At 46.0% G+C, this 276,073-nt stretch overlaps 5 protein-coding genes, 2 long non-coding RNA genes and 1 other non-coding gene across 21 annotated transcripts; 3 read left to right on the forward strand and 5 right to left on the reverse strand.

Moving 5' to 3' along the window:
* Nucleotides 1–15,290: 15,290 nt before the first annotated feature.
* On the reverse strand, nt 15,291–17,172 carry LOC138425201 (uncharacterized). The gene is made up of 2 exons (XR_011251118.1): nt 17,007–17,172; nt 15,291–15,807 (listed from the first exon to the last, which is right to left on the reverse strand). It is a non-coding gene; the product is annotated as an uncharacterized lncRNA (long non-coding RNA).
* A 3,839-nt stretch (nt 17,173–21,011) lies between these two features.
* Nucleotides 21,012–64,149, forward strand: PAQR8 (progestin and adipoQ receptor family member 8). Of its 4 annotated transcripts, XM_069564682.1 has the most exons (4): nt 21,170–21,458; nt 37,522–37,688; nt 40,434–40,527; nt 59,546–64,149. In XM_069564682.1, exon 4 carries the CDS (start codon nt 59,565–59,567, stop codon nt 60,627–60,629), a length of 1,065 nt encoding a protein of 354 aa, XP_069420783.1. In that variant the 5' UTR covers nt 21,170–21,458; nt 37,522–37,688; nt 40,434–40,527; nt 59,546–59,564; the 3' UTR covers nt 60,630–64,149. The 4 variants fall into 4 exon arrangements, with proteins under 4 accessions (XP_069420782.1, XP_069420783.1, XP_069420785.1 ...); XM_069564684.1 differs by lacking the exon at nt 40,434–40,527 and having other exon boundaries at nt 21,302–21,458; XM_069564683.1 differs by lacking the exon at nt 37,522–37,688 and having other exon boundaries at nt 21,302–21,458.
* An 11,173-nt stretch (nt 64,150–75,322) lies between these two features.
* EFHC1 (EF-hand domain containing 1) lies at nt 75,323–117,987 on the forward strand. 2 transcript variants are annotated; one of them, XM_069562816.1, is made up of 11 exons: nt 75,323–75,588; nt 77,921–78,142; nt 83,583–83,870; nt 87,929–88,078; nt 89,217–89,409; nt 94,596–94,816; nt 98,746–98,886; nt 101,098–101,311; nt 101,644–101,791; nt 116,193–116,403; nt 117,758–117,987. In XM_069562816.1, exons 1-11 carry the CDS (start codon nt 75,526–75,528, stop codon nt 117,827–117,829), a joined length of 1,923 nt encoding a protein of 640 aa, XP_069418917.1. In that variant the 5' UTR covers nt 75,323–75,525; the 3' UTR covers nt 117,830–117,987. The 2 variants fall into 2 exon arrangements, with proteins under 2 accessions (XP_069418917.1, XP_069418918.1); XM_069562817.1 differs by lacking the exon at nt 87,929–88,078.
* Nucleotides 117,988–119,085: 1,098 nt separating this feature from the next.
* Nucleotides 119,086–119,693, reverse strand: LOC138425222 (large ribosomal subunit protein uL22-like). Its single transcript, XM_069562818.1, has one exon. The coding sequence runs from the start codon at nt 119,655–119,657 to the stop codon at nt 119,103–119,105; it is 555 nt and encodes a 184-aa protein (XP_069418919.1). The 5' UTR covers nt 119,658–119,693; the 3' UTR covers nt 119,086–119,102.
* A 3,673-nt stretch (nt 119,694–123,366) lies between these two features.
* On the reverse strand, nt 123,367–192,501 carry TRAM2 (translocation associated membrane protein 2). 10 transcript variants are annotated; one of them, XM_069562819.1, is made up of 11 exons: nt 192,220–192,501; nt 156,995–157,058; nt 140,888–140,997; nt 140,346–140,462; nt 134,329–134,387; nt 133,107–133,191; nt 132,470–132,540; nt 130,813–130,917; nt 130,468–130,611; nt 129,584–129,747; nt 123,367–128,464 (listed from the first exon to the last, which is right to left on the reverse strand). In XM_069562819.1, exons 1-11 carry the CDS (start codon nt 192,337–192,339, stop codon nt 128,391–128,393), a joined length of 1,113 nt encoding a protein of 370 aa, XP_069418920.1. In that variant the 5' UTR covers nt 192,340–192,501; the 3' UTR covers nt 123,367–128,390. The 10 variants fall into 10 exon arrangements, with proteins under 10 accessions (XP_069418920.1, XP_069418927.1, XP_069418926.1 ...); XM_069562826.1 differs by lacking the exon at nt 192,220–192,501 and adding an exon at nt 191,495–191,518; XM_069562825.1 differs by lacking the exon at nt 192,220–192,501 and adding an exon at nt 168,324–168,426.
* Nucleotides 135,114–138,742, reverse strand: LOC138425225 (large ribosomal subunit protein uL23). The gene has a single exon (XM_069562830.1). It carries the CDS (start codon nt 135,621–135,623, stop codon nt 135,147–135,149), a length of 477 nt encoding a protein of 158 aa, XP_069418931.1. The 5' UTR covers nt 135,624–138,742; the 3' UTR covers nt 135,114–135,146.
* Nucleotides 192,502–192,645: 144 nt separating the features above from the next.
* LOC138425226 (uncharacterized) lies at nt 192,646–194,974 on the forward strand. Its single transcript, XR_011251130.1, has 2 exons — nt 192,646–193,327; nt 194,696–194,974. It is a non-coding gene; the product is annotated as an uncharacterized lncRNA (long non-coding RNA).
* Nucleotides 194,975–232,924: 37,950 nt separating this feature from the next.
* LOC138426094 (small nucleolar RNA U13) lies at nt 232,925–233,029 on the reverse strand. Its single transcript, XR_011251520.1, has one exon. It is a non-coding gene; the product is annotated as a small nucleolar RNA U13 (small nucleolar RNA).
* Nucleotides 233,030–276,073: the final 43,044 nt, after the last annotated feature.

Here is a 276,073-nt window from a genome sequence, read left to right on the forward strand (position 1 = left end):
TCCCTTCCCTGCCGTTTTCTGCCCTCTGCAGAAAGGACATACCAACTCTGCAAAGCAAGAATCCAAAATAGCTTACGTGGAAATAAAGCACCTGCTTGTACAAGCAGGGAGAGCAGAAATCCCTGGAGATGGGCAAAAGCCTTTCTGCTTCCCTGCCCAGCCCAGCCTGCTCTTGACCATCCACAAACACAAAGGGTAAACTTCACTTTCTCCAGTCTCCTTTCCTTGTTCCTCCTCCCGGGAACACATCCACAAAGGTGCCCACACATGGCCAAAGGGACCCCACCCCATATCCCACCCCGACTCCATCCATTTACATTATCCTTGTACCTATTAGAGACTAGCCACAGCCAGGGGAGTGAGTTTTTCACTGTGGATTATTTTATTTTTTCAATTCATCGTTCCTCTCAAGAGCAGTCATCCATCTTCCCAGTCACCACATTCTATGGGGTGAAACATTTAAAGCTGTGTTAAACATTTAAAGTTCAAGGTGAAGCTGCCCCCCTGCAGCTGGAGGCACCTGACAGCCCTAGGCTTTACTCACTAGGCTGGTGTTGGGGGTCTTTAGGGGACGGGCATGTGAGCAGAGGCAATGTGACCAGTTCTGCCACCTGCTGAATAGGTGACAATGATGGCTGAGTTGGTCTCTTAAGAGGGACCATCCTGGCATTGTTCCAGGAGAGGCTTAGTAAATCCCTCCTGAGTGCTAACCTCTGAGACCTCACATCCTATAATTTCCCAAGACAGACCTGTGATTACAAATGCTAAACCTCATAATCATGGCCAAAGCCCAGGTGTTCTGAAGAAACGGGGTGTAAGCTTATATTAAAAAAAAGAAAGAAACGATAAGGAGCTATTTGCCCAGCAAAGACATTCTGGAGAGCAGATAACATGTACACATTGTACTGCCTGCCTCCCTCTTTTCCATCTACAAAGTCCCTACAAGCCACCAAATCAGCATTATATTGTGGCTGTCCTTTCTGCAGTCTCAGCTCAAAATTTTTTAAAGAATATTTGATTTTATTCTACTCAACTCACTAAGTTGATACATTTGTTTTATTGTTTTAAAAATAATTTTATTTATTTGACTGCATGAGATCTTAGTTGGGGCTTCTCAGGTGGCAATAGTGGTAGAAGAATCTGCCTGCCAGTGCAGGAGAGGCAGCAGATGAGGGTTCGATCCCTGGGTCAGGAAGATCCCCTAGAGTGAGGTCTTGGAAATGGATCCAAGGATCCAAGGAAATGGCAACCCACTCCAGGATTCTCGCCTGGAGAATTCCATGAACAGAGGAGCCTGGTGAGCTATAGCCCATGCTGCAAAGAGTCAGACACGACTGAGGACACACGTGTGCGTGCACACACATCCACATGTACACTCACACACGCAGGTCTTGGTTGCAGCACTCAGGATCTCCGTCATGTCATGTGGAATCTTTCTGTTGTGGCGCACAGACTCTCTAGTTGTGGCATGGGGGCTTAGTTACTCCTTAGAATGTGGGATCTTAGTTCCCTGACCAGGCATCCAACCTGTATCACCTGCATTACAAGGCGGATTCTTAACCCCTGGACCACGAGGGAAGTCTCAAGGTCTTGATACATTTGTTTTAGCATCCATTCTATGCCTGGCACTGTGGGGGTGAGGCACGAATTAACATATTAGGGCTGTCTTAAAGTACCTTGAGCGGAGTTAGAGAAGTAAGCTGCTTGAGTGCAAAGTCACTCCAGTCTTGTCCAACTCTTTGTGACCCTATGGACTGGTGCCCTCCAGGCTCCTCTGTCCATGGGATTCTTCAGGCAAGAATACTGGAGTATGTTGCCGTGCCCTCCTCTGGGGAATCTTCTCGACTCAGGGATCGAACTCCCATCTCTTACATCTCCTGCATCGGCAGGTGGGTTCTTCACCACTAGTGCCCCCTGGCAAGCCCAGAGAAGTAAGCATCTTTACTATTTCACTGAGGGCAGTAGATACAAATGAATTTGGTTTTCCTCCTCTCCAGCGCGAGACTTTCTGAAAATCATAGCCCTCCTTCTTGCCTTGAGGGAAGAAAATGGAAATCTTTATCTGAGCCTTATTCCTCCTTGGGGTTTGAGCTTCACAGGGAGTTTTACGTCATTCATCAACTTTCTCCTTCTTTCTCAACCTCATTGTACTTGCCATAGAAACATGTTTCAAACTAACCTATGTCTATATATCTTTGTCTGTCTTCCTTTCCTCCTGGGATACAGTTTTTTTTTTCCCTTTGATCTTTCATTTACTGATTAACTTAACGAATACATGGTGATGGACACTGTGGCAAGGACCTCTCCTAGGCTGGAGACAAAGGGAACAGATAAGGTCCTTGCCTTTCAAGGAGCCTGTTCTGTGGTCAGGGAGACACGTTTAAACAGGTATATACGGGTGCCACCTTTATCCTTCTTTTCATCATCAAACTCCCTTGGAGAAAAAGCACCTATTCATGACTCATTCCCTGTGGTCCTCCCAGCTCTTTAGAAATAACCATCAGAAACATCAGCTGGGACTTCCTATTTCTGAATGTCCAATCCCCACCTTAGTATTCACTTATCCTAACCCTCTTGTGGGATCAGTTTATCCTGAGACTCCGTTGACTGGGAATTTGAAAAGTCTATGTGTCTGGGTTATTGTGAGGATTAAATGAGATATTGTATGAAAGGTTTCTGTCACATGGTAGATGCTCAACAAATATTAGGCTGTTTTCCTTTGATGACCCTATACAATCTTTTTTGTTTTCTTCCTATCTTTCTTACTTAAAATTTCTTTGCAGGATCTTTAACCTTCCTCTCCTCCTGAATTGCAGGCATTACTTAATAGAAATTAGTTTGGGGGGAGGGTCCCCTCACCAAAACTCCAGGACAGGATCAGAGAGACTCTCCCTTCCCAACCTTCCCCCTCTGCAAGCTCCTTATATCCCCTACCCTTGTCTGAGTGGTTTTAATGGAGCAGATCTAGGCATGGTCAGTGACCCAAGCCTGGTCAATCAGAGTCTAGCATCTTCTTGGGCAAACAGTGATTGGTTCAAGAATGGGCTAGGGACTCCACCGCATCACTGAGGGTCCATGAGATCTACTGCGGCTTCTGGGAGTGGGGCCCTTTTTTCTCACTGAGCTTGAAAGTGTGAAGATTTAAGACCAGATGCAAATGCAGTCATCCTACTCCCAAGCAGGAGACCGAGCCAACTAGTGGAGCAAAAACCAGAGGCATATGTGCTAAGTCACTTCAATTATATCCAACTCTTTGCAACCCTATGGACTGTAGCCCACCAGGCTCCTCAGTCCAAGGGATTCTCCAGGCAAGAATATTGGAGTGGGTTGCCATTTCCTCCTCCAGGGGATCTTCCCGACCTAGGTATCAAACCCACATCTCTTTTATCTCCTGCATTGGCAGCCTGATCCTCTACCAGCAGCACCACCTGGGAAGCCCTATAACCAGAGAAAGCAGAGCCAAAAGATGGGAAAGAAAACCTGTATCCTGGTGGCATCATTTGGGCCTCTATATCAAATCACACCTAAAGCAACATAACTTCTGGACTTTCTCACTTACATGAGTCATCAAGTCCCCTTTCTGCTTATACATTAATCCTTTTTTGTACTGAGTTTTCTGATGCTTATAAGCAAAGGGATTTTAACTGAGAAAGAAATCTGTTAACATTCATTCCCCATTCATTCCACAAATACTTATCAAGCATTTTCTTTGCGCTAAGGATTGTGCTAATTACTGGAGACAATTGTGAGCTTGTCTACCTATCTCTACCTATCTTTACCTTCTAGAAGCCTGTAAGCTAGTAAAGAGACAAGTAAATAGATAATGACAGAATAGGTCATTAGTACCCCAGAACAGAGTTGTGTAGCATGCTATGGAAGCACAAAGAGGGAAAATATAAATTGTCTCAGGGAATTGTGGAAGGCTTTTCAGGGGGAGTGTAATCTACATGGAGACTCAAAGGATACATAGCCAGGCAGTGATGGTGGGGAGGGGTGAAAAATGTTTCTTGTAATGGAAAACAGTAAGCCAAGGCTCAAAGAAAATAGCACAGAATATTTTGGAGACTTGTAGAGAGTACAGTTGGAGAAGGCAATGGCAACCCACTCCAGTACTCTTGCCTGGAAAATCCCATGGGCGGAGGAGCCTGGTAGGCCACAGTCCATGGGGTCGCTAAAAGTCGGACACAACTGAAGAGATTTAGCAGCAGCGGCAGCAGAGAGTACAGTAGAGTTCTAGGGAAAGGGTCTATCAAAAGTGTAGAGAGAGAAACAAACTGAACCACAAAAGCCTTTGCAAGCATAAGGAGTGTGAGTGGAAATATGAAAGGCTTTTAGCACAGAAGTGTGTGAACCTTGTCACCAACCTGGTTTGTGACCCATCCATTCCCGCATATGTACATGTCCTCATCTTCTAGGTTGATGATTTCGAAATCTGGGTCCCAGACATCTGTCCTGAGCTCTGCATACACAATTCCATGGGGACCTCCTATGGGAACTCCAGATGAATCTCTTTATCTTCCTTCTCTTGTTCTGAGTCCCCAGATTTAGTCATAGCACCATCCTCTTTCCAGTCACTGGCTCTCAAGTCCTGAGTCACTTGTCTCTCTTCCATTTCCTGCAGCATTGTGCCATACTCAATGGTTGCCAAATCTCAGCAATTCCATTTTCAGAATCTCTTTCATATTCATGTGAACTGAAAGAGCCCAGAAAGCTTTCGCATCCCCCTTCTTCTGGTAACTGAGTGGGTATATGACCCAGGTCTGGCTACTCATGATGTCTATGGCAAACAGACGCTAAGGTAACCTCTCATGATCCCCACTTCCTTGTGCCCATGCCCCTGGGTGGCCCCTTCTCTTTGAGTGTGCATGGGACCTGTGACTTGCTTCTAGCCAATAGACTATGACAAAGTTTATGGGCTGTCACTCCTGTGTATTCTTTATGTTACATAAGACTTGCCTTGCTATAAAACTTGCTCTAGAGATTCTTCCGGCTGGCTTGATGACTAAGTGGCGTCTTGGGGAAGCCCACTTCACAGGGAACTGTGGGTGGTGGCCTTTAGGAGCTGAGGGCAGCCTCCAGCCAGTAGCCAGCTAGAAAGCAGGGACCTTAGGCCCACAATAGCAAGATGTAAATTTTGCTACTCATTCACCCTGAGTGAGCTTAAAAGCAGGCCTTGCACAAGTTTAACCTCTAGATGAGAACCTGGTGCTGTCTGACTCCTCTACTGAACATGTCCAAAGAACCCAGTGATGCTGTTTTGCCCAAACTCTTGACCTATAGAAACTGCGAGATAAGACACGTGTCTTATTTTAAGCCCCTATGTAGGTGGTACATTTTTTTATGTTATTTATTTATTTAGGGCTGCAATGAGTCTTCACTGCTGCACTTAGACTTTCTCTAGTTGCAGCAAGCAGGGGCTACTCTTTAGTTGTGGTACGCAGGCTTCTCATTGAGATGGCTTCTCTTGTTGCAGAGCACACGCTCTAGGTACACAGGCTTCAGTAGTTGCAGTGCGTGGGCTTAGCTGCCCCTAGGCATGTGGAATCCTCCCAGACCAGAGATCAAACCCACCTCCCCTGCCCTGGCAGGTGGAGTCTTAACCACTGGACCACCATGAAAGTCCTGGAGGTAAGTTTTTGTGCAGCCATAGAAAACTAATACAGTATCCCATTCTCTGTAGTATGGCAGATATGTTAGTTGCTTATCAGCCATTTTCCCCCTATATTCTTTCTGTCAGAACACTGACTGTGTTTTAGGTTTTGAGCACCCATGTGCTTTATGGGTCCCTCTCCAACCCTTTGAAGGTCGATTGGTCTAAGCCGGTCTTGTTTATTCCATTTGCCTCAGCAATGATTGACTGAACGTGCTTCAGTGACACAATCCTAACTGATGAAACTGAAGAGGGCACTTCTGGAAGCTTTCTTCATCCTAAATATAGATTCAAGTCAAGGACTTGCTTCTTCCTGCCCTGGAGCTTGTTATACGAGGAGATGATTCTTGGAAAGTCAAAGAACAGCAAAGAAGCCCACCTGGGACCCTGACGTCGTAGAATCACTAATCATAATCACTTAATCAAAGGTAACCTACCTCAGACTTTCATGTAAGTAAAATATTATATTATCCTCAGTAGTTAAGCCACCTAAAAATGGATATTCTACAGCTCCCAGCCCAAAGCTTTCTAACTAAAATCTTGTAATAGGTTCAGAACAAGGAATGGGCAGGCGACCAAAGCAGAGCCTCTCAGAGTCATTTACTGGGATTGATGGCCTGACTCTGGACAAAGTCCTGTAGGCTTGCTAAGCTGGAGAGGGAAATGAATCCAGCCTGCCTGGGAGCTGTCTTCACCACCACATTCCGAGGGCCTCTGTGCAGGGAAGAACGAGGTCAAGCTAAGAGAGAGAAGGAGAGGCTTAACAGCAAGGAGTCCCCATGCAAGCAGTCACCAAAGCTCCGCTTTCCTGTGGCTTATAACACTGAGCTCTCTGAAATGCCCTCATGTTCTTCTCAGCTGTGCCAGCAATAAATAGACTCGGCTTCTCTGAGTTGAATTTCTGTCACCTTCACAGAAAGAACCTCAACTTCTACACTCTCTTTCCTGCCTTCTGGTACCTGCAGTATCCTTTCGGAATTCACTGCCCACCAAGGGGTCTCTCTCCCCCTCAAACTCTTGTTTCCATGTATCTGGTTACACCACCTCCTTCCTGAAAAGTCCCCAGGGTGCCACATAGAAGGCAGCTTTAAGCCAGAATTCCTCAGACTGACATGCACAGTCTAGCCCCAGCCAACTTTTCACCATTTCAGTTTCTTACACTCTTCACTTTTTATCATCACCCATAGTAAGAAATATTATAATATGTAATACTACCAGCTATATATAAAATATAGAATATATAAAAAGAAGAGAATATAGTGTATTACACATAGTAAGGGTAAATACTGTTTTGTAAAACATTGTTTTAGGTTATATGTATGTTTATATATATATTCAAAATGTTTAAAATGCACATATTATACATATCTTTATATATCACATAATGTATAACCATGTGTTATATTTTATATATACTAATATGCTTATATATATACACTAATATATAGTGTATTCATTATATATTATAAAATATGCATTATATGTATACTTTATTATTATATAATATATGTAATCTAAATGAATGTATATGTGTATTTATTACATTATAACCCTATAATATATGTATATACACACATATAACTAAAGATAAGTTTTACAAAACAATACTTACCATTACTATGTATAATACATTACCTTTTCTTTTATATTCCATTCATTCTTTTAAAAAATGCTGGTTGTAGTAAAAATGTTCCTTTTGTCACAAGAGTGAGAAATGAGATTGCTTCACCGCCTTGAGCTACAGTCTTTGTAGATATAGGGGATTCGAGATGTTCCATGCCATGAGGAGGGCAGATGGGGGAGCAAGGGCATAGAAGGATGCCCTGGCTTGGTCTCCACACAGTTCTTGGTGCCTCAAAGGCATAGGAACACAAAGTTGGCATGAGGGCTGTAGTTTTCCAACCCCTGATTACAGTAAGGTAGTTGCTAGATACTGTTCGGGTGGCTTGAAGATGAGAAGACTGATTCATTATGATGTTCTTTGTCTTTCCCTCAAGGTGGCTGCTTCAGCTCCAACCATAACACATGCATTTAGGTCAGAAGAGAGGAAAATAAAAGGGATCCTGACTTTGTCCTGTACTAATAGAAGTTTTTCCAGAGCCAAGTCCAGCAGATTTTCTTTAAGTTGCATCGCTCTCAGGCAAAGTCTTTCAAAATGGTGGTGATTATCCCAATGGCAGCATTCGGTTTACATGGTCCTCGATAAGCAGATGATGCAGAAAAAAAGTGTGTCTCTTTATTAGTGATTCTTGCTAGTCCCAGAGACAACACCGAATGGTCCATTTTGGGTTATAGATTCATCCCTGCTGCCAAGGTGTTAGGAAACTCTGATTGGCCAGTCTGGATCCATTCCTGACCCATGGGCCAGGAAAAAGGGAAGGAATGTGATTGTCAGCACTGCCATTTGAGGGAGGCTGAGCTTCTGAAGAAAAAATGCCAGTAGAAACCATCACCAATACAGAAGGGAGTTGATATATTGCTGCTAAATTGAATTGGGGTATCATTAAGAAGTAGTGCTAGGGAATTCCCTGGCGGTTCAGTAATTAGGACTCAGCATTTTCATTGCCTAGGGCCAGGGTTTGATCCCTGATTGGGGAACTGAGATCCTATAAGCTGTGCCACGTGGCAAAAAAAAAAAAAGCAGGAAATAGTCTACTCAAGATTTTACTTGATTTTTAAATGCTTTTATTTTTTGACAGTGTACAAAAACTTGATAGTATTTGCTTTTAAGAAATTATAGCCTAGGGTGGACAATTTATAGCCTAAGCTAAATAGAATTCTTTTGGTGACAAATGAAAAAGTATTTGACAAAATACATAGTGAAGACAAGGCTATGAGATTCTGAAGAACAGGGACTCAGAAGTAAGTTAATGGTGTCGTTTGAATAAACAAACTGAAACCGAAGAGGTAAGTGACGTCCTTACCGTTGCACTGAACTTTGTAACCCAAATGGGGTCAAAATACAGGATCTTTACCTTGAGGGGGTCAACTAAACCTCGTCAGTCCATCCGACTTGCTATTTTACATATGCCCTTAGGTGAGAGGTACTCCATCTTGGCAGACACGGGGAGTGTCTACAGGCTGTAATTGTGTTCCACCTTGGCGTGCTCAGAGCACCTGGCCAGACCTCAGACATTATACTGTGTCTGGTGTTTCATATGCTGCCTGCAGCCTGCCTGGGACTTAACCGATCAAAGAACTGTGTCACGGCCAGTGTTAGATGACGCGAGATATTCTAGGTTTCCTCACTTTCCTCTGATGAGCTTAGACTGAGACAGAGCCTGCAGAATGTGGAAGTGCAATCTTAATGAAGACAGTTGCTGGGCGTGGAGTTGTCAGGTGGGGTGGCTCAGAGGGCTTGGCAGTCAGCAAAGTGAGACAGGAAACCTCTTAAAACCAGTTCAGTGTTGCCTTGATTTGGTCATTATAATATTAATCCACCTTCCCACAGCGTGCATCAATTCTTGCTTGTCAGCAAGACTCCAATTTCCTAGCAATTCGACAGATTCAAAGTGGCTGTGCATCTCCTAAAATGCAGTTATCTCTCCCTGCGAGTGATATTTATTAGGGTAAGTAGTATAAGCATTAATTAATATTTCTCTCATCATTAAATAATGTGTTTTCATATTTGCCTGAAACCACAGGTGTGAGATCGAGAAGGAGAGAGAATGCTAAAGCAAAAGACGACTGAAGGGAAAATGAGGCCACCGCCTCCACTCAGACACACTTGTGTGATATCACTCACGTTTCTTTAGCTTTCCGGACCTGAGTATTCTTATCCATCAAATCATGGAGTGATTCCTAAAGTCTCTTCCAATTTCTATTCCTGCTGTCTGTATCAAAATCATTTTCAATTTAGAAGTCTTTTTGTGACCAATAAGAGAAATTCATGACTTTTATTTCTTGGAGGTCTTACAAAAGTGAAGATAAGAGAAGGGGACGACAGAGGATGAGATGATTGGATGGCATCACTGACTCCATGGACATGAGTTTGAGTAAGCTCCGGGAGTTGGTGATAGACAGGGAAGCCTGGTGTGCTACTGTCTGTGGGGTCACAAAGAGTGGGACACGACTGAGCAACTGAGCTGAACTGAATAGAAATTCCCATGAGCTAGCAAAAGCTAAATAGAGAGATTTATCAAAACACCAGTGTGTAACAGATGGAACCTTAGTAAATTTGCTTTAATTCAAACAGAAACCTGGTTCGGATCCTCCATCCCATTGTGCTTGCAGGAACTGAAGGATAGGGTGTGTGTAGGTGCAGGAATGTGGGTTTGAAAAGCAAAGATGATATTAAAATATCTAACAGCTGCTAGAGCCGCAAAGGTACATGCCAGCTGATCACAGGCCTGCCTGAAAGGGTGGGAGTCGGTGGGATGGAGGGGGTGGGGGAGAGAATAAATAAAAGAATAAAACACAAGCTCTTCTCCTTTCTGGTTTCCCCACCCTCAAACAAGAATAATAGTACCTCAATAAATTAACTCAACACATAAAGATACACAGACATTTCAGAGAACCCAAGTGCAAAGATAGGAGAAGGCAATGGTAACCCACTCTAGTACTCTTGCCTGGAAAATCCCACGGATGGAGGAGCCTGGTGGGCTGCAGTCCATGGGGTCACTAAGAGTCGGACATGACTGAGCGACTTCACTTTCACTTTTCACTTTCATGCATTGGAGAAGGAAATGACAACCCACTCCAGTGTTCTTGCCTAGAGAATCCCAGGGATGGGGGAGCCTGGTGGGCTGCCATCTATGGGGTCGCACAGAGTTGGACGCAACTGAAGCGACTTAGCAGCAGCAGCAGCAGCAGCAAGGGCAAAGATGAAACCAGCCTGCAAGAATGAATTAGAACCAGCGGCTTATATGGCCGCAAGACTCTAGATCCTTCTCTTGTGGGCTCTTCTCTGTAGGACTCCCTCAACTGGTTTGTTTTCTCTTTCATCTGTTCAGTCTGTCTTTGTCTGGTTTTCCAGTTTATATGCTCCTAAATTTACCTTTTGTTGTCATTCTAAATATCACACAGACTCAAGATGAGCCAGATCCAAATTCCTCTTGAAAGGATTCTAACTGGCAAAGCTTGGGTCAGGTTCCTTTTCCTAACAATCTACCTGTGACCGGGATGGTTTTGTCATATTGGAAAAAAAAAAAGTAGCTGCTGGGAGCCTCTTACTGTCGATGCAGATTGTAGTGCAGGAACGTTGTTGAAAATACTTAACAACTGATGTGAGATGGGCATCAATCACTGAGAATGGACACCAGCCCTAAACAGCCAGTGCAGCTGGACCAGTCTAGTCTGGAATGGGGAAAGAAGAGGACCAGTTCCCAGCAGATGGAAAACAGTCATGAATTGGGCTTTTAATCTAAGAGTGGTCTGTCCAGAGTCTATGAAAAAAACAGTAAAAGCCCATGTTAAAAGCAAAGTGTCCTTGGAAGCTTTATTTTTTAGCAATTAGAGGGATTATTTAAGTGCCATTTTGTTTTCTATCGGCACAACTGTGTGCCAAATGCTGCAAACAATAAAAGGAAAATACAGCACGGAACACTCCCTGTCCTCTGCCTCCAGGAGCTTTCACTCTGGTTTGAGTGAGACAGGAAGAATTTACAGATCCAGGCATTGATTATAAAGGGCGCCCGGTGAGTGCGCTGTGAGTCAGGGGTAGAAGAACTCCCTGTGGACCGAAGAGTCCGGGACACTGACAGGGAGTGGCTGAGAATACTTTCTATGTCTCCTCTCAAAGTAAAGATTTTTTAAATTATGTGGATTAATGAAGGGACCCATCACCTGGACTTTGAAGGATTTATTCAAAAGGTCCAAGAGCTTTTTCTAAGTTAAGGATGGGACTGCAAGAAACTTTGCTCAAGCTTAAACACCAGCCTCTGGAATGAGGTACTGACACATGCCACAATATGGATAAACCTTGAAAACGTTACGCTGAGTGAAAGAAACCAGACACAAAGTCACATATTGTATGATTCCACTTATATGAAATAACCACAGTAGGAAAACCCATAGAAACCGAAAGAGAATTGGTGGTTGCCCTGGGCTGGAGGGAAAGAGGAGTAACTCCTAACACGTACAGGATTTCTTTTGAGGATGAGGAAAATGTTCTGGAGTTAGTTGTGACTATTGCGCAACCTTGTGAATATACAAAAAAGCATAACTATACTTCAAATGGGTGGATTTTATGGTATGTGGATTAGATCTCAACAAAACAAAAACAATAGCAAAGACACATTTTAAAAAATCAGCCTTCTGTTTAGAAAAAGTTTCTTTCTCTTCTTTCCTTCTATACTTCAGTGTGAATATTTCTTTTATTCACTGACAGTTCCCTAATCTGTTACACCAGCCTAGGACTCCCCTGCAGCTGAAACCTTCCTGGAGATTCCCCATAGGTACCTCAAAGCCAACATAATGAAAATAAAATTGCAACGTTGAACCCTAACTTTCTCTTCTTGTATTTCCTCCTTCAGTTGATGGGTTCACTGACCATCCAGTCATGTAAGGCATCCATGTGTGAGTCATTCTTTATATCATTCAATCATTTGTTCATCCATTCAGCAGATTGTCTTTAAAGACCTGTACATATCAGGCACAGGCTTGTGCTGGACATGGAGCTGGGAATGAGACACATAAGGGTTCCAGCCCTTATGGAGAACCGTGGAAGATAGATCAATCATTCAGACACAGTGAGATGAGAACAGTGGCCTGGGGAATACAGGGAGCCAACTCCCACCTGTGATTATTCACCAAATGTTATTGATTTTGCCTCCTAAATACCTCTCGAAGCCGGTGTTTGCTCCTCATTCAAAATACTCTTGTCTTCCTTCAAGCCTGTCTACATGACCTCAGTTGCTTCCTAACTGGTCTCCTTGTCCCAGTTTCTCATGCCACCAGCCTTGTTAGTCTCAAATCCTTCTCCCACCCTGCTGCTAGAAAGACCATTCAAAAACAAAACACTTCCTCATGCAATTTCCTTGTTTATAATATTTTGTCTCCTATAGTGTTCAATACACCTGAAGGCTATAATATGCTCCCACCAGAAGAGGGGCTGCAGTGACTGATGACGGGGGTTGGCCCTCTTCCTAACTTGGATGGAGAATCATTGTGTAGTTCAAATTCCTTGCCAGGACATACCACGTCCTTCATAAAGTGACCCTTGCTTACCTCTTCAGTCTCACCACCATGGCTTCTCCCATGTGGTCAGAGGATGGATTTTCTTTCTCCAGTTTCTCCCCATCCCCATAGTCTACTCAACACCAAGGTGAGCCTGCTTCCCAAGGCAGACTCATTGACAGACTTCATTTTAAAATTCTCCCGTGCTTTGTTGCCAGGTAGCTGAACTAAGGCCACATTAATGTTCTGAAGATCTTTCAGATATTTGACAGGTCATTTGATCGTTTGATCATTTGATCATTCATGGCCTCGGTCTGCCACCCACTTGACTAAAGCCCTCATTCAGTCCAGCAGCAGAAGTGGATGGAACTGAGGGATTGACAACCTCCCTAAGCTTCTGTGCAAGAAGAAGAGGGACCCTGGGCAAAGCAGAGAGAGGAGGCAACAAAAGAGTTTAAATGGACCAAAGAAATGAGGCAGAAGAGAAGAGACAGAGAGTACCAGAGGAGAGATGGCTCCCCACCCCTGCTTCCTCTGGGTGTGGACCATGTTGCTTCTGGGCATGCTGACATCGAGTCTTGTGATGTGAGTTAGAGGAACTGGTTGGGTAAGAAGAGCTACCCCCCAGCGTTTCTTCCTGTGAGGGTTTTATACAAGTTGCAGCAGCTGCTGCTGCTAAGTCGCTTCAGTCGTGTCCGACTCTGTGCGACCCCATAGACGGCAGCCCACTAGGCTCCCCCGTTCCTGGGATTCTCCAGGCAAGAACACTGGAGTGGGTTGCCATTTCCTTCTCCAATGCATGAAAGTGAAAAATGAAAGTGAAGTTGCTCCGTCGTGTCTGACTCGTAGTGATCCCATGGACTGCAGCCTACCAGACTCCTCCATCCATGGGTTTTCCAAGCAAGAGTGCTGGAGTGGGGTACTATTGCCTTCTCCTTATACAAGTTGGAACATGCCCAAAACAAAGAACTGCTTTTACTTTCTTTTATATCCCATATGTGCTGATAGCTGTGCATGCATGCTAAGTCGGTTCAGTTATGTCCGACTCTTTGCGACCCTGTGGATGATAACCCACCAAACTTCTCTGTCCATGGGATCCTCCAGGCAAGAATACTGGAGTGGGTTGCCATGGGTAAGAAGAGCTTCCCTGCCCTGCCTTGCCCAGCCAATACCCTCTCCAGGAGGTCTTCCCAACCCAGGGATAGAAGCCATGTCTCTTATTGGCAAGTGGGTTCTTTACCACTAGCATCACCTGGAAGCCCGTGCTGATAGCTACAAACAGTAAAAAAACTACTTGATTGTTTTGGTACCAGCGCATGAACGATCATGGTACCATCGCCTCCTTCCATTGAGGAGTGTGAGCAGGGGTTGCACCCATGTGTGCCTACACACTAGCCATTGCCATTCCCTCCACAGTCGGGCTGTTGAGCCTCTGTGCTCTCCCACCTGCTGTACCCTCAGGCTGGAATGCTTCTCTCCCGTCTTATCAGTTTATTTAACCTCATACCTCATGGCTCACCTTGGAGCTTTTACTGACCCTCTTAACACAAATTAGGTGACTGGGGGCTAGGTGTCTGTCTTCTGCTTTTCCCATAACGTTCAGGGCACCTCTCCTACAGCCTCTGTAATGCTGGAGGGCATTATTGGTTTAAGTGAGTCCTCACCGAGAGATGAAGGGTGACGGCTGTGTCATGCTCATCTCTTTATCTTTAGGTCTTACCAAAGTGCTTAGTGTCTAGGTCATTTTCAATAAATCATTTCTGAATAGCTGAAGGAATTAAGAATAGAATGCTGCATATTGAAAAACTGCCACGCGTCCCTTTGACCCAGACTAAATCTTATTCAGTGTCCTCAGGGCATCCTAATAAGGTACTTCCCTTCTCACCTAAACAATTTGCTGGCCCCTTCTCAGAAATGTGGAAGGGTTGGGCTAATTGGATTTGTCTAAAGAGAAGAGAAGGAGAATGATGGGAGAGAAAGGCTTAAAACAGCCAAGCCTCATCTCTTTGCATAGTTTACTGGATTCAATCTCAGTAAAATTGAATCAGTTGGCACCGTTGTCCTCCAGCCCCAGTTTAATGATGGGTGAATGCACTATTAAACGGGAGTGCAGGAGGAAGGGATCCAGAGGAGCTGGTCAGGAGAGACAGTCCTGCCCGTTAGTGGCTGTGAAGAGAAGGGACACATTGCCAATTGCACTCGTGTTCCCCGCAAGAACCTTGGGTTCCTGGAATCTGAGCCCGAAGAGACTGACCTCCCTGTCACCTGGTCCTGTGGTTCCACTGATGAGGGAGTGATTCTGACATGGTTTATGACTGCCTTGAGCAGGTTACCTCTTTAATATCTATTTTAAAAAGAGAATGAAGATTCTTGTTTGTTGTTGTTATAAGCTCAGAAGCAAGGTACCCACAAAGCACTCTACAATGGCTACAATTAACTTTATTATATTTCCATCCTGTAATAATCTACTATAAATTATAGCCCATGAGAATTATACTTAGGTCCAGAATAATGAGCAATAGCATTCATTTGTGTATTTATTTTATTAAGGCTATTTTTGAAAAATATTGAGAACTGTGAAAAGGAAAATTAAGTTTTCTGGCAAAATCACCATTCAGAAAAATCATTATGAGGGTTTTTGTTGCTGTTCAGTCGCTCAGTTGTGTCCAACTCTCTGTGACCCCATGGTGTGTAGGCCCGCCAGGATCCTCTGTCCAGGGAACTTTTCAAGTGAGAATACTGGGTTACCAGTTCCTTTTCCAGGGGATCTTCCGGACCCAGGAGTGGAACCTGGGTCTCCTGTCTCATGCACGGACCCTAGTTAATTTGGCCAGGCCTCCCTCAGTCATTATATCTTACCCACAGACTACTTGCCTTGTAAACTTCCTGCTAGAAATTTTGGTTGGCGTTAGCAAGACTCCATAATTCTTGTAGTCTCTCAGGAGTGTTTGGAGAGACAGGCCTGATGAAGTTGGGTCCCGCACCTGAGTGAGTGGCTTTCGGGTTCCCCCCTGTTGTCCTCGGAGCAGAAGGATTCCAGGCTGGTGGGAAGGGTAATGAGAGAAATTCAAGTTAGTTGGGAGGCCAGTGAAGGAGGAGATTTTTGTTTTAATTGGAATTCTTCTGGATATTTCTTCCAAAGGCTACATGCCTACATCTCACTTTACTTCAGTTCCATTCAACAGTTAAGAAAAAGAGCTGTCTTTTCTGTAGCACATCCTACCAAGGATTCAGAATTAGCTCTGTTCGTCCTTTGTCCTTCTTTCTTCCTCTCTCCTAGATAGGAATGTGTTTCTCCTCAACTGTTTTCTTCATGCCTGGGGTGCTTGCCCTTCTAGTTCATTTCTAGATTGTTTTAGCATCCTCTAAGGGTTCTGGAGTAAATGATCATGGACTGAATTCCAGATATGCTCAGACGGTAAAGCCTGGAAAATCCCATGGGAGGAGCCTGGTAGGCTACAGTCCATGGGGTCGCAAAGAGTCGGACACAACTGAGCGACTTTACTTCCTTCCTTCCGTGTTATATGGCTTCCCAGGCGGCTCTAGTGGTAAAGAATCCACCTGCCAATGCAGGAAACATAAGAGACATGGGTTCCATTCCTGGGTCGGGAAATGCAACCCATTCCAGTATTCTTGCCTGGAGAATCCCAGGGATAGAGAAGTCTGGCGGGTTACAGTTCATGGAGTCCAGAGTCAGACACGACTGAAGCGACAAAGCACGCATGTTAGTCATTTATTCAGCAGTATTTGTCAAGCCTGTACTATGTGTTAGGTAACATGAGTCTGGCAATTAATAGCATGTCCATAAACCTTGTTCTCTAGAAACTTACAGTCCAGTGCAGGCGGTAAAGAAGCAGATAGGGAATTGCAAAATGAGGTAACAAAGTAAGAAGTCAGCTCAAGATGCTACGTCTCAAAAAAAGAAAAAGATGCCATGTCTCATTAGACCAAAGGTCACCCTCAACCAGACTGAAAGCTTTAAACCTGGCCCAACACCCAGGTCCCTGAGCTCTTTCAGAGAGGCATAAATATGGAGAAGACTCCAAATTATCTGCCCCATACCAGTCTCATCTGGACAGGCCGTTCTTCCCTCTAGCTTCCCGCTAAGCTGTAAAAAGAGATTCAGTAAACACCAGCTGAATTAAACTGGTCAATTGATGTATTGACTTTTTTTTTCTTTATTAAATCATTAAAACTCTGAAACCAAGCCAGAATCAAGTATGAATAATGCGATTGTTACCTTGCTTGTCCAAGATTGCCCTTTTCATCTTTCATCCTATTTGAAGGAACTGAGAGCCAGGATAAGTCCTCTAGACAGAAATCGGCTAAAATGTTATGGACTGAACACTCTGCCACGGCAGGGGACTCTGAGTCTCAGCTGTTCAACAGAGGATGCTGCATGGATTTGCTCATCAGCCTAATTTAGATGATAGATGATTGACTGAAATGAGCTATGAGAGGGTGTGTATTAATACCTTCCCTAGCAACACACCAACGAGGGAGTGGCAAAGTCCAAAGGTTCAACATCAGTTTTCCATCCTGGGTAAGTTCACATGGCTTTCCTCTTCTAGCCATAAATTCTGAGAAATTTCCCTCCAAAATCTTCCTTTAGAACCCAGTCTGGATTGAATCAGAGTTGGATAGACTGGAAAACATTTACTTTTCCAAATTTCTGACATCAGTCTTTGAAGTTCAATTGTTCTGACTTTCCCATCCCCCTCCCCTGCCTCCCATCCCAGGATAAAATGATTAAGAATTAGGAGCAAAGTGAATGGAAGAAACACAATTGTCAGGACCTTTGAAGAGGAGAACCATCTGGGCCATTTACTCTGAGCCTTCTTAGATGCAACTTTCTTTCTTTTCTTTTTTAAGTATTTATTTATTTGACTGCACCGGGTCTTAGTTGTGGCATGCAGGAATCTTTAGTTGAGGCATGCGGGACCTACTTCCCTGACCAGGGATCAAGCCTGAGCCCCCTGCATTGGAAGCACAGAGTCTTAGCGAGTGGACCAGCAGGGAAGTCCCCTTAGTTACAAATTTCTGCTGAAGAGTGAGAAAAGGCTTCATATTTTAATATCCACGGGTTAATTTGCCATTCAATTACCATGATCCAATTATATACAATCCAATTACATACATTCAAGTCTCATTTCAGAACAAATGTTAAAATCGACATGTGTACACATCAAATATTGCTGGGATTTGGCAATTCATATCATTTTATTAATAATATGAAGTTTTCCTACTTGGTCACTTTATCATTTTTTTTCAGTTTGCCACTGGTAACTCTTCAGTCAGGAACTATGAATATTTACCTAGAAGAGAGATTGGGCCTTCCTGGGTGGCACTAGTGGTAAAGAACCCATCTACCAATGCAATAGACGTAAGAAACATGAGTTCAATCCCTGGGTCGGAAAGATCCCCTGGAGAAGGGAATGGCAATGCACTGCAGTGTTCTTGCCTGGAGAGTCTCATGGACAGAGGAGCCTGGTGGGCTACAGAGTCTATGGGGTCACAAAGAGTGAAGTCACTTCGCTCGTGTCCAACTCTGTGTGACCTTATGCACTATAACCCACCAGGCTCCTCTCTTCATGGGATTCTCCAGGCAAGAATACTGGAGTGGGTTGCCAGGCCCTTCTTCAGGGGATCCTCCCAACCCAGGGATAGAACACACATCTCTTATGTCTCCTGTTCTTTACAATAAGTGCCCATGGGAAGCCCCTCCCTACATCTAGAGTTACATTATTATAATCATTGATCTTATAAAACTGTATCTTTGATCAGTCGTTTCAAGTCAGCTAATCATCACTACACGTCTAGTAATGCAAGAAACAATCATCTTGTACAGTGTGCTGTGCTAAGTCTCTCAGTCGTGTCCAGCTCTTTGCGACCACATGGACTGTAGCCTGCCAGGCTCCTCAATAGGCAGAATACAAGTAATATAGTTAGTCGTATTGATAAGGTCATAAATAAGTATTTAAGTGAAGAGCCCGGTATCTCCCCAGATCGCTAACCAGTCTGTTTTGCATCCATCACTATCTTTAAGGGAAATGATATGTTGTCATCATACTCAAAGTTCACCAAAGATGTCTGCAGGTACGAGGTGAGTGGCAGATCATGGTGATCCCTGAAGGACTGACAAAGGAATGTTATCTTCTGAGGACTTATGCGGTTGTCATCCAGAGAAGAGCAATTGATGTTTATGTTTGAGCAGGTATTTCTGCCACTGGGCAGTCTGGCTAATGCAGAATGCCATTGCACAAAGAATGGTAGACGGGAGGGAGGAGGTCAAAGGGCAGAGAAAAAGTTTTATGCTTAAAGTTTTTCTTGGCTTAAAATATGAATTTTATGTCATCCCTTTTATGAAAGATCCAAGAGCCTCTTACAATGATTCAAAAATAATAAGGTCATTCTTTTTTCCAGAGTTACAAAAGTGTCACTTGTACTGCCCAAATCGAAGTGAGACAGCATCTCAGAGTAGGAAATGAAAGGAGCCAGTATGAGATGCAAGTAGTTTTTTAGTATTTATGTATTCTATTTATCTGGCTGTGTGGGATGCTCCTTGTAGTTCATGGACTCTAGTTGTGGTGCTCGGCCTCCAGAGTATGTAGACTCCAGAGAACAGGGCCTTCAGTAGCTGCGGCTGGTGGGCTTAGTTGCTCCATGGCATACGGTCTCTTATTTCCCCAACCAAGTATTGAACCCATGGCCCCTGCATTGCAAGGTGGATTCTTAACCACTGGACCACCAGAGAAGTCCCCCAAGTAGTTTTAAAAGGCATGAAAGATATGAAAGCACTTATGTACGGTAATGAACTGTACATTTTAAAAAATGATTAAGGTGGTCAATTTTATATTATGCATGAGGTGTTAAGTTGATTCAGTCCTGTCTGACTCTGCAACCCTATGGACTGTAGCCCTCCAGGTTCCTCTGCCTTTGGAATTCTCCAGGCAGGAATACTGGAGTGGGTTGCCAGTCCCTCCTCCAGGGATATTACGCATATTTTACTACAATTAAAATGTTTTTAATTTAATGTTATGGAGAAGGAAATGGCAACCCACTCCAGTGTTCTTGCCTGGAGAATCCCAGGGACAGGGGAGCCTGGTGGGCTGCCGTCTATGGGGTCACACAGAGTCCGACATGACTGAAGCGACTTAGCAGCAGCAGCAGCAGTATTTAGGAAAGTAAGTTTTATTATTTCTTTTTAGTTTGATCTCAATTTTTTAAATTGAAGTACAGTTGATTTACAATATTACATTTGTTTCAGGTGTACAGCATAGTGATTAAGTATCTTTGCAGAATTTATTCCATTATAAGTTACTATAAGATAATGGCTATAATTTCCTGTGCTATACAGCGTAGCTTTATTGCTTATCTATTTTTACACATAGTAGTTTGAATCCCTTAATCCCGTATGCCTATCTAGAACAAGCCTGTTTTCTATGCCTGTGAGTCTCTTTCTGTTTTGCAAATAGTTTGTATATTTTTTTTAGATTCCACATATAGGTGGTTTCATAGGGTATATAATGGAAAAGTGCCAGGTTTCAACAGACAGGAGTTGGGCCTGCCTGTCTCAGCAGAGTCATGAAGTGAATTAAAGGAATCTCTTAAAGTAACACTAGCGCAGGTCATCTTCCCAGATCTGATGAGTCTCCTTTTTTTTTTTTGTCCAGATAATGATAATGAAGACTGATTTTTTAACAGCAAAGCCAATTTGATTTGTTAATTGGTGCTCCTATTATCTTTTCTTTTTTCTTTTCTTTTTTTTTTTGTTTTGGCTGCACCAGGTTTTAGTTGTGGCATGTGGGATCTAGTTTCCTGACCAGGGATGTATCCCGCCCCCCTGCATTGGGAGCAAGGAGTCTTAACCACCGGACCATGCTCCCCGGTGCTCCAATATCTTAAAGGTATTTTCCTTATGGTAAAACATGGAGAGCAATGCAGGAAGGGGACAAGTCTGGGGAGGACCAAACGTGGAAATTCCTCTCCTGAGCACCTCCACTCCATCCCTTGTGTACGTAGGTCCTGGTTATCGGAACCTGCTAGAGGAGATGGGGGTATAGAAGTGGGTGCCGGCCAGTCAGTGTGACAGGTGTGTTTGTATGGTGTGTAAGTCATAGGGGAGTCCTTCGAGGATGGATCTCAGGGGTGTGAAAGTGTGTGTCGACAGTCGACCTCCTCGGCAAGTCATAACATGATTTCATGGGCAGAATGACCCTGACTGTGCAGATTTGAGTGGTTAAGAGTGGACAGATTGGATTCTGTCTTAAAAGGAGTAGGTTGTTGCTTTTCCCCCTCCGGAAAGACTTCTGCTGTGCCCCCCCCCCAACCCCCACCCCCGGAAAGAACAGGACAGCGGCTGACTATAGTCTCTTTTTCTCCAGTCCCCTCGGGCCTTCAGCCGCCGAAAGGGGGCCTTGCGGGCCTGACCCCCAGCTGGAAGGAAGAGGCGTAAGTCAACTTCCTCGCCGGCAGCACTCGCGGCGGCGGTGGGTGCGCGGGTCTGCGCATCCCGCCCCCGGGCCGGGAAGGGGCGGAGCCGGGCGGAGCCCGCCCCCGGCTGGCCCCTCTTCCCCGCCGCTCCTCCGACCCGCGCTGGCCGCAGTCACCGCCGCCTGCAGGAAGCTGGGAGCGGGATCTTGGGCCGGGAGTGCGGGCTGGGCTGCGTGCACGGGCTCGGCCGCCGCTGCCGGTGAGTCCCTGGGCTGGCGGCGCGGTGCGCGGAGGGAGGCCGGTCAGGACCCGGCTGTTGGGGAGCCCCCGGGCGCAAGCACCAGGATGTCAAGATCGCGACTGTGGGGGCCCCCGGAGGAGCATCGCGAGGTAGAGGAGGAGCCCGGGGGCGGGGAGTCAACATGCCCCCGGTGCTGGGGCGTCCAGGAGCCCTGAAGGCGAGGCAGAGGGTCAGGAACTCGAAGTTGGGGCGTCCCGAGACCCCATCCTGGAGGACTAGGATCCTGAGGTTGAAGAGGTCCCCAGGGGTGCGGAATGAGGGCTGCCCAGTTGGCCTTCTCGGGGCGCCCTCCGCAGGGCGGAGGGGAGCAGAACCCTGGAAGGGAGTGCGGAGAGAGGAAGCCCGAGGCGGGCGGGGCGGGAGACAAGCCCCAGGGAGGGGAGCCCCGGACAGTGGAGGGTGGGGCGACGCGAGTGACTTCTCCGGGAAAGGATGGAGGGGGTTTCGCCGAGAGGGCGGGCGCGGGGAGCGGAGCTGTGCGGAGAACCCGGGGTTCTGTTCTGGAGGATGGGGGGTTGGAAAGCTAGAACGCCGCGGCGGGGGTCCGAGGTGGCCCGCGGAGCTGTAGGGCGGGCACTCAGGGAACATCTCGGCCTAGGGGACGCAGCCCACTCGGTGGGGTCATGGCCATCTCAAGAGGACATCCTCGCGAGGGAGCAAGAAGGGCCACCCTGGACGGGGTTGGGTAGGGACCCTCCACCTAGCGAGCTCGGGCAGCGTTGGCAACTTAACCAGGGGAACCAGAGAGGGGCGCACCTGGCAGACCTGCGTGGGCACCGCAGTGTCCTAAGCATCCGTGGCCCTTAGGCACAGACTCATGAAAGGGAGACCCGTGGACTGGACAGGCTTAGGGCTGCATTTCATATTTCTGAGCTGGGTTAGAAGTGATTTTGCCCAGGGATCCGATGAGAAGGGTCTGGGCTTATAGCTCAGAATAGCTCTGGAGTGAGTTTTCAAATTGTATAGGTAAGCGCTACCTGTGTGTGTGTGCGTAACTCATAATAAAAGTGTGTGTACTTTTTAGATCCACATGTGCTGCTTGCTTCCTCCTCTTTTGTACTTTGTGAGAGGTTGTTTCTGAGTAAAAACTGGAGGAAAATCAGGAAGGTTCCAGCGTACACACATACAAACGAACCGCCCACAAATGCGTTGCATTCCACGGTCTAGTAAACATGAGTATTATACTTTTGGATTGCTTCTGTTGGCGAGGGCTCCCTTTAGTGGAGTGAATAGGAGTTACCTGCATGGAAGGTGGGCTGCCCTTGACTGCCCTCTTAGGAGGTCCACAGCCTGGACCCACCCCTGAGTTGCTGCACCCTTGACCAGGTCACCTGGTGGGACGCTAGCCTGCTCAGGACCTCAGTGAATGGGCATTCTAGAGTCTGTCTGAATATAAACAAATGACCAGTGCACTGTCTGGTTTATCTTCTTGTTTTTTCCTCCTGTTGTTTGTCTTAGGTGTCTGGCTGTCTTTTACTAGTTAAATAATATTGACATCTTATATTGATATATTCTATATGGTTAATTATGGGTGGTAATTACCTTAATTATTTGATATAACAACTAATTCAGGAAGACCTAGGGCCTTGGGAATCCTGTTAAGTAGATTTTTCCCTGAGGAGGTTCCTGGGCTTTAAGGGGCAATGGGAGGGGGAGGGAATACGCTCTACTCCTTTTCTTTTCTGCTGTAGATATAGGTCCATCTTCTAGTATATACTGAGATTTGAGCTTCCTGGGAGGACCAAAGACTTTTGGCATCTAGTATTTGGCTCAGATGGTAAAGAATCTGCCTGCAATGCAGGAGATCTGGGTTTGATCCCTGGGTGAGGAAGATTCCCCAGAGAAAGGGATAGCTACCCACTCCATTATTCTTGCCTGGGAAATCCCATGGACAGAGGAGCCTGACAGACTGCAGTCCACGAGTTCCCAGAGTTGTACACAATACACAACTTAGCAAATAACAGTTTCACTTTTCACTCTTTAATATGTTGGGCCCATTTTTTTTTTCTTCATGAAGAGGAAAGCTCATCAATAAGTATGCAAGTTAACAGTAAAGTGATCTGTTCAATTTCATAGGTATCATTTCAGGACAAGTTTTTTTTCCATCAGGGGGTGGTCAGAACCTTGCACCAAAATCTGCAGTATCATTATTGCGGTAGCATATTTATCCACTTGGACATCTAGCTAGCTGATTCTTCCAATTCTTTATCCAAATGCTAGAATAAGTACCTAAGTATTTATACATTCAAATAAATTCGTGTTTCACCCTTTCTTCCTCACCCCTCATCGTGGCAAGCTGTGTACTAATTCTAGTGATGCTGTCATTGCCGAGAATAATTTTGGAGCCCTGCTTTGGAGTTGCCTTCAGAGTTGGCAACACGTTGACTGAATTGCCTCTGTGATGGCAAACCTTCCGCAGTTGGGAAACAGCCAAACGCTTGTGTGGAGCCAACTTGGGTGGAGAATTGGGGTTGTTATAGGAAGTATGTCCATTAAAGTAATGAAAGTCCTCTTGAAGGACTAGCACTTCTACAGGGGTCATCCAGTAAAGAGTATGTGTTTAGGTTTGTAAAGTAGTTGCTTTGAAATGCAGCCTTCATTTGATTGTTTGTGCTCTGGTGCATGTGTTAAAAAAAAACAAAAACTGGTCCTAGAGGAGGCAATGGCAACCCACTCCAGTATTCTTGCCTGGGAAATCCCATGGACAGAGGAACCTGCTGAGCTACAGTCCATGGGGTTGCAAAGAGTTGGACACAACAGCAACTGAGCACAGAGTATTATACTCTGTCATAGCTTATGGTTTGGGGGCTTCCCAGGTGGTGCTAGTGGTAAAGAACCTGCCTACCAATGCTGGAGATATAAGAGACTCAAGTTCCATCCCTGGGTCAGAAAGAGCCCCTGGAGGAAGGCACAGCAACCCACTCCAGTATTCTTGCTTGGAGAATCCCGTGAACAGAGGAGCATGGTGGGCTACAATCCATAGGGTTGCAAAGAGTCAGATACGACTGAGGTGACTTAACACGTACCAACACCTTATAGCTTTGGGGGCTGGAGAAAATCAGCCTTTCTTTTCCCCTTCCATGTCCTCTGTACCAGGCAGTTTCCATCCCCTTGTATTTTTTTACCAAAAGCAAAATGAACAAAAGACTTGTGTTTTCCAGCAAAAAAGATAGTCAGAAAGTCACTTACCCTATTGGTCATTACCAATAGGTAATATTGGTAATTAGGTATCATTGCCTGATACCTAAGTTTTTATGTGAAAAGATCTATACAGAATCAAGGGGAAGAGAATGATTTCTGAAAATCCATTTTAGTTTTGGGATTCCATAGCACATAGCATGAAAAATTACATATCCCTTTTCTGCCTTTGTTTCCCTAAATTCCATTTCCCCCCTGCTCAGGTTGTATAACCTGAAGTTTCAGTACACCCTTAGCTTGAATCTTGATTTAACTGTGATCTTGGACAAATTACTCATCTCTTTTGGCCTCCATTTTCTTACCCTAACATGAAGATATGATGAGCAGGTACCTCATGGGGCTGTGATGGAGATGAAGTAAGATTTGTGTGTGTAGAACCCTGAGATCAGTGTCCCTTACATAATCAGTGCTCCATAGTGTCTGGCTCTTTATGTTATTAAGAGTGTTTATTGATCGTTTTGTATTAAAATTCCTTTTAAGCCATGTAAAAATTTATATGTCCAAGTAGTGATAGTCCCTTTGGCTGGGCTTTTGCAAATGAACCTGTCCTCTCAGGAGTGTTTTAAGAGTGACCTTAATAGCAACCATAGCTAGCTACTTTATTTTGAATTCCCATTGGGCTTCTCAGAGGTAAAGGATCCACCTGCCAAGCAGGAGACTACAGTTTAATCCCTGGGTCAGAAAGATCCCCTGGAGAAGGAAATGGCAACCTACTTCAGTATTCTTGCCTGGAAAATCCCTTAGACAGAGGAACCTGGCGGGCTCTAGTCCATGAGGTTGCAAAGAGTCTGACACAACTTAGCAACTGAGCATGCACGTATTTTAAAATATGAAAAGTCCAGTTTTGAGTGTGTATTAGGTGTAACAGTTTGGTAAAAAGCTGAAGGAAAATTGTTTAAAAGCTTCTCCTATAATTTTCTCCCTGATCCAATGAAATATTATTTTAATGGCATAGCTCTAGTTCTCTTGGCATATATTGAAAAGGATGATTCTGAGGAACATTTGTTTCAGTTAAATTGGAGTTTTGTTCTGTTTTCTCTTTTTTTTTAAGTGATAGGAAGAACCTGGCACTGCATTCTCAGCTCTTTCGTAAATACCAAACTGATTGTATCAGTTTTTACAAATTTATGAATTTTATTATATTCAGTTAATTTTACCTTAATTTTAATGAAATAATTTATGGTTACTATGAAATAGCTGTTTCATAAAATGTTCAACATTTAGTGAGAATTCTCTGTGTTTCAGTGAAGTATGTGCAGGAGACAAGGTATGAGAAACAGATATTTCCCCCCAGAAGTTCACATAATGCGGCCTCTTACTTAAGACAATGCATTAGCAAGAACTGTTGGGTTTTTTTTTTTCTCCTAATGGCTTCCAAGGCTAAGGGTTAATATGAATTTCACTATATGTTCCTTTCCCTCAATTTCTTCAGTTCAGTTCAGTTGCTCAGTTGTGTCCAACTCTTGCGACCCCATGAGTCGCAGCATGCCAGGCCTCCCTGTCCATCACCATCTCCCGGAGTTCACTCAGACTCACGTCCATCGAGTCAGTGATGCCATCCAGCCATCTCATCTTCGGTCGTCCCCTTCTCCTCCTGCCACCAATCCCTCCCAACATCAGAGTCTTTTCCAGTGAGTCAACTCTTCACATGAGGTGGCCAAAGTACTGGAGCTTCAGCTTTAGCATCATTCCTTCCAAAGAAATCCCAGGGTTGATCTCCTTCAGAATGGACTGGTTGGATCTCCTTGCAGTCCAAGGGACTCTCAAGAGTCTTCTCCAACACCACAGTTCAAAAGCATCAATTCTTCGGCGCTCAGCCTTCTTCACAGTCCAACTCTCACATCCATACATGACCACAGGTAAAACCATAGCCTTGACTAGACAGACCTTAGTCAGCAAAGTAATATCTCTGCTTTTGAATATACTATCTAGGTTGGTCATAACTTTTCTTCCAAGGAGTAAGTGCATCTTTTAATTTCATGGCTGCAGTCACCATCTGCACTGATTTTGGAGCCCAAAAAAATAAAGTCTGACACTGTTTGTATTGTTTCCCCATCTATTTGCCATGAAGTGATGAGACCAGATGCCATGATCTTCGTCTTCTGAATGTTGAGCTTTAAGCCAACTTTTTTGCTCTCCTCTTTCACTTTCATCAAGAGGCTTTTTAGCTCCTCTTCACTTTCTGCCATAAGGTTGGTGTCATCTGCATATCTGAGGTTATTGATATTTCTCCCGACAATCTTGATTCCAGCTTGTGTTTCTTCCAGTCCAGGGTTTCTCATGATGTACTCTGCATAGAAGTTAAATAAGCAGGGTGACAGTATACAGCCTTGACATACTCCTTTTCCTATTTGGAACCAGTCTGTTGTTCCATGTCCAGTTCTAACTACTGCTTCCTGACCTGCATACAGATTTCTCAAGAGGCAGGTTAGGTGGTCTGGTATTCCTATCTCTTTCAGAATTTTCCACAGTTGATTGTGATCCACACAGTCAAAGGCTTTGGCATAGTCAATAAAGAAGAAATAGATGTTTCTCTGGAACTCTCTTGCTTTTTTGATGATCCAGCGGATGTTGGCAATTTGATCTCTAGTTCCTCTGCCTTTTCTAAAACCAGCTTGAACATCAGAGTTCACGGTTCATGTATTGCTGAAGCCTGGCTTGGAGAATTTTGAGCATTACTTTACTAGCATGTGAGATGAGTGCAATTGTGCGGTAGTTTGAGCATTCTTTGGCATTGCCTTTCTTTGGGATTGGAATGAAAACGGACCTTTTCCAGTCCTGTGGCCACTGCTGAGTTTTCCAAATTTGCTAGCATATTGAGTGCAGCACTTTCACAGCATCATCTTTCAGGATTTGAAAAAGCTTAGCTGGAATTCCATCACCTCCACTAGCTTTGTTCGTAGTGATGCTTTCTAAGGCCCACTTGACTTCACATTCCAAGATGTCTGGCTCTAGATTAGTGATCACATCATCATGATTATCTGGGTCATGAAGATCTTTTTTGTACAGTTCTTCCGTGTATTCTTGCCACCTCTTCTTAATATCTTCTGCTTCTGTTACTGGTCATAGCAAACACCTTCCAACAACACAAGAGAAGACACTACACATGGACATCACCAGATGGTCAACACCGAAATCAGATTGATTATATTCTTTGCAGCCAAAGATGGAGAAGCTCAACAAAAACAAGACCAGGAGCTGACTGAGGCTCAGATTATGAACTCCTTATTACCAAATTCAGACTCAAATTGAAGAAAATAGGGAAAACCACTAGACCATTCAGGTATGACCTAAATCAAATCCCTTATGATTATACAGTGGAAGTGAGAAATAGATTTAAGGGACTAGATTTGATAGATAGAGTGCCTGATGAACTATGGAATGAGATTCGTGACATTGTACAGGAGACAGGGATCAAGACCATCCCCATGGAAAAGAAATGCTAAAAAGCAAAATGGCTGTCTGGGGAAGCCTTACAAATAGCTGTGAAAAGAAGAGAGGCGAAAAGCAAAGGCGAAAAGGAAAGATATAAGCATCTGAATGCAGTGTTCCAAAGAATAGCAAGAAGAGATAAGAAAGCCTTCTTCAGCGATCAATGCAAAGAAATAGGGGAAAACAACAGAATGGGAAAGACTAGAGATCTCTTCAAGAAAATTAGAGATACCAAGGGAACATTTCATGCAAAGATGGGCTCAATTTCTTGGAGAAGGCTAAATATATGGATCTCTCAACAGGGTTTATATTTTTTGATATGGATAAATTCTTTCAGGATTAGATCCTGCTATGTACTCATATGCCATAAAAGGAAATAAGGGCTCTAAAATTACTTAGTGAATTGTAAAGTGATAGACAGTCTGCCTTCTCTGTGGGGGCCGGCGTGGGGGATGGAGTCTGCCTCATCAGGTTCAACCAGCCGGGGATGGAAATGTCAGTGAAAGAATTAATCCACAGTCAAGCTAAGAAAGAAATGGAACATTTTATTCAAACCAACCTGAGCATTATAATCTGGGAGACAGTCTCTCAGAGAGGCCTGAGAACTGTTCCAAAGAGGTGAAGGTTGTGGCCAGTCTAGATGTGACTTTGGAGAAGAGGGTACATGCAATCAAGCACACATCTTGGTAGAGTTATTGCTATCTGCAAGGAACAGGTGTCCTAGTTGACGGTTTTAGTGCCCTGTAAGTATGGGAAGAGTCTAGAAGCTGGATTCATAAAATTTTCTCCTGAAAATACGTTAACCACCTGAGGGTCAATTTCTGTTTTTCTGTAGCACAAAATGCCTCACCCTGATCTTTGCCCTGAATTCCTTTTGAGGTGTACTGCATAGGTCAGTGACCAAAGTGGCTGATGACTTAATCCTTATAGAATTGATGGTGGACAACATTCTTTATTTTTACAATCCCCTCCTTTTCAGTCTTAATTTCGACCATGATTTGGGAGGCATTTTGTGACTGCTTTGTCTCATGAGGCTAGGAACACTCCTTCCCAGGTTGGGCAAGGATTTCTTTGACAGGCTTCTCAATGTGCTGTTAGTGGACAAGACTCTGTTAACAGTAGCCAGAGCCTCTGGCCAACCTGAAATATGGTCCGAGAAATGGTTCCCTCTTGTTGCTTCTTCCCACATCTAGAGTTACACTATTATAATCATCGATCTTATAGAATTGTATATTTTGTCAATCATTTTAAGTCACCTAGTCAACAAAGGTCCATCTAGTCAAGGCTATCATTTTTCCAGTGGTCATGTATAGATGTGAGAGTTGGACTATGAAGAAAGCTGAGCACAGAAGAATTGATGCTTTTGAACTGTGGTGTTGGAGAAGATTCTTGAGAGTCCCTTGAACTGCAAGGAGATCCAACCAGTCCATCCTAAAGGAGATCAGTCCTGGGTGTTCATTGGAAGGACTGATGTTGAAGCTGAAACTCCAATACTTTGGCCACCTGATGCGAAGAGCTGACTCAATTGGAAAGATCCTGATCCTGGGAAAGATTGAGGGCAGGAGGAGAAGGGACGACAGAGGATGAGATGGTTGGATGGCATCACCAACTCAATGGACATGGGTTTGGGTGGACTCCAGGAGTTGGTGATGCACAGGGAGGCCTGGTGTGCTGCAGTTCATGGGGTCGCAAAGTCAGACATGACTGAGTGACTGAACTGAACTGAACTGAATCATCATTAATTTTACCAGAGCCTTGGCCACATATTTGGTCATGCGAGAAACAATCATCTTATTCAATAGGAGGAATACAAGTAATGCAGCTGGTGGCATTAATAAGGTCCTAAGTAAGTATCCAAGTGAAGAGCTTCCATTAGGTGTGAGCCAGTATCTCCCCAGGTTCTCTGACCAATCTATTCTATACCAGTTACTATATTTAAGGAAAATGATATATTGGTATTATACATAAAGCTCACCAAAGATGTCTACAGTTAGAAGATGAAGGTGGGTCATCATGACTTCTTAAGGACTGGCAAAGGAATGCTGTCTTCTAAAGAGTTGTGTGACTGCCAGAAGAAGCACAAGTGATCTTTCTGATTGAGCAGGGATTGCTGCCATTGGGAAATCTGCTTAATGCATAATGCAGACGCACAATGGCCAGGGGATGGGAGGGAGGAGGCCAACGGTCAGAGAAAATTTTTAGGTTTAAATTTTTCTTGTCTAGCCTTAAAATGTCAGTTGAAATAAATGTCAGAAAATAGTCAGGGAAAAAAAAAAATCCCAGGGGAATTTGGGAGGAGCATGAATACATGTATATGCATGGCTAAATCCCTTCTCAGTTCACCTGAAACAATCACAGCATTGTTAATAGGCTATATCCCAATACAAAACAAAAAGTTAAAAAAAAAATCCCAGAAAGTTCCAGAATACAAAACTTGAACTTGTCATGCCCAAGCAACTACTTACACAGCATTTATTTTACATGAAACAGTTACATTGTACTTACAGCTATTCACATAACATTTACATTGTATTAGGTAATGTAAGTAATCTAGAGGTGTTTTAAAGTATGTGGGTGGATGTGGATAGGTTACATGCAAATACTGTGCCAGTGTATATAAAGGACTTGAGCATGCACAGATTTTGGTATGCCAGGAGGATCCTGGAAGCAATCCCCACAGACACTGAGAGGCCACTGTATGACTGTAGGATGGGGCTATTTTTGTTGCTTATCCCTTCTATAGCGGCATTTGGCCTTTGCTCCGTCTCTGTTCTGAATGGTATTTCACACCCAGGAAACAATACCGCAGGGTGGTTGAGACTAGAGCAGGTGTTCTTAATAAGGAGCAGGGGCAATGATTTTACATCCCTTTCACCCCCAGGCCACCAAGATAATTGGCAATGTCTAGAGATATTTTTGATTTCCATAGCTGGAAAGGAGAGAGATGTCACTGGCATCTAATGGGTAGAGGCCAGAAATGCTGCTAGATGTTGTATAATGCATGCGATAGCCCTTCACAGTAAAGAATTTTCCAGGTAACTCAGCTTGTAAAGAATCCCCCTGCAATGCAGGAGACCCCAGTTCAATTCCTGGGTTGGGAAGATCCACTGGAGAAGGGATAGGCTACTCACTCCAGTATTCTTGGGCTTCCCTGGGGGCTTAACTGGTAAAGAATCTGCCTGCAATGTGGGAGACCTGGGTTCGATCCCTGGATTGGGAAGATCCCCTGGAAAAGGGAACCCACTCCAGCATTCTGGTGTGGACAGTTCCATGGACTATATATAGTTTATGGGTTCACAAAGAGTTGGACATGACTGAGCGACTTTCATTTTCATTTCAAATGGCAGTAGTGCTGAGAGATCCTGAACTACATTAAGGGATCTGGAGTGGGGACCAACTTGTGTTAGCATCCTAGAATGACCCTGGGTGAGTTCCTTAAAAATGCAGGTCTGAAATGCTGTTGTGCAATTGGATGGGATAGTGTATATAATATACTTAGCTCACAGAGTTGCCCAGTAAATGGTAACTCTTAGTATAATGTCTGGTTAGTCAGTCCAGGGACTATGCATCAGACATAGCTTTGGCTTTTGAACCCATGGTACACAGATCCAGGTCAGGTTTCCTGATCCCATCCATGTGTCCAAGAGTAGGTAGGGCAGGGACACAGAACCACCTGTGTCTGTGGTTCCTTCTGCATTCTGGTTCTGCTCTCGGTGGGCTGCGGTTGCCTCCAACCAGGTGAGCAGGGCAGTGCTTTGGACCTGTTTTCTCGAGGGCAGAGATGAGCTGAGGCTGGAGAAGCTTTCTATTTCCTCCTTCACACTTGGAAGGAGGAAAAGGCTAGGTGGTGAAGTCCTCCCCACACCCCACACCCCTCAACTTGTCTTCTGGGCTCTACTGGGACCCCTACCTCTGCACAGGCACAACTTCCTCTACTGTGTGAGCAGGCCTGGTGTCTGGCAGTTTCTCTTTACTTTTTCTTAGCCTCTTCTACTCAAGCAAAACTTCTTGGAGGGTCCCTTCACTTTCAGTGAAATACTCCAAGTCCCCTGCAGGTTTTGCTCTTCGTGGGCCTTCTTGGCCATCTGGGGAGGACAAAAGAGGCCGCCCATGAAGCTCAGGCCCCGCTTTGACCTTCCTGCTTGCTGTGTTTTTCCTGGTGCACTTTGAGCCAGAGAAGTGAGTGGTCCATTCAAGCAACCAGAGGCGCCTCAGCGGGATGGGGGTGGGATGACATTCCGAGAGTGTTTAGCAGACCCAGATGTAAACAAATGGAGTGGTTTTTCAGCTGTGAGCTAGAAACCATCAGTTCTGTGGTTCTCAGTCCTGGCTGTACAATAGAAGCACCTGGGGCTTTCTAAGAAGGCAGATGCCCAGGCCCCACCCAAGACAGTTGATTCAGACTCTCAGTGGGGAGGGCCAGGGCATCACATTTTTAAGGTGCTCCTGAGATTCAGAACCATGCCTTGTGAAATTAATGACCTGCATTTAAGAAAAAGGAAGAAAGAGAGAAGAAAACAAAAGAGAGCCAAACTAAAAGTGAGAGTAACATAAGTTCCGTTTTGTTAAATGTTTGTTTTATGATGAATGTATCACCTGCCTGTGATGTAAAATTTGTTCTTTCCAAAGGGCTGTAGTCGAAAGAGTTTGAAAACTTTATTTTAAAGCCTTCAGTTCAGTTCTGTTCAGTTCAGTCGCTCAGTCGTGTCCGACTCTTTGTGACCCCATGAATCGCAGCACGCCAGGCCTCCCTGTCCATCACCATCTCCTGGGCACTCAGCATACTGGGCACCTAATGACCTGGGGAGTTCCTCTTTCAGTATCCTATCATTTTGCCTTTTCATACTGTTCATGGGGTTCTCAAGGCAAGAATACCGAAGTGGTTTGCCATTCCCTTCTCCAGTGGGCCACATTCTGTCAGACCTCTCCACCATGACCCGCCTGTCTTGGGTTGCCCCGCAGGCATGGCTTGGTTTCATTGAGTTAGACAAGGCTGTGGTCCTAGTGTGATTAGATGGACTAGTTTTCTGTGGGTATGGTTTCAGTGTGTCTGCCCTCTGATGCCCTCTTACAACACCTACCATCTTACTTGGGTTTCTCTTACCTTGGGCTTAGAGATATTTAATTAATGTTGGCAAATTGTCTCTTGAAATATTTCTGTATATGTTTCTGCTAGACAGTTTTCTCAGTGCTTTTATATACCTTGTCAAATACAACTTCTGCAGTCACTCTGTGAGCCATGGAAAGCAGATATCATTATATTGATTTCTTTCATACAGATGAAGGAAATCTGGGGCTGGAGATAAGAGAGATTTGTCAAAGTCACAGTGAGAAAAGGGGCAAAATGGACTCAAACCCAGGGCTTCTGATTACTGCTACAAGGCTCTGTCCACCACATCTTTGTCTCTTCTGATGGAGTTAGAGCATGGCCTTAATGCAACTTCAAATACTGCATCAAAATAATAACTATTGACTGAATACCTACTGACACCAGGAAACAGAGTTGACCCTTGAGCAACCTGTGGGTTAGGCCCTCCTTGGGTCTGGCCTGGTAGTTCTGGCTGAGAAGGAACCTGAACAATGACCCTGTGGAGTGAGATTGGATAGACTTCCCAGTAGTCTGGGAAGCAAAGGCTATTTTGTTCATTTGTTCATTTATCCACTCACTCATTTATCAGTATTAATGCCTTACCAGGGCTGGGGTCTATGCTGAACATGAGTAAAGATAGAATGTTGAACTCAAATGCAGTCCCCGCCCTTGTCGTGAGTACTTAAGGGAGGATGCTGTGCTTCAGAAGCAGATGAGGAAAGGATTCCTTAAGGCTTTCTCATACCTGTGCACAGAGCTGAGGCAAAACTCAGGCCATGTGTAAACGAAAGTACAAACAGTTGGTTGTACTCAGGAGCTTAGCATTTAAGAACAAGACCTCATGTTAGCCCACATGACATTCAGAACCCCACGTCCCCAAAGGTGGGGAACCACATTCTGCTGGAAGTCACCTGGGTTGGATGATCAGATTGAGTTAAGCCTGGGGCTTAGGGTGTGTCCTCAGAGTGTCTGGGAGGGTGCAAGCTCCAAGCCATCTAGATAACTAATAAACTGTCCCTATTCTCTTATGTGAGGACTCCATAACTCAGCAGACCAGTGTTTGTTGAATGAGTGAATTAATAATGATTATAAAGAATGGTCATCTATAATAAAGGTAATGGAAGATGTCAAGATTTCAAGGCAAGCACACCCAGAGAAGAGTCAAGTTCTCCCAACTTTCCAGGCTGAGCTGGTTCCTGGGACTGTAAGAACCTAAAGGCAATCAGAGCTAGGGTTATTGATTCGAGTTTTTGGTTGGTCTTGACATATTAGAATTAAGGGCTGCTGCTGCTGCTACTGCTAATTCGTGTCAGTCGTGTCCGAGTCTGTGTGACCCCATAGACGGCAGCCCACCAGGCTTCGCAGTCCATGGGATTTTCCAGGCAAGAGTACTGGAGTGGGGTGCCATTGCCTTCTCAGCATTAAGGGCAGCGACATTTATTTCCACTTATGATGTTGTAGTCCAGAATTAAGAAAAGCAAGCAAGAAAAAACTCAATTCTTTTTTAAAAGTATTTTATTTATTTATTTGGCATTTGTGGGTCTTAGTTTCGGCATGCAGGATCTTTAATCAGCATGTGGGATCTACTTCCCTGACCAGGGATTCAATCCAGGCCCCCTGTATCAGGAGTACAGAGTCTTAGCCAGTGGACCACCAAGGAAGGTTCCTGCCCCACCCCCCATCCTAATTTTTAAGGAACAGATAATTTGTTGCTTTTCACCAGTAACTTGAAGCTATGTATTTGCCCTATTCTTAGCACCTGCTCTCTGGAGGCTAAGAGAATTTCCCAAGAGGTTCAAGATCAATCCATAGCACAGAAACTGGGAGAGAGCTACTGTTCCCCAAACCACTTGAAGATGGAATAGAAATACTCTGCCGAATGTTGCCTGTAGGTCATACTTTTTGTGAGAAATAAAACTTTGTTGGTGAAATCTCATTTTCCTTTTAGACTCAAATTGCTTGTATAAAATATGGAAGAAGAAAAGAGGAGGATGTAAAAATCAATGTTGAGTGTAATGGCTCTCGAATTAGAAAATTTAAATTCTCCATGGTATATTTCACCCTGTCCAGAGGATTCATTCCAGGAGTTCGATCTTAGCTTTGGTATTCCTGCACTTAAGCAAGATGAGGGCATCAATATTGTTTTCTTGAGTTGCCAGGAACCCTAAGCCCTTTATAAAGTGGCATTAGTTAGTTTCATGCATGGACTCCTGCTGGGATTGGAATTGGCTGCAGTTGTAGAATGTCACCCAGACAGACAGGTTCAGGTATAAAGTGCCAAGAATTTCATTGAAACTGGGCAACATTTCAGGCAGGTAGAAACTGATTCGTCAGATCTCATTGTGCTGAAGAGGTTCAGATTAATTCATGAAATGCATGCACAATTCTGTCCCATGAAAGCAAAAGAAAATATTAAACTATTTATAGTTATGTGGCTGTGATATGTCTCATGGCCTGGAGGACCATTGTGTCTAGATACATTAACCTAACTACACAGGATGTAACAATACACTCGTGTGTGTGAAGGCATACTGCAACACAAAATACCTGCTATTCTGACGAATACCTACTATATTGAAGATTCCTATGTGCCAGGCATGGTGCAGTGCAATGTTTCTTTATGTTGTCTCTACTCCTTGAAACAAATTTAGGAGAGAGAGATCCCAGTTTACCAATGAGGAAAAGAAAGGAAGTGGCTTGCCCAAGGTCACTATAGTTAGAAAGTGTCAGAGCTGGTTACAGATTTGTTATTTGTGAAAGGGCCTGTTGCAGATGAGTTTGTGTTTAATTTAGGGCTCCTTTACAAAGCTTCTATAGCCTGGAATGGGTCCAGGGTGGGATTTCCTGACTGCTCAGCTCATCACCCTATATAACGGATTCCCTATATAACGGATTCTGGATTCCAGAAGGTGGGAGTTGCTAAATTTATAGATGTGGTTCCCTGAACCTACTGGAAGCATTGACTCTGGGGGCAGGGGGCAGGGTCTCGGGGTGGTGCATTGAGCTTTTTCTCATGATTCCCTATGCCTACAAAACCACATATGTGTGTGTCAAATAGCTGCACAGACCATCAAAACTTGGCAATCCTTTCTTTTAGCTCCGGTGATAGTAGCTTCATTTGGAGCCACCTGCCAGCTCTTCTAAACTCTAACCTGAGATTAGGAGTAACTGAGTAAATGATACAGGGTCATGAATCATTGAATGAATGTGGTTGACTTACTTTCAAAGCATGGAAGACTAATAATGCTCACTCTGAAACAAGTATGATGGGACTTCCCTGGTGGTTGGGCTTCCGTCATGGCTCAGTTGGTAAATCATCTGCCTGCAATGCAGGAGTTCAGTTCAGTTCAGTTCAGTCGCTCAGTCTGACTCTTTGCGACCCCATGAATCACAGCATACCAGGCCTCCTTGTCCATCACCAACTCCCGGAGTTCACTCAAACTCCTGTCCATCGAGTCGGTGATGCCATCCAGCCATCTCATCCTCTGTCGTCCCCTTCTCCTCCTGCCCTCAATCCCTCCCAGCATCAGGGTCTTTTCCAATGAGTCAACTCTTTGCATGAGGTGGCCAAAGTATTGGAGTTTCAGCTTCAGCATCAGTCCTTCCAAAGAACACCCAGGACTGATCTCCTTTAGAATGGACTGGTTGGATCTCCTTGCAGTCCAAGGGACTCTCAAGAGTCTTCTCCAACACCACAGTGCAAAAACATCAATTCTTTGGCACTCAGCTTTCTTCACAGTCCAACTCTCACATCCATACATGACCACTGGAAAAACCATAGCCTTGACTAGAGCCAGGTTCAATTCCTAGGTCAGGAAGATCCCCTGGAGAAGGAAATGGCAACCCACTCCAGTATTCTTGCCTGGAGAATCCCATGGACAGAGGAGCCTGGCGGGCACAGTCCATGGGATCGCAAGAGTCAGACATGACTTAATGACTAAAACACACACACCACATCCTCAGTGGTTAAGACTCGGCACTGCTACTGCGGGCGGTCCGGAACTAAGATCCCATGCTTCACAGTGCAGCCAAAAAAAACCCACAAACAAACAGGTGTGATAATGAAAATGCTGGGCAACAATGGATGCCTAGAGTGACAGTGAAGATCTCAGCTGCAATCCCCTGACCCGCCACCTTGCTTGTCCCAGAGCCTACCCATGTCTCTAGAGAGGCAGGCATCCCTGTCGTTTGGACCTGGAAACGACAGCCTCAAGGCTTCCTCTGACCTTGGGCAGATCGTATTAGTTGAGCACATGTTGTGTGCCAGCAGTTTTACCTGTACTTTCATCTCTCTCTCTTCAGCTTACTATTATGGAACATCTCAGGCAGAGGTGGATAGAATGGTAGACTATACCTCCACGTGCAACCATCCCACAACTTCAACAGTTACCAACTCATGGCAAACTTCTCTGCATACGTCTTACGTCCAGATGATTTTGGAGCAAACCCCAGCCATCATATCATGATCTGTGAGCATTTCATGTATTTCTAGCATGTATTTCTAAAAGATGAGGGCTGTTTTATCTTAATTCTTTAAATGTCAGCAACCCTGTTAGTCAGGTACCTCCATATCCTTATTTTATAGGTGAAGACAGGCACAAGGAGATTAAATTATATGCCCAAGGTCATCCAAGGCAGAGTCAGGATTCAAATCCAAGTTGCCTAACTCCAGGGCCTGTCCTATTAAACACCATATCCTGTTAGGGTAGCCATTAGACCCCTCTGCTGTAGCTAATCCTCCACCTCAGAATTGGATTCTGGAAGTGGAAAAATAGACCCCTAGGGACAACACTATTGATTTCTATGAATTCAGTCACCCAGTCATTTTTACAGGTAGTGTCTACTTAGGTCCACAGGGACAGAACGGCTGTGAAAGTCTTAACAATTGTCATCTCCAGGTATGAAAGGATAGACCTGAAATATTCATGGATTCTCTTTGGGCAGCAAAACTGATAAAGCAGTCAAAAACCTTGATTGTGCTAGTGTTTGAAAGGGTGGAAAAGCCCATAATGAAAAGGACTTCACAGAAAATATGATTGTCATGGTGCTCTGGCTGCCAAGGGGAAGTAAAAGGTTTCTTTTAAAATGATTTTTCCTTTGGTTTTTCTCTCTTGGCAGAAGGAAACAGTCTTCCCACTGAGTCTTTTCAGTTTGTTTCTAGCATAGCTAATTGTGTTTATTTGTCTCCAGAATCACATGCCTGCCTCCTCTCCCTTGCCTTTTCTTAAGGCCTCTTGCCTGCTGTGTACTACGTTTGCTGCCAAAAACGTTCCTCTCACCTGGGAGCAGTTGGCTGACAATGCAGAGTAGATGTTGGGAGGCCAGCTGTCTCTCCAGAGGCCTGACCTGGCCTCTGGCGTCCAAACCCACCTCAGGGGAGAGGCAGAGAGATTATATAAGCTTGCGGGGAAAGGAACCCTGTCATTTGCCTTGTGTGTGCCCATTTGGTCCATCAGTGTTAAGAACAGAGCAGAAAACATGTGGATACTATTGACTGATCTAAGAGCTTTGCTAGCTCAAGTTCAAGAAATTGATTCTCCATTTTTTCCCCTATCAAAATGAGCATCACATTGATTTTTTCTGTTTAATACTTTTCTTTGGCTTTGGGAATCACTTTTTTTTTTTTTTTTTTTACATCTTAATAAAATTTTTTATTTCTTTTTGGTTGCCCTGGGTCTTCATTGCTGTGCAGGCTTTTCTCTAGCTGTGGCGAGTGGGGGCTACTCCTCATGGCAGGCGGGCTTCTCCCTGTGGGGGCTTCTCCCCGTGGGGGCTTCTCCCCGTGGGGGCTTCTCTGGTTGCAGCACACGAGCTCAGTCGTTGTGATATGAGCAGGCCTTAGTTGTTCCACGGCACGTGGAATCTTCCCAGACCAGGGATCGAACCCATGTCCCTACATTGACAGGCGGATTCTTATCCACTGTACCACCAGGGAAGTCCAGGAGTCGCGCCCTTTTAAGTGATTCTCAAATCTGTTTCTTTTCTTTCCCTGTTCCCTGTGAAGTCTAATAGCAGAAGCCATATAACCACAGGAAAACCACCCAGTCCTTCTCAGTCCTCTCACCTATGAAGCTCTGAATGGTGGTCCTTGTCAGGGTATAGGTGAAGATGTGTCTAGAACTTCTGCCTTTGACTGTCTCTAGGAACACCAGTGAGGACCTCTGCCAGTGTCTTTTTCAGGGAACATCTATTTTCCTTAAAACTGTTGTAAAAACATCAAAAAAAATTTTTTTTCATGACTGCTGTGACTTCTACTTTTTGAAAAACTTAATTAAGGAAAACAGTAGACTGGGAATTGCTAGCTCTTCGACATACAGTCAGCTCAGGGATGGCAAATACATGGCTTTGTGCCCTGGCCCCTCCTAAGCCCGGGGTTGGTGGCAGACTTGTACATGGATCACAGAAGCTTCCCTGGAGCTCACTGGTGAGGTGGGGGGAGGGGTGCCTCTCAGTGCAGGACCCCAGGAAGCCAGTTACCAAGGGTTGACACCTATTTGCCCTTTCCTAAGTAAGTGATCTTTAAAGCCCTTCCCAGGCTAAAAAGGGGTCACATTAGGTCCTTAACAGCTAGGGACCAGCTCTTCTCTTTCCCCAAGAATCAGATCAAAGGGAGGAAATGTGTTACCACTCAAGAACACTAAACCCTTTCTGGAAAGCAGATGACAGGGAAATGTTTTAACCCTGATGGTTCACAGAGGAATTGGAGGTGCTGACTCTCCCTTCCCGACCTGTAGTGGGCTTTTGCATTGGGTTTGTAGTTTGGTTGGTGAGTCAGTGAGACTAATTAAAGTCATCCTTTTTATGGAGAACCAGAATGTTTAATGCCCACTGGGGAATATAAAGGAAATGGGAGCCCACAGCCTGTCATTTAGGAGTTTCTAATCCAGTAGAGCAGTTGTATTAATATTAAGCTGAATTGAGATTTCATGCAGTTTAATGAGATGCAAGAAGGAGAAACTTAGTGCCTATTTATAATTAACTCACTCTCAGCTGACTAACATCCTTTTGAAGACATTTGGAGGGTGTGAAGATAATGCCTTCTTTGACAGAAGATATGATAAGTATTTATGATCATATTAAAGATAATGGACTGGCCTACTGCTGCAGACCCGGCTACCTCCAGGAAGATTAACAGAGGAGGCCAAGCTGCTCTCTGGGTGGTTAGGATCAGGCTGATGTGCACAAGTGTGATTTTCTCTTGTTTTAATCCACAGCACATTCTTTTACATGAAAAAGTCAAGAAAAGTCTTTTTTGCAAGAAAGAGCTCATTCTGGAGTGTGCTGATTTACCAGCAAGGACCAGCAGAGGTACTACTCCGTTTTAGAAGTCTTGGCTGGCTACTGAGAGCCAAAGAAGGGAAAGGGGGGAACCTTATAGATCAAAGAAATCATTACACTGGCCAAGTATTTTAAAGGTATTTCTTAAAAAAAATCAGGTTAGATTTAGAATCCTTCTCCTCTTAAGTGTGTACTTTTATCTGTCAATGCTTATCTAAATCATACTTAAGCTGAAATCTCTTCTAGCTTACTATTTTGGGCTTCCTAGGTGGTGCAGTGGTAAAGAACCTGCCTGCCAATGCAGGAGGAGCAAGAGACACAGGTTCAGTCTCTGGGTTAGGAAGATCCATTGGAGAAGGAAATGGCAACCCACTACAGTATTCTTGCCTGGAAAATTCCACAGAGGAACCTGGCATGCTATAGCCCACGGGGTCACAAAGAGTCGGACACAAGTGAGCACACACACACTGTTATTTTTTGCTTTCTCCATCTTTTGTTGGTTGGTGGTTTAGTCACTAAATCGCGTCCGACTCTTTGAGATACCATGAACTGTAGCCCACCAGTCTCCTCCTCCGTCCCGGGGATTTCCCAGGCAAGAATACTGGAGCGGGTTGCCAGCTCCTTCTCCAGAAGATCTTCCCAACCCAGGAATCGAACCCACGTGTCTTCTGCATTGCAGGTGTTCTCCTGCATTACAAGTGGATTCTTTACTAGCCACCAGGGAAGCCTTTTCCATCTTTTAGGATGTCATATAAAAGTAAGCCAGAAAACAAACATTATTTGGGGTTGTTATTCAGGAATGTCCAAACTAGCTGAATTCTCTGGAGTGGGAGAAGTGGCCTGTAAGGCTGAAATGGCGAGCTGGAGAATAATTGCAACTTTTCAGTAGATACTAGGATCCTTTGTGGAAGGGAGCACTGGGGCAGTGGAACTGCAAGTACTGCGCTGACCTTGAGTTTTCTCCCAACAATAAGTGCTTGTCTCTTGCCAAGACCATATGATCTGCGGAACTTGCTCAAATAGCTTCTGGCTGGTACTGTGGCTTTTGTTTTCTACTGGCACCCTGGGACTTGAGAACGCACTCCTTGGAGTTTAAAATCATCTCATTTGAATGCTGACCGGATGGTGGGCTTATATAATTGGCTATTAGATACTGGATAAACTTAAAACTTGAAAGGGACACTTTCTAGACCTGTATTTATCTTGTCTTAGGCTTGTAATGACATTCATTTTTTTTTTCAACTTTAATTCAGAAATATCAAGTCATTGGCCTTTAGCATTCTCAGTTTACAGATGGCGCTACTAGTGCCAGAAGGATTGTGGTTTATTTTTAAGTATGTGATTCATTTAATTTGAGGAGAGGATTTGGGCCTTCTGCTTTCCAGCTTACTTTGCCTCCAAGATCAATACAGCCTCCAAGAGGGAAGAGTTGTCTATTTCTTAATGGTGTTTAGAATGGAAGTGCCTTGTTGGTACTAATGACAGTGTACCTTCTTCCGGGCTTCCCTGGTGGCTCAGACGGTGAAGAGTCTGCCTGCAGTGCGGGAGACCCGGGTTCGATTCCTGGGTCAGGAAGATCCCCTGGAGAAGGAAATGGCAATCCACTCCAGCACTCTTGCCTGGAAAAGCCCATGGACGGAGGAGCCTGATAGGCTACAGTCCATGGGGTCGCAAAGAGTTGGACACGACTGAATGACTTCACTTCACTTTACCTTCCATGTAGCTTTGATTAATCAAGTCTTCAGTTAAACTAATACTTACTGACATATTCCATTTTGAAGGAAAAACATCAAAACACAGGTAAATTAGGTCCTGTTAGAACTTCTATTTAAGAATAACCTCCCAGTAAAGCCCTAGGTTCACTGCAGACATGGTCCAATCTTCTTGACCATTGGTACTTTCGTTACCCAAGCTGCATCAGGACCACTGGCATCCAGAAGATGAAGGACCTGGACAGTTCTGATTATCAAAATTATTGCTTCCACATTTAGGAACTAATGCATTTTAGAAGGCTCAGACGGTAAAGCATCTGCCTACTATGAGGGAGACCCGGGTTCAATCCCTGGGTCAGGAAGATCCCCTGGAGAAGGAAATGGCAATCCACTCCAGCACTCTTGCCTGGAAAATCCCATGGATGGAGGATCCTGGTAGGCTATGGTCCATGGAGTCGCAAAGAGTCAGACACGACTTCACTTTTTCACTTTCAATAAATGAAGTTGAGTTAGAAATCATTTCCTGAAGAGTGCAGACATTCAGGACATGGCCTCTCGAGTGAGCCTACCTGGTTCTGGGTTCTGGCTCTGCTACTTCCTGACTGGGTGACCTTGGGCAAGACTCTTAACCTCTTTTGTCATCTGTACAATAGGTAGAAAGAACAGATCCCATTTCATAGAGTGGTAAGGAGTGATTGTGAGTTACTAATATGCAAAGAACTTAGAATGGTGCCCAGCACAGAATAAATGCTCCACATATGAGTCATTGTTCAGTCACTAAGTCTTGTCCAACTCTTTGAGACTTTATGGACTGCGGCACACCAGGCTTCCCTGTCCTTCACCATCTCCCAGAGTTTGCTCAAACCTATATCCATTGAATCAGTGATGCTATCCAACCATCTCATCCTCTGTCACCCCATTCTCCTCCTACCCTCAATGATAAGTATTGGCAAGTAGTTACAGAGGAGTGAGATGAGGAAAAAATATATCTCTGGTTTCTGACTTGAGCACCTGGTGAAGCTATTTACTGAACAGGAGCAAGGAACATGGGACAGAAATAGGTTTAGTGAAGAGACCAAACCTATTGTTGGTCGTGTTCATTTTGTTGGCTGTGTTCATTTTGAGGTATATTTGTTATAGCTGAGCAGAGATACCACATGGACATTGAATATGCCTCGTTCCAGTTAATGACCAAGTTTTCTGTGTACTAGGGTTCCCTCCTTATTTCTTACGGATTTCTTAGGAGCTATCAAGAACAAAATAAATTCCAGGTGCTTCAGAAATAGCAGACACGACAACAGACTTGTGGGCCTAGCAGGGGAAGAAGGAGATGGCAGGACGAATTGAGAGAGTAGCACTGGAACATACATTACCATGTATAAAAGAGAGAGCTAGTGAGTGGGCAGTTGCTGTGTAACACAGGGAGTTCAACCTGGTGCTCTGTGACAACCTAGAGGGATGGGATGGGGGGCTGGGTAGAAGGGAGGTTCAAGAGGGAGGGACCTATGTATACTGATGGCTGATTCACGTTGTTGTACAGCAGAAACAGTCGGGCAATTATCCTCTAATTAAAAATAAATTTAAAAAATAACAGCACATAAAATTTTAAAATTAAAAAAAAAAAATGTTTAAAAGCACAGCACTCAGCAAATGCTTTCAAAAGGCCCTAAGGGGGAATTTCCTGGAGCCAGGCTATATAGGAGTTCTTGCTGAAAACATAACATGTGATGGAACATCAAAGGTTACTGTTAGTCACAGAAAATAGACATCTTGCGTTAATGATTTTAGTGCTTTTCTATCTTTGGGAAGAGACAAGACCCTTTGCACTCATTGAAATTATTCCTTAGATGTGCATCTTAAACTTCGTAGGGCCAGAAACCTGTTCTCTCCACCCGGAATTCCCCTCAGGATGCACCGTTGGGGGCAGCTGCAGCGGCTGTTGGCTTGATGGTGGGCAGCATTCATTGTTTACTGGAATGGCAGGCAACACTTTTTTATTTGCACCTCCATTAGAAGATGAGATTTGAGCGAGGCCTGGAAGGAGTTGTCTGTCTCTCAGCTGTGATACAATGGATGTTTAAATCATCCAGGGCCCACAGGTGCTGTGTGGCAAGATCCAGGCAATGATCACCTGGTGTGTGTCTGTAAAATTCACGAGGGGTGGGCAGCTGACGCAGAAACTGTGGATATGCACATTTCAACTATTGCAAAAACAGGCACTCAGGTAGCAGTTTGCACAGATTATAATCCAATGTCATCTGAGACTTGAGGTTATATTACAGTAAAGAGAATTGGTTGTTTTTGGCCCTTTCTACAAACTCTATAACCTACAAACAACAGTCAGGAGTTTGATTTTTTATAGTTACACCTAAGTTTGCATGTTGTTGTTTAGCCTGTTTCTGAGCTTTAAACTCAGTAAGACTTGGATTTTCAGAGCTTCAGCTGACATTTCTGTCAATCCAAATCTAAGCAGGTCAGCTTGAGAGTACCTATTCTGTTTTTCTCTGTTTGGTAGGTCATATGGCATAGAATAGTGAGCTGTTTCTAAAAATCCTGTGAGCTGGACATGTTATATTACTAATTTATGAGGCTGGTATACACAGGTATCAACTTGCCATCATGTAAGTCACTACTTTGAACTTCTGAAAAAATGGAAAGAGGCCTGCCGCACTGGATTCTTGAACTGATTTTTTCACATCTCCTGTTTTAACCTTTTCCATGCCTATTCAAGAAGTACAATGAGCATGAATCTCTACTTTGGAATCAGGAAGAAGTCTGTTACCATGCCCTCATCTCCACTGCACTGAACTTGGAGGGATGAGGGGATGATGACCGTCTGCAGGTGGACCGGCACCTTGGCCCCCACAATCCTGGCCCTGGCTGAGGATTCTGAAGCCACGCCAGCAGCCATTGAAAACACACCGGCTGTTTGTGACTCTCTCCCCAGCCTAAAGTTGCAGGATCATTGCTAAGGTCACAGGGGCCAGGTAAAGGAAAGAGGGGCAAACATCTTGTATGAACCACTGCCTACACTGATGGCAATGAGCATCTGTTGACTGAAAAGGCACAGCACCGAGCTCAGAAACATGCATGCTAAACCCCACCCTGTATTTTGGTAACAATCTTATCTGTCTTCAGTTTGCTCTAAGTTCTGAACAAAATAAGTTTTTTTTTTGTTTTTTTTTTGGCCACACTATGTGGATCTCAGTTCTCCAACCAGGTATTAAACTCGGGGTCATGGCAATGAAAGCCTGGAATCCTAACTACTGCCACCAGGGAACTCCCTGAACAAAATTCTTGAAAATTTTTGGCATAAATGTAATATCTTGGGTGCTTTGGAGAGGAGGACGATTTCTCCCCTTGGTCTTTATGCAGAAGCAGCTGTCTACAGAGGGCTTCCCTGATAGTTCAGTGGTAAAGAATCTGCCTGGAGTGCAGGTTCGATCCTTGGGTCAGGAAGATCCCCTGGAGAAGGAATGGCAACCCACTCCAGTATTCTTGCCTGGAGGATTCCATAGACAGAGGAGCCTGGTGGGCTACATTCCATGGGGTCACGAAGAGTCAGACGTGACTGAATGACTGAGTGCACTCGAGCACGCATGCACGGCTGCCGACAGGCATCTGCCCCCAGGTGGTTATCAAGCTGAGAGGGCCCAGCTTCTCCCAGCGCAGCCCGAAGATGGTAGAGACAGGCTTCTCTTTGCCCTTGTGGGGAAAGGCATGGGAGCACAGCAGACTGTTGTCATTAGATATATGTCATCCCACGCTGAGAGCAGTTGTTGTTACTTAGCCACTAAGTCATGTCCAACTCTTTTGCTACCCCATGGACTGTGGCCCGCCAGGCTCCTCTGTCCCTAGGATTTCCCAGGCAAGAATACTGGAGTGAATTGCCATTTCCTTCTCTAGGGGATCCTCCCGACCCAGATCGAACCTGCATATCCTGCATCGGCAGGTGGATTCTTTACCACTTAGCCCCCTGGGAAGTGCTGAGAGCAGTACTTAGTACCAAAAGAAGGAAAACAAGCTCGGTGGACTCCATGTTCATTCACTGAGGGTTCAATCCAGGCAGGTCTGTGTGCCAGGCTGTAAGTGAGGGAAATGGACTTAAGGTCATGTGAGACAGTGCTTGCTCATAAGGCCTGCTAGGGATATAGGAGAAGTACCCAAACCACCCCCAGGACAAGGAGGTGATGGCATCATTTTGTGACACGAACCGCAGGTGGCAGGAGAAGGGGTTTTGCTTTGACTTGGTGGATTGGAAGGGCATGGGAGGAATCAGCCTCTGAGAGTGACTTTAGGGATGAGTGGGGTTTTCAGAGGCAGAGATAGGGAGGAGGCCCTTCCAGGTAAAGGGAACAGTTTGGCCCTGAAGTTGTTGTTCGGTCACTCAGTCATGTCCAGCTCTTTCCGACCCCATGGACTGCAGCATGCCAGGCTTCCCTGTCCTTCACTATCTCCCATAGTTTGTTCAAACTCATGTCCATTGAGTCAGTGATACCATCCAACCATCTCATCCTCTGTCACCTCCTTCTCCTCTTGCCTTCTATCTTTCCCAGCATCAGAGTCTTTTCCAGTGAGTCAGTTCCTCGCATCAGGTGGCCAAAGTATTGGAGCTTCAGCATCAGTCCTTCCAGTAAATATGCAGGGTTGATTTCCTTTAGGATTGACTGAAGAGAAATCCCCTTCTAGGCACACAGTCAAGAAGACCACAGTGCAGCCTTGTTTGTCACAGCAAATAAAGGAAATAACCAGTATGTCTGTCCTTAGGAGGAGGGACAAATACATTGGAAAATATTCAGCAGAGAAAATGAATCAGAGAATCACATAGCAAGTAACATGGGAAAAACACAAAACATTAAATTAAGAAGGCTGCAGAACATTAGGTGCAAAGTTTATACAAAGATTAAAAAATCCCTATATATATTTATATCATTTATGGATTTTTAATTTCATGTTGTTAAAATTAATCATTACAGGTAGTTATATACTTTTATAATCTCATAATATTTTCATGTGAAAACCTTAGTAGGAATGAAAAATACCAAATTTAGTGTATAGTGGCTGCTGCTGGGGAGGGAGGAAAGGAGGAAGGGAATGAGTGATTACAGGAGGCTAGATCTCAGTTACCTGTTTGATAGACATAGATGTTGTTCAGTCACTCAGCTGTATCCAACTGTTTGCGACCCCATGGACTGCAACACACCAGGCTCCCCTGTCATATGTGTATACACAGTCATATATATGTATATATGCACACACACAAAACACATATACATAGTGACATATATTTATATACATACATTTATATATTTAATTGAAGTATAATTGATTTATAATGTTGTATTTGTTTCTGCTGTACAGCAAAGTAATTTAGATACATACATATATATATATATACACATATTCTTTTTTATATTTTTTTCCATTATGGTTTATTACAGGATATTGAATGTTGTTCCCCATGCTATACAGTAAGACTTTGTTTTTATTTCATATATAGTAGTTTGTATCTGCTAATCTGAAACTCCTAATTTATCCTTCATCTACCCCTTTTCCCCTTCGGTAACCATAAATTTGTTTCTATGTCTGGGCATCTGTTTCATAAATAAGCTCATTTTAGATTCCACCTAAGGCAATGGCACCCCACTCCAGTACTCTTGCCTGGAAAATCCCATGGATGGAGGAGCCTGGTAGGCTGCAGTCCATGGGGTCGCTAAGAGTCAGACACAACTGAGCGACTTCACTTTCACTTTTCACTTTCATGCATTGGAGAAGGAAATGGCAACCCACTCCTGTGTTCTTACCTGGAGAATCCCAGGGATGGAGGAGCCTGGTGGGCTGCCGTCTATGGGGTCGCACAGAGTAGGACACGACTGAAGCGACTTAGCAGCAGCAGCAGCATAAGTACTATTGTAGGGTAGTTGTCTTTCTCTTTCCGACTTACTTAGCATAATATCTCTAGGTCTACCCCTGTTGATGCAAATGGCATTATTTCATTCTTTTTATGGCTGAGTAGTATTCCCTTATATATGTGTACCACTTCTTTATCCATTTGTCTGTTGATGGACACTTAGGTTACTTCCACGTCCCAGCTATTGTAAATAGTTTTTGCTGCTATGAACATCGGGGTGAAAATGTCCTTTCAAATTAGAGTTTTCTCTGGATCATGCATATATATTTTTGAATCTTAATATGACACAAGATTTGACAAGCAGTTGTTTGTCGTATCATCCTTTATACTTTTCTCTTGTACGCAAAGCATTTTGTGATTTCAAAATGAAAGAGAAAATCACAGGGCACATTTGGGAATAGCTAATGGAGAGGGAAACGGCAACCCACTCCAGTACTCTTGCCTAGAGAATCCCATGGAGGGTAGGAGCCTGGTAGGCAAATGTCCACGGGGTTGCAAAGAGTTGGACACGACTGAGTGACTTCACTCACTCACTCAATGGTACAGAAGTCAATGGTTTTCAAACATTAGCCTGACCCTTCGTAAAAGATCGTGTTAGGAACCAGAAGTTTCATGGCAGTATTTATCCTTAATGTGTGGGGTGCACTCTGACAGATTCTGTTCTCTTCACTCTGATCTGTTTCATTCTGCATGAAATCAGCAGTGGATAATGTTGAGGGTGAGGATCAAGGCAGGGAAGATTTTGACTGGCTGCATTATGGGTGTGAGCTTTACTTGGCGGAGAATAAAGCTGGTGGCTATGTGGGCATAGAACTTTAGCCAAATCAAGTAAGATGAAACTGTGGCGGGAGGTTGGAGGACATAAGAAGATCAGTTAGGAGGTTATCACAGGAATCTAACTGGGACAGTGTACCAGCCTGCAGGGGAGTAAGAGAAGAAATAGATGGCGGTTAAAAAAAAAAAAGAGGATTTGATGACTGGAATGTTAGCAGAGGAGGAAAAGAAGAAGTTTCTCTTTGATTTCAAGGCTTGGTTACCAGGAGATTGGTCACACTGGTCACAGAACTAGACACAGCAGAGGTCTGGTTTTAAACACACGAAGTTTAAGGTGCAGATGGGACCTCAAGGTGGATACAGTGATGTCTCGTGGAGTGAAAAGGCACAAATTCATCATGGTCTCATAATGTTTGATGACCTTCTCTAGCAGTACCCAGAACCTGCTGAGGGAAAAAGAGAAACTAGAAGTCATCAGGGTGCGGCTGGAGGGAGGGCATGGAATGCTCCAGAGGGGAAGCCAAGTGGCTAATACGAAGAAAGCATTTAAATAACTATAAGGAAGTACTGAAGATGAAGCTATGGCGTCTTCTGGACAGACATTGATTAGAGTGTCTCGAAGAACTTACCTTAGATTAGCCGTTAATTTCCCTGGAGCGAAACTAAGATAAAAAAAAAATGTCGCTCTTGTCTTACGGGAGCCAAGAAAAGTTTGTGTCTAGTTGTTCAGGAGAGTGCAGTCCCGTGCCTATGAGTACACTTCCAAGAGGAGGGTTTGTAAATGGAAGCGGAGAAAGTCCTGGTTAATTAGAAGAACTTGAAAAAGAGAGATCATTGCTTCCTGCTGACCTTGACAAAGAAGAAAAGGAAGAAGACTGATACTATGCTCAACTTCAGAATCTCACTAAAAGGATAGAATAGTGTTCCTTTTACTGAAAGTTTTTCAGTTAAAAAATGGGACGTTGGGATGGCAGTGGGGCCAAGTGAGGTGGGGGAACCGAGAGAAGAAGGGTCGGAGGTTCCGAGGAGCCCAGAGCCTGTAAGCTGGTGGGAGGAAATAGTCTAGCCAGAAATGAGGAGGGTTGTGATCAGGAGGGAGGGGCGTCACATCTGAGGCCCTGGAGTTCAGGTAACCCTGAGTGAGAAACCACCACCACCTTGTAGAAACTGCCAGCAAGGCGGGCAGGTGGTTGTAAAATGATGGCAATGGAGACCAGGGTGGGGCCCTGTTCACAGCTGCTGATCTGAACCGATCACCTTTTCCAATGAAACTCGTCTGCGGAATGACTAAGAGTTTTCAACCAGATCATCTACTCATCATGAGTTTCTACTTAAACTGCGGAAAAGCCCATAGAGGAGAGGGGTTCCCAGATGCAGGATTTTTTTCTGAGGCTGCCATCAGCTCACAGGCAGGCAGGCTCCCACGACTTATCCAGCTCTTCCTATCCCACTTGTGTTTGATGGGTGGAACACAGAAAGCAGTGCCCATATCTTAGGGCAGATTGAGTTCAGAGCTTGGAATAAGTCACTTCAATTCTCTATACCTCAGTTATTCTCGTGATGAAGTAATACAAACTAAAAAAATGCTTTAAATTTTTGAGTGACTTCCTTGTGCAACTCATTGAGTCTCACAGTTTAATGTAAAGGAGACACAAGTACAACCAGTTACAACTTAAGGCTAAGGGGATGTAACAGGGTGCAATTAATTCTGCTTGAGGCTGTTGCTGAACTTCCCAGAGAACATTCTATCTGAGCCTGGACTTGAGAGAGAAGCAGGGTTTGCCAGGCATAGATAGAGGCTTGGCAATGTGAAGTGTGTGGCTTGTTCAGGGATCCGGGACAGTCTGTTCTGCTTTTCTATGCAATGAGAATAAAAAACTAGGTCTCCTAACTCCTGCTCCAGTGTCCTTTGACTTTATTTTTCTTCTGCCTGGCCTCTCTTCTTTGCATCTTTGCTTAGGCATTCTTGGACACAAAAGTACCAATGATAGGAGGAAATGGACCAAAAGTCATCCGGTGATTGGAAACCCGGTGAACAATTTAAATATTGTTATGGATACCTCCCAAGTGGATGAACTACACCCAGATAAACAACATCTAAGTCAAATGTTTCCTGTTGAAAAAAATCCCTTATGTGTTCCTTATCCAAAATCTCACGGGTTTTACCTTTAGAAGCAAAGAGGGCCACAGGAGAGTCTTCTTTCACTTTGTTTGTGAACAAACATCCATTGATGCATCCCAGGCCCCCTTTCCTCTGATAATTGCTGAGAAGAGGAATAAAGTCCCTGTTTCTGTCTCAAGAAACTTGCAACCCAGTAACTGGCTGTCTGCACACACAGCAGGCAAGTAGCATGCAAGTCCAGACGTCCTGCTAACCAAAACGTGTAGGATAGATGGGTAGGCAAGTGTTCTGGGAGGAAAGAAATCAAGATGGCCTTGAGACAACTCCATGGCCAGTGTCAAATTTTACTAAGCCCTTGAGGATGTCTGGGCTTCCCAGGTGGCCCAGGGGTAAAGAATCTGCCTGCCAGTGCAGGAGATACAGGAGACAGGGGTTTGATCCCTGGGTTGGGAAGATCCCCTGGAGGAGGAAATGGCAACCCACTCCAGTATTCTTGCTGGGATAATCTCATGGACAATGGAGCCTGGCAGACCATAGTCCATGGGGTCACAAAGAGTCAGACATGACTGAGCAACTGATCAGGAATGCACGCTTGAGGATGTCTATAGAGAAAACTGAATGAAATGACGTGCTAGAAAATTGAAAAACCCCAGTCTTGGAACCGCCGGTAGAGTGTATGGCGTTAGTTGCAAAAGGGTTAACTGAACTGCTAGGAAACACCTAACTCATTGCGCCAACCCAGCCTTCCTTTGTTATCAGATTCTTCTGTGGAAAGTACATTTCCAGGATTGATTTCCTGCCAGTGGCAATCTGTGGTTCTCTTTGGGGTTCACCTGGGCTGGCCCACATCCCAGCAGGTTTGCAGAACCTGGATAATAAAGCTTCCTGCAGGCGAGAGATTGCATAGCTGAAGCCAGACTGTGCCGAATGAAGCCAGTTGTTCCACTCTTGTGGAAAGTCCTAAGAGGCTCCCTGTCCCTAGGCTTTAATTAACAGGTGGTTCAGACAGTAGAGCTCACCTTTACCCAAACAAGCAATCTCTGAAGGAAAAGGATCATCACACCCAGCCAGGCTGGCCATTGACTTTAGACTGCTCAATGCATCCTAACCTGTTCCAGCTCCTCCGAATTCTACCACTAGAATGAAACACAGACGCTACTTATTGCATGTGGAAGGTGCATTCTGGGTCTGTAATGAGGAGTTTTGAAAATAGTACCTGCTCAAGTGAGGAGAGGGCTCTCTGGTGGCTCAGCAGTAGAGAATCCACCTGCCAATGCAGGAGATGCAGGTTTGATCCCTGGGTCGGAAAGATCCCCCGGAGAAGGTAATGGCAACCCACTCCAGTGTTGTTGCCTGGGAAATCCCAAGGTCAGAAGAGCCTGGCAGACTCCAGTTCATGGGGTCGCAGAGAGTTGGACACAATTGAGCGACTAACACTTTCTTTCTCCTATCCATATTAGGGAGAGCCACAGAGGAAGAGATTCAGAGGCGGGGATGACTGAGCCCAGGTGACATGTGTTCCTGGCAAACAGGTGTACCTCACCTTTCTTATAGGCAGGATTCAGCCGTGCCAGGGCCTACAAGGTCAGAGATGGACTCGCTTATTAAGGCGCTTTGGGTTTGTGTGCTGCAAGAAAAGTCTTTTGACAATATTATAGATACAATATTATATATACAATATTATATGTACTGTACTGGCTTTCCTAAGCTCAGAGAACGTGATTGCAGCCTTACCAGCAGATGTTACACAATTTTTCTCCTTTAACCAACCCCCTCATCCCCCACCCCCATGACCCTTATCTTACATTGTGGCAAGTATAGCCATGTCACTCCTGCAGCAAAAATGTTGCCTGTCGTTCCATAAACAGAGAATATTTTCCACCATTAAGCCCTCATCCATTGCAGCTACCCCTAAGGTGAGTCCTGGGGGGAGGGGAATTCAGGGTGGAGAAAAACTGAATAGTGATCCTAGTAAGTTAAAGATATATGTCTAAGGAATAATTTCAGTAAACCCAGACTCTTGCAGTTTCCCATATGCAAAGCATTAACATCATTAACTTGAGATGTCTAGTTTTTTAAATAAGCAGTTGATCTTTTGATGTTCCACTACATTTTTTTTTCCCAAAGAAATCTCCTAATATATTCAGGCCCCTTCCTTATATCTTTGGAGCGGATCCTCAGAGTGTCTGAGAGGCTGACTCCTCAGTAAGTTCTGCTAATAAAACACAATTCGCAACTTTTAGGTTGTGTCTTTTTTCTCCAGTCGACACCTCTGACAAGACGGTCATTAGCATGATATACTAACTAGTTGAGCTTGAAATCCACAGGATAATACAAAAGTATATATTCCTTTATATTGTGGAATGTTTTGGCAGGTGGGGAGAAGGATGTACTAATTAAATGTACTGATTAATCGTTTTACCAGTTTTTGTAGATTTGTGTCAAATATTCCTATTTGTAAAATAGCAATAAGTTCATTTTTCCAGTTATAAAAGTAGTAAATACTCATTGTCAAAAATACAATAGTATTGGCTCATCCATCACTTTGAAATATCTGTATTGATGTTCTGATTATATTTCATCCTTTCTCTGTGCCATAGGTATATCTTTACAAAAATGGGATGCATACTTCTAATTTGCTTCTTTGTAATAATGTCTCTCATTCATGTATTTATTCAAGTCTTTGCTGAGCATCTCCTATGTGCTGTTCTAAGTGTCAGAACAGTGAGAAACAATGGAGCCCACATTCATGTCACATGCATCTCTCTATAGCAATAAGTATAATATATCTACATAATTATCTTAATGGATGTGTAGTATTCCATTGTATAGATTTATCGTCATTAAATCAGAGCTCCCAGTTTTGGATGCTGAAATGCTATTTGTTTGTTGTTGGTAGGGGGGCGGGTGGTGGTTTAGTTATTAAGTCGTGTCTGACTCTGCGACCCCATGGACTATAGCCTGCCAGGCTCCTCAGTTCATGGCATTTCCCAGGCAAGAATACTGGAGTGGGTTGCCATTCCCTCCTCCAGGGAATCGTCCTAACCCAGGGATCGAACCCACATCTCCTGCTTGGCAGGCAGATTCTTTACCAAGGAGCTACCAGGAAAGCCCCTATTTGTTTTTTTCGGTTTTCTTAAATATGGAGTGGATATGCGTTAACAGCTGGTAAATCTGAACCCATATTAAAATTGTCTCTAATAATAGAATTCTGCTGGTACTGCCGCCTTTTAAAATATGATTTTATAAACAGTGGTCTGGTCCTTGGCAGACGTGGCTGCCAAATTCAGTGTGCGCCCAGAGGCCTCTTACTCGATGGATGACTGCGGAGGTCCTGGGGTTTTCTGAGGCTGTTGCAAGTCCACTTAAGTCTCAGATCAGACCACAGGCTGCTCACCTGCCTTATAAACGGACACCAAGCTGGCATTTTGGCCACTGTTCCTCCTCAGTCATTTATGGTTTTGTAGCATTGTGTGAGGCTGGGTATCTATGGATTCTGGGAGCATTTCTTCTTCCCTCTTTGATGGAAATTGCTGCTCTTTTGTTCTCTGTCCAACAACCAGCAGGCCACCTTCCTGCCATCTGTGTGAGCCTCCCCCCCTACAGTGACACGAGGTGATGTCACTGGGTCTGTTGGTTGGTGACTTCAGCTCACTGCTGAACCTTCAGCACATAGCAAAACACAGCCCAGATGAATGACAGAATTTCATAGCATTAGAACATGTAGAGACTGTACCTTCATTTTTATGAACAAAGACACAAGTATAGAGAATTTGAACGATGTGCCTAAAATCCTATATGAATGGTAGGGCTGGAATTGCTAATTCCTCATCCAGGCTTCTCCAGGGAATTGGCTACTCCAAGTCTGTAGTCAGTTCCCCTAGGGCCCTTGTAATTAGTCAGGGAACTTACCTTAGAGTCTTCTATTTGGCCTCCAGATAAAATATCATCAATGCCAAACTATGTCCATTTCCCAAATGTGCAGCTTTTAATTTTTTTTTTAGATGGCATACTCTAGGTGTAAAACCATTAGCTTTATTAATAGTTTTAAAGGAGTACCAAGATAAACTTTAAGATTGGACTCCTAAATAGTCCAAAGCATGATGTAATATTTTACAGTACTTTCTTATAAATTTGAACTGAATTCATGGTGCGGATATTGAACTCAAGAAACAGAACTTTTGATTCCAATCCCATTACAATCTAAATCTAATTAAACTCTATATAAAGCAGTTGGGAGAAGTATTATGAAGAATCCAGAAATGTATCCAAAATTATTAAATTCCATTTCCGTTTTCAAAGATTGCATTAAAATCAGTCATAAGGTACAAAATAAGTATGTTACTAATTGTAACCCGTCTGTGTGTTCTTTAGCTCAAATCTTGCTGATACTTTAATGTGCATGGTTTGTCTTTTCAAAGTACCGTTCAGCAACTGCTCGTTTTTCATTATTGACTCTTTTTTCTAAGACGTAGAGAGACGGGAAAACGTCTCCCACCTACTCTTATTTATGAGGAGAATGACCTTGAGTAGTTAAACGTCTTGGGCATGACCACATAGCTCATTGTGTAGAGCAAATATTAACAGCCAGACTTCCCAACTTACAAACCATGATTTTCTTTTTTTTTCCCTTCAACCTGGCAGAACAGAATGAAATTGATGCTGTATGTCTAGGCCTAAAGAACTGTTTGTTCAGTAAATCATGATTAAGGATATGATTATTTTATATGCTGCAAACCGTTTTAGCCTGAGAACTTGCGCACCACAAAGTCCCTGCCCTTAGACGAGCTGTTGGTGGGGAAGTGAGTGCATCACCAGGGGCCAGGGACTGGGAGAGAAGTGTGATGGGGAGGCAAGGCCAGGGTAGGTGGGAGCGAGGGCATCTTGAGGGTAGAGGTGGGGAGTCAGGAGGGACCTTAGGGAAAGCTGGGTGTGTGTGTGTGCCTGCACCAACGCCATGGTGTCAAGATGTGGTTTCCTCCAAAGTGTGCTCTCAGACTTTATAGCAGGCCCCTCTTTTTAAAAATTTGTGTTTATTTGGCTGCACTGAGTCTTAGTTGCGGCATGTGAGATTTTGTTCCCCAACCAGGGATTGAATCCAGGCCCCCTGCTCTGGGAGTGCAGAGCCCAAGCCACTAGACCACCAGGGAAGTCCCTATAGCTGGCCCTTGGATGCCTGTTTCTGGAAGCGGTGCCCACTCTGTCTTGGTGAAGTTAAGCCTGTCTAAGGGGGTAGCAGGGTGCTTTCCTGCTGGCTTAGCAGGTAAAGAATCTACCTGTGTCTATTGCAGGAGACGCAGCAGATGTGGGTTCGATTCCTGGGTCGGGAAGATACCCCTGAGGAGGAAATGGCAAACCACTCCAGTAATCTTGCCTGGAGAATGTCCATGGACAGGGGAGCCTGGTGGGCTACAGTCCCTGGGGTTGCGAAGAGTCAGACACGACTGAGCAACTAAGCACACAGCACTTAGTGGGCAATGCGGGTGGGGCGTAGCAAGGAGCTTCTTCCGGGATTCCTTCTCCCACAGCTCATACCCCAAGTGACTCACCTCTGTTTTTTTCAACAGTAAAACCAGACTGATAAGTTTCATCTGATCTCCCTCCGTGGTTCACCAGACGTGGTAGAAACCTGTCTGTAAAGAGTAGAGCCCTTTAGCTCCCCAAGGCCCCCGCGAGCCTTGCTTCCCCATCAGAGCTTCTCAGCCAACGCAGATCTTAGCTTCGGTGCCGTCCCGTCCCAGGCCCAGCCCTGCAGTGGATCCACCGACCCCAGGGCCAGTGCACCCCACCCATTCCCCACCTCCCCTGCTGTGCTGTCACCAGCTGCCACCGAGGTCAGCTGAAGCGAGGCTGCAGAACTTAAAACTCCGGGCTCTTGGATCCCTCTGCTGGCTGATAGCGGAAGCACTGCTTAGCTTTTCCTCTTTCTCTGTTTTCTTGTTTTTAAATGAATTAAGGTATTCAAATAATACCTGTTTGTTTTTCCCATTTCCCGCTTCCTCTCTTTCTTTCTGACTGACTCTGTAATGCTTAGTTAGTTTCTCTTGGTGTCTTTAATTCCTCTATGGGCACAGTTCATAGCCGGATCCTGGTGGGGGATCCATAGTGGGTGCTGGCTAATCAGATGTCTCAGGACCCGGTACAGAGCAGGCACTGAGCCCTCTGCTCATCAATGCCCGCTGCCTCTCGCACCAACCACCAACCATGTCATAATAATGGCAACATTTTGCCAGTTGAGGATTTGGGACCAAGCCCCATGTTGAAGGCATTATAGGCATTATGTCATAAAGTCCTATGTCATTAGCTCTGCTTCCCAGATGACAAAGCCCAGGCTAGCACTGCAGGCATGTTGACAGGACTGCAGGTTGGAGCTCAGATCTCTGGAGCCAGCATCGTCCTTCCAGCCACACAAGTGCCACCTCCTTGGGAGCCTGGCCTTTGACCCTGCTCTCTGCCTGGACATCTTCTACCCCCACACCCCAACCTAAACCGACTTCCCCATTGTCTCTTGGGAATTCTGACTTTTCCTTATAAGTTAGTTCAGGGGTCGTTTGGAAAAGCCCGTTCACCCACCCCTTCCGCCTTCTGCTTTGGTTGTTTACAGAGATCTCGTGGTCTGTGGGCAACAAGTATATCTCTCTTATTCGAATTGTTTGGATGTGTGTTCTCTGTTCTATTCATGTATCGCTTATGGGTGGCCCCTGTCCTGTCCTTAAATAAATATATTTTATCAATTGTTAAAACTGCCCTCACCTCTCGTGGGGCACTCATCCCAGGTTTCTGTCATGATTTACCTGTGTATCTGTCCGTCCTGTAGAGTCTGACCTCCTCCAAGGCAGGGAGCAGATCTAATCAGTCTCCATACCCCAGCACAGAGCCCAGCTCCCAGTCATAGCATAGCAGCAGGATTTGACACTCAAACACCCAGCTGGGCCAGGCAGAGTGCTCCTCACTTTGTTTAGAGTCTGTCATTTAACCATCAAAACATCCCACCCAATATGGACAATGATCACCCCATTTTACAGAAGAAGATACTGAAGCTTAGCAAGGTCTGTGACTGGCCCAAGGTCACCCAGGGAGCAGCCACCCAAACGCTTGACTCCAGGTTTCCCTAGACTTTTTATTTACATTTTATTAATTTTCATTCCCTACATTTTTGACCCGATGAGGTATTTTTTTCGCTTTTAATATTGATTAAGAAGTGTGTATGGGAAGATGACATTTGCTTGGCTAACATCTGCAGTGCCCTGAGAAACACTGGATGTATCCTTTGCTAAAGGACTCTGAAGAAAGGGAGGCCATTTGAATCAATCAGGTTTTGAACTTTTCTGAAGAAAAGAGTTTGAGGAATATGAAGGTATCTGTAGATAGACTGAAAATCCATTGCTTTATTCAGTAACTTCATCTGAAATTTTGCAGCTCTTTTATGAAATAATCACCATGCTCATCTGGTTCATGTATCACCTAAAAATTCTAAGTGCAAGTTAAATATTTTTGAAGCCTGAAACTTATCGCATACAGATATGGGTACACAGGAAAGGCAAGTCCAAAACTACTTGCTTTCCGGAGCATAATTTAAACATACACACACACAATCTTTGCAATTAGATTTCTTGTTAAATTTAGGCCACATGTTAATTTTGTTCAACTGTTAAGATTTCCCAGAATATTCCTTGGTCTTCACCACCCTATGGATGACCTTGAGTTTCAAGTTACTATTGCTTATCTCAGATTTTCAAGTTCACAGTGAAATTAGTGGATAATTTAAGATTAGTGCTCAAGAAATATAGACTCTTATTCATCAAATCAACATTGATCATTTTTGTATTTCAATAAAATACTTTGTACTTTTAGAGCCTGTCTGATTACATTTTAATATTATCTTGTTTAAGGGTGTGTGCTCCTTGTGTTCAACTCTTTGTGACCCCAGAGACTGTAGCCCACCAGGCTCCTCTGTCCATGGGATTTTCCAGGCAAGAATACTGGAGTGGGTTGCTATTTCTTTCTCCAGGGGATCTTCCCAGCCCAGGGATCGAACCTGCATCGCTTGAATCTCCTGCATTGGCAGGCGGATTCTTTACCACTGAGCCATCTAGCAAATATCATCTAGCAAAGCTTTAAAGGTACCCTTAGTTACTTGGTAGATGTCATAAAAATAGGGTTGCTAACATTCCCTTTTGGAGAAGGAAATGGCAACCCACTCCAGTGTTCTTGCCTGGAGAATCCCAGGGACGGCAGAGCCAGGTGGGCTGCCGTCTATGGGGTCGCACAGAGTCGGACATGACTGAAGTGACTTAGGAGCAACATTCCATTTTACAAGATGCAACTTGGCCTCACACTGTAGAGGGTAGAAGGGATGTCAAAATCAGAACGTCAGGACAGTAAGGGACCTTGGTCCAACTCTATTATTCTACCTATGAAAAAGAATGAGGCTCAAAGAAGCCGTCTACAGCCCCCGCCTGCCCAGCTGCACTAGAAAACCTGCCCCTCTCTCACGGCATCTTTGCCCATTTTTATTGATTCCCGTAGGTAGCAACCCGGGGCAGCCATGACGACCGCCATCCTGGAGCGTCTGAGCACCCTGTCCGTGAGCGGGCAGCATCTGCGACGCCTGCCCAAGATCCTGGAGGATGGGCTGCCCAAGATGCCCGGCACCGTCCCCGAGACCGACGTGCCCCAGCTCTTCCGGGAGCCCTACATCCGCGCCGGGTACCGCCCCACCGGCCATGAGTGGCGTTACTACTTCTTCAGCCTCTTTCAGAAACACAACGAGGTGGTCAACGTCTGGACCCACCTGCTGGCGGCTCTGGCCGTCCTCCTGCGGTTCTGGGCCTTCGTGGAGGCCGAGGGCCTGCCGTGGACGTCTGCCTACGCGCTGCCCCTGCTCGTCTACGTCCTGTCCTCCATCACGTACCTCACCTTCAGCCTCCTGGCCCACCTGCTGCAGTCCCAGTCGGAGCTGTCGCACTACACCTTCTACTTCGTGGACTACGTGGGCGTGAGCGTCTACCAGTACGGCAGCGCCCTGGTCCACTTCTTCTACGCCTCCGACCAAGCCTGGTACGAGCACTTCTGGCTGCTCTTCCTGCCCGCTGCCGCCTTCTGCGGCTGGCTATCCTGCGCCGGCTGCTGCTACGCCAAGTACCGGTACCGGCGGCCCTACCCGGTCATGAGGAAGATCTGCCAGGTGGTGCCGTCTGGGCTGGCCTACGTCCTGGACATCAGCCCCGTGGTACATCGCGTGGTTCTCTGCCACCTGTCAGGCTGCCAGGACCCAGCGGCCTGGTACCACACCCTCCAGATCCTCTTCTTCCTGGTCAGCGCCTACTTCTTCTCCTGCCCGGTTCCGGAGAAGTACTTCCCCGGTTCCTGTGACATCGTGGGCCACGGGCACCAGATCTTCCACACCTTTCTGTCTGTCTGCACACTCTCCCAGCTGGAGGCCATCCTCCTGGACTATAAGGGGCGGCAGGACATCTACCTGCCACGCCACAGCCCCCTGGCCATCTACCTGGCCTGCCTCTCCTTCTTCCTCGTGGTGGCCTGCAGTGCAGCTACTGCAGCCTTCTTGAGACAAAAAATCAAGGCCAGACTGGCCAAGAAAGATTCCTGAGGCTGCCAGGTGGGGCGTGGTGTGGAGGCGGCCTGTCCTGATTTGGGGAGAACTTGAGTCCACAGTAGGAGAAGACTTTGTGTTTTTAAGAGCGGGCTTTTAAATGAGTACATATTTCCAAGGGTGGCTATGGCTATGGCGTTGGGAAGCCAAAGGTTCCAAGAGTTTTGTTATATTGTCGTGAATGAAAGGTTTATCTTTCATCCTCTGGGCTGTAGCCTTACGAGACACAGGAAGGGAAGGGACCTTGGCTAAGGTTCGTCGGACACGGAATTAAGAACCATCTTCATGCCTGAAAGTTGAGTAGAATTCTGAATGTCTGTGGCCTCTGGGGGCCAGCCCTGGACTAAAATCTAATTGGACTGAAGAAATTACAAGGTGGCTGGACCACACTGTATTGAAATGGGCATTCTTCAGCGATGCTGGTCTTTGGTGATTGGATACTGGATTCGTCCGACTCCTGGTCCCTTCTCTAACCTGCTTTTCTCAGGATGATGTCTGCCTGGCTGTTTTCTCCAGAGTGCTGTTCACTCCTAGCTGTACCTTGCATGGGCATAGCGAGGACGATGAAGCAGTTATGCTTCCAGGAAATGCTTGGATCCAGGCAGACATTCAGGATATTTACTCTCATGTAATACTAATGGAAACGGTACTAGAAAATACAGTGCCAAGAGCCATCAGGAGGCCCAGCCAGCAAGCATGGCTACTGTTTGGTGTCATGGGACCCTTCTGTTTTATCCCTGTGCACTGCAGGATTACTTGATGTCTACTAGGGCTGCCTTACATGCCAGAAGATCTGGAGCTTTCTTCAGATAATCTTCTCCAGATTTTGACCAGCATGTTAAAAAAGCCCCTGGTAGAGTGAATTGGTTCTAGGGATCTGATTATTTCAAGAGGAACACAAGGTCCAGCCTCTTAAATAGATGCTGCCCCATGAAGGACCCATGTAACTATCCTAGTTCACGGTCCTTGGGAAAGCATTGTACCTCAGCTTAGAGCAGCTTAAGTCAAGCCCCAGAACAGGCACGTGTGTGTATTCATGCAAGGTTGGTCCCCGAAGGCTCCTCTGGATGAGGCTGGTGAACTGAGCACCCTGTAGGCAGAATGTTCTGCTAGGACATCACTGGCCAGCAGCTTCTTTGGGATGGGGGGGTGGGGTAGGTACTTACAGTTGATGTGTCCTGGCTTCGCAGCCCCCTGAGGACCACCTTCTGCAGTGATCCGGGGAAGGGGGCTGCATTGAAACTCTCCCCAAAGACTGCATTTCCTATCAGTATAAGGTCTCTGTTTACTAAAAAGGGAGGTGGCTTTTCACTCCAGTTTGATGAACCTCCTCTCTTCCTAGGTTACTGTCTTCACATCTTTTTTTTTTTCCCTTTCTCTTGAGAGATGTGTAGGGTTTGTGCCTTATAAATGAAAATTTACAAACACTTCCCTTAATACACGGCCATGTGGAATTTTCAGTTTGAGGTTACTGGGATAAGAAAAGAGTTCAACCGGTGGATGAAAGAAACTCAGAACACTGGAATCGCTTATCCATCAGAAGACTCTTTCAACCTGTGTTTTTTTGGGGGAAAAAGTTCATCTGAAGCTTTCCTGTAATCTTTATATCAAGAAAGCATAGCAGGACGCCCATGGTGGTCCAGTGATTAGGACTCTACACTTCCACTACAGAGGGTGTGGGTTCAATTCCTGGTTGAGGAACTAAGATCCCACGTGCCATGGGCAGCCAAAAAAAGAGAAAGCATATGTCTTGTCAGCTATGTTGTTTCCTCCTGGTGGATTCCTCCTGGGAATCCTCAAATATCTGAACTTCTGTGCTACCCACATGTCTTACACAAGCTTCTGGCATTCAGGCCAAATTCACCGCCAATAAAGTTAGTGTCCTTGAACGGGATTGAACTGATAAACAAAGGAATAGAAAGTTGCATCAACACAGTGCAGGTAGAGGGTCAGTTTAAAATGGAGACGAGAAAGCATCTGAAATGTTCATAGTTACGGATTTGGAGACTCTTTTCTTGTAAAAGTTGAAAGGAAAGTGTAAGTCAGGCTCTTGAATGTAACCATGGTGCCCATGGTGGACAGAGATCTTTAGGCCAAATGCAAGTATTTTTAAAGAGAGACTTGAGGGGTGATTCTGTATGTCATCCACAGACCAATGCCAGTCTGCACACGAAACAGTCTGTAACAAATACAGAGCGACACTTAAGTTTTTAGATATGAACATAAAATTCATAACATTTTGATTTTAATTTACCCAAGCATTGGTCCACCAAGTGATTGGAAATTTAAAAATAAAAAGTATTTTTTTTTCACCAGAGATATTTGAAAAGCATTGAGGTAGGAGACTACTATCTCATTAGAAATTCCAGTATCTCAGGAGAAATACAGAAACGGGAAATGCAGGCGTTTTTCACTATTCAGACTCTTGAGGGTTACATACTCCTTTTAAAACAATTTCATTAAAATGACTGAATCAGTAAGGAAGCGACCTTGTTTGTTTAAAAGGAATAATTAAGTATTTAATAAAGGAGATGGTTCTTCTTACTCTACCAAAGCCAACAGGTGACATCTACTGGAAATTCTGCTATTATCTCTCTCTCTGTCTCTCTTTTTTTTTACTAAGACTTTCAATCTATTAAAATGTAAATGCCTCTAAAAAACTTAACTATCAGTCAGTTATATCTTGGGAATAAAGTGGATATTGTGTGTACCTCTCTACTCAACATAAGGAGAGGGTATGGCGAGATGCAACCAATTGGGGAACTATTTGCCTGATTCCCTCTTGCAAACGCTTCCTGACCTGTATTTACTAAGAAGTTAATGTTACTGCTCTTCAGATGTTATGGTTTCATCTCCCACGTCGGCTGAAAGTACCTCACTCAGTCACACTACTCTCAATCCTCCAATGGAAGCTTGAAATAGCAGGAGCTCAAACCTGCTGTGGAATGGAGGCAGTTCTTTCCTGCCTCTGCTGTCCATCAGTTCCCCAATTGTACCGGGTTGCTTGAAAACATTAAATTCTTCCGTTGCTGTGCTGTAGTTTCAAGTGAGTCCTCCAGATGGCGCTCAAGTCTTATTCAGAGTAGGTACGGCCATTGTCCCCAAAGCCTCAGCCTAATTGTGTTGGTCCTAGTGTTTAGCTTGATGACTTGGCAAAGAAAACATAGAACTATTTTCTGTTTATATAAAACGACTTTCACAAATGACCATTAAACATTTTGTAAGTGGGTTGTTGTACTCTCAACAGCTACCTTGTGTTTTTGACAAGGTCTGTCTTAAAGAAAAGTTTTATCTAGACAAACATTAGGAGACCAGGACACTTCATAGCCACCTAGAAGTAGGAAAATATAAAAGCCTAAAAAAAGAAATCTCCCTACCCAAACTCCCAAAATACCTGCCCCTCCTCAAATCCCCACTTGGTAGTAGATCAAATTGCACCTCCCTCCCCTCAAAAGCTATGGAGTTGATTTTTCTGAGGATTTCAGTCTAATTGAATAAATATTTCTGATCTCATGGACACTGGTGTTAAATATTCCAAACTTTTGAATTGATGGATTACATTTTTTGAAACCTAAAAATTATGAATCACACTACTGTATACTGTGTGTGCTCGAGTCCTTTGTGGCCCCTTGGACAGTAGCCCACCAGGCTCCTCTGCCTGAAAAATTGAATTTTCCAGCCAAGAATACTGGAGTGGGCCATTTCCTACTCCAGAGGATCTTCCCAACCCAGGGATAAAACCCACATCTCTTATGTCTCCTGCAGTGGCAAGAGGATTGTTTACCACTAGTACCACCTGGGGAGCATTTATATCATAAGTAACTATGGTTTGAGATGTGTCACCCAACAGCCAAAGGATTCTGTGGCCTATGCGATTTAAATAGCCATGGAAAAGGTGATTCTGTTATCACAATAACAGGAAGAAAATAGCATTCTCTGACTAGAGGCTCTGTTACCAACCAGAGTTCTTTGCCTCCTTAGTCCATAGAAATTGATCAGAGGCCAGATGAGAAATTCAGGCAAGTCTTTGCCTCATAAAAGAGGTATGCATACTCAGTAAGAATCCCCACCGCCTCCCAAAGTCATTGGCTATTTCTCATTTTAAAGTAATACATGCTTTTTAAAGAAAATACCAGGGATTTCCCTGGTGGTCCAGTGGTCAAGAATCTGCCTTCCAATACAGGGGACGCAGGCTAGATCCCTGGTCAGGGAACTAGGATCCCACAAGCAGCGGAGCAACTAATCCTTTGCACCACAAGGAAGACCCAGCACAGCCCAAAAAACAAAAAAAAAATGATAATAAAAAAAAGTTTTTTAATGAAAATGCCATAAAATAGAGAAAAAAGATACTTCATTGGCCCGTCATTAAAACGAATCCTTTCAGAGTAAGGATAAGCCATGTCAAAATGTCAATAAGTTAATGAGCAGTGTAATATTTTGAAATAATATTCATGAAAAGCTGGAAATTAGGAACTCCTGGGCAACCTAATACTTTGATTCTGTAAAGTACAAAAAAATCAACAGTCGGGCTCAGCTCTCAGTCATGTGACACTCCCTTCTGACATTTGTGATGGCATTGTGGCTGGGATACTGGCTCATGACACAAAGCCAAGGATACATTATCTCTCGCTGAAAGAACTCTGAAATGCAAATCGAGCCCTCTGCTGGAAAGGCTGCGGGGGAGGCAAAGCCAGCCTGTGGAACGTCCTGGTTCAACGGCAGTCACGCCACAAACACTGAGCCTGCAGATGCCAGGCCCTGATCTAGGCACCAGAATGCAGCCATGGGCAAAACAAATTCCAGCCCCGAAGGAGCCTTAAACTCAGCAAAGGGGAGTGTTAGTCACTCAGTTGTGTCCGACTCTTTGTGACCCCATGGACTGTAACCCGCCAGGCTCCTCTGCCCATGGAATTCTCCCTGCAAGAATGCTGGAATGGGTAGCCGTTTCCTTCTCCAGGGAATCTTCCCCACCTAGGGGTGGAACCCCGGTCTTTTGCATTTCAGGCAGATTCTTTACTGTCTGAGCCACCAGGGAAGACAAGGCATGAATTCCCTCGTGGCCTAGTGGTTAGGACTCCGCACTATTACGGCCAAGGGCACAGGTTCAATTGCTGGTCAGGGAACTAAGATCCTGCAAGCTGTGTGGCCATTAAAAAAGTAGCTAATGTGTTAGAAGATGATGGTGCCAAGGAGAAAGCAAGGCAGGAGGAGGCAGAGGGATAGGGTGAGTGTGCAGCTCTAACTGGGATCGGGGAAGACTGCAGAAAGAGGCAGGGAAATAGCTGTGTTTTATTCTCCAGCAGAGGAAAGAATTGCAAGGACCCTGAGAACCTGCATGAATGAGGAGGTTGGAGGAGTCATCGTGTGAGAACAGAATGTGAGGGCCGTGTTAGGACTCTATCTTCTACTGTGATTTCAGGTTGGAGAATACCAGGGGAGAATCCTGTCTGACAAAATTGTAGAGGAGCCATTTATCTATGTGGACTCATTGCTAACTGCACATGAGCTTTGCTGGCAGAACATGGAGCAGATGCTGTGGTTTGCCAATGGTTACACAAAACCAGGTTATCATTAAGTTATCCCACTTGTGGGCCTGGCTCAATAGATTGCTTTCCTGTGGACACACTCCCGTGCTCACAGGTTTCTTCCCAAATTTCCTGCTATTTTTTAGCGCCTTGAATGCTGACCTCCATTCCCAGAAGGGCTTTGGCATTTCCTTAAGTTCTACTGACTCTGGTTTGTACCGAGGTCTCCCCTGCTCTGGGTAATCCTCCAGGTAGAAGTGCAATGAAACGTCCAGGGCAGAGTCTGCAAATAAGGAATAATAATAACTTGAACAGTTTACATTATTTAATGCTCACCCTGTGCCAAGTCCTTCACTCAGCTGTTTGCTTAAATTCTTCCCTTTAACCCTCATATAATCTCTGGGAGGTAGGTGCATTATGGTCCCTACTTTATAAATGAGAAAACTGGAAGATTAAGTAAAAATTTCCCCAGACTGTTTCCCCAGAATGTTAAGTATAGTATCTCACAGAAACTTAGGCCTTTGATCCAGAGTCCATATTCTTAGGCACAAAAATAAAGTGAATGTAGAAGGCCCTTTGGTCTAACTTTCTTGTTGCCAATTGGGTGAACTGGAAAAAGTATAGAATTGAAAGGGAAATGTCATGAGGATCTTTTTTTATTTTTTTCATGATAAATGAAGTAAAGGCAGTTCGTATTTCATTTCTGGACACTTTGGTCAAGAAAAGTCCCTAGGCTGTGATTATTGGTATAAATACCAATGGTGAGATTCTTAAAAAAAATTTTTTTTAATTTAAACTTTTTATTTTGTATTGGGGTATAGCCGATTAACAATATTGTGATAGTTTCAGGTGAACAGTGAAGGGACTCAGCCATGCATATACATGTATCCCTTCTGCCCTGAACTCCCTTCCCATCCAGGCTGCCACCAATAGTGAGATTCTTAAATATTCTTTGTGCTAGAATCCCCTGCAGACCTTGTCACATGAGTCTCAGAGGCTGTAACCACCTGGGTAACCTCCAAGGACCGCAGGCAGCCCAAAGAACAACTGGGCCTGCTCACGTCAATCCCCTATGCTTGTCCTGTGAAGCTTTCCTCAACTTCAGTTCAGTCGCATCGGTGGAGACACTTCCTGCAGTGCTCAGACCCACCCTGACAGGCTGGAAGCCTGATCCTTCCATGTATGTGGTTCCCAGGTTCTCAGCCTGTGGAGCAAACCCCACTGCTCCACTCACTCATTTATTGCTTCTTTTTTTATTGGCATATAGTTGGATCAGCCCTGGGTGTTCTTTGGAAGGACTGATGCTGAGGCTGAAACGCCAATATTTTGGCCACCTGATGCGAAGAGTTGACTCACTGGAAAAGACTGATGCTGGGAGGGACTGGGGGCAGGAGGAGAAGGGGACGACAGAAGATGAGATGGCTGGATGGCATCACCGACTCGATGGACATGAGTCTGAGTGAACTCCAGGAGCTGGTGATGGACAGGGAGGCCTGGGGTGCTGCAGTTCATGGGGTTGCAAAGAGTCAGACACGACTGAGCGGCTGGACTGAACTGAACTGAACTGATTTATAATGCTGTGTTAGTTTCAGGAATACAGCAAGGTGAATCAGTTAGACATATATCCACTCTTTTCTAGGTTCTTTTCCCATATAGGCCATTACAGAGTACTGAGTCGAGCTCCCTCTGCTATATAATAGGTCCTCTGTGGAAGTCACTCAGTCGTGTCCGACTCTTTGCGACCCCATGGACTATACAGTTCATGGAATTCTCCAGGCCAGAATACTGGAGTGGGTAGCCTTTCCTTTGTCCAGGGGATCTTCCCAACCCAGGGATTGAATCCAGGTCTCCCACATTGCAGGCGGATTCTTTACCAGTTGAAGCATCAGGGAAGCCCTAGTCCTTATCAGTTATCTATTTTATATATAGTAGCATGTATACATCAACCCCAATCCCCTAGTTTATCCCCCTCTTCGTTTTTACTTCTTGATTCACATCTATTACAGCTTGAATTATGTCTCCCCCAAAGATATGTTGACGTCCTAATCCTCAGGGTCTCAGAAAGCGACTGCCTTTGGAAGTGAGAGCTGCAGATGTGAGTGATTGGGAGGTGATACTGAAGTAGGGTGATCCCTTAGCCCAGTGTGACTGATGTCCTTATAGAAGAGAGAGACACGAGAGAAGGTGAGGATGCAGGGCCCCGGGATGGCACAGAGAGACGCGGGAAGAACAGCGGAGATGACGGAGGCCGAGGCTGGAGGGGTGGTGGGAACACCCAGAGGCCAGGAGCGGAGCGGTGACCCTGCCGGACCGTGATGTCTGACTTCCGGCCTCCAGAAAGGTTGGGGCATAATGTGTGCGTTCTAAGCACCTCGGTTCTGCTGCTGTGTGATGGCTGCCTTAGGATGTTAACACCTGTTCCAGGTGATCTCAGCTTTTACCTCCATCAGCTGACAGTCTGGCCGCCCAGTGGCGTGGATTTCTCAGCTCAGCAGGCTCGGGAGGGGCTGGGGGGAGACGAGAACAGGGAGAACCGCCCCCCTCGCCACCCACACCCACTAAAGGAAGGCGCAGATCTGTAGTCTCACGTGTAAACGCAGTGGAGATACTCCGGGAAGCTTATCACGCGTGTGGTGGGAGGATAAATGCAGAGAAGATGTTCCGAACAGCCAGTCCCAGCGCTGCTAATCCGACCCCAGCCCGGTGAAGCCGGGGCACCTGGGCCACCTTGGCGAGTCCCCTCTGGGGTCCTGGCCTCTTCTCATCTCCCACAGCCACCCATCCACCTGCCACGGCTGCAAAGTCACAGTCTGCTCACCATCCCCGTGGTGTCAAAAGGAGGTGGTGACCGCGGGGAACCGGACACCGGTCCAGGGCGCTGAGGGAGACCCTGACCCCCAGCCCCCTCCACAGCACACAGGCGAAACGGGTGCCTTTCCGTAACCCAGACTCAGAGTTTGGAGTCCCTCCTACCTGCTAAAGGGATGTGGGGTGTGTGGGTGTTTGTGTGTGTCTGTGTCTGTGTCTTTGTGTCTGTTCTGTGTGCATCCGTCTATGTGTGTGTCTGTGTGTCTTTGTGTATCTATGAGATGCTTTTTGAGTTTGGAGAGTCCAAGAGGAGTGTGGAAAGACTTACGTGATAGCTACCAAGCTTCCTAAATGTTACACAGGCTTTAAAATGCCTAACACACTTGCCCCTTTCTCTGTCTTCAATTGATCATCCATCATTTTTCCAGTTCCCTGTCTCTCTTCAAAGAGACCATTCAGAAGAGTCCCCCAGACCATACTAATGGCAGTCACTGGGCACTTCCCACAGGTCTCAGAGCTGGTAAGTGGTAGAATCAGGGCCCAGCCCCAGGCCATCTGGCTCCAGAGTCCATACTTTTTCTTTTTAATTTTTAACTTTTTATTATAGAAAATTTCAATATATTCAAAAGTAGACAGAAGTATTTAGTGAAGTGTTTAATCATGTCAACAAAGGTCAACTAATGGGCAATCTGGCTTCATCTACCCTGACTCACTTCTCATATTATTTTAAAGCAAATAGCAGACATGTTATCGTTTTCTCCATCAATCACACTTGGGTGTATATCTCTAAAAGTTTTTAGAGAAGATGAAGACATTCTTGCAAAACCACCATACCGATCATTTCTAAAATATTGAAGAACAATTCCTTAACATTCTCATGTTCAAATTCCCAGCAGTCTCATTAATGCCATCGTTATTTTTAAAGTGCATTTGTTTACATTAGAATCTCAACAGGTCCCACACATTGCAGCTGGTTGATTTGTTACTGAAGACTTTTAATCTATTGGTTTCCCTTCCACTTCACTCTTTGTCCCCTTCCCTGCAATTCATTTGTTGGCAAAAAAGGGTTGTCTGTTCTGAAGAACTTTCTACAGTCAATACTTTCAACCAACACATCATTCTGCTTCCAGGGAGCTATGATATGGACTCCTTATGTAAGATTTCAGAGAGGGAACAGCTCTAGACCTGAGACCCACTGAGGCTCCCTAACTCCATAAAGTCATAGCTGAAATCTATACCTGTGAGTATGTGCTTTTGGGGAAGGCAGAACAGCTTTTGCTAGGTTTTCAAAGCAATTAATGATCATTAATTCTAGCCCAGCCTTCTCAATGTAGAGACGAAAAAAAACAAAAACACATGTAAGGGAAAAAAACTCATGTAAGTTGTCCAAGTTCATAGAAATATTCATGACTCAGGGAGGACGTGAACGTGGCTCTCAGCACTCTCAACACGGCTTGTTACTTTCCGTCTCAGGCTGCGTACGTTCTGTTCCATGCTGGGTCCATTCTGTTCCACGCTGCACATGTGAGAGGAGAGAAGGATGAAGAATGGATCGAGATGCTGAGTGGGAGAGGAGGAAGCAAAGACATCTCCCCACCTTCAAGGTTGCCATTTACCTGAATCAGCGGATTCACGTCCTGTCTGCATTTGGAATTCAAACCTGTAACTGACATTACTGTCCCATCACTCTAACACATCTCTTTCTCCATCCTGTGAAATACCAAGGCAGAGAGGTCTCAAAAACAGGATGCCAGAATCAATGATCCCTCACATGCTGAAGGAGGAATATCTTTCCCAGCTGTGCGAGGATTGGGATTAAGTGTAAGAGATACCCAGTTAGTAACCAGTCATTCACCCATGTTTCCTTAATCTCTTTTGACCTGGGGATTTTGCATCAGTAAAATGAGGGGCTGGGTGGTGTTAATCACTTTCCAAGTTTTTTGACTCTGACCACAGTAATACTCACAATACCAATGGGTGTATTTAAATACATCTTAAAATGTTTTTCCACTGAATTTCACCCACTCACCATTTGATGCATCTTGATAATTAATATTCTATTTCTTTTTAAAAAATAAATTCTGTTTGTCATGATCATTAAGATGATTTAAAGACCTGGTAAAGGGGATACACTGGCAGTTTGAAAAGTATTGGGTGATTTTCAAGTATTCATTTACTTGGTCAATCGTTTTATAACTGTTTACTGAGTATTTATGAGGTGCCAGACACTGTGATGGAAGCTGAGAAAATGCCACTGAACAAAGGACTTATCCTTGGGAAACTTACATACTGTGGAATCTCTAACTCTGTGAAGTTGTGTTTGATAGAATTTTTCATAGGGAAGGGAATTCCAAGTGAATCAGTTAAGATAATAGAATGGGTTTGACTTAGAGGAAAAAGCATCAGAAGCACAATTTTTTTCAACCCTCTAGAAGGAACCCCCTGTAAGACTAAAATAGTCTAAACTTAAATTGTGTGATTTTTGTGTCAAATGAAGATTTCCTGTCTGTCCTAAACCTCCAGAATCAGCTTGGAAATCACTGTGGGTGTTTCACTCTTTTTTTTTTTTTCATACTTAGCAAAGATCACAGTGGTTGACCAGAATGTTTTGGTAGATTCCAGAGACCATGGAGTGATAGAAATGAAGGACAGAGAGCATCTGACCGAGGTACATGCCCTTGCAAGATGTCACCTCCATCAGTTTAGTTCAGTTCAGTCACTCAGTCGTGTTCGGCTCTTTTCGACCCCATGGACTGCACCATGCCAGCCCCACTGTCCATCACCAACTCCCGGAGCTTGCTCAAACTCATGTCCATTGCATCGGTGATGCCATCCAACCATCTCATCCTCTGTCATCCCCTTCTTCTCCTGCCTTCAATCTTTCCCAGCGTCAGGGTCTTTTCCAAACAGTCAGTTCTTTGCATCAGGTGGCCAAAGTATTGGAGCTTCAGCTTCAGCTTCAGCATCAGTCCTTTCAATGAATATTCAGGACTGATTTCCTTTAGAATTGACTGGTTTGATCACCCTGCAGTCCAAGGAACTCTCAAGAGTCTTCTTCAACACCACAGTTCAAAAGTGTCAATTCTTTGGCGCTCAGCTTTCTTTATAGTCCAACTCTCACATCCATATATGACAACTGGAAAAACCATAGCTTTGACTAGACGGAAACTTGTTGGCAAAGTAGTGTCTCTGCTTTTTAATATGCTGTCTAGGTTGGTCATAGCTTTTCTTCCAAGGAGCAACCGTCTTTTAATTTCATGGTTTCACTCACCGTCTGCAATGATTTTGAAGCCCAAGTCACCTCCGCGGCCACTCACTAGCAACACCACCAGTACTTCCAAACCTCACTGAGTTTGCTTTCACACACCATGCTGTACCTACTTTATCCAGCAGAGGGCAGTAGTGCATCACAGTTATTGCAGAAAGCCTGCTGGATATTAATCCTGTGATGTTAGGTACTAAAAAATAACTGATGTCCCAGGATTGTAAACAAACTCTGGGTAAAAGCCAGCTCTGGGCAAAATGCTGGAAAAGGAGATTTATTTAGGCAACTGCTTTGCTCTGCTGTCCAGCCTCTCCCATCAAGAGTCCCTGAGAGATGTCATCCTGCCCAAGATGCCCTCTTTCAGCTTTGGCCTCCTGGCAGTCTGATCTTCCCTAATTTTTCCATCCCCCAAGTTTCGTAGCACCCTGTAAGGTCATGCAACATCTTCGTGGCCTTCTGAGTCCAGGCTTTATGTTCAGCCTTGCACTTTAGCTGCCTGGGATGGTCAGGCTCCAACCCTCTCCTGTATATTCCACAAGGTGAGAAACGGTGAATGCAATCCAGGCTGAATCATCATGTTTAGGAGAAATGGGATATAAACTCCTAATCACACACCCCCTTCTCAGGTTGCATGCAGTTTTCTGAAGCCCTGTCTTACCTCCTCCCCCCAGCCTTCTTCACAGACCTGTACCTGTGCTTCTTCACACAGATGCAATACTGCCTGGCTTCACCCCCTCAGAGGTGAAGTCATTTTTATGAGGCCACAGACCGAGAGGTTTCCTTCACCATGCATGTCTAGGTCTGAAAGTAGTTAAAACACTCTATTAGGGGTATCATAGTGTGCCCTTCTGGGAAAGAAAGGCATTTGACCAGAAGGCACTGCCTCAATGGGAACATATGCCATAAAGGACAAGAAACTTAGGAAGGACTCACCCTTTCCAAGCCCTGCAGACTCTTTGCCTACCCAGCCCAGGGAACACAGACCCAAGTGCAACTCTGTGCTGAGTCCAGGGGGGCTCTTCCAAGTGTATCCTAATGCCATGGATTTACTTTAATTAAGAGAAACGGTGGTGGCAGGGTTCGGGGGGATGGATCGTATAACTAGAAACAGTGTAAGTTTATCATGAAGAGTCAGCAAGGATCGTGGTTTCCAGTGATTCTGAGGCTGAACTTGCCATCTTGAAATATTCTCCCAGTGGCTGACTTCTGTCAAATGAGGAAAAAAAAAAGGAAAACCTAAAAGTTGAGAATTATGTTTTATTCGGTGGACTTTTTGAGGACTCAAACCAGGAAGACAGCCTCTCAGCTCCAAGCAACAACCATAAAGAGGTAAGGGAGGAGCCAGGAGCTTTTGCAACAAAAAACAGGGGGTCAGAACATTAAAAAAAAATACTGTTAATTAAAACCAGACATCTCAAGTTAATGAATGAGTGGTTTTCTTTGTATGAGAAGATGCAAGAGTCTGGGCTCACTGAATCCATTCCTTTGATAGGCACCTTACCATCCAGGACCAGTATCCTGCTTTTCTCCATCCTAAGTCCCCTCAGCATGCACAGCTGTGGATGACTTCTGTGACTGATGGCTTAATGGCTGCCACATCTTTCCATTTACTGATATGGCAGGTGACAGCCTTTGTCCACACTGCCCTTCTAGGTCAGTGGCTAAGATAAAATGTAATGGTCAGATACTTGTAAAGTCTTTAGTATCATTACAATGCATTGATTCAAAAAGTGTATTAAACACCTACATTAGGGCACTACACCAATAAAAAATAAAAATCTGGGAAGGTGAAAAAAGGAGTGGGGGACAAACATGGGAAATAGAAGTAGTTAGGGGATAGCAAGTGTTATCAGAAAAGAAACTCTGGGCAAGGTGTGGAGACAGCCACCAATAACTGCTTCACTGCCACTAATGGACTGATGTCCTGGGCCCCCTGAGGTTTATGCCTGTTAGTGAAACCCATCAGGGGGATTTACTCTGACAAGCAGCAGTAAAACTAAAGCCTTTGTCTGTATTGGCAGTAAACCACCCATGACATGGATGCCTTTGGCGTGAAGCTTGCTACTCTATTGCACTCCGTTAAACTGGCTCATTCTCAGAAACAGCTGTTATAAAAATCAGACGCCTGGGCCCCATTTCAAACCCAGTGAATCCAATGTCCAGGCATCTGGGTTTTGTTTTTCTTTTTAAGCTCTTCAGCGCTTCTGATAGCTTGTTTTTTCTTTCTTGAAGATGTTTCAAGAACAGGATTACATTTTTTAAGGGATAATAATTTAAACAAGTTTTGTAAAAAGAGTACCTACGGTTTTGACAATTTATCACCGCACTTATTTGCTTTTCTCCTATGACAAATTTTTCTTGGCAGATGTATTTCCCCTCGTGGGTCTGATCTTTTTATTGCAACTGTAGGTAGTGATACTAGAGACTCGGAGAATTGACAGGAGCGCCGTGTAGCTGTCCAGTCAACAAATACTGAGCGTCCTGCGGTGAATATGTAAGACCCCCCCCAAGGCCTGTGAAGGAGGGTGTAGAAATAGAATGTGCTGCGCTTAGTCGCTCAGTCATGTCCGACTCTTGGCGACCCCGTGGACTGAATGTAGCCCGCCAGGCTCCTCTGTCCATGAGATTCTCCAGGCAAGAATACTGGAGTGGGTTGCCATTTCCCTCAAAGGTAAAGTAGGAAAAAACTTGAATGAGGTAGTTGGAGGATTAGGCACCAGTCAGTTGCTTTTGTTTATTGAACATCCTTGAACAACAGAATTACAATCATGAATAATTCTCAGTCCCTGGCCCCAGGGAAGCACGGGTTCAGGAGAAGTAACACTTTCAACCGGAACCAACCAGTGACACTTCCGTGTGAACTGGGACAAGAGCCTTTTTCCCACAGGTGGGAGAACAGCGAGCGGGCGGGGCGAGGTGAGGTGAGGTGAGGACTGGGATGGGGCGAAGGAAGGACCCTTCCCCTGGAACTGATCTAAGGACTCGCCCGAACCCGGACCCTCAAGGGGAGATCCATCACGTCATCCCACAACCACCTCGTCCCGCCCCGTGTTCTCACGTGACTGCGCGGGGCGGGGCCAGCTCCCCTCGGCACACTCCCGCGAGAACGTCTAGTCCACGGGCTGCTCATGCGCGGGCTGGGCACGCCTGCGTCTCAGGCCCCGCCCTCTTCCGCTAGTGCTCGGCGTGTTTGGCGTTACCATGGAGCTGCCGGGCCGCCCAGAACGCCGCTGGTTCCCCTGGCAACCCGAGAGGACCAAACCCGACTCGGGTGGTTGCGGCGAGAGCGGCCGCTATGGTGTCTAACCCAGTGCATGGCCTGCCTTTTCTCCCAGGCACGTCCTTTAAGGACTTAACGGTGAGGACTTCTCCGGCCAAACCCCTGTCCCCACCTCCTGGCAGCCCCGGAGAGCTCGCAGCAGGTTGCGTCTCTGCTCGTCCACGCGAGTTTGTCCTTTTCCCCTTCAAACCCTCTCTCTGCCCCCAACTCTGTTCTCCCCACCCGCCAACCTCACCCTCTTTCTCCAGTTTGCTCTCAGCCCATCCCTCTCTGGTTTTTCCACTCCATCCTGGCAGTCTGTTGGCCTCCCAGCGTTCTTCCTTGCTGCTCTGCTCTTGCTGGCTTTCCCCACCTGGTTCCCGAGCTCCCTCGGCCTTCTCCCTAGCTCATTCTCCCTTCTGCATACCCCTCTCTGCCCAGTTCCATCCTTAAACTTTTCTTCCCTCAACCTGGGCCCCTTCCCCAATGCAACCTCTATACGCCTTCGTCCTTATTTCCACAGCCCCATCCCGCTCACTCTCCCCAAGCCCATCATTGCCGCCCGCATTTTCCTCTTCTGAATCCTAGACCCAGTAATCGCTCCCAGTCCCAACTCCATTTCCATCTGTTGGCTTCTTTCTGTCAGGTCCTTTTCCTCGGTCTCATTTATGCTTCTACCAAGCCCCATCTCCTTTTCTGTCCCAGCACGTCGACTTTTTCTGCAGTCTTGTTTAATCTTTTTCCCCAAATCCTCTTGCTTGGAAAGTTAAATTTTCAACACTTGGCCATCTTCCTCCCAAATCATCCTCAGGTGCTTTATGGGAGATAATTGCACTTTAGTTCCTCTGCCACAATTGATGTGTTCTTGGTTTTTCTTCTCTAGCCCTTTTCTTTTCGCTTGTAACATTTTTATAAAAGATTCCTGTTTGGATTTTGTTTCACTCCTCTCCTGCCTTAAGTGTTGTTAGTTGTATCTTCTAGACAAAACTGAAGAGGAAAAAAAAAAAAGGCTTGTGGTTTTTTTTTTTTCCTCTGACACAGTTTAGCCCTTGACAAAATGATTTTAATACTGAAATTTCAGGGTTGCTGAAATATGTGTTGGAAGGTCAGCATTAAGATTCAATAGGCTGAAAAAAAAAAGATTCAATAGGCTGATTTTCAAAGATGAGACAATAATCATTTATGCAGTTTAACAATTTAAACAATAAGTTCCTCTCCTTGGTCATGAAGTTAAGGTAAAAAGACTGGAAACTGACTGCTCACTTGGCTCTTCCTTTCCTGTTGAGGGGAAGTTGTCTCCTGGCACTGAACAGTGCTGGTTTTGAGAATGGGATGATGCAGATAAAATGAGGTAGTCTTCCTTCTCTTCCTGTACGAATATCCTTGGTTTTTTTATCCCACTGTGTTGCTGAAACCTACTACATGGACCTCTTCTAGAGCTCTTATTTGTGGATAGCTGTCTGACTGCTGATCTTTGTGGAGTGGTGGGGAGGCTGAGTCCCTGTGCCACTGTTTTGATCTCTTTCCTTCAAAAATATTTCCTTTTCACTTTTTCTTAATATAATCTTTTGTTTTTTCCAGTTATCAAAAAAATGTGTTGATTGTAGAAAAGAACAACAACATAATTCAGAAATGTATAAAACAGAGAACATTCTCCAAAGCAGTCTTTTTGTGCATGTGTTTGCATGCTTGTAATTGTAGTATGTGTATAATTTTATAAGCTGCTTTTCTGGGTTTATTAAATCATAAACATTTTCCCCAGATTGCTACATGGTCTTCAAAACAAGTATTTTAATAGCTGCATAATAGCCCATTAAGTGAGCTTTCCATCATTTGCTCCTGCTTGTCTTTTATATTGCTTCTCGTGTTTTGGTTTATTGTGATTAACATTGTAATTGTCAGCCTTAGGCATGTTGTTCTTTCCCATGATTTTGGATTATATCCTTAAAGGATGGAGGGTGGAATTATTGAGTTTGACTTTAAATCCATAAAATCCATTTGCTTTCCAAAGAGTTACAATGAATATATTAGTGTCACTGTAGCAAGAGGGCCTTTCATTTCAGATAAGAATTCATTTCACAGATTTGGATTGTTTTGGTTCCGTGACTTATGACCACCAGATAAGATAGTACAAAATTAGGAGTCTACATAAAGATATTTTAGGTTTTTTGTGGCAGGTGAGCTGATAATTAAAATTGGATGCTCAGTAACAGGGCTTTAAATTTTATTTTAAGCTCAGGCTGCTGCCTCCCTCCTTGTTCCTGGCCACGTGTTTTAGCTTAAAATACAAGAACCTTCTCATGTAGGTAAAATTTTTGATGCAGGGTTTGTGGGTGTTTATAAGTAAAGGTTGAATCTGACACCTTTGGAAGTTAGCTCTTCTACCTAACAAATATTTGTTATATCTTGACACACTTCTTTTTTCCTTCAGAAAACAGCATTTCATAGAAGCCAGACGCTGGGCTACAGGAATGGCTATGCAGTTGTTCGACGTCCAACAGTTGGGATTGGCGGAAACAGGCTCCAGGTCAACCAGCTGTCCCAGGCTGATCTGGACGAGCTGGCCAACAGCATCCCAATCCTCACGTATGGACAGCCCAGGCAGGCCCCGCCTGCAGCATTTATTCCTGCGCATGTGGCTTTCGACAAAAAGGTATCATCTGGGATCAAAGGGTACCCCTCAAATTCAGATTTCTGAGAGCCAGCTGTTTGCAGAAAAGTCAGTAGTAAACCATAGACTTTCCAGATTCTCTGAGGAAAAAATTGTTCAAATGCCTCAACCCTTAGTCATAGACAGCTGGACTCAGGATTGAAAGACTCTTTCTTTATTCAGGAAGCTGATTACAGAAAATAATTCCCTGTAGATGTCACTGAAATATTTTCTAAATACTGTTCTAAAAAGTTGGATGGGGTGGTTCTGAATTCTTGAGTTCATATTGTGGTGTTTACCTGTTTGATGTGTTTTCCACATTTTACAAGTCCTATATTCTGCAGTAATGACAAATTCCTAATCTCTGTGAAATACAAAATATCATGAAAGTGACCTCATCTGTTGTCGGTTTTTGTCTAGGCTGTTTCTGTAAGTCTTTGTTTTTCAGGGAACATTTCAGATTTGTCATAACTGAGCCAAAGGGTAGTTTAACATTTTTGTTTTATTTATTCTTATGCTTTTGTAATGTGAGTTTTATTTCCACCTATTAACATTTCCATATCATTCTTGATTTTCCTTGTCAGTGAGCTTTCTCTTTTCACTAAGGTAAGGTTGTCCTAACCCTGGCCATGCAGCAGCATTACTGACGGGACTTTTAAGAAACTTGGGTGTCATCCCAACCCTTCATTGATTCTAATTTCCCAGTGATGTCTATATATAACTGAATGTGACAGCTACTAATCAGGAGTTAACGGTCTTCATTTACTCCTGGCCTGTATTCAGTTCAGTTCGGTCCAGTCTCAGTCGTGTCCGACTCTTTGCGACCCCATGAATCGCAGCACGCCAGGCCTCCCAGTCCATCACCATCTCCTGGAATTCACTCAGACTCATGTCCATCAAGTCCGTGATGCCATCCAGCCATCTCATCCTCTGTCGTCCCCTTCTCCTCCTGCCCCCAATCCCTCCCAGCATCAGAGTCTTTTCCAATGAGTCAACTCTTCCCATGAGGTGGCCAAATTACTGCAGTTTCAGCTGTAGCATCATTCCTTCCAAAGAAGTCCCAGGGCTGATCTCCTTCAGAATGGACTGGTTGGATCTCCTTGCAGTCCAAGGGACTCTCAAGAGTCTTTTCCAATACCACGGTTCAAAAGCATCAATTCTTCAGTGCTCAGCTTTCTTCACAGTCCAACTTTCACATCCATACATGACCACTGGAAAAACCATAGCCTTGACTAGATGGACCTTAGTCGGCAAAGTAATGTCTCTGCTTTTCAATATGCTATCTAGGTTGGTCATAACTTTCCTTCCACGGAGTAAGCGCGTCTTTTAATTTCATGGCTGCAGTCACCATCTGCAGTGATTTTGGAGCCCCCCAAAATAAAGTCTGACACTGTTTCCCCTGTTTCCCCATCTATTTCCCATGAAGTGATGGGACCAGATGCCATGGTCTTCATTTTCTGAATGTTGAGCTTTAAGCCAACTTTTTCACTCTCCACTTTCACTTTCATCAAGAGGCTTTTTAGTTCCTCTTCACTTTCTGCCATAAAGGTGGTGTCATCTGCATATCTGAAGTTATTGATATTTCTCTCAGCAGTCTTCATTCCAGCTTGTGCTTCTTCCAGCCCAGCGTTTCTCATGATGTACTTTGCATAGAAGTTAAATAAGCCTATATTACTTGTCTGTTTTCTTGATCTTACAGAGTACTTATTGAAGCTAGAGGCAGAAAGGTACAAAATAATCTTGTGGAAATTTGCCATTTGTGCTGGTAATCACTTAATTAGAAGCAAGTATTTTTTACTCTATCAGCCATACTCTGTATCATCTCCCCTTCCCCATCTCAGCTAACTCATTTGATACAAACACATTAACATGTGCTTTCCTAGGCTGAACCTAAACATCCATTATCAGTGATATATGATTTTGTATGTCTTAACTTTGTTCTTGTGTCTCCTGTTTATTTACAGCTGTGATAGGCACTGCAAAGCCAATGGAAAAGGGAGAGGGATGAAAATACAAGGGAGGAGTGAGACAGGCATTTTTAACCATTTGTGCTGTGTTAAGTCGTTTCAGCTGTGTCCGACTCTTTGTGACCCTATGGACTGGGGCCCACCAGGCTCCTCTGTCCATGGGATTCTCCAGGCAAAAATACTGGAGTAGCCTGCCATTCCCTCCTCCAGGGGATCTTCCCAACCTAGGGATCAAACCTGCATCTCTTATGTCTTTGGCATTTGCAGGCAGGTTTTAACAGTTTATCAAGATATAAATGGTTATGTTCAGTTTTTACTGAAAACAATAGCAAATAACTATTGTAAACTAGAAAGTGAAAAAGTATTAATGAAATTCAAAGAGAGAAAATTGTGTCTAATAGGAAATAAGCTTCTTTTATTTTGTTTTTCTATGTAATTTTATGCTAATTGTCATTACTTAATTTATACTTTTTAAATACTATAATTCATTTCTTTAAAGATAATTATTATGAAAAGAATATTTGCATTTTTTCTGTTCATGTTACTTGGATCATCATAATTTCTTGATAAATAATTCTTACCATAGATTATGAAGTAGAGTAGTTCAGTGCATGGTTTTGAACCTAAGGTTTTGTTTTGTTTTTGTTTGTTTGTTTGTTTGTTTGCAGTAAGGAAATTACTGGTTCTGTGAATTAAATCAGAGTTTAAATTTTTTGAGAATACCCAGAAATCCACTTCATAGCCAAGATATGTGTCCATATTTTGGACATTCTTCATGCCATTCCTCATGATTAGAATATAACTGAATATAATGATCTCTTACATAGATGATAAAGACCAGGACTTCTCTAGGGAGTGCCTGCATCTTCCCCTTTGCTCCTGTACCGTTTTCGTCATTCCCCAGGCTGACTTCCAACTGTTTGTGGTGTTCTTCTTTCATCTTTTTCATCCTTCATCCTACTGCCGTTTCACTCAGGGGACTGCTTCTCTACCTAGTTTTTTTTAAGACATCCTGTCTTAAAAAAAAAAAAAAGAAAACCTACCTTCTTTCTACTTGGTTTATTCCTCAAAGCACAGCTCTGAGAACATCACTTCTTTAGGAAAATGTAACCACTACCCAGCTACTCTAGCCTACAGTGGTCACAATTCACAGCTGTAAATACACAAAGATAGATTAGGATTCGTTTGTACTGATCATGTGACATAATTCTATAAGGTTTGCTTTTAAATAACTCATTAACTTTTTTAAAAATAGAATGCATAAAATCCTGATTATTTGAGCCTTTAAAATGTGGGGTGTGTGTATGTATCTTTTTCCTGCCTCCCATTCTGAGGCCAGCTTTCTGTTGCCAAAGGTATCTGTATCCCCTCCACCATAGAAGACAGATGGGTTAGGAAGCTGGGTATGCTCCAGGGTTCAATATTTGTTCTTCTCCTTTGTCTTTGCTCACTCCTTGACTCCAGATTCTCACCTTGAAATGTCCTTTACATGATGAACTGCGTCCTGAATTCTAGATGAGTTACCCATTTGACATCTCCTCTTAAATGTTTAATGAATATCTCAAAAGTAAACATGTTCAAAACCAAACCCCTAATTTTGTTTCCTCATCCCCAAAATATGCTCCACTACAGTCTCCCCCATATCAATTTTCCATTTTTTTCAGTTGCTCAGGTCAAAATGTTTGAGTCATTTTGATTTTTTTCTAATGCTGACTTCTTTCCCCAAACCCAGCTCTGCATCTCAAGTCGCCTCCTTCGGTATTAACTGTGCTGTCAACTTAAATTCTGTAAGGCTAAATTCGAGCCCCCCATCTGCACTACCAAAGTCATCTTCTCAGATAAATCTGTGGTTCAAATACTGACTATTACGTACATGAATTACTGATCATGTCTTCATTTCATTTTTTGCAGTTGCTGTAAAATGTTACTGTAAAAGGATCTTCATATTTGACTTTTACTGTATGATTTTTTTGCTTTAAACATTCTGCTACATTCATCCATTTCATCTTTTTATTATGAATTTTAAGGCCCTGACTCCATTATATTCATATTTCTGCTATGCAGTTGCCCATTCTTTTTTTGTTTTTATCTTATTCTTCCACAGTAAACATTATACATTATTTCATCTTCTCCTCCATTGAGCCATAATTGTGTCTTCGCTAAAGAGTTTCCTTGGTTTGTTCCCCTTGTTTTAATAGAGTTGGGTTTGGGTTAACACTCTTACTTCCCTGAAACATCATTCTAATATGTTCTTGCCTTGGAAAGAAATGTTAAAAATAGAATAATAGAAACTTAAAAATCCCATTTTGTGCCATTTTGACTTTACACTGATGCCGCTGCTTCCAGAAGACCTGGGATTTGCTCCATGTGGGATGGTTGTTTCTGAGCACAGAATGGGTATTTACAAGCCACCCAAAAATGTTGTGATGCATGGTCAATTTGAGATTCATTCATATAAAGTCTCTAAGAATGAATATGTCATTAATACATGTTTACAAGGCACCCCACTTCTAAAGAAATGGACTTGAGATTTGTTTTCATTTTGAAACCAAATGTCATCGTCTTGTCCAAATTTCTTATCCTTTTCACAAATTTGAAGTGGAATTTTTAATGTTGAAATAAGGCTAGTAGAGTTAAGTCTTTAAGGAACACATTAGTAAACTGTCTACCCCTATTTTGAGTATTTAGTTCAGAGGTCAGCAAGCTTTTTCTATAAAGGGCCAAATAATAAATATTTGGGGCTTTGCGACTGACTTAGTCTGCTTGAGCTGCCATAATAAAATACAGACAGACAGGGGGCTTAAACAATAGAAATCAATTTTCCCACAGTTCTGGAGACTTCAAGTCCAAGATTGCTGTTGATTTGGTTTCTGGTGAAGGCTTTCTTCCTGCCTTTCAGACAGCTGGCTTCTTGCTGTGTCCTCGTATGGCCTTTCCCCAGTGCATACGTGCTGAGAGGGAGGGAGAGAGCTCTCTTCCTCTTCTTAGAAGGCCACCAGTTCTGTTGGATTGGGGCTCTACCCTCAGGACTCATGTAATCTTACTTAGCTCCTTAGCACCTTATCTCCAAATATAGTCACGTTGAAGGTTAAATTTCCAACACTGCATATTGTGGAGGTCGGGACATGATTCAGTCCATAGCAGCAGTCCAACTTCTCAACTCTGCCCTTATCATGGGAAAGCAGCCATTAGCAATTATATGTTATGTTGTATAGTTCCCATGTGTTTTTAAATTTTGTTCTCCTTTTGATTTTTCGACCATTTAAATATATTAAAAACTGTTCTTAGTTGCGAGTTCTATAGAACTAGACAGCAGGGGTAGCTTTGTCCCATGTTCGTAGTTTGGCAGCCTTGAAATTACAAGGTGGGAATGATGAGTATTTGAACCTCCCTGAGTGATTCTCGGCGTGAGAAGAGACTTGTTATTTTTCGATGAGACACTAACACACCATTTCTCCCGCCCTTCTGTATTACAGGTGCTTAAATTTGATGCCTATTTCCAAGAAGATGTTCCTATGTCAACTGAGGAACATTACAGGATCCGCCAAGTACACATTTACTACTATCTAGAAGATGACAGCATGTCTGTCATAGAGCCTGTTGTGGAAAACTCTGGGATCCCTCAAGGAAAGTTAATCAAACGCCAGCGCCTCTCCAAGAATGACCGGGGAGACCATTACCATTGGAAAGACCTAAACCGAGGGATAAACATCACAATTTATGGCAAGACTTTCCGCATTGTTGACTGTGACAAGTTCACGCAGGTATAGCATGTGTTTTTGGAAGTTTGGGTGTCTGGGGCATTGTTCTAATCTATGAGAGAACACATGTCACTTGTTAGGGTAAGAGGAGGGCGTTGATCCTCTGTCCTGAGTGGGTTAATATGTAGGTTAACTTGGCATTTGTGTATGTCATATGTGGCATCGTGGGCTTCCCAGGTGGCACTAGTGGTAAGAGCCTGCCTGCCAGATCAGGAGCTGTAAGAGATGCAGGTTCGATCCCTGGGTTGGAAAGATGCCCTGGAGGAGGGCATGGCAACCCACTCCAGAGTGCTTGCTTGGAGAATCCCATGGACAGAGGAACCTGGCGGGCTACAATCTATAGAGTCTCACAGAGTCAGACACGACTGAAGTGACTTAGCACACGTGTACCATCACTGCATGGTGACATCATTTTTTTCATGATGATATTGGTACATATCCTAAATGGATATTTGAGTAATAAAGTTAAACTCCCATTGTGGCTGAATCATTTGGTTAGAAATCAGTTCACATGCCAGTTCAGATAGAGTAGTGGAGCTGGGACCCTTGAAGGGATAGAAATATGACCTTGGGCAATTTAGCTTAAGTCTGGATTTACAAAAATAGCACTATCTCTACTAGCAGATATGAGCCAAAAGTTTTTGTGCGATTTGTATTTTTTTGAAATTCATACTTGCTGTATACTAGGGAAACTTGCTATCTAAAAAAATTCCTGGAATAAAACCATTTTTAAAGAAAAACACGTATTGGGAAAAATCTTCATTTCTCTGTTTCGTATGTAATGAATTTTTGACAGCTTTAATTGTAGAGAGAAGAAAAAAAGTGAAAGAGAGCACTTTCTTTAGCACAGAGTTTAGGTATTAGTAAATAATTGCAAATTTGCTTTAGTGAAGATACAGTTCCTAAATTTTTTATGCCTTTAATCCCATGTGACATAATGCCAAATGTGATTAAGTTTTACCATGCACCGAGCCCCTATGAATTCACTCATTTATTATTTTTTTAATTAGTAATTTATTTAGCAAATACTTACTGCCTGCTGAATGCCAGGCACTGTTCTAGGTGCCAGGTATAAAGATTTGCCCTTATGGAACTTATTACATTCTGGTTGGAGGAGACAAATAATAAGCAAACAAATGTTTGTCAGATGCTGCAAAGAGCTATGGATGAAACTAAAGAGGGGAAAGGGGTTGGAGTTGGAGGGGGTGCGGTATGTGAAGGCTGGCCAGGGAAGGCCTCACTGATGAGATGTCTCAGGGGCGGGACCTCAGGGCAGTGAGGGAGGGCGCCATGGCATCCGTGCTGCCCCGAGAGCAGCCAAGAAAACCGTAGAGAAGGTGGAGGCACCAGACCATCTTTGAGAGACCGTCCCCCTCAAATGGGTCTTGATATCTCTTTTTAGGTTTTGAAGTCCTTTTTATCATAGGGAGTTCCAGGATTGTGCCACCAATGAAAAATTATGATATGTTGTATGAATTTGAGGTATCACAATTGTTTTTACAGTCACATCTTTATAGATTGAACATTTGCAAGCTGATCCCTGAGCTGTTGATCTAAGCCAGTTATAGTCACTTCTCATTATTAATGGTAGTTATGTGCAGTACAGTCTTCATAGACACTGAATTAACAAATACTGAACCATTGCTCCTAAGAGAAGTGCAGAGTTGGGTGGGTTCCTACAAGCCTATGGTCAATACACGGTCTTGTTCTGTGTGTTGTTTCTGTTTACAGATTACTGTTGATTCATTAACATTGAGGTCATGACCAACAGCACTGTAAGTCATGCCTGAATGAAGCTTAGCTGACAGTTGTAATTTTTCCTTAAGGTACATCACCGCTGCCTTTTGTTTTTTTGTGGTAAAATGTAGGTAACATGAAATTCAGCACTTTCACCATTTTTAGATGTACTGAGTACTTAGCGATCCTCTTGTACTGAGAACGTGAGACAGCACTGTAGCACTAAGGTGGGGGGCCACTTCAAACTGCAGAATCGCCTACAGAAAGCACATAAGTGAGAAAAAGTGGCTGGCTCCAAACAGACTGAAAAGGACGCTCGAGGAAAAGGACTGAAACAGGCAGAACTTCCCAGTGTTCGACCTCAGCTGAGAGTGTGCATCAGACAACTCAGAATCCCCACTGCTCCGTGCTCGGCTGAAAAGCTCCACAAGGGTTGATTAAGTTGATAAGGTTGAGCAGGTAGACAGATTTGCAAAAACAGAAATGTGTGGAAGCTGAAGATCTAATGACTGAGAGACAAGAGCTGAGTGTTTCAGGCATTGATGATTAGATTATGCTTTCAATAACTGACCTGTTAGAAGTTGGCTCCTATAATGGTTTAAAATTTGTCCACATCTTACCTAATTTGATGGTTTTTGCTGTGGCTGGACCTAGGAGTGAATAAGAAAGGAAACTGTCTTTGCAGTGTGATTTGGACAAAGCACCATCTCTATTCATACACATCATCACCATCCATTCTCATGCCCTCCTCAGGGCTCTGCATAAATGGCCCCATAGAGCGAGCTGCACATGAGATTCCAGGCCCTAGGAATAGCAAGGAAGCAGCAGCGTTCCCAGACCTAACGGGGTCATCCAGGGTCCACAGGTTGTCTGGTGACCAAGGGCACCTTCCTGGAGCGTGGTGCCAAGTAAGAGACCAGACTCTGAACACCTGTGTTGGCGGGCTGCACCTAGGCTTCAAGCATCTGTGCAGAGATGTGGGGAGCCTTGCTCTGTTCAGGCCCACCAGTCTGTGTCTTAGTTTCCTGTCTGGGGGAATTCCCTCCCCCACTTCTTTCTTCTGCTCTCAAAGACACTCCCTTCTCTCTGCTCCTCCAGGGACACTTTAGAATAACCACTTCAAAGAGCTTAGGCTTTTTTCTAAGAGACAGGAAGAATAGTCAACTTCAGGAAGCTTCTACATTCCTGCCAAAACTTTAAATACTAAGATTACAAGCTAGTTAACAGAACTGATACTGGAGCCTGTATATTCTGGCCCTGAATTCTGTACATTTTGTATGGAATTGTCCAAAAGCAAACCACACAATTCCCCAAAGAAACCCACATTAATTTCCAGTTCCAGAATGTAAACAGATCCCAGGAAATTGGTTTGTGTGTGTGTGTGTGTGCTCAACAAAAAAGTTAGTTTGTTATGCTTTTAAGAACTGAGTTGTATTAAATATATAGTGACTTAAAATAATACATATTTGCTCATAATCAGCAAGGAAATTCAAGATCACATCAAGTTCAGATGGCTTTCTTTAACTTTTTCTAGTGAGATTTGAGCCCTTGATTCATCTTTCCTGTTTGATTGAAATATTTTTTGGTCTGAAATAACCAGTGGGTTTGCTTTCTTTTCCTTTTTTTTGGTGGGAAGTACTTAATCGTATATTTGTTTTAATTGAGATGGAAAGCTGGGAATTTGATTTCAGCTTAACTTTCCCTTGTGCAGCTTACCGCCATGTGCTCTATGATGGGCTCAATCCCGTCCGACTCTATGGACTGTAGCCCCCCAGGCTTCTCTTTCTGTGGAACTTTCCATGCAAGAATACTGGAGTGGGCTGCCATTTCCTACTCCAGGGGATCTTCCTGATGCAGGAATCGAACCTGTGTCTCTTGGGTCTTCTTTATTGGCAGGCGGATTCTTTACCACTGTGCCACCTGGGAACCCCAGCTTGGGCCCATACCTGACATGAATTACATACTGTTCAGACTATGATTAGGCTCCCAATGTGTAAGTATTATAGAAGTGTGTATAAGCAATCCTAGTTTTTCCTCTGTTCCTGGGCACCTAAATCTAATTGATCTGAATTCATATTTGGAGCCAGTTACCTTGCCACCGCATCGTCCATTTTTACTTAAGGTAATTATCAGTTATTGTCTGCATTACACAATTGGGTCAGTCGGAGGCTTGGTACTGCTAAGACATGCTCAAGCTTTAAACTAATGGTTAATGTGGACAGTGGCTTAGAAATTCTTATTAGTGTTTATTTTTACAGCATCACTTAGCACTTACTTTAAGAAGCTTCAAGAAGGATAATCATTATTAATTTTGAATTACGTAGGTATTTTTGGAAAGTCAAGGAATTGAGCTAAATCCCCCAGAGAAGATGGCGCTCGATCCTTACACTGAACTCCGGAAACAGCCTCTCCGTAAATATGTGACCCCAAAGGACTTTGATCAACTCAAGCAGTTTCTCACCTTTGACAAACAGGTAGATGAGTGACCCAGTAGGTTTGTTCCCAAAAGTGGCACTGCTTATTAGCAAGCTGTCTTGGTAGGTGTGTATTTTGAAACATTACATCTGTATTTTAACTGGTCAGGTACAGTGCTGTCTTTCTGGGGTTACAGGTACAGGAATCCCTAAGTTTCATGTCAGAGATTCAAAGAAGATTGTGAAGTTAAGTCTTGTGAGTTCCACCAAACTTCTCTCTTAAAGTAATTCCTGAGCACCATCTGCTCCCTAACTTTACATTTCCAGCCGCCCACTTCTTTTCCTAAATATGAATTAATCTCCAAGAATCCTTTGGGAAACCTTGAGTGAATTATATTGGGATGTTTCAAAGCTGTTGCATATATGTAGGTTTCTAATGTTAAAATAGTAATTTCAAAGCATTCCCATTGCAGATGCTTCCTTGTTAAATGTTATAATACGTTGATGTTTGAGTACTGAATGTTCTGGGTATTTTCCAACTCTTTTCCAGCCTGTCTTCCCCCTTGTGAGATGGTGTATAGAGCAGATCCGAGTCTTCTCTTCTCTGTACTAAAGGGAAAGAGAAAACAGCGAGATCACCCTCAGTGCTTCTCTGCTGCTGTTTCTCTCGGAAATGTAATTCTGTTTAGTACAGAAAATTTTACCTAGCACTACCAAATTCTTTTAAGAACATCCTTTAAACCAGCCATATGACTGTTACTCTTTTGTAAAGATTCTGTTTTTGAGGTTGAAAGAACTAAAATACCGATTAATAAATGAAAATTCTTTCCATACTAATTATATACAAACCATTCACGTGTATCTTTATTAATACATATAAACCACTGAATGAAGGGCCCACTGCTCTTTTAATTCAGCTTCTCTTTCGCTGACTAATATTTTGGATCAAAATGAATCCTTTCTCAGCACAAGCTTATAAGCCTATTACTTAATACTTTCCAGCTGTTGACATCTGGTTTATAATTTCAGATGTTTTTGTATCTTTGGTGAATAGTTTTTTTAAAATAACCATCTGAGGTTACTTCATAGTCTTTCTAGCTAATCTTTTCATCATTGATACATAAATGCCAAAGTAGCTAAGTTAAACTCTCCCCTTGTGGAATTTTTTCTTTAAGTCACTGCTTTGGGTTCTTCAAAGGTTCTTCGATTCTATGCCATCTGGGATGACACAGACAGCATGTTCGGTGAATGTCGGACCTACATCATTCATTACTATCTTATGGATGACACGGTGGAAATTCGAGAGGTCCATGAACGGAATGACGGGCGAGATCCCTTCCCCCTCCTGATGAACCGCCAGCGCATGCCCAAGGTTTTGGTGGAGAATGCAAGTATGCATGATTCAATTTATCCTCTGTTAATTGGGACCTTTCCTGGATCTCAGAGGAGTTACTCAATCATGTGATCATTCCCTTTACACTTGGGAGGTGCCTGCTGTGTTGTGTAGGCTTTCCCGAAACTTCCCTCCGTTACTGGCCCCTCAGTCCAAGCTAGTCTCTGAAATGGTCTGGCAGAGATAATTGATACCCAGATCAAGGGACCAGAACCAAAACAGCAGTGAGAGATTTATTTAAATGTGGAAGGGCAAGGCTTCTGAACCATTTCATGTCAAGTTTTTAGAGCTCTTCAGAAACAGTCTTGTTTTCATTCAGAGGTGCAGCTTACCATTTCCTTATGTGTGCTTTGGACTTTGCTTCTCACCTCAACCACTTCCTAATCAATCAGGAAGTTTCTGTGTGGAATAACTTGAGGCGGTAAAGACACATTTATGATTCGTAAAGGTGGATCCCCATCTTATCAGCCCCTGGTCTGTCTTTGCTGGTATAAAATAACCTTGTGAACTGGAGTGAAAATGCAGCTGAGACATGTTGTCTGTCACTACTTCTCTGGAATAAGTGGCCTTGCTTTAGTTATTGACTTAAGAGTTTAAGAATTTTCTCTTGCAAGAGTGTCATCTTGGGCACATGTACTGACCAATGTTTGGATGGATGACAGAACTCTGTCAATACTTTCATTGTGTTTTCTTTTTTTAACTCTGTTTTTTTGGAACTCAAAGATAAGAAATTCCATGTGTTGAGCAAGAGGTTTGTATCAGGTTTTAAACAAATCGGCCGTCTGAAGGCTAAATCCAGCCCACCCACATGTATTGCTGGGTCTGCGGAGTGTGTTTTAAAAATGCAGAGTTGTTTAGGGGCAAGGAGGTATAGATTTCCATCACTTGGAGAGTGAATAGTCAAAATGTGGTGAAAATACCCCGTGATAAATAGGTAGTTGTTAGAAACAGTAAACAAAATATACAAGAAAGCGAATGGGTGCATCTTAAATGCATACTGCTGTGTAGAGAAAAAAAACCAAGATGCATAGTGCAACACCATTTACATAAAGTAAAACCCAAAACAGTGTAAATAGTACACACGAAACCAGAAAGCAGGACATTAGAATGGTTGCCTGGGAGGCAGAGGAGAATGAGATTGGGGAAAGGGGGATAAAAATTGTCATCATTTTAAAATAAAGAGTTAACTTTAAAACCCTCTTATTTTAAGAAGTGAGAATAAGTGCTTTAACAGCTTCCATTCTCAAATAGCAATAACTGGATTGGTGCCCTTGTTCAGCTTAGTCCAGCTGCTGCCTGCTCTGTTCTACTTAGCTCCCATAGAACCCTCCTAGAGTTCCATGACATTGGACTGTGTGCTAATTTGGGCCTTCCAGGTGCTTAAATGAACTGAAATGCCTGCCATCTGGAGCTGACAAGTGTTAAAGTTATGATTGAGAGGAAGAATGGGAATGTATTCAGGGTGGCATGGAGAAGGGTCAGTAAATCTCATGAAGTCACTCTTAGGTTCCTTGTTTATCTGCATTATCAATGTGACCTATGTTTAAACTTTTGAACATGTAATCATCTGCTCCTATAACTTCCCAAATTTTAACAAAATCTCCATCAGAGGTAGATGGAGAGGTAGCCAGCTGACCTATGTATGATCCTTGAAAAGATAGGAGACATATGTTTTTGTGAAAGTTACAATTAGTTTTGTGGTAGCAGGACAGAAAAAGCTAAGCTCCCATCAGCTAAATAATTTCTTTAACTGGAAAAAGAAATGGTGTTAAAGCATCTGATTGACTTCCAGATGCCTTTATCTAGTGGGTAGTTCTTATTGAATTCAGTTAAACAAGAGTTAAGTATCCACTCTGAGAACCATGTCATGTGCTAAGTGCTGTGGAGGATAAGATAAAATTGCTGCCAGACCTAGAATGCCTGTCCTTCAGTTACTTTCAGTGGCTGGGAGACAAGCCATATACACATTCAGAGTGCTTAAACAGTAACACAGGTGCCCCAGGTGATCTGATTCCTGATTCGTGTGTCATGTAGACAGAGCTCAGAACAACGGGTGTGAGCTAGAAAGACCAAGGAAGCGTTTACAGGAGAGCCTTTACAGGGTTAGGTTAGTAAGACCTACCCCTTACTTGGAAAAATCTTATATACAGAAAAAAATGATTCCAGCAGTAAAAATCTGAGATGTAAGAAGCAGTAAAGAAAGAAAATGGTAAAATGTAGGTGAATCTAAATAAACATTGACTATGGCCACTCCAGTGTTCTTGCCAGGAGAATCCCAGAGACAGTGGGCCCCCATCTATGGGGTCACACAGTCGGACACGACTGAAGAGACTTAGCAGCAGCAGCAGCAGCAGCATACAAGCTGAAGGAATAATGTTGAATTTAAAGTGAAAGTGAAAGTTGCTCAGTTGTGTCTGACTCTTTGCGACCCCATGGACTGTACAGTCCATACAGTTTTCCAGGCTGCAATATTGGAGGTACTGCTCCCTCCTCCAGGAGATCTTCCCAACTCAGGGATTAAACCCAGGTCTCCTTCATTGCAGGTGGATTCTTTACCAGCTGAACCACCAAGATTGAATTTAAGGGGGTTAAGAATATCAAGGTAAAATTAAAGTGTATTAAAATAATGATATTGGAGCAGTGATAGATTAAGAAAACAAATTTTGAAAAGTGGGTATTTTTGTGGATTATTTATTTTCATCTAAATAGAATTAACTTAGAATACTATGTTGGTTTCAGGTGATCTGATACTTGTATACATTACAGAATGATCACCAGGATCTGTCTAGTTACCATCTGTCACCATACAAACTTATTATTGACTGTATCCCTATGCTGCACATTACATCCCTGTGACTCATTTTACAGCTGAAGTTTGTGTCTTTTAATCTTCCTCCTCAGTTTTACACTCATTCTATCACCCTGCTCCCCTCCGGCAACTACCAGTTAGTCCTCTGTATCTCTAAGTCTGTTCCTGTTTTGTTAAGTTTATTCTTTTATTTTACCTTTTGTTGTTGTCGTTCGGTCACTGAGTCTTGTCCAACTCTTTGTGACTCCATGGACTGCAGCACGCCAGGCTCCCCTGTCCTTCACTATCTCCTGGAGTTTGCTCAAACTCATGTCCATTGAGTCAGTGATACTGTCTAAACCTCTAATCCTCTGCCTCCCCTTCTCCTTTTACCTTCAGTCTTTCCCGGCATCAGAGTCTTTTCCAACGAGTTGACTCTTTGCATCAGGTGGCCAAAGTATTGGAGCTTCAGCTTCAGCATCAGTCCTTCCAGGGAGTATTCAGGGGTGATTTCCTTTAGGATTGACTGGTTTGATTCCTTGCAGTGCAAGGGACTCTCAAGAGTTTCCTCCAGCACCACAGTTTGGAAGCATCGATTCTTTGGTGCTGGGCCTTCTTTATGGTCCAACTCTCAGTAGCTTTGGCTTTATGCACCTTTGCTGTCTAGGTTTGTCATAGCTTTCCCTCCAAGGAGCAAACATCTTTTATGGCTTCAGTCACTGTCCACAGTGATTTTGGAGCCCAAGAAAATAAAATCTGTTACTACTTCCCCATCTATTTGCTATGAGGTAATGGGACCAGATGTCATGATCTTAGTTTTTTGAGTGTTGAATTTTAAGCCAGCTTTTTCATTCACCTCTTTCACCCTCCTGAAGAGGCTCTTTAGTTCCTCTTCACTTTTGACCATTAGAGTGATATTATCTGCATATCTGAGGTTGTTGATATTTCTTCTGGCAGTCTTGATTCCAACTTGTGATTCATCCAGTCTGGCATTTCACATGATGTACTCTACATATAAGTTAAACAAGCAGGGTTCCAGTGTATAGCCTTGATGTATTCTTGCCCCAGTTTTGAACCAGTCAGTTTTTCCATGTCTACTTTTTAGATCCCACATGTACATGAAATCGTACAGTATTTATCTTTCTCCAACTTAATTCACTTAGCCTAATAACTCTTTAGGTCTCGCCATGTTGTGGGAAATGGCAAGATTTCATTCTTTTTTATGGCTGAGTATATTCATTGTATAAATGGATAATGAAAGAAAAAGACACATATCATATGATATCATTTATATGTGGAATCTAAAATAAGACACAAGTGAACCTATTTATGAAATAGCAACAGACTCACAGCCATAGTGAAGGCTGATTCTGTGTTTGGAAATCTGTTGATTTCCCCGGATGAACAGATTACTGGAACCGTCCACACTGACTGTCCCTGCCTTCTGCCACAGGATCACACTGGCCTCATAGCATTGATCACAATTATAATGAAACCACTTTTTGTGTGTTTAGAGTGTTGTCCCAAACAGTGTTGCTTCCATCAAGCCAGAAATTTTATCCATATTATTAACTGTGGTCACTAATAATTTGTTAGATGAGTGGATAAATGAGTGGGTGAAAGTGAAAGTCGCTCAGTCATGTCCAGTTCTTTGGGACCCCATGGACTATAAAGTCCATGGAATTCTCCAGGCCAGAATACTGGAGTGGATAGCCATTCTCTTCTCCAGGGGATCTTCCCAACCCAGGGATCAAACCCAGGTCTCCCGCTTTGCAGGTGGATTCTTTACCAGCTGAGCCACAACGGAAGCCCAAGAAAACTGGAGTGGGTAGCCTATCCCTTCTCCAGTGAATCTTTCCAACCCAGGAATCAAAGTGGGTTCTTCTGCATTGCAGGCGGATTCTTTACCAACTGAACTATCAGGGAAGCCCCCAAATGGGTGGGCAGTTGAACTAAATGACTTGGATCCCCCCACCCTAGACCCAATACTCTGTCTTTATAGAAGGATGTTTATTCTTTTCTCTTGTGATGATTCCTTCTAAGCCTTAATTCTACTGAGATTAGTGACCTGTGGACAGAGGAGCCTGCCTGTCCATGGGGTTGCAAAGAGTCGGACACAACTGAGGACTAACACACACCCAACAGGGATATCAGAAGCCTAATATGGGAGAGAGACTTTACAGAAACCATCTGGGCCATTACTTATGGGTCCCCCCCGTTCACATATAGAAATACGCAGCCCTGTGTTCTGCTGGGAGCGTGGAGGAGTCACTGACCCTCCGTCAGAGCTGAAGCCCACACCGCTCTGTTCTCAGGATTGCCCGGCTGTTGTGTGCCTGTCTTTCTTCCCATCCTCATTCCTTTTTCTCTCTCCTCTTTGTGCTGTTTTTTGTTAGAGAACTTCCCTCGGTGCGTGCTGGAGATCTCTGATAAGGAGGTGTTGGAATGGTACACGGCCAAAGACTTCATCGTCGGGAAGCCGCTCACTATACTCGGGAGAACTTTCTTCATTTATGACTGTGACCCATTTACTCGGCAGTATTACCAAGAAAAATTTGGAGTCTCCGATTTACCACGCATTGATATGAGCAAGAAGGAACCCCCTCCTATGAAACAGGTAATGGGACACTGGCTCTGAGGTTAGTGAGGGAGTTCGTCTTCTGATCGAGGACTTTAAGGACAAAAAGGGCTCTTATATGAACACCCAATTAAAAATGGGCAAAACATATGAAATAGAGCAGTTCACAAAAGCAGAAATACAAATGGCTAAAGAACATATGGAAAGACCCTCAACTCATCATTGAAGAAATAGAAATTAAAATACTGAGGTTTGGGATTTTTGATTTAAAAAGACTCAACAGCATCCAGTGTTTGCCCTGATGTGATGAAATAAGCTTTTTCCTGGACTGCTAATAGGTGACCCAGTGAGGAAAGCTCTGAAAGACCGTTTGTTATCATTTTAACTTTTCCAAAATAAAATATTACCTATCTCTTGACCCAGAAAATCTCGTTTGGGGATTATAAAAAGAAAGGTGTAAGGACCTGTATTGTAGCAATTGTTTATAATAAAGTGTTAGAACATTGGCCGAATAAATTATAGTATATCCATCCATACAATTAGAAGACTGTAAGTCTCGTTAAAAAAAAGGAGGAAGTCTGTGCATATTAGCATGAAAAAAATGTCCATAACATTTTTAAGGGAGTGTGAATACATGATGTGGCACTAATTTCTGTAGAATACTGTATCTAACATCTGCTTCCGTCACTGAGGAAAAGACCTGGAGGAATGTTTCCCCAGATGATCTACAGTTGATAGTTATCCAGTGGGCAGAAGGGAGGGAAGGAGGGAAGTGCGAGATGACCAGGGACCTATTTTTTATACGGTGTGGTTTTAATTTCACTTTCTATACCAAGCTGTGTATTACTTTAATAATTTTTAAAATTTTTTAAATTAAATTCCAGACCCCTAAGGCATTTCTTTCTTTTTTTTTAAATTTGCCTATTTATCAAACCTTTCACTTAAAAAGTGATTGGGAGCAAAAAAAAAAAACCTAATTAATTGAAGATGTTGGAAGATGGTGTTCTTTAATTATAGTATTGCTGTCCTTAAAATCAGGCAGAACCCCAGAATTCAGTTCTGTGTACCTCAAAGCCCACTGTGATCTGAGAGTAAGTTCATGGTGTCTTTAATGCACCAAAATAGTAATCTAGTAAACTTGGGCTTTCAGAATGGCTCAGCCACGTATTTTAGAGTTTGAAGTAACAACTTCGTGTTTTCAGAGTTACACAGCCAATTCCAGAAGCATCTCAGGTATCAAGGCCCACAGTGACATAGACCAAAGGCACTGGTGCTATTACACCTGTCTAGGGGAAGAACAATTCACACAACCTCTTTGTGTGTTGCTTGTGTGTAATAAAATAGTGTGTGAGCATCCATGGCCCATCTTTATTTTGCCAGCATGTAAAATTATGTCAGCGGCCTCTTTTGAAAAGACAGTGATTGGAAAGATGGAATGATTGAGTTCCTCCAGCCTGGCCCCTACTTTACCCACATCTCTTGGCCCAAGCCGCTTGTGTATCTGCTGAGTTACAAGGGTTCTGTGTCCTGTTTTATCCCCTGGACTTCTGCTAATGCTCCTCCTCCTGCTTGAACCACTTTTGTATCATTTCTTTACATGGCTCTCTCTTACCTCTCACGACTTAGTGTAGGCCTTCTTTCTTCCAAGAAGCAAGTACCTTTAAGCTCTCCTCAGTCATTACCCCTTGGCTGTCTAAACTCTACACAATGAAGTGGGGACACAGGGATGGGAGGCTAGCAGTTTCTAGAGGCACCAAGCCAGAGTCAAGCCAATGGGCAGGGACAGAGCTGGATATGAATTGCATATGTTTGATTTGAGAATCGTGACCCTCAGATCAGGAGTAAGTCCACATGGATCCAGAGGCCACATGAGCTAGATCTCAGACTCGTTCAATCTGGAGACATGCTGGTAGGGAGGAGGAAGAAGCCAGGGCCAGGAGGGCCCATCTGCCGTGGAGCCAGCCTCTGAACACAGCGTTTAAAGGATGAGGGGCTCTCAGACTTTGTGTGTATATGTGTACATGTTAAAAAAAAAAAACAAACCCTGGGCAGGAACTCTGGAGGGTGGGTCATTGGAACAGGGGTATCTAGGAGTGGCGATGTCCACAGAGGAATAGCTCCAGTTTGGAACAGGACCCATGCAGCAGCTTGGCGTATGGTGGAGTGTGAGAAGCACAGTACCAGGGCCGCAGGCAGGAGGGCTGATAGTTAGAGAAGGCCTGCATCCCAAGAGGGGAGATGAGATTCGATTTGAGGGAAATAGGTGGAAGCCTGTTAAAACACAAAAGGGATTTGGCAGGAAGGTGCTCAGAAGCTTACCTCCCTATTTCAAACCCCTTAACCTCCCCTGCACCCCCCAACCAGGTTGCTCTCACCGTGTATTGACATTAGATTGTGCCACTGCATTTCTGCTGCTTACAGGTAAGTTAGAGCTTAGCATGTGGGCAGTGCTATGGGCAGCTTAGCACGAGGGACTTTAAACCAAAGTTGCTCTGTCCATGGCACCTTACGTATTCCCTGCCTACTGGTTTCGCATTTGGGACAAATTAGTCATTATCCATCTACTGGATCCACTAATCACACTTCCCTGGTGGCTCAGACAGTAAAACCATCTGCCTACAATGTGGGAGACTGGGGTTCAGTCCCTGGGTTGGGAAGATCCCCTGGAGAAGGAAATGGCAACCCACTCCAGTATTCTTGCCTGGAATATCCCATGGATGGAGGAGCCTGGCAGGCTACAGTCCATGGGGTCGCAAAGAGTCGGATACGACTGAGTGACTTCACTTAGTCACATTCTAGCCATGCAGATCATATTAATCACATACAGCCCAGAGGTGGGTGAAGGATCAGTGTTCTAAGCACTTCACCTTGAATGAACATAACAGAGTCCATGGTTTTTGAGGGAGTCCCCATTATAGATGGATCAGGGCTCATACAGACTAATTTGTTAAACTTGCTGAATACAATATGTTTGAAGATTTGGGGAAGGTATCTACAGGTGAAAGCATGGTACGAGCAATTTTGCTGAGAAAGCAGCGCAGAAAGGATTCAGAGAAAAAGAATTCAGCTGCAGTCTGCCTGGCATTGATGAGAGGGAAGAAACCTCTGAGTTATTAATACTTAGGTTTTTGACAAATCCCAGCATCCTGTAGTGGTACCTTCAGCCCTTTATGGAGCCTGAGTTCATGACAAACATAAGTTCACCCTGTACTTCCACACTCACCGAATAATCTTTGCATCTGGAATTCAGCTCCATGAGTTTACTTCTTCACCAGGAAAGGGGAGTCCTGTGTGGACAGTGAGGGTTCTGAGTTCTCAGTAAAGTATGACTGTCATTACTATGAGGCAAAAATCAAGAAATAAAAATATCAGAAGTATGGAGGTGAATAGGGAAAAAAAAGGAGCATTGAACCAAGCCCTGACGCCTCCACCTCAGCCCAGCTCCAACACACAGATGTGCACACTGTGGGTGAACTGAGAAAATGGTTTCCAGATCTACCAGGTGGAGACCTACACCCCAGAACAAAGAAGTCACAGGCCCCTGGGCCTTACCATGCTCCAAATCCATGAGTACCAGGGCTGGGGAGCAGGGCAAGGCTCTGCTGGGGCGGTAAGGGGTCAGTGGACGTCAGCGATGTCTCAGTCCAGTCTGGAGGGTTACTTTGTAGCATCATGAGTCACTTGTGTGAGCAGTGACCAAGGGCGTAAAATCTATAAAGAGGAACGGAATATGTGATATGTTGTGTTTTCCGATTGCATTTGAATATGTAGAAATTACTTTTAAATATTTTCTAGACTGTATGGTGGATTCATGTTGATGTATGGCAAAACCAGTACAATACCGTAAAGTAATTAGCCTCCAATTAAAATAAATAAATTAAAAAAAATTAAAAACTTACAGTTACCTTTAATGAAATTTTAAAAACAAGCAGCATCTGCTTTATTTCTTGCTTCCTTTTTTTCTTCAGGAGTTGCCTCCCTATAATGGTTTTGGCCTAATTGAAGACTCTGCTCAAAATTGCTTTGCTCTCATTCCAAAAGCTCCCCAAAAAGATGTTATTAAAATGCTGATGAACGAGAACAAGGTGCTTCGTTATTTGGCCACACTGGTGAGGACAGTCTTTCTATCCTGAGATTCTGTTGTGTCTCAGTACTGTGCAGAGTTGTCCATTTTGTCTGTAAGCTAGAGAGTAACAGCTGTCGGAGTTACGTTGAACTCCAGCCTTCAGGCAGGGTGGGTGGCATTAAGCATGGTGCTCTCGAACCAAGACCTAGCTCAAGTCCTATCTGCGCTCAGAGTCTCTCTGAAATCATTAATCTGTCCTCTCTAGCCCTCACATTTTGACCGACTGTTTGGCCTTTTTTATTAAGCAGTTATGAAAGCCTTGACTTATATTCAAAGTATCTGTCTCTCTGTGTGCCTTTCCAGTGAACTGTCATTTCCTTGACGGTAGGGACCATGTCTTTTATATTCATTAAATGTAACAAATGGAATTGTACTAATTTAATAGGTAACTTTGGGAGGTCATATGTTTAGTGGCTAAGAGGTTTGGAAAGAGACAAATTTAGATCCTGAATGTTCCACTCAGTGGCTGAATTGCCTGAAGCAAATTACTGATAAGAATTCAAAGGGTAATGTCTTTAAAAATAGAAGAAAAAAAAAACAGAAATAGAAATATAAGTGTTTTATTTAGACATAAATAGCAGAAATCGACATGTTACTCTGGCAATAGAAATGTGTTTGAAAAATGAGAACATAGTTAACTGATATATTTTTTGAAATGTTGAACAAAGCTTTGAAACGAGAGTTCTAGTAAATTCTAGGCCAATTAGAACACTCCACACTGTAAGAATTCTGGTAGGGCAGAAACCAACACAACATTGTAAAGCAATTTTTCTTTGATTAAAAAATAAAATAAAAGAATTCTGATTAATGAAGGTTTTGCATTGTTGGCTAAGTTCTTTGAGTTACTATTAAAGTTCAAGAGGTTTGTTGAATTATAACATAGTAATTGTGAATTCCTTGAGGGCAGGGGTAGTGTCTCTTTAGACTTTGTAGGCACTCGATAATTATTGGTTGAGTTGGTAAATGAATTTATTTACACATACACTGTCCATGAGTCAGGCAAAATAATGTTATACTCATTTTATGTTTTGAAATATAAGAATCAGAGAGGTTAATTGGTGTGTCCCAGGTCTTAGTGCTTAGACAGAGGCAGAACTGGAACTCAACCTAATGAAAACTCTTAAGTTGAAAAGATACATGCACCCCAGTGTTCATAGCAGTACTGTTTAAAATAGCCAAGACATGGGAGCAACCTAAATGTCCATCAACAGAGGAATGGATATAAAGAAGCTGTGTGGAAGTGTGTGTGTGTGTGTGTGTGTGTGTGTGTGTGTGTGTGTAAGGGAATATTACTCAGCCATAAGAAAACTGGAATAATTTGCAGCAACATGGATTGACCTAGAGATTATCATATAGTAGAATTTCAGTGAACAAGCCTGGAAGAAAAGAATGAGGTAGAAAATTAGCATTATGCACACACCACAGTATCTGGTCTTGTTGCTGACCAGATCCATCAACAGATGCTAAAATTAGTGGGAAACCCTTTGGGGAAAAACACGATTTCCATAGCTTGCAAGCACCTCCCTCAAAATATTTATTAACTGCAAAGGGAAAGATGGTGACTTCCTAGGAGAGAAACCTACCAGGCATCTTCTTAACCAAGTGATCAAGATCAGCGTCACCAATAAAAAGACGTTTTGACATCATGGACTCCTTTGATATGCACAGAAAAGGATCTTCATAAATTTTCCTCTCCTTTAAAATTTTCTTTTTAAAATTATGTATAGAAATGGATTTGTGTAAAGGCATAGACTTTGCATAGTTACTTTAGTGTCCTTGAAGCTGAACATAATGTCAGCTGAGAGGTTTCAGACTAGCCACCTTTGGGTAGAATATAGCCCATATGTTATCTCTGGCCTGCCTGGTGCTTTTAAAGAGTTGAAGTCAACATGTTAAAGTCAGGGATTTAATATAGTAATCCATATTTCTATCTTCTCATGAAAAATTGGAAGATCTACTAACATTGGGCCTGCGTTCATTCCCACAGGCAACAGTCAACTGGTGTGAGTTGGGGGAGCTTCCCTTAGGTGAAATGTACCCTGTCCAGGCCTCCAGAGTCCCCCTATACTGTTCATTCATGTTATATTCCATATGTTAGGCTTATATTGTAGCCTAGTCCCTGTAGGTATTTTAGTTGGCGGCATCTGCATAGATCGTGTATCTTCATAATGTCCTCTTTTCTTCACCTTTCCAGGAATCCCCCATCCCAGAAGACAAAGACCGCCAGTTTGTCTTGTCTTATTTTCTGGCCACTGACATGATCAGTATCTTTGAGCCTCCTGTTCGCAATTCTGGTATCATTGGGGGCAAGTATCTCGGCAAAACTAAAGTTATCAAACCAGATTCCTCGGTGGAAAACCCTGTATACTATGGCCCCAGTGACTTCTTCATTGGTGCTGTGATTGACGGTAGGTCTCAGCAGAGTTCAGGCTTTCCTACTGGCTTTATTGGGGATTTAACTGAGTGAACACTTGTATAAGGCATTAGTCTGCAGTCCAGAAGTACATGTGGTTCAATGTCTTAATATCCTCCTTTATCAATTAAACTGTAAATTGGTTGCATTTGTTGGCTGTAGATGGAGACTCGGAGCTCCCTAAGCACTGAGCAAACTAGTGCATATTAGTTTGGAGAGATATTTAAGGTTTATTAGTCTAGGTCATAAATACATGTCTGTGAATTTTTACTCTTGGTTGCCTGATAAAAACATAACCAGGCTAATGTATTTCTACCTTCTCCCCAGTGTTTGGCCACCGGTTCGTCATCCTTGATACAGACGACTACGTTTTGAAATACATGGAGAGCAACGCTGCCCAGTATTCACCAGAAGCACTCCTGTCGATTCAGAACCGCATTCAAAAGCAAGAGGCTCCCGCACCAGAATTGGATGGGTATGTCTGACCATCTGAGATCCATTTTGGCTTTGGCACAATGAGATATTCAGCAAAGAGTTCTTAACAAAATGAATGGGTAATCACATTTTAGCTTTTCAGGTTTCCCTCACCAATGGAAATTCTTATACACGGGTGGTGGTTGTTTAGTTACTAAGTCGTGTCCTACTCTTTTGTGTCCCCATGAACTATAGCCTGCCAGGCTCCTCTGTCTATGGGATTTCCCAGGAAAGAATTCCAGTATTCCAGGAAATGGGTTGCCATTTCCTTCTCCAGGGGATCTTCCTGACCCAGAGATAGAACCCATGTTTCCTGCTTGGCAGGTGGTTTACACAGGTTACCTGAGTCTAATGTAGTAACTTGGGTTTCCTTGGTGCCTCAGTGGTAAAGCATCTGCCTGCCAATGCAGGAGACACCAGTTCAGTTCCTGGGTTGGAAAGATCCCCTGGAGAAGGAAAAGGCAACCCACTCCAGTATTAATGCCTGGAAAATCTCATGGACAGAGGAGCCTGGTGGGCTGCAGTCTATTTTGGGTCTTAAAGAGTCAGACATGACTTAGTGACTAAAAACAATGATTAAGACAGTGGCTATAGCAGAGATGAGAGGAGGAGGAGGTAAGGATGATGAATGTTTCTGACCTGAGCATCTGGAAAGGAGGAGTTGCCACCAGCTGGGATGGAGACGTATATTGTAGGTAGAGGAGGGTTTTTTGGAGGCAGTGGGGTGGTGGGGATGTTTCAGTGTTGGACATACTGGGGTTTAAGATACCTTTAGATATTCAAGTAGAGTGATCAAACAGGCGGTTGGACATATAAACCTAGAGTTCAGGTGAGAGGCCTAGGCTGTGGGAGTTGTGGGCATATAAATGATATTTTAAGCCACGAGACTGGGTGAAATCTCTAAGGTAGCCGTTATAGACAGAGAAGAAAAAATAGCTCCAAGGATTGCACTCTGGAGTCCTCCAGCAGTAAGAGTTGGAAGAGAAACCAGAGAACAGCTAGTGAGGCAGGAAGAAAGCTAGGCAGGTGTGGTGTCCTGGAATCCAGGTGGAGGGTCCAGGCGTCCCCTTTTGCCCAGAAGTTTATAGTGGGATTATAAATGTGACCACACAGACAATCTTTGCACCAATGGGAAAATTCACTCTTGTTCTGCAGCTTCAAAACCTTTTTGTCAAAACATGAGAAACTCTGATGGTTACAAATGTATAGGGAGATTAAAAAATAGGGAAATTGATTTTTATTTAGTCCCCTGTAATTTTAAGACATTGCCAACGCTAAGGATTAAAAATGTTTCATTTCTTTGTAAAAAACAATTAAGAGTAGTTGGAATAGTGCTTGCCTTCTTGTCACACAATCTGTGATTCAGAACGAGTATCTTTTCTGTGCCTCCGCAGATCATCAGATTCCTTTCCAAGTTTGAATCAACTTCCGATGTTTTTTTATTTTCGCTTTTATGTTGTGAATACATCCCAGAGTTCCTTTAATGACAGGGAAATATCTCAGAGTCCTTTTATGTGAAGTTTTTGAGCTTCCTAGGTGGCTCAGATGGTAAAGAACCCGCCTGCACGTGGGAGACCTGGGTTCTATCCCTGGGTTGGGAAGATCTCCTGGAGGAGGAAATAGCATCCCACTCCAGTGTTCTTCCCTGGAGAATTCCATGGACAGAGAAGCCTGGCAGGCTGCAGTCCATGGGGTCACAGAGAGTCGGACACGACTGAGTGACTTCCACTGCATGTCTTGCTGGCATCTGGGATATCATGACTCTTTTTGTCCCGATCATTTCCTCCTTTTTGCATCAGTGAGCTGGCCTTTGCTGGGGTCCTCTGGCTGCACATCGAGTTTCTCGAACGGCAGCGGTGTCCACATTCCCACAGTGAGCTAGTTCTTCTCTAACTCCCCTGTGTTTGACCTGAATTCTCCTTTCTAGCTCTGTCACTTTTGATTTTATGCTGCACTCTCATCTTTACTGGCCAGAGTTCTCTCTTTCATTGTCCATTTTTGCAAACTGTCACTTGAGTTTATCCTTTAGAGAAAAGGAAGCAATGCAGCTACAGACTTTACTATCTGTGTGTGGCTTCAAAAACACATGCCTGGTTACTAGTTACTGACAGATTTTGAAGAGAAGATATGCTTGTCATTGATTGTAACACACATCTGCTATTTATACAGTGACTTGTGGGCTAGAAATCTGACAGTGAGTTTTCACTTTAGGCAGTAATTCACAGTTAATGAACTGTGGTAACTGAAAGTCGAACCATGTTGTTGAAGGACTGGGTTATTTAACCAGTAAGCTGTGGTAACTGAAATTCATGCATATCTGAGCCGTGCGAAGTCGTAATTGTCTGCACATCAATGAAAACAGTGATTCGCTGTCTCAGGTGAGGATTTAGCAACAAGTAGGGGGTACTGGAAGAAGCACAAGCTGGAATCAAGATTGCCAGGAGAAATATCAGTCACCTCAGATATGCAGATGACACCACCCTTATGGCAGAAAGTGAAGAGGAACTAAAAAGCCTCTTGATGAAAGTGAAAGAGGAGAGTGAAAAAGTTGGCTTAAAGCTCAACATTCAGAAAACGAAGACCATGGCATCTAATCCCATCACTTCATGGCAAATAGATGGGGAAACAGTGGAAACAATGTCAGACTTTAATTTGGGGGGGCTCTAAAATCACTGCAGATGGTGACTGCAGCCATGAAATTAAAAGACACTTACTCCTTGGAAGGAAAGTTATGACCAACCTAGATAGCATGTTCAAAAGCAGAGACATTACTTTGCCAACAAAGGTCCGTCTAGTCAAGGCTATGGTTTTTCCAGTGGTCATGTATGGATGTGAGAGTTGGACTGTGAAGAAAGCTGAGCGCTGAAGAATTGATGCTTTTGAACTGTGGTGCTGGAGAAGACTCTTGAGAGACCCTTGGACTGCAAGGAGATCCAACCAGTCCATTCTAAAGGAGATCAGTCCTGGGTGTTCTTTGGAAGGAATGATGCTAAAGCTGAAACTCCAGTACTTTGGCCACCTCATGCGAAGAGTTGACTCATTGGAAAAGACTCTGATGCTGGGAGGTTTTGGGGGCAGGAGGAGAAGGGGACAACAGAGGATGAGATGGCTGGATGGCATCACCAACTCAATGGACATGAGTTTGGGTAAACTCCGGGAGTTGGTGATGGACAGGGAGACCTGGCGTGCTGCGATTCATGGGGTCGCAAAGAGTTGGACACAACTGAGCGACTGAACTGAACTGAGGGGGTCTGGCGACCTCAGTGAGGACTTCCACTGGAATAGGGGAGTGGGCTTAAGAGATGGAGGAGAGGAACTTGAGGAAGTTGGTGCAAAGGGGAATAGGGAGATGGGGAGTAGCAGGCAGAGGAAGTGGAGTCGAGAGAAGGCTTTTCTTGTTTATAAGAATAAAGAGCAGCAAGTTTGTATGTAAATGGGAATAATTCTGTAGGGAAGGAAACATTGATAAATCTGTGAGAGAGGGGACGTTTCTGGTGTCTGTGAGAGACAGTGGGGTGTTTAGGACACAGAGGGAGGAACTGGCTTTAGATGGAAGCATTGGTCATTCATCTCGGGCAGTGGTTCACCAATGTTCACATTTAGGAATGTTCACATTCAGAGGTCAGAGAGCAGCTCTTACCTCACAGACTTCCACGAGGGTCTCGAGAAGCTCCCAGGGTCCCTGGATTGCTCTCTGAAACCATAATGTGTGTGCCAGGCAGGAAGGCAGGGTGTGTGGGTGCAGGTGCTGGCGGGTTGGTGGAGGGGTCCACCCGTGGGTGAGGGGTCCTTCTCATTGTGCTGCTGTTTTCGCTATAGCAGTGCAGTAGGAAGAATGCAGATGTGGAGATGTTGGAGATTCCGGGAGGAGAAGTTGGGAAATGTTCTGTTGACTCTACAAATAAATAAAATGAATATAAAAATAAAGTGAAAATAAATACATACCATCATTTTACCTGCTACTAAGAAAGAAAGACTGTCAGTTATATTTGAGACTCACCATCAATTTTAAAATGCATCCTGATTCTAGAGATGTGAAAAATATGAAGGAAAATAAGTCTCTTTGGCTGGGGAAACATGGCCGCCGTCTCGGAGAGTGGGAGGCAGATGGCATGAGGGCCATAGTTTGGTGGCTGGGCACCAGGAAGGGCCAGGTTTGGATTCATGGTACACATTTAACTCGAGTACTTCTCAAAAGCTTTTTTCTGTAATTTCCCCATTTCTCTGCAAATACCAGGAACACTGGAAAGCTTCTTGCTTTGGCATACTACAGGTGGGCTATTTTCTCCCCCTTTATTTAGTAATGAGGAAAAGATAGTATCAGGTCACTTAGAGTAAGATACGAATAGAAATAAATTCAAGTTCTGGGTTAATAGATCCATGGCTATCCTCGTTCTGACCCTCACTTCCGTTCTCTTCTCTTGTGATGAGTCAGGGCTAAATGAGAGAAAATGCTCAAAGGTGCTATGAACCCAGGGGTCTCGCCCTTCGTGTCTTATAGCCGTACTTCTTTTGGCTCCTAACTCCACCCATCTGGTAAAGAATCCCCACTCTAAGGAAACGCAAACCCTGTATTTGATCGTTGCTAAGAATAATGAAAAAGGTTTCTATTTGTCATGCCCAAGAACTTTTTATGTCCAGGGTTGGCTGCTGCTGCTGCTGCTAAGTCACGTCAGTCGTGTCCGACTCTGTGTGACCCCATAGATGGCAGCCCACCAGGCTCCTGTCGCTGGGATTCTCCAGGAAAAATCCTAGAGTGGGTTGCCATTTCCTTCTCCAGTGCATGAAAGTGAAAAGTGAAAGTGAAGTCGCTCAGTCATGTCTGACTCTTCGAGACCCCATGGACTGTAGCCTACCAGGCTCCTCCGTCCATGGGATTTCCCAGGCAAGAGGCATTGGCTACTGGATGATGAAATTTGGAGTTAGCCATCTTCTTTCTCTGAGCCATAAAATTAAAACAGTGCCCACGTGATTGGAGTATTTACTTCATCTGAAATTCTATTCAGGCTTAGGTCCCTGCACTGGCAGGTGGATTCTTTACCACTGAGCCACCAGGGAAGCCGTCCATATTCACTCTGCAGCTGGTCTCAAGTAGATCCAGTGTGAGTGGCTTCCATTTTCCTACTCTTTGCCTTGGAATGTTTCTTTTCTGAGCTCTTTACCTTCTTGTCATAGCTAAGTAGCTCCCATTTCTCCTAAGTAAATTCTTTTGCGTCTGTCACTGCCTCCTCTCTGACTGCATTAGTATCCAAGTACTCTCCATAAGTTGTTTCTTGAGGTCACTGATTGTTTTCAGATGTAACAGTCTCTTGTCATTTATTCATTAGTTCAGTGATATTGGAGCTTGCACCACGTGCCGGACCTTAATAAACACTCAAGGCAGCCAGATGAGAGAACAGGAGCTCATTGTCTAGGGCAGAGGTTGGCAGACGCTTTTGGAAAGAGGAGTAAATAATTTAGGTTTGTAAGCCATACCAGCATCTCTGTTGTAAACTACTCAGCTCTGCCTTTGTGGGGTGAAAGCAGCCGTATACAGTATGTAAATGAATAGGTGTGACTGGATTTCACTGAAACTCTATTTAGAAACACAGGCTGCCCACTGGCTTTGGCCTTTGGGCCAGCCCCCCTGGTCTAGTGCTCAGCCTTTTGATCTACAGATAGGTAAACTGATTTTTACCACAGTGCCTTCTGACTCATCTGCCCACTGCCATTCTCATCCTTAATCCATCACATCAAGTTACCAGGTCACGAGTTATCATACCAGTCATGCTGGTACTTGACTCCAAATTCATCACACTAGTTTTCCTCTGCCCGTTGTATTGAAGTGTTATTGACAAAACTGTGTGAAGTGTACAATGTAATCATTTGATGTACATGTACATTGTGATGTGATTACCACAACCTAGTTAGTTAACACATTCATCATCTCACATTGTTTGTTGTTCAATCACTCAGTCGTGTCCAACTCTTTGTGACCCCATGGACTGCACACGCCAGGCTTCCCTGCCCTTCACCATCTGCCAGAGCTTCCATTCAGTCACTCAGTCGTGTGTGACTCTTTGCAACCCCATGAACTGCAGCACGCCAGGCTTCCCTGTCCTTCACTATCTCCCTGAGCTTGCTCAAACTCACGTCCATTGAGTCAGTGATGCCATCCAACCATCTCATCCTCTGTCGCCCTCTTCTCTTGCTCTGAGTCTTTCCCAGCATCAGGGTCTTTTCCAGTGAGTCAGTTTTTCGCATCAAGTGGCCAGAGTATTAGAGCTTCAGCTTCAGCATCAGTCCTTCCAATGAATATTCAGGACTGAATTTCTTTACAGTTGACTGGTTTGATCTCCTTGCAGTCCAAGGGACTCTCAAGAGTCTTCTCCAACACTACAGTTCAAAAGCATCAATTCCTCAGCACTCAGCTTTCTTTACTGTCCAACTCTCACATCCATACATGACCACTGGAAAAAGCATAGCTTTGACTAGTTGGACCTTTGTTGGCAAAGTAATGTCTCTGCTTTTTAATATGCTGTCTTGGTTTGTCGCATCAGGTGGCCAAAGTATTGGAGCTTCAGCTTGAGCATCAGCCCTTCCAGTGAATATTCAGGGTTGATTTCCTTTAGGACTGACTGGTTTCATCTCCTTGCAGTCCAGGGAGTGCAGTCATCTCACATAGTTACCATTTATTCTTGCGTGTGACTGGTGGGGATGCTTAAAATCTACTCCCTAAGCAAATTTCAAGTATACAGTACTGCTAACTATGGTCACAGCTCATTTATGTTGTCACAAACGGCAAGACTTCTGTTTTAAATCCATTCATCTGTCAGGGGACACTTTGGTTGTTTCCGTATCTTAGCTGTTGTGAATAACGCTGCAGAAAACAGGGGAGCACGTGTGTCTCTTTAGTAGAGATACTAATGTTGTATCCTTCATTGAGATAAACCCAGAAGTGGGATTGCTGGATCGTATGGTCATTCTGTTTTTAACTGTTTAAGGAGCCTTCACACTGTTTTCCATAGTGTAAAATATTTTCCAGCTTTTATTTTCCATAGTGGCTGTGCCAGTTCCCACCGCTGTTGGTGGGAGTGTAAAGGGGTTCCCTTTCACATCCTCACCAACTTGTTCTCTCTTGTCTTTTTGATAATAGCTATCCTAACAGCTGTGAGGTATCTCCTTGTGGTTTGATTTCCATTTCCCTGATAATTAGTGACATTGAACATCTTTCCATGTACCTATTGCCATTTGTGTGTCCTACAAAAATAGCTATTCAGTTCTGCTCATTTTTAAAGTATTTTTTTCTTTGCTGTTGACACATGTGAATTCCTTATATATTTTAGATCTTAACCCCTTATCACATCTATGGTTTGTGCTGTGGTTTGAATGTTTGTGTCCCTCCAAAATTCATGCTGATACCTGATGTGATGCTATTAAGAGGTAGGGCCTTTGGGAGGTTATTAGTGGCTATATAAAAAAGGCCTTAAAAACTCACTAGCCCCCTTCCACAAGGAAGGAAGGACACAGTGAGAGAGCTGTGACCCAGAAGAGAGTCAGCACTAGCCACCATATGTGATCTGTGGCACCAGGATCTTGGACTTCTAACCTCCAGAACTATGATAAATACATTTCTGTTGTTTGTAAGTGATCCAGTCTCTAGTATTTTGTTATAGTAGCCCGAATAGATAGAGTTTGCAAGTGTTTTCTCCCATCCTGTTGATTCTTTTGTATGTCGGTCATTTCCTTTTCTGTGCAGAACCTTTTGACTTTTATGTAGTCCCACTTGTTTGTTTTTGTTGCCAGTGCTTTTGGTGTCATATCCGAAAAATCATTGCCAAGAACAAAGTCAAGGACCTTCTTCCTGTGTTTTCTTCTAGGAGCTTTACAGTTTTCAAGTCTTATGTTTAGGTCTCCAGTACTTTTTGAATTGTATAAGGATCCAGCTTCATTCTAATTATATAGAATAGTGGATATCCATTTTCCCCAGCAACATTTATTGAAGACTGTCCTTTCTCCATTATGTATTCTTGGGACCCTTATTTCTGGGCTCTCTGTTCTATTCCATTGGTATATGTGTCTGTTTTTAATGCCAGTTCCATACTGATTTGATTACTATAGCTTTACAATACAGTTGGAAATCAGGAAGTGCCATGCCTCCTGCTTTGTTGTTCTTTCTAAGTTTTGACTGTTTGGAGTTTTTTGTAGCTACATACAAGTTTTAGCATTTTGTTTTCTATTTCTGTGAAAAATGCCACTGGAATTTTAGTGGGGATTACATTGAATCTGTAGATGGCTTTGGGTAGTATAAGCATGTTCACTTCAGTTGCTCAGTCATGTCCGACTCTTTGCGACCCCATGAACTGCAGCACGCCAGGCCTCCCTGTCCATCACCAACTCCCGGAGTTCACTCAAACTCACGTCCATTGAGTCAGTGATGCCATCCAGCCACCTCATCCTCTGTCGTCCCTTTCTCCTCCTGCCCCCAATCCCTCCCAGCATCAGGGTCTTTTCCAATGAGTCAACTCTTCGCATGAGGTGGCCAAAGTATTGCAGTTTCAGCTTTAGCATCATTCCTTCCAAAGAACACCCAGGACTGATCCCCTCTAGAATGGACTGGTTGGATCTCCTTGCAGTCCAAGGGACTCTCAAGAATCTTCTCCAACGCCGCAGTTAAAAGCATCAATTCTTCGGCACTCAGCCTTCTTCACAGTGCAACTCTTGCATCCATACATGACTACTGGAGAAACCATAGCCTTGACTAGACGGACCTTTGTTGGCAAAATAATGTCTCTGCTTTTGAATATGCTATCTAGGTTGGTCATAACTTTCCTTCCAAGGAGTAAGCGTCTTTTAATTTCATGGCTGCAGTCACCATCTGCAGTGATTTTTGGAGCCCCCAAAAATGAAGTCTGACACTGTTTCCACTGTTTCCCCATCTATTTCCCATGAAGTGATGGGACTATAAGCATGTTAACAGTGTTAATTACTCTAATTCAGGAGCATGAAATACTTTCCATCTGTTTGTTGTCTTCAGTTTCTTTCATCAATGTCTTATAGTTTTCAGTGTATAGATCTTTCACCTTGGTTACATTTATTCTAAAATATTTTTAAATGCTATTATAAATGAGACTGTTTTAATTTTTCTTTCAGTAGTTAATTGTTACTGCATTTCATGTTGTTTTGTTCCTAAGTGATGTCCAACTCTTTGTGACCCCATGAACTGCAGCACACCAGACTTCCCTGTCCTTCACTATCTCCCTGAGTTTGTTCAAACTTATGTCTGTTAAGTCAGTGATGCCATCCAACCATCCTATCCTCTGTCAACCCCTTCTCTTGCCCTCAGTCTTTGCCAACATCAGGGTCTTTTACAAAGAGTCAGCTCTTTGTATTGGGGCCAAAGTATTGGAGCTTCAGCATCAGTCTTTCTGATGAATATTCAGGGTTCATTTCCTTTAGAATTGACTGGTTTGTTATCCTTGCAGTCCAAGGGACTCTTAGGAGTCTTCTCCAGCACCACAGTTCAAAAGCCTCAGTTCTTCAGTGTTCAGCCTTCTTTATGGCCCAACTCTCACATGCATACATGACTTCTGGAAAAACCATAGCTTTGACCATATGGACCATTGTTGGCAAAGCAATGTCTCTGCTTTTTAATACACTGTCTAGGTTTGTCATAGCTTTTCTTCCAAGGAGCAAGTGTCTTTTAATGTCGTGGCTGCAGTCACTATCTCCAGTGATTTTGGAGCCCAAGAAAATAAAATCTGTCTTTGTTTTCACTTTTTCCCCATCTATGTGCCATGAAGTAATGGACTGGATGCCATGACCTTAGTTTTTTTAATGTTGAGCTTTAAGCCACCTTTTTCACTCTCCTCTTTTACCTTCATCAAGAGGCTCTTTAGTTCCTCTTCACTTTCTGCCATTAGGGTGGTATCATCTGCACATCTGAGGTTGTTGATATTTCTCTCAGCAATCTTGATTCCAGCTTGTGCTTCATCCACCCCAGCATTTTGCAGACTATGTAGTCTGCATAGAAGGCTAAATAAGCAAGGTGACAATATTCAGCCTTGAGGTACTCCTCACCCAATTTTGAACCAGTCTTTTGTTCTCTGTCTGGTTCTATCTGTTGCTTCTTGACCTGCATACAGGTTTCTCAGGAGGCAGGTAAGTTGGTCTGGTATTCCCATCTCTTTTAAGAATTTTCTGGTTTGTTGTGATCCACACAGAGGCTGTGGTCAATGAAGCAGAAGTGAATGTTGTTTTTTTTTTTTTTTTGAGTTCCCTTGCTTTTTCTATGACCCAGCGGATGTTGGCAATTTGATCTCTGGTTTCTTTGCCTTTTCTAAATCCAGCTTGAACATCTGGAAATCCGTGGTTCATGTGCTGCTGAAGCCTAGCTCGAAGGATTTTGAGCATAATTTTGCTGGCATGTGAAAGTTGCATGAGTACAGTTGTGCAGTAATTTGAGCATTCTTTGCCATTCCCTTTCTTTGGGATTGGAATGAAAACTGACCTTTTCCAGTCCTGTGGCCACTGCTGAGTTTTCCACATTTGCTGGCATATTGAGTGCAGCACTTTAACCACATTATCTTTTAGGATTTGAAATAGCTTAGCTGGAATTCCATCACCTCCACTAGCTTTGTTCGTAGTAATGCTTTCTACAGCCCACTTGACTTCACACTCCAGGATATCTGGCTCTAGTTGAGTGATCATACTATTGTGGTTATCCGGGTCATTAAGACCTTTTTTGTACAGTACTTCTGTGTATTCTTGCCACCTCTTCTTAATCTCTCCTGCTTCTGTTAAGTCCATACCGTTTCTCTGCTTTATTGTGCCCATCTTTGCATGAAATGTTCCCTTAGTAGCTCTAATTTTCTTAGTCTTTCCCATTTTATTGTTTTCCTCTACTTTGCATTGTTCACTTAAGAAGGCTCTCTTATCTCCCTTTGCTATTCTCTGGAACTCTGCATTCAATTGGGTGTATCTTTCCCTTTCTCCTTTGCTTTTGCTTCTCTTCTTTTCTCAGATATTTGTAAAGCCTCCTCAGACAACCACTTTACCTTCTTGCGTTTCTTTTTCTTAGGGATGGTTTTGGTCACCACCTCCTGTATAGTGTAATGAACCTCCATCCATAGTTCTTTAGGCACTCTGTCTACTATATCTAATTCCTTGAATCTATTCATCACCTCCACTGTATAATCTTAAGAGATCTGATTTAGGCCATACCTAAATGGCCTACTGGTTTTCCTTGCTTTCTTCAATTTGAGTCTGAATTTTGCAATAAGGAGCTCATGATCTGAGCCATAGTCAGCTCCAGATCTTGTGTTTGCTGATGGAACAACAGACTGGTTCCAAATAGGGAAAGGAGTACATCAAGACTGTATATTTTCACCCTGCTTATTTAACTTACATGCAGAGTACATCATGAGAAATGCTGGGCTGGATGAAACACAAGCTGCAATCAAGATTGCTGGGAGACGTATCAATAACCTCAGATATGCAGATGACACCACTCTTAAGGCAGAAAGTGAAGAACTAAAGAGCACCTTGATGAAAGAGGGGAGTGAAAAAGTTGGCTTAAAGCTCAACAATCAGAAAACTAAGATCATGACATCTGGTCCCATCACTTCATGGCAAATAGATGGGGAAACAGTGGAAACAGTGACAGACTTTATTTTTTTGGCCCCCAAAATCACTGCAGATGGTGATTGCAGCCATGAAATTAAAAGACGCTTACTCCTTGGAAGGAAAGTTATGACCAACCTAGATAGCATATTAAGAAGCAGAGACATTTCTTTGTCAACAAAGGTCCATCTAGTCAAGGCTATGGTTTTCCCAGTGGTCATGTATGGATGTGAGAGTTGGACTGTAAAGAAAGCTGAACGCCAAAGAATCGATGCTTTTGAACTGTGGTGTTGGAGAAGACTGTTGAGAGTCCATTGGAATATAAGGAGATCCAACCAGTCCATCCTACAGGAGATCAGTCCTGGGTGTTCAATGGAAGGACTGATGCTGAAGCTAAAACTCCAATACTTTGGCTACCTGTTTCTAAAAACTGACTCATTTGAGAAGACCCTGATGCTGGGCAAGATTGAAAGTGGGAGGAGAAGGGGACAACAGAGGATGAGATGGTTGGATGGCATCACCGACTCAATGGACATGAGTCTGAGTAAATTCTGGGAGTTGGTGATGAACAGGAAGGCCTGGCGTGCTGCAGTTTATGGGGTCACAAAGAGTTGGACGCGACTGAACTGAACTGAACTGAACTGAAAGACTGTATATAAGATCCTGTCATCTGCAGACTGAAACAGTTGTACTTCTTCCTTTTCTCTTTGGGTACCTTTCATTGCTTTTTCTTGCCTAATTTCTCTGGCTAAGTCTCTGTAGGGCTTTCTCAATGGCTCAGCGGTAAAGAATCTGCCTGCAAGGCAGGAGACACAAAAGACTCTGGTTCAGTCCCTGGGTCAGGAAGATCCCCTGGAGGAGGAAATGGCAACCTACTCCAGTATCCTTGCCCAAAAAACTCCATGAAGAGAAGAGCCTGGTGGCCTACAGTCTGAAGGGTCACAAAGAGTTGGCCACAACCGAGTGGGCACACAGGTCTTTGTTGAGTAGAAGTGGCAAGAGTGTGCACCTTTGTCTGGTTCCTGATCTTATAGAATGGGCATCATCGTCTTGTTCACTACAGGGTATGTTATTAGCTGGGGGCTTCTCATGTGTGGCCATTATAACGTTGAGGTACATTCCTTCTCTACCTAATTTATTTGAATTTTCATCATGAAAGGATGTTGAGTTTTGTCAAATGCTTTTTCTGTATGTATTAAGATGATCATATGATTTTTATCCTTCATTCTCAGTGTGTATTGATTTCTATATGTTGAACCATACTTGCCTAGTCAGAGTAAATCCCACTTGATGGTGATGTACAATCTTTTAAATGTGCTGTTGAATTGTTTGCTGGTATTTTTGTTGAGGACTTTTGCATTTGTGTTCACCAAGGGTTATTGGTCTGTAATTTTCTTTTCTTGCAGTGTTAGTTTTTGGATTTGATGTCAAAGTATGCTGGCCTTGTATGAATTTGGGAGTGTTTCCTCTTCTTAATTTTTTTTTTTTTTTGAGGAGTTTGAAATGGATTGGTATTCTTCCTTAAATGTTTGGTACAGTTCACCATGAAACCATCTTGTCCTGGGAATTTGTTGGGAGATTTTTGATTCCTGATTAATCTTCATATCATTGGTCTGTTTAGATTTTCTATTTCTTTGTGATTCAGGCTTGTTTCTAGGAACTCATCCATTTCTTCCAGGTTATCCAACCTGTTGACAAGTAGATTGTTCATAGTAGTCTCTTCTGATCCTTTGCATTTCTGTGGTATTAGTTGTAATGTCTCCCCTCATTTCTGATTTTGAGTCTTTTTTTAAAAAAATTTGTCAAATTAAGAAGTTTGTCAGTTTTATCTTTTTTTTTTAAGTCTTAGTTTCATTTAAGTCTTATCTATCATTTTTTCCAGGATCTTTCCTTTCTTTCTGCTCTGCTCTTTCTTCTGCTAACTTTGGGCTTTTGCTTTTATTTTTCTAGTTCCTTGAGGTATAAACTTAGGTTGTTTGAGATCGTTCTTTGTTCTTCCTTTGGGCTGCACTGCATGGCTCATGGGATCTTAGTTCCTTCCTCAGGGACTGAACTTGGGCCACAGCAGTGAAAGCACCGAGTCCTAACCACTGGACTGCCCAGGAACTCCTTCTTTTTCTTTATTGCTGTAAACTTCCCTCTTAGAACTGCTTTTGTTGTATCCCATAAACTTTGGTATGTGGTACAGGGGACCAGTGAACCACACAGGTTGGAACTGTGTGAGTGTACTTATATGCAGATTTTTTTTTTTCAGTGAATATGTATTGCACTACTACACAATCCTCAATGGGTTGAAACTGTGGATACAGAACCACCACACATTTGGAGGGCTGACTATAAGTTATACTTAGATTTTTGACTGTGTGGAGGGCTGATGCCCTAAACCCTGCTTCTGTTCAAGGGTCAAATGTATATCCATTTTTGTTTGTTTCTAGATATTTTATTTCTCTTTTACTTTGATTTCTTCATCACACTACTTTTAGGCATCTGTTTCTAAGAACATTCATCTCTAGGTGATGCAGCACAGATGACAGTCATGTGACTCCCACAGACGCCTGGCTTGGAGGTGGCCTGCAGTGGTGGTAGGTCCGGCTTTTTGTGGTGCCAGTATTTGACAGATGGTAGCGAGGGAGGCTGAGCTACAGACATGAACAGTTACTGATCAGCTCAGCATCAAACCTGTGTCATTAGAGGCTTCCCCAGCTCTAATGAGAGCTTCACCATGAGAGAACTTTGGTCACCGAGATAAGACCATTGGAAAATGAACACCATGTCCAGCCATTTCTTTCCTATCTCCACAGCCAGCGAGTGGAAGAGGAACCGGGTGTGCAGGACATGGAGGCCCTGATAGACACGATCCAGAAGCAACTGAAAGATCGCCCGTGCAGCGACAACATCCGTGAGGCCTTTCAGATCTATGACAAGGAAGCTTCAGGATACGTGGACAGGGAGACGTTCTTTAAAATTTGTGGCTCTTTCCAACTCCCAGTTGATGACTCCTTGATTAAGGAGGTGAGCAGGAGTTACTTTTCCGGGCTAATTGCGGAGGCTGGGCACTGCTCACTCACTCCCAAAGGCAGCTGCATGTGTATTTTAACTGGGGAAGCTTTGGGGTGCTCAAATCAGATCTCCCATTCAGTCCTGATTATGGCATTTGTCCTTGACTCTTAGCATTGGTAGGTCATTCCTAATGCTGTTGTAGGGCATCTCTTTAAGGGGGCAGCGTTCAGACAGCAGAGCGGCCAATGAGCCATGTGGGTGCTGAAGGAGGGTGGTCACCAAGGGCAGATGGAAAAGCTGGACTGAGCAGGATGATGGGAGCCTCTGACACCTTCACAGGTGACGCCTACGCTTGTCCGTTGGTAGGGCCGGCATGGGAGAAGGTGTGACCACTGACCCAGGTCCATGGCCAGCTGGACATTCTCCTCTTAGAGCTTCCATGAGGGAGCTGAGAGGGCATTTCATGCCTCTTTCTCTTCATAAATCCCTTTGACCAAGTTCAGGATGTCTATCAGGACTAGAAGTTAGGACAGGCTTTCTCCCTCAGTTGCCAATGACAGTGGCTGATATTATGAGACATTCTCACTGATGCAGAGTATTGTGGTTCTGAAGTCCTTCTTAATGACACTTTAGCATAGTGGGATGCTGGGAAGTTAAGAGTCATTTAGGGAAAGCTTTTGTTTGGGATTGGTGTGACTAGCTTAGGGACAAGAATTTGTCAGACAGGAACCTTAGCAAGGAGTGAGGAGGCAGGTGGAAGGATAACATCAGCTTTTCCCTGCTTTTGGACTCAAACTGAGACGTCGGCCCTTCCTTGGTCTCGAGACTGCTGGCCTTCAGCAGTCTCACGCGGGCAAAATGCCCATCTGGCTTCCCAAGCCTCAGACCAGTAGCATGTCCAGCCTTTGATTTTTACGTCATTTGTGTCGCCTGTGACCTGACATGGGAGCTGCATCAGGGGGTGGGGTAGGGATGGGTCTGCACACATCTTTTAACCACAGTGGGTCAGTGCACTTACTGCCACTCATAGATGAGTTTCAGGACATCTGGTGTTAGCAGTGACATAACTATATTTTTCTTTTAGGCTATGATAACAGCAGCCCTGATGGATAGCCTTGTAACTGAATATAAGAACAAAAATGCTTTGAAAATGACAAGTATTCTTATGTTAGACCTGAAACCTTGGGCAGGCCATTTACACCATCTGAGCTTTCTTTTCATGAAGCATTAAGATTGGGAAAGGCGCCCAAGATCATTTCCGATCAGTTGAGGGTATAAACAGTTGAGCTGTTACACAGTGTGGGGGGCGGTCACTAAAGAGGCTCTGCTGCGGAGCTGAAAGCAGCCTCCTGTCTCTCACCTGCAGCTCATCAGAATGTGCTCTCATGGAGAAGACAAGATTGACTACTATAACTTCGTCCGTGCTTTCTCCAGCTGACCTGCTGAGAACAGAACGCAGCACAGTATGTTGACTTTGAGCCTCCGTCTACCTGTACTCCTCATAGAGGCATTTACAGCCTTCTTGAAATTCCATTTCTATTTTGGTTCTTATATTTCACTACCACTGAAGTCTAAATTAAATTGGATCTTGTAGGAGCTAAGGGTGGTATCTTATTTAGGGAAGGGGACAGGGGTATTGTGATGGTTAATTCTGTGTGTCAGCTTGACTAAATATGGGTGCCTGGACATTTCTGGGTGTGTCTGTGAGGCTGTTTCTGGATGAGGTTACCATCCGAGTTGGTGGATGGAGGAAAGCACACGGCCCCCTCCAGGATGGGAGCCCCTCACCCCTCACTAAAGGCTTGAAGAGAACAAAAAGGCTGACCCTACCCTGATAAGAGAGGACTCCTCCAGCCTGCCGTGACATCAGCTTTCCCCTGCTTTGGGGCTCAGACTGAGACATCTGCTCTTCCTTGGTCTCAAGGCTGCTGGCCTTCAGACTTAGTTCTCAACAAGTCTCCAGACTGCTGACTACAGATACTAGAGCTTGTTATGCTCCACAGTTACAAGAACCAGTTCCTTATAATCAGTCCCTTTCTCTCTATATATAGAGCCTATTGGTTCTATTTCTCTGGAGAAAGAACCCTGATTAATGCAGGAGTAGAATGATTAGGAGCAGGACGGATAGAATTTGCTCAGAGAGACATCATGTGGGGTGTGGTATTGCTGCCAGACCACCCCTCCCCCTAGCCGGGTAGAGAAGTATACACCGTTTTTCAACTGCAGTTCTAGGCCCCTTAGTAGACCTGCATTTTAAAAAATTAGATATTAAGTTGGTGCAAATGTAACTGCACCAAATGCAGTTACAAATGTTTTAGACCATGAATTTTAAATCATTGCAACAAGGCTCTGCTGCTGCTGCTGCTAAGTCGCTTCAGTTGTGTCCGACTCTGTGCGACCCCATAGACGGCAGCCCACCAGGCTCAAACACATCAAATAAATATAAAATAAACAGCAAGTAATAAGTCATTAGCAAAAAAAAAAAAGCAACAAAGCAAGAAATGTGGATTAAAATGATGTATAACATAACTACATTTAAGAATGTATTCCGACATCAAATGACAAAGTTCAACCATGCCAAACCGCAATTACTTTTGCACCAACCTGAAGAAAGCTGAGTGCTGAAGAACTGATGCTTTTGAACTGTGGTGCTGGAGAAGACTCTTTTTTTTTTTTTTTAAACTTTTATTTGCATTTATTTTTTGCGGCATTTATTCCCGGGCCATAAGTTTTTGTTTCTTCAGTTTCTTCTGGGATATCTTTTTCTTCTGTGCAACCTCCTCTTCTGGTTTAGGAACAATCTGTTCTTTTTCAGTAAGGATCATCTCAATGTGGCAGGGAGAGCTCATGTAGGGGTTGATCCGACCGTGAGCTCTGTAAGTCCTGCGTCGCATCTTGGGGGCTTTGTTCACTTGGATGTGCTCAATGACCAGAGAATCTACATCTAAGCTCTTAAGTTCAGCATTACTCTCTGCATTTTTGAGCATGTGTAGTAAAAATTCAGCACTCTTTTTGGGCCATCGACCCTGAGTCCAGCCCCACTGTTTGGCCTGTGCACACCTGCCAACTCCACCGTTGTAGCGGCGGAACGGCACACACTGCTTCTTTAACGTGACGTCCTTCAGATACTTGGTGGCTTTTCGGATATGCATACCCTTTATGGCCTGGGCGGTTTCACGAGTGTTCTTAAAGTGTACACGAAGATTTGAACCTCTTGATTTGCATGATTTTGTGGGGTTTTCTGGGTCAAGTGAATAGCGCACCATTTTTAGGAGTCACCTCAGGCCGCTTACCGGAAAAAAAAAAAAGCTGGAGAAGACTCTTGAGAATCCTTTGGACTGCAAGGAGATCCAACCAGTCCATTCTGAAGGAGATCAGCCCTGGGTGTTCTTTGGAAGGAATGATGCTAAAGCTGAAACTCCAGTACTTTGGCCACCTCATGTGAAGAGGCCACCTCACTGGAAAAGACTCTGATGCTGGGAGGGATTGGGGGCAGGAGGAGAAGGGGATGATAGAGGATGAGATGGCTGGATGGCATCACCGACTCGATGGACGTGAGTCTGAGTGAACTCCGGGAGTTGGTGATGGACAGGGAGGCCTGGCGTGCTGCAATTCATGGGGTCACAAAGAGTCGGACACGAGTGAGCGACTGAACTGAACTGAACTGAACTGAAAGGAACAGGAACTATCACAGGGTGGTACACTAATTCATATTGTTTCATGAAATGTTTGTTTCATGAGTCATGATGTATAATGTATTTCTTGATGTTGGCTGTAGCTTAAAAAAAAAAAAATTAGAGAGCCTGGCCTCAAGATAAGCAGAACAGATTAGAATAACAGCTCCTGGTTATCAACCAGGCTCTGATGAACTTTCCAAAGTCCAGAAGCAGGGCTACTCCTCAGCTGAAGTCAGCCACCAGCTTCACCTTTATAAGCACCATCTTGAATTCCTCCCCACCAGTACTCCATCTGTACTCCCAGGGGCCTGAAAAGACCATCTAGTCAAGCCTGTTACCTGTAGGCTTCAGAGGTATCTGAGAAGATGTATCTAGATTTCCAGGAGATCAAGGGTCACTTGGATGAGTGAATATCCTGCTGGTGTAGGACCACGAGCCTGTTCCTATGAGAAATTAATTCGAGTGCTCTGTTCAAACCACAAGCTTAGTGTTCACTGTCCCTAAATCTCACCACCACCATTCCCTCCAAAAACAAGCAAGCAAGCAAACCAATCCCAAAGAAAGGCAATGCCAAAGAATGCTCAAACTACCGCACAGTTGCACTCATCTCACATGCTAGTAATGCTCAAAATTCTCTAAGCCAGGCTTCAGCAATACATGAACCGTGAACTTCCAGGTGTTCAAGCTGGTTTTAGAAAAGGCAGAGGAACCAGAGATCAAATTGCCAACATCTGCTGGATCATGGAAAAAGCAAGAGAGTTCCAGAAAAACATCTCTTTCTGCTTTATTGACTATGCCAAAGCCTTTGACTGTGTGGATCACAATACACTGTGGAAAATTCTGAAAGAGATGGGAATACCAGACCACGTGACCTGCCTCTTGAGAAACCTGTATGCAGGTCAGGCAGGAAGCAACAGTTAGAACTGGACATGGAACAACAAACTGGTTCCAAATAGGAAAAGGAGTGCGTCAAGGCTGTATATTGTCACCCTGCTTATTTAACTTCTATGCAGAGTACATCATGAGAAACGCTGGGCTGGAAGAAGCACAAGCTGGAATCGATGATGGCCGGGAGAAATATCAATGACCTCAGATATATCAATGACACCACCCTTATGGCAGAAAGAGGAACTAAAAAGCCTCTTGATGAAAGTGAAAGAGGAGAGTGAAAAAGTTGGCTTAAAGCTCAACATTCAGAAAACAAAGATCATGGCATCTGGTCCCATCACTTCATGGGAAATAGATGGGGAAACAGTGGAAAGAGTGGCAGACTTTATTTTTTGGGGCTCCAAAATCACTGCAGATGGTGACTGCAGCCATGAAATTAAAAGACGCTCACTCCTTGGAAGGAAAGTTATGACCAACCTAGATAGCATATTCAAAAGCAGAGTCATTACTTTGCCGACAAAGGTCCATCTAGTCAAGGCTATAGTTTTTCCAGTGGTCATGTATGGATGTGAGAGTTGGACTGTGAAGAAAGCTGAGTGCTGAAGAATTGATGCTTTTGAACTGTGGTGTTGGAGAAGACTCTTGAGAGTCCCTTGGACTGCAAGGAGATCCAACCAGTCCATTCTGAAGGAGATCAGCCCTGGGTGTTCTTTGGAAGGACTGATGCTGAAGCTGAACCTCCAATACTTTGGCCACCTCACGTGAAGAGTTGACTCATTGGAAAAGACTCTGATGCTGGGAGGGATTGGGGGCAGGAGGAGAAGGGGACGACAGAGGATGAGATGGCTGGATGGTATCACCGACTCGATGGACATGAGTTTGGGTAAACTCCGGGAGTTGGTGATGGACAGGGAGGCCTGGCATGCTGTAGTTCATGGGGTCGCAAGGAGTTGGACCCGACTGTGCAGCCAACCGCCTCCCCCAAAACACTGAGCACAGGTGAGCGAGGCAGCTCAGAAAGTCCGACCGCTCAGGTCACCCAGCCCATCCATCTGAGCCCCTGGCTCTCCTGCGCCTTTGCCTCAGGTGCACGGTTCCTGCTTGGTCCTCACAGCCCGTGTGTGTCCCTCAGCCAACTGCACCCATCTCCTAAGCTCGCTCTGGAGATGGGCAACAGGCCACCTGACTGTGCCAGCTGTGTCCCTTGCCCACCGCTAGTACCAGCACTCGGGCAGCATCTATTCAGCACCGACACTGACATCTGGTGGCTTCTACAGACTCAGCCCCATCGTCTTTTAGCCAGGTGACGCCATAACACAGTCGTCCTCCCTTATCCACACCTTCACTTTACAATTACCACAGCAAGCCATGGTCTGAAAATATTAGATGGGAAGTTCCAGAGCTGCTTTGTAAGTTTTAAATTGCGTGCCATTCTGAGTACTGTGCTGACTCTTGCACCATCCCGCTCTGTCCCACCCGGGATCCCCAGCCATAAGCGTTGAGACCCAGGATCGCCCCAAGCAGGTGCGCTTCCTCCGGACATGTGGTCAGGTCAGCGGTAGCCCAAGGCTGCATCATGTGTGCATCATGGGTGCTCACGTCACCCCACCACACAGCCAGGCAGCTCACGTCATGAGGAGGAGGAGTCAGCACAGTTAAGACAAAATCTGTAGAGACCGCACTCACATAGCTTTCATTATGGTGTATGTTTGTAACTGTTCATCTCTGTGCCTAATTTATAGACTTCACTGTAGGTAGGTAGGTATAGGAAAACACAGTGTGTACAGGGCCCAGTCCTGTCTGGGGTTTCAGGGACCCACCGAGGGTCTCAGAACACACCCATGGATGACGGGGAGCTGCACGCAGGCATCGGGCACAGTGCGCCGCCTCCTGGAGCTGCCTCACCACCCCCACCCCACGTCGGCACACTCCTGTCCACATTTACACCTCCTGTTACAGGCACAAGTGAAAGAGCCGTTCTGCTACCCACCACTCAAAATAACTGACTTGTTCTCTGTCCTTAATTCCAGCTCCCTTACTCACATGACCACAATAAACTATCTCAAAAGATATGCAAGAAATTACTAACAGTGAAAAACATTAGAAATGAGGTTGAAATGGAGGCAAACTCATTCTTCATATAAAAGCACACTTGAGAATACAAATTTAAGATTACAGTTGGTGCAAGTTCTTACAAAAAGTTGCCAGCAATATCACTATTTTCAAACAATCTCAATTTTAACCTTTTCAGTCTTCAGGGGAAGAAACATACTCTATAAATGCATTGAAGCAACACCCTAATCAATTCCCATAGAGCCATCTGACTTCAAGGTGAAATAAAATAACTGCAACTTTAAAAAGCAAACGTGAGCATCCAGGTAAAAAGGAATTATACCTGAGACAATCAGACTAATAATTCTATGCCTTTTATTCAGTTATTTCAAAAATATTTGATCATTTGTTTCAAAATGTACATTAAAAAAAATTCATACAAAACTGTAATTTGTTTTAAAATCAGACAGAAACAGTGGGAAAAGGATTTGGAAAAAAGTTCACTGAAAGTAAAAAGAGCCCCCTCAAAAAAAAAAAAAAACCCTTTTACATGAAAGCATAAATACGGCAGGTACAAATTTTCCTTGAGTTCCTTGTTGGAAATTTGGTCCATAACATGAACAGGCTGAAGTGGAAAAGTGAAGAGATACTTCGTCCACATCTGCATTATGAGTTGCTCAGGGCACCAGCAGCCTCAGCTCATCCTTCAGATGTTTATTAAACAAGAGAAACTGAAAAAGATGAGGTGTAAAGTCTCGTCACAGAAACACTTGACTCTGTACCCAAGGAGACGGTGGCACTTGCCACCGGTCAGATGCAACTGGGTGACCAGGGGTGTCCACACACAGCTGATTCCCGGGAAAACCTCCCTCCTCTCCAAACAAACTCTTGAACGCTTTCAGCGAAGTGCTGGGGATGCCTCGGGTGTCTCACAGATCTTATTCCCAGATGCTAACCTATTAATGCCCCATCATGAGGATGGTTTTTTTTTTTTTTTTCGTTTTTAAACAGTTTAAAAAATACAGGGACTTCTAAGACGATGCTATAATGTTCCACTAGAGTGCCACCAAGGTCACGAGAACGACAACAGAAGGAGCGTGGCTACCGTTTCTTCTGTGGGGATGACGACCACCCTCCCATGGGTTCCGTCCTGCCCCAGTGGCCGAGCACTGCAAGGGACAGACGGCCTGTGGGAAAGACCACTGGCTGGGAGAGTTATTGCACAACCCGGAAGAGTGAGGAGGTGGCGGGGAGGGGCGGGCGAGGGGGAGCTGATGCTCAGCAAGGTAACACTGCGTGGAGGGGGCGTCTGCCACAGCCCAGCAGGACCCACGACAGACGGGCAGCTGTGAGTAACACTTGTGACCGGAAATAAGAGGAAACACCTTCTGCATAAACTCTGGGTTGAATGGGAAACAGATGAGAAGAGGCTACTGCAAGGATACCTTTTCTTCTACATGTTGGGGAGCTGGATGAACAGGGTTCAGCACATGGGCCAGAGGCATGGTGGCCTGGTGCCCAGGGAGCCCCGAGCTTCCCTGATGGGCAGGTGCCCGCAGAGGGGCCCTCACAAGCACCTGGACTCCAGGAGGAATTGGAAACCGCCAGGTCCTGACAACGGGCGGGGGTGAGGCTAGGATGAATGAGGGGAAACTGTCACAGTCCGTGTCCCTTTTCCACGTAGCTGTACTGGGGCCGGGGGCTGGCCACGCAGTGCAGGTGGAGGCCAGGAGACCCCGGCAAGTAAGGCACTTCTGACAAAAAGATACAGGATCAGCTCAGGGCAGAGAAAGGCCTTGCAGCGCCAGCGCCCCCGTGCTTCCTGGGGACCTCCATAAAACAGAGCGAGCTGGTAAAGGTAGGCGGCTGGGGGACCCATGGTCTTTCACAGCCTTCGGAAAGGAATTACTACTCACGCAAGAACTGACAGAGAAGTTGGTGAAGGCCCCTCCCTGAGCCAGCCATGCCAGGAAAGAGACTCAACTTAGGTCCCACGTGATCTGTCAGCCCAGTTGTGCAGTCGTGCCTAAGCCCTCCTGAAGAGAGGGCCGCGAGCTAGGATGGCAGTGGGGAGGGATAAAGACCACTCGGCGGTCCTGACTCACAAGCCTGTGGCCACACTCCACAGGGTCAGGCCGTGACCCTCAGGAGGGGGGTCTGTTCACTGGGACACGGGGGCCCCTGCAGGCATGTGAGTCACGTGCAGACCTCCCAGCCTTCTTGGCCCCCTGGCCTAGGACAGACCAACAGGGAGGCCAAAGCCCAGGAAAGAACCCAAAAGGCTGCAAGGAGCAGCCACTTCAGACTTGAAAAGGAACCCGGAACGGGGGCGCACACCCTACCCCTACTTCCTCCTCAGCACCGAGGAACAGTCAAAGGGGACGAGAAAGAAGGTCCCCAAAGCAAACCCAGCCATGCGCATCCCGAAACACCCGGCCCAGCTCCAGGGCTTTCCAGTCAACAGCAGCCTCTGCAGGTGGCCAGGGCAGGGATCTAGTCTGGTTTCTGAAGTGTGGTAGCTCCGCTTGGGACAGAAATGGGAGAGGTCCTCGTTGGGAAAGGACGCAGGTCTGCAGACACATGCAGGGCTAGGACTGACCAGGCCCAGCTCGGCCTGCTCCTGGGTCCCCCAGAACTGCCCTGCCTTCAGAAGGGGCACCTATAACCAAGGAATAATATGCAGATATCAGAACCTGGAGCAAGAAAACAACTTCCCATCACAGAGCCTCCAGAGAGGGTTAGGCTTGCCACCCCAGGGCCTCCTCTCCCATGCTACCAGATGCCCCCACACATGCCAGCCAATGCTGCTGGGGTGGGGCGGGGCTGCTGAGGTAGGTAAGTGTCTGCTCGGCTCCTGCCAGATGGTGCTAAGCAGCCTCTCAAACTTGGGGGCGAGTGGCCGGGCCATCACAGAGGATTTGAGACTGAAGAACAGAGCCAGACTGGCCAAACCAAGACAAGGCAGCCACAGTTCTCAGGACCAAGTGGAGCTGAGATCTTTTGGCCCCTGGCCACACACTGTGAGCCAACTTGCCACAGGCCTGGCTCTGCTCTGAAGCGAATGTGCCAGGCATGCCTGGGGTGACAGGCACCTAGTTATCCTCTCAGCCTCCCCTCAAATCACTCCTGAAGCTGGCGGGTGGGACACTAGCCTCCCGTAATGTTCTTGGGGGCTTCACGTGGCGGGGAAGATTTCCCCAATTCTCACCGGGGAACTGACCCCATCATTTAGGACGCAGGGAGAGCTGGCCCGGCCCCGGGTTGGTGGTACCACCGTGAGGCACACGGTATCATGGAGACCAAGGGCACACCAAACACCTGTGTTCTGTCCGTGATCACCTTGGTACCCGAGAAGGGACGCAGCTCTGGGCAGGGCCTCAGCTGCGGCTCCCTCCTCCCTGGCCCAGCGAGAAGGCAGGAGGCTGCAGGGCTCCCCAGCATGGGGGATGGCCTCCGGGGAGCAGTGCCAAGGACACCTAGAGAGGACTGGGCCGGGCGTGAGGCCAGCAGGGGCTGAGGAGGCCGCAGGCTGACCTGGGCTACATACACAGCATCCCCGGGCAAGCAAGAGCAGAAACTTGGCTACAGCTGCGAGCGGGGAGGGGAACTATTTGAACAGCCGAGGGCATTCTAGACTGGGTCCGCTCAGTTGGTACAAGCCATCCTTTCACCAACATTCTCCCTTGCAGCCCAGATAAGTGTCAGGGAAGGAGAAGATGGGAGAAATTCACGTTTTCACAAGCATTGTCCCTCTCCTAATGATAATCAAGAACCCCTTCCCCTCTCCAGGGCCTCATCCTGAGCAGAGAGGCAAGGGACTACCAGGCTGTCAGGAAGCAAATCCCAGGCACTGGGAGGTTAAATCTTTCTGGGGCAAGTGACCTGGAGAAGGAAGCTGCCTTGATGAAGAGACTCATCTCCCCCGTGCTGGGTAATAACTCAAGGTTTACTTCTGATGTCAGGAAGAAGAGCAGCCCCTCACATGGCACTACCATGCCTGCTCCCACCAGCTCCACACGGCACTCAGGGCTCCTCCTGAGAGCCTCGCTCCCTGCTGGAGTCCCCACAAGGCACTGTGAGGCCTGGAAGCCTTGTCTTTGGGGGGGTTGGGGAGGAACACGTCGGGGGAAGGTGCAAAAAGACTCCCGTCAACAAGGCTAGGTCTGCCCTCCTAACCAGCAGATTGATTCTGAGTCAGCCTGGGCTTATACCGTCTAAAATGCTGTGGGCGTGCTCAGCAAACAGCAGCAGACAACGACAACAACTCCATAGGACAGTCAGCAAGTGAGGCTCGCTGGTGAGGGGCCTAGGTGACCCTCGCTGGGGCACCAGGGGTCACCGGGGAGCTTAGTGTTCCTGCAGCGAGAGAGATGAAGTCAGGGGCAAGGCCAGCCCCCAACAGGCAGGGCTGCTGGGTTTAGAACCGGCGTGTCCCCCGCCGGGCTGTCTGTTAACTGCTGTTTGGTTTGGTTGCTGGTGAATGACAGGAAGAGCAGTGCAGCTGGACGTGCCGCAGAAGGCCAGGTCGACGCCGTCGTTTCTGCTACGTTACCTCTCTGGAGGCGCCCGCCACGCTGGTCACTTTGCTCTTGCTGTAGAGTGGGATGACTCATCCTCCTCTAGCAGGGCCCCAACAGAGAGCAGGGGTGGCTGCCGATGCATGACCAGCCACGGGACCCAACTCAGTCACCACCGTCCTTCTGGAACGCGTCGTCACGTCCCAAAGCCAAATGCCTTGGCACTTAGGACTAGAAAGGGCCCCCGGGATGGGGGAGGGGGTGCGCTCAAGATGGCATGTGCAGAACCAGAATCATACATCTCATCAGTTCATCAGCACCTAGAAGATGATGATCCAAGAGGGTTGGTCTCTCCTCCTGCTGCCCATCCGCACAGAGATCACCGAGGGGCCACTGCCGGCCTGGCGGAGACTCCATGGCACGGGGTGGCCGACTCAAGTCCCAGGGACTGGGTGTTGGATGGCCAGCACTGCAGGCTTAGCCTCCTCTCGTAAAAAATCAGACATGGAGAAATTGCACGATAAGGGACACTAACGAGTAGAAAGAGAAACAAGCCACGAAGGAAAAGAAAGAGGAGGCCAACAGAAGAGGAACTGTGAGAGAGCCTGGGCTTCTAGCAAACCCCACCCAGGACAGAGGTGAGGAGGTGAGGCGGTCTGAGGAAGGGAGAGAGGGAGATTTTTGGTTTTATTGAGAACGGTTCATGGAGGAAGAAGAGGAGACAGCTGAGACATGAGGAAGAGGAAAAGGCCCTGTGTGAAGACGGGATTGTGCTGTTTGAGGCGGGGCGTCTGCAGCTGGAAGGCGGGTGGGGGCGCTCCCTGCTGGCCCCCACGAGAGGATTCCTGTTCTCAGCACTTTGGCCTTAAGGAGACTTCAGTTTCTTAGTCCGTGTGGAGGCTCCGTTCTCGGCTTTCACCACCCCATTTTCGTGGTAACCTGGGAATGAAAGGAGATGGACGTGGTGTTTCTGTTGCGTCTGAAACGGGAGGCGGGGGGTGGGGGTGGAAGGGTGGGGAGAGGCCTGGCAGCCCTGTGGCTCTGCACGGGACAAGCCGAGGGGACCCAGGCTGCAGCCCCCCATGGCGAAGGACACCAGCAGGCCACTTCCGGGGACTCCTGATCCCCTCTAAGGTGGGTGGTCTCTGTCCTTCAGCAGGAGGGGCTGAGGTGACACAGTCACTGAGGCCAGCCTAGACCCTCCCTGAAATCACTCTAAGGCCTCTGGAGTCCTCAGCTCCCCTCAGGCCCCTGCAGGGCACTGGCCGGCTTCAGCAAAGCTTCAGGGAAGCTGACCGGCCAGACAGGAGGAGGTGGAGAGGCTGCAGGGACAAGGCTGTACCCTCTTGCCTGATGCTCCCTCTGCCCGAAAAAACTCCGCTTTTCTTGTCAGCAACACCCTAGTCTCCCTGCTCAGAGTCAGAGGCTCATTTGGCTGCGGCCTCGCCCCATACCCACCCCTGCCCCCAGCGGGGCCCGACTCCTAGCCACACCCAGCCGCACACGTGTCTGAAACACACACAAGCCCTGCCAAGCAGGCCACACCTGGAGAAAGGCCGGTGACTCAGAAGACAGAGCCTGGCGCAGACAGGCCCCCAGGCTGCACGGAGAGCATGGGGCTGGCAGCGCCCCAGGACCTGGCAGGGGCCAGAGGAGAAGGGGGTGTCCCCCATCCGCCAGCCCCTAGTGCTGTCACCTCGGGTCACCCCTGAAGAGAGAGGCAGAGCCGGCATCCTGGGAGACAGCCAGGCCGAGATGCAGAGCAAGGGGGCAGGCGAGGACACGAGGGCAGGCGGCCGCCCTTGATAGGGTCCCCAAGGGCAGCCTGAAGGCATGCTTCCTGCCAGAGCTCCCCACCCCACCGCCGCCCTGCCCTCGGTGGCCACAAGGGCCCCTGCCTCACCTGCCTGCCCCCGCCCCCTGACAAGCCATCCGGACCCAGCCACGTGCCAGTCAGGCCCCGACAGGAGCCAGAGAGCTCCCTTTGGGGAGGAGGAGCAGCAGGTCTGGTCCAGGGTGCTGGGGGAGCCCACCTACCCCACGCAGATCCACACTCACCTGACTCCCTCTTGATGAGCCTGGCTGCCAGCCTGGGGGCAGCGGGCACCCTGCGCTTGGCGCTCTGCTCACTCCAATACTCGCGCCAGTGCCGCAGCTGCGAGTGGATGAAGCGCCACATGAGCCAGGCCTGGGCGGCACACACCAGCAGCAGCACGCACAGCCTGCGGGGAGAAGGGCCGGGTGGGCTTGGGCGGAGGCACAGCCAGGACCCCGCAGCGCTTGGCCTGCCAGCCCTCTGGGAAGAACGTAGCCAGTGCCGGGCTCAGCTCCAGGCACGTGGCGGGGGAGGGGGGTGTGCCGGCTGGGAGGAGATGACAGATGTGATTCCAGCTCCTGTCACAACTCCCCATGCCTGCCTGGGATCTGCCTCCCAGAACACAGCACATATAAGCTCCATATCATCGGGGGGTGATGGTTCAAGTGAATACAGGTACGATACAGCAGAAATCATTCTAGAAGAGCGAATTCTCACCCGGCAAGCAACCCAGACAAATCTCTGATCCCCCCACCCCAGATCCCAGGGGTCATGAGGACCATGGCCTCCTCGCTGCCCTCCTGGCCGCTTGGGAGAACACGCTGTGAAGAGCCCACGAGGGGTCATGACGGACAAATGAGAGGCTGTTTGCAAGCCCAGCACCCACCGTAAGGCGTGGGCCGGTGGGGGACTCTTGACACTGGGACCTGGCCTGCAGACTGACGGTCTAGGGCCAGGCAGGAGAGATGGCTGTGACGGAAGCAGGGGGGTGGCATCTCTTCTCTCCTCCTGGCCGGATGTCTGAGATTCCCCCCTAAACATCAACGTGCGGGAGATCTGGGGGTCTGTCCCCTCCTGACCTCCAGCTGAAGTTGGGCTCAGTTCACAAGGCTCTTGGCCAGCTCACCTGCAGAGTAACGTGTTGAAGTTCCCTTTCTCGGGGTCAAAGGCCTGGTTTTCCACGCGAGCGAGGCCGAAGCCGATGGCCAGCACGGCAAGGGTGAGGATGAAGAGGCGGGTGACTCCAAATACGGCCGCCCAGGCGCTGAATCTGCCCGCAGGGAGGTGCAGAAGGTGTGTCAGCCGTTGGGGCCCAAATGGGAAGAGGGTTCAAGGGTGGTCAGGGAGGGTGCTTGATAACTGAGGTGTCCAAAATAAGATGCTCCAGGAAAAAAATAACCCCAGGGCTCCACCTAACCTCAGGGCCCTCCCGCCCCGCCCCGCCCCGCCGCCTCGGCCCAGCATCACTCACAGCTTCTCGTTGTTCTCGTCCGCGAAGTGGCAGAGCCGGGCCGCGTGGAAGAGGAACTCGGTGGAGTACTGCAGCAGGAGCAGGACGAGGCCCAGGCGGCTCAGGCTGCGGAGACACAGGCGAGCCTCATGGTCCCCACGAGACACCCACCGCCCTGGGGCCCTGCCTCACCCCGCGATTCAGCTCTGCTCCTTCCAGTCTCTCCCCACACCGAGCCTGGCCTTTCACCTGCTGGGCCCGCTGCCCCCACCTGCTCCCCTCGTGGACCTGGCTGACTTCACAGCACCCGTCACTCTGCGTTCATCACCTGGCCCAGGGTGGGGCCAAGCACAGAAAAGGTGTTCACGGCGAGTAGCTGAGCTGTGCGCGTGCAGAAATACGGGGGAGCTGGTGGGAGGGAGACCCACTGCCCGATTTGTCATCCAAGTCTTTACGGCTAAGAGGCGCACGAAGAAGCAAAACTCAACACAACATAAGAACACGTGTGAGTGAACCGGCCTCTTAAACCACGAGTTCTCTGGATCCTAAGACTGGTCGAGAGCATGACTGAGGCTGGCCAGCGGGATCGTGCCCTTGGCCGTCGCAAGCCTCACTTCCCAACCCCGCTCCCACCTCAGGGCCCTGCTCCTGCACAGCACCCCACCAAGGTTTCCACCTGCCTGACTCTGCCACTCGCCCCCCTCCAAGTCCCCTCTTCAGAGAGCTCTTCCCACCACAAAGGGGCCACCTCCTCACCCTGCCCACCACGGGAAACTCTTTCCTGACAGACACTCCTTCCCTTCCTTCGAGCGGTCCTGCCTGTGCACCCTCAGCCCGTCCTCGCCTCACTGCTGGGTGACCGCGGGCTGGCTTGCTCAGACCTGCCCTGCACACAGCACCAAGAGCAGAACAGGCCCCACACGGCCTGTGCCCTTCAGAGGCCTGTCCAGGCACGGACGCTGCTCCCAGCCTCCAGACAGGAGAGCGGACCTGGCTCTGGATTGCCCTGTTTGGTCATTCTTACAGGAGGCTGTAGTGCAGACCCAGGAGACCCCAGGGCCAGGACCCCCGGGGCACCTGAGAAGGTTACCCAGCGCATTGCTTTCCTGTCCCGCTAAAAAACCCAGCCCGAGAAAACTTCAAACTAGAAGACACATCCTGCCCAGCGGTGATTCTCTTCACTACAGACACACTCGGGGTGACGGCCACACTTCTGACCTCGGGACAGCCAAGCAGTGCCTACTCTACGCTTCACTGCGGACCAAAGGGAAGTCCAGGGCCACGAGCTCTGGCAGCGCCCCCACCTGGACGCGTGGGGCGGGAGCCCCGCTCAGGCTGCCGGCAACCTGCAACGCCCTGGGTCGGCAGCTGTTTGCCTCAGATCCCTCCCAGCTCTGTCTCGGGTTGAGGCGGTCACTCCTCTGGGTTCCCGTGGCAGGTGGTCCACGTGGTAGCACAGTGTTCATCCCACTTATCTTTGTAGTTTTCTCTCCTACTCGTCGGAGAAAAAATCCGGTAAACATAAAGGAACCATCCACTGTCCATCTATGTAGTCCCAGGTGTCAGCATGGTGCTTGGCACACAGTGTCTGATCAGTGCCTCCTGATTAAATGATGGTGTGGAGAGGGGCACAAACATAAAAGGGCGGGGAGACTGGCCCGCTCTGGGTCCCACTCACTTTAAGAGGTATGCGCCTGCTATGTGGACCAAATAGAGGCAGATGTACTGGAGCTGCCGCGGGATCTCCTCCTGCAAAAGAGACACAGACGGCACACATGCTGACTCCCCAACCTGAGACGCAGGAGCAGGGGAAGAAGGCGCAGGCAGAGCTGCAGAGCAGGCAGGAGGAGCGCAGAACGATGCTGCTCCAAGACAGGCAGACTGGGGTGCCCCCAGAGACCCGTGCACCAGGCTGTACGAAGTCCAAAGGTAATGCGATGGTCAGAGGGCGGGACTGGGTTCAAACAGAAGAGACAGGGACTGGGGAGCAGGGCTTTTGGAAATAAGTCAGAGGGAATTTTTTAAAAAAAAAATCTCTGTGGAAAAGGCAAAGACTTCTCCATCAGCTCCCCTGAAGATGAGTCAGGTTTCCCCCATAGTTGCACGTCCTCCAGGGAAGGAAGAGGCTGAACTGGCAGCTCCTCACTCCCTCCCCGCTCCAACAATCCTGGAGGACATCAGGGAGACTCTGACAGGCGCCGGCTCAGCATCTCACTCAATACACCCCCATCTCCACCATGAGTGGGCGGCCAGAGGGAGGAACAGCAGGAGGGTGGGGGGACAAGGGGTGTCAGAGAGGGGCAGCAAGTACTCACCTTCCGTACCTTCTGGAAGTAGAGCTCGGGAAGTGCGTGCAGCCAGTAAGCCAGCTGGCACAGGTAGAAGAACTTCACCTGGAAGCTGCAGACAAGGGGGCCAGTCACCCAGAGGGACGGAGAAGCCCCTGCCAGGGTGGGCGGGGGCAGGCGGGGTGAGGAGCTGGGCTGGGCAGGGGCGGGTAAGGGAGAGCTGGGCTGCGGGGAGGGGGGCGGGCAGCTGGCACGCACTACTAGACCCCTGGGCCGGGACACTGCTCCACATGCGGAGGGACACAGGGAGCCCGTGAAAAGACACAAGAAGGATGAAAAGAGCAGGGGATGGGGATCTTCAGCCCAGAAGAGGAAAGGCTGAGGAGGGGCCTGATTCCAGAGCCCTGTCAGGGAGGAGGCAGTGGGCAGTGGGTACATGCCAAGGAAGGCAGGGGTCTCAGCCGCAGAGGATGGATCTAACTCCGCTAAGTCTTCAGGGCTGCTGTTCTAAGGGTCTTAGGAGAGGCTGAGTTATTTCAGGAGCATGCGGGCCCAGCTTTGCCCTCCTGGTATCCCACTGGAACAGGAGTGGGGAGGGTGCTGCGTCCGATGGAGCTCAGATAGACGCAGGTGTGGATGTGAGCAGGTGCCAGGAGGCGCAGCCCACGGGGCTCCAGGCAGTAGCTCTGCTTCCCCCTCCCTCCCGGCAGTTTAGGAACCCGCTGCAGACCCAACGCTTATGCCCCCTACCCTTGAAATTCACATTTGAAATCCTAACCCCGCAGTGACAGGGTACCAGGACGTGGGGCCTCTGGGAGGTGATGAGGGCACGGGGTGGACCCTCCCGAGTGGGATTAGGGCCCTGGTGATAAAGGCCCTTGTCCACTTCTACATGTGAAGAAGATGCCATCTGTGAAGCTGGAAGCGGCCTCAGCAGACGCTAGGTCTGCCAGCCTCCAGAACTGCAAGGAAGGACTGTCTGGGGTTTGTAAGCCCTCTGGACCCCCGCCGTCTGCAGTGCTCCCTGATGGCAGCCGGGCGGAGACCCTGCACCCGAGCTCCTGCAAGAAGTACCCGCGAGCGCTGAGGGAGGCAGCAGCTCCCGGACCGGCCTCCACGACACTGGCCCCAGAAGGCCTGGGGGGCGTCCGGTCTTCATGCCCACTGGCCCATGTTCTGGCCAGTCTGCGGCGAGAAGCTGGCACACCCAGCCCGCTCCTCCCTGGGGACAGAACGCGACAATACTCACGGGAGGCACACATGTGGGTAGTCTTCCCAGAGGCTCCTCGGGTTTGTTAAGTATCCTTCCTGTCATGGGCGGGAAGAGACCGCGTTTAGAGACCTGACTGTGAGGCCAGCTGGGACCCGGGGCAGGCCCGGGGGTCAGGGGTCAGAGACACACCTAGTCCCCAGATGACAGAATGAGGCGGCAACGGGAAACTGAACACGGAGGCCCTCTGGCCCTTGGCCGGTCTCTTTATCATAAAAAGGAGTTATGAGGCAGGGGAACAGCCCTGCTCTGGGGTCTGACTGACTGAAGACCAGAGTCTGACTGTGGGTCTGATCCTGACTGGCCGCATCCTCCGAGCAAGTGTGTCTCCCTGAACTTCAGCTGGCTTGTCTGTAAAATGAGGATAAAAATACCCTCCCAGAGTTATTGTTAGAAATAAATGTGACAGTTTATGTTTATGTGACAGTGTCGAGTATTATGCCTGGCATGCAGGCACTCAGGAAATGCTTGCAGGGTGAATAAGCAGATCAACTCCAGAATCACCGTCCACTGGAGAAACAAAAAGCCTCCTCTGGTTCTTCACAACGCCATGGGTAAAAACAACGGCAGGAGCCCACAGGCCTCCCCAACGGTGTCCTGTGTGACACTCATCGCACAGTGCAGCCCCTGTCCTGGCGCCAGGACACCACGGGCCTTCTCTTCCGGCCGTTTTTTTTTTTTTTTTCCTGGTTCTTTTCTAGCCCTTCTTTGCATCTAGCCCAGGGCCTCTTTTTTTTTTTTTTTTTTTTTTTTATAGTGAAAACTTTTATATTTGAAATTAGCCAGCTGGACTCAGTTTAGATGATCCCAATTTTGTTGGCAACATCCAAAGCATCGTAGTCAGGAGCCAGTCGAACATATGCCTTCTTCTCTCCATCAGGCCTGATCAGAGTATTGACCTTGGCCACGTCAATGTCATAGAGCTTCTTCACAGCCTGTTTGATTTGGTGTTTGTTGGCCTTGACATCCACAATGAACACCAGTGTGTTGTTGTCTTCTATTTTCTTCATGGCTGACTCGGTGGTGAGGGGGAATTTGATGATAGCATAGTGGTCAAGTTTGTTTCTCCTAGGGGCGCTCTTCCGAGGATATTTGGGCTGCCTCCTGAGCCGCAGCGTTTTGGGCCGCCGGAAGGTGGGTGACGTCCGGATCTTCTTTTTCTTGTGGCTGTGGACACCTTTCAACACTGCTTTCTTGGCCTTCAAAGCTTTTGCTTTGGCTTCAGCTTTAGGAGGGGCAGGGGCTTCCTTCTTTGCCTTCGGCGCCATCTTCATGAAAAGGCCCAGGGCCTCTTACAGAGTAAGGGGAGGCAACCTGAACACCTTCCGATCAGAAGACACCTAGACATGCTGCATGAAATCTAACAAGTGTTCTTTCGGATGCAAAGCTGAGCTCACAATAAGAAAGGCAAAACCCCTAGGGCCCAGGAAGGCAGAGCAGGGGGCTGAGGCTGTGGGACCAGGGCACATGTACCCACATGGGGACAGGAAGACCCTCAAACGGCTACCACTCCAGAGGAAGGGGAGACTAGAAAGGATCTGACAAAGAACAGAGGGAGAAGAGGTCAATGTCTGCTCACCCTCGGCTCAGTATGGAAACAAAAATATATGACCTCCGGAACATCTGTAACCGCAGATTCACTTTCACGTGGGTTTGGAGCGCACATGGACATCACCTCTGTGTCCAGGAGTCCCCACCTAAGAACTCAGCATTGGCGGTATTGCAGGCCAGTGAGACCTCCGGGACATACTCTTGTCCAAGGACATACAGGGTTCTGACACGCAAAGCCTTGCTAAAGATGACTTTATTATCCAGGATCACAAAACATACAAGGAAACAACCCACCAAGAGTGAGGAGGCCAACGGGACGCTCAAAGAGGACAGAGGTGATGGCAGCCTGACCTCATTTTAGAGAAGGGCAAGGAAGGAGCCCCGGAAACGAGGCAGCTTCTCAGCTTCTCAACCGAAATCCGAGCTGCATCCCCAGCCTCCTGGTCCCGGCACCCCAGGCCTGGTTGCCCGGTCCGTCAGAAAGAAACCGAGCTAGTGGCTTGGATGAGGAGGCCGAGAGTTTCAGATGTTCCCACCAGGACCAAGGATCTGCTGTGCTGGGGAGAGGAGGCCCAGTGGCTCACAGGAGAACCTCCAGGTGGCTACAGAAGCGTCAGCCTTATTTCCACGGGAGGGCCAGTCTACCCCCACTGAGGACATTTCAGGTATGGCCCATGGCCCCAAACCCACGACCAGGGCTTTATTAACACAGCTTCCCAATTGATTGGGCGCCCTCAGGCACAGGCCCAGGGCAGCCATGGTCTCCCCCAAAACCCTCCCGGCCTTATTCCATCTTCCTCCTCACAGCCCAGCAGAAGTGGGAGGCTCCAGGGCGAGCTGGGTGAAGACAGGACTTTCCTGCATTGAGGCCACCCCTCGCTGCCACCCACACACCAGCTGCATCAGACACCAACCCTGGGCACAGAGGTTCACAGCCTTTCACCCTTCCTTCCAGGAAACCAGAGCAGGCAGGACGTTCCTCCCTGGAAGAAGCACCAGTGTACTTAAGGAGGAAAATGGTACTTCGAGGACTGAGGTGGGTGAATTTCAGCCAAAAAACAGGGCTGGCCAAGAAAAGCAGCACTGACGGAAATTTAAAGCCCAGAGAATCCTGGGATACTAAACAGGGACCCTCCCGGCTTGGCCCTTCATTTAGGAGACAAGGAAGTCAGAACTGTGAAGCAGCCGACGGCAGAGAGAACGCCCCACAACAATGCTGCCTGCCTGTGCAGGGCAGGAGGGAGGCGCACGGGGCAGCCGGAGGAAGAATGACTCACTGCTCTGAGAACAGTCTTTTCTAGACCTCGGGCCAGGCAGCGGCCCAGGGAGGCCCAGGCCGGGACCCTCGGAGCTCAGCACGTAGAGTGTGGGCTCGCCACCCCCAGATCTTGCTGCTGGGCATGCTGTCTGGGGGCCTTTTGGGTCCTCTGTTTCTTCCTGGTTCTACAAATCAACTAGGCAGCAAGGAGGCCCGCTGAGCCTCCACACTCCCTCCCCTCCCCCACAGCCAGAAAGCACCAACAGAAGAGGAGAATCCAGTCCTGATACAGCCAGCTGCTCCCTGGACCCACCGGTCCTTCAGGAACACCACTGTGGAGGTTCCGCTCCAGGCAGGCTGTCTGTCAGGAGGCGGCAGCCCTGGTCTGCACACCTGCCCCGAAGGTGCTTCAGGGCAAGGCTCCCGCTGAGCGCCCAGCTGCAGGCCCACACTAGGAAGGGAGGTGTCCCTGGGAAGCCAGGCAGGGGGGCCAGGCGCCCACCCAGCCTGATTTCCGCAGCACAGTTCTGTTTCTTTGCCCTGAACGATGAACAGCAGTTGGGCTAGATTAAAGGTAGGAGGTTGACATTCTTATTAAATGATCAGTTGGCCCATCCACAACCCTATCACCCTGCCTACATCAATGCAGAGAGAAATCTGAATCCAGTGCCAAGATAAAACTGGTTATTTTGTGGGGGAGGGATTTAGGATCAATTTTTACTCTCTTTTTATAACCTTTTATGTATGGCTCATGTTTAAAAAAAAAAAGATCTCTGAATTCATAAAAACAAGTGATTGATTACTTTAAAAACTGCTGAAAGCTGGAACAAGAAGATACGTTTGCAGTTTATTCCTTCTCACAACTGTATTGAGAGAGCACTCTGTACATGCTGGAAACACACTGAGAACTGAACTTGGGGGCCAGCTGTGAGCACAATTCTGGGAGCAGTGCTAGGCAGGAGCAGGCCACAGAGAACACCCGTTAACAAGCAAACACCAGAGTAGAGGGCAGAGTGAAGCAGATACAAGAGGACGGGCGTTCTCTGTGGAGGTGACATTTAGGTGGAGAGCTGGAAGGCATGGGATGTCAGGGGATAGAGCACTGCCTGTGAAGCCCAGGAGGCAGGAAGGCCAGGAGAGTCAGAACGGCGGGGCCTGGGGTGAGTGAGAAGAGATGGATAAGGCCGGCCCAGAGCTCAGGAAAAAGCACAGTTTCCCTACAAGTTGGACAGCAGCTTTGAAAGCAGAGGGTGCATGACTTGGATTACATTCTTTGAAGACCTGTCTGGCTGGGCAGAAAATGGATAGAGGTGGGTGGATGGACACAGGAATGGAAACAGCCTCCTTCTACAAGTGGTCCAGCAAGGATGATGGTGGCCTAGATTACAGATCAGGGCTGCCCAGCTGTGGCACTAGTGAAGCCCAGGGCCAGACTGGTCTTTGCTGTGGAAACTCTCCTGTGCACTGCAGGACACTCAGCTCATCGCTGGCCTCGACTCAAGAGATGCCAGGAGCATATTGTCAAGTGTCCCCTGGAGAGACCCACCGGCCTGGGGGCAGAGATGCAGGCAGAAAGCAGGGGACAGGCCCTCCACGTTCTGGTGGAGGCAGGGGGCCTGCTGATGAACTGGCTGGAGAGTGAAAGAGAAGAATTGAGAAAAGGTTCATCATAACAGAAACATATGATTTTAAAAACCTAGCTGTTTTTACTCCTTTTACATGAGGACCCTCTCTTCTTCAGTCACTTTCCCTTGGAATGGCGTGGAGGGAGCACGTGAAGGCCGAGAGCCACATGGGGGATAAGGACCGGGGTCACTGAAACTTTCCCGGGTGTCTATCTCCAGCTGGAGACGCTGCGTGGAGGCCTGGCTGTCACCACAGAAAAAGCCTGTTAGGAGTGAACGCAGGAAAGCGCTCCAGACTAACAAGCCTCGCTTCCAAGCCTTGACAGGCCCCAGAGAAGCAGGGCCTTGGCGTGGAGCCTTGCACACTCTGGAGGGGGTGGGAAATCCCCTGGGTGAGTAGCTGGGTCACAGTTCGGGTGGACGGTGGGGTGAGACTGAAAGGGCAACAGTGATTCAGAGACGAGGCAAGAGCAGTGAGGTATCTGAAAGACCCCAGGGTTGCTCTGCCTCAAGGGAGCTCCGGGTCTCCAGAGGCCAGGGGACCCAAACAGCCAGCAGCAGGGAGAGATCTGAGCCCAGCGGTGTGTACACTTCCTGGGGCCGCATCTGCGCTGCACAATAGCAGGGGGTGCTACTCGCACAGCCCACACCGAAAGTCCGCCCCAGGGCCTGCTCTGCAGCATAGAGGGGCCCTGGGTTTCGAATCCCTAGTGTTCAGCGGTAACAGAAATACAGGCAACATGCTGAAGGACATGCTGAGTCCTGCTTTGAGAACATGGGCCCAGGGTTCAGACCAGGGACAGAGGGGTCCCGAGGATGGGAGAGTGGGCCACTGTCGCTAAGGAAGAGGAAGGGGGTGAGGGGTCAGGGGAAGCAGGGAAAGAAGCTCCTAAAAGATCACAAGGTTGCAGAATTTTCCAAGCCCTTGGCCTGGATTTCTCACAGGACGATTCTAGCTCATGAGGAAGACACCTGGTTACAGACAGGAGGTGCTCCAGGCTGTGGTTGGGGAATTAAAAACTTCCTAGCACAACTGGCTTGTTAGAGGGAACCTCAAAGGACTGTCCACATTCTGCAGTACAAAGAAATTTTGCTGTATCAAAGGTTGCTTAAGAGTCGTATTGTGCAAAGAGGGAAGGCAGGTCAGCTGCCTGCTCCTCCAGGCATTTGATGGGGGCGGTGCTAACTCTCGGGGGCCTGATGTGCACACAGCAGGGCTGGCCATGCCCTGGGAGGCCAACGTGGTGAATCAGAAGCAGAGCCTCAAGTCCTGTCCGCTGCAGAACCACATGACTGCAGGACCAGAAACCTGAGCTTGGATTCCTTCAATCCATGACCCAGGTGCCAAGGTGAATATAAACCTCAGCTCAAGGGACAGCACGGTGCGGGGGCCCTGGGAGGGGACACGGAGCTGTGGAGCTGTACGCTGTCATCACGGTGACATCTTTTGGATCAGATGATGCTCCCCAGCTTCACACAGCTCCTAAACCGCTGATCCCTCTTCCACCACGATACCACGGCTGCCCCGGCCCCAGCCGTCAGCAGTCACGAGGACCACTCACCGTCACCACCACGTAGAAGCACCAGATCACCGAGCTGAGATGAAAGACGACCAGCTGCCCAGATTCGTTGAACTTGCTGTGCTTGACTTTGGAGAGATGAAGCCGTTTGCTGATTTTCTGAAGAAGAGAGAGGGACCCGCGTGTTAATATGTAAGTGTATGGATAACGGGCAGGTTTCAAACATCTCTGCTCTCCCCACAAAGGGGCTGAAGCTATTTCGTGTGAGTGCTGCAGTGTTGAGTTGAAAGCAAGCACTCTGAACAAGCGGCGAGGTGCATGTCTTTAGCCGAGATGTAAAGGCAACGTCCCCGACCCGTGCCAGGTGAGCCCCGATGACGCCGTGTCGACACACTTCAGGCAGCTCCCTCCCGTGAATAAACACCACTACTAGGAGGCGGGGAGGGGGACCACAGTGTGGTGTGGAAGGTCAGCCCCCCAGGGCCAGCCGGAGCCTGCGAAAGGGGACGGAGGCCTCTGAGCTGCGGCCGCTCCCCCGCGCGTCCTCTCAGCCTCCCACCTCCGAGCCCAGGCCCAGCACTCACGTCTAGTATGTACTCCTGCACCACGGCGTGCAGGATGACGGCGATGAAGATGTAGAACAGGACAGTGACCAGGTCTTTCGGGCCGTAGCGGTAGTGCACCGTCTCGCCGTCTGCGGAGGCAAAAGAGCCCCGTCAGCAGCCCTGCAACCCACAGCTGAAGGGACACTGGAGCGGAACGTGCCATCAAGGGCTTCCCTTTGGCTGTGACGCCAGCCTGAGAAGAAAGAGTTTACTCCAGAGAACCCACCCGCCCTCTGGACTTGGGCCCCGGGAGCACCAGTGGGGAGGGGTAAGGAGAAGCCAGCCCATGGCATGCCCTGATTTGGGCAGGAGGGTTTGGTGGCTGCAGCTAGGGGTTGGAGACAACCAGCTTCCATCTTTCCCTGGCTGTGTGACTACAGAAAAAGTGACCAACCTCTCTGAGCCATAATCGCCTCCTCTGTAAAAACGGGACTGCAGATTATAGATTTCATTGATAAAGCACAGGGTGGGGTTCAGAGTGCAGGCTCAGAAACCTGAGCTCATATCAAAACTGTCATTTATCTCCTCCCTCTTTTTGCTTTTTGGCCACACTGCGCGGCTTGCAGGATCTCAGTTCCTGACCCCAGGCGATGGCAGCGAAAGTCCGGAGTCCTAACCTCTAGGCCACCAGGAAACCCACTCCTCCCTCTCGAAAAAAAAAAATCTCAAGTATAGGCGACTTATAACATTGTTTTGGTTTTAGGTACACAGCAAAGTGATTCCGTTATATGTAGTTTTTTTCAGATTATGTTCCAGTATTGGTTATCACAGACACTGAATACGGTTCCCTGTGCTATATGTAATTCCCTGTTGCTTGTCTATTTTATATATAGTAGCGTGCATCTGTTAATCCTATCTGTCAATCCTAACTTATCCCTCCCCCTACCTTCCCCTTTGGTAACTATAAGCTTGTTTTCCATGTCTGCCTGTCTCTGTTTTGTGAATAGATTTATTCACATTATTCTTTTAGATTCCACATATGAGTGACATCATATAATACTGGTCATTGTCTGACTTACTTTCACTTAGTATGGTCATCTCTAGGTCCATTCATGTTGCTACAAACTGCATTATTTCATTCTTTTTATGGCTGAGTAATATTCCACTGTATATATATAAAACATCTTTATCCAGGGGGAAAAAAAAAAAGAGGAAAACTATAATTCGAAAAGATACAAGCACCTCAGTGTTCACAGCAGCACTATTTTACAAAAGCCAAGACGTGGAAGCAAACCTAAGTGTCTTTCGACAGACGAATGGATAAAGAGAATGTCATTTCTTCCCAATGTAGCTCTGGGGCACCTCTATGTGTGACCTTTCTGGGCCTCAGATTCCTCATCTATAAAATGAAGACAATGGAATTCTTGTACTATAGGATTTTTGTGAGAATTAGGTGACTTCAAAAATGCAAAGTGCTTACTTAGAATAGTACCTGCTGTATAGGAAGTACCGTATAAGTATCTGCTATTATTTTTGTTCTTGTTTTGGTTACATGCAAGATGTACACTAAAGTTGTTAAAAATAGTATCTGGTAGTGGTAAATGAGATGCAATTCCAGATATCTTAAGTCTTGCAAAGCTCTGCTAGTGCAACCGCTCCCTCCACGGACAGAGGAGGCTCCTGCCTTCCGTCCAGCTGGCAGACCTGCAGGAGCTCAGGTCCCAGGCCTGGAGCCCTGGTGCTCCGTGGCCCGCCCTCCCCCAGGCAGACACACTGGCCACCTCTCCAGCTGTGCTGCCTTTGCGCTGAGTCACACGCACATGAGTCATCTCTCTCTGCTGGGATGCGTTTACCAGAAGGTAGGCCAGGGTGAGTGAGTTTCAGGGTGGCCACAGAGCCAAGCAGAGCCGACTGGGTCACTCTGGGAGCCAACCCATGACCCTCCACCCTGGACAGGAAGAATGCAGTGGTGGGTGGTGGAGGGGGTGGGGAGTGGGCTGGGGAGGGCGCAGGAAGACATGAACTTTGAGATCAGGCCAGCTTTCCTTCGTCCTCTCCCTCCTTGCTTCCACAAACACCCTACTCTGTGAGAGCCACTGGGCTGACTGCTGAAACACGGAGACCAAAGACACTGCCTCAGCTTCGGAGAGCACAGACCAGCCAGGAGACTGACAAATAAGTGTAGAAAGACCTACAGACAGGCAGGCAGCCGCGCGGCAGCAAGAGGTAAACACAGCCACACAGGGAGCCAGGGCAGGTGAGGGAGCCTCCAGCTGGGGCGGGGGAGGCGGGGTAGCCTGTCAGGATAAATGTGATGATATAGAAGCTCGTGAACAACAGGGGTAGGCAGGTGGGGGCCGGCGGGGGGTTGGGGGGAAGGGGGCGGTGGAGCATCCTGGGCAGAGGAGCATCTGCTAAGGATGCAGGGAATGAGGACACACTGCTGAGGGCGGCCAGGGCACCACATAAAAGGGTGTGGACATGATCCTGAAGGCAACGTGGAAACATCGAAGAATTCAAACTCAGCAGGAAAATGCAGAAACTGGGTTTCAGACAGTCTACTCTGGCAGCAGTGCTGCATAAGCATTGGGCCTGGAGGCAGATGCCAGTGAGACAGGTAAGGAACCAGGGGGACAGGAAGTCCAGTGGAAGAGGAAACAGGGAGGGAGGAGGGCCGTCGGTAGCTGAGACCTGTCAGTCAAGGTGACTGACAGGGGCAGGGGCTGAGACACGGGAAGAGAGCTGGGACCCAGGGAGGGGAGCTGGGACCCAGGACGGGAGAAGCACAGGAGGAAGGGAAGAGGCGGGCCTGTGGGTCAGCCTATGCTTCTGCCCTTCCATTTGCAAGGCCGGCATCACCGTTTCCCAGCCTTCGTAATGGAGGATCAACGGAGACTAACTAGTTGGCAGCATATTTTGAAACTATAAAATAATACATGCAAAGTTTCACCATCAAGACCAGCCTTATTAGGCAAAACGGCACTCAACCAAAACAAGCATGGCCCCAAAGTAGTTGAATAACACATGTCAAGGGCTTCCCTGGTGGTCCAGTGGTTAAGAATCCACCTTGCAGTTCCGGGGACACCGGTTCGATCACTGGTTGGGGAGGATCCCACATGTCGCAGAACAACTAAGCCTGTGAGCCACAACTACTGAGCCAGTGTTCTAGAGCCTTCGAGTGGCAACTGCCAAGCCCTCAGGCCGCAACGAAGGGTAACCCCCGACTGCCGCAACTAGAGAAAGCCCGCACAGCAACGGAAACCCAGCGCAGCCGAAATAAATAAATCTTAAAAAAAAAAGTCAACACTTTGGATTATCCATCTTAAAGCCTCTTCAAATTACTTCATCACCCCATTCACTACGCTTCCAAAGAGATGTGACCAGAGCCTCAAATCCTTCTTGAAACAAGAAGGGATGCGTGGACTAACATACTTTTACTCCTTTGCTGATAAGAGCTCCATGCGTATTTGCTCACCCACCAATAAACCACAGGCAGGGCTCCATGCTGGACATTGGGGCATGGCAGGGAATGGGGTGGGCACGGCCCTGCCCTCTTGCAGCTTAGCAGCTACACACCAAATTCTCTATACCCCAAACCAGAGGCCGACAACGACGACAGAAACAAAACAAAAAAACACAATTAGACTGAAAATTGGGCAAAGACTTGGAGCAACAGGGAAGGACCTAGAGATGATCAAACTAAGTGAAGCCAGTCAGACAGAGAAAGACAAACGCCATGTGATATCACTTATAAGTGGGATCCAAAACAGACACAAATGAGCTTACCTAGAAAACAGAAACAGACTCACAGACACAGAGAACTTATGCTTACCAAAGGGGAGAGAGGTGGGGGGAGGGGGTGCGCAGAGAATGCAGGAGTTTGGATTAGCAGATACAAACCACTATACACCAACTAGATAGACAAGGCCCTGCTGTATAGCTCAGGGAACTATATTTAATATCCTGTAATAAATCATAATGGAAAATAAATTTTTTTTTTAATGGGCAAAGGAATAGACATTCCTCCAAAGAGGACACACAAATGGTCAACCGGTATATGGAGAGACCCTCAACATCACTATCATTAGGGAAATGCAAATCAAAACCACCATAAGGTACCACCTCAAATCCATTAGAATGGCCACAATTTAGGAAAAAAAGAATAAGCGTTGGTGAGGGTGTGGACGAATTAGAACCATATTTGTGCGCTGTTTTGAGAATGTAAAATGGCGTAGTCACTATCAGAAACTGTACAATGATTCCTTGGAAAATTAAAAATAGAACTACCAGATGATCCAGCAATTCCACTTCTGGATACAGAAGAAAAAGAACCGGAAGCAGGATCTTGATGGAGTATCTATAAATCCCACATTCACAACACACATCACAAGAACCAAAGGTAGAAACAACCCACGTGCCTATCCACAGATGAATGGAAGGACAAACTCTATGGTCCACACATAACACCGACTGTGAACACTATCCAGCCTTTAAAAGGAAGGAGAACCTGTCACATGCTACACAGAACCTTGAGGGCATCATGCTAAGTGAAATCAGTCACTAGAAGATAAATATTGCATGATTTCATTACCAGAGGGTCCCAGAGGAGAAAAATTCAGAGAGACAACAAGGACGGTGGTTGCCAGGGACGGGGGGGGAGGGATGGGGAGCCGCTGTCTCAAGGGTGCAGTTTCAGTCTTGCAGGGTGACGCGTTCAGGAGGTTGCACCTCCAGTGTCAGTGTGCTTAACACTACTGAACTGGACACTCAGACACGGGTAAGACTGTACATCTCATGACAGGGAAAAAAAAAAAAATCAGTGGCCAGGTATGATGAGTGCTAATGACGTGGGCAGGAAATGACGAGGGCAAGGCCCTGGGGAGGAGGCGTCGCTCAGGTGTGCCGGTCAGAGGTCTGGGTAGAGGCGACCAGGGAAGATCCTGGTGGGCAGAGGACTGGGCGACCTGGAGAGCAGGGTGAGCAGGCCATGGCACACCCCACCCCCCACCCCTGGCAAGCACCCAAAGGCAAGGGAAGGTTCTGGAGCGCTGAGCCACAGACACCTTCTGTAAAGATCACGCTTCCTGTCAGATGGAAGGGCTAAGCGGGCCAGAATAGGGCCAGCAGAGCGGTCAGGAGGTGCCCACAGGAGGCCAGGGTGGGGTGCAGGGGTGCCCTCCACTGGGAGGGTGGCAGCGTGATGTCTGAGAAGACAAATTCCAAGAGATGTGGGCAATGGACTCACAAGGACCAGCTGGTGGGCTGGTTGTGCAGAACGGTTCTCAAGTTCCCTCTGGAATCTGTCTTCTGGTAGCGCCCACAGTTTCAGAATGCGTCAACATGCTGTCTTGTTTGGTCCTTGTCCCCATCCATGGGGAGGCGGAGTGGATGAACCAGCAGGCCTCACAGGGTTAAGGGACAGGGCCATTTCTCAGGTCTCCCAGGGTCCCACAGCCCAGCCCGGCCCCCAAAGCCACCTCGGGTCAACAGGACCCCCTTCATGACCCTCGCCCTGACCCCACACCCTGACTGGCGAGAAGCTGATCCTTGGACTTCTTTCTCCCACCACAGAGCAAGGAGCATCACACAAACACTCACGAGCTGTGCTCTGATTCACGCGCAACATCTCCACTGCTCTCCCCTTATCTGCTACTCTCCTGCCCTTAATCAGAGCAGGAAAGGGGACTGGTTTGGCCCCTTCTGCTCACCATGGAGCTATGGAGGTCGGAAACCTGTGTTTTTCAGGAGGTTATAAACAAATGGATTTTTTTTTTTTATGTTTGGTTGCTAACAAATTCTTAAAAAATCCTCTCTCCCCCCATGTTAGAGTTCTGACCCTTTAAGCAGCACCCCCACTTTGTATGAGCTCTCAGAAAAGAATGGCAGCAGGCTGGCAGTGAGCTACTGTGATTTTTTTTAAATTAAAGTTTAGGTCTTTTTTTTTTTTTAACTTTTTATTTTGTATTGGGGTATAGCCAATAGGTCCCTTTTTAAAAGAAAAGAAAAAAAAACCTTTCTTGGCTTTACTGCGTGGCATGTGGGACCTTACTTCCCTGACCAGGGAACTAACCCACACTTCTTACACTGGAAGTGCAGAGTCTTAGCCACTGGGCCACCAGGGAAGTTTCTGAGCTGCCGTGATTTTTAAGAAGAGTATGTTTTGGCACATCTGAGCTCTTAGACCAGAGAGGTGATTCCAACCCAAAGTCACAGCAAACGCCCGCAGAGACCAGGCGGGGAACGCAATGAGCAAAGTGGTCCAGGCGTCTTCAGGTAAGTCCTTTCAACCCAGGGTCTGCTTCACTAGCAGTCTTCACGACCACAGAGCTCCCCACTGATTCTCCCCAGCTGTAGGGCCCTCCCGGTCTGTCTTTCACATTTCCACTTTCAGAGAGAAACAAGAAAAGAGTGACACCCTTTTTAACCTTGCTAGAAGTAAAACAATTCAGACTGGGATACGCAGTGGCTGCCAGGCAGTCTCGGCGTTGGGGGCACATTAGAGAGGAGCAGTGACCGTGGTGAAGTGCAGAGCATCTGCCCCGAGGGGGTGAAGGGAGGAGGGGGAAGGCTACTGGAGGGGTGTGGCCCCGTATTTCAAAAGCAAAGAGAGAGAGAGAGAGAGAGAGAGATTCCCTACATGAAATCATCTGATTTTAAAATGCTGGTGACTAATTCCAAAATTGTAAAAACACTTTATGGGCCAATTACCAAACTGGCCAAAGAAAATAGGCATATAAGCCAGCTCTGACCACAGGCCACTGATTTACAATCCCTAGCCCAGATGCCTCCTGACACCTCCCAACGCCCATATTCCAAGTCCTCTTCCTGCGCACCACGATGGAGAAGGTCAGTATATCCCCAGGAGGGGTTAACCTCGCCCTGGAAGAAGCACCTTCAATAATGACCCTCCCTCTATGAGTGACTCATCCTGTCTCCTGTCAAAAGTGGCACTCGCTTTATCTCTGATCACAGTTTAAAAGTGAAGGCTAGGGAAGCCTGGTGTGCTGCCGCCCATGGGGTCACAAGGAGCTGGACACGACTTAGCGACTGGACAACAACAGTTTAAAAAGAGAATCAACGTGATCAGTAAGAGCCCGGCTGTCCCGACAACCTCGGGTGGAGCCGGCCCTTTCAGGAGCACCCTCTCACCTCCTGCTTTGTTTGCTTCCTGTGACTAACAGGCATTTTCCCGTTTTCCCTGGTGTCACCTGGAAGCAGCTTCTCCCGCCTGCCTCCACAAATCCCATCTTGTCTGGACACAGCTGTGCAGTGTCTGACCTCCTCCCAGGGACCTGAGCTGGCCAGTGGCCAGCTATGGCTGATGCCCCATCCGCTCTTTACATCCGCTTAAAGTCCAGGCACTGCCAGCGAGGGTTCTGCCTTTGTCCCGAAACCTGGTGCTTCAAAGAATACCACTGTACAACCTGGATGCCTCTTTTGCTCTGAGCTTCCTTCCTCACCCTTGCAAACCTGGATTTATGAGTTACTTTCTATTGGTTTCTGTGCTTGTGGGCAACTATTTCATTATTCTGAATCTTCTACACAATAAATCAATCCAGAACTCTGACATGACACCAAAAGCAAAATCAAGACACAAATGATGTCTGAGGGGAAACTATTTATAATTCGGATTAGAAACAAAGGTTGATCTTCCAATGTATGAAGAGCTCCTAGAACCTGAGAATGAAAAGGTAACAAACCCAACAGAAGAATGGGCAAAGGATTTGAACAGACAATTCACAGAGGAAGACAACACAGATGGCCCTTTTACATTTAAAAGGATGCTCAACTTCACTGAGAAGAGAAACAAACTACAGACACAATGAGATACCATCCCACCCCTGTCAGACTGGCATAAATCCAAAGCTGGTCGCTCACTCTTACTGAAGCTATGGGAAACCAGGCTCTCACCCAGCGGTGGGATGCGAAATGGACCACCTCTTTGGAAAGGCGATTTGAAAATTTCCACTGAGATTACAAACCATCGGCCTTTGGATATGGCAATTCCACTTCTGGGGATCTGTCGTATAGCCGTATCTGCCATGTTCAAAATGACTCCTGCAAAAGGTGGTGCACAGCAGCATGGTTTTTAACAGCACCCTTACGAAAACAACCCAAGTAGTTTTCATCTGCGGGTGCCTGGGTTACAACGTCTTATAACACACAGTTGTAACGAGGTACCACAATACCTCCCCAGGGAGCCCAGGGGAGCACGCTGCTGCACGTCCACCCCAAGGCCAGTGAATCAGAAACTTGGACATGGCCCAGGAATCCATGCTTAATGTCACCAGGGGATCCCAACACATTGTCCATATAGACAATGGAGCCAGTTTAAAAAAATCAGGGAGAAATGAAGGGCGAGAACAGGACAAACTAATCAGAAAACATGAGGGCAGACAGCGGTTGCTTTGGGAGGGGGCGCTCACAGGAGGGGTCTGAGGAAGCTAGGAGGGCTGCCTCCTGCCCTGGGGGATGGGTGCATGGCACACACGGGTGCGAAAACTCATCCCACTGTGCCCCTAAGTGTCTGCATGCTTTACTGTTGTTCAAACCACCCAGTCTGTGGTACTTCATCATGGCAGCCTTAGCAAACTTAATACACACACACTCTCTCTCTCCCAGGCTGTTCAGAGAATGAAAGAATCTTCAAAGTCACCATTTTAACTGCAGACTGCACGATTTGTCGCAATATATTTTTCTCCAGTTTCACTGGATGTAGGAAGACAAGGATATTTTTATGATACAAAATGTAGCAAAAAATGAGAGACTCCTTAAAGAGAACCTGTAAATAAAAGTGTCCAGCCTCTGCGGAGTTTTCCTGGTGAACCGTTTCTTTCCATAAGGCTGTATGGTTCTGCCTGAGGCCTTCAAGAAAGAAATACCACAGGCACACACTCAGCCTCACTGTGGTTCACAAGTCGGAGGCCTGGGCAGAAATTGTGCGGTCCTTGAAGAGCGCCTACCGAGGGGACAAGGTGAACGGAGGGCCATAAAGAAAAAGCAACTCAAGATCATACACCGAAAAAATGTCTAAAATCTCAGCCTTGTTTTTAACTTGGATAAAAATATCAGGTTCACTGTTTAAGGACAAAAATTACTTCAGTAAGAACTAAGCAAGCAAGAAAAAAAAAAAAAACAATCCTGGCTAGATAGGAGAAGAAAAGATTTGCTCAGGAGAAATGGGCTTGTGGGGGAGGGGAGGCAGCTATTCAAAGATGCTGCCGGCCTGGAGGCTTCAGGCTGGTTAACAATTAGCCACAGCAACTCAGCGGCCCCTGCTTAAACCTCAGGAGCTCCACGTGGCATAAACTCTCTGGGCTGAAACAGGGGGACTGGATAAAAATCAAGTCTAGGCAGGAAAGGGACACACTTCTGAGGGGCTGTTACCTAGGGCTGACCAATGACCGTGCGTCCACTTTTCTGCACAACTGTTACACTTAAATAATAAGTGCTATGATCTGAATGCTGGTGTCTCCCCTAGAGTTCACGGTGGACTCCCAACTCCCAAAGATGATGGTATTAGTGGGTGGAGCCTTTGGGAGGTGTTTAAACCCTGAGGGTGCAGCCCTCATGAATGGAATTAGTGCCCTTATGAAAGAGGCTCGAGTGCTCCCCTTCCCCCCCCCCACCATGTGGGGACACAGCAGGAGGCCTGTGACCTGCGAGAGGGGCCTCACTCGACCAGACTGCACCCAGATCTCGCACTCCACCCTCCAGGACTCGGAGAAGTAAATTTCTGTTGTTTATAAGCCGCCTGGTCTGTATTTTGTTACAGCAGCCTGAACAGACTAAGAAAGGTTAATAAGTTAACGACAAAAAAAGATTATACCCAGGGCTGGCTATAAACTCCCATGCTTCTTCAAATGCCAACCAATATGGTGAGGGCAGTGAAGACTTGGGTTTATTTTCATTTTCTCTTATTCATACGGACAGGACCTCAGGGCAAAAAGGCATCTTGGCAGCTGTTTGGCCAGGGGGACTAGGATGGAGCCAGCTCTCTGCCGGCCTTGGTGGGCCCCCTGGAGCCACGCCCACCGCCCCATTCGCATTCAGGGGTGTGACAGCCCAGCACCTCCTCTGTCCTTACTGGTGTATCCTTCGGAACTTCCATCATCTCTCTTCCTTGTTGTAAAAGGACAAGGCCAAACTCTGCGAGTCTCAAGTCTCCTGCAGCTGGACAGACCACAGGTCCTGGTTGGGCAGCTTCCGCCTGTAGTCAAGTCAGGTTTCCACTTCCAGAGTCACTGTCGCCCACCTGTCTCTTCCCTCTTAGTCTCCCACAAGCTCATCTTACAAACAGGGGCTCTGTTTGGTATGTGCCGCCAATCTCCTAAGTACGTGATACAAGCACAGGGCTAACTCCTACCGGCTAGCAAGGGAACAAAACACACTCTTGAGCCCTGGACAAAGGCCTTCAGCTGAATAAGGCTTTAAAACCATCTGTCTGAGGTTGTTTTGATGGGGCCGTGTGTCTCGCCCTGGGAGGGCTGTGAGAACAAGGGCCACACTATGGTGCGGGGGAGGGACCCTGGGGGGTCCCTGGGCTTTTCATCTCCAGCTGTTAAATGCTACGTGGCAGCTGGTGGTGATAAAGCCACTGGGACCAACAGGGAATGGTCCTTGTCCTCCTTCCTCACTGTGAAACCAGCCCTTCTCCAGAACAGGCCCTGCACACCCAGCCTTCTCTCTCCAGATGCCAGGAACACCTAGGTGCCCTTGCCTCCTGCAGTGGCAGCCCCAGCTCAAAACCAAATCCACCCAACAATAGTAACCCCCAGCTCAAAACCAAATCCACCCAACAATAGTAACCCCCAGCTCAAAACCAAATCCACCCAACAATAGTAACCCCCCGCTCAAAACCAAATCCACCCAACAATAGTAACCCCCCACCTCCACGCCTCAGACTAAAAACAGTTCTAGAAAAGCCAAAATTGGATGAGAACAGAAAGATGCAAATGAGTTCCTGGATTTAGGGGGTTTCCCTCCCTGAACTTGGGGGCTGGGAGCACAGGGTTCTCTGAAAGCCTACTTAGCGGGTTCCACCCAGAGCACGGGGAGCAGCACTTTAGACACCTGGGGGTCTCGTTACCATGAGGGATCCAGGGCGGGGCCTGGAGTCTGTGTTTCTAACCAATTCCCAGATGGTGCAGGTCTGTGACAATCTGGGGAGTGAGTGCCCCTGGATCCCTGTCTTCAGGAGGTGCTGGGTGGAGACAGTGACCATCACCCTCAACTTGACAGATAGGGATGGGGACCCTGACACCACCTGGTTTGCCCAGGACAGCTCAGCAAACTCTTGGAAAAACTCAAAAGAAGCTGGTACATTTCAGCCTGTGTGGGGTCCCCTGTTCTACATCAGAAGGGGGTCAGGAAGCCACGAGTTCTTTGCTGACCTTTTACAGTCTATGTACTTCTGGCCGTAATACCAGATACTGTAGGGTATTTGAATCAGAAAGACTCTGTCTGATGGTTAAGACCAGAAACATGACATTTTATTCCTTGCCAGAGCTGGGTGTATGGTTGCAGATAAAATACATGATGGTCAGTTAAACTTGAATTCCAGATAAACAAAGACTACTTTTCTAGTATAATTATGCCCCATATATTCTTTGAGATATACTTACACTGGAATTTAAAAAAAAAAAAAAGGACTGTTTCTCTGAAATGCCAATTTAACAGATAGTCCTGTTTTTTTTTTTTTTTTGCAAAGTCTGGCAACCCTAACAGGTGGGAATGATGTGCCAAGAACACTTCCTGCTTCATCACTGTTGACCTTAAAGAAAACCCCAGGGACACTGACACTGTCCCAGGATGTACAATTTCTGACTGTAAGGACTGTGCCATCTTCTCTTCTAGTTCATTTCTTGGAATGGAGCTTAATCTTCTTAGCTAGCTTAATATAATATGACAGAGTCATGCATTTTTTAGCCAGCATTATGAGTTGAATCGAACAAAACTCCTGTGAAGTCCAAACTGCCAGCACCTCAGAACGTGAGCTCATTTGGAGTCAGAGTTATTGCAGATGCAAATAGTTGAGATGGGACCACGATGGAGTAGAATGTGTTCTAATCTGATATGACTGACGTCCTTACAGAAAGAGAAACTGGACGCAGAGATGGCTGCAAACACAAAGACTGGTGTCCCACTGGTCCAAGCCAGGGAGCACAGCCCTGCTGACACCTTGATCTTACACTTTTACAGTACATGTTACATTTCTGTTGCTTAAGCCACTCAGCTTGCAGCATGTTGTTCTCACCACTGGCCTATAAACACATGCTGGGAGCTGGAAAGAAGAGAGGAGATGGAGGAAAGGAAACCGGGAAGAAACTCCTCAGCGCTCCCACCGGGTTTTTCCTGTAGAACCTGAACACCTCCACTGAGGGAGGTTAGGGATTTAGAATCAGCAGGCCAGTTATATGAAAAGCGTCGCTGCTCTCCTAAAATCCACATGTTAAACACTGATTTGAACAAGTCGTAAGCCACTGAAAGAAGAAACCTTAGAAATCAGAACTGACCCTGGTTCTACCGATGGGACTCATCCTCAAGAAGCTGCAGGCTGGAAGAGATGTGAGTGGGAGGGTTTTTAATTTTTTTTTTTTAATTTTTATTTTGACGGCCCATGGGTTTAGTTGACCCCGTAGCATGTGGAATTTTAGTTCCCCGACCAGGGATCAAACCCGAATCCCTGCACTGGAAGGTGGGTTCGTAACCAGTGGACCACCAGGGAAGTCCCAAAGAGGGGCATGTGGTGGTGGTTTAGTCACTAAGTAGTGTCCGACTCTTGCGACCCCATGGACTATAGCCCGCCAGGCTCCTCTGTCCATGGGATTCTCCAGGCAAGAATACTGGAGTGGGTTGCCATTGATGTGGGGTTTAAATCCGCAGCTTCAAGGGCCCTCTGCCCTGGGTTGCAAACTGCTTCTTTCCAGTGAGAAGTTGGCCCTCCTCTGCAACTTACAAACCAAATACCAACACACTGGTCTGGTGACCAAGGAGCTCAAAGCAAAATTAAGCAGGCTGCTCTAACTGCACTGTCTCTCTGGGTGATGTGCCAGTCTTATTTTGAACGGCCCCAGTGGCAAGATTTAAACAAAAGCCAGGCTCTTTAGCAATACTTTATCTCCTCTGTCAGTACATCCCTCCACCTCTACCCAGGCCTTATTCTGGCTTGGATGGGGATTCCAGGACACAACTGCCCCACCTGAGAAAAATGCCAAACTTCACTGGCTCCAGACACATTGGCCTTGGTTCAGTTACTAGAACATGCCGAGGTGTCTGTGCCTCACCTGGGGGCTTTGTGCATGCCAATCCATGTCTGGAATGTTCCTTCTTCTGCACATACCCCCCTCCCCAACCCCCTTCACACCAGCTGTTTACCAGAAGTTCAAACAGCAGTTTCCCAGGAACATCTGGTAATCACCCATTGATGTTTCCTTATCGCACAACCTGTATGCTCCTTTCAACACCCGTATCACAACTGTAATTATTTATTGTTTGCTGTGTAGTACCCATTCCCTCCCTAATAAACGGTTAAGTTTCATGAGTCAGAGATCAGACGTGTTTCATGAATTACTTTACAGTCCGGGCCTGGCACACAGCAGGCACACAAATATTTGTCTGGATCAATCAATTAACTAATTAGTTAAAACAAACAAATGAGGGCAGGATAGGAAGCGCCTCCTGCTCAGGAGCTCTGGGTTCGGCCGGGGAGCAGGAAGCCTCACTTGTTACCCTTGCTGTGAAGAGGGACGCTTTTAGGATATCACTTGTCGCCTAATTTCTCCCGGAAAGTTTCAGACTGAAACAATCAATCCCCTGCCTGGTCATGATCTGGCTTTACAAACAGGCCCTTCCTACAATAAAGCCACATCCCACTCACACATGCTTCAACCACGGTACGTTCTCCCAGTAATGAACAAAGCAAGGCTGGGCTAGGATCTGGCAGGCAGCCCCTCTAAGTCGATTTTGGGTAGAAAGGTAAAGAAAGTACAGGCACCACCTCTGATAGGTGCATATCTCTTTGCTGTATCTCTTTGACTTAGTTGCTAGGTCATGTCCAGCTGTTGCTGTAACCCCATGGACTATAGCCCACCAAGCTCCTCTGTCCGTGGAATTTCCTAGCCAAGAATACTGGAGTGGGTTGCCATTTCCCTCTCCAGGGGATCTTCTTGAACCAAGGATTGAACCTGTGTCTCCTGCATTACAGACGGATTCTTTACCACTGCATGAGCAGGGAAGCCCCTGGATATCTCTTTACGAATTAATAAACTGGCATTCTGACATTTTTTAAAAGCCTATGCATTTGGGCTTCCCTAATAGCTCAGCTGGTAAAGAATCCGCCTGCAATGCAGGAGACCTGGTTCGATTCATGGGTCAAGAAGATCCGCTGGAGAAGGGATAGGCTACCCACTCCAGTATTCTCGGACTTCCCTTGTAGCTCAGCTGGCAAAGAATCCATCTGCAATGTGGGGAGACCTGGGTTCGATCCCTGGGTTGGGAAGATCCCCTGGAGAAGGGAAAGGCTACCCACTCCAGTATTCTGGCCTGGAGAATTCCAGGGACTATACAGTCCATGGTGTCACAAAGAGTCAGACACAACTGAGTGACTTTCAAGAAAAAATGCATTTGATGCTATCTATAAAAAACATGATTTATGAGTCATAAGAATTAGATGCCTGAGGGTATTTGGGCAATACATATATAAAAACTTTATAATGTACATACTACTTGACACAGAAATTCTAGTAATAGGAATTTATCAAAAAAAAATCATGAATGCAGGAAGTCACAAGAATGTTTACTGTAGCACTATAAAAACTGGAAACTTAAATATCCAACAATGTATGACTGAATACATAGCTGTGGTAATCCTTATTAACAAGTTTTCTGTAGTTTTTGCAAATGCCTAATTGAATGGAAGAATAATGAATGACATAGGGAAAAGGTTCATCATATGCTAACAGCAGAGAAGTGCGTTATATGAATCAAGATTACAAAATGCTAACTAGTCTTTGGGTGGTAGAGTCAAGTATGACTTTTATCTTATGTTTACCTGTATTTTATAAGTTTCCTGTGAGAGTCATAAATGTACTTTGGAAAACATTTAAAACTAAACTGTAACCAACACACACACACAAATACTATACAACTCTACTTATCGGAGGCCCTAGAAGAGTCAAATTTATAGCAACAGAAAGTAGAGTGGTAGTGGGCAGGAGGGGGCAGGGGAGAATGGTGAGTCATTTAAGAGCTACAGAGTTCAGTTTTGCAAGATGAAATAGTCCTACAGACGGATGGATGGTGGTGAAGGAACTTCATACCACTGAACTGGTACACTTTAAAACAACTAAGATGGTAAACGACATGTGTATTTTACCCCAATTTTTTAAAAAACCAAAATACTTTTTAAAATGCTAAATGCATAAATCATAAGTACAGCTGGATCCAGAGTTGTCCTAGTTATTACGATTTTCAAAAGACACAGGTACAGGAGGCCGAATTTGACCCTGGACCACATGGCAAGGAGTAAGATGGTCTGTGTGCCCACCAGGCTGGTGTGTGCTTTGGGATGAGCTGGCTGTGCCATTTCCTATCTCTTCTGTCATAAGTATGGTGTTTTCTCCCTCTCCAACCAGCTCTGATTCTAGATGGAAGGGCTATGCCGTCCCCAGGGTGTGACTTCCCCTAGAGCCTAGCTACAGGGACTGCAGGGGCAGGCGAACCTGGGAGAGACGCTAGCCATGTCCTGCAGAGGCCATGGTTTAAGAGTTTTGCCCCCAGTGGCCTTCAGGCAGCCTCTGGTGGAGCCAAGCCAAGAAAGGAATCTTACCTCCATGTCCAGACAACTCACCTCCTCACTGCAGGATGAAGAGGGAGGACTGGATTCAGGAAAGAACATTTTCCCCTTTATTCACCAGGAGGGCCCCAGAGATGCCCACCCAGTTCCTGGAGGTGGACCTCAGAACCCCAAGCTTGCAGAGCCCCTGGCTGAGCACTGCATGTGGCCCACACCTTTTCAGCAACAGGAAGTCGGATGCTGAGTCTAGATATCCAAAATGATCATACATGGCACAGGAAAAGGAAGTTTTTCCAAGAACTTTTGGGTTAACAGGGCCCGAGAAAGATAGAGATCAGTGCTTTCCTTACCTGCTGTAGGCATGCTAACATTGTACTGAGGTAAGATAAATAGGAAGGCAGTCTTGGCGGTGACCTGTGAAACAGAGGGAAAAGGTCCAAGTTAGCTTCTTGGCCACATTAAAAAAAAAAAAAACACCCAACCAGCAAAGCCTGTGACCAGTCCCGGAGTCCATGCCTTTCACATTCTCAGACCCACAGGCCTCTCCAATGAAGGGTTTCACCTGGAGCTGAGTTAGCAACGTTTGATTTTCTCGCCCATTTTCTTTAATGACATCCCTTCCCAATACCTGCACTGAAAACAAAGAAAACCACCCCAAGTCCTGGATGGTATCTAGACTTGTGCTCGCTGCAGACAGAATGCGACAAGGTGTGCTCCACCCACCGGCAGAGAGCTCAAAAGCAAGGGAGACACATTTGTCTGCGCATCATTCATTCATTCACTCAACTGTTTATCAAGTTAGTTCTAAGTACCCAGCACCAGTGAAGACAGGAACTAATAGAAGATAAGGTCACAGCCTTCCAGAGTTTTCCAGAACTCAGGACCTAGCTGAGGCTCCCCAGCACGCTGATTAACTGCACAGTGGGCAGCAGCCCCCCAAATCTAAACCTGAGCCTCAGAAACAGAGAACTCCAGCTGCTAATTTCACATCTTCTCTACTCGGGGGGTGGTAGGACACAACACCCCTACTGTTGGTCTGTTCATTTCGAAAGCTGCCTTTCAAATCTCAGTGGTGCTGTGATAAAACCGTGGCTGTCACCTGGGTTATTAACAGCCCACTCAGTCCTCTTGAGGTTCAGCCTGCAGGGGAGAGACTGTAAGATGAGGGGATTCGACGCTTGGACTCTCGAACCGACTCCTGGGCTCAGACGCTGCCTCTGCATTTGCCTACCTTGCAACCAGGAGCTACGATCTTACACCTGGAGTCTCACTTCCCCTGTCTGTAAAAGGCAGGGTATTTGCGGTGCCCTGGCTGGTCTGGGGGAGGAAGTGGCGGCAGCGACGGCCCAGCTGTCAGTGTCATTTAAAGCTCCCCAGATGTTTCTGATGTGCTGATGTTTCTGGAGCAGGTGCAGAGGCCAGGTGTGGGGTAGCCGGACCCCAGGCCTTTCCAGGCAGGCCCCTGGGGACACTTCATCAGCAGAGTTACTGGTTTGCCTCTAAACAGAAAGATGTGAAGGGTGCCCCGTGGGTGTGGGGGAACACGGGTTTCTGTGGCAGAAACAGCAGGGAGATGGCTGAAGGATGCCCTACGGCCCCTCAACCAAACGCTGTGTGCTTAAGGCACAGTCTCCTCCCGTGTCACCCAAGAAATACACTCGCCTTTTAAGCTGGCGGGCTGAAGTGGACCTCAGTGTGGTTCTGGCTGACCAGGACCCCCTGGCCCCTGCCCAATGGCACCAACATTTCCTGAAGAGATACCTCTCCCCACCTGAGTTGTGATGACCCCCGTCCTCCTGGAAGGATGGAGGGGGCAAACGCTCTCCCCAACCCATCAGACACCCTCTCCCGGGCTCTGAATCTTGGGCGGGGATGGAGGAAAACCTGGTCAGTGCCACGTGCCTGCCAGACTCTCCTGCTGGGGTTCCTGAAGCTCTGCCCTGAAGCAGTGACTCATAGCAACTGTAGGAACCCCCAGGCAGTCCCTCAAAGTTGGCTCAGAGTCCATCCTAAGATATATCAGAGTCTCACGAGTAACAGCATTGGGGTCCAACCCAGGCGGCATGTTCGAACCTCTGGGGGAGCTTCTAGAATCTCGATTCCTGGACCACCCCCAGTTAACCCTACAGCTTGGGAGTGTCAGCAACCCACCAGGCTCCCCAAAGCAGGCCAGGTGCAGCCTGGCCTGGGAGCCCCTCATGGGAGATCCACCCTCCCCAGTCTTGCAAAGCACGTCTCTCTGGCCAGTTTCTGTCTGTGTCCTCCATAGGTCAATTTTTAACTTTAAGAGAAACACACATACTTTAAAAACTGAAACAATTCAGAAATGTAAAACCAAGAGCTGAATATTCACTCTACATTCTCGGTTTTCCTCTCTCCCCACTTGGGTGGGGTCAGTTTTCTGAGAGCTTTCCTATGCATCTATCCACTTGGAATTAATTTCATTTTACTCTGACATCATAACTTAGGCTGTGTTTATACCACTTGACACAAGGGATTAAATTTAGAGTAAAGAAATTTTAAAAGAGCTTTTAAACTTTTTTTCCCCCAATTTTTTCTTAATTGAAGTATAGTTGATTTACAATGTAGCGTTCATTTCTGGTGTACAGCTCCAGTGCACCAAATTCAGTTATACACAAATATATTTTTCATATTTTCCACTATGTTTATTCCAGGATATTGAGTATAGCTCCCTGTGCTATACAGTAGGACCTTGCTATTTATTTGGTATATAGTAGCTTGCCATCTGCTAATCCCAAACTCTTAATTTATCCCTCCCTGCCCCCCTGGCTTTTCCCTTTGGTAACCATAAATTTGTTTTCCATGTCTGTCTGTTTTGTAAACAAATTTGTTTGTATATTTTAGATTTCACATATAGGCAATATATTCACATACACCAATACTACATGGTATTTGTCTATCTCCTTGACTTACTTAGTAAAAGAACTTATTAAGCACTGTTTAAGTCACTTTCTTAGCTCGGTTAATCAAATGGTTGTCGCAGGAATGTACAGACCAAGGCCCAAAAACATTCAGCATCGTGAAAGTATTCCAAGTATGGTGACACAAAATGTGTAGCTTGACTTTTTCTTTACTAATGGCAACACAGAGATAAGTGGCTATATAATAAAAAAACTTTCTATAAATACTAGGCCTTTTCATTACTGTTTCCCATGGGGTCACTCCTAAAGTTTTAGGCTGAAAAGTTTGGCCAAATAAAATGGCCTCTCTGTGGAAGTGTATACAGATGGACGTTTTTTTCTTTTCATTGAAAAAAAATTTTAGAAAATGACAATAAAGGGCACAAACAAATCAACAGGGATATACAAGTAGAAAACACAGACAAGGTAGAACTAAGCATGCCACTGGCTTAACTGGTTAAAAGCACAAAGTGTAACAGGCAGAAAGTCTATTTTAAACTAATTAAAAAGCTGTGCTTTTAGACCTAGAACACAAACTTATGGTTACCAAAGGGGAAAGCTGGGGGTGGGGGATAAATTAGGAGTATGGTATTAGCACTTACAAATGGCAGTATATAAGACAGATAAACAACAAGGACCTGCTGTACAGCACAGGGAACTATATTCAATATCCTGTGATAAACCATGATGGAAAAAATATGAAAAAGAACAACCTATCATGGACAATCTGAAAAAAGAATAAATATATATAACTGAATCACTTGGCTGTACACCTGAAATGCCACATTGTAAATCAACTATACTTTAAAGAAAAAGCTGTGTTTCTACCTCAATTAGCCCCAATACACACATCCACAAAAATGGTACGTGAAGGAATGCTGTCCTACACAAGAAGCTGTGCCCTGAATTAAGGGAAACAGCTACTGACACAGGAGTTAACACCCAGAGCATTAGCCTCTAACTGGTGGACGGATTAGCCCACTTTGCTTCAGGGACGACAGCAATCTGGTATATGGGCTGTACCAATGCCCTTGGCCTAGCCCTGCATACCCAGGCAATTCTTGTTACTGCTGTTCTGCAAAATCACTGTGATCACAGCAACAGTGGACCACTCACTGCTCCTAGGGGACAGCGGATCAGACTCCTACAGGCCTCTGAGCACACTTCCATCAACTGATCAATATGTAACCTTGGTTTACACGTGTTCCCTTTGAGAGAAGCTGCATGGAACACACTGTTGAAACATGAACCCGGAGCTTGTGGCTTGAGCCTGCGGAAGCTTCTCTAACACATGTACGTTCTCCACCAGGCCCATCCCGGCCTCTCCATGCTCGAGATGCCCAGATGGCACCCTGGCACCCCATGTGAGGGTCACTGTGAGCAGCTAAGTCACCAACGAAAGCCATGAAGATGCAAGACTGTGGCACTAAACAGACAGCAAGAAGGCCACTCGCTCACGGCAGGAGCTGGATCGGGACGGCAGAGCGTCACCAGGTTCCCCTCCATCCGGGACGTGCTCGTCGAGTGAGCCACACACCCCACCACCCTAAGCGTGTCCACAGACACCGCAAAGTCGCCTGGAGGTGGGGCGCTGGGGTCACAGGTCCACATCAGAACACAGCAGCAGTGCACACGTGAGAGGTGCCAAGAGTGAGGGTAATCTGTTCTGGGGTGAACCCGAAAGGTTTTCTCTTTTTTAACTTTCATTGGGGTGTAATTTACGCACCATAAACTTCATCCTTGATAAGCAGCCAGCTTTATAGGGCTTATCCTTCCTTGTTTTTAAACTCTCTCTTCACTGGGATGTAAAGTCTATAAGAGGAGGGGTCTTACTTTGATTATCTTCAATCTACTGCGGCAACAGTGCCTAGAAACAGCCTGCAATGAGCAAGCGCTTGTTAAATGCAGACCTGATTAAGCAGGGGAGGTGCTGCTACTTTGTCACTTGACCCTCAGCTTGTCCTCTGCCCTCATTCCCCTGCGCATGTCCCCTCTCTCTCCCTGGGGTCCTTCCCAGTGCTGGGCATGTAGTAGATCTCTCATAAACACCTATTTGATGAGCGAATACTGCAAGAAGCTATAGTATTTAGTAACCACAGACAAAAGTTTAACAGATGCTTTCTAAACATGATTCTAAGAGGAAAGGATCTGGGACTCTGCTTAAGGCAAAAAGTTTTGAGATTCCTGTATTTTTCCATCCCTACGCCCCTGGTCATAACAGCAGAAACCATTTCAAGCCATGCATCCTTGTCTGCGGCAGCCAAGCTTGCCTCCACGTGACACACCTCAGCAAGATAACGTGTTTTCTCTGCTTTGACGACAAAGAGACTACACCTGAGCCACAGAGAGGTCCCCGGTCCACCAAGACCTCACAAGTTTACAAGCAGAAAAGGCAACAATTTGATTTTTTTTTTAATGCATTTCAAAAACAAATTTAGGAGACATACAACATGGCACATAAAATAGAATGATGTCATAAAATAGGAGGAGAGGATGATCAAAAAATATATATTGAAGGCAAAGGAGCAGTGATGAGGCTGATCCACAAAAACTCACTTCAGAAAGTCTCATTGGCTTAAGGCCCCCAGAAATTTGGCCTTAAGCTTTCTCAAAGTCGTCGGAAGGAAGGGGATCATCAGCTCCTAGATTGATCACATCCATTAATTAAGAAAACAAAAAAGACGGCCCCGCCAAAAGCAACTCTACTTTTCCAGCGCACAAAAAAGGCAGCTCTACTTTTCCAGCACAAGAAACTTCTGAGGTCTTCTGGCACTCCAAAGCTTCACTCCAAACTTCTCCCAACTTCAGAACAAGGATGAAACAGCCAACAAACCCCCCTGTGCCAGTACTGGCTGGCTTCGTTAACACAGAGGGCTAAGAAATAGGAATCTACTAAAAATGTCATTCTGTGTTCTATTAGGGGCACACGAATCTGAGCTCTCAGTTGCATTGAGACAAGGATGCCAGTAAAACAGCTGCCTCCAGCGAAGCATAATGGACTTGGGACTCCAGTCCCAGTCCTGGTGTGGGTGACCTCTGGCAAGACATTTCACCTCTCTGGACCCGTCTGTTTATCCATGAACAACAATGGCGGTGAATGTTAGGGCTTACTCAGTGCAATGCATGGTTCTAAGGGCTTCACAGAAACTATTTCCCGTAATTCTCACAACGACCCTGTGAGGCAGATACTCATAATATTCCCATTTTACAGATAAGCATAGAAAGGATTAGGTATAAGAATGCATGTCCTTAAAGGTCCTCTCTCCACCTTCAGCTCCAAAAAGTTATTTCCTGGTTCCACTTACATCAATGCTAAAAACATAGCCTTGGCCTACCTTGGTGGCTCAGTGATAAAGAATCCGCCTGCCAATGCAGAAGACACAGGTTTGATCCCTGGTCCGGGAAGACCCCACATGCTTCCGAGCAACTAACCCCGTGCACCATAACTCCTCATCCTGCGCTCTAGAGCCTGGGAGCCGCAACTACTGAGGTCTAGAGCCCACGCTCCACCACAGGAGAAACCACTCCAAGGAGAAGCCAGAGAACCACAAGTACAGAAAATCCTGCACACTAAGAAACACCCAGCAAGCCAAACACACACACACACAAATTTAAAAAACAGTTTCAAGCTGACAGCTTGCTGAGTGTAAACTCTACTACTGTATTTGCATGGTGAGAAGACGAGGTCCAGGTGTCACCTGTAACCCACAGCAAGAAAACAAGGCCTCCTGGGTCCACCTGCCAGGCCCACCTACCACGCACACCTGGGCTTCCCAGTGCCCCAGTCTGCTCTCTTCCACTGCAAGCTGATGTCTGGACAGCAGAGATGAGAGAGGAGAGATGCAACGAAGGCAGTCCCCTGGCTTTCCTGGTAAGCAGTATTTGACCTCCAGTTTGGTTTATTGTTTATTTCTTGGCCATATCCACACACTGGTCCTTGAATGGGGCTGCACTGCAGGACTCACCACCAAGGACAGGAGATGGGAGGGGTCCTGCTCCAAATGAAGCTCACCCACCCAGGGGCTGAACCACAGTCCATGCAGCCAACCTGGAACCTCTGGGGAGGGATGCTCACGGCCAGCTCCTCAGGAGCACAAGTGAGCCAAGTGACCTGTCCCCTTCTCATGCCCCAGCCTGCTCTCCGAAGCCACATGATCTCCACTTAGAATTTCCCAAAACTGCTCTTGCATCTTCCTGCCCAGGTGGTGCACAGAAAAATTTTAGTCAGAAAAACATTTAAAACTCACACCCCTCACAGATACAGAAAAACTAGTGGTTACCAGTAGGTGGGGGGAGGGGCAATATAGGAGTAGGGGATTAAGAGGTACAGTTATGTATAAAGTAAGCTACAGGTACACAGTGTACAACATGGGGGATATAGCCAGTATTTTATAATAACTGTAACATTTACAACTGTGAATCAGTATATTGTACACCTGTAAGTTACATGATATTGTACAGCAACTATACTTCAGTTTTAAAAAAACTGCAAGAAAAAGTAAATAAGTCATGCTCAACTGATGAGTGTTTTTAGTCTTTTAGCCTTTCTCTCCTAGAGTGAGTCCAGCTGGTCACCTACATGCACTGTAATATGGCTGGGACTCGGTAAGGTTCGAAGCCCCTCTGCCACTCAATAAAAGGCAGATACAGCTGAGACAAAGACGCTCTTCACACTTGCTTTCTCAAAGTTTCCATCTGGATGAGCAGGGGCTGGCAGGGAGGGCTGAGTGCCGGCAGTCAGGGGCAGGTTGCTGATGGTACCTTCCGTGTGGCTTTTATAAACACCTGGAGATTCAGTTTTCTCACCTGAAAAACCGCCTTAATGTAAGAACAAGGCAAAAGCTACTCAAACACACACAACAGATTCTCTACAAGCCTGTGTTCATTGTGCTGAAAAGACTCTGTTAACAGTCATGATCATAGTCCTATATCAAATGAAAAAAATGACACTGTATATTCATGAGAAAAACCCATCATCAGAGCAGCCATGATACAATGATAGCAGGGGCTCCAGGACATTCATTAATTCCAAGCTCTAAACTTTATATTGGGATCAAGAGGAATTTAGAAAGGGCCACTTAAACCGTTTCTAAAATTTTGAAGTTGAGCTTTTAAATTTTTTTGGCCATGCTGAGCGGCTTGCAGGATCTTACTTCTCTGACCAGTGACTGAACCCCAGCCCTTGGCAGTGAAAGAACTGAGTTCTAACCACAGGACAGCAAGGGAATTCCCAAGATGAGCTATTCAAAAACAGAAAGAAAAAAAAAGATACATGTGAAAACTGAATTTGAAGTTAATCCAGTACTAAAACACAGGAGGTGGTCTAAGGTCACCTCTTTCCACTTTACAGCCGCAACTGACTGATAACCTTAAGACTGCATATTTATGCAACCTATGCCTGTACAGAAGGAATTCGACCCACTATGTGCCTTACAGACAGCCTTAGATGAAATACCTACATCCTGTGTAATTATATTTCTTCTCTGGAGGCCTTAATATATACACACTCTCATCTGCTCCCTCCCCAAAAGAGCCCTGAGCCAATATTTTAATTAATCTTAGTTGATTACATACTTCACCTCCCGTTCATCCTCAGCAGCTCTCCCCTTATTTGGGTGGGTCAGCATAACTCAGAAACCGTTCCTCACAGAAGCTAAAAACTATATAAAAATAAAGAAGGGCCTTGTTGTTGTTGTTTAGTCACTCAGTTGTGTCCAACTCTTTGGGGACCCAGTGGACTGTAGCCCGCCAGGTTCCTCTGTCCATGGGATTCTCCAGGCAAAAATACAGGAGTGGGTTGCCATTTCCTTCTCCAAGGGATCTTTCCAACCAAGGGTCTGACCTTGAGTCTCCTGCACTGGCAGGAGGATTCTTTACCTCTGAGCCACCCAGGATGCTCAAAGCAGCACTTAGTTATTCAAAATTTAAAAATAACAGAATAAGGAAGTGTGTACACAGAATACCTTTCTAGCATGCCAATGTACCTAAAATGTGCTTCTCTTGCAGGCAGAGTTCAGATTCTCTGCGGATATTCCCAGAGCACATTCATGAGTGAGAACAAACTATTTTTATGAGCAAAAGCTACTTGTTCAGATGCAGTATCATCTTTAAAATAAAAATCCAGAAAAAAGAAAGGGTTGTGGAGTGTAGAATTTTAGGCTCCAAGTGATTTGGGGGGGAGGGTTCAGATTAAGTAACATCTTAGACTTGACTGCAGAAAAGGAACTCTGGCACCAATATATCACAGCGTCCACCGAGCTGCAGTTTCTAGAGAAGCTTTAGCTCCATAAGGCGGGACACACAGGGAGGGGGCAATCCTGAAGGCACATGTGTCCGCAGCAGTCAGTCACTATTCACTGGCCACCATCACCAGTGGCTGCCAGCAAGAATCGGCCCCAAGGAGCTCGTGGCATTTCCTCCTGTTTGGAGGAAGTAGGAGGATTATTCGCTGAGGGTGGGGGGCGGGGGAACCGGGCGGGGCCCAGGTGGATCTGCCTTCATTTGCTTGTTTACAATGAAGGAAGGAAAGAGCGGGGAAGACCAGGGTCGAAGGCTACCCTTTTAAATGATTTTCCACCGTCTGGAAAGTTACCTACTTAAAACATGAGCCAGGCGTGGGGAGCGGGGCTTGCTAGAGAAGGGAAATGGGGAGAGCGATGAAGCTTCTCCGCGGCCCGCAGACCAGGCCTGATTCCCGTGGGAACCCTCGGATTCCTCTTGGGCTCCAGTCGGGCCGCCGCGAAGAGAGGCCCTGACTCAGGCTGTCCACCTCCACCCACACGTGAACTGAGCGAACGAGGGCAAAAATGCAAATAAGTGAGCTCTTACAATCGGCCATTCCTCTGCAACTGAGGATGTGCGTTGTCTGTCGTCCTGGTCTCACGGGTTCCAGCGGGTCCCCTGTGATGCCACCTAACTGCAGGCAGCGCCTTACCCTCCACAGTCGAGGCCAGCCGAGCACTGCTCTGCGCACCGCACCTCTGAACCACCACTCTTTCCCGCGCTCACTGCGCATGCATTATACCCTGCTCTGGGCGGCCCCCAGCCTACCCAGCTCGAGTCCAGGAAGGCCTGCCGAAGACCACCCGCAGGAGGGCACCTGAGAGAACTTCATGGATGATGACTTGGTTCAGGTGAATTAAATCTAGGCCATCAAGGTGAATGAAAAACACCAGGCACTCAAACATCCCTTGTGTGTCTGCAAATAATATTCAGAGGGATGTTCCAAATCTTCAAAGTGGAGAAGGAAAACAACATGAAAGGCAAGAGTTCCCAGAAAAATGTGCTACAGACAGACAGAATACACAATTCTAACCCCCAAGGCACCACCTGAGGTAGACACTACCCACACTCTGCCACAAGAGTCCCTCCGTTTGCCTAAACAGAATAAACAGAGCCCAGGCAAACACTAATATCTAGGCTACATGCTATATTCCAAGATACACACACTCAGATAAAGCAATACATGTTAGTCCAAAATCTCACTTTACTAATTCAAAGCGGTTTTTTAAATGAGATCTAAAAATGGGTGGTGCTTTTTCTCTGCTGGGGAGGCCAGCTTCCATCTCAGTTTCTCAGCAGCCCAGGAGGCTGCCTGTGACCTCACATAGGTGAAGGCGGCCCAGGAAGAAAACCACACCTCAGAGGGAGAGGCTGGACCGAGGCTGAACTCAGGGCAGGTCCTCAGAGGCAGACAGGCGGCGGCAGGCACCCTCATCCAACATCCAGTGTGCAAACCCCCGACTACCTGCTAGTGAATCCAGGCCTCGGAGCAAGGGCCAGGGGCGAAACTGGGCAACTGTATTTCAGAGGGACTTATGTCCCTCTGAAGGATCAGGAACCGCTGGGGACACCAGTGACCTTAAGTTTTGGCTGAGAAGCACGGATGCACTCCACACAGAGCCATCAACCACACAGCAAAGGTGGAGGAGGGGAGGTGCAAACAGGCACACACAAAGGGGGGGCCTCCCTGCCAAGGCCTCGAGGGGGGCAATGCTGCAGCCACTGCTCTGCCCCCACTAAGGCAGGAGCCCAGACCATGGGCTGCAGAGAGCAGGTCAAAGAGCAGGCCTGAGTGCGGTCTCACCCTCTTCCCAGACTGCACTGGGAAAGACCAGGATCGGCCTCCCTGAAAACACCACAGGCCCACTCCACAGTCCTCTGGGACTCCTTAGTGCCTACAAAGGAATCAGGCCCCCTCCTGGATCCCAGGACACCACAGGTACCCCACCCCACCTCTCTAAGCTTTGCCCCCTCAACTCCCAGACACAAGAACACCCCCACCCCAAACACCATCCCAGGCTGGAAAGGCACTGCCCAAACCTGGAGCCCAGCCAGATAAAACAGCGTGGAAAAGCTCACAACACAACCTCGTCATTTTCAGAGGGTACACACAGCAGTTCTGGAGACCACAGGGCAGCTCTGCCTGCAGTGAAAAACTGAAGGGATGGACAGGCCAAAGGCAGGCAGGAAGCGGGTTGCACGCTCTCAGAGACACCAGAAAAATATGACTCTGGGGAAATGAATGGTCTGTGTGTGGGAAGTGATGAAGCTGGAAGGCTGGCAAGAACCAGGTCCCATGAAGGACCCTCTATAGTGGGTATAAAAACTGGACTTTTTGCTCCCTGTGGGAGGCTTTAAGCAGGGGAGAACACAATGAGGTCTCCATTGCAGAGAGCATACCTGCTCGGGGCACAGAGGAGGGGCTGGGGAAGGCTGGGGGGCAGGAAACCAGTTTGGAAGGAAGGATAACGCAGACCTGAACGAAGGTGATGGCCACAGACACAGGCAGTGTGGGTCATTTTCAGAAGATTCGATGGCGCAGTGAATTCAGATGGAGTATCCAACGGCGATGTTCCCATCTGGTTCAGGAAACGGACAGGAAGATGTGCTTGGTGTTAGAATGGTAATGCGGAATGCTGGGCGGGTGGTGGGGTCATCAGCTGAGAGAGAAGACAGCGGTGGTCCAGGGCTGGGTCGGGGAGGGAAAGGGAGGGGGGCTGAGAAGGACCCACAGGAGAGGCAGAAGGAACAGCAGCCAGGGGATAGGCCATCAGGAGGAGTCTGGGCTCCAGGGAGGACCAGCCAGCCTGGGATGGAGATTCTTGCTGCAGGGGGCCGTGGTCTTTTTTTCTTCTGATGGATCCAGAGCAGCTGGAACAGAGCTCAGTACACACTGGGACCCCAATAAATATTTGCTGAATGAATGAGTACATGAAGAGTCTATCAGATTTGGGGACGGGAAGGTCATAAAGTCATTATCTGCTGAGTATAATGTTGCAGAAAAGGAGGTGGCCGAAGCTGGTGCATGGGATGAGCGTGAAACGTACAGAGAAGGGGAGACAGGTCTGGACTGCTTGTTCCGGTGGCCAGGAGGTCAGGGAGGGATGGAAGAGTTCTCAAACCTCCGTGTGGTCAGGAGAAAGTCTACGGGAGGTGAAGTGACTAGATACGCAGAAAACGGGGGAGCTGGAAGGAATACATCTACTCAGGGGGGATCTCTTGAGGAAATGAGATCCAGGACTGCAGAAGAGGGGTGGCTGAGGGAGCACCGGCCGTGGGCAGCTCCACAAGATTGCTGCTGCCTCTGAAGTTCTGACACCTGTTCAGATCCGAGAAGATGCTTATTCAGTATGCCTTGAACTGATGTAATTCAACGGGAAACAAGAAGTCAAGAGGACTGGGGAGGATGTGGTGGGGGAGCAAAACCAAAATTATAACAACACCCCCGCACCATCACGCTCAACAGGGTTGGGAAACGTTTTGGCCTGTCAGTCACTTCCTCTGGCCCAGGATTGCACGGCCACTCTCTGAGGCCATCAGTTCACCTTCAGGAGTGGCCCGAGAGGGAGAGGCAGGGCCGCCTGCATGGACTCACAGGAGGACAGCTGTTCCGCCAGTTCCAGGGGGAACTGTTAGGGTGCTGGCCAGAGGACCACCAGGAGGCCTCCAACTTCCCATCATTCCATCAGCCTTCACTGTCTCTGGTCGGAGCGATGGGGCTCGGAATCAGAACCCTCAGACACACAGATAAGGTCTGGCTGAGGCCGGGGTCCACGTTGCCCACCACAGCCGCAGGCGGGATTCTGGGGCCTTCTCCTGGATCTTATAGTGGCCACACCGGGCGTTCTAACGGCTGGATCAAGGAAAGCAAGAGAAGCGTGTATGTGTGTGCGCACGCATGTAAATCAGGCTGGTAAGAAAGACACTCTCACTCCCCAGAAACATACCTCTGCTTAGAAGCGGAAAATCTGAAAAGTTAAAGAACAGGTAAAGCTTTTAAAAATATAAAATCAATCACAAAATATTTACTGAGTGCATGCTTTGTGCAAGGCACAATGCTACTGGAGACACAAAAATTTCTAAGATCTACTTCCTTCTCTCAAAAGCTCAGAGACCAAAACCAGAAGCTACAGGCTGTCAATCCAGTGCAACTCCTTAATTTCAGCAGTGGTAAAACTGACCGCCCTTCACTGAACATTTACTGCCAGCTGGGCCAGGTTGAGGCGTTTTATGTGATTACCTCACGTAACCCTCAACAAGCCTGTAAGGAACAACAATGAATGTGTGAGATCTCATTAAATGCTGGGTCCCGTGGTAAACAGCAAACAGGATCACCCCATTTAACCTTCTGTTGTAGAAACTCCTGCTGCTACGAACACTGCCTCTACTTACTATCCTCCGACCATGTGCCGGGAATCGCTGTAAACACTTAACAGAAATTATCTTATTTAATCCTCGCACAAGCCCTATTATACAGAACAAGTGAGGCTCAAAGAGCTTAGGAGGGTTGCCCAGAGGCACACAACTAATAAGCCCCAGAAATGGGACTGGAACCCCAGCTCTATCAGACTGTGACGTGTGGACTCTTAGCCACATGCACCCCTGAACAATGAGCCTGAAAACTAACGACAGAGATTCTGTCGCACGCGAAGTTATTTGTGAGACAAGAAAAGATGCCGTGAATCAGGACATGACTAGACAAAGGACAAGTGGGGGTCCTTCTACTATCTGGGGCAGAGACTGTGGCTTTATTCATCTTTGCACCCTGAGGGTCCTTGGTACAAAGGAGCGACTCTGTAAATAACAGCAAGTGCTCTGGGCTTGCAGCCTATGGATCTCCTTGGGGAAGACTCCTGGGAGGGCGTGAGCTCAGCCAGAAAGATGTACAGATTGTGGATAAGTAGAGGGGAGGGGCAAGGGTGAGAAGAGACACAACTGTGCTGAGATGAGACACAACTGTGCTGAGACAGTGCGGGAGGATCCAGATGGAGCCAGCCAGCTCAGCACACCAGGGCGGCTTTGGTGGGGTGGGGCGGGGAGGTGGATCTACGGTGTGGGGTGGCTTCAGGGGGATCTACTGTGTGGGGCAGCTTTGGGGGGGGGCACCTACCGTGTGGGGCAACTTTGGGGGAATCTACTGTGTGGGGCAGCTTTGGAGGGCATCTGTGTGGGCAACTTTGGGGGCATCTACTATGTTGGGCAACTTTGGGGGGCATCTGTGTGGGCAACTTTGGGGACATCTACTGTGTGGGTCGATTCAGATCAGCCGAATACCATGTGTTTCAAAGAAGCTAGTCTAAAACAGGAAAAGGAAGGGAAATCTGGCCCTCAGACCCCTTAAAGTTCGCATTCATTCATTCATTCTAAAAGCAACCTGGCTCCAAAGTCGACTTTTTACCTACTGAATTCATCCATGGAATGCTGTCCATTCCCACATCATGGGCATTTCAACAGCTTGCTTCCCAAAAGAGCCAAGCACAGATAAAAAAATAATTGCTTCCCTCAATTAGGGAGGCAACACTGTCACATAAAAATCCGAACTCTACTTCCAGACACACAACTTGACAGACCATCCTGCATTTGTTTGCCAATTAAATTGTATCAGTTATTTAACGGTCTAGTGAGTCTGAGCTTCTCCACATGAAGCCATCAAGGAAGTAATTTCCTGTTGCATACTGATATTCCAAGGCCAGTGGTTAACTGGACACATGATAAGAATCCCATGTACGTTCCACTGGAACCTCTTCTTGGTCCCAGAGGCCGAGGGTGCAGAGCAGTGGCAGAGAAGGAAATGGGTTGAAGCGGTACCTGAGCATTATCTGAACTGGTTCAGGAGCCAGGGCGATCCTGGTCTCCCCAGAGATCAATCAGGGTAGTCAGTAGCTTACAGTCAACATGTTCTAGGATTTGAATTATTGCAATCAGGAAACATCTGCCCCAAAAGGCTGTCGTCAGAGTTTGCAGTATTTCAGGAGTACCAGTGTGCCTTTGCCCCCCTTTCCGACTGCCCGCAGGCACAAAGGAGGAAGGAATCAAACAGGAGATAGAAGAGAATGTGCAAGTGCTACTGGTCTGGCTGAGTCTCCATCCTGCCCTGGGACCTAGAGCAGAGGGCGTGACGACCTTTACCGAGTGCATCAGTGGGCTTCTTGGAGTCCTGGCTTCATCTGAGTCCACAGGAGGTGAGAGGACACCAGGAGGTGCTACTGCCTGGTGCCCTCCCCCCGGGTGACGTGGCAGTGACTCGATCACATACAAAGGTCCAGCCCCCTCCTTCAGACACAGCTCCCACGGCCACCAGCTCTCCCTCTTCCTCCCTCTCTCCCTCACAGCACAACTTCTGCACCCACTCCATCCTCCGTCTCTTCAGATTTGGGGCCACCTTCCATGATCGAAAGCCCTGGGGCGGTTTACCATGTCTTGTCCATTTCCCCTCATCCTGTCTGTCTCCACCTGTGTTAACAGCACCTTCAATCACCTCATCTGTTTCCACTGGGACCTGGACTGAAACTGTTATGCTCTTCAAATAAAAGGCTTACTACTAATACCACGTGACAATAATTAACCTCATCTATACAACTGCTGGCAACAGGGCATATCACATCATTCGAATCCTCTCCCATCTATGTATGCTGGGAGCATTAACCAGGAAACTAACGGGAAGGCGGACAGACAGCTGCTCCGAGTTCCAATGACCAGCGATGCTGACAACCAGCAGAAACCACTTCCCCTGGGCAAGATGCCTTGGGACTGGCTTCTCACACACTGTTGACAACACAAGCCCCCGCTTCAGACCAGCGACCTGCGTGTTCAGGGGCCTTTTCCGAGGACACCACTGCCCTCAGGCTGCAGGAAGGAACCCCAAGCTTGGCTTCAGGAATATTTGATCACAGAGCTTCCAGCACTGATTTTGGAAAGTCACATCCACTCTGGAGACTGACTTTATACTGACAAATAACAGCTTTGAAATAATAATCTCATCTGCTCCAGCAGGCAAGTGAAAGGCTCTCGGCCTATTTAGGCTCCAAGTGGGTGGAAGGGGTAAGCCAGGGAGACCTCAGCCCAACACCTCCTCAGACATGGGGGGATTTTTTCCCCTTTTCCTTTTCAGGGACAGAGCAGGCCTGGGAGGTGGTGGGGAAGGGAGAGCCTGCAGACAAACCAGGCCTCAGCTCTGGGACGTCCTTCCACCTTTTCCTCCAGCTGAGCAGCCTGGGGGCAAGCTGTCTGCCAAGCTTCCCCGTGTAAACACTCCGGCACCAGCTGGGGTTTGGAATCCGCTGAGTCTCTGCCAGCTGGCAACCTGGAGATGGGCCGGATTAAAGGAATGCATAATGAGTGGAGGGGTGGAAGGCAGGGGCTGTATTTACCCAGAGGGGGTCTGCAGGGGTCACTAAGGCTCTGACTAAAGGCGGCTCTGGAAGGGGAAAAATCCGAAGGGAAGAGGAAAGGGGTTGCATAGTGCCCAAGTGTCCTGCCGTACCCCACCCAATGGCCCAGAGCTGTTATGCTCATTTATTTTTTCCCTTTCACAAACTGGCTTCTTTGTCCCCATCTCGGTGCCCCCACCCCTTCCACATCTCCTGCGCAAGTTACATGCGGCCCTTTGAAAGTTCTGCAGCTGGCTGCTCCAGAAGGCTCGGCATGACCAGCCAGCACGACACTCGATCCTCTGTGATCCCGATTTGGGAACGTTAACACGGAAACCCTAGCCACGTGCTGACAAGCAGGCCCTGGGCCACGCAGGGCCCCAGCCTCAAATACGGAGACTTCAGGCTCCCCCAGGTGAAGTCCAGAAGGCAAGGATTCAGGGGACATGGATCGCTGGGTGGGACCACAAGACCCTCACGTCCTTCCGCCACCTGGCAGAGGGTGCGGGGGACAAGAAGTGACCCAAGTCCAAAGTCCTGGGGGACACATCTGACAGGAAGCCGCCTGCAGCCCTCCTGTGTGCGCACACGCTCAGCCGTGTCTGATCCTTCGCAAACCCACAGACTGTAGCCTGCCAGGCTCCTCTGGCCATGGGAGTCTCCAGGCAAGAATACTGGAGTAGGTTGCAGTGCCCTCCTCCAGGGGATCTTCACAACCCAGGAGATCTTCCCGACCCAGGAAAGCAGCCCTCCGTGAAGCACCTGTAAATATCTAACCCTGACGTGATATTTATCACTAAGCAGAAGAGGCAGGCAGCCCTGCAGAACACAAGGAAAACAGCACCCGGAGGACGCAGCTGACTGTTCTTAGAAGCTCAGCCACAAAGCGGCTGTGGAGCCTCAGGCTACAAGCCACCGCCCACAAGGCCTGGGGAGTCACCTCTTCCAAAGGGTTTTTCCCTGCAGTCCCTTTGCTCCCTCGGATTCCTCCACACACAGACACTTCCAGGACAGAGACTCACCCCCAGGTGCAGGGTTCAAGGCTCAGCCCTTGTTGGTCCTTTAGAAATCCTGCCCCAGTGACTGCCTCGAAGCCAGTGACACTCAAATCTACTTTTCCTACTCAGATCTTTCTCCTGGGGGACGCTCCTGCATCTTTACCTAAACAGCATGCCACTGACCCCGTTCGGCATGCCAAAACTCACACTACGCATCTTTATTTCAAAAGCTGGTACCCAAGAGATAGGCCCATATCTGCCCATGTCCCAGGCTGCAGTCAAGGACTCCCATGGCCCTTACAGTCACCTGTTGGCTTTATTATGTAATTAAAGCCACTATTTCCGCTCACACCCTCACCTCTCACCAGCCTACAGAACAGGGTTCTAACTGGAGTCTCTGCCTCAGGACTGTCTTCCTTTCTCTTCTCTGGCCATCCTAGCTGAACAGCCATGCTCTTCCAAGCCCCCCACTGCTTACAGGAAAACGTCTAACCCTTCCATCTGACATTCCTGAACCTCCTTCCCTCTCCGCCCTTGATTACCACAACTCCCCAAACTCAGTACAATAGCCCTGGATACCCTAGAGAATATTCTAGAATATCACTGCATGAAATACTCTCCAAGGGCAACAAATATGTTTGGGGTGCAGGTATACAAGACTCATTATGCTCCATTAAAGACTCTGATAAGTCTTGCAGCAAAGAAACCTGTTTAGCCTACCATTTCCCCAGCCTACTCAGCCTAGAAACTTCTACAGCATTTCATCTATTAACGGCTCCCTTCAGTTCTCTGCACGACTTCTCTTGCCTGGAAGATCAGCCCTCCGTTCTGCCTTCCATTTGTGTCTCTGCCTCGATTTCCCTTCGAGGGCCAGCTCTGGCCGCCCCTTCCCCAGACTTCCCCTCCTGCTGTCCGTGCCCACACTGCTTCCTTGCCTCACCCCGAAGCCCATGCTGCCTACGGGCCTTCCTGAGATGCAGGGGAGCATGGCAGTGAAGAGCCTGGATTCTGAACTCAGAAAGATGGTGTTAAATCCCAGTCCTGCCTTCAGCAACTCTGAAGGAGCTGCTTAGAGTGCTCTGTGTATGGAGAGACAACAGGACGTACTGAAGAGAGCTGCTGACAGGGAAGGGCCAATCCAGCACAAGGCTGGGCACATCACACACTCAGTAAGTCATCATCAGCCATTTTTCTTCCAATTTGTTACCGCTGCTTTGCCATTTATCATTTTCTGTGTATCTTTTCGATAGGAAACCACAGAAAGCCCCAAGGCTGTTCCTTCTCCAGCTCTTCCCTCTACACTATCAGGTTTAACAAATAATGTGTTGATGCAATGGCTCAGTGGTAAAGAATCCACCTGCCAATGCAGGAGACACAGGAGACTCAGGTTCGAGCCCTGGGTTGGGAAAATCCCCCTGAGGAGGAAAGGGCCACAGTATTTTTGGCTGGAAATCCCATGGACAGAGGAGCTTGATGGGCTACAGTCCACGAGGTCACAGAGAGTCGGACACGAGTAAGCGACGGAGCATGCACAAAAGCCACCATCACAAACAGCAGGTAGGTACACACCTGGGCAGGGAAGTGGAGTCAGCAGCCCCAGGCTCTTAGCATTGAGCAAGGCGCTGTGGGTCCAAAGATTCTTCCAGCAGTCAAGACCCGTACCTTCACTGAACCCCTCCCCCAGAGAGTACCGTCCAGCCCTGCCCCCACCACCCTGGAAGGGTAAGGAGGTGCTCGGGAAGCCAAGGTGGGGAGGGTCTCACCCCAAAATGGACAGGGTGACTGGTTTCCACAGCCCCACACTGGACCACGATGACCTGCTGTGTTAGGATTTAACTTGAGATTTTCAATTGCTGTTTCTAAAAGCTTAAATTTTCACCACAGGCCCTTTCATTCATGTTCATGTGACTTGCTCGGTTAATAACTGAAACTGAGAAGTTTCATTTCCACTTCGGGTCCACCCTGACTTGCGTTTTTCCTGATGTGTCTGTAGTCGCTTCTCTGAATGGCTTGAAACACCCCCGTTTCACCCTCTGAACCTCTCTTCATAAGGCTTCAGAAAGATTTCCCTGGTGATCCAGTGGCTAAGACCCTACACTCCCAATGCTGGGGACTCAGCTTCAATCCCTCATAGGGGAACTAGATCCCACACGCTACAACCAAAAATCTGGAGTAGCCAAATAAATATTGTCTTTAAAATAGAAAAGGCTTCAGAAAAGCAAACTCTTATTTACATCAGGTGGGAACAACGTCTCTAAGATCCAGGGCGTGAGCTTATATCTGCAGCGTCTGGAGCTCCCTCCCAGCTCCCCCGCCCAACACACCCGAATTCCCACTCCACCTCCAGCTGCTTTCCCCATTCTCCTCTCGCCATTCATCTTTCCTGTTCCCCAAGCAACAGGCTCTGCACCAATCCAAACTTTCCATCTTTCCATCTCCAAAAGGGTAACAGCCTTAATGTGCCTTTTCTGCTTAGCAAAACTGTATTTCGTTGGAAAAAATATATGTATGATATATAGAAGCATGGAAAAAATAAAATTACAGTTGTACCACACATAGAGAACAAAACCGTCGACTGTATCTTGATAATTATCCTTGCCGCTGTCTTTTCATAAAAATAACACAAACCCGAGTTTTTAGAGAGGACCACACTGACATTACATTCTATAACCTGATTTAAAAAGAAACACACACCCATAGGCTATGGGCAGCTTTCTATAACAGTGCATATAGGTTCACGCCACCATTTTCGACTGATCTAACCAATCCCTTACTGGCAGGCATTCAGAAACAACCTCAACTTTTAAAAATGCTAACATCTCAGCATATTTCAATATACCATTGCCTGGGGGGAAAGGTCAGAATCTGGTCTGTGCATTTCTATTGCCATCATGAAAAACCACAGTGTCCAGGTGTCTCACTGGCAAAGAATCTGCCTGCCAATGCAGGAGACACAGGAGACGGGAGTTTGATCCCTGGGTCAGGAAGATTCCCCTGGAGTAAGAAATGGCAACCCACTATGGTACTCATGGACAGGGGAACCTGGCAGGTTACAGTCCATGAGGTCACAAAGAGTCGGACATGACTAAGCTCGCACGTACACTGAGCAAACAGAGTAAAACTTAAATCAACTGGGCTAAGCGGGAGGGCTCGAAGAAATTTGTTTATAAGAGTGGCATTCAAACAGCAAAGAAAGTCATTCAATAAAAGCAATTAGTAAAATGCAAATACCATATTATCTTTAAAAACCGCTATGATGGGCTGTGCATGGGTGCTCAGCCGCTAAGTTGTGTCTGACTCTCTGGGACCCTACGGACAGCTGTCAATGGGGTTCTCTAGGCAAGAATACTGGAGTGGGTTGCTATGTCCTCCTCCAGGGCATCTTCCCGACCCAGAGATGAAACTCAGGTCTCCTGCACTGGCAGGCAGATTACCACCTGAGAAGCTCATGACAGGCCACACCATAGTATAACATAGTTCAGGCAGCAGATCTCCACTTCATTGGACCACAGAGTTTTCTTCCTAGGGGGAGAAGGAGACAGTGGTCTGAAGTCATAGGATCTTTGAGAAGGGGAAGAGGTGAGAGGTAATTCTGAGGCTTGATCACTTGAGGGAGCCCAGTGAACCATGGGCTGGGGGCTCAGAGCCCACCAAGGAGAAAACCTCAGCAAACGTAGCCCACTTCCACTTTTCTTAGCAGTCTTGGTGGCCCAGGCAGCAAATGGTGTGTCTGGTGTGGCATCGATACATCAGGACGATATATAAATATATATGAAAATGAGAGACAACAGAAAAGCAGCTGCCTAATGATGGCTTGTGATGGTCACAGAATTAATCAGTATTCATGAATAATGAACATCGATGGAGTCCTTGATATCAAGCTCTGCGATTAGCTCACAAAAAACTCAATGAGATAAGCACAATCATTTTCATTCCCATTTTACTGAGCTTATGTGGGGCACAACTGAGGATCTTAAATTAGTGACGTGGAGGAGCCGGTAAAGAACCAGGCAGTGTGAAAGCAACGCCTGCACTCCCAAGCTGTACGTGCTCTGGGGTATGTACAAGCCTGGCACGACCTGGCAACATGATGTTGGGAAACGGGGTGCCTACCCGGATGGCAAGGGCAGCCAAGCCTCACACCAGCAGTCTGTTTTCCAGGAGAAGGAGAGCCTGGGAGTGAACCATCCTAATAAACCCGCACAAGAACACCACGACTGCCTTTCACTTCCCGGAGATCTCCATGGAAATGCACAGAACCAATTGCGCCCTGGAGCCAGGCCTCTCCGATCTGTTTGGTTTTACACATGCCCCTCATCTGGGACTTTGGCCACGTCACCATGGTTTGTTTTTTTTTTTTTTAGCAGTAAAGTGGAGCGAAGGCACTTGGGACTAATCACAGCTGAAAGACTGTCTATTTAGCTTCAGCATGCTGGGTGGAAGGACAAGGAGACTATATTTGGGCAAACCGTTGATAGGGGCTTCGGTGGAGCGCTGGCTTGGGTGGCAGCGCCCTTCTCCCACCCGCGCCTGCCGCCACCCAAGCCGCGTGGCTCGAGCACTTGGCTCTGACACAGGCACATCCCTGAATCCTCCCTGGGGCTCCCAGGAGCAGAGGCGGCACCACCGCTCCAGGAAGTGATGCAGTGAGAAAACCAGCGCGGAGCCCACAGGAAGCCAGGAGGGAGCCCTGCAGCACGAGGTGGTAACGCGGCCCTGCCCCAGGTGCAGAAGCCCCCCAGCGATCGAGCTCAGACAGAGCCCCTCACAACTCTGGCCACAGTGAACAGTAACCACTGGTTTTCCTATCCGTCCTCCACATGAGTCTCAATCATCTCCAGGTCCCTGGCACCTTCAATCAGCAGGGGCTCAATAAATATTTGAGCTTCCCTGGTGACTCAACAGTAAAGGATCTGTCTGCCAACGCAGGAGACCCGGGTTTGACCCAGGTCAGGGAGATCCCAGATCAGGAAGATCCCCTGGAGGAGAAAATGGCCATCTACTCCAGTATTCTTGCCTGGGAGATCCCACGGACAGAGGAGCCTGGCGGGCTACAGTCCATGGGGTCTCAAGAGTCGGACACAACTTAGCAACTAAACAACAAATAAACGACAGTGACAAATTTAAAAGAGTTCTGGGGATGGCTGTACAACGATGGGAATGTCCTTAATGCTATGGGACGGTACACTTAAATGGTAATATCAGGGTAGGGGGCTAAAAAGGCCATGGGATTATATGAAGTCATGTGTGTGAAACTTCTGAAAATTGTAAAGGACTATGGCATTTAAAGAACCTTCCATTCAATTTAAAAAATTAAAAGTTGTAAATGGTAAGATACTAACTAGTACGTTACGCATAGTGAAAGCGAAGTCGCTCAGTCGTGTCTGAGTCTTTGTGACCCCATGGACTATAGCCTACCAGGCTCCTCTGTCCATGGGATTCTCCAGGCAAGAATACTGGAGTGTGTTGCCATTTCCTTCTCCAGGGGATCTTCCCGACCCAGGGATCGAACCCAGGTCTCCTGCATTGCAGACAGACGCTTTAACCTCTGAGCCACCAGGGAAGCCCATGTTATGTATGAAGTGAGTGAAGTAGCTCAGTCGTGTCCGACCCTTTGCGACCCCATAGACTGCAGCCTGCCAGGCTCCTCTGTCCATGGGATTTTCCAGGCAATTGTACTGGAGTGGATTGCCATTTCCTTCTGCAGGGTATCTTCCCAACCCAGGGCTCAAACCCGGATCTCCCGCATTGTAGACAGAGGCTTTACCGTCTGAGCCACCAGGGAAGTAGGTATATTTTACCACAATTAAAAAAAAAAAAAAACACGTATCACAGAAAAATAACAGGTGGTGACACTCAGATACTTTTAATACCCATTGTATGAAATGTGGCATTGTGTGCATTGAATAATTTGAGTTTAACAAGTATGGGGTGGGTTTAATAAGGTAACAATTAACAGTGAACCATGATTTACTGAAACAAAATGTCACAGAGGTGGCAAACGGGACACTCAGTAGGTCCTTCCAGGTATCCTAAAGCAGGAAGAGTCAATAAATGAGAAAGGGGTCAGAGACAAAGCCCCACATCCATCCAAGAAACCAGACTCTTCCCCACACACTTTCAACCCCAGACCTGAGAGCTGGCACTCCACCGGTCATAGGAGCGGGAGCTGTTCACACAGCTGCTTCACTCCCAGCTCCTTGTAACAGGATGGGAGGGCAGCGGTCTACAGAGCAGACCTCTGTGTGCGTGCTCAGGGGCTCTGCTGTGTCCAACTCTGCGAGCCCATGGACTGTAGCCTGCCAGGCTCCCTCTGTCCATGGGATTTCCCAGGCAAGAATACTGCAGTGGGTTGCCACTTCCTCCTCCAAGGGATCTTCCCCGACTCAGGGATCGAACCCTCGTCTCCTGCGTCTCGGTAGGCAGATTCTTGACCACTGAGCCAGCAGGGAAGCCCAAGCAAACCTGTGGATGTTACTAAATCCTGCTGGAGAGGGAGGGCCAGTAGACCTGAGATGTTCCTCTACTTTGATAAGTTTATGTGGTGCGTGAATCTCCAAGGAAGGGGGCCTGGTAGGAAGAGTTTCATGTACCCCTCTGACCCAGAAACTTCCAGCCTCCTGTCACCACGCCAGGGATTCCAACAGCCTGGAACTCGAATCAGGAAATATCAGTGTGAGTAGATGGATTATTTAGAATATCCTGAGTGCATACCTGGCTCCCCAATTTACTAGCTGTGTGACCTCAGACAAGTTATGTGAATTCTCTTGGCCTCAGTTTTCTTCTCTTTAAAATGGAGTCAGAACTCGGGCTCTGAAGTCAGACACGTGGGCTGTTGATCCTGGCTCTGGCCTCTTGACCAACGGAAGCCTGGTTAGGCTCTCTGGTCTTTGCAGACCTCAGTTCCCTCATCTGTACTACGGGAGCAACCACGGTACCTACCCTAAGAGGGGCTGGGAGGGCGGGATAACGGGACCCAAGGAAGGTGCTCACAGCAGTGCTTGGCACAAGGTCAGCGCTCAGCACACTTTGTCCTTTGACCCCACATGCTGTAAAGTGCTACATGAACGTCAGCATCCTCTGAGGCTCCAGCCAAGTCCCACTCTTCTCTGACGAAGCTTCCCTTGCCGGAATCTAAAAGCTTCCTCAACTCCAGGCTTACACAGTGGCTAAAACCACTGTATTCACAAGTGTATTCAGCATTTAGTTATAAGCTGATATTTAGCACTACTTCCTACACTGATATCCAGTGATTCAGATTGAATTCTTACCTCAAGTTTCTTTTTTTCCAAAACAGAACTGGGAGGAGTTAGATGAATTTAAAAGCTACATACACCTACTGTTAGAAAAAAAAAAATTAAGGGAAAGATATAACACTGAAAACTAAAGTCTTCCATGAGCTACCTGGGAGAGACATAATTGATGTTGACAGTCTGCTATGATTTTTCCGGATTTTGCCTTTGCATATACAAATGTTTTTTAGTATCATTAAAATGGACTCAAGCAGTGGCTCTCTGTTCCCTAAGCTGAGGAGCAAATCCAAACGCTGGGCGTCCATGGCCCTGAGACCAGTGCAGACTCATCTTCCATAACTTCCTTCCTGAGCCACCTCCCCGACTTTGGCAACCCAGAGCCACTTCCCACTCCCTAACCTCTCTGTCCTTTCCACACATCCTCTCTCCGCCTGGAACACCTTCTCCCAGGCCCATCTGCCAGGGCAGCGGCCCTCAGGCCTTGAGCCCCAGCACACACATCTCCTGTTTACAGTGGCTCACTCTGTACCTTTGCACACAAGAGCACCAAGGATACTGCCCCCTCCCAGAGGACTCCGGGCCCTTGTGACAGCAAGACCTTCACCTTTCCATCTGTGACCCACTTGGCAGAGAGCACACGCCCGGTCTGAGTTGGGTTGAATGAACAGATGAGAAAGGCCAAGGCTGGTAGTGAGGAGGCGTGAACCGTTAGAGGCTGGGAGAGTGTTCAGAGCAGGTGGTGCCAGTGCGACACGGGAGGTGACATCTGGGGAGAAGCTAGAGTCAGTCAACAGAACGGGAGAGAGGGGGCGGGGAAGGGGTGCATACACAAAGCAGGAGGCAGGAAGAGGAATGTTCAGGAAGCACTAGGGTGGATTGTGATGAGGGGTCAGGGCAGGAGCAGGCTGAGCTTGCAGGACAGGATGGTCAGACTCCAGGGGGCCTGGGACGCCACGCTGGGCTCCCCAGACTTCAGGTGGGCACCACCAGAGGCCTGGAAGGGAGAGAGACCCAGACCCAGCTCTGAGCCAGAGGACATCCGTGGAGAAGGGACCAGACAGGAGGCCGAGGACCAAGCCGGGACTCACTGTCACCACTCAGGTGGGAGACGCCCAGGGTGTGAGCAAAGGTCGAGGAGCAGTAAGGGTGAGCAGGGAAGCGGAGCAGTCCAGAAGGTCAAGCCGGCGGGACTAACAGACGAGACGTGGGCCAGTGACCACAGGGGCTGTTCCGACAGATGCACCTGCTTTACGCCCCTCTGCTGTAGACCACGTAAACTACAGGCACTGGGGGCCAGGGCTGTTTAGTTAAGATGACGAGTGATCACCAACGGGCCTTGGGAAGAAGACCCCCACGGTTCCACCGCGAGGTCAGACAAGGGGCCAACCCCCTCATTTTGTCTGCAGGGGCCTGGCACCAGCACAGAGATGGAAGACACAGGTCAAAGATGATGACTGACACCCATCAGCACCCACCGCCTGACGGACGGAGCGCTGACGGCTCCTTATGTACAGTGAGCGAAGCAACTTCGTGAACAAAACAAAGCTGTGCACAGGCCGAGCCTCTCTCCTCCCCTCCCCAGACAACCCCCATCCCCCAACCCCAGGAAACCTCCCCAAAGGGCTCCCTCGCCCTCCGCCTCCTCTGACACTGGAACAAACCCTGCTTCCCTGGGTCAGGCTGCTGTACTCGAACATAAGCCCCTTCATGGTTTATGTAGCGAGAAAAAAAGGGAGGGGGGTGAAGATGTCCCATCTGGCTGAGGCCTGACTTCTTAAAAAATTAGAAATCGCGTTAGACGCAAAACATACTGTCTGAGTAAGTCTGAAGGACACTTCAGTGATAAGGTCACACAAAGGCTCCGCCAGACAGTGGCTCAGAGCAACACTTGCGTTCAAGGGCAACTCTGCACCGGGGCAGCCAGGTCACAGCGGGTCCCACACAACTGCCTGGTCACAGAGAGTGTCTGCCACACTGGGTGGACGGGGAGAGTCTCTGAGTGGACACCAGAAAGTTCAGATGTGGGGGTCCTAAGGAAAGTGGGGGCCCGGGGCGTACTTCCCGGTTGGGGTGGAGACTGAAATTGTATTAGGAGGTAGGGGGAGTTCTCCTGGGGAGTCCCTGCCACAGCCTTCTGATCAGACTCCTCGCCTCCAACCCCACCCCCCAGGGGTCAACAGAGCAGAGGACAGAGTCTCAGGTCACTGCCCTCCCAAAGCTCTTCAAAGGCCCCCATTACCTCCAGGAGAAAGTCTCAGGCTGGCGGCCACCACCTACCTGCCCACAGTTGTCTATCTGCCCAGTCACTGCTCCATCTGAATTTGTTCTTTCTTCTGTAACCTTGGATCACATACCCACGCTTCCTATAACTGTACGTGACGTGAGTGCAGGCGGCTGGGCAAGGACCTGAGTGACTACCCGGTGTGGAGGTCACAGGACAGGGCACAGGGCTGACCTCCCCGCACACCCTGTTCCCAGCTGCGTTCCAAATGCCGAGGGAGCCGCAAAGGGGAGCCCGACGAGCCAAGACATCTCTCCAACACCTCCCGAGAGCAACATGAAGAACAGGGCACATGCACTCAGCTAATGCCCTGCACCAAGCCATCTTCTAAGCGCTGTAGCTATATCAACATTTCACCTTTTGTGCTGATGTTTCTAATCCTCCCAACGACTATCAAACATAGTGTTACCCCCATTTTCCAGATGAGGAAACTGAGGCATGGAGCGATGAAATAATCTACAGAGATGACACTGCTAGGACAGGGAAAACCAGAATTCAGACTCAGGCCATGTGGCTCCAGGCCCATGACCTCAGCCCCATAATTCATGCCTCTGACAGTCCTTAACAGAACCACGCCTTAAAGACCACCCCCCTCCCATTTCACATTACTACACAAACAAAAACCACAAAAACCAAATTCTGAAAGCTACACGGAAATCAGCATGTCCAACAGAACTTTCTCGAAATGTGGCGAGTGTGGCTGAGCAACTGAACCTTTTGTATCATCTTGATGAGCTTATACTGAAACAGCCGGGTGTGGCGTGTGGCTGCCTACTGGATGGCAGATGTGAGGCCTGTGCTGGCTGAGTCCACAACTGGGGCAGCTCAAATGCTAACCGTAACGGATAAGCCCTCCTCGAAACTAGGCTTCAGAAGGATGTCACCAAGTGCTGATGCCTCTCTTTTATAACATCTCTCTACCCCTTTAATTAACTTGCTCTTATAATTTCAAGGCAGAAAGCAAGCCCGTGGTCAGAGGAGCTGAAGAGGCCTTGCAGATGGAGTGGGACCCTACCAGCTGGTGGGCAACGCCTTAAGAACGCTGCCGTGAGTGTGGGGTTAGGGTGACTTCAGACTCTAGGTTCACCCCACTGATCTGAAATAAGAGAGGCCACAGATATGTGTGTGTGTGTGTGTGTGTGTGTGTGTGTGTGTGTGTGTGTGGCATATCACTGAATATGCACACACACTCCAGCCCAGGGCCCAGGACCACCCTGAGCACCCGTGTGATGAACACTGGGCGGGCAGGGCAGACGCTGGCCATTCTGCCCAGGACAGTGGCCTCTTCTTGCTCTTCCCAGGTCCCCCGTCAGCCTCTTTCAAACAGCAGTCACAAAATCCATATCAACAGTTACTCCTCGCCCATCAAGCACCACAGTTCCTGAGCCCAGGCCCTAGAGCCCAAGAGTCACGACTACTAAAGCTCCACTCACTCCAGAGCCCATGCTCTGCAATAAGAGAACCCACTGCAAGGAGAAGCTTGCGCATCACCACTAGAGAGCAGCCCCGCTCGCCGCAAGACAAAGTCTGAGGGTAGTGACGAAAGCCCAGCGCAGCCAAAAAAGGAAAAGAAACCCTCTTCAGAGGCAGGACGACCAAGGCTCTGGGGACGACGTCCTTCTCACCCCTACCAACTCAAATCATGTTGGGGTTTGATGTTGAAAATCTTAAGAAACCATATGGAGGAGTTCTTCAAACCTCAACCAAAGCTCCAACCAATGAAGGCCTCCGCGTACAAGAAATCACACCTGCATGCACGCGCACACACACCCCACCTTCGGTCAGTTCACTCATCCATGCAGCTGTGTCATACACAATGCCTAGGAGTCACCGCCACACTTATCCTCTGCTCAGGGTGTTGGGGCTCTATTCAATAAATCCCCTCTTCTGCCAATGGCAGTGGCTTGAAGGTGAGGCCCAGTCATCTGTAACTCTGTAAGTTGCACCTGCCGCTTTCATCAAATTCAAGACCTTACTTCTATCTGCAAAACAGACTATCAGCTTCAAGCTACCACAACATAACCTCCTTGGAGAGGAGGTCACCATGTTCACATTCATCCCCAGAACTCCACACAGGCATACAGCAGGCACTCAGTCAGCAATGAGGTGCCAAATAAATGCATGCAGCACACTAAAAAAAGATCTATCAGTCTCAAGGCTTCTGCACACACAGTTGCATTCAAATGCAGCGTCTGGAAAGCCAATGAGCAGATGTGTAAAAACACACTGGACCTGAGTCAGATGACATGTGTTCAAGCCCCGAGTGTGCCAGAAATTCACTCAATCGTCCTGGGCGAATCACTCAACCTCTGGGGTCATGTTTTCCTCTTCTATGAATGTAGTAGATGATGTCTAGGTTTTCCTTTAGCCTCTGGGCTTGTAAAATATGAAGAAAAGCTGTGCCCTTGAGCAGTGACCACGATATTAACTTGATGAAAAGGCCAATGAAGATGTCACCGCCAGAGGCAATGATTCTCACGCAGATGTGGGCCAAGAGCAGGCAGTGACTTTAACAGGAGGTAAAGCTTCTGCCCACTCACCCTTGGTCACATATGACACACATATTCGGGTTACTCTCTGGAGTCTCTATCAGGGATATGCAAATTGCAATGACTGTTCCAGGAAGAAAAGCCTCCACATGGAACAATGACCCCCAGACATTACTTCCAGGTAATAAACGGATTCCACTCAGACAAAGAAAAATAAAGCGGCCCTACGGCTACATTCCGTAGACGCCCCATTCGTGGAAGCATCAGAGCTGAGCTCTAAGTGTGAGCCAGACGGGGCTGACTTCTTGTCTTGGCTCTGACTCGGGGAGGATGGTCCTTGGCCAAGTCTCTGCTCTAGAAGCCAGGCTCTGGATGGGTATGACAACCCCCATAAACCATCCAGATTACAGGGTGAGGCCAGTAAAGCATTTCACAGATGGAGACTGCTGCCAACCCCTCGAGACAGATGAGGGAAGCCATCGAGAGGCAACGTGGCTCGGGTGGAGAGCCACAGAGCAGCACCTCACCTAACCCTGCAGTCCCCAAATTCCCTCCAGGGGCCTCCCAGGCCCCCATTCATGATGACCGGGCTCCGTTCCTTCGTGCAGGAAAGCTATGCGAACCTGCGGGGTCCAGGAGACCCACTTGCAAAGCTCTTTAAACCTCACAGTCAACCCCCAACGTTAACCAGCTGTGAGTAAGCTAGGCTGGGTTTCTTTCCACCCGGGACACCTGAGACGAGGCAGCAAGTCAAGGCTGTATACGAGATAAAGGTGTGCTCGTGAAATGAGAAGGGCTGTGTCAGGAGCCGTGGTGGTAGCCTTACTGTTTTCTCCCCCCAGCTTTTGTTTTTTTTTAACTCCCTTTTCTTTAACCATTAGGTACCAGTGGACACCAGATACACAGAGCTGGATAAAAAGGTTACGAGATCATATCAGTGAAGTTTCCCACCACGGCCTGCTAAAAGCACTCTAGTTGATTAGAAAGCACTTCTGTAGTTTGGGAATTCTAATCCCCTCTTATCAACCCTTCAGCTTAGGCATTTATCAGGGTGGGAACAGGGGATACATCTGCCATAGAGTGATTTCTGGGGCCCCTGCCCACGATGAAGCAGATCAAAAAAGGAGCTCATGCCTGCCAGACTGAAGTTTTCTCCATAGCAACACATGGGACTCTGCAAACAGGCAGGACTAAGGCGCTCTGTTGTGACTTGGCTGGACAGTGCTCCAGAGAAGCAGCAGCTGAGGGTAAAGACACAGAGCAGGCGAGAGGGAAGTGGCAAGGACGGAGCTGGCAGGGCAGCTGACAGCCACATATCTGAGACCCTCTAGCACCCCCAGCCCACCTTTCAATAAGATGGATGGAAGAGGGACAACTGATTTTCTCCGGGGAAAGAGGCACCTAGGGTATTGTGATGGTCCCCTTTGGGGCAGACGGCTGGCACTAGAGAACTCGGGGGAAAGGTCTCACGGAAAAACAGGTCATATCTAAATGGAAATCGGGGCCAGCGTGATGGCAGAAGGTGTGCTCACACGCCCAACTGGGATGCCAGTAAGAGACCACCAGCGTGGTTGCTGAGACCATCAACTGAGTGCCTGCATGCCAGGCCCAGTGCGAGACATTTACACATTATCCTGTGGTGACAGTTAAAAACGAACTCACTGATCAACACCTCCTTTCTGGCCATCACATTTTTGCCAAGGGAATAAACAGGGATCACTGAGGTACCCTTACATCCCACAGGAGAGGGTTTGACGCTTTAGGTAGACCAGGAGGAACGCTAGCTCCAAATCTCTGTTCTGTTGTTCAGATCACTGAAATGTGGGTAGAAATCCAATCACAGAGCAAGGGCACCCCAGAGACAGCCCTTCTCGGCTTCCCCTGACTCATTTCTTTAGAACACCACTGATGGGCCACGTCAGAGGCAGGAGAGGAAGACGCGTAAGTCAGGAACTGTACAAGCTGGCAGAGGAACATCTTTAAAAGCCCATTAGGAGTTAGTCAAAGAGAGGCGACACATGCCCGCGGATGAACATCTGTACCGTATACACAGCTCTTCGTCTTAGCGGAAGGGACGCAGAACTGTCTTAGGGCACTCATGAATGCTAAGAGGCAGGACCGGCAGCCTCACTTCGGGCTGCGGTGCCTATGGGGACGCCTGGCAGGATGTGGACTGGTGCCATGGACCCGTGTCCTGCCAGGTTGTAACACAACCGGCTCCCACTGTATATGCTGCAAACACATCACCCTGACAAGCTGACTGTGGCAACCAGGAAGAAGGTGGTTCCTGGGGGAAAGGTGGCCCTACTACATCTGTCTCCAAAACAATTTGAAAGCAAAAGCCAGCCACTGCCCTCAAAGTTCTGAGTCCAAAATTCTTACAGTCATCATGGACCAAAACAGAAACCCAACCTCCAAACGATGGGCCCAGAATTTCAGAACCGTTTCCATGCTGCAGACCGGCAGCGCTTGTAAATGAGCTTGGGTAACAAACAAAAGTTTCTGTCTCGAAATGACTTTAGAGGTAATATACAAGTGGCCTGTCTCCGCTGGATGTGCCGCCCCCTCCCCCCCACCTTGTTCTCATTCTCAGATCGCTAATGAGTGCCTTTTCCTCTCTCTTCCCCTGCCTGGTTTGGTCTGAAACGTGGCACCGAAGGAACAGGACACTGGAAAGGGAAGGCAAAGGGGAGGGGAGGGAATGCGGCTTTCAAATCGGACACACACCCCACTGGCTGCCCACACCCTGAAGGCCGCTGGGGCCGGACTCCACCTAAGACAGGCCTGAAGGACCCAAAGTGTGGAGTAGAACCCCCCCCCCCCCTTGCACCATCTCTCCCCAGCAGAGTCAAGAAAGAGAGCTGGAAGGGAAGGAGGGGGAAAAATAAAGCTCCACATTCCTGACATTTTTTAGCTGAGCGCCGAGACTGCACAGAACAACTCTATTCCAAACAGCCCGCAGGATGGAAAGAAAACCTGGGCTCAGGGGGGAAGAGCCTGTCCCCCTACCCCAGCCTCAAAAATGGGAGAAGGAATTTCAGAAGGGTTCAAAACTGAGCCAGATGGAGGTGGGAGGGGAACTCTTTCACGTGTGTTCTCAAAGGAAGCGATCCCAAGGGAAGGAACTTGGAGTCAGCATCTCCCACGGGACAGAACTAAGGTCCTGAGGTCCCTGCTGGGGAAAGAGAGCCCTTCTGAATGCTGGTGAGTTGGCCAGTGAGTTGGGGAAGGGGCGAGGCACAGAAGAGGTGGAGACCAGTTAGGATGCAAGAGCCGCGGCTGCCAGGGTGGGGGGAGAGGGCCTCAGCTCATTGGTTGAAGTTGGGCAGGGGACCCTAGAGGAGGGAGTGGCCAGGATACTCGCTCTTTGTGGGAAGAATTATAATTGAGTTTTCCTGACTCAGCTTCTGAATGAAGGCATCCTAGCCCTGCCCCAAGTTAGAAACCCAAAAGCTGGCAGTCCCCTCGCCCTGCCTCCCCCTCCCCTTTCCATCTCCTCCCTCTTCAGTTGGGCGGTGTTAAGTGCTGGCCTGCCCCTGCACTCTCACCCCCATCCCTACCTACACATACAGGCACAGCACCCCTCCAGGGGAGAGCCCAGATGGCCCCGAGTGACAGCAGTACGTCCCTGACGGTCTCCCCTGTGAGGGAGCCCACGTGTTTCTTGGAGGTCCCCAGAAGACAGTGAGTTGTTTCCACTCTCATTAGGTAGTTCTAGAAACCTGAGTCTCCCCAAATACCTATCTCCGTGGAGCATCAGCTGGTAGATACGATGAGGACCTTCTGTGTGCCTAGCACAGCAGAACACTCATGCTTCGTAAGGGAGGATGGGGCATGGCCCTCCTCCTCCCAGGCCAGCCCACGTTGACCCACATCACACCTCAGTGCACCTTTCCCAGGAGACAACCTGCCTGAAGGCATGGATGCCACTGGACTAAGACTCTACTGGAAGAGGGTGGTGGGACGGACAGAGGCATTCCAGCCAGGATCCTTTCCGCATTTCCCAGTCCAATCCCAAGATGGGGAGGACAGCAGGGCAGTCTTTTTGCTGTTTTTTCCCACCCTGGGCCTTCCTTCCTCCTCTTCACATACGGGATTAAGGACTCCTGGCACTTTCTCCCATAGGCAGCCAGGTTTAACCAACAGGACTTTTCACCAGACCACAGGTGGCGAGGGAAGGAGGTATCCAGAGTTTAAATGCTCGGCAGCTCTTTTGGAGCAAAGACAGAGTAGATAGAGTCACCACCCTTAATGAACGCCAGAGACACAGCAGAGGCCCACCAGGCTGCAGAGCGAGCATGTGGCTGTGAGTGCGACAGCTGTCACGTGTGTCTCTCCAACCACACCCTCCAAGACTGGTGACAAGGCATTGGGAGGCCTCTCAGAATGAAGGACAGCAAGGAGATACTGAGGGCATCTGCTGGAGCAAACAAATTCTCTATCCCATAGGCTATTTTTATGGCCAACAATAAAGGTTCAGGCGCAAATGACTTGCTTTTATATTGGTAGAAGCTATTACTGCGTTTGCTGCTCACATGATCTCAATTAAACCTCACACTAACCCCCAGGAGAAAGACGGGTTTTTACTAATCTGTACTGATGGGGAAACTGAGGCTGCAGCTGTTTTGTTTTGTTTTTTTAATTTCATCAGATTAGTGACCAAGCAGAGATGGCAGCACAGGAGATGACCCTGGCCTGACAAAGCCCTTGCCGCGGATATACCACGAGAGTTATGGGGGTTATGAGGGAAGAGTAAAGCAGGCCTGCAGACCCCAATAGCAGTCTCCAGTTACTTCCAACAGACCCTGAAGCCCAGCCAAGGACGTGTGCACCCATCCAACCCTGGCTCAGCCACCACAAGAACATCCCCACCTTGAGGGCAGCTTCCCTGCCTAGCAGGGCCCTCCTCATCCTGAGAGAAGAGATAGGAAAGCCAGACACAGAGGGACACGGAAGAAGAAATTAGCCACACCAGGAATCCTCCATATCCAAGGCAACTGATGGATGGTTACAGCTTCCCAGCCTGTTCCTGAGATGCAGATAAGCTGCCGATGAAGCGGCACTCACCTTGAGACAAGGCAGACCAGGGCGAGTCCTTCACTGTTTGCCAATTCTCCCTGCTTGTGACTATCACATTTTTCTGGCTGTGAAGCAGGGAGTCTTCCCATGAGCCCCCTTGGATTCCGACCCCATTCCAGGTAAGTCGGTGAGGCCTGCCCCAGCTGTCCCCTACCCCCACAGTTATGGTAGAATCACCTTTCTCCTAAAAGCAGAGGGTATGCCTCGCCTTCACCTTGCTCCTGTCACAGGGAGAAGCTCTAGGTCCACCACAGATGGAGTGAAGGAACAGTTCACAGAACGTTATGTTCACAGGGTATATGAAAACTGGCCTTTAGGGCAAGAGCAAAAAAAAAAAAAAAGGAGGGGTGTCAGGAGGACCGCAAAGGGCACTGCTGGAACGGGGCTAGGGCCGTACCCCGAACACCCCCACTATGGCCCAGAACTGAGGATGCAAAAGACACCGAAAATCAGGTGGGAAGTGGAAAAGGGCCGGGGTCCCTCCCACTGGAAAAGCCCGGAGGAGTTGGCAGCTAGGGCTAGGAAGGGGTAGTTGTGCAATGCCTGCGGATCTGGGAGTCTCCGGGCTTGGCTCCTGGACACCAGAAAGGAACCTCCGCTGGGCGGGCCAGGGCCACGTCGGTTCGAGGCCAGGGTTGAGAGTCGGGGCTGCAGAGAGAGCTGCAGGGTCCAGTGGGTACCCAACGGGGCGGCAGGGCTGGCGGGCACGACGCGGAGCTGGCGGCGGTGTCTGGGCTGACTAGGAGGCCGAGGGGCGCACGGTGCACAAAGCCGGGGGGATGCGGGGGACCGACACGGCGGCCCGGCGCCCGGGCGCGGGCGCAGACGCAGACCCCGGGGGACCCGTAGGGGGACGCCGGGCGGCGCGCGAGAGGGACGCTCCCCGCCCCGATGTCGCTCACCTCGAACATAAGCCCGATAAGGACGCAGAGCACCAGGCAGAAGCCGATGTCCGCATGGTTGTGGATGACGAACTCCTGGCTGAAGAGCGGGTAACTTTTCGTCCGCCGGCGGAAAGCCATGGCAGCGGGCGCGCACGGCCGGCGGGGCCCGCACCCGGCGCTCAGGAGCCGCCGTGCAAACTTCTCGAGCCCCGGCCCCGCTCCACCCGCCGGCCCGCCGCCCGCCCGCTCGCTCGCCCTCCCGCCGCCGGCCCAGCGCCCAACAACTTCTGGGGCCCGCCCCCTTCCTCCGCCCGCCCCCGCCCCCGCCGCCCGGAACCGCCCCCGGCGCAGCCCCCTCGCCGCCCGCGGCCCTCAGTCCGCGCGCCCGGCTCGCTCGGGCCCCGCCCCCCGCGCGCTTAACCCTCTCGCCGCCGCCGGGGACGCGCGGGGGGCGGGGCCGGGGCCGGTGGGGGCGGTACCCGCGGCCGGGTCTTTCTCGCCCGGCTCCCGCACCCCACTGCCTTCTCCAGTGCTGCGAATCTGCAGTTTCCAGCTGAGGGGCTCATGGACGCCCTGCCCTGCCCGGACAGGAAGTGGGCCCGGGTTTCCCTCTCTCCTCGGCTACCGCTCCTTCCTCCACGGGAAGGGAAGGGCCGCAGGGCCACCGAGAGGTGGGCCGCGCCTCCAGGGTTCTTCCGGCAGTGCGAGCTGTGACCCTGGGGGGTTGAGAGCAGCGCAGGTTGGGCGCAGGAAGGAAAAGCTGCAGGCCGGTTTCCTTGATGGCCCGCGCCCTGCACCGATGATTATGAATGGACGGATAACCAAGTGTTTGCTGAAAGCTGGAGAGCGTTAGGCACGGTTCAGAATGCTGGGAATATGCGGCAAAGTCCTTGCCCTCGGGGAGTTTGTTTTCCAAAGAGGCGAATGGATGAATTCGTGCAGGTTTGCTCTGACATTTGAGATCTTTATGCCACTATCAATGAGTTTCACACCTTTTACCCAAATATCTTCGGTATTAATCTGAAAAAGTGGAAGAATAAACACTGAAGAAGAAAAGAAAGAACTTTCACACTGAAAGTTTCTGTTCAGTATTAAGTTTTAGAAGTACTCCTGGAAATGACAAAAGGTATTTTTCATAAATTAATTTATATCGGCAAATATTGGATTTATTCCTACCAGTAATGAAGGAGTCAACTAATCACCTTCCAGATATACAAAAATACAAAAATGAGCAAAGAACTATTTAATTCCTAGTTCCTTTTTTATTAGGTCCTCAGCTATTTCACTTCTAAGTAAATACAATTTCTTAGAAACGGCACAGTGTAGGAAATGGAGTTGAATCTGGACTTAGCTGGAGTTCCAAGATAAGTTTTCCATCTTAAGTTTCTTGAATCCAGTATTTAGTCTTTGTTCTTTAATTCCTTTATCTGACTTAAGGAAATGAGAAAGTAATGCCTGTATTGGGCTAAACCTAATTTAACTTCAAGACTGACCTTTCTTTTAGTTGGACCTCAGTCTCAGGAATAGAAAGATCCAGAACTCTGGAACATCTCAATTTTCCATCTGTGAAGAGGTGTTCAAATCTTCAAACTGCAGACATATATCTATTAGGTTGAACCCTATGGAATTTATTTCTTTGTAAGTCAAAACTGGAATACCAGTATTTCATATGGTTTAATCTGATGGTTCCCTTGTGTTTAAACATGACCATTTCTAGAGGATGCAGTGGTGGGAATTTCTTGCAAAAGATGAGATGTTGCCAACCTTTTAATATTCCCAAGAGTTTAGTTGGACAGTTCTGGTACACAGTTAGGTACTATAACCTCCACATTTATAAATGAGAAACATGATATATAGGGGATGACTTCTGGCTCAAATTGATGACTGCCAACTCCAAACCTTTCCAAATATCACTGAACAACTAGACTTGGGGCTTAAGTTTAGCTGTATGATTTATATGTCATTACCTTTGAAACCCCAACAAGGAAGTCCTAGATGCCTACTTCAACTGACACAACCATCTTTAAGTCCTAGTTTCGAGACCACCTTCAACCCCAAATGAATCTCTTCCCAACCCTTCTCATGTAACCAGTCATGGAGTCCCATGAATTCTTATCTCAGAATCTCTCCCTTCAACTCTCACCTCCGCCATTCTTCACCTGGACCACACTAATTACCCATATTACAATGACTCCAATATTTCCCCCTTCACACATTATTCCACTAGAAATATCTACTGAGCACCTATAAGTGCCAGAAACTGTGCTAGTTACTGAAGACAGAAAGATAGGACAGCCCTTGGTGGTTTTTTAAAAAATATGTCCTCTAGTTCTTCTGTCTCTCTCCCAAAAAGAGGTGGTGATTAATTCACCTCTCCTCCTTGCGTGTGGCCTGGATTTGGTGGCTTGCTTTTAACAGAATAAGTGACGGTCATAAAGGCTTTTTGGTTTTCTTCTTTTTTTCTTGTCCTGGATCACTTGCTCTGGGGAGGAAGTGTGCTGCCATGTTCTGAGGATACTCAAGCAGCTTTATGGAGAAGTCCCTATGGACAGGAACCAGGACCTTCAGCCAACAGCCAGGGCTAACTTGCCAAGCTTCTGCATGAGCCTTGTTGGAAGCAAATCTTCCAGCTCTGATCAAGCCTTCAGATGACTGCAGCCCTGGCTGACCTCTTGACTGCAACTTCATGATATACCCCTAGCCAAAACCAGCCACTCCCAAATTTCTGACACACAGCAACTGTGAAATAATAAACATCTGCTGTTTTAAGTCATTGAATCTGGTTGTCATTTGTTATACAGCAAGAGGTATGCTGCAGCTTACAATCTGTTAGAAGAGACAGAGGCATCATTACAATTCAGTGTGATGATGGTGACTCTAAGAACAGTTTGAAATATGTACCGTATGAGAACAAAGAAAAGGCAACTTAATTCTGGTTGGGGTATTGGGAAGAGGACGTTCAGGCTGGACCTTTAGTAGGTCCATTCTCTATTTTACTAATAGAGAATGCAGAAGGAGCAGTGTGAGATAAATTTTGGAGACTCAAGATGGAGCTGGATTGTAATGCATTTCAAATGCCATGATAAAGAATTGTACCTTTCAAGGTATACATTTATCAAAACACCATGAATATCTTAAAATTTTATTTATCAATTATACCTTAGTAAAACTGAAAATTTATAAAAAGAAAGAATTGTGACTTTACTCTGCAGACAGTGGGAGTTTTTTTTAGCATAACTGAATCTCTCTTTAGAGAGAGAACCATCAGGAATATAAAGATCATTTTTATTTAAAAAGAGTGGTATCTGGAAGACCAATTGAAAAACTATTATAACAGCCTAGTCAAGAAAAAAAAAAAGGAACCCTTCTCAACAGTGATAAGAGTGAAAGGGCAGTGGATGATTTCAGGGACATTGCAAGGGTTAATTCATTGGATTTGGTGTTTGCTTTAATATATGATGTATAGAAGTTGCAGGAGTCAAAACTTTAGGCTCTGGTGCTCATGCTCACTTGCTTAGTTGAGTCAGACTCTTTGAGATCTCATGGACAGTAGCCCACCAGGCTCCTCTGTCCATGGAATTTTCCAGGCAATGACCTAAACGATAGTGGGACCATTAAAAAGAAATGTATATGGAACAACAGAGAAAAAACAGTTATAAGAGAGGAAAAGTGAGCCTCCCCTTTGCACAAGCTGAGCCTGAGGAGTCCTTGGTGCTTTGACAGGTAAGTTGGAAACCACTGGATTGGATTAAGGGAGGGAAAGCCAGAGTTAAAGGTATTTGTGCTTCATCTCGGAGAAGGCGATGGCACCCCACTCCAGTACACTTGCTTGGAAAGTGGCGTCACTAAGAGTCGGACACGACTGAGTGACTTCACTTTTACTTTTCACTTTCATGCATTGGAGAAGGAAATGGCAACCCACTCCAGTGTTCTTGCCTGGAGGATCCCAGGGATGGGGGAGCCTGTGGGCTGCCATCTATGGGATCGCACAGAGTCAGACACTGTGTCAGACACTGAAGTGACTTAGCAGCAACAGCAGCAGTGCTTCATCTGCAAGGGGACTGTTGAATCAATGAGGTTAAACAAGTGTTCCAGGAGAGTGTGCTGAGTGAGGAAAAAGCCCAGACTCAGCAGAATCTGAAGGACCCCCAACCCTAAGAAGAGAGGAGAAGGAAAAGGAAAGGGTGAGGTGGAGGAAGCTGGAACATAAGCATTTCAGCAGGACAGGTTAAATCAGGCAAGATGAGAAGAGGATGAAGCCCCTGGATGTAGGCATTACAGTCTTCAAGAGCCTACTTAAAAAAAAAATTTAATTGAAGTAGAGCTGATTTACAATGTTTCAAGCATACAGCAAAGTGATTCAGTTATATACATATTTCAGATTCTTGTGCATGCCCCTGCAATGGAAGTGCAGTCTTCTTAGCCACAGGACCACCAGGGAAATCCTTCCATTCTTTTTTAATGGCTGGTTAATATTCCCTTGTATATATGTCCCTCTGACTGCAAGGAGATAAAACTAGTCAATCCTAAAGGAAATCAACCCTAAATACTCATTGGAAGGACTGATGCTGAAGGTGAATACTTTGACCACCTGGTGTGAAGAGCTGACTCATTGGAAGAGACCCTGATTCTGGGAAAGATGGAAGTTTGCAAAAGGAGAAAAGAAGAGCAGAGGATGAGATGGTTAGATAGCATCCCTGACTCAATGGACATGAATTTGAGCAAATTCTAGGAGACAGTGAAGAACAAGGAAGCCTGGTGTGCTGCAGTCCATGGGGTCACAAAGAGTTGGACACAATTTAACAACTGAACAACAATATTCAATCCACACAATCTACTGTGTATCTGTATCACATCTTCTTTATTCATTCGTCTGTTGATGTACATTTAGGTTGCTTCCATGTCTTGGCTACAGTATAGGAGGGTTTTGAGGCCCGCTCTTAAATGGATATTGGAGTGGACTTAGTTAACATTGGGTAGGAGATAAGAAAAGGAGATGAGAAAGTAGTCTATTCTTTTAAGAAGTTTGGTGAAAAAAAAGGAAAATGGATGGTGTTCTTGGGAGATATGGAGGATCCAAAAAAAGGATCCCTATTTTTTAAGATCTGAGATTGTTTGGAGACAGAGAAGAAACATTCAGGAGAAAGAGAAGGAAATATAAAATACTAGAAATATGGGAGATCATGGATGAAACCAAGGAAGAGGCATGAGGGCCGCTCCAACAACAAAAGCAAGAAGGAAAACTCCTCTGAGCCTAGGACAACAACCTAAGATGGGTGAATATATAGTTAGGCCTGGAGGTGGAGGAGATGATAACCTCTCACATTTATATTGTGCTTATAGTTGCCCCGTAAGGGAGCAAGATAGTGATTACCAGCCCCTTCTTATAGCTGCTCTGAGACACATGAACCAAGGGCCACATAATTAGCAGGTTGATGAAACAGGACTCAGACCAGAGGTCAGCACTGGGTCCCCTCAGCCTGCCCAGACTGGAGCATTTCAGGCTTCCTAGAGCATGGCACTGATCAGGTAGGTGCCATCTCTCTCTCTCTACCAGTCCCATAGTAAAGCATTAGTTACCCAGTCATGTCTGACTCTTTGCAACCACATGGTCTATATCCCACAGGCTCCTTTGTCCATGGGATTCTCTAGGCAAGTATACTGGAGTGGGTTGCCATTCCCTTCTCCAGGGGTTCTTCCTGACCCACGGATTGAACCCAGATCTCCTTCACTGCAGAAAGATTCTTTACCATCTGAGTCACCAGGGAAGTGGGGACTGATAATTCTGAACACCAATTCCTAACTAAACTGGAGTAGCCCCTCTTTCTTGACCACACCCTATGGTTTCTACTTTCTGTGTCTTTGTTCCCCTCATAAGACCCTTGTGCCGTGTCCCTTTGCTAAAAGTAGCCAACCTTCAAGGTAAAGGGCATTACCTCTTCCTTCACGAAACTGTCTTCAGGGCGTTCAGGCTGGACACATGGCACCTGCGTACTCAGGAAGCAGCAAGTTCTCCTGCAACCAGTGGATTTGCCCATGAGTTTTACACCCCCTTTGGATGATGTCACCTTTCAAGGCAGGAATCTAGCCATTCACTCTCATAGCATGGTGTGTTCTCATCAAGTGTTAGTGAATCGAATAAATGGCTGAAAGAGAAATGCTGTTGTTATGGCCGGTACAAGTATGACAACTATCCCCAGCAAATTGAAAATGTCTTTTCCCTCATAGCAGGAAGTCCTGAATTAGTTCATTCCCAGGTGTGTATGTGATTCATCCAACCCTGGAATCTTACTGTCCTCCCACTTTGCTTTTGTCTCAGACTTGTTCCTCACGGTTACAAAGGGGCTGCGATAGCACCAGGTAGTCTATCCTTCATACAATGAGACCCACAATTCAGACAAGATGGAGAGGGGCATTTTGAAGAGTGAAAAAAACTTCCCCAGAAACCCCAGACTTTCCCCTCATGCCTCATTGACCAGATCGTACCACATGTCCATACTTAATCCAATCATTGGCAAGGTGAGTGGAACTAACATGATTGGAGTAACCTCACCAGGAAGCCATCCTCAGAAGAGCTGAGGCTTTCAGCCTCCTGTGAAGATCCTGACTACTGACGGCAAGAAAAAAGGGCTGGGAGATTGGTATGGAGCAGGCATCCGGAAACGTCTGCACGGTCATTTTTGTCAGGGCTTTTTATTATTAATTTATTTTTGGCGTCCTTGCTGCACAGGCTTTTCTCTAGTTGTGGCTCCTGGGCTCTAGAGCACAGGTTTAATAGTTGTGGCTCACAGTCTCAGTTGCTGCACAGCATGGGGGATCTTCCTGGATCAGGGATTGAATCCATGTCTCCTACGCTGGCAGGCAGATTCTCTACCACTGAGCCACCGGGGAAGCCCCTGTCAAGGTTTTTTACTCTGTATATTTTCACTTCTTTGCCTTATGGGACTCATGGCACTCTTGCCCAAAATGAGTCCGGCTTTCTGGTTTCTGTACAGTAGACATATGAATTTTGCAAATGTCACACACCTAACAGTCACCGTTGAAGCGTCTGGCTGACGGAGCTCCAGCTTGACAAAGTGAAGTATTGTTTCTCTTGGAGTCTAGCATATTAAAGCAGACTCCATACCACCTTTTGCCAAATGACGAACCATCTAATCTTCTTGCCTCGTACCCCGCAGCAGTGTAGTGGAATCAGTGGTGTACCAAGGTCAGGGCAGTGGAAGCAGTTAGCCCTGGGGGCAGGGACAAAGGAGTTGCATGATCTATAAAGAATTTTAAAACAATGAAAACCTTTAAAGGCACTGTGGTATCCTGAATTGAACCCTGGAACAGAAAAAGGACACTAGTGAAAACATTGCTCAAATCCAAACACAGAGTATAGTTTGGTTAATAGTATTGTACCAACATTAATTTCTGCTTCAAAAAATGGACACAGTTGTATAAGCTGAGCGAAAAGTTTTATGAGGACTATCCATAATATTTTTGCAACTCTCCTGTAAATTTAAAATTATTTCAAAGTTAAAATAATTTAAATGAAAAAAGTGATTAAAAATTGGTGTTTCTTTTTTTTAATATCACCATGGCAATTCTAAGTGATGTTCAGTTCAGTTCAGTCGCTCAGTCAAGTCCGACTCTTTGCGACCCCATGAATCGCAGCACGCCAGGCCTCCCTGTCCATCACCAACTCCCGAAGTTCACTCAGACTCATGTCCATCGAGTCAGTGATGCCATCCAGCCATCTCATCCTCTGCCGTCCCCTTCTCCTCATGCCCCCAATCCCTCCCAGCATCAGAGTCTTTCCTAATGAGTCAACTTTTCACATGAGGTGGCCAAAGTACTGGAGTTTCAGCTTTAGCATCATTCCTTCCAAAGAAATCCCAGGGCTGATCTCCTTCAGAATGGACTGGTTGGATCTCCTTGCAGTCCATGGCACTCTCAAGAGTCTTCTCCAACACCACAGTTCAAAAGCATCAATTCAAGACACAGATATGTATAATGGACTTTTGGACTCAGAGGGAGAGGGAGAGGGTGGGATGATTTGGGAGAAAACATGTATACTGTCATGTGAATTGAATCGCCAGTCTATGTCTGACGCAGGATGCAGCATGCTTGGGGCTGGTGCATGGGGATGACCCAGAAAGATGTTCTGGGGAGGGAGGTGGGAGGGGGGTTCATGTTTGGGAATGCATGTAAGAATTAAAGATTTTAAAATTTAAAAAATAAAAAACTAAAAATTAAAAAAAAAATAAAAAAAAATAAAATATAGAAGACTACCAAAAAGAATTACCATGTAATAAAGATCTCCTTTCTTAAAAAAAAAAAAAAAAAAGCATCAATTCTCCGGCGCTCAGTTTTCTTCACAGTCCAACTCTCACATCCATACATGACCACAGGAAAAACCATAGCCTCGACTAGACAGACCTTTGTTGGCAAAGTAATGTCTCTGCTTTTGAATATGCTATCTAGGTTGGTCATAACTTTCCTTCCAAAAAGTAAGCATCTTTTAATTTCATGGCTGCAATCACCATCTGCAGTGATTTTGGAGCCCAGAAAAATAAAGTCTGACACTGTTTCCACTGTTTCCCTATCTATTTCCCATGAAGTGATGGGACCGGATGCCATGATCTTAGTTTTCTGAATGTTGAGCTTTAAGCCAACTTCTTCACTCTCCTCTTTCACTTTCATCAAGAGGCTTTTCAGTTCCTCTTCACTTTCTGCCATAAGGGTGGTGTCATCTGCATATCTGAGGTGATTGATGTTTCTGCCGGCAATCTTGATTCCAGCTTGTGCTTCCTCCAGCCCAGCGTTTCTCATGATGTACTCTGCATAGAAGTTAAATAAGCAGGGTGACAATATGCAGCCTTGACGTACTCCTTTTCCTATTTGGAACCAGTCTGTTGTTCCATGTCCAGCTCTAACTGTTGCTTCCTGACCTACATACAGATTTCTCATGAGGCAGGTCAGGTGGTCTGGTATTCCCATCTCTTGAAGAATTTTCCACAGTATATGGTGATCTACACAGTCAAAGGCTTTGGCATAGTCAATAAAGCAGAAATAGATGTTTTTCTAGAACTCTTGCTTTTTCAATGATCCAGCGGATGTTGGCAAGCAATGTTAGAAGTAAAAATACCTCCCGCTTGCCCAAAACTTCTGCTATAAGTTCTAAACAAGTGTTGTCATTGCTGTTAAGTTATAATAACTATGTAAACTACCTCCTTCTTGCCCAAAACTTTTGCTCTAAGTTCTAAATAATTGTTGTTGCTATTGAATTTTAATAATAAATATGTAACTTAGCCCATTTTTATTGCTTATCTTTTAATAAGCATTGCACCCTATGTGAAGTTAATTCAGCTCTCATATATACCTCTGGCCCCTAGTTTACAGGTTCTCAGATGCTCACATTTGTTTCAGGTAAATTCATATGGGATTGGAATCAGTGGAGCTCAGTTCCTGCACAGCCGAATCTCCACCCTCTAGTGTAACAGAAGCTTGCATTTGAACCACAGATTGGGAATAAACAATGATAATGATTTTACAGATGAAGAGACAAATTGTTACTTTCGTTCCATCATTCTGTGTGACCACTTGCAGCTCTTATTTGTGTTTTAAAATTTAGAACAGTGAGACAGAGTACAAACACCATTATTATTTATTATTATTATTATTAATTTCATGTAATGTGTCATGATTATTTCTGGTTTTTGTTTTTTGCTGGGGGGAAAGGAGCAGAGTCTTTAAAAAAAAAAATGCCAGCTCACTATTAAATATGCTAAGTACAAGAGAATGTAGAGTTAAGAGTCCAGGTATTAAAAACTACCTTAAAATAGCCCACTCCCCTCCTTTTAGAGACAATGAAAAGAAAGCCCATAAGACTGGTGAGTTGGGGCGAGGAAAAGGCCTCCCTTCCTGGCCTGGAGCTCCCAGCCCAGTCTCAGTATCCCATGCTCACTAGTCTCTGGCAGACAGGCAGTAACTCAGAAAAAACAAGTAGCTCGTCCAGTGGCAGCTAGTGACTCAGTGGCAGAGTAATACATGGGAACCAAGACTCCTGACCACTCAGGGCTCTAACCACTGCCCTCTATTTCCTCTTTCCAGCTCTCATTCAGCTGGAGACAGATTTATTCCAGACGACTAATGAATATGCCACCATTCAGAAGGGAAGTGGGGGGGATTTTTAAGAAGAGACGCAACTCAAGTAAACACTAGAAATGAATACATTGAGGTCAGAATTCCTGCGACCAGAAAAATAATTTGAATACAACATTTGGGGAGGAAAGGAACAATTTCAGATCTTGACTTCCACTGAGTTCTCCAGTGTGGGGGGCATCTTTAGATGGAAACTATCTGGGAAACTTATCCTTAGTTTGTTTAAAAAGAAAACAGTAACTATCAGAGCAGTAGCTCTGTTATGCAGTGGGCGTCACAGTGAGGAAAAGCTCAATGGAAAGATGCCTTATAGGAGCTACTGCCTTCCCCAAGCAGCTTTCGCCCAGACTGGGGAGAAAGGAAGACATTGATTACATTTAAGCACCTCTCTGTGGACCTTTGGTACCAGTCCATGAAATCCATCCCATCTTGATTCTCACATCACAGCCCAGGCTTCAGGAACCATTCACTTGTGAGCTGTCGATCAGGAACACTACATACAACCACTGGGTCTCTCTTTGTACAGTTCCCAACCACAATAATTGTTTCTGGGTGCCTCGATCCCCACTGAGCAGATAATTGACCTCCTGCTGTGTGCTTGCATGGATGATGTGTGAGTCAAAGGGTGGGTGGATGGATGGATAGATGAGTGGAAGGGAAGATTGGTGTATGGTAGGATGGTTGGATGGGTAGGTAGATGAATGAATGGATACTAGGTTGAAGGTAGCTGGATAGGTGAATGAAAGGTTGGAAAGGTGGATGATTGGATGTGTGGAAGAGTGTATGGATTAACGGATCAACATGAAGGAATCTGGGCTTCCCTGGTGGCTCAGCTGTAAAGAATCCAGCTGCCAAGCAGAAAATGTGGGTTGGATGCCTGGGTTGGGAAGATCCCCTCGAGAAGGAAATGGCAACTCACCCCAGTATTCTTGCCTGGGAAATCCCATGGGCAAAGGAGACTGGTGGGCTACAATCCATAGGGTTGCAAGAGTTGGACACAACTTAGCAACTAAACCACCACCATCATGAAGGAATCCATACTATCCCATATTTATATGGGTGCCCAAAATAATTCCATAGTGAAGGAGCCCCAAGGGGAGTCTGCTTCCACACGGGAGGTGTGTTCAAGAACAAAGCTATATTGAGGTTGGATAGAACCTTGAGGTTGATTTTAAGACCCTGAGAGATTGGAATCATAACTTTTCATGTGTGCCTTAGTATTAATAACCACCTCATTCTCTGCTACAGAATAGGCGCTAAGTGAATATTTGTTGACAAAAATGAATGAATAAATTATTTGGGAAACACAATGAGGGCTCCCCCTGACTCTGATATTCATCCTCACATTCTGATTCTCTGCGATTATATTCCAACTTGAAAAGTTCATTCCTTTGTAAATCAAGTAATTGTCCAGAAAGTGTCCAGTTATGATGCAAAATATTCCTGGATGCTAAATACATGAAACCCTTTCCATCTGTTGTCTCTTTGGCAGGAACGAGTGGGTCACATTGCTGTTTTGCTTGATTCTTTGCTGGGCAAGCCCAGAGGTTTCTCTGACTGGGCTGAAGGACTCATTGACGAGTGGGAGAGGGCCCTTCACTGGGCAGCAGCAGGGTTCTGTGGAGGGAGACAAGACCCCTCTCTCCTGATCTTGGCAGCCAGCCCCTGGCCACTGCCCCTTCTCAGCAGCCCCTCCTCCTGATAAGAGAAGAATTCCTTGCTTTGTCCTCTGGGTTTCCACAAGCTGAGTGGGGCACTGAGGTGAGGAAAGAAAGAAAGAGAAGAGTTAAGAGTGAGAGCAAGAACGTAAACACCAGAAGATGGGAGGAGTAAGAGTAAAGAGAGAAGAGAGGAAAGAAAGAAAGTGGATAGGACATAGCCAGCGGGTAGGAAAGAGAAAAAAAAAAAGATAGATTCTCTTTGCAACACAGTGCTTCTAGTAATAATATCATCATTATCTCGCCTGAACAAATGTGAGAGGACTCTCTCTACTCACTATACAATGTGAAAATGGAACGCACTTCCATCAGCCTCATCAGGAGTCTTGGCTGATACTGTCAGAAAGTGGTGCTGCTTCTGAGATGTGATTTTTCAATAGCAGATAGCATACTTTTTGATTGGGGTTGGGAAAAAAGAGGAAAAGGGAGTTGATCTGTGGGGTTTTTTTTTTTTTTTTTTTTTACTTTTTTTTAATCTTGAAATTCTTTTCCCCAAGGAGGTTTAGCCCTAGCCCACACTGAGCTCCTTGGAACAGCCACGTCAGCATGACCAGTGGTCCGGGGCTGACCTGCAGTCTTAGGCCCACGCCAGCCCCTGTGCCAAGGCCTGTTCCTTTGAAATAGCCTTTCTGCTCAGTCTTCAAGGCCCACCCTGCGAGGCCCTGACCTCCCTTACTCCCCACTCTTCGTAGTTTCCAGTCCCCTCTTCCACTTCCGCCCAGACCTTGGTGTCCCTGTCCTGCACGGAGACGTCTGAAATGGACTGTTCAAGCAAAGAGCATTTTGTTCCAGGCTGAAGCAGGCTCAGGGAGCCCAGCAGCACCAGAGGCGGGAGTGGGCACCTCTGTCCGCAGACTGAGGCCTCGCAGTGTGCGGGCTCCCCACGACCAGCACCACCTTTTCCTGGGAAGGCGGCCAAGGCCTGCGGCCCCGGGTAGGAAATCTCCAGTGAGAGGCCCTTCCTGAGCACCACAGAAAATGCTTCTTTTCATTGACTTCAGTCCCCTTCCTTTCTAGCGTGAAGGCCCAATCACAACCCCCTTCTTGGCCTTCCACACTCCACTCACATGCCAAGTGCCCCGCCCGGCGCCTGCTGGCTCCTGCACCCCTTCCCCGGCACCCTTGGCCAGGCTCCCCCAGCCCCCGGAGGGCTGCCTCCCTGCTATCACTGGGACCTCCCAGCACACTCTTCCATGCTGCGACCTAACACCTCCAGGAGGCTCCTGTCCGGTTGGACAGAAAGGGTTTGTTGACTTTGCCAGATTAGCAAGGGGAGCAAATTCCATGGATGCCTCAGTCCCAGAGTCTCAAAGTTCAGACCTCCTGTTTGATAGCAGGAGCACAGTGATGGAGGCGGCCTGAAATCACAGGAAAGAATAACAATGACAGCCATTGCTCTTGATGGAGCAATTACCAGCTGGCACCCAGCGGCCTCTGCCCTCTCAGGAAGGTAATCCTCAGGTACTGCTGTTAGTCCTGATTTACAGGACGTAGAAGCCCAGAGATACTAAGTAACTGGCCCAGGGTCCCAGGACACTAGGGCAGGGTGTGCCTGGGGATGGCTCTTCTGTCCCCACCCTCGCCTCTCCAGGAGTGCCCTGGGGGAAGGAGGAGACTTAGACTCCAGACTGGTTCTGCCACTCCCAGGATGGGTGAACTTAGGCTAGCTACACTCTTTCCTAATGGGAAAAATTAAGAGGAAGAGGTGATTTCTTGGGGCCCTTCCATGTGATGATGCTGTGACTTTCCCCTGTTACTTATAAAGGCAATCCAAAAGATCTCCAAGCTCTCTGGACCTGAGGTCAAGCACAGGCAAACGGATGGAGTGGGTGGCAAAGGTGATCACTGGTGACCCCTCAGAGTTCCATCTACCATGTTTCCCTCTGTCCAGACCACGCCTCTGGAGTCCTGCTATGCTTCTGGGCCCCCAAATCCTTGGGTGGATGAAAAGAAGATTTGCTGTTGTTGTTTTGTTGCTAAGATGTGTCCAACTCTTGTTTTGACCCCACGGACTGTAGCCCTCCAGGCTCCTCTGCCCATGGGATTCCCCGGGCAAGAATACTGAAGTGGGTTACCATTTTCTTCTCCAGAGGATCTTCCTGACCCAGAGATTGAACCCACGACTCCTGCTTGGCAGGCAGATTCTTTACCACTGAGCCACCTGGGAGGCCCCAAGGAAGGTTTGTCTATCACCTAATAAATCAAAGAATAGCAAGGAGAGATAAGAAAGCCTTCCTCAATGGGGTTCAGGATTGGGAACTCATGTACACCTGTGGCGGATTCATGTTGATGTATGGCAAAACCAATACAGTATTGTAAAGTAAAATAAAATAAAATAACAATAATAATAAATGGAATGCATGAAAATCTTAACCAAAAAAAGAAATAAAGGAAAATAATAGAATGGGAAAGACTAGAGATCCCTTTAAGAAAATTAGAGCTACCGAGGGAACATTTCATGCAAAGATGGGCTTGATAAAGGACAGAAATGGTATGGACCTAACGGAAGCAGAAGATATTAAGAAGAGGTGGCAAGAATACACAGAACTGTACAAAAAAGATCTTCATGACCCAGATAACCACGATGATATGATAACTCACCTAGAGCCAGACATCCTGGAATGTGAAGTCAAGTAGGCCTTAGGAAGCATCACTACAAACAAAGTTAGTAGAAGTGATGGAATTCCAGTTGAGCTATTTCAAATCCTAAAAGATAATGCTGTGAAAGTGCTGCACTCAATATGCCCGCAAATTTGGAAAACTCAGCAGTGGCCACACAACTAGAAAAGGCCAGTTTTCATTCCAATCCCAAAGAAAGGCAATGCCAAAGAATGCTCAAACTACTGCACAATTGCACTCATCTCACACACTAGCAAAGTCATGCTCAAAATTCTCCAAGTCAGGCTTCAACAATACATGAACCGTGAACTTCCAGATGTTCAAGCTGGTTTTAGAAAAGGCAGAGGAACCAGAGATCAAATTGCCAACATCCGCTGGATCATCGAAAAAGCAAGAGAGTTCCAGAAAAACATCTATTTCTGCTTTATTGACTATGCCAAAGCCTTTGACTATGTGGATCATAGTAAACTGTGGAAAATTCTGAAAGAGAAGGGAATACCAGACCACTTAACCTGCCTCTTGAGAAATCTGTATGCAGGTCGGGAAGCAACAGTTAAAACTGGACATGGAACAACATGTCTGCTTATTTAACTTCTACGCAGAGTACATCATGAGAAATGCTGGGCTGGAGGAAGCACAAGCTGTAATCAAGATTGCCGGCAGAAACATCAATCACCTCAGATATGCAGATGACACCACCCTTATGGCAGAAAGTGAAGAAGAACTAAAGAGCCTCTTGATGAAAGTGAAAGAGGAGAGTGAAAAAGTTGGCTTAACATTCAACATTCAGAAAACTAAGATCATGGCATCTGGCCCCATCACTTCATGGCAAACAGATGAGGAAACAGTGTCAGACTTTATTTTTCTGGGCTCCAAAATCACTGCAGATGGTAATTGCAGCCATGAAATTAAAAGACGCTTACTCCTTGGAAGGAAAGTTATGACCAACCTAGATAGCATATTCAAAGTGAAGTCGTGAAGCAGAGACGTTACTTTGCCAACAAAGGTTTGTCTAGTCGAGGCTATGGTTTTTCCTGTGGTCATGTATGGATGTGAGAGTTGAACTATAAAGAAAGCTGAGCACCGAAGAATTGATGCTTTTGAACTGTGATGTTGGAGAAGACTCTTGAGAGTCCCTTGGACAGCAAGGAGATCCAACCAGTCCATCCTAAAGAAGATCAATCCTGGGCATTCATTGGAAAGACTGATGTTGAAACTCCAATACTTTGGCCACCTGATATGAAGAGCTGACTCATTTGAAAAGACCCTGATGCTGGGAAAGATTGAGGGCAGGAGGAGAAGGGGATGACAGAAGATGGTTGGATGGCATCACCAACTCAATGGACGTGAGTTTGGGTAAACTCCAGGAGTTGGTGATGGACTGGGAGGCCTCACATGCTGCAGTTCATGGGGTCGCAAAGAGTTGGACACAGCTGAGTGACTGAACTGAATAAATCAAAGAACAGGTAGACCCTGAACATCAGGGTGGGTAAACCCAAGCCCCTTATTAATAAAGAGCTATCCTTCAAATGCATCCTCACTTGTAACAGAGGTGACCAGTGCTAGTCAAAGGTGAGGTCAGCTTTGCCCAACTCTCTTGGGCAATAGAGGAGCAGTCTTTCATGCTCTGATCTGAAACAAAGTTGTAAATTTGATTTCGGAAACTGGGGGCCCCCTTCCTACCAGGACCCCTCAGTGACTGCCCATTGCCCACAGGAGGAAGCCCGCATCCTTACTATTGGCTTTGAGGAGAGCTGTAAGCCCACGCTCGCCCTCCCACCTTGGTCCCCCTAGAAACTCATGAGTACATCCCCTGCCAATTTTGATTGAGCTGGCAGCATCTTAAGAGTTAACCCTTGATTTTAAGATGCACTCTTTTTCTCACTTTAACACCTTACTCATTTAAACACTGCAATTTGTGGCAGGCTGCTGTATATCTGACAGCAATTTTTCTTTTGTTGGTTCATGAGGTAACGATGTTGCTTCCAACTGAAGGCATCTCAGGTTTGATGGAGTGTGGTGGATAGTGTTTTCCACAGTAGAGCTCTGGAGGCTTGTCCAGGAACTAGGAAGCTGCTTGCCCATTCTCTGAGTCTTCCCCCCAGACGCCCCACTAATCAGACCTGGGTGCTGGTGTAACAGGAGTGATCTCTGGAAGCCTGTATGGACCTCTGCTTGCAACCCTGTGTGATATTTGAAATGTTTAGAGACTTGATCCAGTCAAACACAGAGAAGGCAATGGCACCTCACTCCAGAACTCTTGCCTGGAAAATCCCATGGATGGAGGAGCCTGGTGGGCTGCCGTCCATGGCATCGCTAAGAGTCGGACACGACTGAGGGACTTCACTTTCACTTTTCACCTTCATGCATTGCAGAAGGAAATGGCAACCCACTCCAGTGTTCTTGCTGGAGAATCCCAGGGACGGGGGAGCCTGGTGGGCTGCCGTCTATGGGGTTGCACAGAGTTGGACACGACTGAAGCAACTTAGCAGCAGCAGCATCAAAACAAAAGATAGCGACTTCCGTGGTGATCCAGTGGCTAATACTGTGTTTCCAAAGCAAGGGGCCCGGGTTCCATCCCTGGGAACTAGATCCACATGCTGGAAATAAGACTCGATGCAGCCAAATAAATAAATAAATATTTTTAAGAAGAAGAAGAAGACAGCTGAAAACCATTGGCATGTCTGTCCTGGAGCTTACTCGATCCCCACCCTGGCTGTGGTACTTCTTCCTGGTTTCATGGACTGTTGCCAGCACCCGTAGGGAACTTGGTTTGTCACCTAGTCCCAGGGGAAAATCCCTAGTTTTTCCCTAAGCCAGGGACAGTTAGCTCAGTCTCTTTTACCTTTACTGGCTTACGAGATGGGCAGGTGTATTAGTTTACTATTGCTGCCATAACAAATGAGCATAAAACAACACAAATTTATTTTCTTATGGCTGTATGTGTCAGAAGTCAGGTATAGATCTCACTGGGCTAAAATCAAGGCTGCAGGGCTGAGTTCCTTTCTGTAGCCTCTGGGGAAGTATTGGTTTCCTTGTTCCTTTAGGCATAGATAGAATTGAGTTTCTTGCAGCTGAAAGACTGAGGTCACTAGCTATCAGCTGGGGGCCTTTGTTAGTATCTAGCAGCCTCTCTCTTACATATAAATCCTGCCCCACACTACCATCTCTGTCACCCATCTGGGTTTATGTGATTATGCTGGTTTTTTTTTTTGCAAGGGTTTTGGCCACACAGGATGGCTTGCAGAATCTTAGTTCCTCAACCAGGGATTGAACCCATGCCCCCTGCAGTGGAAGTTCGAAGTCCCAACCACAGGACCACCAGGGAGTTTCCATATGTGATTATGCTGAACATCCTAGAAATCCAGGATAACCTCTCCATCTCAAGAATCTACCTTTAACCTACAAAGTCCCTGTTGTTGTTTAAAGTAACAAATTCACAGGCTCCAGGGAATAAGAGTGTAATCGTCTTTGTCGGCCATTGTCTGCCTGCTATAGCTTGTGACCCACTGTGACTGATGAGATACAGAGGAAATCTGCTGGGGCTTGGAGAAAGATTTTGCTTCCTGATACAACAACTTTGGGGCTTTCCTGGTAGCTCAGCTGGTAAAGAATCTGCTGCAATGTGGAAGACTTGGCTTCGGTTCCTCGGTCGGGAAGATCCCCTGGAGGAGGGCACGGCAATGCACTCCAGTATTCTTGCCTGGAGAATCCCAAGGACAGAGGAGCCTGGCAGGCTACAGTCCATGGGGATGCAAAGAGTTGGACATGACTGAGCGATTAAGCACAGTGCAGCATAATGATTTTGAGGTTTGCCCCCACTTTTACCTACTTTAATTGAGGGGTTGTGAGCTGTGGCAACCATCATATCATGCTTGGCATCAACACCAAGAATACAAGCTGACACTCTGAGAACAGTTGTGTGAATATCAAAATGAAAAGTGTGCTTGGCCTTTTGATGATGATGTTGAGCCACTGAATCAACATAGCTTATTAACCTATTCCTGTTGGCCCTCTCTTTTTTTTTTTTTTAGAAAACTCAAAAAGTTTTATTACCAAATCCATTGACATGAAATTTCAATTATACATAGATTTACTAAAATTTCAGTGTAGATATTTGCTTCCTCAAAATGAATCTTCCCTCTCTTTCCCACCTATTTTCAGTTCAGTTTGGTTCAGTCGCTCAGTTGTGTCCAACTGTTTGCGACCCGATGAATCGCAGCACGCCAGGCCTCCCTGTCCACCACCAACTCCGGGAGTTCACTCAAACTCACGTGCATCAAGTTGGTGATGCCATCCAACCAGCTCATCCTCTGTCGTCCCCTCCTTTTCCTGCCCCCAATCCCTCCCAGCATCAGAGCCTCCTCCAGTGAGTCAGCTCTTCACATGAGGTGGCCAAAGCACTGGAGCTTCAGCTTCAGCATCAGTCCCTCCAAAGAACACCCAGGGCTGATCTCCCTCAGAGTGGACCGGCCGGATCTCCCTGCAGTCCAAGGGACTCTCAAGAGTATTCTCCAACACAACAGTTCAAAAGCATCATTTCTTCAGTGCTCAGCTTTCCTCACAGTCCAACTCTCACATCCATACATGACCACTGGAAAAACTATAGCCTTGACTAGACGGACCTTTGTTGGCAAAGTAAGGTCTCTGCTTTTGAATATGCTATCTAGGTTGGTCATAACTTTCCTTCCAAGGAGTAAGCGTCTTTTAATTTCATGGCTTGTTGGCCCTCTCTTTAGGGCAGGAGGAGGACCCTGTATTTCTGGTTACACCTGGGGATCAGTCTTAGAGGAACAGATTGCCCATAGTCTACAATGCCGTGTGCCAGACTGCACAGATATGAGAGTTGGACCATAAAGAAAGCTGAGTGCCAAAGCATTGATGCTTTTGAACTGTGGAGCTGGAGGATACTCTTGAGAGTCCCTTGGACTGCAAGGAGATCAAACTAGTCAATCCTAAAGGAAATCAACCCTGAATATATTCATTGGAAGAACTGATGCTGAAGCTGAAGCTCCAATACTTTGACTACCATAAGTGAAGAGCCGACTCACGGGAAAGACTCTGATGCTGGGAAAGACTGAGGGCAGGAGAAGTGGGAGGCAGAGGATGAGATGGTTAGATAACACCCCTAACTCAATGGACATGAATTTGAGCAAACTCAATTTCTAGATAGTGAAGGACAGGAAAGAGTGGTGTGCTGTAGTCCTTGGGGTCCGGAAGAGTCAGACATGACTTAGCGACTGAACAATAACAACTTCCTGTACATCCTGGTTGAGAGGATTGTCGGAATCGCACCTGAACTTGCTGTGTCCTTCAAACCTGGTGACTTGGACTGCTGGTGGCCCTCGAGGCAGCTCAGTCTCCCCAGCGCTGCTCCAAGGAGTCTCAGCTTTTCCCTCCCTGTTAATCCTGTATTTTCAGCTTCACATCTTACCTGCACTCTGCCCAGCTTGATACTTCCAGTGTATCGTAATATCCAGACATTCCCAGACTGCTGGCCATTCCCTGAATAGTCTTTCCACTTCTGTATGCTTCTACACCATCCCTTCAGGCTGGTCCCTCAATTGGAAATATTCTTTCTGCACTTGCATATCTTCACCATTAAATCCTTGCAACCATATTGTGATGCTATTATTCCCTGGCAAATGACTCAGAAACATCAGGTAACTTATTCAAGGGGACATGGCCAGTAAGTAGCAGAACTGGGGTACGGATGCAGGTCTCTCCGACTGCAACGCCTGTGTCCTCTGACACCCTTCATTTGGGATTTTAGAGAAATCCGGAGCAGTTCAAGTCATGAAGGATTTGGACTTGTCCCCTTCCATGTCTTATAAGCACCCTGAGGGCAGGGAGTGAGTCATTTCTTATGGCCTCTCAGAGCTACAGTCAAGGTCAACAACTGCCTTGGGGGTTGGGGGTTGGAGGTCTGATTTGTAGTTTCTAGTGGTTAAATACCCCCATCATAGCTGATTTCAACATCCCAGTGTGATCTTACTGAACCGGGATGTGGGAAGACTGAACAGTGTGCAGCATCATAGGATGTTTGCATTATAGGAGGTTTCCACCAACATTCCCTTCTCCTGGGGTCTTCTTGACTCAGGGATCCAACCCTGGTCTCCTGCATTGCAGGCAGATTGTTTACTATCTGAACCACCAGAGAAGGCCACAGATACAATAGATGTGAATAATCTCAAGAACACAGATACCCACTCCAGTATTCTCCCCTGGAGAACTCCATGGACAGAGGAGCCTGGTGGGCTCTATAGTCCATGGGATCACAAAGAATCAGACATGACTGAGCAACTGACAGTTTCACTTTTTTTTCAACCTCAAGAACACAGACAACAGCAAACACAGTAAAATCCTTAGGAAGTGAATGAGTTTTGATAATTTCTTAAAATTTGTTTTAAATCCAGTTGCTTCTATTTTAATTGTATATAAATTAATCTTTAGTAATTGTTGTGTTTAACCATAGGCTTGCAAAGTTCCTGAAAACTTAAATTAGGTTCACAGCTGGTTTGAGCTAGCTCCAGCATGCCACTGCTGGAGCCTAGTCCCAGGCTTTACTTTTAATTGGTTCTAGAATGGTGGTGAGGATGCTAATAGAAAGAACATGCTCATCTACTAATGAGCTTTGAATAGAGCTGGTAACTAGACTTCAGTATTTTTTCCCCTGTCTGACAATGTCTTAGTTCTCTCACTCATACAGAAGGCCAAACAAATAAAAACTAGTTGAGGGTGGAGACCAGGGCACAGCCAAGGCTCCAACTAAGGTCTGCGAAAACTGGACTCTGCCCCATGCCAGGGTGGGGCCCTGAGACTGCTTCCAGTTCAAAACAGTCCAGGGCAACTGGGCTTGAGCAAGTAACTGTCCTCTCTCCTCAAGTTCCCTGCCCACACCCACAGCCAGAGCAGTAACTGAAGGAAAAGTACCAGTCGTGTCGCGGTTTTATCACATTCCTGAAGGGAAAGCGCCCCCCAGGAACTGGGGAGCCTGAAAAGAAGCAACAACTATATTGCTCCTTCCAAAGGCACAAAGAAGTGCTGCGAGGGGGGCCGCCTTAACCTTTTGTTATGGGTGCAGGGCTGACGTCACTGGAAACTGGAGTGGGCAGGCGCGGCGTGGGGAGGGAGAGGGCCTCTCAGCGCTACCCCTGCCCGGGCCCAGGGGTTGTATTAAGACCATATATGGACTCGGGCTCAGGCCGGCATCGGGGCTCCCAGAAAATTGCATTTTGGGATTAAGTCATTGCTACCAGCCAAAGGGAAGCCCCTAGAAAGGCTGGTCAGCATAAAGGAATCTGGCCAATTGTGGTCTGGCCTGGAACGATGAGGGACGGGGCGGGGGTGCGGTGGGGGTGGGGTGCAGACCCTTTCCAGCCAGGCTGCTCTTGGGAAGGAAGGCCAGAGGCCGAGAGCGAGCTGTGGGAGTGACTCTCAGCCACGGCACCAGGGGAGGGACTCCGCAGAGGAGCCGCCCCCTTTCTCGGACTCCCTCCTGCCTCGGAGGGACTGGAGCTCTAAAGGCTTTATCTCCGATTCAGATGCAGGGAAGAACTCCAAAATCTCAGATATGCGGGGCAGCCTCCTCGACTCTGGGTGAAGGCGGCTCTGACACTGCTCAAGGCACAGAAACCCTCCTAGCCAAGTGAGGGATAGTCCAGGCTCCCAGTTCCTCTGGGGGTGGAGATGGGTTCACCCGGGGAAATCCAAGCAAGTGAACCCCCTATCCCTTCCCCTAAGTCCAGACTGGGTCAGCCCAGGGTGACATAACTGGGGCTTGGGAATCCAGGGAAACAGGAAAGGAAAGGGTGGGTTGAAAGTGATCTGGGAAAGTGGCCTTTAAAAGAGGGCCAATAAATTGGATCCAATTTACAAAGATCAATTAACTTGTTTTGCTGTTGTCTCAGCAATTGAGTGGCTTTAACTGTTTTGTTTTTTTAAAAGGACTAGCTTGAATTATGTAAGGACACTTCTCTCTCTGTGCATGTCTTGATTTGATTCAAAAGACCAGAAACACGGTTTATTCTCTCGCAGTGAGAATGAACTGCTCCATAGGCGAGATGAAGAGAAATCTCACAAACATAAGGTGCAGAGAAAGAAGGCAGACACAAAGGAGGACTGTGAATCCCATTCATATCATCTCGGAAACAGGCAAATCCATCTGTGATGTTAGAAGTCGGTATAGTGGTTCCTTTGTCCGTGTGAGTGGCTGGGAGGGGCAGGAGGGCCTCGGGGTACAGTGACGGGCTCAGTCTTTGTCCAGATGCTGCTTACACAGATATAGACACACTTCTGTCCACTTAGGATCTGTGACATGTATGTCTGTTATATTTCATTCAAAAGTTTCCTAAAAATAAACAAACCAGAATGTAATTTTGTAAAGTAAGTTATAATAGCATAAGAGTGAATTCCTCCATGCCAACCAGAAATAAACCTCTAATGTCAGCGTGGCTGATGTTGACCCCACTGCTGCTGTTCACTGATGTGGGGGTCTTGGGAGCCCAGCTCCCCACTTCTCACATCCTCTGGTGCAGAAAAAAGGGGGTGGGGTTTAATTAAATGCTCTCCCGGAGAAGATACCTCTTCCTACCTGTTTAGGTGGAGATGGAACAGATTGAACATTTGCTTGACCTCTCCTGTGATCTTGTAGAAGAAAGTTCTGCAGGCTTGGTGAGCCTACAGCTCAGATTTCACAGTCAAAGCGCACGTACGCATGTGCACACGTGGGAGTGTTGAGCCCCTCTCAGCATCCTCTCATCACCCATCGTCAGCCTTGACTTTCCCATTCATCTCTGTCCTTATCTCATCTCCACCTCCTTGATCTTAGTAAGTGTATTTGTCTCCTGGGGTTGCCGTACAAAGTTCCACAGACTACATGGCTTAAGACAACAGAAAATTTTCATCTCACAATTCTGGAGGCTAGAAGTTCAAGATCAAGATGCTGACAGCCACGACAGGATCTTTTCTGTGCCTCTCTTCTAGCTTCGGGTGGCCTCAGTGATCCTTGGCTGCGGAATGATGGCTCCAATACTTTGCCTCCACTTGGCATTCTCTCATGACCTCTGTCCCTCTCTGTACATCCATGCCCAAATTTTCCCTTCTTGTTAGAGACACCAGGCATACTGGTTAGGGCTCCCCCTAATCACCTCATCTAAACTTGATGACCTCTGTCAAGACCCTATTTCTGGGCTTCTCTGGTGGGTCAGTGGTAAAGAATACACTTGCCAATGCAGGAGACATGAATTCAATCTCTAGTCTGGAAAGATCCCGCATGCCACAGGGCAACTAAGCCTGTGCACCACAGCTGTCGAGCCTGTGCTCTAGAACCCAAGCTCTGCCGCAATGAGAAGCCCAAGCACTGCAGCTAGCGAGGAGCCACTGCTACCGGAAGCTAGAGAAAAAGCCTCCCAGCAAGGAGGAGCCAGAACAGCCGAAAAAATGAATCAATCAATCAGTAAAATTATTTTTCAGTTCAGTTCAGTTCAGTCACTCAGTCGTGTCCGACTCTTTGCGACCCCATGAATCGCAGCACGCCAGGCCTCCCTGTCTATCACCAACTCCCGGAGTTCACTCAAACTCATGTCCATTGAGTCGGTGATGCCATCCAGCCATCTCATCCTCTGTCGTCCCCTTCTCCTCATGCCCCCGATCCCTCCCAGCATCAGAATCTTATCCAATGAGTCAACTCTTCGAATGAGGTGGCCAAAGTACTGGAGTTTCAGCTTTAACATCAGTCCTTCCAAAGAACACCCAGGGCTGATCTCCACTACAATTGATCGGTTGGATCTCCTTGCAGTCCAAGGGACTCTCAAGAGTATCCTCTAGCTCCACAGTTGGAAAGCATCAATCCTTTGGCACTTAGCCTTCTTTATGGTCCAACTTTCGTATCCATACAGTCACACGGCATTGTGGACTATGGGCAATCTGTTCCTCTAAGACTAATCCCCAGCCGTAACCAGAAAAGATCTTATTTCCAAAAACAGTCATACTCTAAGGTATGAGGGGCTAGACTTTCAACATGGTGTTTTTTTTTTTTTTTGGAGAACACAATTCACCTCAACATCCAGTGATTAAAAGACTTCAGGAAAAACTAAAGTAACCCCCAGCTCTATACCCTGCCAGGAAAGAGTAAGGATTCCAGGTCAAAACTAAACACCAAGAGGGACTTTCTGCAGTCCAGTGGTTAAGACTTTGAGCTTCCACTGAAGGGGACCTGGGTCCAATCCCTGGTCAAGGAACTAAGATCCCACAAGCCAAGGGGAATGACCAAAAAAAAAAAAAAAAAAGACCGAGCACCGAGAGACTTGAATAAGGTAATAATCTCTCATGTTTTTATACTTCCCACACCCAAAGCACTCTCATAATCAAAATACCATTTGGTTCCCCGCAGTGAGAAAAGTAAATTTCCTAGATAGTTCAGTGGTAAAGAATCCGCCTGCCAATGCAGGAGACACGAGTTCGATCCCTGCGTTGGGAGGATCCCCTGGAGGGGGAAATGGCAACCCACTCCAGTATTCTTGCTGGGATCATCCCATGGACAGAGGAGCCTGGCAGTCTACACTTTATGGGGTCAAACAAAGAGTCAGACACTACTGAAGCAACTGGGCCGTCACACTTGCTGGTGGAGAAAAACGGAGACGCAGTAAGAAAGGGAGAAGTGCAAGCTCTGGGGCCAGGCGGCCTGGGTTGGGATCTCAGCTCCATTTGCTACCAACTGCTTGACCTTGGGAAGGTTATCTCTGTACCTTGGTTTCTTCACTTGTCAAACAGGGATGTACTGAGGATGAAATGAATTAATAGAAGCAGCATTTACAACAGTGCCTGGTGTGAATGGATAAGGGTTAGCTACAGCAAAGTCAGGACACCAGACAGTGTCATCCACATCTTACAGATGAGGAGACAGAGACGAACAGGGTGGTTCAAGGCAGATCCAGAACGGATCCAGAACCCAGCGCTGATTCATGGGTTTTCTGGCCTGACTTGCTGTCCTCTTTACGTAATAATAACAACAATGACAGTTACCTCTCACTGAGCACACACTAACTGCCAGGCACTGTGCTTTATAGACAGCATCTCATTTAATTCTCATAGGACCCTGTGAAGCTGGGCTTGTGAGCCCTACTTTAGAGCTGAAGCACCCAGCTAGTGATGGGAAGCCAGGTTTTGAGTTCAGGCCTCTGCAACCTCAGGGTCTGAGTTTTCGACCCCTTGTGCACCATCTCCTTCCCTAATAGCTCAGTTGGTAAAGAAATCCTCCTGCAAAGGAGACCCCAGTTCAATTCCTGGGTCAGGAAGATTGTCTGGAGAAGGGATAGGCTACCTACTCCAGTATTCTTGGGCTTTCTTTGTGACTCAGCTGGTAACGAATCTGCCTGCAATGTGGGAGACCTGGGTTCGATCCCTGGGTTGGGAAGATGCCCTGGAGAAGGGAAAGGCTACCCACTCCAGTATTCTGGCCTGGAGAATTGTGGCCAGGGTTGCAAAGAGTCAAACATGACTGAACGACTTTCACTATGCACCATAACCTCTAGAAAGATGACCACTGTAGTTGCTTGCTTTATAAACACGGTGTTGCCAGGATGGATTGGGTGACATTTGTATGTTCCCCCAGGGTTAGGAAGCAGCCAGTTCTAACCATCCTTCTCCCTATTGCTACAGGCACTGGGGCCCCATAAGTGTCCCATCTGCACCCACGGAAGGATTTGCAGATCCAACGCCAGAGCTTAGGGTGCCAACCCCGGGAGAGAAGAGATGCCAGATGAGAGCTTGATAGCCAAGGCCGGGGCTGAGCGCCAGCAGGATCCTCTGATGCTGCCAAACAGACAGAGAGGATGTGGTGCCAGCACCCAGAGGGAGCTGCAGTGCCCAGGCGCAAAGGCTGTGGGACACCTTTGAAGTCTGTGCGCAGACAGAGGAATGACAAGCCCCGCCCCTCCCTGCTGGGTGCAGCTAGTCCTGGAGGGGAATGCTCCTCTTCAGGTGGGCTTCAGACACCGCCTGCCTGGTTGGAGGCATCAAGCAAAGCCCTAATGGCAGCAGCCCTCTGGAGGCTTCCCCCAGGCTGGGCTGACACGCATCCCAATGTGCACACATGGTTGTGGCTGACGGCTCAGGCAGACACGACTGTTTTGGCTTCTGTCACTGATTCTTCTCCCTCTATCAGCAGTACCACACTCAAGAGTCCTTGATCCCAGCTCTCCTGATTAGGGTCGCTGCAATCCGTGGGTCCCCGCCTGTGCCCCCGTGGGGCCCCTGGTAGATCCGCCAAGGTTAAAGGCATCAGTGGAGGCTGGAAATGAGGCCAGTGGGGTGGTGCAGACAGGGAGAGAGGGTTTGGGTGGATATTTTTCCAACAGAACTTAAAGAGTGCTGTTCAGGGCTTCCCTGGTGGGGCCTGCCAATGCAGGGGACATAGGTTCAATCCCTGGTCTTCTCACATGCTGAGAAGCAACTAAGCCTGTGTGCCATCACTATTGAAGCCTGAGTGCCTAGAGTCTGTGCTTCTCAACAAGAAGAGCCACCACAAGGAGAAGCCCGTGCACTGCAATCAAGAGGAGCCCTGGCTTGTGGCATCTAGAGAGAGCCCGCGTGCAGCAACAAAGACCCTCCACAGCCAAATAAAAAAAGTAAATAAGCTTTAAAAATATAATAAAGAACGTGGTCCCGAATCTCTCTTGTCCCCCTGGTGAATGCTTTATGATGACAGCTCTGACCCTGGAGAGGACTTTAGGGGGCGGGGTGCAGAGTAAAAAGTTGGCCACCTCCTTTGACTTCCATTTAGACCAGCTCTGCAGGGGCATTGAGATCAACTTATAGAGTTCTCCCAGAAGAATGAGGGCTGTGGCCCGAGCCAGAGGTGTTTACTCCCGTGGAGGTGGGATTTTATTGTTAGTTTCAACATCAAGGAGGTGTGAGGTTAGGTACAAATCCTGACAATCAGTACCACCTGAGGAAGGCCAGAAAGGGGCTCCATGGGCCGGGGCTTCTTAGACTTCAGGTGCAGAGTGTGGAAGTAGCTGGGAATCTCATGAAAATGCAGATTCTCAACCAGTAGGTCTGGGGGGATGCAGGGGGCTTGCGTTTCTGACTTACTTGCCCCTAAGGTTTGTCTTCTAGACTAAGAGATACTCTTGTTCTGTCCTGGCATTCCCTTCCACACACACCACCGCTGCCAAAAACCTAAAATAAAACAGGGGAATTGCATTTTCTGAAAGTGCCTTACACAATCCAAATCATTGGGAAAGGACTGCCATCCTGTATTTAGAATTTTTATCTGTCCCCTCCTCTTTCTCTGTCAAGAATGGTCTTAATGATCAGGTCAGAGGGTAGAGCAAAGGATAAAGAAGATTTCATGGGGAGTCTTGGGTAATCTTAAAGAAAGAACAGAATCAACCATATGAAAAGGGCCAGATTTTGCTCTAAAATACAGTCTTAAGGTGATTTGGATATGTATGCATAACAATACTAGAAGACATGGTTAAAGGCAAATTCTGTCTATTCTTTGTGCTTTTCTGTATTCCCCAAATTGTCCACAAATGAACCTATGTCGCTTTCACTTTTTTTTTTTGGTTGCACCTTGAGGTACGCGGAGAAGGCAATGGCAACCCACTCCAGTACTCTTGCCTGGAAAATCCCATGGATGGAGGAGGCTGGTAGGCTGCAGTCCATTGGGTCAGGAAGATCGGACATGACTGAGAGACTTCACTTTCAATTTTCACTTTTCATGCATTGGAGAAGGAAATGGCAACCCACTCCAGTGTTCTTGCCTGGAGAATCCCAGGGACAGCGGAGCCTGGTGAGCTGCCGTCTATGGGGTCGCACAGAGTAGGACACGACTGAAGTGACTTAGCAGCAGCGGCTTGAAGTACACAGGATCTTAGTCCCCACACCAGGGATGGAACCTGCACTCCCTGCAGCGGCATTGAAGAGTCTTAACCACGGGACTAGTAGGGAAGTCCCTGCTTCCACTTTTTAAAAAAGGCTAGCCTTGAAACATTCTGGACTTTGGAAATGCATTGGTCTTGCCTCTGGTGCTGGGGACCAGAATAGAATCTTTAACATCTAAGAGCTAATACTGTATAAATAGGTACACTCTGCAGGTAACTGAACCCTGGGAGATAGAGGGAGGGCAAGGATCTTCTAGAGTTGATGAGACCAAGCCAGCATGCAGGTCAGCATTGAATCACCACTTAGCACTGAAGGAGGGAGGGAGACAGCCCCTGGGGAGCACCCTGACTCTGCCTCCTGCGGTCATGCTGACCGCTTGTAACCCAAGGTCTGATTTATTTTAGTTTCTACGTCTGTGAGCAAGGCCAGTTTGCACAAATGTTGGTCTGGCATCCTGATCTGTGTTTACAAATCAATGAGAAGACTATTGAAATCAATAAACTGTGAGTGCATTTTATAGATGAAAAAAGGCGGTTTGGGGGAGGGAGGTTGGAAAGAGTGGAATTAATCATGGAAATGGAAACTTCATAACTCAGTTTCCCTCCCAGGATGTTTCCTCTCCATCAGGGATTCCCCATCTTCGAAAGTGTTAGAGCAGCATGACTCTGGATTATCAGCAGGGTGTTTGTATACAGTAGGTGCTCATTTTTTTTAAATACCCTGATATTTCTTTCACAATCTGAGTATAGAGCACTGAGCAGTTTTAGGAAATTGCTATCTTTCCCCACTGGTAGCAACAAACTTTGAAAGAGGTTTGCATATACCATCACCAATACCTATTTGTTAAACAAAAGAATATCAAAACAATAAGATTTAGGAGGATTGAAAAAACAAAACAGGTTGCTAAGAGACAGAAAAAGAGATGGCTCTAAATGCAGCAATGTTCTTTTATGTTTCACATATAAGATGGCTTTCTAGGTTTCATGCACATGATTTCTAATGCTTGAGAAGATAAAATTAGAGGAGGGCTGCCTTCTCAGGTCCCTCCACCCTCTGTTCAGGAAGGAAGACTGGTTTTCTGGTACTACCTTGGCTGATCTCTCTACTGCTTATTTGCTAGGCCCTCTCAAATTTGAATAATCTTCATCCTTCATGCCTAGGTTGCAAAGGTAAATAGAAGCGACATTTGCTCTTTTGTCTCCAGTCTTAAGACTCCTCTGGGTCCTTTGTTGACCAACATCCAGGATCCTCCCCATCAGGTGTCCTGTATTTTCATGGCTTCCTATAGTAAAAAGGGAAAAACTATACACAGGTCTGAACAACTGGTAATGATGACAGTTTAGAGTAGTCGAGATGTGGTATTCCAGGCCAAACTACAGACCAATTTGTCTCCTAAGGCTCTCCTTGACTACTTTTTTAAAAAAAGTATTTATTCATTTATTTTTGGCTGTGTTGTATCTTCCTTGCTGTGCAGGCTTTCTCTAGTTGCGGCGCACAGGCTTCTCATTGCAGAGGCTTCCCTTGTTGTGGAGCCCTAGGATGCGTGGGTTGCAGCTCCCAGCCTCTAGAGCACAGACTCATGGGCTTAGTTGCTCTGTGGCATATGAGATCTTCTCGTATCAGGGATCGACCCCTTGTCTCCTGCATTGGCAGGTAGATTCTTTACCACTGAGCCACCAGTGAAGCCCCCTCCTTGACTACTTTTAATCCTCTGTTTTCAGTGTCAAGGTGTCCTGGACCCCAGAGCATGTCTCTGAGGCTCTCTATTGCCTCTGGGAAGGCTCTGGACCTACAGTCTCGTCCTGACCCCCATACCTCTCCCCTTCTCACCATCCCATCCAAACTTACCCAGCCTTGCCCCAGTCTTCAGTATCTTTGTCAGAAACTGACCAAATCTAACAACAAGCCCCTTAATAGTGAGAATTAAAGTGCATTTTTGAGATGATAGACCTTCAAATCACCCAACGTAAGCAACCCTGCCCTTGGATCCAGGAGTGCCATAAAGATTGCTGACAGGTGAGTGAAGCTGTGCCTTGCGTGGTCCCCTCCCGATTCCATAGCACCTTCCTCCAGCCCTGTGGGCATTGGTGATTCACTGGTACTTCAGAGGACCAAATTGTCCCCTAAGTAAAGCAGATAAGAATAAACACAAAGTAGTCTTTGCTGCGGTAAATCATTTCCCTTTCAGTGTGTTTGCACCATCTACTTCTGAACCAAGGTCCCTGGCTGAGCAAACTGATATACGACCAGTTAGATTCTCCCGGCAGTGAGCATAGCACATGCCCACGCCTGTTGTAATGATGCACACTCCTGGACCACTTTGCTCACTGATAAGTGAGCTGCACAGCATACCTTCCCGACTGAGAGAACCAAAGACCAGATGTGGTCCTCAGTGCCCCCTTCCCTTGGCGAGAATCAGCCTGGAGCTCTCACAATTTGCCACATGGAGTTGGTGATGGACAGGGAAGCCTGGTGTGCTACAGTCTATGGGGTCACAAAGAGTCAGACACGACTGAGCAACTGAACTGACTGACCACTGTCCTCCATCGAACTCCATGGCTGATTATGGAAAGCCCTCTGCTGTAGAGAGAAGCAACTGGGAAGACTCTCTCAGAAATCTGGGTGTGCTAGCAACCAGCAGCTAATGAGAACAGTGCTTCATTCATCTGCTGTCAGAGGAAGCAGGAGCTGGAGTTCTCAGACCCTGGTCAACTGAACAGGAACTTGAGTATGAGTCTCTGAAAGCAGAGAAGTCTACCATCATTGTTACACCAGGCTGTGGAGGTATCTGGGTTGGAACTAAAAGACCCCTACTTGAGAGTATCTGACTTCCCTGGTGGCTCAGAGGTTATAGCGTCTGCCTTCAATGCGGGAGACCCGGGTTCAACCCCTGGGTAGGGAAGATCCCCTGGAGAAGGAAATGGCAATCCACTCCAGTATTCTTGCCTGGAGAATCCCATGGACGGAGACGCTTAGTAGGTTACAGTCCATGGGGTCGCAAAGAGTTGGACACGACTGAGCGACTTCACCTCACCTGAGAGTATAGGATGGGGGCCTGGTCAGGAGTTTGAACTTTGGTGGGCCACACAGCTCCTGGAAATTTCCAGGAGATCCTCCTAACCAGCAGTTACCCAGCTCTGACTCATTCTTAGTTCACCGACAGGAATGCAACTCTCAGTCTAACTAAGGATGTTGAATTAGGGAAACTGGAGAAATACATTCCTGGGGCATGTGTGTGTGTGTGTGTTTGTGTTGCTCTTCTGATCAAAGAGCAAATGTGATTGAACTTACCCTGGGAAAGGTAAGTTATAGGCATACATAGACATTACAAGTTTATCTCTTAAAGATTTATCAGCCTAAACTTACTTATATAACATGATGAAACCCACAGGCTTTGGCAACAGAGATGTAGGTGTGAGTTCCAGCTGTGCTCACTGTGTGGCCTTAGGCAAGTTACTTAACTTTTCTAGGTCTCAGTTCCTTTATCAGTAAGATGGAGATGATGATAACAATAGCTCTGTCCAATCAGAGTTATTTTGAGGACTGAATGAGCTAAGGCAGTCGAAGTGGTAGAACTACTTAACATTCATAAATGTTCAATACATGTCAGCTATAATGCAGAGAGTGTGAAAGCTCATCATTTTTGGTAAAAGTCAAGTTTATTTAGGTCTAATTTATGTGTAATAAAATTCACCCCACTTGATGCACAAGTTTTAACAAGCACACACAATCATGTAACCAACACCACAATCAAGGTGCATCACCCCTAAAAGTTCTTCTGTTCCCCTCTGTCATCAACTCTTCTCCCCATCCCCCAACCTCAGGCAACCACTGATCTGTTTTCTCTCCCTCTAGTTTTGCCTTTTACTGAATGTCATAAATGTCACCATGCAGTATGTATTAATAGAAGAAAGCTCATCATTTTTAAAGACTGACATATACTTGACATCCAATACGTTTCTAAGTGGATTTAAAGAATCAAGATACAATTCTCATTTCAAATCAGGTGATATATTTTCCGTTGACTTATAGAAGAGGTGTGATATCTTTCAAATACCTCCTGAATTAGTTCCTTTATGGGTAAGCGGGTCTTTGTCATACACTATCAGTCATTAAGTCTCAGCCTTGAGGTCGGGGCTGGTAAGGAGATCTCAGGGATTCAGAAAGGGGAAATACAAGTTCCCTTCCTTACCTGTAGGGATAAAGGGGTGGGAAGAGAGTCGTGTGAGTCAGGAAGTGAGTCACATGGTACTCCATCTCTCCATTTCAGGAGAAGTCTGGGGGAGCGGTGGAGAGGAATGCCAAGGGCAGGGGCATTTCATTTCTTTGTTTGTTTTAATTCATGGCTAGGACTCTGGCGTGAGGTTGTCTTGCCACCTCCCTGTGCCAAACCTAGGAGGTAGCCACTCCTCAGTAAGCCTGGTAGCACCATGACTATTTCAGCTCCCATATGGCATGGAGGGGCCCTAGACGTCCTCTCATGGAAAGGGAGAAGAAGATGGAGCTGAGCTGAGAGAGGCCCGCTGTCACGAGGGGAGCTGACCCTACAGCAGGGAGGATGGGCTAATCCCCCAGAGCAGGGACTGGACAGAGGGCATGGCCTGGAGGGCTTAACACCAGCAAGAGGCTGCAGAAGCCAGGCAGCCACGTTGTTGTTTAGTTGCTAAGTTGTGTCCTACTCTTGAGACCCCATGATGTAACCTGCCAGGCTCCTCTGTTCACAGAACTTCCTGGGCAGAATACTGCCATTTTTTTCTTCTTCTTCAGGGGATCTTCCTGACCCAGGAATCAAATCTGAGTCTCCTGCATTGGCAAGAGGATTCTTTAACACTGAGAAGCCCTGCCTGGAAGCCCCCAGGTACCAGGAATCAGCCCCAAACCCTGATCTCCAGTCAACTGAGCTATATGCAGAGGTCAGCAGGGAGGCAGCAATGGGCAACAGTGGGGATCAGAGCACGAGAGACACTTCCGGATTCTAGACCTTTGTCCCTAGTCCCATGATTATTCCTCCCAATCCCATTTTAGGGAAACAAAGGAAAGGGCAACAAAATCAGAAAGCCCAAGCATTTTCACTTATTATTGCAGCAGAAGAAGGTGTCAGTAGGCAAGGGCTTGAGGGAAGGTCAGAAGCTGCTTTCTCAGGTCACCTGAGCACAGTGTGGGTAGACTTCCAGCTCTGGCGCACTTGCATTACAACTTCACAGATGCTTTATCTTAATTCCTGGTCTATTGTCTCTTGACGGAGGCCTCTAAAATGGCAGCTTTAAGAATCATGGTCTTGCAACCAGTAGTCCAAAAGTGCAACACATCCCTCTGCAAAGAGTGATTTTTAAAAGTTTGCTACTCCAGGGGCTTCCCTGGTGGTCCAGTGGTTAAGACTCTGTGCCCCCAAAGTAGGGGGCATGGGTTCGATCCCAGGTGGGGAACTAAGATCCCACATGACAAATGACACAGACAAAAAAAAGTTTTCTACTCAAATAGACAGCCTGTAACCTGTCTTCAAGCTCAGATTTCAACATTCAGATTTCTTCAATAAGCCTGCCCCCTTTCTTTTCAGGATACACACAACGGTACCTCACGCCATTACGCACGTTTCTGCATTTCCACACAGCAAATAAGAGTTTTTCATAATGAGCAATTGAAATGGGAGTTCGCTGCTAGGAGATTAAGAAAATGATTATAAATAACAGGAAAAGCAAATGCCCTTTATCTGAGAGCAAATAAACTTTAAATGTTAGGGCAAGTTACAATCCCACAGTGATCAAGTAATTAGTAGTTACTATTGAAATAAGCTTAACCCAGGGAAACTCAACAGGCAATTATATTTCCCATATGTAACTGAGCAAGAAAAAATATGAGAATTTACAATGTACAAGAGGAACTTCCTTGTAGACCTCTATTAAAATCGGATGTTGAAACTTGCATAACATTTAAAGAACGTGTGTTTGCTCAGTTGCTAAATCATGTCCAACTCTTTGTGACCCCATGGACTGTAGCCTGCCAGGTTCCTCTGTCCGTGGAATTTTTCAGGTGAGAATACTAGAGTGGGTTACCATTTCCTTCTTCAGGGGATCTTCCTGACCCAGGGATCATACCCGCATCTCCTACTTTGGCAGGCAGATTCTTTACCACTGAGCCACCTGGGAAGCCCATTAAAGTATATCATTATTTTTTCCCACCCTTTTATTACACTGAAGTGAGCCCATCAATCTAGGGAAAAGGTGAAAGTTGGCATCTTGAAATGCACTGGTAAATTATAAATTATGAGAGTTTTTGTTAAGCTGGTATTTACAGCTCCATCAAGGATTTTATATTATTTACATCTAGACTATATAAACAATCAATGCCCACTAACCCATTCCAGTTAATTAGTGCTGTTTCCATTTTCAAAGTCACACGAGACCCTTCTTGCAGCCAGATATACCTGAGATAGAGATGTTTTGAGAGGGTCCACTCAGATCAAGATTTAAAATACAGTCATTTATAATAAAGGCTTCTGAAGCCAGACTGCTTCAATCAGTTCAGTTCAGTTCAGTCCAGTCGCTCAGTCATGCCTGACTCTTTGCGACCCCATGAATCGCAGCACGCCAGGCCTCCCTGTCCATCACCAACTCCCAGGGTTCACTCAGCCTCACGTCCATCGAGTCAGTGATGCCATCCAGCCATCTCATCCTCTGTCGTCCCCTTCTCCTCCTGCCCCCAATCCCTCCCAGCATCAGAGTCTTTTCCAATGAGTCAACTCTTCGCATGAGGTGGCCAAAGTACTGCAGTTTCAGCTTTAGCATCATTCCTTCCAAAGAACACCCAGGGCTGATCTCCTTCGGAATGGACTGGTTGGATCTCTTTGCAGTCCAAGGGAGTCTCAAGAGTCTTTTCCAACACCACAGTTCAAAAGCATCAATTCTTCAGAGCTCAGCCTTCTTCACAGTCCAACTCTCACATCCATACATGACCACAGGAAAAACCATAGCCTTGACTAGATGGACCTTAGTCGGCAAAGTAATATCTCTGCTTTTGAATATGCTGTCTAGGTTGGTCATAACTTTTCTTCCAAGGAGTAAGCGTCTTTTAATTTCATGGCTGCAGTCATCATCTGCAGTGATTTTGGAGCCCCCAAAAATAAAGTCTGACACTGTTTCCACTGTTTCCCCATCTATTTCCCATGAAGTGATGGGACCGGATGCCATGATCTTCATTTTCTGAATGTTGAGCTTTAAACCAACTTTTCCACTCTCCTCTTTCACTTTCATCAAGAGGCTTTTTAGTTCCTCTTCACTTTCTGCCATAAGGGTGGTGTCATCTGCCTATCTGAGGTTATTGATATTTCTCCCAGCAATCTTGATTCCAGCTTGTGTTTCTTCCAGCCCAGTGTTTCTCATGATGTACTCTGCATATAAGTTAAATAAGCAGGGTGACAATATACAGCCTTAATGTACTCCTTTTCCTATTTGGAACCAGTCTGTTGTTCCATGTCCAGTTCTAACTGTTGCTTCCTGACCTGCATATAGGTTTCTCAAGAACTCAGATGTCAAATAGGACTTGGGCAAATATAATGTCTACAGACTTGATGGATTTCTGATTCTGAAAACTCTGGAGAATTTTCAGAATCAAAACTTCAGAATCCCATCTTTAGATTTCACAGCCAGGAGAAAAAACAGGAAACATTAGCCCTTGTTATTGACTTAGCAACTCAGTTTATCCCCCCGAAGTCTGAAGTTCCTCCTTTTTTGGGGGAGGTCTTCAGTTTCATTCATTAGTGTACTGATTTATTCATGTGTTTGTCTTATTAGTTGTTTATTTCTGTGTATCAAATTACCCCCAAGACCTAGTGGCTTAAAACTGCACACATTTATTATCTCCTGGTTCCTGAGGGTCAGAAGTCTGATGTGGCTTAACTGAGATCTCTGCTTTGGTGTCTCCCACAGGGCTGTAATCAAAGTGTCAGCCAGGGGTGGAGTCTCCAGTCAGGAAGCATCCACTCCCAAGCTCATGTGGTTGTGGGCAGGATTCAGTTTCTCGCAGGATGTTGGACTGGACCTCAGCTCCTCCTGAGGACTCCCTCAGCTCCTTGCGATGTGATCATTTCCAACATGGCAGCTTGCTTCATCAAAGTATGCAAGCTGAGAAGGTAACCAGCAAGATGGAATTTATACTCTATTATGACCTGATAATGGAAGTGAGATCCTCTCACAGTTGCCATTTCTCATGGTTCAGAAACAAGTTTCTCAGGGTAAGGAGAATACACAAGGCTGTGAACATCAGCAGGTAGAGATATGTGGGGACCATCTGAGAGGTTGTCCATCTCATCTATTAAGAATTTGTTGAGCCCCTCCTAGCTGTGTGGCCCTGTGCCAGGTACAGAGGATACAGTGAGGAGCACCCTTCTCTCATCACAATTCACAACCTATCTGGGGGAAAGGGGACAGACATTCAGATGATTGCAACTGGTAACAAACAGGCTGAGTTGGAAAGACAGGGAATAAAGGCTCCTCCTATCCGGTCTAGGTCGAGGGAGATAGGATGCACGTCAGGGACAGGCAATTCAGTGGAGGCTTAAAGAAGGACCGGTCCAGATAGAGAGGAGGAAGGAAGTTTTCCAGGAAGAGGAAACAGTCTGTGCAAAGATACTGAGGCAGGAAAGATCGCATTGTGTTTGAGGGGAGAGTGGCCGCAGTGTAGACTGAGGGAATGGAAACACCAAGAGGAGGAAGGGGGGCCTTGTCTGCTGTTCTAAGGAGTCTGGCCCATGGCCGGTGATCTTCTCAAGGAGGCCCCTGAGACGTGACTCAGAGACCCCTGTGACCACCTTTCTCCTCCTGAGGTCTTCTCAGATGCTCCCAAGTGCCTCACTCCTCTTTATCTTGTGATGATATCCTGCTGAAATGGTACCATACAGACCCAAAGGCTCTTCTTCCCTCCACCTTTAGGGGTTTGCCAGCAAGTTTCAAGCAAAACCAGATGTGTGTGTGTGCTCGGTTGCACTCAACTCTTTGAGACCTCCATGGACTGTCGCCCAGCCCCTAATATATAAAACACAAAAGCAGAACCAATCAGATCAAAGACAGTTACAGGAGGAGAAGGAGCCCTGGGGAACATCTTCCCCCACATTCCCACGAGGGTTCCCAAGACACCTCTCTGGGGCTTTAGAACACCTCTAGAGTGCCAGAAGCTCCAGGAGTCTGATGAACCCAGCTTAAGAAACACACTTGGCCACAACTTTGCCAACTATTATTTCCAAGGACTCATCCTTTCAATAAACCTGTGTCAAACCTTTACGGTGTGCCAGGCATGAAGAAGGCAATGAGCATTTGAAGGTAATTTGCTGCAATTCATGGGTTGCAAAGAGTCAGACACAATTGAGTGACTGAACTGAACTGAAGATAGTCTCTTCCTTCTAGGAACTCTCTAAGGAGTGATTCACCTGGGTGAGTGACTCACCACGTTGCAATGCAATGTGCAGTTACAGAGGATAGGGCAGGGAACCCTGGTGGCTCAGAGGGGACACAGGCAGAAAAGCTTTCAAGAACAGATGAAGCAGGACTTCCCTGGTGGTCCAGGGGCTAAGATTCCCTGCTTCCAGGGCCTGGATTCCATCCCTGGTGAGGGAACTAGATCTCACATTCCACAACAAAGACACAGCATAGCCAACTAAATAAATAAGTATATATGTATATATATATTTTTTTAACAGATGAAGCTTGGGTGAAAAGGAGTTTGCAGATGAACAAGAGGCTAGGGGTGGTACCTGTCTCTAAGGATTTGCCCTTGAAATCACTCCCTTCCCTCTGCCCAGCTCAGACCTAGGTACCCTCTTCTCACTAGGCTAAAACAAGGGCCCAAGGCTTTCAGTAGAAAGGCCTTGAGTATGCTCCCAGGCTCTATAACAACCATGGTGTGGGCAAGCTTGTACTGAAATCACAGTTTCTGGATTGAGATAGAAGATGGGCAACTTTACACAGTTCTAGACCCCAAATTGTCTATCCCCACTTCTAAACAAATAGACTGAACAGGGAACACTCTACCCCATCTCAGAGCATTTCCTCCCAACCAGGGCTCTGCTCAGAAGGGGAAAGGATCTCCTGTCTGCTGGAATCTTAGACTGGTGTTACTCATCAGGCCGGGCATGTTCCATTGGTCTTTGGGGTTCCTGATGAGGCTTGATAATCCAGAGTTCTAGGGAGAGCTGGCTTCCATTTGCTGAGTAATTATGCAGAGATCTAACTAATCATTCGTGTTTGTGTGTGTGTGTGTGTGTGAGTCACTCAGCCATGTCTGAATCTTTGCAACCCCATGAATTGTACCCCACCAGGCTCCTCTGCCCATGGAATTCTCCAGGCAAGAATATTGGAGTGGGTAGCCATTCCCTTCTCCAGGGGCTCCTCCTGACCCAGGGAGTGAACCCGTGTCCCTCATATTGCGGGCAGATTCTTTGCCATCAGAGTTACCAGGGAAGTCATAACAACAACTAAAGCTCATACCAGCCTTAAAACAGTAAATTCAGTAAATTTAGAGTCTTAATAAAGGGTGCAACAGTAGGCTGACGCTGTGCGATATCAGAGCAGTCGGGCATTCAAAGGAAAATGCTTCAGGACTGGATGCTGGGCTGCGCAAGCCATGCGGTCTGTTGTTTAAGTGTTTTATCTCTGGTGACTCATACAACAGCTTTAGCTTAGCCTCAGGCCAGGTTTGGATAATGATGGCTAAAGAGCCCAGCTTAGCTCTGTCCTCCTCCTGCAGATCTTCCTTCCAACAAAAAATAAACTCTGTCTTTGTCTTACAGACTCAACCCACCTTTGAATTTTCCCACACATTGTAAAGTCCTAGCATAGTATCATGGGACACCTATACCTCTTATCATGTGTTTGTAATGTTTATACAGTTTTATACTGCTTTACTTCCTTTGTCTGCCAGAGTAGACGGTAAGCTCCTTTCAGTTTCAGGGAATGCTTTCTGCATATTGGGATTTATGATTCTTTGCCACCTCTGCTAGGCTTAGCACAGTGTCAGGCAAGCAGGCACTCTATAAATATTTGTGTGTGAATGAATAACCATGGCCTGCCCCATGTATTATGCAGCCAGTATCCCTGACATGAGGGGACCCAGCCGGAGCATTTGTGAGGAAAGGAGGCAGTCTGGGAGGGCTGTGTGTGGCTCACAGCTGGCAGGCAAAGACCACAGACCCCAGGTCAAGTATGTGTGACAGTTAACATTTTTATGCCTTAAAAAAAGAAAGATACATAGATAGAAAGGAAGACCCCTAACTGAACCTGCATCAAGGATGATTACCATTTACTTAATCCCAGTTTGGACTGCACATCACCAGGCTTCACTCGCACCCTTTGTTTTAGTTGTAATTTAGCCATTTTCACCACATTTACGTCTTTACTCAAGACAGCATTCCCGGAAAAGAGCCCACCTGAGGACTCTGCTAAGAGCAGTGTGTGGATTTATTTCCTTTCAACTATTGCTGTTCACTCAGAAGTCAGGCAGTTAGGGTTTCATCTACTTGAGCCTCGGTGAAAAGTTGAAGAGCGGGTAGCACAACTGGAGCGTCGTGGTATGCTTAGTTAAAGGCTGCATTTGCCTCTTAGCTCAAAGAGGAGCTGGCATGGTCTCTCCCCTGGATCCCGTGTCGGGAGGGGGCTTGGCTTCTGTTCTGAGGACGGCCTCTCCTGGTTTTACGACCGCAGGTGGCTCACTCAACCACCTGGCCAATTTCTTCCTGCCGTTTAAGGTGACAAGGAGAGTGGGGAATCTTATGAACGCTGCAAAGGCCTAAGGATATTATGAGAATGAATTGCTTTTTGTCCATCCCTTCTAGGAAAAACATCCATGAAAAGTTGCATTCCTGGATTCACATAAACTGGATCTTCTTCCCTTATCCTCTGTTTCTAGCAAAGGGCCTCTTTTCTACATGACACCTTTCCAGAGACAACCAGCCAAGTCTTATCAGCTCTTCCTTTCCAAAGCCTGTGCATCTGTTCTTTTTTACATTCCTTATTCATCTACTTAGTGACGATTACTAAGCATCAGTGAAATGTAAGCCATTGTATCGGTTGCAGTGGGTAAAAATAAGACTAAGAAATAGATAGGTTTCCCTCGTAGCTCGGTCAGTAAAGACTCTGCCTGCAATGCAGGAGACCCGGGTTCAATTCCAGGGTTGGGAAGATCCTGCAGAAAGAAATGGCAATCCAGTCTAATATTCTTGCCTGGAGAATCCCATGGACTGTAGCCTGAGGTCGCAAGAGTCAGACGTGACTTAGTGACTAAACCAGGACCAAGAAGAATTGGTTCTTATCGTAAGAAGTTTCTTTGCTTGGTAATTTTTTTTTTTTTTTTTTTTTTTTTTACGTCAGACGGGTAATGTGCCGGTGTCGTAACAAGGTTTGCGGGGAGGCACATGTCACATAGCAGCGTGAACACCCAATCATCACGCTCATGAACTACAAAAGGATCTGCTTGGTAATTTTATTTACTTATTTATTTGTGACTGTGCTGGGTCTTCATTGCTGAACAGGCTTTTCTCTGCTACTCTAGTTGCGGTGCACCGGCTTCTCATCGCCATGGCTTCTCTTGTTGCGGAGCACGGACTTTAGAGGTGTGGGCTGAAGTAGCTGCACCACGCGGGCTCGGTTGCAATTCTCAGGCTCCAGAACACAGGCTTAATAGCTGTGTTGCATGGGCTTAGCTGCTGTGCGGCATGTGGGATCTTCCCGGGTCCTGTGGCTCCTGCATTGGCAGGTGGATTCCTTACCACTGAGCCACTAGGGAAGCCCCACAAAGCTTCTTCAGGATCACAGTCATCAACTCTTTCTCAGGCATTTTTCTCCTTGTGAGAAACTGAAGATTCAACTCAAGTCTCCTGTCTGTAGTCTCTTAGTCATTTTCTCTATCAGGCATTCCACATCCAAATTAATATTCCTAAGTAAACATTTTAATCATGTCCTTTCATAAGGTTAAAACTTTTTCATAGCTCTTCACTGCTCACAGGATATAGATCAAACTCTTAGTTGAACTCAAATTTAAGAGCTTCTAAAATTGGAAATGAACTTATTTTCTGACCTTACTTTCCAAACTCCTCTTAATAAATATTCTGCTCAGACAAATTGGCCAGATTGTTATGCTATGTCCAGTCTATTTATTCAGCTATTCAAGAACAGATGGGATGAGACTTCCCTGGTGGCCCAGTGGTTAACAGTTTGCACTTCTGCAGGGGGCATGGGTTTGATCCCTGATTGGGGAACTGAGATCTCACATGCCATGTGGCGTGGCCAAAGAAAAAGAAAAATTAATGGATTGGATGTCTTCTGTGTGGCAGTGCTGTGGCAAAGGATGGGGTACAGTTTCTGTATTCAAAGAATTTTTTGTTTAGACATGGATTCAGACAAATGAACTGACTATGACGATGACAGACGGAGCACTGGATGGAATTAAGCACCAGATGTGATGGGTGCAGCAACGTCACTCAGAGAAAATGACATTTAAAGTGAGAAGTTAGGCAAGAAGCTGAAGAAAATGTGTTCCAGACAGCAAAAGCAGTGTACTCAGTGCCCTGGTGATGAGAACAGGTTGTGTTTAAGAAACAGAGAAAATGTGAATCAGAATGGAACATGGAATACAAGTTTGTATTGTATGTGTATGTGTGTGTGTGTGTTGAGTTGCGTGTAGGGAAACCAGTAGAGGCTGCAGGGGGAAGCAAGCCTAGATCAGTGGCGATCTCATCAACTAGGCTGACAGGCATAGGCAGGATAAGTTTGAAGCCACAGATTTTCATGACCAGATCTGGCTGTCATCTGGAGAATGCCATGCCCAAGTCCCACAAATCTGGAATGGAGTATTTGGGAGCATTAAGTAAGGTCTTTCTTTCTAGGATTATTGTCAATGATCTTATTAAGATGTTTGATCAATTTCCTTACATTAGTCCTAAAAGTATGAGAAACCCAACTGAGTCAATCTTTGAGAATTCAGGCTTTTTATGGGGCTTTAAAAGAACAATATAGGAGATTTACCTAAATCAGTACAGAGACTAGTCTATAACCTGGTGGGATTTCATATTAAACTCTTGCTATAAAGATAACGGGTATCACTGGTTGAGCACTCACAACAAACTCATATATTTTCATGACCTTGAGTGAGATACCTACTACTACACTCATTTAGTGATGAAAAAATTGAGACTCCACCAGTGTAAGTAACTGGCTCAAGATCTTAGGGTTGATTGTAAATATTTGCTTATTATGAACAAGCAAAGCTGGGATTTGAATCCAGAATGATCTTATTCCAAAGTACAGCTAATTTTAAGGTCTGTTTAGTTGAAATTTACTCCGTTTTCATCAAAGAAGTTTTAGCATATTCCATCACCCTTCCTCATACATCCAAGTGTACAGGTTACTCGATGTTTTGCCTAGACTGGTAGGTACATAATAATAAACATGGTGTTGGATGAGGAAATGAGGAGTAAAGGGAGGATGCAGCGGGGAAGAGGGTGAGGGGTATTTCATATTGATGAGATATGGGAGAGCGGAATTTAAGCCATGCAAAATGAGTAGAACTAATGTTTCCCTCACTGACTTCAGCTCAGGCCCTCGCCTTATAGTAATAACCAGTGGGTTGGAGGGAAATTGCTTCTCTCCTGTGGCCCATTTGAGAGGTGTGATGAATGGCTCCGCACATAAGGCTCCCTTGTACAGAGGAACACAAGTACACAGAACACAGTCCTCCAAAAACAGAGGCCCGGGTCCAGGTTTTAAAAACCACCAACCAACCTGTACTCAGAAACAGCCGTCCATTTAGATGCACAGGAACTGAACAGCCTTAGAAATGTTCCAAGCCAAACGGCCCAGAGTAAAAAGCAAACAGCAGCAGCTTGCTTCCAGAGGCTTCCAGGAATCACCCTGCCCAATAAAGAAAACAACGGCCAGATCTGCTTGTTAACTAGTTCAAGTCTGAGAATAGAACTCTGGGCCTCAATCTTGTTTAACTATTTAACAATGGAAAAAATAATGAAAATGATACAAGACCTTGAAAATAGGTTAGGAACTCAATGACAAATCAATATTTCAGTTGATATACCATCACTTACTCTCTGCCCTAGGTAGCAAGGGCAAAGATACTTATTGCAACATTGCTCGTGCAAAAAACCCAGAAAACCACCTAAGTTTCCATTAATGAAAGATGACAAATACACTAGTGTAGTCATGTTGTGGAATATCATACAACAAGGGAAAGGAAGTACTGTTCTGTTGTTCAGTTGCCAAGTTGTGTTTAACCCTTTGCAACCTCACGGACCGCAGCACACCAGGTTTCCCTGTACTTCACTATCTCCCAGAGTTTGCTGGAATATATGTCCATTGGGTTAGTGATGCTATCTAACCATCTCATACTCTGCAGCCCCCTGCTCTTTTTGCCTTCAATCAGTTACATGGTGGGCTATCATACAACGAGGAAAAGGAAGCACTAATGGTTGTCCTCAGGGAGCTAATTCTCCTTGTCAGTCGAGTGGAAAAATTGCAGGATTATATTGACAGTTTGGTGTTGGAGAAGACTCTTGAGAGTCCCTTGGACTGCAAGGAGATCCAATCAGTCCATTCTAAAGGAGATCAGTCCTGGGTGTTCATTGGAAGGACTGATGCTGAGGCTGAAATTCCAATACTTTGACCACCTCATGCGATGAGCTGACTCATTGGAAAAGACCCTGATGCTGGGAGGGATTGGGGGCAGGAGGAGAAGGGGACAACAGAGGATGAGATGGCTGGATGGCATCACTGACTCGATGGACGTGAGTTTGAGTGAACTCCGGGAGTTGGTGATGGACAGGGAGGCCTGGTGTGCTGCGATTCATGGGGTTGCAAAGAGTCGGACATGACTGAGCGACTGAACTGAACTGAACAGAACTGATGGACAGTTTGGTAACTTGTAAATATTAAAAAATGACAATATTTTAAGTATTATAAAACAGAGAACCAAATGAAACTGTGAATTCTTTCTTACTGAAAACTTTTTTTCTTGGGACATACTTCATGGATAAATAAGAAGGCCCCTAAGAGTAAGGTGAAATTGAGTAAATTATCCAAAATTATGCTTAGTTTTCCAAAATATAATCAGTTGAAGGACACCAGTGGAAAAAAAATACATTCAAAGGAGCAGCAGAAGAACATACAACATTCTGGAATATACAAGGCACTTTCTAACCAAAACTTTATTAAGAAATATGCAAGTAGGGTGAAAGAAATGGAGAGGTAGAGTATATTCCTGGGTGAATAAAAAAACCTGACTGCTAGAAAGGATGAACAAATCATTCTTAAATTAATTTGCAAGATTAAGGCAATCCCATCAAAAAATCCCAGTGGAATTTTGTTTTGTTGTTGGCATTTGAGGACATGATTCCAAATAGAATGAGGAGAAAAATCAAGATTTTTATTGTTCCACTTTATTAAAGCACAGAATGTCAGCTTTTTAAATGTTGTGGTATTGTAAGAATGAAAAAAATTAATACAACAGAAGAGAAGATCTGCCCTGAAACAGATTTATTAGTATCTATCAATATATGTATTTGAGATAGAATATCACTATCCAATGATAAAAGGAAAGATTATTCAACAGATGATTTATATTTTCATTGATTATATGAAAAAGAACAACAAAACCAAGCTTAATTCCAATGTTTTGGCCTCAAGATTTCCATATAGCTGTAAGATATAAATTTTATTTGAAAATAAAGATTAAGATATAAATGAGAGAGGGACATTCTAAACATAAACAAAAAAAGAGATCATAAGAGGAAGGATTATGTTTTCAGCATAGAAAAAAAAATTAAAACTGCTTTACAGGGCTTCTGGATTACAGAGGAATGATGGCTCCTGGAGCTTCCCCAGCTTTACCGCCTTGTTTCAGCGTATCGGAAATAGCACCATCCAGGGACTTCCCTGGAGTTTCAGTGGTTAGGACTCTGCTTCCACTGCAGGGGCGCAGGTTCAATCCCTAGGCGGGGGACTAAGATACTGCACTCTGAGTGATGCAGCCAAAAAAACGAAAAGTAAATAAAAACGAAAAATAAACTGAGGGACTGTAACAGAAATTGAGATAAGAACAGAAATCAGTGAATCAGAAAACAGAAAAATAAATTTTTTAAAAAACATTTTTAAACAGAAGAAAGTAAGCTAGGAAAGTAAATGAATTATTATTGGTTCAGTTTCACTGAGGATGAAATAACTGCAATTCCCATATCATTGACACTGGAGACATGAATAACAAAACAACAAAGTACAGAATAGATCAAAAGTCAAATGCAGGCGTCTATGAATATCCCGTGACACACCTTGTGTTACAGACAATTGACAAAGATTCATCATTTCAATGTTTCATCAAAAGGAAAAGACTGTGAAAGCTGCATAACACTCTGTACTCTTCCTACAATGGGAAGAAGGGCGGAAATAAGAGAAAAATTGCAAGTCTCCATGACGACACATTTTTACCTTTTCAGAGTTCACAAGAGAGGTCAAAACCAATCCAATCTGGAATCTTCTGAAGGAGACCCAAAGTCCTCCTGACACCCACAGAACACAGATGACATGGATAAGCAAATATCTGACCTGCTCTTTAGTAGTTTTGCTGTTTTTTTTTTAACCAAAGAACAACATTTAAGGCCTATATTCCCTGGTGGACCCATAAATAACTCTCCGGTTTATTTTTGCTAAAAGTTGGAGGGAAAATAAATTTGCCAAAGTCTCTGAAGCACAATCCATATAGATGGGACAAGAACATATTAAAGTTTTGATTTGTATTTACTTTCATGTCACCTTTTAAAAATTTCCTTTCTCTCTCTGTACAGAATTTATCAGCACAGTGGTACATGAATGTAATTTAAAAATAAACACACACACACACACATATATATGGGGTGTTCATGCTCATGTTTTAAAAAATTTATTTATTTTTAATTGGAAGAAAATTGCTTTACAATGTTATGTTGGTTTCTGCCCTACATCAACATGAATCAGCCATAGGCATACATATGTACCCTTCCTCTTGAACTTCCCTTCCACTTCCCACCCTATCCTACCCCTCTAGGTTGTCACAGAGCACTGGGTTTCGGGATCACACTTTCTAATGGTAGGGTGCAAAAAAAAAAAAAAAATTCGGAGACTATCAGTCGAGACCAGAGGGTCTCAGTCTTAAATAACTGTGAAACACGTTGCAGTTAATGTTTTATATCAGACTGGGATTTTTAAAAATCAGAGCAAACTCAGTTTATCTCTCAGTTCTTATATAGGTAGTGTGCTTTAATTTTTTTTTTTCATTTAAAAGACTATTTTTTAAAGCAGGTTTAAGTTCATAGCCAAATTAAAAATACAGAGATATCTCAAATACCTCTGCTCCACACACGCACAGCCTTCCCCATTATCAACATCCCTTACCAGAGATGTTGTTCTCCTACCAACATCCCCTACCATTTGTTAAAACTGATGAACCTTCACAGACATGTCATTATCACCCAGAGTACACAGTTTACGTTAGGATTCACTCTTAGTGTTGTACATTCTATGAGTTTGGACAAATGAGGATTGGACCATAAAAAAAGCTGAGCACCGAAAAACTGATGCTTTTGAACTGTGGCGTTGGAGCAGACTCTTGAGAGTCCCTTAGACAGCAAGGAGATCCAACCAGTCCATCCTAAAGGAAGTCAGTCCTGAATACTCATTGGAAGGACTGATGCTGAAGCTGAAACTCCAAAACTTTGGCCACCTGATGGAAAAGACCCTGATGCTGGGAAAGATTGAAGGCAGGAGAAGGGGACAACAGAGGATGAGATGGTTGGATGGCATCAATGGACATGAGTCTGAGAAAGCTCTGGGAGTTGGTGATGGACAGGGAAGCCTAGCGTGCTGCCATCCATGGGGTTGCAAAGACACAACTGAGTGACTGAACTGAACTCAACTGAACCCATCATTACTCTATCTTACAAAGAATTTTCACTGCTCCCCAAATCTGCCAATTCATCCCTCCAATTCATCCCTCTCTTCACCCTCCAACCCCTGGCAACTACCTTTTTTACTGTCTCAATAGTTTTGCCTTTTTCAGAATGTCTTACAGTTGGAATCATACGGTATGTAACCTTTCCAGATTTTCTTCTTTCACTTAGTAACATGCATGTAAGCTTCCTCCATGCTTTTCATTGCTTGATCGTTTCTTTCTAATGATGAATAATATTTCATTATCTGTGTGTACCACAGTTTATCAATCCATTTATCTACTGAACAGCATCTTGGTTGCTTCCAAGTTTTGGCAGCTATAAATAAAGCTGACAAAAACATCTGTATGCAGGACTTCCTGGTGGTCCAGTGGCTGAGACTCTGAGCTGCCAATGCAGGGGACTGGCATTTGATCCCCGGTCAGGGAACTAGATCACGCATGTCACAATTAAAGATCTTGCATGCCACAGCTAAGACCCGGTGAAGCCAAATAAATAAATATTTAAAACAAACAAACAAACAAACAAAAACATCTTTATGCAGAATTTTGTTGAACAGAAGTTTTCAACTGTTCATGATTGCTGGCTCATATGGTAAGAGTATGTCCAGTTTCCTCAGAAACTGCCAATTTCCTTCCCAAGTGGTTGTGTACCATTTTGCATCCACCCTAGCAGTGAATGAGAGTTTCTGATGCTCAGCCTCCTCAGTGGGATTTGGTGATGTCAGTGTTTTGGATTTGGCCATGCCGATAGATGTAAAATGGTATTTCATTGTTATTTTAATTTTCAATTCCCTGATAGCATATGATGTGGAGTATATTTTTATTTCCCTGCTTGTCACTTGTATATGCTCTTTACAGAGGTGTCTGTTAAGGTCTTTGGTCCATTTTTTAAATTGGGTTTTTTGCTTCCTTTTTGTTGTATTTTGAGTATTTTTTGTATATTTTGGGTAACAGTCCTTTATCTGATGTGTTTTTGAAAATTTTCTCTAAGTTTGTGGCTTTTCTTCTCATTCTCTTCATGTTGTCTTTTGCAGAGAAGTTTCCAATTTTAATTGAAATTGAAACCCAGCTTATCAATGATTTATTTTATGATTTGTGCCTTTGCTGTTGGTAGGATGCTTTTTTTTCCACTGGAAAAGAGTCATACAGCTTGCCAAATTTTCTCCCAAGCCCCAAATTAGCCCTCATTTCTGAGATACTATTACTTGTTAAGAAAAGTGTAAATCATTGTAACACGTTTTTCCATGAGAAAATTTCTCATTTTCTTTTAAATGAGAAACATGAATAGATATATAGTAGAATACAAATAAAGAGTAGACAACATGCATATACTCTTTGTAAACAAGAGTGGGACTATGTACATCACTACTAATATGTAATGGGGCTTCCTTGGTGGTTCAGTGGTAAAGAACCTGCCTCCCAATGCAGGAGATGCAGGTTTGATCCCTGGGGTTGGGGAGATCCCCTGGAGAAGGAATAGCAATCCACTCCAGCATTCTTGTCTGGGGAATCTCATGGACAGAGGAGCCTGGTGGGCTACAGTCCACGGGGTCCCAAAAGAGTCAGAGATGATTTAGCAACTAAACAACAACAGAATATGCAGTCATTATTACTGAAACAATGTGACTGAAATTAGCATTACTATTATTTATTACATTATAAATATTTATTTATATTTATAAATATATATTATTTATTTTATTTATATTAATGGTAATTTTTAAAAAACTCAACAGATGGCATATTAAGACAAGTTTTATCTAAGCTTATTCTTCACTTGTAATATTTCCTTGTCATGTTAATATGCATGTGGAGAAGTGAATTGAAAAATAACTCATCTTGCATTGTAAATAAAATTTTAAAATTAGACAAACCCTGTGGTTTTCCATGTTGTATCATAATTTTTTAAATTCCAAAGGACTGACTCATCAGATGAATAAAATGATTTCATTAATCTCAAATAAAGAAAAAAGGTCAGTAGTACTATTTTCTTATTTTTCTCTATAAAATATTTCCAGATATTTTTCAATATCTGGATAGATCATGAGAGAGTAGCATGGTTGTGAACATCACCCATCATTCAGATTGCAGTAAGAAAAAGATGAGAACCTTGGGCCTATATTTCAACCCCATCTCTACATCAGTATTCTGAAACCCAGACTGCTCCTCAATCTCCAGGCAGTTCACCTGGACTAGACTTTCAGAAGAGCAGATGGTGTCAGGACCTAGAGGGACCCTCAGGTTGAGCAACAGGAAGGAGAGTGATATGGAGTCAAGAATAGATGACAGCCACAGATAAGTCCATGTGCTGACCTGTTACAAAGTTTCCCCAGAAATAGACTGATCATTTGTTAGGATAATTATTTTTGGCCATACTGCATGGCATATGGGAACCTTAGTTCCCTAACCAGGATCAAACCCACACCCCCTGCAGTGGAAGCTCAGAGTCTTAACCACTGGACCACCAGGGAAGTCCTAGGAAAGCACTTTTAGTCAACACGTCCAGCTACTCAGGGCCCAACTTAGACACTGACGTGATCATAGAATATAGGATTAAAGTGAAAGGTCACTTCATTCCCTTTAGATCTCATAGTGATTTTGTCCAGTCTAGAAGGCAGTGAAAATCAAGAGCCAGAAGGAAATAACCAAACCAAACCAAACAACCAAAAACAAACAACAAATTCCTTCTGATCTTTGTACTAGAGATGGTGAACAGATGTTCCTCAGATCACTGAGAAATGGCCTTAAGTAGTAATAATAAGAATTTAGAAACCTCATAATTTTGGTGCAGATGGGATGGAGAGCCCAGAGGATTCAAAATTTAGTGATAAATAGGGAAGCAGAGGTAGTAGATGAGGATATTTCCAAAGGAGAGAACTTGTTAACATGGGAATGGGTTATAATGATAAAGATCGTTCAAAGAACATTTGTTCTCAGCAGACACTAAAACAGGATAGATCTCATCCCTCTGGGCCAACACAAATTAATTTTCATGCCTCTTAAGATTTTGCAACTCTATGATTTTCTGTATGGTGTAATTAGATTTTGCTGCCAGATTTGTCCTAGGAAAGGTCATGAAATGGACATCTCTCAGAAGTGTTTCATCTTGGTCAAAGTCAGCCCCACTTCCTTATGCCTAGCAGGGCCATACATGGACACATAACCTAAGATTTGTGATTTGGGGACAAAATTTTCAGGATATTAAACAATGATCCTTACTGGCTGCATATTATAACTCTCTGAAGAGCTTTGCAAAAATTGCTGCTACACAGAAAGCTATAAAACACCATTGAAAGAAATTATGAAAAAAAAAAAGAAATTATGGAAGATGTTACTCAACAAAAGGAAACAAGTACTTGTTTGGATGTCTTAACACTGTTAAGATGGGAATATTCTTCAGATTTATATACAGAGTCAATGCAATTCCTATCAAAATCCAGTCTGGCCCTTTTATAGAAACTGACAAACTGATTCTAAAATTCACACGGAAATTCAGGGGACCTCAAATAGTCAAAACATTCTTGAAAAGAAGCAACAAAGTTGTTTAGGACTCACGATTCTTAATTTCAAACTTACCACAAAGCTACAATCATCAAGATTGTTTGGTACTAGTGTAAGATTAGACATACAAATCAATGGAAAAGAATTGAGTCCAGGAATAAACCTACGTGGTCAGTTTACAAGAGTGCCAAGACATGCAGTGGGGAAAGAATAGTCTTTTCAACTGATGGTGATAGGATGTGTGCTATTGTGATTTATAATAAGATACGTTTGGTCGTCCTCCCTGTTTCTGGCACTAAACTTGTTGTGGATTGGTTATGAGTTCAAGTCCGCTTGTTTATGACTTAAGTTTTGATCTAAGAGTGATCTTGTTTATCTTGAGGAAGCTATGTCAAGACGACGTCATTGACATCTATTGTGCATCAGCACTCAGGAGCTCAGCTATTGAGAGGAGCCGCCGGAGGTGCTAATGGGTCAGAACATATGGAAAAGTGGCCAACACAGAATGGACATTTAAATTTTAAATACCAGGTATTTGTGAAGATTCACTGGGAGCGTTCAGTCTGGGCAAAGCTATTTGTTGATCAAAGTAGCTCTCCGACAAGCTTAAGACACTGGCTCCTGGACTTCCCTGCTGGTACCATGAATAAGAACCTGTCTGCTAATGCAGGGGACACAGGTTTGATCCCTGGTCTGGAAAGATTCCACATGCCTTGGAGCAACGAAACCTTTGTGCCTCAATGACAGCCTGAGCTCTAGAGCCCACGAACCACAGCTTCTGAGCCTGTGAAGCCTGCTCTTCTAGAGCCTGTGCTTCTCCACAGGAGAAGCCACCACAACAAGAAGCCAGTGCATCGCAACTAGAGAAAGCCCTGGTGCAGCAACCAAGATCCAGTGCAGCCAAAAGTAATAATAATAATAGTAATAATAAAGACCCTGGCTCCTGCCGTGGCCACTCCTGATCAGCAGTGATGTTAAACTGCGCAGCAGTCTCAGGAAGAGAAAGGACATCTGTTCTTGCCTTGGAGAGCCTACTCCTCATAGGAGTGGTGCAAGCTGTGCAAGAGAGGGTCTCCGGAGCAGCCCACCTTCCTGGCCAACACTGGCAGCTTCACTCTGCTGGCATTGAGCTCTAGCAACAAAAGGGATTTTCTGTTTGCACTGGCAACTGGAAACCCACTCTTGATTGCCTGACTCTACTGAGAACTATAGAAAGGTACATCTCAACTAAATTTGGACTTCTTTTACCTCCGTTCTGCCTCAGGCAATAGTGTAATTTACCTATCATTAGATTGACGTATGAAATCTCTTTATTGGCTTATTAAGAGAAATTATCCCATACATTATTGGCTTGTGAAATATTACTATTTTAAATTATAATTACTGCCTTGAACCTGCGTTAAACAAATTATTGGCAAAGACAATCTTAGTCTCAGAGCAATCTTAGTCTCAGAGCATAACAGTCTCAGAGCATAATTTGCTGGGCAAAACAGAACTCCTCAAACCGTTGAAATATCCTAAGTGATGAGAGCCATAATGGTTTTTGTTATGCAAATGAGGAGATATTTGGAATGAACCTAAGAATGGTGGCTGGTTGCCAGAAGAACCAACCCAGTGGATTGAATGTTGGGACTTTGAGTCCCAACTCTGAAAGGAACTCTGTCAAACTCTGGGGAGAGGAAAGGGGCTGGAGGTTGAATTGATTGCCAATAACCAGTGATTTAATCAATCATGCCTCATTAACAAAGTCTCCTTAAAAACCCAAAAGGGCCGAGTTCAGAAAGTAGATGGCTACAAGATGGGAAACTAGGGAGGTCTCACCTCTTCTCGTGAGCACATCATAATCACAACTGTTTGCGGAACAACCATCAGAGAAAAAAGACTGGAACCTACCAGAAAAAATCTCCTACGACTAAAAACATAAAGAAGGAACCACAACGAGATGGGTAGGAGGGACGTACTTGCAATATAATCAAGTCCTATATCTCCAGGTGGTGACCCACAAACTGGAGAATAATTATATTACAGAGGTTCTCCCACAGGAGTGAGGGTTCTGAGCACCACATCAGGTTCCCCAGCCTGGGGGTCCTGTGCTTGGAGGATGAGCCACCAGAGCATTTGGATTTAAAGGCTAGAGGGGCTTAGGAATCCCAAAGGACTAGGGGAAAAAAGGACTTCACTTTTAAAGGGCACTCACAAAATTTCACACTCTCTGGGACCCAGGACAAAAGCTAATGTGATAGGAGTCTGGGCCAGACCTCCCTGCTAGTCCTGGGGAGTCTTTGGAGATGCAGGGGGGCTGTGGCTCACATGGACACCAGCAGCAGCCACGTCGGGAGCTCCTTTACAGCATGGACACTGGTGCTGGGGGGAGCCACTGTGAAATCCCCCATCTAGCTTTTCAGCACCAAGACCTGGCTTCTGTAGCTGCCTACAGGCATCAGGGCTTGGGTTCCTCAGGCCAAACAACTAACTGGGTGGGGCTGCAGCTCCATCCATCAGCAGACAGACTGCCAAAGACTTCTTGAGCCCACAGAAACCCCAAGACATGCCTCTAGACGTGGCCCTGCCCACCAAAGGGACAGGACCCACCTCTATCCACCAGTGGGCAGACACCAGACCTGCCCTCCAGGAGGCCTGCTCTAGCCCCTAGACCAGTTTCTTCCACCAGGAGGTAGACACAGGGCAAAAGAAAAACCACAGTCCCACAGCCTACTGACCTATTCTGCCCACATTGGGCCAGACCCTGCTCTGGGGCCAGCTGGGCCCTGGCCATGAGTTTGGGACACCCTGAACTCCATACCCAACTGTGTCAGGATTCAGCCTCCCACATCAGAGATCTGACACCAGAGCTCTGGAATCCCTGGGGCCTGCAGCCAGACTCTAGGACCCAGCTCTGCCTGTGGTGGGCAACAGCCCTGGATACTTCTAAACCCTGATACCCACAAGTGAGCCAGCAGTAGCCTCAGAGCCCCCTGGGGTTCTGCAGTCAGCCACCTCATGACCTGGCTCCACTACCCAGTAGCTGGCAGCCTCTGCATAAGGCAGGGCCTGGTAACCAACCAGACTAGGGGACAACCAGGCCTACAGACTGCCCACAAAGTCAGCCTGCCACAGCAGAATGACCCATGCAGCTCTCCTAGGAGGAACCCTTAGAACATATAGCTTGGGTGACAAGAAAGGAGTCTATTGCTAAGACACATAGTATGTCCCCTACCGAGAGCGACTTCTCCAAGGTTGGGAAATGTAACTGACCTACCAGATACATGAAAATGCAAAGAGTAATTTAGGCAAAATGAGGAGGCAGAGGAACATGTTCCAGGCAAAGGCTCAGGATAAAGCCCTAGAAGAAGAACTAAGTGAAGTGGAGGTGGGCAGGCTACCTGAGAAAGAATTAAGAGCAATGACTGTAAAGCTCGTCAAAGAGCTTGGGAGGAGTGTGGTGATCCAAGGACCCCAAGGACAAAAGAGCAGATAAAACCAAGCAGGGTCTTGGAATGCAGGAATGGAAAAACCAGACCCTTGTCCTTCCCTCCCCCATGTTGTAACTATTAATAGAACAGTATAACCTGTCTCCTGTCCTATCCCACAGGGAGAAGGTATTTGCCTTACTCTTCCCCCACCCAGTACACATGCCTCATCCAATCAGCAAACGACCCACAAGACCCCATCCCACTCCTTGTACCCTGAGTACAAAAGTGGGCTAAGGACCCCTGTTCAACGTCAGTTCTCCCTTGAGCTGGCCCGCTGTTCTAGCAGCGTCTCCCACTCTAATGAACTTCATTTCCCTCTTGTTCTGTCTCATGTCTGGAAATTCTTTTCCAACTCATGCCCAGATCACACCATTTTTGGTGGCCCATATGGGGACTTGGGGTCTCCTCCCCCACCTCCTCACTTCTCCTTTCTCATAGGGACCCTCTGCGAACAGGCAAGTGCTGTGGAAGCAACTGAGGAACTCTGGCCAGGGTTACCCTCTGGTGTGTTCCAAAGGCCCCACTGCTCACTGCGCCCCAGAAGCTGCCACCCAAATGGGTGAGGGTCTCTTTCCTTGTCTTCTTTCCAACTGAGGACTAGGCCAACCAATACTGTGTGGGCACGGGTCAGGCACTTAAAAACCATTAGGGCGCCTGCCACATGAAGACTCCCTTGTGAGAATAAGGGGGACATGGAACAGATCAGGCCACAAGGGCATCCACCCCCAGCAAGACAACTTCCATGCACTGTGTCAGGCACATAGCGGTTGAAGCAAAACAGAGACCATCATCCCCTGGCCACCCCTTCCCTGATGGGATTGTAAGGCGGATTCTTCAGCCTTCTTCTCTGTGACGTACACATCTTTCCCTTTCGGTCCAGATTGATTTACAGGAGCCTAGGTGTTGCCTCTGAGACATCCCAAGAGTGCCTTCCACATTTCAGGGAATCGCCAAATGGTGAGTCACCCGGTTGCTCCCAGGAATCTCTGTCTCTCTTTGCCCGGGTCACATGGTGCCCTAGCTGCACGGTTCTCAGCGGTCACCTCTCACTTGTTGGATGCGACTGTTGGGATGGTCGGCCATTTTTGTGCCTTTAGTTGCACGGAGATGTAACTGAGACAAAAAGGGATGCCTTTTTGCCGGTTGGTGACGCTCAGTACCCTCCTTCTACAACATATAGACTAAGGATGGGTTCTGGTATGTCTTGGGAGCCTCTCTCAGATTCACCCCTTGGCTACATTCTCAGAAACTAGAAAATTTTGACCCTGCAAAAGGCCTGGCCTCAGTACAAACTGCACCCCCTCCCCCGCAAAACGGCCTCTGAATGGCACACTAGCTTTTGTCAAAAGCAGGGAAAGGACTCAGAGTTTCCCTACGTTCACTCCTTTGTGGCCCTCAGTCAGAATCCAGATTTGAGGGACTCACGCCACATGTGTCTTTCTGCGGCCGCCCTATCTCCTGTCGCCCTCTGTTTCTCTCCATCAGATTTCCTAGATAACCTCTGCTCTACCTTTCATATCCACATGATCTCTAAGAAAGGCTTCTGAGGTTCCCTTTGGTCTAGGTCTTTCGCCTATATTCAAAAGCCTGAAGGATCATAAACTCTCCTCTATGCTTCAAAACTAGTTCTTTTTGCATATGTAATTAAAGACAACTAGCTTGTTAAAAAGCCTGCCTAAGGAAAAGCTTGAAGTTAACCCTTTCCATGTCCCTGAAATACACAGCCCACTTTGCCTGAGATCTCAGCCTTGGGCAAATTAGAACTTAAAAAAAAAAAAGTGTGGGGGGATGTCAAAGAGATATTTTAAATCTCAAGTGGGAAACTATGAGATCTCTGTCTGTCTGTCTGTCTGGATTTATGCATGTCTCAGTGTGTCTTTTGTTTTTTTTAATAATATTGCTGAAGTTGTAAATGAGTTCTGATTTAACTGGCCTAAAGAAAAGTAAGCGCTTACAAATCAGACAATTCTAAATACAAGAGAAATTAACCAAAATGAATTTCAGATTCATGTGAACTGGGAAATATTCAATATTAAATATCTAGTATAAATGTTTGTTTGCTAATCTAATATATACATGTCTAAGAGCTGCTAACATTAGGCATAATATTTTCATTGTGCCTAGGTTTATTTTAAGTTAAATACTGTTATATTGTTATCTCTGTTACAAGTTTGTCAGCAAGGAAAGTAACTCGAGTGAAGAAACTTTAAAAAAAATGTAAGTGATATATGAGCTTTTAGATAAACTCTGTTAAGATTAAAAATGTCTGTCTAAAACAGTCTACCTAGATTTTGGTAACCTGAATTTCTAGGGTTGTGCTAAACCAAGTGACAGAAGTTTATTGAATAGCTAGGTCATTTTCAAATAAAATAAGATTCTGAAACATTCATTACTGAATACTAACTTCCTCTTACAGAGAAACTAAAGATTTTGGACTATTAATGAATAATGTTTGACGCCATCCTGACGCCATTTTAGAAATTATCACTGGTACTTATGTTCATCAATCTATAGAATGCTAATATAAAGGTCAGTTCTTGGTTGCTTAAGGAAGGTAGGATGTGTGTTTTCAAGAAGGTATGAGGAATGAAATTACATTTTATGAAGGGAAAAGGAAATAGGTCTGACTTACACGTGGCTGTTTCAGGATGGGAGAACAAATAGGTATAGAAAGCGATAAGAAGGCTTGATGGAAAGTGCACCCCAAGGGAAGAGCAGGGCAAATACCTTCTCCCTATGGGGTAGGAGGGGAGACAGGTTATACTGTTCCATTAATAGTCACAACATGGGGGAGGGAAGGACGATAAGGGTCTGGTTTTTCCGTTTCTGCATTCCAAGACCCTCCTTAGTTTTATCTGCTCTTTTGTCCTTGGGGTCACCACAAGGAGAGGAGATGCATAGAGCAAGAAGTTAGGTGTTTTTAACAAAGAGTTAGTAAATGTAAAGAAAAACCAAACACAGATGAAGAATACAATAACTGAAATGAAAAAATAAGACTAGAAGGACTCAATATAGACTAAATGATAGAGGAACAGATAAGTGATTTGGAAGATAGAGTCGGGGAAATCACTGCCACTGAGCAGAAAAAAGAAAAGAGAATGAAAAAAATTAGGAGTTTAAAAGCCCTCTGGGGAAACATCAAGTGCACTAATATTTGCATTACAGGGGTCCCAGAAGGAGAAGAGAGAAAGGAGTTGAGTATATATTGAAGACATAATAGCTAAAAAAATCACCTAATGTGAGAAAAGAGACAGTCACCCAAGTCCAGGAAGTGCAGAGGGTCTCGTATAGGATTAACCCAAAAAGGAATATAACACAAAACACTGTAATCAAAATGACAAAAATTAAAGATAAAGTGAGAATATCAAAAGTGAAAGGGAAAAGCAACAAATAACATGCGAGAAAAACTCTGCAGGCCACAAAGGAGTGGCATGATATATTTAAAGTGATGAAAGGGGAAAACCTACAATCAAGAATACTCTGCTCAGCAAGGCTCTTGTCCAGATTTGATGGAGAGATTAAAAGCTCTACAGACAATCGAAAGCTAAAGGAATTCACTAAACCAGCTTAACAACAGATGTTGAAGGAACTTCTCTAGGTAAAAAAGAAAGGGCCATAACTAGATGCAAGAACACTGCAAGATGAAAGAACTGATTGATAAAGGTAAACAGACAGAAAGAAATCATGCGTGGGAATCACCCACGCACAAAGCTGTTAGAAAGGTTAAAGGACAAATCATCTATATCCACAATAAGCAATTAAGGGATACATAAAACAATCAGATGAAAAATATAATTATCAAATAGTAATTGTGAGGGGAGGAGAGAACAAATCAAATGCAGTCTCTCTCTATATATATAGATTGCCCAATAAAAACCTCATGGTAACCACAAACCAAAAATCTATAAGCTATACACAAAAAAAGAAGAAAGGAATTCAAATACTACAGACAGTCATCAAATTACAAAAGAAGAAAAGAAAAAAACAAAGACCTATAAAAACAACCCTCAAATAACAAAAGGGCAAAGAACATACATATCAATAGTTACCGTAATGGACTAAATGCTCCATTCAAAAGACATAGAGTGGCTGAATGGATATAAAAACAAGACCTGTGGGACTTCCCTGGTGGTCCAGTGGTTAAGACTCTGCACTTCTAATGCTGGAGGGACGGGTTCCTTCCCTGGTTCGGGAGCTAAGATCCCACATGCCTCTTGGTGTGGCCAAAAAAAAACAACAACAAAACAAAACAAGACCCGTGTATATAAATTACCTACAAGGCAGTCAGTTCAGATCTAAAGACACACAGACTGAAAGCGAGGGGAGAGAAAAAGGTATTCCATGCAAATTGAAGTGAAAAAGAAGGCCTGAATAGTAATACTTATATTAGACAAAAGGGACTTTAAAATAAAGACTGTTACCAGGAGCAAAGAAGGACACTACGTGATGATCGAGAGATCAATCCAGAGAGCAAGGAGGGTGGCACGCCCGGGAGGCACAGAAGTTCCATGCCCTTTCCCAGCACACAGCCCTAGGCATCTCTTCCATCTGGCTATTCCTGTGTTACATCTGTCGGCTGAAAAAAAAAGTGCACAACTCAAGAGCTGTGAGTTCAGTTTTATTTGGAGCAAGTGAAGACTATAGCTCACGTAGCTCTGAGGAACTGCTGGGAAGAAATAGGGAGAAAGAAAGAAAGAAAGTGAAGTCGCTCAGTCGTGTCCAACTCTTTGCAACCCCGTGGACTGTAGCCCGCCAGGCTCCTCTGTCCATAGGATTCTCCAGGCAAGAATACTGGAGTGGGTTGCCATTTCCTTCTCCAAGAAATAGGGAGGGAGGTGAGTAAAAGCATGATTTGGTAAGGGAGTCCATGCAACCAAGCACAGGTCTCAGTGGAAGGCTGCTGCTAATCATGAGGAGCAGACGCTTCTGGTAATGATTTTGGTGCTCTTCTAGATATGAGAAGACACATACATTTTCTTCTGAAAATCACTATCTAAAAGCCTGTTCTGCCTGTTTTTCCAGAACAAAGAATGCCTCATTCGTGATCTCTGTCCTGAACTCCTTTCAGGGTAAAAGGTCAGTGACTGCAGTGGCTAGTGACTTAACTCTTGTAGAACTAGATAAAGAGGGACTTTTTTTTTTCGTTAACGTATCCTTTTATAAGAAACCAGTAATATAGTAAGTAAATGTTTTCCTGAATTCTGAGAGCTGCTCCAGCATTGAATAAAACTCAAGCAGGGGGTTGTGGGAACTTCTGATCGACAGCCAGAGACCAGGTGATAATCTGGACAGGCTTTTGGCATCTGAAATATGGAGGGGACAGTCTTATGGGACCGAGCCCTCAACCTATGGGTCTGATAATGAGCTGAGCTGTAGGACACTTACATGGTGTCAGAAAATTGCTTGGTGACATAGGGGGAACACTCACACACTGGAATTAGGTGCAGAATCAGAAATAGTGATCAGCTGGTGACCAGAAATGAGATCAGAATCAGGATTATAAAATGACCGGATATCCACATGCAGAAGAATGAAGTTGAACTCCTACCTCATTCCATATATAAAATTAACCTCAAACATCAATACATCAAAAGCACAAATGTAAGACGTCAAACTAAAGCTGTAGAAGAAAGCATAGGTGTAAATGCTTATGATTTTGAATTGAGCAATGGTTTTTTAGACTGGATACCAAAAGTGCAAGCAATAAGAAAAAAATAGATATATAGTACTCCATCAAAATTAAAACCTTTTGCACAGCAAAGAGCACTATAAAATGAAAAGACAACTCACCAAAAGCTGGGAGAAAATATTTATAAATCATATATCTGTAAATCATATACTAGATATTGCTGCTTAGTTGCTAAGTTATGTCTGACTCTTTGTGACCCCGTGGACTGCAGCCCTCTAGGCTCCTCTGCCCATGGGATTTCCTGGGCATGAATACTGGAGTGGGTTGCCATTTCCTTCTCTAGGGGACCTTTCCAGATCAGGGATCAAACCTGCGTCTCCTGGATTGGCCGGTGGATTCTTTACTACTGAGCCACCAGTAAAGCCCATGTTAGATATCAATTATCTTAGATATATTAGCTATCTTCCTTCCTGGAGAAGGAAATGGCAACCCACTCCAGGATTCTTACCTGGGAAATCTTATGGACAGAGGAGCTTGGCAGGCTCCATCCATGGGATTGTAAATAGTCAGATATGACTTAGCAACTAAATATACACACACACACACACATCAATAAATCTAACTCTGGTATCCAGAATATATAACGACTTTTACCACTCAACAATAAAAAGACATATAACTCAATAGGAAAATAGATGAGGAATTTGGATAGACATTGCTCAGAAGATACACAAATGGAAATAACACTTGAAAAGAGGTCCTACATTATTAGTCATAAAGGAAATGCAAATGAAAACCACAATGAGATACTACTTCTTCATACCCATTAGGATAACTAACTGTAAAGACAGATAATATCAAGTGTTATTGAGGAGAAAGTGGGGAAACTGTAACCCTCATAAGTTGCTAGTTGGAATGTAAAATAATGCAGCCACTTAAGAAAGCAGTTTGGCAGTTTTTCAAAAACCTAAACATAGTGTAACTATCTGACCCAGTAATTTGACTCCTACATGTATACGCAAGAGAACTAAAAACATACATCCACACAGAAACTTGCATATGAATGTTCATAGCAGTAGGATTCATAATAGCCAAAATGGAAACAATCCAAACGTCCACCAAGTGATGAATGGATAAACAAATCGTGGTATAATAATGCAATGGAATACTGCCACTGTGCTGTTCAGTCTCTCAGTGGTGCATGACTCTTTGCAACCCCACGGACTGTAGCCTGCCAAGCTCCTCCGTCTATGGGATTTTTCAGGCAAGAATTCTCGAGTGGGTTTCCATTTTCTCCTCCAGGGGATCTTCCCAGATCAGGGATCAAACCGGTGTCTCCTGCGTTGCAGGCAGATCCTTTACCACTGAGCCACCTGGGAGGCCCTGCAAAGGAATATTATTCAGTCATAAAAAGGAATGATGTAGAAATTCATGCTATAGTATGACCTTGAAAATACGATGCTAGGTGAAAGAAGTCAGTCACCAAAGGCCACACACTGTATGGCTGCATTTCTATGAAATGTCCAGAATAGGCAAAACCCATAGAGATGGAAAGTTGATTAGTGTTTGCCAGGGTTTAGGAGAAGGAAGGAATGGGCAGTCAACAGGTGTAAGTTTCCTTTTGGGAAGATGAATGTTCTTCATTTATTAGCGGAGATGGTTGCACAACTTTGTGAAGACACTAAAACCACTCAGTTGCATATTTTGAGAGTGTGAATTTTATGGTATGTAAATTATATCTCAAAAAATTCCATGAAAAAATACTGATAACTATTCTTTACTCAGATCAACCAAATCCAAATATCTAGAGATGAAGCTGCTGCTGCTGTTGCTGCTGCTAAGTTGCTTCAGTCATGTCTGACTCTGTGCGACCCCATAGACGACAGTCCACCAGGCTCCGCCGCCCCTGGGATTCTCCAGGCAAGAATACTGGAGTGGGTTGCCATTAGAGATGAGGCTAGAGCATTTAAAATTTTAAAAACTATCTTGTGATTCTGAACACTGGGGGTTTGTAACCCACTGCATTGACCATCAGGGACTTCCCTGGTGGTCCAGTGGTTAAGATTCTGCGCTTCCAGTGCAGGGGATGTATTGGATTCAACCCCTGGTTGGGGAACTAAGATCCCACACGCTGTGTAGCGTGCTCACCACCACCCCCTGCCCCCCCAAAAAATCAATCTTTTTAAATTGTGATCTTGTTGGTAGACATTAGCAAGATTCTTTGACTGTCCCTGGCTCAAATGGTAATTTTGAAGGGGACAGTTGGTAGGAAAATGTCTCAAGTAATTGAACCTAGGTCTCCTGCATTGCGGGTGGATTCTTTACCAGTTGAGCCACAAGGGAAGCCCAAGAATACTGGCGTGGGTAGCCTATCCCTTCTCCAGGGGATCTTCCTGACCCAGGAACTGAGCTGGGGTCTCCTGCATTGCAGGCAGATTCCTTACCAACTGAGCTATCAGGAAAGCCCCAAGTAATTGTAACTAAAATTCACCGTACAGGTATCAGAATTCACCAGTGCTATCAACAAAAGGACATATTGTTTCATTTTGTGGTAATGTGTTTTTTAAAAAGTTTTCCCCAGTGCTAGTCAATTAGCATGTTCTTACATGTTCTCCCTGTTGCAATATCATGGAAAATTTTTCAAAAGATGTAACATTACTCTTAAGTACAGTGTCACTATAATGATCTGTGATCCACACAGTCAAAGGCTTTCGCATAGTCAATAAAGCAGAAGTAGATGTTTTTCTGGAACTCTCTTGCTTTTTCCAGGTGTTCTTTGGAAGGACTGATGCTAAAGCTGAAACTCCAATACTTTGGCCACCTCATGCAAACAGTTGACTCATTGGAAAAGACTCTGATGCTGGGAGGGATTGAGGGCAGGGGGAAAATGGGACGACAGAGGATGAGATACCTGGATGGCATCACCGACTCTACGGACGTGAGTTTGAATGACCTCCGGGAGCTGGTGATGGACAGGGAGGCCTGGCGTGCTGCAATTCATGGGGTCGCAGAGTCAGACACGACTGAGTGACTAAACTGAACTGAACTGATAATGATCTGTAATGTCAGAACTGTATCTTTTAAAATCTACTTCAGCTTCAGAGTTCACACTGGGAGAGCTATGGTGACCCCTAGCTCTGAGGATTTCCCTTTGAACTCCAGAGTGGGAGGCAGACTTCAGATCATGAGGCTGTCCTAAGGGTGAAATGCTTTTTTTTTTAAAATAGATTTTTATTTATTTTTGGCTGTGCTGGGTCTTCACTGCTGCATGCAGGTTTTCTCTAGTTGCAGCGAGCGGGGTCTACTCTCGACCGTGATGCAGGGGCTTCTCATTGCAAAGGCTTCTCTGGTTGCAGGGCAGTCTCAGTAGTAGTTGCACAGGGCCTGAGTTGCTTCGCAGCACGTGGGATCTTCCCAGATTAGGGACGGAACCTGTGTCCCCTGTGCTGGCGGGTGAATTCTTAACTACTGGACCACCAGGGAAGCCCCAGGTGAGGCGCTCTAAGGGAGCACAGGCTAAACTATTTCACCTATCCTAAGCGAAGGCAAGAGCCCCAAAGGCCAAGTAGTTTTTAAATTTACTTTGTCATTTGCTTAATATTCCCACTTAATTCCAAAAGGAAGTTGAAGTAATTTGATTGTTTATCTAAGAAAGTAGAATAAGCAAAGCATTCATTTTCCGGCATGGTTCCTTATGCAGAGAGATATGAGCCTAATAAATCCACTTAACCTGGATATTATGTATAATTTTGGAAAATGATTGTTTTCTTCATGGTCTAGTCCTGTGATGAGAAGCAGCAGGAACAAAGCTACGCAGATGTAATAGCAAAGCTCTTGTATACTCTACTGGGAAAGGCCTTGGCTCTGCTAAGATACCAGAATTATATACACCTTTTTATTAGACAAGTTTAGCACATTTAACTAATAACCTTTCTGAAGCATGTAAGTCTCTAAATAATGGCTTTCAAACATTTACTCTTCTATCAATAAGCATAATAGATGGAATGCAAAACTCTCCTGAGATCTATCAGAGTCACCCAAAAGAACTCTACCTGTAACTTTGCTATCTGTACTCCTTACAAGAAAGCGTATCAGCATTGAAGTAAGTAAAAGCAATGTTATTAATATTGAATCCAGACTTCTGTTCATTGTACTAGTCTTTGCTAATATTGAATTATACTAATTACATTAATATTTAATGTGGGGATAGGTTCAATAGAAATGCAATTAGGACAATTGATTGAGGTAGGTTCAATACTGGGGCAATACAGAATCTATTGAATTTAGAATTACCCTAATAATAAGATCAGTTTAGGCAAGCTTCTTGCTAGATACTTCTGACCTAGCCATGATGGAAAAGCTGGTACCATACAGCCCTCTCACTATAAATAACCACAGAACTAGATAAGGTACATAAAATAGACTGGGCAACAGTCTGGGGGGACTTTCCTGAAAGAAGGAAAAGAAACAAAGTAAGTTACATATACACATAAAAAACTTCACTGGTGAATTATCTCAAACATTTAAAGAGAAAATAATATTAATCCTATGTATCTTTTGTAGAAAACAGAGGAGGAGGGAACATTTACAAACTCCTTTCATGAGACAAGAGTTACTCATATCAAAACCAAAAAAACAAAAAACAAAAAATGGTGGGGGACTTCCTTGGTGGTCCAGTGGCTAAGACTCCACGCTCCCAATGCAGGATGCCTGGGTTCGATCCCTGGTCAGGGAACTAAGATCCCCTATGCCACAACTAAGACCTGGTACAGACAAATAAATTCATTAAATAAATTAAAAGAATTTAAAAAAAAAAGGCATTACCAAAAAATCCCCCCAAACTGCTGACCAATATGATCCAGAACATAGATATAGAAGTCCTTAACAAAATTTTAGCAAATTGAGCACAGCCATACAGAAGAATAATTATCATGATCAAATGGGGTTTATTCCAGGAATGCAATGTTAGCTTAACATTTGAATACAAATTAATGTAATTTAATAGAATCAAGAAGAAAACTCACGTGATCATCTCCACACAGGAAAAGCATTTGACAAAATATAACACTCATTCACAGTAAACTGTCTCAGCAAACACAGAATAATAGGAACCTTTCTGTTCATAATGTACATATCTGACAAAGGACTTTTATCCAGAATATATGAGCAACTCTTATGACTCAAAAGTAAAAAAATGAACAAATCAATTTTTTCAAAAAAGTAGTCAAAAAGGACTTCCCTGGTGATCCAGTGGTTAAGAATCTGCCTGCTAATGCAGGGGACACAGTTTCGACCCCTTGTCTAGGAAGATTCTACACGCCATGGGGCAACATGTACCACAGCTGCTGAGTTCCTGCGCTGCAACTGCTCAAATCAGCGTGCTCTGGAGCCCGTGCTCTGCAGCAAGGGAAGGCTCCCCAATGAGAAGCCCGAGATCCTCAATGAAGACCCAGCGCAGCCATAAATAAACAAATATAAAACAAAAATAAAAGTCAAGAAGACTTCTGCTTTCAGAAAAATGGAGTAGACATACTTTTACCTTACTCCTCCTGCTAAGTAAGTACAGCTAAAAACTCTGGGCATTCTATATAAAGCAAAGATAAAGAGACTCTGAAAGGTGGGGAAAGGAAGACCAGCCATAGACTTCAGGAAGTGAGGAACAAGGTGGTGAATTCCCTGGGTTTTCTTTTCTCTTTTTCTCTCACACACACCACACACCACACACACACATACTCTAGAAAAGCCTACTGGCTCTAGCCAAAGACCCAAAGGGACAACCTGAGTCTGGTTCCAGCTGTTCAACATTTTTTTGGTATGCTGTGAGGAATAAATCACCTATCCAGCCTAAACTTTGATGAAGTTTAACAAAGAACCCTAATACAACTTAAAACTATTTCCCCCCCACCGAGACCAAAACTCTACTTTCTTATCTCAGCTTCCTTTCCTTAGGAAGAATTCCTTAAAGAAGAAATTCTTCTCTTTTCTTTAATTGTGTCAGCCATGCTTGCCCCACTTTTTCAGTGCTTAGCCTGTATCCTGTATTGCACCTCCTCAACATCCATTTTACTGAGCTATAATTTGCTTCAATATGCACACCTTTTAAATGCATAATCTGATAAGCTCTGATGAATACATATACCAATGAAATCATAACTGCAATCAATATATAGAACAAAGCCCAACCAGATGTAATAAATTACCTGGCAAGAGAGAAAAGGACATTGTATTAGGAAATCTGACTTTCTTCCTAGAGCATTCAGGGTTACCTGTTCCAAAGGCGCAGGGTTGTACTAGGGTGTGTGCTGGGCAGTTTGCAGCTTAGCATTAGTAGGAAAATGTTCAGTTGGTTCAGGGAAGTCCTTGCCTCTTGACAGTCTATCTCTTAGCCCCAAGTGTTTTTTGGTCATTATATTTGCATTTTCACTACAGTTTTTACACTTTGGGGTCTGGCTTTTTTCACTGAGCATAATGGTTTCGCGTGTATGTCACGGTTATCTGTGGTTTGTTCCTTTATATTGCTGAGTAGTATTCTATTGTACACATATACACCACATTTTGTGTATCGACTCACCAGGTGAAAGACATTTGGGTTGTATCCTGTTTGGGCTATCGCTGTGAATAAAACTGCAATGATCATTCATGGAAAAAGAAATGATGGCACAGAAGTGTGTTTACTGACAGAGAAAAACATTCATGACAAATTGCTAAATGAGAAAAAAAAAAAGGTTACAGAACAGTTAATACAATATGGACCCAATTTTGTAAAGAATATACTTGGTAAATGAGTAAGTGCATAGAAAAAAGCCCCAAATGTGTATGTGTGTTGGGCTATGCCTCGTGGCATGCGGGACCTTAGTTCTCCCATCAGGGATCGAACCCATGCCCCCTGCATTAGAAGCATGGACTCTTAATCACTAGACCCCCAGGGAAGTCCTGAAAGCCCCAAATGTTAAATGTTAATGATGGTTATCTCTGGGTGTTGAGATTACATGATTTTTAAATTAAAAAACAATAAAGTGGGGAAAAGAATGTAACAGGCACTTCACAAAGGAGGAGTTGCCAATAAGCACACGAAAACTGATCTTTGTTCATCAAGGAAAAGCGGTTCAAGTCACCACGCATGCCACGACTGACAGCGCCAAGCGTGGGCCAAGATGCTGAGCAACAGAACCTCATATGTTCCTGGCGGGAATGTGAAACTGTGCAGCCACTTTGGAAACTGGTCTGGCAGTTTCTCGTAAAGTTAAACATGCACCTACCCTATGACCGAGCAAATACACCTCTAGGTATTTACCCAGGAGGAATGAAAACATTGAACAGAGAAAACACTTGTGCATGAACATTCACAGCACCTTTATTCCTAACACAGAATGTTCTAGGAAGAAAATCACATTTCAAAAACTTGTTCTCTTTTCCTAGTCCAGGCTTTAACGAGTAGAAGAGCAACAAACTAGAATCAACTCAAATGTCCATCAATAGGAGAATGACTGAGCACAATGAATCCTTCCATACAAAGGAATACTTCATCAATAAAAAATTTTAAAAAAGAAAATCATTTCTGATACACCCGACACAAGGATGGGCCTCAATAGCATTCCGTTGAGTAAAAGAAGCCAGGTACAAAGAGATCCATATTGATTCCGTTTGTAGCAAAAAAATAAATAAATAAATCAGAGCAGTGGCTGCCTGTGGAGTGGGGTGGGAGATGGAAGGGGTTGACATGGATGCAGCTGACAGATATCTGGGGGGTTATGGCAGTATTCTGTATTGTGATGGGGTATGGGTTACATAGACAGATGTGACTGCTGAAACTCAGAACTGCGCTCAAGACTGGTCTTTTCACTGTACAGGAGTTATACTTCAATAAACATGGGGGAAATCTAAAAGAAACAAATCTTTTTGTTAATACAAATTCAAACATATGAAACAATAGAAAGTATACTTTTATAAGTACTCCATCATATTGGAGTAATGTTTTGCTGACTTCTGTGACTGGTAATAAATTGCTTAAGACATGCATCACAACTGATTCCCCATTCATTCATGAGCCAAGAATGATTGTGTATTGATTTTCTCATAAAAGCCTTCCTCCTCCTTTGTTATGTCTCAGGGTTAGAGAAATTTCTCAAATTTTAGAAAGGTAGAATTTTCTAGCCTTCTCAAGGATTTCAATGAAATGTCAGAATTTAACCTATTGACACCTAATTTTTAAATGTGGTCATTTTTAAATACCAGCAGGTCTTCATTTTTTTGGTCAAACAAGAGATGGCAAGGGTGAACGTCGACATTCTAGGAATCAGCGAACTAAGATGGACTGGAATGGGTGAATTTAACTCAGATGACCATTACATCTACTACTGCAGGCAGGAATCCCTCAGAAGAAATGGAGTAGCCATCATGGTCAACGAAAGAGTCCGAAATGCAGTACTTGGATGCAATCTCAAAAACGACAGAATGGTCTCTGTTCGTCTCCAAGGCAAACCATTCAATATCACAGTTATCCAAGTCTATGCCCCAACCAGTACTGCTGAAGAAACTGAAGTTGAGCGGTTTTATGAAGACCTACAAGATCTTTTAGAACGAACACCCAAAAAAGATGTCCTTTTCATTATAGGGGACTGGAATGCAAAAGTAGGAAGTCAAGAAACACCTGGAGTGACAGGCAAATTTGGCCTTGGAATGCGGAATGAAGCAGGACAAAGACTAATAGAGTTTTGCCAAGAAAATGCACTGGTCATAGCAAACACCCTCTTCCAACAACACAAGAGAAGACTCTACACATGGACATCACCAGACGGGCAACACCAAAATCAGATTGATTATATTCTTTGCAGCCAAAGATGGAGAAGCTCTATACAGTTGACAAAAACAAGACCAGGAGCTGACTATGGCTCAGATCATGAACTCCTTATTGCCAAATTCAGATTAAATTGAAGAAAGTAGGGAAAACCGCTAGACCATTCAGGTATGACCTAAATCAAATCCCTTATGATTATGCAGTGGAAGTGCGAAATAGATTTAAGGGCCTAGATCTGATAGATAGAGTGCCTGATGAACTATGGAATGAGGTTCATGACATTGTACAGGAGACAGGGATCAAGACCATCCCCGTGGAAAAGAAATGCAAAAAAGCAAAATGGCTGTCTGGGGAAGCCTCACAAATAGCTGTGAAAAGAAGAGAGGTGAAAAGCAAAGGAGAAAAGGAAAGATATAAGCATCTGAATGCAGAGTTCCAAAGAATAGCAAGAAGAGATAAGAAAGCCTTCTTCAGCGATCAATGCAAAGAAATAGAGGAAAACAACAGAATGGGAAAGATTAGAGATCTCTTCAAGAAAATCAGAGATACCAAGGGAATATTTCATGCAAAGATGGGCTCGATAAAGGACAGAAATGGTATGGACCTAACAGAAGCAGAAGATATTAAGAGGTGGCAAGAATACATGGAAGAACTGTACAAAAAAGATCTTCACGAACCAGATAATCATGATGATGTGATCACTCATCTAGAGCCAGACATCTTGGAATGTCAAGTGGGCCTTAGAAAGCATCACTACGAACAAAGCTAGTGGAGGTGATGGAATTCCAGTGGAGATATTTCAAATCCTGAAAGATGATGCTGTGAAAGTGCTGCAGTCAATATGCCAGCAAATTTGGAAAACTCAGCAGTAGCCACAGGACTGGAAAAGATCAGTTTTCATTCCAATTCCAAAGAAAGGCAATGCAAAAGAATGCTTAAACTACAGCACAATTGCACTCATCTCACATGCTAGTAAAGTAAGGCTCAAAATTCTCCAAGCCAGGCTTCAGCAATATGTGAACCGTGAACTCCCTGATGTTCAAGCTGGTTTTAGAAAAGGCAGAGGAACCAGAGATCAAATTGCCAACATCTGCTGGATCATGGAAAAAGCAAGAGAGTTCCAGAAAAACATATATTTCTGCTTTAGTGATTATGCCAAAGCCTTTGACTGTGTGGATCACAATAAACTGTGGAAAATTCTGAAAGAGATGGGAATACCAGATGACCTGATCTGCCTCTTGAGAAATCTGTATGCAGGTCAGGAAGCAACAGTTAGAACTGGACATGGAACAACAGACTGGTTCCAAATAGGAAAAGGAGTACATTAAGGCTGTATATTGTCACCCTGCTTATTTAACTTCTATGCAGAGTATCTCATGAGAAATGCTGGACTGGAAGAAGCACCAGCTGGAGTCAAGATTGCTGGGAGAAATATCAATAACCTCATATATGCAGGTGACACCACCCTTATGGCAGAAAGTGAAGAGGAACTGAAAAGCCTCTTGATGAAAGTGAAAGAGGAGAGTGAAGAAGTTGGCTTAAAGCTCAACATTCAGAAAACGAAGATCATGGCATCCGGTCCCATCACTTCATGGGAAATAGATGGGGAAACAGTAGAAACAGTGTCAGACTTTATTTTTTTGGGCTCCAAAATCACTGCAGATGGTGACTGCAGCCGTGAAATTAAAAGACGCTTACTCCTTGGAAGAAAAGTTATGACCAATCTAGATAGCATATTCAAAAGCAGAGACATTACTTTGCCAACAAAGGTCCGTCTAGTCAAAGCTATGGTTTTTCCAGTGGTCATGTATGGATGTGAGAGTTGGACTGTGAAGAAGGCTGAGCGCCGAAGAATTGATGCTTTTGAACAGTGGTGTTGGAGAAGACTCTTGAGAGTCCCTTGGACTGCAAGGAGATCCAACCAATCCATTCTGAAGGAGATCAACCCTGGGATTTCTTTGGAAGGAATGATGCTAAAGCTGAAGATCCAGTACTTTGGCCACCTCATGCGAAGAGTTGACTCATTGGAAAAGACCCTGATTCTGGGAGGGATTGGGGGCAGGAGGAGAAGGGGACGACCCAGGATGAGATAGCTGGATGGCATCACGGACTCAATGGACGTGAGTCTGAGTGAACTCCGGGAGATGGTGATGGACAGGGAGGCCTGGCATGCTGTGATTCATGGGGTCTCAAAGAGTCGGACACGACAGGGCGACTGGACTGAACTGAACTTCATTTTTTTAAGATTTTTTTTTTTTTTACTGGTCAACATTGCCTTTAGGAGGAAACAAGTAGGATTAGTTTTAAAATAAGCTCAGTGTTTTATTGTTTTACCAACTGAAGAACTACAGTAATAATTAATGCTGAACTCCTCACAGTTCATATTTTAGAAGATGAATTAATGAAAAGAATGAGGTAGACTGCTGTTTTTACCAATTACTTGCTATGTGACCTTGAATAAATTTTTTGATCTTCCTAGCCCTCAGCCTCCCTAACAATAGTATGAATATGTACCTCAGTGTCATAATGAAGAGTAAACATCATCTGAGAAAATGCCTTGACATCCGCCAGGAGCTCAGTAAATATTATTGCCTCCCTTTAACTCCTTAGCAGGGAACAAGAGTGAAGAATGTTTCTTCCTCCATATTTCAGAGGTAGGTACACTCTAAAATCTGGACCTTCTCTGGGGAATTTACACAAGTCCAGTTTGAACTGTTTTACAGGTGAGATGGCTATGGACGGATTGAGGCAGGTGGGAGTGGGAGGGCCGTGTGAGCCTCGCCTTTTATCTCCCTAGAACATCATGAACATTTCATAATAACTAATGATGAAAATATTGCCTGCAGTTTCTTTTCTTCTTGATGAAAGAGTACTAAGAAAGCCGTTTCTTGCTGTTGTTGTTTTTTCACTGCTTACTGGGAATCACTGATCTGGGACCTGGCTGGTGAGTGGGAGGGCAGCTTTCCCAAGAGCCGGTGGTGGGGACATGTCAGCCCAGGCTGCCGAGGTCACTCTCAGATCGTGAATGACGCTCCCCAGTGTGGCAAGGAGCGCAGGCATGGAGAGGTCCCTCTGCCCTCTGTTACATTTTGTTTAAAGAGCCATTTCTGCTTTTGTCACCTCCCTCAGAGCAACCAGACTTCACTACAAAGCCCAACCAGATGTAATAAATTACCTGGCAAGAGAGAAAAGGACATAGTATTAGGAAATCTGACTTCCTAGAGCATTCAGGGTTACCTGTTCCAAAGGCTCAGGGTTGTACTAGGGTGTGTGCTGGGCAGTTTGCAGCTTACCATTAGTAGGAAAATGTTCAGTTGGTTCAAATCATTTATAAATTGTTTGTATTAAGGGTTAAATGTTTCCAAACCTGGAGAAGTAGTGTTACAAGATAGCACTGGACATTTGTACTGCAGGTATAAATAAGCCTGTAATTGATAACCTTTACAACAATTATGTGAAGTTGGTTATGTATTACCCATTTTTATAAATGAGTAAACAAAGGCTCAGAGAGGATGTGTGTTTGCTTGGTGTCATGTGTATTGTAAGGAAGAAGATGAGGCTTAGAACCCTGGCCTTGTTCCAAATCTTTCCCCACTAGATGGTCAATGAATGCTGGATGCTAGTTTGACTTTACATAAGTGTGTGTGTATGTGAAAGTGTTAGTTGCTTGGTTGTGTCTGACTCTTTGCAACTCCATGGACTGTAGCCCACCAGGCTCTTCTGTCCATGGAATTCTCCAGGCAAGAATACTGGAGTGGGTTGCCATTTTCTTCTTGAGGGGATCTTCCCGACCCAGGGATCGAACTCAAGTCTGCTCCACTGCAAGTGGGCTCTTTACTGTCTGAGCCACTAGGGAAGCATGTGTGTGTGTGTGAGTGTGTGTGAGTGTGTGTGTGTGTGTGTGTGTGTGTGTGTGTGTGTGTGTGTGTGTTGGAATAGAGTATGTTGGAATAGAGTTGCTTTACAATGTCTGGACTCTTTTGAGAATAGTATTAGTTGACTGGCGAGCAGAAAACTAGCCCAGAATGTGATCCTGGGGATCCAGAGAGTGAGGGAAAAGGTGGAGACGAAGGAAGCTGACACGAGCTGCTGTATGCAAGCATGACAGCAAGGACTTCAGGGGACAATATAAGAGGCGTTTCTGATGGACTCTCTTGAATCAGATCTCCTTTCATATATTTCCTTTCTGGGATTACACCTCTTTCTCCAACTGGAAACAACTAATGCTGAGTGAAGAACAAGGGAAAATAGAATCACATATCATTTCCAGAGTGTCAAAAGTATCATCAAACTGAGGAAGAAGTTCATAAATGTACCCACATAATTTTTTTTAGATTAAAAACACCATGTCCCACCTAGTACAAAGCTTGTTCAATTTTTTCTTTTGTCAGCCCCGTGTATTTTTGTTAGTAATGTTGACCACTGAGATTATTTTCTTAGCACAGAATTTTCCAGTAAACCTCCCACATTGGTGCAAACTTCCTGTTCTTCTTTCTAGGCCCTTCATTACCATCAAGTCAGTGATACCATCCAACCATCTCATCCTCTGTTGTCCCCTTCTCCTCCCACCATCAATCTAGGCAGCAGGAGAGCTGATGCTCAGCAGAAAATTAACTTGGCGGGGTGTATGCTTAAAGGCATCAACTTTCGAGAAAAGGAAGTTTTTGTTTTGTTTTATAAAGCATTGCTTTTTACTTGTGGTGGGCCTTTTGAAGTTATGGATTATTTTCTGAAGATAGAGGTTTTTGGTTTAGTACAATTCTCAGTACCTGGAAAACACTCAGTGTATGTTGTTGAATTGAATGGCTAACATGTACTTTCCCTTGATCAAATAAAGAAATCTTAAGGGTTCTTATTTATTTTGATTTAAGATACAGAATTATGTACTTATTTATTTTTGGCTGTACTGCACAGCATGCCAGACCTTAGTTCCCTGACCGGAGATCAAATCCATGCCCCCTGCATTGCAACGAAGAGTGTTAACCTCTGGACTGTTGGGGGAGTCCCTTCATCCTTTATTTTCGATGAGCTTATAGGAGCAGGCAATCTTTGGAAACTAGACAAATGGATCCATGAGGACTATGATCCAAGAACATACTTTAAAAAGGAAGCTTTGATCCTTTATTAAGCATAAAACAAGCACACAGCTAAGTAAACCTCCTCTTAAATTTGTGGCTATCAGGCTTGGCTGTATATTGTAATCACCTGGGGTAGAACAGTGGTAGCTTTAAAAAACATACTGCTGCCAGGTCCCAGACCCAGAAATTCTTGTATAATTGGTTTAATCTACAAAATTTTACAATAGCCATGTGTAGATGTGAGAGTTGGACTATAAAGAAGCTGAGCGCCAAAGAATTGATGCTTTTGAACTGTGGTGTTGGAGAAGATTCTTGAAAGTTCCTTGGACTGCAAGGAGATCCAACCAGTCTATCCTAAAGCAAATAAGTCCTGAATATTCATCGGAAGGACTGATGCTGAAGCTGAAACTCCAATACTTTGGTCACCTGACGCGAACAACTGACTCATTGGAAAAGACCCTGATGCTGGGAAAGATTGATGGTGGGAGGAGAAGGGGACGACAGAGGATGAGATGGTTGGATGGTATCACCGACTTGATGGACATGAGTTTGAGTAAGCTCTGGAAGTTGGTGAAGGACAGGGAAGACTGGTGTGCTGCAGTCTATGGGGTCGCAAAGAGTTAGACACAATTGAGCAACTGAACTGAACTGAGCTTCAGATTTTAAAAAACTTCCCAGGAGATTCTAATGGGCAGCCAGAGCATCATTCTCTTACATGAATGAACGTATTTAATCAGTATCTACTGAATACCAGGCACTGTGCTGGGTACTTGTTATTCTTTATTTTACTAACGTGGAAGCTGGGACTCGTGCATGTTGGCTTGCTCACCACGATAGGGGCTTACACTCTTTTTGCCATTTCAGTTCAGTTCAGTTCAGTCGCTCAGTCGTGTCCGACTCTTTGCGACCCCATGAATTACAACACGCCAGGCCTCCCCGTCCATCACCAATTCCTGCAGTTCACTCAAACTCATGTCCATCGAGTCGGTGTTGCCATCCAGCCATCTCATCTTCTGTCATCCCCTTTTCCCCCTGTCCCTAATCCCTCCCAGCATCAGAGTCTTTTCCAATGAATCAACTCTTCGCATGAGGTGGCCAAAGCACTGCAGTTTCAGCTTTAGCATCATTCCTTCCAAAGAACACCCAGAGCTGATCTCCTTTAGAATGGATTGGTTGCATCTCCTTGCAGTCCAAGGGACTCTCAAGAGTCTTCTCCAACACCACAGTTCAAAAGCATCAATTCTTCAGAGCTCAGCTTTCTTCACAGTCCAACTCTCACATCCATACATGACTACTGGAAAAACCATAGCCTTGACTAGACAGACATTTGTTGGCAAAGTAATGTCTCTGCTTTTTAACATGCTATGTCGGTCACAGCTTTCCTTCCAAGGAGTAAGCATCTTTTAATTTCATGGCTGCAATCACCATCTGCAGTGATTTTGGAGCCCGAAAAAATAAAGTCTGACACTGTTTCCCCTGTTTCCCCATCTATTTCCCATGAAGTGATGGGACCAGATGCCATGATCTTTGTTTTCTGAATGTTGGGCTTTAAGCCAACTTTTTCACTCTCCTCTTTCACTTTCATCAAGAGGCTTTTCAGTTCCTCTTCACTTTCTGTCGTAAGGGTGGTGTCATCTGCATATCTGAGATTATTGATATTTCTCCCGGCAATCTTGATTCCAGCTTGTGCTTCCTCCAGCCCAGCGTGTCTCATGATATACTCTGCATATAAGTTAAATAAGCAGGGTGACAATATACAGCCTTGACACACACTTTTTCCTATTTGGAACCAGTCTGTAGTTTCATGTCCAGTTCTAACTGTTGCTTCCTGACCTGCATATAGGTTTCTCAAGAAGCAGATCAGGTGGTCTGCTATTCCCATCTCTTTCAGAATTTTCCACAGTTTACTGTGATCCAGTCAAAGGCTTTGGCATAGTCAATAAAGCAGAAATAAATGTTTTTCTGGAACTCTCTTGCTTTTTCCATGATCCAGTGGATGTTGGCAATTTGATCTCTGGTTCCTCTGTCTTTTCTAAAACCAGCTTGAATATCAGGGAGTTCATGGTTCACGTATTGCTGAAGCCTGGCTTGGAGAATTTTGAGCATTACTTTACTAGCATGTGAGATGAGTACAATTGTGTGGTAGTTTGAGCATTCTTTGGCATTGACTTTCTTTGGGATTGAAATGAAAACTGACCTTTTCTTGCACTGTGGCCACTGCTGAGTTTTCCAAATTTGCTGGCATATTGACTGCAGCACTTTCACAGCATCATCTTTCAGGATTTGAAATAGCTCCACTGGAATTCCATCACCTCCACTAGCTTTGTTTGTAGTGATGCTTTCTAAGGCCCACTTGACTTCACGTTCCAAGATGTCTGGCTCTAGATGAGTGATCACATCATCATGATTATCTGGTTCGTGAAGATCTTTTTTGTACAGTTCTTCCGTGTATTCTTGCCACCTCTTCTTAATATCTTCTGCTTCTGTTAGGTCCATACCATTTCTGTCCTTTATCGAGCCCATCTTTGCATGAAATGTTCCCTTGGTATCTCTGATTTTCTTGAAGAGATCTCTAGTCTTTCCCATTCTGTTGTTTTCCTCTATTTCTTTGCATTGATCGCTGAAGAAGGCTTTCTTATCTCTTCTTGCTATTCTTTGGAACTCTGCATTCAGATGCTTATATCTTTCCTTTTCTCCTTTGCTTTTCACTTCTCTTCTTTTCATAGCTATTTGCAAGGCCTCCCCAGACAGCCATTTTCCTTTTTTGCATTTCTTTTCCATGGGGATGGTCTTGATCCCTGTCTCCTGTACAATGTCACGAACCTCATTCCATAGTTCATCAGGCACTCTATCTATCAGATCTAGGCCCCTACATCTATTTCTCACTTCCACTGTATAATCATAAGGGATTTGATTTAGGTCATACCTGAATGGTCTAGTGGTTTTCCCTACCTCATATGCTAGCGACTGCAGAAGCCAGTGTCTGACCTTTGAAAATGTAGACATGAGTGAATGAAGACTGACTCACTGAAGATTAGAAGGACAGTCCTCAGAATGCTATGTGAAGCCAATTTTTTAAATGTTTATTTTTATTATTTGGCTGTATCAGGTTCTCCCCAGCTTCAGCACACGGGATCTTTAGTTGAGGCACAGAAACTCTTGGCTGCAGCATGTGGGATATAGTTTCCCAGCCAGGGATTGTACCCTGGCCCCCTGCATTGGGAGCATGGAGTCTTAGCCACTGGACCACCAGAGAAGTCCCTGAAGCCAGTTTTTAAACATACATGGAAATAAAATCTGGGTGCCAGGCCTTTTGGATACATATTTCCTTCTAATGTATTTAGAATGTATACATATTTCCTTCTATTTTTCAAAACCCAGCAATGTCTCTTACTGAATTGGAAATTGCAGATCGTTAGAAGGGCCTGATGTCAGCCCTTGTTGGGTTGAGCCTCAGCGATGTTCTTAGTAACAGCCATTGAAGAGCAGGACTGGGTGACGACCACAGAGAAAATCAGGGCTGAGCGGTCCTCGGGGTGGGAGTCACAAAGGTGCTGTATGGCAATCAGGTCACTCATTGCCCCTGTTGTAAACTAGTGTGCTGTGGACTGAGACTGTGTATCACTTATGGACATCCAGACTGTTTAGAGACCCAGGGAGCAGCTATTCAGTTAAGAAAAGGTAAGCTAAGAAAAACAAGACTTCAACCAAACCCAACTGTAATCGTGGTGGAGCTCACTGTCTGTCTGGAGGTGGCTTGTGAATAATGTGTGAGTGCGCTGTGTGTATGTTTTGGCTTGAATAACCCCTTATTCACAGCGTTATGCCTCAGGTGTCCCATCAATGCTTCCTTTTTCCTCTCTGAAGTTCCCTCCCTTCAAGGTCTTTCCTCCATCCTTGTAAACTCTCTGTTGGCCAAGAAACATATGGAGTAAGCATGGCTTTGTGGGCATTTTAGAGTTCTGTTGGGAGAAGTGGGAACTATTTAAAAAATAAAGACAAATCTGAGACAAAGGCTGATGAGAAAGGGAAGTGGACACAAAAAATGAAATGGGCAGGTAGAGAAAGTAACAGGAAGGTACTTAAATAAGAGATGGAGAAGAACAGATAGCGTAAGAGGGAATGAGGTACAGACAGGCAGGATCCTAGCGAGAGAGAATGGAGAGAAACAGACAGGAGCTCAGAGAGAGCTAGACAGACAGGGAGAGGGAGACAGACAGACAGACAGAGGCAGCCAGTCAGCAATGGAGAGAGAAACAGAAAGAGGCAGCAGAGAAGACCAGACAGGAGACAGAGGTGGTCAGAGGTGAAGGGAGAGAGACAGGTATCGAGAGAGGAGCTTGGGACAGAAAGAGGTGAACAGGGAGACGGACAGCAGTGAGCAGAGGGGAGAGGCCAGCGCGGGTATGGTGTGCACAGCTTGGGTGTCTCCTCACAGAGAAACGAGAAGGCGGATGGGTTTGCCAGGAGGGACAGCCTTTCTACTGGGGCTGTTGAAGGGGATGAGTTTAGTCATCCTCAGTAGAAGCAGATTCCTTCCTCCCTAAGCCCAGATCCATGTTCCATCCAGTGGGCAGTCCAGTGAATGCGGCTTCCTACACCCGCACTCTGGGCCTGGGAAGAACCTCACAGAATTACAGATGTGGGAACCGAGACCCTTGTGGTGGACGTGTGTGGTTTCCTGGCCAGCCCTTTTCCATACTCTCTGTTTCCAGTAACGACCTCCCATGTTTATAGGGAACCACACCTCCCCACCTCCATCCACTGTGGTTTTTGCGGCCTTGGCAGGACCTCCCACCATGCCCATTCCAGGTACAGTGTAGGATCCAGGCTTGGCGTCTGATCCAGAGCATCAGTTTACCCCGTGGCCAGTGATTGGCTCAGGGGTAGGCACATAACTCAAGGGAGGCAAGTCAGAGCCAATCAGTCTCCATTGGAGAGTGTACGTGGGCTCCAGGGTTTGCCCTCAGATCCAGACTTGAACCTGGAGACATGTTGGCTGAAGCTGGGGCTGCCAACTTGCCAACTCGCATAGTCACAAGATGAAGCCAGCACACAGTGAAACAGAGAGTAAAATGAAGAACCTCTGTGTTCTCGTGGTTTCTTCTGAACCCTGATCAAGCTGTTCTAAGTCAGAACTATCTCTAGAGTTTTTATTTATAAAAGTTAATAGATAAGCTTTTTCTCTGACAGCATAAACCAGTTCAAATGGAAGTTTCTGTCACTTGCAACCAAATCCTAATTGATATAATGTTCTGGGCTATATCATCACATTCTCCAGACTTGTAGTTTAAGTAACTTATCTAAGATTTTAGCTAGTTGGTACCAGCACGTGAACTGAGGTTTCACCAGCCAAGTACCCCTTCGAAGTCACTCTTCCATTCTCTCCCCCTCATTTTATTTTTAAGATAATTGGGCCCATTTCAAATAAATGGTTTTACTCTGTGACTTCCTAAGGTCTGGAAATGCCAGCTCTAAGCAAAATTGCTATCCCCAGGCAATGCTTATTTAGACTCAGCTGTTTCCTTATTCTATGATGTTCTCTCTCTTCCTTGCTGTGCTAAGCAGAACATGATAGGTATTTCAGATACTTTCATGTGAAAGTATCTTGCAGTGATTCAGACATTAAAGAACCTGTCTGCAATGCGAGTGGCCTGGGTTTGATCCCTGGGTTGGGAAAATCCCCTGAAGAAGGGAATGGCAACCCACTCCAGTATTCTTGCCTGGAAAATTCCATGGAGAGTGGAGCCTGGCATTCTACCATCCATAGGATTGCAGGTTAGACAAAACTGAGCAACTAACACTTCTTTTTCTACCAAGTAGAACTTTTACCTTTTAAAAGAGAACAGTAAAAAGATCCCGAAGGAGTAAATCTCTAATGCAGGAATCCCAAATATTGTAGCATATGGTTAGAGAACATACTTGGAGGTGCTGAAGCATCTTCTTATTCTCTGAACAGTGGGCACTAGGTCCAAGGGTCATTTTATAAGATTGTAAATGAAACCCTCCTGAAAAATCCTGAAAAATGTCCCCCATGTTACATGCATTTAGAGCAGTGACTCTCCAAATTTGCTGCACGTTGGAGTCATTGGACAGCTTGTTAAAACAAACGCTGGGCCCTGCCCCCACAGTTTCTATGGGTCTGGGCCTGAGAACTTGCATTTCTAAAGAGTTCCCAAGTGATGCTGGTACTGCAGGTCTGGGTGGCACCCCACTTTTGAAGATCATGTTTAGATTTAAAAATACAACTCTGAGAGAGTTTGACCAGCTGACATAAAACCTCCACACTGTGCTGCCCTAGTGCTAGACAGCAGTAAACCTGCACTTCTCCCCACCCCACCCCCCAGGAGAGATGCCAGTCAGAGCTTGAGGTGTAGCCTAGACAGTGGTGCAAAGGACCCTGGTGTCCCCCAAGTGAGCCCACTTGTGAATAAGATGCAGGACTAGAGCCAGGAGTCCAAGACGGCTAGGATCTGCTGATGCCTGTGTGGTGAGGAAACATTTTAAAAGCATGAATTCAGAGTTTTTTCTTTTCTGGTAATTCCTGTTACTCTAGCACTGTCCCCTACCCAAACCTTTCCTCTGACTCTACTCCCGGCAACAATTAGAACCCCTTAAAAAAAAATTGTTTATTTGGCTGCCCTGGGTCTCAGCTGCAGCAGGCAGGATCTGCGATCTTCATTGTGGCACGCGGGATCTTTAGCTGTGGCGTGTGAACTCTTGGTTGCAGCATGTGGGATCTAATTCCCAGACCAGGGTTTGAACCCAAGCCCCCTTCATTGGGAGTACAGAGTCTTAGCCACTGGACCACCAGGGAGGTCCCAGCTAAAACACTTTTATTCTCAGTGCACCAAGGAAGGGCTGATATAATATAAGAAACAGGAAGTCTATTTCGAGCTTTTGTGCATCAGACCACACAGGCCAGCCTGTTTGGCAGTGTGATCAGTGTCGTACACAGGGCACTGCTCCCAGAAGGCCCTTGCACTTAGGTCGAATGCTCTGTAGTGGCTGCCCTGAAATTCTTAATAATTTTCGCTTTGCATCTGTGACGTGTAAACCAGACCACAGGACAGTGGAGCGCGCACAAGGGGCTTGGAGCCGTGACTCTTGTGCATCCTGCCCCCACTGTGTCTGGCTTGGAATCCCCACTGCTCACGCCTACGTCGCCTGGTGCCACAGCCCGTCACTTCCCTCTTCCTGTGTTGTGATCTGCCAGCTCCCTCCACACCTGGGCACAGGTGCAGGCACTGGGGGTGTCAGGGCTAGGTGTGCCCACCCCATGGCATCTGGGGGTGGGATTCAAGGAAGCTGCCTTTTGGCCTCAGGCTGAGGGCACCAATCTGGTGGAGTTTCTTGCCCACTCATCCAGAGACTGAGTGTGCACGTGTGTACCAGCATGAAGGTTGCCATCCTTCGGGGATCGGCTGTCTGCTGTGGGCTGGCACTGTGGGCCCTCGGGAAGGGGACATTGACTTTCCCAACCCCTGCCCAGCTTGGTGTTTTCATTTTGCCTGGAGTCTGGCAAGTGATGCAGCTGACCTGAACATGGGGCCTGACACAGCCCACCAAAACCTCTGCACCCAAGAATAGCAGAGATGTAATAAAGAGATGTGGAGAAGGCAATGGCACCCCACTCCAGTACTCTGCTTGGAAAATCCCATGGATAGAGAAGCCTGGTAGGCTGCAGTCCATGGGGTCTCGAAGAGTCAGACACGACTGAGTGACTTCACTTTCACTTTTCACTTTCATGCGCTGGAGGAAGAAACGGCAACCCACTCCAGCGTTCTTGCCTGGAGAATCCCAGGGTCGGGGGAGCCTGGTGGGCTGCCGTCTATGGGGTCGCACAGAGTCGGACACAATGGAAGCAACTTAGCATTAGCAGCAGCAGCAGCAGCAGCAATAAAGAGATGAAACAGCAGAGATGAAATGAAGTACATAGATAGCCCCATGGAGGTTCCTGCTTTACCCAGCACCATGTGGGAAAGAAGACCTTTGCACTCCAAGCAGTAAAGAGTTGAGCTGAGAGCAAGCTGGAATTGGGGGGCCTTGGGTCAGGGATGACTCAGCACTGACCTGCGCAGTCCAAAGGCCAGGTAAGAGCAGGCATCCATTGCGGGATAAGAGCATGGATAGACTGGGACCCAGACGAGGTGGATCTGTACCTGTGTGTAAACCCACTTGGACAGATTAAACTCCTGTCATCATATGAAATGGAGGTTTAAAGTAGAAAGTAAGTTTGTTTATAGACAAAGAATCTTCAAGGTCTTTCCCGAATTTATTAATTGCGGTTCATACCTGACACACTATCCTCCCCAAAATGGGAAAAGGAGGTTGTAGAGGCATAGGGTTAAGAATGTGCAAGAAAAGGCATCATCTTGCAGATTGGGAGCTGAGAGACTGGTCAGCCTGGCAACCAGCCTGAACCACTGTTCAGAGGGCCTAAATAGAGAACGCTGGATGTCACCCACAGGAGACAAATTACCCAGGCTCATGTAACATCAGGACTAAGGCTGGTCAGAGGAAGCCACTCTAGGAAGCAGTGCCATGGCCCACTCAGAAACTCCCTTATAAGAGAGTTGTTTAAATTGTTCATTAAAATATTTTGTTCTTTCGTGGATATATATTTCTTTTGCATTTTATTTGGGAGAACAATTTCCTTACAGTAACTTCATTAAAGTGGTTTAGGAATAAAAAAAAAATGTCGGTCGCTAGGGGCACTGTCCCCATGAAGGGCAAGATCAATATCTGATGAAGTGAGCAGGAGCTGAGTTAGAAAGACTGGAAGGAGGAAAGTGACCTCAGCCTGATATTTTTACTGAAAAATCATTTTAAGATGTTTTTCTTTTTACCTACTTTTTCTGTAACAAGCAATGCTTTCCTTGTGCATTTTTACAAGAGGGGGAAAACCTCTGAAAACAAGAGGAAACTGGAAGGACTCACAATACCCGTGGTGAAGGCTAATTTATGATTAGCCTTTCTCTGCATTTTGGAGGAGAGGAGGAATAAAGGAAGAAAAATCCCCGACATAGACTACCTGTTACATTCTGTTTTTATTAGCTGGATCCAGATGTAACTGAAAGAACAAACATTCCCAGGGAGCAACCGGAAAGATGTGGCAGCAGGGTGGTCCCCCACGGGGCCTGAGTCTTCAAAGGTAGAAAGTCCACCTGCAGGAGCCCTTCTCAAGTTGTCAACTTGGATTAGATGGCAGCTGACCCAGAGGATGCACCCCAGCAGGTTGCTGGGTTCTTGAGATTGCAGGGTGAGGGTAGGGAGTGGATTCTGTGGCCAGACTAGACCCATGTCTGTAAAACTTCTTACATAATCAAGTATGTTCCAGGTTGCAGCAAATGAGACAAAACTCAGATAAAACCAAAACCACTGCACCCAAAGTGCACGGATGGTTCCCTGGGGTTCCCTGGAACTGGATCTGACTTAGGGAGGGTTTCAACTTCTCCATTTGGTGCCAAATCTACCATAAGAGAGAACTCCCGATAGGGATGCAACTCAAACCTGTGATAAACTAGGACAGAAAAAGCCATTCAAAAAGCTGAAGCAGCTACACAGAACAAAAAGGGAGCAGAGACAAGCAGACTCAGAGAGAAATGGCATTTGATCTCTCAGAGCAGATTACTGACTTGTTCTTATGGAATCAGAGTGGAAAAAAGTTCTTCAGAAGGGGGTCAAGGCCCCCGTCCCATTTGAAAGAACATGCACCCTACTTGGCTGGGTGCCCTTCTTCAACGGTGTGGCCTCTATGTAAAGAGAATTGGACCCTGGTTCTCAGAAGCTTGTGTTTCCTCTCTGTCAGGGAGCCTGTTTAGCTCATGATGGGAATTTTGTCTTCAGAGGCATCGGTTTTCAAAATTCCTCACATGGACACAAAATTAAAAGGGAAGTGGAGTCCCTTTGGGATGTTTTATCTCAAGAATCATCCATCCCTTCCTGACTCTCCTGGGAATCCCATCCACACACAGAGGTCCCATTGACTCCTGTGGTCCCTGTCAAAGCCAACTTCAAGAATGGAAAAGATGAGCCCGAGTTGATTT

Source organism: Ovis canadensis, chromosome 20, assembly GCF_042477335.2.
Source record: "Ovis canadensis isolate MfBH-ARS-UI-01 breed Bighorn chromosome 20, ARS-UI_OviCan_v2, whole genome shotgun sequence".
NCBI classification, from domain to species: Eukaryota; Metazoa; Chordata; class Mammalia; order Artiodactyla; family Bovidae; genus Ovis; species Ovis canadensis.

Bases quoted from the DNA above. Each gene is read 5' to 3' on its own strand.
- PAQR8 (XM_069564681.1), top strand. From the start codon at position 59,565: ATGACGACCGCCATCCTGGAGCGTCTGAGCACCCTGTCCGTGAGCGGG.
- EFHC1 (XM_069562816.1), top strand. From the start codon at position 75,526: ATGGTGTCTAACCCAGTGCATGGCCTGCCTTTTCTCCCAGGCACGTCC. The intron at 94,817-98,745 runs GTAATGGGACAC...TTTTTTCTTCAG, and splicing joins AACCCCCTCCTATGAAACAG to GAGTTGCCTCCCTATAATGG. The intron at 101,792-116,192 runs GTATGTCTGACC...CTATCTCCACAG, and splicing joins CCCGCACCAGAATTGGATGG to CCAGCGAGTGGAAGAGGAAC.
- LOC138425222 (XM_069562818.1), bottom strand. From the start codon at position 119,657: ATGGTGCGCTATTCACTTGACCCAGAAAACCCCACAAAATCATGCAAA.
- LOC138425225 (XM_069562830.1), bottom strand. From the start codon at position 135,623: ATGAAGATGGCGCCGAAGGCAAAGAAGGAAGCCCCTGCCCCTCCTAAA.
- TRAM2 (XM_069562819.1), bottom strand. From the start codon at position 192,339: ATGGCTTTCCGCCGGCGGACGAAAAGTTACCCGCTCTTCAGCCAGGAG. The intron at 133,192-134,328 runs GTGAGTATTGTC...CCTTGTCTGCAG, and splicing joins TACCCACATGTGTGCCTCCC to CTTCCAGGTGAAGTTCTTCT. The intron at 128,465-129,583 runs GTGAGTGTGGAT...TTTCATTCCCAG, and splicing joins GCTCATCAAGAGGGAGTCAG to GTTACCACGAAAATGGGGTG.